The sequence below is a fragment of the Bos grunniens genome, chromosome 4 (genome assembly GCF_055505025.1).
Source record: "Bos grunniens cultivar Pamir isolate PY7600 chromosome 4, Bosgru_T2T1.0, whole genome shotgun sequence".
NCBI classification, from domain to species: Eukaryota; Metazoa; Chordata; class Mammalia; order Artiodactyla; family Bovidae; genus Bos; species Bos grunniens.
The window spans coordinates 74759540-74971232 of record NC_141168.1 but is presented as its reverse complement, the minus strand read 5'-3'; the positions used below and the strand labels follow the sequence as shown (position 1 = coordinate 74971232).

Genomic DNA, 211693 nt, shown 5'->3' with positions numbered 1-211693 from the left:
TTGACGACTGGAACCCTTCCTCACTCTTCTGGAAAGTATTCCTTGTTTCCAAGCTTTGCTCACCTGGTTCCTGCCCTTAGAATCTTACCAAGTCTGCAAAGTCCAGGCTACATGCCACCGCCTTCCCTGTATGCTGTCACCACACAATGGACTGTCTTTATTTCATCCAGTTGGATGGATCACCTTCCAACTCCTTCATTCTAGGAGTATATGTCATAGCATATACTACAACCTACATTCTAGGAGTATATGTCATGTAGTATATGTCATAGCATATACTACAACCAGGTGAAAAAAGTCTCCTCCAACTCCCCAAATGGATGGGCCCCTCCCCTCTCCTGAATGCCTGGCCCCTCCCTTGGTCCTGAAATAACAGTGGTGTGTGTTTATCCTACCCCACCCTGCTCTGCAGAGTGCCTGGCCAAAGTTTGATGAAAAGCTGTGAATGGAAACTTAGCTACTTTCCTCCTTAGCAAATGAGTCCTTAGGTGCCCCTCAAAGGTGTCCACATCCTATTCACTAACACCTGTAAATAGGCTGCCTTACATGGCAAATAGCCCCCCAAAGGTGTTCACATCCTATTCACTAACTTGATAATATGCTGTCTTACATGGCAAAAAGGATTTTGCAGATATGACTGATTTTAGGATCTGGAGATGGGGAGATTACCCTCAATTATCTGGGTGGGCCCAGAAGGGTTTACAGGTTTACAGGGAAGAGGGGAGGCAGGAGAGGCAGAGAAGGAAAAGCGATGACAGAAGAGGTATCAGATTCAGAGAGGAATTTGAAGGTATGCGGTTGCTTTTAAGACTAAGGAAGGTACCAAAGGAGGAATGTAGAATAGAATGTCCACAGAAGCCTAAATGAGATATATAATTAAAACAACCAATTTCAACTGAGGACTTGTTTGAAAAATCAGGGTGATATGCCCAGTCTTGTTAGGTGACAAGGCCAGAAAACCATCTGTCTATGGACATAAACAACTGTAAGTAAGCATCCTCATTTAAAAATGCCTTCATCAAACAATGAGCCAGAGATATAGTCACCTCTTCTCCTAATGTGGAAACAGGTAGAGGAAAATTCTGAAGGAACAGAATCAGCAGGAATAATTACATGATTTCACATGCCCCTGCCCCAAGCAAAACCTACTTGGACAGCTGCTGTTCCACTATGTGATGGTAAAGTCAAATTATGAGTTCCCCACTTCACAGCATATATTTCAGCATTGCAGTTTGCTTTGTGCATACAAGAAATACATACTCAGTAGACTTGGTTATAAAGATGCTGTCTATAAGCGACATCTCTGAATTCATAAGGATATGGCTGGATGATCCTTTAAGTAAGTCACTCTGTCAGGTGAAGAAACACTCTTGTGATGGATGTTCCCATCTTTGTTTTTATTTTTTTTAATGTGCATGTTGGCTGTTATTTAGCAGTTATTTTCCACCTGTAACATCTCTCCTGTCCATTTATATTTTAATTTTACTGCTGCTGCTACTGATTTGTAACCAGAATAATTATTAAATGTCATGAATACAAAATGAATCCCATAGAGAATGTTTACAAACTTAGTTCACACATGAGCTAACCTAAGCCTCCTAACCTAACTAAGCCCCAGCCTCTACTAAGCACTCCTCACCTTCAATATGCTACTGAATCACCCTTTTACGGGATTATTGTTTTAATTAATATACTTTTAGATGTATTAGTTTATAACAACTAGTCTGGGAAAGGCTTTCAGATGATTTCTTAAAAAAATATAGACAGCTAACAATTCTTATTCATTGTTTGTGAATGTACAGGCAGAAGGCTAGGATGCTCAGGAAATAATGTTCAAACCCTTGCTGTGTTCCTAATAAATTCATTACATTGTCTTAGCATTACAAGTCATAGATTTTTAAAGTAGTATATTATGATCAATGCATTTTCTTTCACTGACAGCATTTAAAATAGATCCCCATGATGACTGAACCCCACAGGGTCCCTACTAGCTGCTCATGACTTACTAGAAGACTGAAAACCCAACTGAGATTGACTGTGGGCTCACAAGCTTCAGCAGCAGCCTCTCATCATGACACAAGAGTATTTTCAATGGGGGAGAGGACATGCCTGGATTAAACCTGTCAGCACACCCGCCCCTTCCCCATACATGAACTTTCTGGATTGTACTCCCCTTCTGAGATAATCAAGAGCAAAGCTTCAAATGAGAAACAGACAAACTCTTCACTGCAAATAATTTGGGGCCCCTTAGAATACAATGTAATGCAAATACGCTGACTCTACATTTGGCAAATGATAAGAGACCCTGAAGTTGATTGTTATGTTGTCTACCGTTCCATTAATTAGGATTTCAAGGTTTATCTCAAGAATTCAACCTGTGATGTTTACAGTTGCTAGAGAACACAGTATTGAAGATGCACCAACCAATGTAGCCTCACTAAAAATGCAGCCATGGTATAATGGTACAGTATGGCTTGGGTTTAAAACCTGGCTCTGTACCTTGCTTACCTGGCCGTTGGAAATACCTCTTAATTTCTCCAAAACATTGGTTTCCTCATGCACTTCCCTACAGATTTACTGAAAATATAACAGGGCTTTTAAAAGTAGGAGCTTCCCTGGTGGCTCAAATGGTAAAGAATCTGTCTGCAATGCAGGGACCCAGGTTCAATCCTTGTTGTGAAGATCACCTGGAGAAGGAAATGTCTACCCATTCCAGTATTTTTGCCTGGAGAATTCCATGACAGAGAAGCCTGGTGGGCTCCATCCAGTCCATGGGGTCGCAAAGAGTCAGACATGAGCAACTAACACTTTCTTTCTTAAAAGTGGGAAATTTAAACCTAGGGTTTCATTTTCCCTTTTTTAATTTTTACCTTTTATATTAATTATTATTTTCAATTCGATTCTGTTATCTTGTTTACCAATGAGTCAGTAATACTCATTGACTCATGGAGTAGATCCCCTATGGTCTAGAACAGAGAATCACTGCTAGGTTTGAGGGTTTTGTTTTGTTTTTGAAGTAAAAATAAGAACATAATAGTGAAATGAATAAACTGCATAACTCTGTAGACTACAGATCAATTGAATTTTTCTATACACCAGTGTAACCGCCACCTAGATGAAGATAAAGACTATTTCTAGCACTCCAGAAAGTTCTATAATATTCTTTTTCAGTTTATAACATTATAACCACCACATTTGGAGGTAATCATTATTCAGATGACCATGAATTTGTTCCTATTTCTGGCATATCTCACTCAACATAATGCCTATGATATTTAACCATGCTGTTGTGGATTCATTATAAGAACACATAAACAATTTAAAAATTCTTTCTCCTACTGATGAATATTTCATTGCTTTCAGTTTTGACAATGATGAATGAAGCCACAAAGAACATTCTTAAATGCATCTTTTGGTGGGCAAACACAGTCAGAAGTTTTGAGCATATAACTTAGGACTGGAATTGTAGTGTCTTAGTCTGGTTTTGGTATCAAGGTAATGGTGACTTCAGAGAATGATTTTAGGAGTGTTTAATTGTTTTCAGTTTGTTTAGCATAGTTTGAGGAAGATAAGTATTAGCTCTTTGTTCTGCTTGGTACAATGGTCCTGTGAAGGTGGCTGATTTGGGGCTTTTATTTGCTGGGGGCTTGCTTACTGGTTTAAATTACAAATTTGGTCTGTTCAAATAGTCTGCTTTTGACTCAGTCCTGGCAGGTGTATGTTTCTAGAAATTTGTCCATCTCTTTCAGTTTGTACAGCTTGTTGGCATATAACTATTTGTAGTATTCTTTCATGACTTTTTAAAATATCTGTGGGATCAGTTGTTATTGCTCCACTTTACTTGGGTCCTCTCTCTTTTCTTATTGGTGAGCCAGGCTAAAGGTTTATCAATTTTACTCATCTTTTCAAAAAGCTAAACTTTGGTTTCATTGATTTTTTCTATCGTTTTCTTTTGTCTTTATTGCATTTATTTCCTTTCTGATCTTCATTACTTCCTTCCTTCTGGTGACTTTGGGCTTTATCCATCCTTTTTCTAATTCCACTTTCTTTAGATGGTAGGTTAGATTATTTCAGATTTGTTTGTTTCTTGAGGAAGTTCTCCATCCTATAAACTTCTCTTAGGACTGCTTTTGCTACATGCAGTGGGTTTTGGAGAATTTTGCTTCCATTTCATTTGTCTCAAGGTATAGTCTGACTTCCTCTTTGTTATCTTTATTGACCCATTTGTTTTTTCATAGTATGTTGTTTACTTTCTACATGTTTGTTATTTCCCTTTTTTCTTTCTGTAATCAATTTCTAGCTTCATACTGCTGTGGCCAGAAAAAATGCTTGGTATAATTTTTATCCTCCTGAATTTGTTGAGACTTGTTTTGTGGCGTATTCTGTGATTTATCCTGGAGAACATTCCATGTGCATTTGGGGAAGAAAAAGTATATTTTGCTGTTTTTGATTAGAATGTCCTGTAGATATCTGTTAAGTTTAACTGGTCTATTGTGTCATTTAAGACTGTTGCCTTATTCTGTGTATGTATGATCTGTCCACTGATGTTAGTGGGTGTTAAAGTCCCCTACTATTACTGTGTTATTGTCAATATCTCACTTTGTCTGTTGTTGTTCAGTCGCTAAGTTATGTCCGACTCTTTACAACCCCATGGACTGCAGCATACCAGCCTTCCCTGTCCTTCACTATCTCCCTGAGTTCATTCAAATTCAAGTCTATTGAGTCAATGATGCCATCCAACCATCTCAATCTCTGTCACCTGCTTCTCCTTTTGCTCTCAATCTTTCCCAGCATCAGGGTCTTTTCCAGTGAGTCAGTTCTTTGCATCCAGTGGCCAAAGTATTGGAGCTTCAGCTTCAGCACCAGTCTTTCCAAATACTTAGGGTTGATTTCCTCCAGGATTGACTGGTTTGATCTCCTTGCTGTCCAAGGGACTCTCAGGAGTCTTCTCAAACCACAGTCCAAAAGCATCAATTCTTTGGGATTCAGCCTTCTTTATGGTCTAACTCTCACATCCATATGTGATTACTGGAAAAACCATAGCTTTGACTATACGGACCTTTGTTGGCAAAGCGATGTTTCCACTTTTTAATACACTGTCTAGGTTTGTTAGTTTTTCTTTCAAAGAGCAAGCATCTTTTAATTTTGTGGCTGCAGTCACCATCTACATTAATTTTGGAGCCCAAGAATATGAAATCTGACACTGTTTCCACGTTTTCCCCATCTATTTGCCATTAAGTGATATGTCTGGATACCATGATCTTCATTTTTTAAATGTTGGGTTTTAAGCCAGCTTTTTAACTCTCCTTTTTCACCTTCATCAAGAGACTCTTAATTCATCTTCACCTTCTGCCATTGAAGTGGTTATCATCTGAATACCTGAAGTTGTTGATATTTCTCCTGGCAATCTTGATCCCAGCTTGTGAGTCATCCAAACTGTTAGTATTTGCTCAATATATTTAGGTTATCCTGTATTAGGTGCATATATGTTAAGTATAATATCCCTCTTTTGCATCAATCCCTTTATCATTATATAATGCCATTCTTTCTCTTTATAACCTTTGTTTTAAAGTATACTTTGTCTGATATGGGTATTGCTACCCCTTCTTGTCATTTCAGTTTGAATGAAATATCCCCATTCCATTCCCATTCAGTCATGTGTATCTTTAGCTCTGACGCAAGTCTCTTGGGGTGACATATAGATGGGTCTTATTACTTCTTTATCCAATCAGTCATCCTATGTCTTTTGACTGGAACGTTTAGTTCATTGACAGTTAAAGTAATTATTGATACGTATGTACTTATTGCCATTTCACTACTTGTTTTCTGGTTATTTTTGTAGTTCTTCTCTGTTCTTCTTTTAGTTCTTCCCCTTGTGGTGTGATGATTTTCTGTATGCTTGTGTTTCCTTCTTTTTAGTTTTTGACTTGTGATTACCAGGGGATTCATATATATTAATCTGTACTTACTGTTTTAGACTACTAATTATTTAAATTCAAACACATTCTAAAAGAATATCTACATTTTTTATTCCCCTCCCCAACACTTTGTGGTTTGATGTCATAGTTTACATCTTTATTTTTATCCCTTGTTTATTATAATTATGTTGGTTTAATAATTGTCTTTTAAGCTTTGTACTGGCCTATATACATGGTTGACCCTCAGTCCTTACCATATACTTGCCTTTCTAAGTGGGATTTTCCCTTTCCTGTAGATTCTTCTTTTCCACTTAGAGGAGACTCTTTAACATTTCTTTTAGGGTAGGTTTCCTATTGATGAACTGTTTCAGTTTTTGCTTGTCTGAGAAGTTTCTTACCTCTCCTTTGATTCCAGATGCTAATCTTGCTGGATAGAATATTTTAGGTTGCAGATTTTTTCCTTTCAGGACTTTGGATATATCATGTCACTCCCTTCTGACCTGCCAGCTATCAGAGAAGTCAGCTGATAGCCTTTTGGGGATTCTTGTACACAACACTTTTTCTCTTGCGGCCTTTAGAATTCTTTATTTTAAATTTTTATCATTTTAATTGTGATGTCGTCTTTTGAGCGTGGGTTCATTTCGTTTGGGACTCCTGTGTTTCCTGTACCTAGATATGTTTCCTTGTTTAGGCGTTGGAAGCTTTCAGCCATAATTTCAATAACTATATATTCAACCACTTTCTTTCCCTTCTGGGACCCCAATAATGTAAATATTACTGTGTTTGATGTTGTCCCAGAGATCCCTTCAGCCATTCTCATTTTCCATACTGTTTTCATTTTGGCTGTTCTGAGTGATTTCCATTATTGTATTTTCCAGGATCACTTATGCATTCTCTGTATCACCTAATGCATAGTTAATTCCTTCTAATGTGTTTTTCATCTTAGTTATTATATTCTTCAGCTCTGTTACTTTTAAAAATGTATTTTATAGTGCCCTGTTAGAATTTTCACTGCATTCTTCTTTTCTTAATCACTTTGACATTCTTATTACTAATGCTTTGATATATGGTAAGTTGTATACTTCTGTTTCTTTTTTTCAGGGGCTTTCTCTTGCTCTGTCACCAGAAACAAAGTCCTCTGTATTCTCATTTTGCTTAACTTTCTCTGTCTCTATGGAATTAGGTGAAACAGTTACCTATTGTAGTCTTGAAGGAGTGTCCTTGTGTGGGAACAAAGCCATACAGTCTGCACGTGCCCAGTTACTTTGGGGGAGAAGCTGGATCTGGTGTGAACACAGTCACACCTTCCCCCAGCATGCGCAGTCAGCTATCACCTTGGTAGTAATAGGACTGGAGACAGAGGGCATTCTAGTGTCAGTTGTGGACTGAATACATTTTTTTCCTACACACTATATATGTATTAAAGATAATGTATATGAATTGTCTATCATGATGCCAAGCACATAAATGTTCACCTGGTAATTATCACCATTACAATCATTTAGTTTTACCAGTGAAAAGTAAGTGAAAAGAGAGTGAAAGAGAAAGAGAAAAATAAAAATAAATTTCTATATCAAATGGCAATATGTGTCCAAGTAATCCCGTGAGCTTTTGCCCTCTTCTTCCTTAATCAGGTAGCGCTTATTTATTGTAATGTAATGATACAGCCACAGTTAAGAGTTTTAATCATTAGATAGGCCTGTCAGTTTTACTCTGTTCTGTCTCCTTCAACTTTCACTAATGAACCATTCATGATGGAAATTAAAGGAGAATCACTGCAAACCAACCCAGCATCTGTAGCCACAACTCCAAACATGTTCTCCACTGAGCCTGATTCAGTGGTGCATTTATCATGATTAGGGTAAAAAACAACAAAAGGTAGATGGATATTTTCAAAGAAAAAAAGTGACCAATATTGTACACTTAGGGCTTCCCAGGTGGTGCAGCTGGTAAGGAATCCGCCTGCCAATGTAGGAGCTGCAGGTTTGATCCCTGGGTCAGGAAGATTCCCCTGGAGAAAGAAATGGCAACCCACCCCAATATTCTTGCCTGGAAGATTCCATGGACAGAGAAGCCTGACGGGCTATAGTCCAGAGGGTTGCAGAGTTGGACATGACTCAGCATAATGACATAAGGAATTTTTATTTTACTAAAGAAATGCAGCATATTGCCTTTTCATTACTTTTTACTTCTGAAATGGAAAGAACACAAATTCCTAATAGTAAGAACAGCTCTAAAAGAATGGGCTTTGGGAATTAATTAGCATATTCAACCAGTGAACTCAATATTTAGAGGTCATTTTGTCTGGACTGGGCATCGTGTAAATTGCTTTACCTAAATCTATGACCCACTTACTCCTTTCCTGTAATTTTTCTTTTTAATGTTGCAAAGATCATTTGAAATTTTAGTATTAATGTTAATAACTTGGTATTTGCTATTTCAGTATTTAAAGAATAAAATTCCAGTCATATCATGAATCCCATCTTCCCATGGAAAGATGTGATCGAAGATTCCTTACAGTTTAGAAGCAACTCCCCAGGGATGGGGTTTATCTTCTGGGGGGTAGGGATGGGGCGGGGGGTTCTGAATGCTCCTGGGCTGGAACTCTGAGTAAGTAGTTTTTTGACCCAGGATATATGATCATAATTCTTTCACATACACATTTCCCTTATACATTCCCCTTTAGATATTGAAAACCCCAGAATTTATGTCTCCAGCCTGGGCTTCTACTCCAAGCCCCAGACTTGTCTAACTGCCTCCTTGACATCGCTAACGTGACACCTAACAGAAATCTTTAACTTACTATGTCTACACCTGAACTCCTGATCTTATCTCTCCTCCACGCTTCCAGATGGTCAGGTCAAAACCCCCGGAATCATCCCTCTTTCTTTCAACACGGGCACCCACCAATTAATCAGCAAGTCCTCTAGATATTTCTTTTAAATTATATTCTAAATTTGACAACTTCTCACCACTTCCACTGCTAACACCCTTATCTGAGCCACCATTATCTCTCACTTACATTATTTTAATATCCTTTTGCTTTTCTTGCTTCAACTCTAATCTCAATATAGGGTCCACCTTTTTGAAAAAAGAAACAAACAAACAAAAAACTAAGCCAAATCATGTGACTCCTCTGCTCAAAACTCTCCCCCATCTCATACAGAATAAGAACAAAGGTCCTTCAGTGCCCTTCAAGCTACGTATGACCTGGCAACCATTGCCTCTCTAATCCCATCTCCTAGCACAACTGCCTCTGCTTTCTATACTCCAGTCATATAGGCCCCTTTGCAGCCAGAGCTCCCGTGCTTTGGAAGAATGGGGAAGAGATATTTGATGGGGATATGGGTACAACCAATAGTGTGTTACACTAATTCAGATTTTGAAAGGACATAAAATATACTCTCCATCTGCAATCTATAATATTTCAATTTTTAGCTTATTATGTTCTTTGTGGCAATTTAAAAGCATGCTTGCAAATTCTTTGACACTCCTTCTATCAAGAGATGGGTATAATTCCCTTCCCTTTAAGTACAAGCAGGACTTAATGGCTGCCTTAATCACAATCCTGCAAAAGTGATGCTATGAGACTTCTGAGGCTTGATTAGGAAAGGACATGCAGCATCTGCTAGTTTCTCTTGGGATGGTGACTTTCGAAACCTAATCACTATGCCATGAAGAAGAGCAGAGAACACATGGAGAGACCACATTTAGGTGTTCCAGGTAGGAGCCATCAGCCAGTGTCACCCTCCAGACAAAAGTGAGGAAGCTGGCTTTCATGTGATTCGCCTCCAGTTTCAAACTGCACCACAGGACACTGCATGGAGCCACGCTCTGCTCAAACTGCAGATTCATGATCAAAATAAAGATTGCTGTTTTCAGGCTATTAAGTCTGAGGTGGTTTGTCATCTAGGAATAGATAACGGAACATCCTTTTTCCAAATCATTTTTGATTCTTACTTCCAGAAGTCAGCATCTACTTTACTGCCCTCCTTCCTCCTTCCATACTTCAACTTTTCTCTCTCTTCCCTCACTTTGGTGTTTTTTCTTTTGTTGTTGTTCTTTTCCCCATTTTATTATCAGGACAAGCATTTTAAATAAGCAATTCTATTAAAGGAAACACTGGCCACAAATATTTGAAAATTTGTTTTTGATATTGTATCTCTGAAATATATTGCTTTTCATTATGTTTGATGTAGTTTCATATTTTAACTACCTGCTATAAAAGTGATTTTTTTTAATTGTTGATTAAAAAATTTTTTTTAATCTGAACATTTTTGATTAAATACCAATCTTAAGCTCTACCAGTCATATTCACAGGCTGTGAGAACCATTAGTTTCCACCTGATCTGTCCTTCTATTGAAAAATATAAAAGATACAATTATACTTTTCTTTAAACTACAAGAACAATATAATAACTAAAGTATACCAAAATTTGTACTTACAGAGGCTCTCTCTGATATTGTTAACTGATGATTTTTAATTCTTCTAGTTGCCCCAAATTTCCAGAGTAAACTTGCTCCTTTTATAATAACTAAAAACAGATTTTAAAATCATGTTTAACAGCACTATAAAAAACATATTCTAAATTGTTTTTGCTTTAAATGGGCATAGGGCTCTTTTCCCGTTCTCTTCTTTCTTGTTTCAGTTTAACCCAGAACTTTTATCCTTAAAAAAATCAGGCAACCAGCCCAGGCAGCAGGAGCTGTGGGCAGTGCCCTCTTTTGTTCAACAGTTCCAAAGATTTAATCTTACCTAAACTGGGGAGTTAGCTCTCCTAGTCTAGTAATCTTAGAAGTCTTTTTATTGGTACATTTTATTTCTCCCACATAATGTTCAGTTACAATATCACAATTAAGATTTTTGACTATTTAGCTCTATTTCCTTTCTCTGTAGGTCACTTCAGCTTAATTACTATGTTTTTACACTGAGAGGCATTTGTAACAGCTGTCTGTTTTATCCCTCCACAAGCCAGGTGGCTTTTTCCCATGTCTTTCCACCTTCTTGATGACTTTAGTCTATTTTTTTCAATTAAATAAAGACCGATGTAGAAAACAGCAGGGGTTTCTATTTTAGTGTCCTTTCTCATGGATGCTTCTGGGGTTAGTGCATCTCTGCTCCTCTATTGCTCTCTTTATTCCCAGCTGGATGAGTCCCATGAACTAGGATGGCTGAATGTTCTTTCCCAGAGGAAGTCAACCTAAAGTGGGTTCAGAAATTCTCAGGCACACCTGAGCCAGTGTAATGCCTCTATTATTATGAAAATTGGCCCAAAGTGATGAAAGCATTTGTTTGGATCTAATGTTCTCCATAGAACTAAGATACTAAGTGGGTTTGGTTTTTCCTTTTAGGCTGCAGGGACTTAGCCCAGGTCTCCTATTGCCATTTCTTATACTGAAGGGAATGGGGTTTATATGAATAGTGGAGAACTGTTATTTGAAAAAATAAAATTATTTTGTAGTTTTGTGGTGAGCTGAACACCACCTTCTTAATTCATTTCAAAATGGTTTCTCCCTCACAATGTCAAGAACACCTTTCACCTCTATTTTGATGATCCCGAAAATTAATGATTGGTGCCAACTCGCACCTCTAACTAGATTCAGCTACCTACTTCACATTTCCACTTGGACAAGCACCTCAATGGCATACGTTCAAAACTGAACTCATGATCCTCCTCATCCCATAGACCTAGTTCTTCCCTTAGGATTTCCCATTTCAAACACCAGCTCTGCAAATGCTGATAGCACTTATTCAGGACAGAAATTTGTCTTTGTCCACTGCTGTATCTTCTACACCCAACACAATGCCTTACACATAGCTGATACTTAGTATTTTTTTTTATGAATATTGAAAAATTTTATGGAAACTGCCATTAAATAAGGCTTTCAACTTCCTCAAAGGCCAATGAAGTGGATTATGGTTTATCCAAAACTCCATGCAAATCTTTACTGCCTCTAAAATCCAGGCTCTTTCCTCATGCCAAAGCTACCACTATTTACTCAAACAGTTGAATGCCTCCTAAAATTCCCATCATTATTGTGCATCAACATGCAGTTAAATGAATGAACTGATTATAATTTTCTCTGCTCTACCAAATTTCTACTTCTCAAACTGTGCTTCATGAATGTGTCACTGCTAGAAAATGAACACTAACTGTGCTTTCAGGGTATTTAAAAGCCAATTTGAGTGAAATGTTGATATCTTGATAGGAAGGATTTGAGCTCTAAGAAATCTAAGCATTTCTGAAAGCAAATTGTGTCATCAGACTGAAATTACATGCAAAATTATCTAAACTATTTTACATATGATAGACAGTCACACTGTAGGAGATGAAGCTTTCAAAATGTAGGGGATGAAGTTGAACAATATCAACCTCCAGTTAATTACCTCCAATCCAAGTCTCTGCTCATGGAAACAGGCGTAAGATGCAACTATGGTACACAGTAGTGTGAGACTTCAGGTAAAAGTGGAGGATGCTATTACAGTCCTGATCATGTACATGGAGCAGTGGTTACATTTATCTATTATTTTAGAGACTCTCTTTTGAGTACTTGATGTGGTAAGATGCATTATCCCTGGATTTGGTCCATTATTTTTCTTTGCATAGTACAAGCAGAGTAGAGCATACCTTGGAGGAACAAAGGAGACTTCTTATGCTGAGCTTTCCTTGCTCCAGACCACCTTAATTACATTAAACAGTTGCTGGTTAACTAAATCCCTTGGAAGTATACCACTAATTGTTCAGCCATCACACCTTGAGGGCAAACAATGTAACTCCTCAGTCACCTGCTCTCTGATTTGATCATTCTCAGTTCAGCTTTTGACTATTCAACAAGATCCTGAAAAATAAGTAATGAAACCTGCATGTGAATTAGAATCCTTCAATTCCAAAAGTAAAAATCCAAGGTACTGTGTCCATTTGAATAATTAAAAAGTTTTAACACGAAGTTTCCTAAATATGATCAGGTGAGAGCGCCGCTTCTCTACTTAGTTGGGATGCTACTGCATTCCATCACTGACCTCCTTTCTAGGCCACAAATATTTCAGGACAGTGACAATAGGTAACATTTATTGAGCAATTATGGTGTGCCAGTTACCTTACCTAGACCAGGGTTTCTCAATCTTGGCATTACTGAAATTTGGATCAGATAATTCTGATGTGGGCCTTTAGGATGGTCTTTGTGACCTTTGTTAAGCAAAGATTTTTTTAACTACAATTCCGAAACCATATTTCATACCAAAAAAAATTGATAAATCAGACTTCATCAAAACTAAAACCTTCTGTTCTACAAAAGACACTGTGAAAATAAAAATGCAAGTTACAGACTAGAAGCAAATAACTGAAAATCACATATCTGATAAAAGACTTGTATTTAGAAGATTGGTTGGGGCCCAAAATGGTTGCCTAGTTTTACGGGAAGACCTTGAGATCTCAGGTTGCAGCTGACACCTGCTAGCCAACACTGTTTTGAGAATGGCTGGTGGTGTCTTTGAGTCTGATATAGTCCAGAAAATTCAGGTTCTCAGTTGATGGAGGAACCTGTCTGAAACCATATCCACAATGGCCAAAAAAAAAAAAAAAAAAAAGACTTGTATCTAGAAGATAGAAAGAACTCTAAAAACTCAAAAGCAAAAACAAAACAAAACAAATAATCAAATTTAAATGAACAAAGGACCTGAACATTTTTTCAAAGAGGACATACAAACAGCCAAACGGTACATGAAAAGGTGCTCAATATCACTAATCATCAGGGAAATACAAATCAAATCCACAATCAGATATCACCTCACATCTGTTAGCATGCTGCTGCTGCTGCTGCTGCTAAGTCGCTTCAGTCGTGTCTGACTCTGTGCAACCCCATAGACGGTAGTCCACCAGGCTCCCCCATCCCTGGGATTCTCCAGGCAAGAACACTGGAGTGGGTTCCCATTTCCTTCTCCAATGCATGAAAGTGAGAAGTGAAAGTGAAGTCGCTCAGTCGTGTCCGACTCTTAGCGACCCCATGGACTGCAGCCCACCAGGCTCCTCCATCCATGGGATTCTCCAGGCAAGAGTACTGGAGTGGGGTGCCATTGCCTTCTCCATCTGTTAGCATGGCTATTATCAAAAAAGACAAAATGTCAGTGCTTGTTCTCTATTTCCAGGAGCATCCCAGGTCTCTACACAGCCCCACCACACACCCAACTGTCACGTCAAAAATGTCTCCAGAAATTGCTAAATATTCTCTGGTAGACAAAACTCCCTCCAGTTGAGATCTACCATCTTAGATATATCAACTTAATTATTAATTCTCTAAACAACTCCAAGAGAGAAGTTGTAGGTGTACCTCACTGTAGGTGAGGCACAGAGAGATTCAATAATCAGCCTAATGTCATATAACTCCTAGAGATATAGCTGGTATCTAATTCCAGAGCCCCAAGTCTCAACTGCTGCCCTAGACACTTGACACCTTTTTGACTTTTTAGGCCTTAATGAAAAGAGGCCTGCTGGATCAGGATCCCTTCCAGAATTACTGAAAAAGAACTGCTTCGGCAATGAAGACAAATTTAGGGATTGAAACTGGAAAGTAATAAGGGGAGTAAGGTTTCCCCCTAACCATATATATCTGAGTCACAGTAATGGAAAGAAGACATTTTTTAAATGGGGGGTAACTACTGTATAAACAATCTGAAATCCCACAGCTTGGTAACTTCATTTTTCTACTTCCTAAATCATTTTTAGATTTAGGTACAATAAATGCTGAGAATAACTTAAGCACGTTCTCTCTTAAGTATCTGGCCCACTAGCCAGCATAATTCTCATCATTAGATTCTCCCCTTTAATTGGAGATTTATATCTTCCAATTAGAAAATTCATCTGCAGATGACCCTTGTTAAAATGCTAATATCCATATTAAGCTCTGTTAGTCTTTGTTTAAATAAATTAATCAAATTAGTGAGTCATTTAGCAAGCCATTAGGAAGTAAATTACAAAACATAGCAGTTCTGATGGCCCAGTCAGAGGCAGGGAAAATCTGGTTACAAGGTGTTCTGCAGGGAAGCCACACACAGGGCTGGTAGCAGTGTCGGGCAGTGCAAGATGAGCAAGGTGCTGGGCAGGGGACAGGTGGCCTGCAGTGAGGAGGCACAGAGAGTCACATACAGGAACGCTTGCCTCCTTTTTGTCTTCCCCAGTCCCCTATTTGACAAACTCTTTCCCCCCTCAAATTCCAGAGTTTTTCCCTCAAAATGCTCACTGATCCCAAGCTTTCCAAGAAGGCTGCACAGTAGACTTGCCACTTGATGGCAAATTATAAAGGGGATGAAAATTCCCTCAAGTAGCATTGCTCTTCCTTGAATCAGCTACTCAAACTGCCTTCTACTTGAATGATACACAGATTTCTAAGTGCATTTGCAATGAATTTGCAATGCACATGGTTTTTTCCTGGCCCTAGCTTCTCCAAATATCTTGTAGAACACAAAATTTTACCATCTTCCGTGAGACAAGAGACAGAGGGCGAGGGTGCTCCTTGCTATCTTTTATCTTATATAGGGAGACAAAGAATAATTTCATTCCTTCCCCCCATTCAGTACCTATAAATAAATGCAAGTAGACAATTCTTTGTTTTCTTTGATCCAGAAAGTGTCAGTCACTACATTAACAGGCTTCCTATTGCTATTTGGAGGTGACTATTGTGAGAATTTTTTTTTCCAAAAAAAGAAGGAAAGTATAAAATGCGACTGAAATTTAAACTAGGCTCTGTAATTAAGCACTTTAAATCTGTTCAAAATAATTTTCAAGCATTTAAGTGCTAACAGAAAACTTCAAAAGTAGGTAAGAAAATCAGACCCCAGGTTCATAAATAATGTAACAGGAAAACTTTTATTGGGTAACTATTAAAGGTCAGTGATTAAAAAAAGGAAAGAAAACCATTATGCAGATTAAAAAGCTATGTTGAGTAGTTTATTGCCAGAGTGACTAGATAAATCTCACCTAAGTATACTGCAGTTATCAAGGAGGCTTAGAGGTGGAAAGCTGCCCTATGTGATCAAACTACCTTGCCTTTTGAGAAAATCAGGGTGAAAGATAGACATATATAAACTTGGATCTTAAAATAACAAAAAACTTCTACTTATTATATTTTGCAACTATGATCTTTTAAAGTGGTGGCCTTAGGAAAATCTGCTTTGGCAAGCAACTGCAGAGGCTCCTGTGGAGAGGAAGTGAAAAGACTGGGCTTATATACAAGGGCTGCTGGCACGTTCAAAGCGCAGGGGATAGTTCACAGAGCAAAATGCAGTCCTAAGTAAATGGGTTTCAGGCAATTTCAGTGTTAAGATAACATCATTAAGAATAGAACAGATTGTGCTCAGACCCTGCTGTTTATAATTAACACGTTCTTTCCAAATACTCCAGGGTCCCTGGTAAATAGTCTTCTGCTCACATTCACCCAGACCAATCAGAGTATTTTCATCAGATTCCATGCTGGGCCAGCACCTGTCTGGACAAATCCAATGGAGCCAAAGAACTCCTCTCCCAGGCCAGCTGAGTAGTTGGATGAACACAGTTTGGCTTAGTCATTGTCACAGTGTCCATATGGCTTTGAAGCTTGTTTTCACAAGAAATCATACAAGTATTTTATTATGTCAAAGTTCACCGTCCTATAAACAAAAATAGATAGTATGTTAGCATCCTCACCCCCTAGATTGCTCAGCTTTGTATGTATGATTCTGAGAAGCACATGCCAAATAATTCACAACTAATGCTAAACAACCCTATGATACTGTCAAAAGCATCATGACAGAATTAACATTGTTTTTTAATGTCACTAGGAATAGTTTCTTTAAAAAGTTTCCCTCCCATGCATAAAGTTTGCTTTTCTAACAAAAGTAAATGAAGTCAGAACTACCCAACATTCATATATTTCAATTATAGCACAGCAAGTTTGGATTTCATTTGAAAGCTATTTTCTTTTTGTCTAATAACCAGAATAAAGCAATTACAGATGCAGCAGTATTTAAATCTCCTTTGCTTTTGAACATTGTTTATCTCCCCAAACACCTGTTTTATCATTACATAATGCATAGCTCATCTGTCCTCATTTGTAGTTTTCATTCTTTTCAGTCTTTTTACACTGGCTGACCTGTGTGTGTATTGTAACTAAATCTGTATGATCCAAGAATACGATACAACAAACAGACGATGTGAATGTATATTTTTGTGCTCTGACGGCAGGCAGAATAAAATAGCAAAAGACAGAGACATATAATTATTTTCCTTTCTCTAAATTCATTCTTCACTATAGATATTCAGACTTGGAGGTTTATTATTTGAATAAATGGTCAAAATAATTAGATATAATGATCTAGCAATAAGTATAAAATTAAAGCCTTAAAGTATTCAATTCTGCAAAAATAATCATCCATATGAGAACAGCCTTTTAAAGATTCACTAATTTGCATGCTCTTATTTATTAAACCATCATTAATTGATGTTTTTGTCCATCACTTTGTAATACACTTTCTAAAAAAGTTTCTAAGCAAATGACTGACATATCAATTTTTTTTAAAAATCAGGAATAGGGAACTATAGATACTACTTATGCAAAAACATTTAAAAATAGCTCAAATGAGATGCTATGGCTTTGTGGCACCTAATGATGGAATGAAGAGTACTTTAATTGTTTCACTACAAGAGTGCCTCTCTGAAGAACACCAAAACTTTCCAAATTGCATAAAAACACTGCCAAAACAATCCTGTTATCACTGGGGGTACTAAAACAACTAAAAATACTTTCTAAAAAAAAGAAACCAACTTATCTTAGGCATAATGTCACAAAAGGTATGGTTACTATATCATAAAGCTATTTATTTTTATGTGCTTTCCTTTCATTCGACTACGTGTTAGTGGTGTTATTCGCTCAGTTGTATCCAACTCTTTGCGACCCCAAAGACTGTAGCCTGCCAGGCTCCTCTGTCCATGAATTCTCCAGGCAAGAATACTGGAGTGTGTTGTCATTTTCTTCTCCAGGGCATCTGCCTGACCAAGGGACTGAACCTGGGTCAGTGCAGGCAGATTCTTTACTGTCTGAGCCCCCAGGGAAGCCCATTACAGAACTCCCCAAATTTACTAGTAACAATGTACCACTAAAAATTACCTTTTAAAAAATCATGCAAAGATTTTTCATGATTGGTTGGAAACATCTTTTTTAGGGGGGTCTTAGAAGACAAAAGACACAGTAGGCTATTTCTAACCATAGGCAAAAAGGACAGTTGGATTCGTACATCTCTCCAGGCACACTTCCCTACAATGACTTTGGGTCCTAAGGTTATAAACCTAAAGTGACAAAGTAAATTGAACTTAATATTAAGTTTTATTGTCTTTTGGATTTATTATTTTTTTCCCCACTGAATAGAAAAGAAAAGTTTAAAGAAGCTATGATTAAAACAAAGTTGCAATACTATAGGACTAGAAGGCATTACATGATAAGACTATCACAAAGCCATACAAAATGATCCATATGAAGCCATAACTACAACAGTATGAGAGGTAAGGAGAACAGAGAATTGCAACTATGCTGTGATAGGTAAAGAGAAATGTTTGTATAACAGACTAGTACTAGAATTAAAACAAATGAAAATACTGTGATTTGTTAGTGGCAGAACTCCATCTTATCTAATAATCCATTTGTTTAACACTGCAGCACAGTTTATGCAATAAATTTTTCTTTATAGAACGATTGGACTGACTTAAAAACAGTAAGCATTTGTAAAAGGTTCATGACATCCTATTTCTCTGCTTTGCCAGTGGGAAGTACTAAAGCAAACTGAATCATACAGTTAAAGCTTTTGGACTTAAAAAAAAAAAAAAAAGCTAAATTAATTGGGAATTGAGTATGTAAGATCATCCCTCTAAGAAACATTTACTCCCAAGATGATAACTACTTTTTCCTATCATCCCTCCATCCTCCAATATAAACAGGTAACTTACCAACTGATTCCCACATGTATCATTTTAAGACAGCAGAATTTTATAAAGTAACTGCAAGGGCAACATTAAAACTGGGCACACATTCCAAAGATAGTTTTTAAACACTATAGAAGATTCTCTCACTGAACACAAGTGAATTATTTTCTAAAGTAAGCATCTAGAAAGAAATAGGATAAACAAAAATAGTGTTTGTGGCATTCTGCCTAGGAGTAATTCTTAAACCAGAATTTAGACTACTTATAAGTTAATTACGTGGCATATGTATCTAAGGATTTTGACTATCTAAGGAAAGACATGGGAAAACCAGACCACCTGACCTGCCTCTTGAGAAACCTATATGCAGGCCAGGAAGCAACAATTAGAACTGGACATGGAACAACAGACTGGTTCCAAATAGGAAAAGGAGTACATCAAGGCTGTATACTGTCACCCTGCTTATTTAACTTCTATGCAGAGTACATCATGAGAAACGCTGGGCTGGAAGAAGCACAAGCTGCAATCAAGATTGCTGGAAGAAATATCAATAACCTCAGATATGCAGATGATACCAGCCTTATGGCAGAAAGCGAAGAGGAACTAAAAAGCCTCTTGATGAAAGTGAAAGAGGAGAGTGAAAAAGTTGGCTTAAAGCTCAACATTCAGAAAACGAAGATCATGGCATCTGGTCCCATCACTTCATGGGAAATAGATGGGGAAACAGTGGAAACAGTGTCAGACTTTATTTTTCTGGGCTCCAAAATCACTGCAGATGGTGACTGCAGCCATGAAATTAAAAGACGCTTACTCCTTGGAAGCAAAGTTATGACCAACCTAGATAGCATATTCAAAAACAGAGACATTACTTTGCCAACAAAGGTCCGTCTAGTCAAGGCTATGGTTTTTCCAGTGGTCATGTATGGATGCAAGAGTTGGACTATAAAGACAGCTGAGCGCCAAAGAATTGATGCTTTTAACTGTGGTGTTGGAAAAGACTCTTGAGAGTCCCTTGGACTGCAAGGAGATCCAACCAGTCCATCCTAAAGGAGATCAGTCCTAGGTGTTCTTTGGAAGGACTGATGCTAAAGCTGAAACTCCAGTACTTTGGCCACCTCATGCAAAGAGTTGACTCATTGGAAAAGACTCTGATGCTGGGAGGGATTGGGGGCAGGAGGAGAAGGGGACGACAGAGGATCAGATGGCTGGATGGCATCACCGACTTGATGGACGTGAATTTGAGTGAACTCTGGGAGTTGGTGATGGACAGGGAAGCCTGGCGTGCTGCAATTCATGGGGTCACAAAGAGTGTGACAAGACTGAGCGACTGAACTGAAGGATAATTTTGCCTTTATCCTTTTATTTCACGTTGTTGATGCTTTAACTACATTGACATACTTTTTTCTCTTGGGGTACTATTTTATTTCCTTTTACGTATGTAGGCAGTTTGAGTTTTTCTTTCTTAGTTTGGTTTTTCAGAGAATTTGCAATCACACAACTTTAAGTTGCAATATTAAGTTATTTTGCAGTGTCTTCCTAGACTGTGGAGGGAAAGAAATCAGAAACTTCAACTACCGTTAACATTAAGAACAATTCAAGTACAATGCTTATTAAGCGTGTTTTCATCTGTGTTCTTCCATACTCTACCTCCATATTCTGTGCTCCTTTCTAGAACCAGTCTCCTACTGCTTCTGTGTCCAAATCTTTCACAGTTCCTTGGTCAAGAAGGTCCTTTATGTCCTCTACCTCTTCCTTGAATGGTTTTCTTTTCTCAACCAGGCTTAACTGAAAGTTGGCTCCCACTAAGGGATCGAGTCTCGTCTTTAGCTCTTTCCAATGAGGTTAGACTGACTCTACTATCGTCCAGGCAGTTCTGTCATGTGAGGCTGCTGTCCTTGTTCAAAAGGCTCTGCTCCTGTGAGACTCAAACCATTCCACTAACACCCTTTTTCCCCCTGTCACCACCTCTTAGTGAATAATGCAGCATCCAGTTCAGTTTCCTCTCTATTCCAAGATCTGCCTCAGCTTTAGTGTCTTCATTGCACTTGTCCCTTTTACCTCAAATGACCTTTTTTACTCTCATGATCACACTCAGAAATGTTCTACTTCTAAAAAACATAAATTCAGACATTCCACCCTGATCCCAATCTCCTTTAAATGACCTGGAACACCTGGAAACAATCAGTGTACAAACCTTTCTTTGCCTTTTCCTCATCTGCAAATAATTACTATTAAGTGCCAGGCACTGAACTGTTAGCCCTCCACATGCTTTACTTCCTTTCTTCCCTTCTAGGCTTAGACTCCATGGTTTGTCACCTCAAGCATTCATTTGCTAGCATCCACTGAATTCACCTGGAAAAACCCCAATCCTATGTGATTTCAATTGCACCCTTTTGCTATCCCAGTACCCAGCACATGGAATGCTGCTGGAGAAGATCACAAGTTTTACAGATTGGTGCCACTGTAAATTCAAGGCCGGGAACCTCGACTGGGCCCTCAACACTCTCAGCAAGTTGCTCTCCTTGCTAGCACTTTCCTCCATTCTCCGTGGCAGCTATTTCAAATATCCATATTTGTCTCAAACCGTTGTATTTCTGTCCTTAAGTCTCTTGCCTTTACCTTTACACAGAAAACAGAAGGCCTCAGGTCAATGCTCCTTCAACTTCTTGCCAACAGATCTCTAAATTCAGTTCCATCTGAAACCACCTTATCCTATTGTATAATGAAAAAGGAGTCCCCTCTCTCATTTAGGGCTATTTCTTTAACTCAAGTTTCTAAATCCCATGTTATATATATCTTTTCAAGGACTTTAAATTAGTCACCTCTCTTTTGTATCATTAACTCTTCTTCCCTACAAGTTCTTTCCTATCAGCATTTAAATATGCTCATATCTTTAAAAATAATAAGCTACTCATGCCCCCACAAGCTGTTTAGTAGGTAACAATCCTCTATTCTTTATAGCAAAAATAGTCTAGAAAATAGGTACATGAGGGCAGGATACAGATCTGTTATACATCTTGCTACCTCCCCAAAGCCTAGTATAGTGATCATAATCAACATCACAATAAATCTTAAGTGAATAAAAAGAATTCTTTGTATGTGTGGCATCAACTTACTCACAAATACCACTTAATGCACTATATTCTAACTTGTACCCCACTGTATCCCTGAAAGTGTTCTTGTTAAAGTCACAAATGATAGCTTTACCATTAGACAGACTCTGCCTGATTTCTTGGCAGTAACCAACAATTTGACCATTATTCCCTTGCCTTAGGTTTTTCTGCCTTTCTTGGATATACAACTTTCTGTATTAATGTTTTAACCACTTAAGTTTGTATCATGAGTACTTTCCTGTGTTTTTATCTTTTAAAATTACAATTTTAAGTAACCTCACAATTTTTAAAATTATTTATTTTTAATTGGAGAATAATTGCTTTACAATATTATGTTGGTTTCTGCCATATATCATCATGAATCAGCTATAGATATACACATGTCCCCTTCCTCTTCAACCTCTCTTCCACCTCCCACTACATCCCACCCTTCCTAGTTGTCACAGAGCATTGGACTTGAACTCCGTGTCATACAGGAAATTTCCACCAGCTATCTAATTTTACACATGGTAATGCATATGTTTCAGTGCTACTCTCAATTCTTCCCACCCTCTGAGAAGGTTTGAGTAAGTTAGTGATTGACACAGTCTCTGCTTTGCTCTTCATGGGCTTATACTGTAAGAAGAAAAATGAGTTCTAATTATTGAATGAATTATTTAAATAAAATAATGGTAAGTCTCAGAAGATAAGGGGACCTGGATAAACTGTGAATAGTGTGTGGGAGTAGGGTGGAGGGCGTGGACAACGGGAGGTCATAGTATGCTTGAGGACAGAACTGAAATCTAAAGGTTATGTAGCAGTTAGCTGGATAGAGGATTTGGAAAGTGTTGCATATGCAATGAATGGTGAATGTGAAGAACTGAAAAAAAAAAAAAAAAACCCAAGGTGGTCAAAGTATAAATATCTACAGGAGAAGATGTATGTGATAGGTATGGCTGGGCACAAAGGCTGAGCCCAAGTCACTGGGGCCTTGAAAGTTATTTTAAACATTTTGGTTTTTTATCCTAAGAGTTACAGGAAATTATTGAAGACTTTTAAGTAGAAGGGTGACATTAAATTTTTACTAGATCACTCTGGCAATAGTGTAGACAACAAATTATAAGAGAATAAAGAGTAGACAGAAAACCAATTAGAAGGTTACCAGAGAAGAGATAACAGGGGCTTGGTCTAGAGCATTAATGGTACAAAGGACAAAAGTCAATGAATTGAGAACATAGGAGGAACTTGACAGGCTCAGAAAGACTAATGCTTGGATACTGGGAGTAGGGGGATGACAAATGTCACTAGTGACTACCAGGTTTTAGGCCTGTGCAATATGACAGACTGCAGTGCTAATCACTGAACCAGGGAACACTGAAATAAAGCGGCATCATTCCTTTTTTGTTGGCAAGCAGAAGAAGGGGGAATTCCTGAGTTCAGTTTTGGAAATATATTGATACAGGTGGGAAATATCCAAAAGTCAAGAATACTAGAAAAAAGGTCTGGCCTCTAAAAAACTGGGGAGTATGATTAGCACATGGATAGTTGTTGAAGTCAGGAGTAAATAAAAATAGTCTAGGAAAAAAAATATGAAAAGAGCCAAGCCTCAAGGAACAACTAAATGTAAAGGTCAGTTGGATAGGATAAGCTGACAAATGAGCTTGAGAAGAAACAGCCAAGGAATAAAGATGAAAATCACAAGATTAAAATCATGCACTCTAGGAGAAGAGTTTTAAAAGAGAGAGAGTAGTCAATCCTGTTGGGTGCCACTGAGAACACATAGTCTGAGGGCTGGGAAAGATGCTGGAAAAAGGAAGGAGATGGAATTCAGAGCAGAAGTGGAAGAGCCCATTTGACATAGGAGAAGGAACCCCAATCTACTGATAAAGGAAAGACAGAAGACGGGCACATATGTAGGTAGTGAAAGGAGTTCTCAACTCAGTTTCAATTTTGTTCTCTGAAGCAGTAACTGCTGAACAAAGTGAACACAGATGTTAGGACTTGTGGTTTGAATACAGTCAAGAATCAGAATCTAGATCGAAAAGAAACCTGTAAACCACATATTCTACTTTTCAATACATGTGGTGGAATGGCTGTGAGGCTGGTAGAAGATAATCAATTAGAAAAAGAGGGAAATAGAGCCAGACTGTAAAAGTCTCAAAGAAATTCAAATTTTTGCAAGAAATTGGGGAGAAAATAACTATCTAGAAGTGGCAACAAAAAGAAAGGATAACACTTAAAGAGCATCCAATCCTGAGAGGTAGGAGTTTGAGAAAGTAAGAAGCTACTACTAGAGATAATTGGCAGGCTTCCCAGGTAGCTCAGTGGTAAAGAATTCATCTGCCAATGAAGGAGACACAGATTCAACCCCTGGGTCAGGAAGATCCCCTGGAGAAGGAAATGGCAACCCAGTATTCTTGCCTGGAAAATTCCAGGGAGAGAAGAGCCTGGTGGGCTATATAGTCCATGGCGTCACAAAGAGTTGGACAGGACTTGGCAACTAACACAAACACACATACACTATAGTATATACAAGTTATCTGTAGTCAGCTGCCCATTAAATCCTACCTTGCTACTATAGGACCACTATTCCGGTCTGTCTCAGACTCTCAGAATCTTGATTTTTGCCATATGTTAACTAATTCTCTGAATTTTGTCATTTGTAAATCTGATGAGAGGGTTCATTCTACAGTGAAATAGTCATTCTCGGCATTTAAATGATCTTCTCTTGCTTAAATGACTAATGACATTACATTAGGAAGAAGATTAATTTTTATACTTAGTATATCATTTACATAATTCAAGACCATTAATGATTATTCTATGCTTACCTAGCAATAGCTCTGATGAAGTCTAGAGACACTGTGCATTTGTATTTTGGTTCATCAAGTTGATCGTCATGGCCAACCAGGGTTAACAGCTGAAGGGTCACTAAAGAGGTAATCTAAAAATAAGAAAAGTATTTTTATGAGAAAATGGTTTAACCAGATTGCATGATGTCCTTGTTTCTGAAACATTTTATAGTTACTTTGATAACAATATGTAACAGAATTCACAAGAGCATCTGCAAATATGACCACTTTGAAATTTGTATAAACAAATTTGTACATATGCTTAACGTCCTAGTTAATCAAACTAATGATCAACCTTTAAGGACTCCACTAGAGATAAATTTATTTCAACTAACGACACACATATGACTGCTAACCTTTAAAAACTATAAACAAAGGACATTCCTTCTCTCCATAAAAATTTTATGAACTTTCTATCCAAATACCTCAGAATATCAAATCTGCACTCCCTTGAGAATCGAGCAGTTAAAATGTGAAAGTGGGCCTTTTTCAGAGTTGAGTAGCTGGTTAGCTAAGAAATACATCCTTCAGATCTAGACTTAGTCTTGCTTTCAAACTGATCCTCAGTTAGGCAGTCAGGAAAACAGCAGGGAGATTAACAATGGCAAAAGTGCATTTTGACAAGTCAAAAATCCAAAATCCAAAATAATTTCACATGCATAACGCTGACAGAAATATTAAGTGCTCCGAAATCCAAGAAACAAAGCTGACCCAAGAGCTGGAATTCTTTGAGTAGCCTATTTTCTTTTCCCAATTTTTTTTTTCCCCTCACCTCCTGAAGGCCAACAGAAAAAGAAGCCAACAATGGTAAGAAGGAAGATCAGGAGACTTGGTGATCTGTAACTGCTGGTGACAGTATCTTTAATACTTAATCATATGCCTTAGGAATAATAAAAAAAAATGTTCACTTAATCTGTGATCAATACCTTGAGATGCAGTAAACATTCTGAATGATAAAAACAGTAACAGTAGTAGTGATTTGCTTGGTACCAGGTACTCTATACACAGCATCTTATTTATGTCTCATAACCCTACAAGGTGGATGCTATTATACTCATTTTATAAATGATTCTTAGAGATGTTAAGTAACTTTCCTCAGACCCCAGAACTGACAGGTGGCTTAGTAAGAATTCAAACCTAGAGTTCATGCTCACTCTATTACACTACGCAGACTCTACTATTGCAATTTAAAAGGGGGAACTGTTATGCAGTGTTCAGTCAGCTGTCAATATTAACAATTTTTAAAAACCAACAGATGGGTAGATACCACAGTATTTTATATACAGAAAAGACTATATTAAGCAAATACAAAGCATTTTTTCAATAAAAACTTACAAGTTTTATATTTTCTTAACTTTAAACAGCTCTCACATAAACAATATGCAGAGGGATATTTTTTATAGGCCAGTCTAACAAGCTTTACCTTTTGGGTAGAATATATACTCTATTTCCCTTCACTGAAAAGATATTCTAAAATTTTGTTTCTACTACTGTGTCAACTTTTCTATTTTTTCTCTGTGTCTTTCTCATTCCTTTATTGCCTTTCATTGAACTGAATTATACTATTTTTTCATTCCACTGGTTTACTCTACTATCCTGGAAATAGTTTTATACTCCAGTTTCCACTTTGATTTTTTTCTTTTGGCTCCAAGCTATTTTAGAATTCTTTAATTTCCAACTCATAAAGTTTCTCTAGCATTTTTTACTTTTAAGAGGGGAATATCACAGAATGCAGTCTGTATACTAGCAATTCTTTGAAATTTGATAAGAAAGCTAGATTCTCCAGAGGGAAAGAAGAGTACACAGGGACGTGAAAGCCACTGTGACAAAGAATGAAACTAACCACAAGTGGTCACTCTTCCTATTCTGCCGGCCAGTTCCCTTCCCTCTTTGTTCCAAGAATGTCTTGAGCTGATGGTAACTGAGTACAAACCATGCCCACAAATGGGATCACCTATGACAGGCCAGCAAGTGGAATGAGACAAGAGTTTTCTCTCTTACTTATATACAAGTACTTATATCATAATAGTATCTTCCATTTTTGTCTCTTGGACTGCAAAGCCTAAAATATTTACTATATAGGCCCCTTACTGGAAAAAGTTTGTCAAACTCTCACACTGAAAAATTGCTAGATTCAGATAATTTAGCAATGTATATATCAAAATGTTCAGTGACTTATCCAAAGTGATAATGACTACATAATGGCAGAAACTTACTTGACTAGGATTTAGGTCTCCTAACTACAATTCAAAAACTTATGAAAAGAATGGCTAAAATGTGATCATAGCTGAAAGAGCTAACTTCTAATAAGTTGTATTATAATCTTACCTGAATAAAAATGTGTTAAAAGAATGAGGATGATCTGTGAAAAAGGGAGTGTTCAAGGGAACAGACAAGTCAGTATGTCTCCAACAACAGGACTAAGGGCTCCCTGACCATTAAATTGGAAACCTGGTATGCACTGTAAGTTTCTGCTCATTGTGGAGGTTATAGTTATCCAGTTGTCATTCCATTAATGATTTTCTTAGTAGTATTTAAAAGGTACATATGAGTAAAGTTGATGAACAGATAAAAAATGTTAAGTTACTCAACATTTTTATAAAAGAGCTCACATTTACCTAGTTTAAGAGTTAAATGAAACAAAAAAATTAAGTTGGTTGTTAAAAATGTATGAAATAGTATTGTGCCCATTAAATGAGGTCATCTATCATATTCAAAAGCAGAGACATTACTTTGCCAAAAAAGGTCCATCTAGTCAAGGCTATGGTTTTTCCTGTGGTCACGTATGGATGTGAGAATTGGACTGTGAAGAAGGCTGAGCGCCGAAGAATTGATGCTTTTGAACTGTGCTGTTGGAGAAGACTCTTGAGAGTCCCTTGGACTATAAGGAGATCCAACCAGTCCATTCTGAAGGAGATCAGCCCTGGGATTTCTTTGGAAGGAATGATGCTAAGGCTGAAACTCCAGTACTTTGGCCACCTCATGCGAAGAGTTGACTCATTGGAAAAGACTCTGATGCTGGGAGGGATTGGGGGCAAGAGGAGAAGGGGACGACAGAGGATGAGATGGCTGGATGGCATCACTGACTCGATGGACGTGAGTCTCAGTGAACTCCGGGAGCTGGTGATGGACAGGGAGGCCTGGCGTGCTTCGATTCATGGGGTCGCAAAGAGTTGGACACGACTGAGCGACTGATCTGATCTGATAAGGCAACTCAACACAGTGCCTGAAACATAATATTCAATATGAGCTACTATTTATATTATTACTATTAGCACTTTGCAATCTCAAATTTAACAAATAGGTTTCTTTTCTAATAATCCAATAGTTTACTTAAAATCACTGTATTTTATTTGAAAACTGTTTCATATATTTCCTATAGCTTTCTGAATTATATGCCATGCTTAATTTATTTAGAAAATAAAAGATAAAACTACCTAAGGTTAAAAACATCTATATGAGGGCTTCCCTGGTAGTCTACTGGTTAAGAATCCACTTTGCAATGAAAGGGACACCAATTCAATCTCTGGTCCAGGAAGATCCCACATGCCACAGTGCAGTTAAGCCTGTAAGCTGCAACTACTGAGCCCATGCATAGCAACTACTAAAGCCTGTGTGCCCTAGAGCCCAGGCTCCTCAATAAGAGAAGCCGCCACAATGAGAAGGCCACGCACCACAACTAGAGACCAGCCCCACTTGCCACAACTATGGAAAGCTCCCTGGCAGCCACAAAGACCCAATGCAGCCAAAAATAAATAAATAGTAAAAAAAAATATATCTGTATGAGATTTTATAAACATTCACAACAAACTATCAATTATGAGTGGAGAGAGGGAAGGTGGGATGAGACAAGAGGAGGGAATGAAAAGGTAAAACCTACTGGGAATAAAATAAATAAACTACAAGGATTATTGCACAGCATAAGAAATATAGCCAATTTTTTGTATTAACTTTAATTGGAGAACAATCTAAAAAAATATAAAATTGCCATGTTGTATACCTGAAACTAACATAACATTATGAATCAACTATATTTCAATTAAAAAAAATACTTCTGAACAGATCAATAATGGGCCACATATATTAATCCCTTTGGAAAAAATGCTCAATGTGTCAGTTTCACCAGGAAATGAAGTGGATAAAAAAATGAATCGACAAAAAACTGCATGAAAAATATAATTAAAAATTATATGGCATATCAGACCCAGATGTAGGGAAAATTAAGGAATACATTGGTAGTTCTGAAAAAATGATACAGAATGCAAACTAAAGAGACTAGAAAAGACAAAATGAGAAAATCTAACATATTTCTAATCAAATTTCTGGAAGGAAAAGAGACAGAAAAAAGGGGCAGAAGATAATGATAATGGATGAAAAGATAATGGATGATGGATGAAAATTCATTCAAAAAGATGAAGAACACCATATCATAGAACTGAAGAGCTAAATAAATCCAACAGTGGAAATAAAAAGAAATCAATACCTAGATATGTCACAGTAAGTACAGAATATCAGAGATAAAAAGCTCTTAAAAGTAGCTAGAAAAGGAAAAACAGATTATCTTTACAGGACTAGCAATTGAACAGACAACTGTCTTAAGAACAACAATGAAAGATATAAAATAGTGGAACTATATTTTTAACATACTGAAAAAAGTAATTGTTAACTCAGAAATGTATGCCCCCAAAAACCAATCTCTTAAAACTGAGGATGAAATAAAAGGCACATTTCTAAACTAAAAACAACGGTGTGCTATCAAAATATTCCTACTCACTTAAAGAAATTCCTAAAATTTACCTCCAGGTGAAAATAAAGGAATACAAGTTGGAAGGTCTGAAATTCAAGAAGGAATGAAGAAACTGGTAAATATGATGGTAAATCACTGAATTTTGACTTTGATAAGTATAAATGTTATAATATTTATTGCATCAACTAAGAGAACAGAAGTAAGGAAATCTGAATTATAAAAATCTAAAACTAAGAAAAAGAAACAAAAGGTAGGCAAGACAAATAGAATAAAACAAGATAAGATATAAACAAAATTACATTAGAAATTATACTAAAAGTTAACTAAATGTTGCAAATAAAAGTCAAAGATTAAGTGACTGAAAAATAAATCCAACTATATACTCTTTAGGACAGATACAACAAAATAGAAGAATATGGGAAGGTTAACAGTTAAAGGACAGAATGAGAAACATGAAGCAAACTAAAACAACGAAGGTATATTAACACAGACAAGAGAATTAAAAAGAGATTTAAAGAAAGGCACACTTAGTAATGACAAAATGCAGTCACGAAGCTCCCACCTCTCACAAGATGAGTGTCATGAGACCCTTACTATGAAGGGACAAGACGCAAAACAGGACGAGCAGTCAAGGAATAATGGGATCTTTCGGGGAAAGTGAGTACTGCTGAAAGTTAAGACAAACTCATTATCGTTTCCAGTTTAGAAACAGGTAGGAATAATAATGAGAAAGTAGGTCTGAAATTTTAATAAATGGGAGGCTATATAGAAGAGTTAATATTATCTCCTATGGCAAAATATATTCATTAACTTCATTCCTTTCTATTTTTTTTTTACAAAGGATTCATTTGCTAAAGTAGGTTAGTAATAGGTATTTGAATCCCTTTTAAAATGTCTTTTAAACCCTTTAACATTTGAAATATTAATCTCCCTTTATTAATAAAATAGGCTTCTTTAGTACTTCTTTTTCCTTTAATATAGAAAACATTACTCACATTTTACTCTCCCACTGGCATTTCCTTATATTATTTCTTATAACTTCTACTTTCCTGTGATTGAAATACTCTCACATATTTAATTCAACTCTAATCCAAATTATAGGCTAAATTTACTCTTCCATTTTTTCATAAACAAAAAATCTGTCTCTAATCTAGTTAAGTTAGAATTTCAAGAATATTTTCAGGTTATCTCACTGTTTCATTACTTTTACTGTATTAGTTATGGTTAATTATCAAAGGCAATTACATTGAAACAGATAGTCCCTTGAATCAGTTCTACCAAGATTCCATGGATACATTAATCACATAAATTGTACAAAGGATACAGTACCACTTTAAGATGTAGCAGTCAAAAGGTATTTCCAAAATATTAGTAAGATGATTGCTCAATTTGGCAGGGGAAGACGGATGGGGTCTGATTTAGGAGATGCTAATACACACAGTGGAAACAATGTCAGACTTTATTTTTTGGGGCTCCAAAATCACTGCAGATGGTGACTGCAGCCATGAAATTAAAAGACGCTTACTCCTTGGAAGCAAAGATATGACCAACCTAGATAGCATATTGAAAAGCAGAGACATTACTTTGCCAATAAAGGTCCATCTAGTCAAGGCTATGGTTTTTCCTGTGGTCATGTATGGATATGAGAGTTGGACTGTGAAGAAGGCTGAGCACCAAAGAATTGATGCTTTTGAACTGTGCTGTTGGAGAAGACTCTTGAGAGTCCCTTGGACTGCAAGGAGATCCAACCAGTCCATTCTGCAGGAGATCAGCCCTGGGATTTCTTTGGAGGGAATGATGCTGAAGCTGAAACTCCAGTACTTCGGCCACCTCATGCGAAGAGCTGACTCATTGGAAAAGACTGTGATGCTGGGAGGGATTGGGGGCAGGAGGAGAAGGGGACGACAGAGGATGAGATGGCTGGATGGCATCACTGACTCGATGGACGTGAGTCTCAGTGAACTCCGGGAGTGGGTAATGGACAGGGAGGCCTGGTGTGCTGCGATTCATGGGGTCGCAAAGAGTCGGACACGACTGAGCGACTGAACTGAACTGAACTGAATACACACAAAAATCTAAACTAAAATGAAACAAATTATAATGTGATTTCTCACATTAAAAAAACCTAATTTCAGAGTCTTTTAATTCCTTGAGTTACCATATGAACAGAAACAACACACAAATACATAATTTAGGAGAACATTACATAAAAAAATGTACAAGTACCAACAACTTAAAAGTACTTTGATAGTTTATGAAAATGATGCTAGAGTAAACTGAAAAAATTAAGTAGAAAGATTAACTTAAAAACTGATGCTGAAAATGAAGCTCCAATACTTTGGCCACCCGATGAGAAGAGCCAACTCATTAGAAAATACCCTGATGCTGGGAAAGCGTGAAGGCAGAAGGAGAAGGGGACTACAGAGGATGAGATAGTTGGATGGCTCACTGATTCAATGGACATGAGTTTGAGCAAGCTCTGGGAGATGGTGAAGGACAGGGAAGCCTGGTGTGCTGCAGTCCATGGGGTCGCAGAGTCGGACACGACTGAGCAACTGAACAACAACATGGGGTCAACATTTTGAATCTCAAACATATTAATTTAAGCCTAGATGAAAAATTCTGGAAAAATACATGGAACTTGTGGAAAATTATTTCTATACGTGTATAAGCACAAGAATACCCACCTTTCTCTCCATTATTGAATCCCTAATTTTATTTCCCACTGCATATCCATGAAACTTTTGAGGACTTGGTCTAGGTACCGCGCATTCAAAGATGGACAGGGGTTAACAGGAAGATGGCGGAGGAATAGAATGGGGAAAACACTTTCTCCCCCACAAATTCATCAAAAGAACATTTAAACGCAGAGTAAATTCCACAAAACAATTTCTGAATGCCAGCATAGGACATCAGGCACCCAGAAAATCAACCCACTGTCTTTGAAAGGAGGTAGGAAAAAATATAAAAGACAAAAAAAGAGACAAAAGAGGGAGGGATGGAGCTCCGTCCCGAGAAGGGAGTCTTAAAAAGAGAGAAGTTTCCAAACACCAAGAAACATTCTCACTGCCGAGTCTGTGCCGAGCCTTGAAAGCACAGAGGGCAACATAACAGGGAGGAAAAATAAACAAACAATTAAAACCCACAGGTTAGGAGCCCTACGGTAACTCCTCCAGCAGAGAAGCAGCACAGATGCCTGCACACGCCACTAGCAAGCGGGGGCTTGGGCAGGGAGGTGCAGCTCCAGCTGCATCACTTAGAGTAAGGATCTGGCCTGAATACCCCGAGCGCTACCTGAGCGAAATAATTTGGGCTAGCAAACCAGACTGTGGGATATCTACCACGAGAAAAGCCAGCCCTAACCTAAGACACCGCCAGGCCCGCGCATGGAACAAAGGACTGTACAGAGATAGCCGGCTGCAGACCGTCCCCCTCTGGTGACAGGCAGCCAGAGCTGGAAGGGGGCAATCGCAGCCCCAGAAAGACATTATCTACAAAACTGTAAGCAGGCTTCTTTGCTAACTAAAACTTCTTGGGGTTCTGGACAGTCAACATCCGCCTGAGAAAGTGCGCCAGTTATACACCCAGATAATCGAGTGGTGGGGAGGCAGTAAGTGGCAGCAACCGCGCTCGCCAAACACCTCATCATTGAAAGACAAGTATATGTCTTATCTTTCTTGTCTGAGCTGCTCGGACCTGGGAAGGGCACAAAATGCAGGCCCAACCGAGTCTGTGCCTCTGAGGACTACCCAAGTGCCTGAACCTGAGTGGCTTAGACCTGGGAGGTGCAAGCAGCCCAGGGCTGGCTGCGGATAGTTCTCGGCGGAGCAATCTAGAGCCTGAGCAGTGTGGGCAGGGAGGCTATGCGCCGTGAGTGGGGGCAGGCCCAGTGTGGCTGAGGCACTGCAAGCACACACCAGTCTTATTTATTTGCAGCGTCCCTCCCTCCACACAGCACAACTGAACAAGTGAGCCTTAAAAAAAAAAAAAAAAGGTGTCCACCACCGCCCTCTTTGTATCAGGGCAGAAATCAGACATTGAAGAGACCAGCAAACAGAAGAAGCTATAACAGAGGGAACCGCCTTGGAAGTGACAGGCAATAGATTAAAACCCCATGGTTAGTACCGACTACACAGGAAGGGGCCTATAGATCTTGAGAAATATAAGCCGGAACAAGGAACTAGCCGAAAATGAACTGAACCCACAATACCCACAACAACATCAGAGAAAGTCGTATATATATTTTTTTACTATTTTTACAATCATTCTTTCTTTTTTTTTTTTTAATTTTTTAAAAAATTTTAAGTCCTCTATTACTCCTTTAATTTTCACTTTTATAACCTACTATTACTTTGCAAAAAAAAAAAAGACCCGTTTTTTAAAAAGCAAACTTCATATATATATTTTTTATAACTTTTGGGACTTTTTTCTTCTTCTACTTTTCTTTAACATTGTATTTTTGAAATTCCAAACTCTGCTCTAGATTTTTAATTTTAGCTTTTTGGTATTTGTTATCAATTTTGTACCTATATTTTTTTTTATAACTTTTGTGACTTTTTTTTTTCTTCTCTCTTTCTGTTCATCTTTTCTTTAACATTGTATTCCTGAAATTCCAAACTCTACTCTAGATTTTTAATTTATGCTTTTTGGTATTTGTTATCAATTCTGTACCTATATCTTCTTTATAATTTTTGTGACTTTGCTTTTTTTTCTCTTTTTCTTCTTCTTTTCTTTAACACTGTATTTTTGAAATTCCAAACTCTACTCTAGATTTTTTAACTTTTGAGTTTTGGTATTTGTTATCAATTTTGTACCTATATTTTCTTTATAATTTTTGTGACTTTTTTTTTTTTCTTTTTCTCTCTTTCTTTTCCTTCTTCTTTTCTTTAACATTGTATTTTTAAAATTCCAAACTCTACTCTAGATTTTTAACTTTTGCTTTTAGGTATTTGTTACCAATTTTGTACCTTTAAGAACCCAATCTTCAGTATCCATTTTTTACTAGGGAGTGAGATTACTGGCTTCACTGCTCTCTCCCCCTTCAGACTCTCCTTTTTTTCCACCAGGTCGCCTGTGTCTCCTCCCTAACCCTTCTCTACTCTACCCAACTCTGAATTTCTGTGTGTTCCAGATGGTGGAGAACACTTAGGGAACCAATTATTGGCTGGATCTGTCTCTCTCCTTTTCATTCCCTCCTTTTATCCTCCTGGCCACCTCTGTCTCCTTCCTCCCTCTTCTCTTCTCTGTATAACTCTGTGAACATCTCTGAGTGGTCCAGCTGTGGAGTGCACATAAGGAAGTGATTACTGGTTAGCCCACTCTCTCCTCTATTGATTCCACCTCATCTCATTTGGGTCACCTCTAACTCCCTCCTCCCTCTTCTCTTCTCCATGTAACACTGTGAACCTCTCTGGGTGACCCTCATGGTGGAGAAACTTTTCATTTTTAACCTAGATGTTTTATCAATGGTGCTGTATAGAAGGAGAAGTTTTGAGACTACTGTAAAAATAAGACTGATAACTAGAAGCAGGAGGCTTAAGTCCAAACCCTGACTCCAGGGAACAATAATTGACAGGAGCTCATCAAACGCCTCCATACCTACACTGAAACCAAGCACCACACAAGGACCAACAAGTTCCAGGGCAAGACATACCAAGCAAATTCTCCAGCAACACAGAAACACAGCCCTGAACTCCAAGATACAGGCTGCACAAAGTTACCCCAAAACCATAGACATCTCATAACTCATTACTGGACACTTCATTGCACTCCAGAGAGAAGAAATCCAGCTCTACCCACCAGAACACCGACACAAGCTTCCCTAACCAAGAAACTTTGACAAGCCACCTGCACAAACCCACACACAGTGAGGAAATGCCATAATAAAGAGAACTCCACAAACTGCCAGAATACAGAAAGGACACCCCAAACTCAGCAATTTAAACAAGATGAAGAGACAGAGGAATACCCAGCAGGTAAACGAACAGGATAAATGCCCACCAAACCAAACAAAAGAGGAAGAGATAGGGAATCTACCTGATAAAGAATTTCGAATAATGGTAGTGAAATTGATCCAAAATCTTGAAATCAAAATGGAATCACAGATAAACAGCCTGGAGACAAGGATTAAGAAGATGCAAGAAACGTTTAACAAGGACCTAGAAGAAATAAAAAAGAGTCAATATATAATGAATAATGCAATAAATGAGATCAAAAACACTCTGGAGGCAACAAATAGTAGAATAACAGAGGCAGAAGACAGGATTAGTGAATTAGAAGATAGAATGGTAGAAATAAATGAATCAGAGAGGAAAAAAGAAGAACAAATTAAAAGAAATGAGGACAATCTCAGAGACCTCCAGGACAATATTAAACACTACAACATTTGAATCATAGGGGTCCCAGAAGAAGAAGACAAAAAGAAAGATCATGAGAAAATACTTGAGGAGATAATAGTTGAAAACTTCCCTAAAATGGGGAAGGAAATAATCACTCAAGTCCAAGAAACCCAGAGAGTCCCAAACAGGATAAACCCAAGGCGAAACACCCCAAGACACATATTAATCAAATTAACAAAGATCAAACACAAAGAACAAATATTAAAAGCAGCAAGGGAAAAACAACAAATAAGACACAAGGGGATTCCCATAAGGATAACAGCTGATCTTTCAATAGAAACTCTCCAAGCCAGGAGGGAATGGCAAGACATACTTAAAACGATGAAAGAAAATAACCTACAGCCCAGATTATTGTACCCAGCAAGGATCTCATTCAAATATGAAGGAGAAATCAAAAGCTTTACAGACAAGCAAAAGCTGAGAGAATTCAGCACCACTAAACCAGCTCTCCAACAAATACTAAAGGATATTCTCTAGACAGGAAATATAAAAAGGGTGTATAAATTTGAACACAAAACAATAAAGTAAATGGCAACGGGATCATACTTATCAATAATTACCTTAAACGTAAAAGGGTTGAATGCCCCAACCAAAAGACAAAGACTGGCTGAATGGACACAAAAACAAGATCCCAACATATGTTGTCTACAAGAGACCCACCTCAAAACAGGGGACACATACAGACTGAAAGTGAAGGGCTGGAAAAAGATTTTTCATGCAAATAGGGATCAAAAGAAAGCAGGAGTAGCAATACGCATATTAGATAAAATAGACTTTAAAACAAAGGCCGTAAAAAGAGACAAAGAAGGTCACTACATAATGATCAAAGGATCAATCCAAGAAGAAGATATAACAATTATAAATATATATGCACCCAACGTAGGAGCACCGCAATTTGTAAGACAAATACTAACAAGTATGAAAGGAGAAATTAATAATAACACAATAATAGTGGGAGACTTTAATACCCCACTCACACCTATGGATAGATCAACTAAACAGAAAACTAACAAGGAAACACAAACTTTAAATGATACAATAGACCAGTTAGACCTAATTGATATCTATAGGACAATTCACCCCAAAACAATGAATTTCACCTTTTTCTCAAGTGCACACGGAACCTTCTCCAGGATAGATCACATCCTGGGCCATAAATCTGGCCTTGGTAAATTCAGAAAAATTGAAATCATTCCAAGCATCTTTTCTGACCACAATGCAGTAATATTAGATCTCAATTACAGGAGAAAAACTATTAGAAATTCCAACATATGGAGGTTGAACAACACGCTGCTGAATAACCAACAAATCACAGAAGAAATCAAAAAAGAAATCAAAATTTGCATAGAAACGAATGAAAATGAAAACACAACAACCCAAAACCTGTGGGACACGGTAAAAGTAGTCCTAAGGGGAAAGTTCATAGCAATACAGGCACACCTCAAGAAACAAGAAGAAAGTCAAATAAATAATCTAACTCTACACCTAAAGCAACTAGAAAAGGAAGAAATGAAGAACCCCAGGGTTAGTAGAAGGAAAGAAATCTTAAAAATTAGAGCAGAAATAAATGCAAAAGAAACAAAAGAGACCATAGCAAAAATCAACAAAGCCAAAAGCTGGTTCTTTGAAAGGATAAATAAAATAGACAAACCATTAGCCAGACTCATCAAGAAACAGAGGGAGAAAAATCAAATGAATAAAATTAGAAATGAAAATGGAGAGATCACAACAGACAACACACAAATACAAAGGATCATAAGAGACTACTATCAGCAATTATATGCCAATAAAATGGACAATGTGGAAGAAATGGACAAATACTTAGAAAAGTACAACTTTCCAAAACTGGACCAAGAAGAAATAGAAAATCTTAACAGACCCATCACAAGCACGGAAATTGAAACTGTAATCAGAAATCTTCCAGCAAACAAAAGCCCAGGTCCAGATGGCTTCACAGCTGAATTCTACCAAAAATTTAGAGAAGAGCTAACACCTATCCTGCTCAAACTCTTCCAGAAAATTGCAGAGGAAGGTAAACTTCCAAACTCATTCTATGAGGCCACCATCACCCTAATACCAAAACCTGACAAAGATCCCACAAAAAAAGAAAACTACAGGCCAATATCACTGATGAACATAGATGCAAAAATCCTTAACAAAATTCTAGCAATCAGAATCCAACAACACATTAAAAAGATCATACACCATGACCAAGTGGGCTTTATCCCAGGAATGCAAGGATTCTTCAATATCCACAAATCAATCAATGTAATATGCCACATTAACAAATTGAAAAATAAAAACCATATGATTATCTCAATAGATGCAGAGAAAGCTTTTGACAAAATTCAACATCCAATTATGATAAAAACTCTCCAGAAAGCAGGAATAGAAGGAACATACTTCAACATAATAAAAGCTATATATGACAAACCCACAGCAAACATTATCCTCAATGGTGAAAAACTGAAAGCATTTCCTCTAAAGTCAGGAACAAGACAAGGGTGCCCACTTTCACCATTACTATTCAACATAGTTTTGGAAGTTTTGGCCACAGCAATCAGAGCAGAAAAAGAAATAAAAGGAATCCAAATTGGAAAAGAAGAAGTAAAACTCTCACTGTTTGCAGATGACATGATCCTCTACATAGAAAACCCTAAAGACTCCACCAGAAAATTACTAGAACTAATCAATGACTATAGTAAAGTTGCAGGATATAAAATCAACACAGGGAAATCCCTTGCATTCGTATATACTAATAATGAGAAAATACAAAGAGAAATTAAGGAAACAATTCCATTCACCATTGCAACGAAAAGAATAAAATACTTAGGAATATATCTACCTAAAGAAACTAAAGACCTATATATAGGAAACTATAAAACACTGGTGAAAGAAATCAAAGAGGACACTAATAGATGGAGAAATATACCATGTTCATGGATTGGAAGAATCAATATAGTGAAAATGAGTATACTACCCAAAGCAATTTATAGATTCAATGCAATCCCTATCAAGCTACCAACAGTATTCTTCACAGAGCTAGAACAAATAATTTCACAATTTGTAGGGAAATACAAAAAACCTCGAATAGCCAAAGCAATCTTGAGAAAGAAGAATGGAACTGGAGGAATCAACCTGCCTGACTTCAGGCTCTACTACAAAGCCACAGTCATCAAGACAGTATGGTACTGGCACAAAGACAGAAATATAGATCAATGGAACAAAATAGAAAGCCCAGAGATAAATCCACGCACGTATGGACACCTTATCTTTGACAAAGGAGGCAAGAATATACAATGGAGAAAAGACAATCTCTTTAACAAGTGGTGCTGGGAAAACTGGTCAACCACTTATAAAAGAATGAAACTGGAACACTTTCTAACACCATACACAAAAATAAACTCAAAATGGATTAAAGATCTAAATGTAAGACCAGAAACTATAAAACTCCTAGAGGAGAACATAGGCAAAACACTCTCTGACATACATCACAGCAGGATCCTCTATGACCCACCTCCCAGAATATCGGAAATAAAAGCAAAAATAAACAAATGGGACCTAATTAACCTTAAAAGCTTCAGCACAACAAAGGAAACTATCAGCAAGGTGAAAAGACAGCCTTCAGAATGGGAGAAAATAATAGCAAATGAAGCAACTGACAAACAACTAATCTCAAAAATATACAAGCAACTCCTACAGCTCAATTCCAGAAAAATAAATGACCCAATCAAAAAATGGGCCAAAGAACTAAATAGACATTTCTCCAAAGAAGACATACAGATGGCTAACAAACACAGGAAAAGATGCTCAACATCACTCATTATCAGAGAAATGCAAATCAAAACCACTATGAGGTACCATTTCACGCCAGTCAGAATGGTTGTGATCCAAAAGTCTACAAGCAATAAATGCTGGAGAGGGTGTGGAGAAAAGGGAACCCTCTTACACTGTTGGTGGGAATGCAAACTACTACAGCCACTATGGAGAACAGTGTGGAGATTCCTTAAAAAACTGGAAATAGAACTGCCTTATGATCCAGCAATCCCATTGCTGGGCACACACAGAGGAAACCAGAATCGAAAGAGACACATGTACCCCAATGTTCATCTCAGCACTGTTTATAATAGCCAGGACATGGAAGCAACCTAGATGTCCATCAGCAGATGAATGGATAAGAAAGCTGTGGTACATATACACAATGGAGTATTACTCAGCCATTAAAACGAATACATTTGACTCAGTTCTAATGAGGTGGATGAAACTGGAGCCTATTATACAGAGTGAAGTAAGCCAGAAAGAAAAACACCAAGATAGTATACTAACGCATATATATGGAATTTAGAAAGATGGTAACAATAACCCTGTATACAAGACAGCAAAAGAGACACTGATGTACAGAACAGTCTTTTGGACTCTGTGGGAGAGGGAGAGGGTGGGATGATTTGGGAGAATGGCATTGAAATATGTATAATATCATGTATGAAACGAGTCGCCAGTCCAGGTTCGTTGCACGATACTGGATGCTTGGGGCTGGTGCACTGGGACAACCCAGAGGGATGGTATGGGGAGGGAGGAGGGAGGAGGGTTCAGGATGGGGAACACATGTATACCTGTGGCAGATTCATTTTGATATATGGCAAAACCAATACAATATTGTAAAGTTAAATAAAATAAAATTTAAAAAATAAATAAATAAATAAGTAAAATAAAATGTTAACAGGCCTCCTGGCCAGAAGATGATGTAAATCACCTAAAGCTTTTGCATATGATAAGTTTGCAGAAAGAAAGCCTGGCTTCGATAAGGATCAAGGACTGCTGACCTTGCATGACTCTACCCACCATCCCCATTATCCTCTATGCACAACTTAAGGTATAAAAAGTACTTCGGAAAATAAAGTGCGGGCCTTGCTCACTGAAAAAAAAAAAACAAAGATGGACAAGATCATGGAAAATATTGATTTACTTCCTTGTCCAACATTAAGTGCTCATGACAAAATGATGAAGTCCTCCTATCTGCAGGTTGGCATTAATGTCTAAATAATTTGATATGATCAACAGGAATATGGCAAAAGCCTGCAGACTAGTAAGGGTACTCAGGACCAGACTCAGTTCTGTATGTGAGCATGTGCAATCATTAGACAGAGTGGAATTGGTCTTTCCTATCTGCTGCAGCAGCCAAGGATTTAGCAAGACAGAAAATAGACACACAAGAGTCATTATTTTTGTTAAGGCCCCAAATGAAGGAAATGTTTTAGTTGCAACAAATAAGAATAAATAGGAGTATTTTGTAGCCAATACAATTGATCTTAGAAGGATTTAATCTTTGTTGGGGCAAAGCTCTCTAAATAATGGCAAAATATATTTTAATATTTTGAAATTCTTTTTAGCACTGTGTAATTTACAGAAAACTTGTCATCCAACTGAGCTTTAAATAAACCTAGAACATGTTTCATAAACAAATACTAACAGCAAGCCAAGCCAGAAGAAAACACATTTTAAAAAAATACAGCAGGACTTCTGGTCCAGATAACATGGGTTAGATTCATATTTACAGTTCTTTTCAGCTAAGCACAACTATAAACCCTGGAAATAACCTTATGAAAGGACTGAAAGGCAGAAAGAGGAAGGCAGACTACTTCCAGGACTGGAGGAATAATGTAGAGACAGGATGTCTTACGGCTGCAGCAACTGCAGAAGGTGATGTAGGCTCAGCATCTCCTGATCCCTAATCTAGAACAGAACAGAAAGCTACGCAGGTAGGCTTATTTCTCTCCTGGACTAAACAGGAGTCCAGGCCAAAAGAAATGGTAACTCTAAGTTCTATATCTGGCAAAACTATCCCTCATGAATAAAGTGGAAATAAAGACATTCTCAAATGAGGTAAAACTAAAGAATCAGTCAGTAGCAGACCCATCTTTGAAACACTGCTAAATGGAGTTCTTTAAACAAAAAGGAAATAATAAAAGAAGGAACCTTGAGCATGAAAAAGGAATAAAAAACAACAGAAAGGCAGAAATATGAATAAAGCAGACTATCTCATGAGTTTTCTAACTCATATTTGATTAAAAACTGATTATCATCTGATCCTCAAAACAATGATATTTAAAAAGCAGGAATTTAAAAGAACTTAGAAAGACGTAAGGTTATCATATTTCATTGGATGTAGTAAAACATTGATACCACTTATGAAATTAAACGTGCAATTACCATATTAACAGTAGTTGCATCTTTTGTACATGTTCACACAAAAACCTGTATATGAGCATTCATCGTAGTTTTACTTGTGACAGCCAAAAACTGGGAAGAACCCAGAGAGCCTTCAATGCGTGAAGAGTTAAACAATCTATGTATTTCATATCATGGAATACAACTCAGCAGCAAAAAAAGAATGAACTATTGGTACATGCAACAATTTAGATGGCTCTCAAAGGAATTTATGCCGAATGACAAAAAGCCAATCTCAAATGTTAAATATTATATAAATCTGTTTATACAAATTTTTGAAACAACACAATTTTAGAAGGTGGAGATTAGTGGTTGCCAGGGACTGGGGGAATAGGCAAGAGAAAGGTGAGTGTGGTTATAAAAGGAGGGGTCCTTGTGATTACAGAACTGGTATATTGTCTACAGAGCAAGATACACAAACCTATACATACAATAAAATTTCAAATAACCAATATGCACAGATATAGACAAAAACGAATAAATGCAAAAGTGGAAAATTTAATTAAGATCAGTAGATCACATCAATATCAATTTACTGGTTGTGAAACTGAGTAAAGGGCATACAGCAAGAAAGAGCCCTTATTTTTTCTTACAACTGAACATAAATCTATAGCACCTCAAAAATATTTTTATTTAAAAATTAACTACACTGAAAAAATACACAAAATATAGAGGGCTTTGAGAACTTATAAACTGCTAGAAGGCATTTTGTCTCAAAGTAACAAGTACCTATGAAGCAGATATTTAAATCTACTCATAGAAATAAAAATATTTTTGACCTTTATTTACAGGGATTTAAAAAAAACTACTTGATAAAATACTGCTCAAAGTGGGCAAGTTTAACAATATTAATTATTTCAATATCAATATGCCACTGGATTGAGGTTATATGGGTTTTTAAGTTTATAGATTACAGATTTTCCTATTGAAAGTTTGATAATTAGTTGTGACTTGTGGTTCAGCCACAAGAATTTGTAGCTGTTGGTTTCATGCTGTGAGCCCATTAAGACATCACAAAGTTGCTCCAAACCTGTGGCTAATACAACTTATCACTTACTCTAAAGCACAGGAGGATTATAGCAAAACTATTATGTAAATACCACCTCAGTGTTCTAAATTTTCCCAAATTCTACTTTTTATTTCTATTGCTTTAAATGGTGAAAATTTTGCTTTGTTTGTTTGGGGTCTACAGAAAACTAATGTAGTTTAAACAATAAATACCAAAGTGTTCCAATGTAAAAATTATTATGAAATAAAATTGAGCCAGCCCATCAGGACTGGAAATTCTGGGAGATCAGTGCCTTGTTTCACAGATGTGAAAACAGACATCATAAAAGGATGACTGGCATTATCAGCCCCTACTCAGTCACCTCAAACAAATTAATATGTTGGACATGTTTAAAATTACCAATGCAAAAGTCCTAATGAAAAAGAATGTAACATATATATCATGCAAGAGGTCTACTACAAAATATTTTAAGAGTTGTAACAACAAATTTTAAATTAACTATGTGATCCTAAGAATAATTAACATATTAAAAGTGTTTAGCCAAAACAGTGCCTCACTTGGGGTACTGATGAATATTAGAAGGTAGTCTGTCAAAACTATGACTGTAGTAAAGACCCCAGTTCAGTGCTTTTATCTTTTCTTCTACTGCTCTTCAAATTACACACTATGTAACTGGCATTCACTCTTCTCAGGATCTGGCAGAGGATATGGACAAAACTTGAGAGAAGAGAAATAAGAGGTATGGGAAACTACTTAATATTAGTGACCATGGGTAATTAATGGAAGAGGGATTGAAACTTGCTATTAAGTCCAGGCTCTAAAGACTAGACATAGACACTGACAGATCTGCATCTACAGACTACAGATAACAGGCAGTGTACTGCTGCTGCTGCTGCTGAGTCGCTTCAGTCGTGTCCAACTCTGTACGACCCCAAAGATGGCAGCCCACCAGGCTCCCCCTCCCTGGGATTCTCCAGGCAAGAACACTGGAGTGGGTTGCCATTTCCTTCTCCAATGCGTAAGAGTGAAAAGTGAAAGGGAAGTCGCTCAGTCGTATCTGACTTAGCGACCCCATGGACTGCAGCCTACCAGGCTCCTCCATCCATGGGATTTTCCAGGCAAAAGTGCTAGGCACTTTAATTCCTTTAGTCCTCACAAGAGCCCAGCCATGAGTTAGGTACTATAAATAAAGCTTATTTCCAGAACAGGAAACAATTTCAGAGAGGTTAATAAATATTCAAGGTCACTGAGCAAATAGCAGTAAAAACTACACTGGATTTGAATACAATCTGAATTTTCAAAGCTTATATTCCTTACACTATCCCAAAGGGAGATGCAGAATATAGGGAAGACATCATTGTAATGAGACTAAGGAAAGCTTTACAGAAGGCAACAATAAGGAAAAGTGAGTAGAATGACAACTCTGAAAGCATTCCACCGTGAAAGGGGAGTCTGCTCAAGGTTAGAAACTCGGCAGCAAAGCCACTGAAGATAAAACACAGGGAAAATGCAAATAAAGTTGTAACAAAAAAGATAAAGAAGCATCTCAATACAGGCAAAAGTCCTGCCCCAGGGATATAGGTAATAATAGCCTTAAGAATCAACAGTCAACAATCCTGTGAACAAAATTATCAAATATGAGAGGTCTGATGTCAAAGTAGTATTAATATGCAATTTATTAACCTAATGATGTGTAATGGGCTTCCTAGGTGGCTCTGTAGTAAAGAATCTGCCTGCCTGCCAAGCAGAAGATGTGGGTTCAATCCCTGGGTCAGGAAGATCCCCTGGAGAAGGGAATGGCAACCCACTCCGGTATTCTTGCCAGGAGAATCCCATGGACAGAGGAGCCTGGAAGGCTGCAGTTCATGGGTTCACACAAGAGCTGGACACAACTTAGTGAATAAATAACAACAACAAATGATGTGCAAACCTTTCATAAATGAAAAATAAACATATTACATATGAAATTATTTAAGGCCTAATTTTTAAAAGATAAATTAGAGTGGAGGAAAAAGTACAATTTCTGAAAATCTGAAATTATTAGACAACACTGAAAATGGTATCCCAAAGCAAAATTTCCTATAAAAAATTTCCTGTACATTTGTGGATTAAAGATAACTTACAAAAAAATAATGACTATAAATCATACAAAATATGTAATAGTTGAATAAAAGTTAGGATAAACATCAAGAATTTTTACTTGGTCTTTCCTGAAACACTTGCGAATCATTTTCAAGAAATATTGTAATAATTGTTTGAGTAAATTTAAATTTCTGTGGGGAAATTATTACTCCCCTTCTTGGCTTCTATTCCCTACGAAGACATATTCCTTTGCCAATAATTTTCAGATTTTAGGGGGGTATACACTGTTCTCCAGAGCTGTTTTTGTTGTCTACTGTATCAAACTCAAATTCAAATGAGTGAAACTGAATAAAAATTAGCCTAGAAAATGCATTTTTTTTTCCAAAGTGAGGATTTAGATTCTGGACTAGAAAATACAGAATAAAGTTTAAAAAGAAAGCTGTACAAAAAGTCAGTCTCTTTACCTCTAGTTTAAGGCATATTTTCACTGGTGTTTTTCCTTAAAATGTAAATTCTGGTTTTTAGTCATTGGCTTAAAAATAAATGAAACTAAATATCTGAAAATAAATATTCTTGCTATCAAAAAAACAGTATTTCCTTAGCCTTTATACACATATGCCCATATACACACATATACATACTATGTAGCATACTGACACTAATTAAAGGATTTTATTTTACTTTAGCTTAAAATAATGCATCTACCTAATTCAAAAGCCAAAGTTATTTTTCCTCCCTCCGACTAGCACCTATGTCATGACTGAGGCATTCATAGATAAAAATAAAAATCTCCTTAAACATAAGATATTTTAAAATTTACATCTTTAATGGAGTTACACAATATTTGCTAAGTTAATCTTTGCTCTGTGTACTATTATCTTCTTTGTTCTCATCCATGTAGGAGATGAGCTGATTATTTATGTCTTAACAATAGGAGTTCATGTACCACAGGGAGGGTTTTTTACCCTTAATCTGAGAGGCAGTCACTAACAAGCTTCAGCTGGAAATGCTTGATGTTAAAACAGTGTGAACCTGTTCCTGGGCTAATAAACTATGTTCTTTCTGCCAACAAAAGGAAATCAATTTACAACTGTAATTAAATTTTAACATGCTCATTATTTTTATACTTTCATAGCTTGGTATATATGTTAATTGATTTATGAAACATCCTATCCTGCTTGTTTTGGAGGAGCTTTACAATCTGAAACATTAAATTATTTAAATAAAAAATGTGATATATATCAGTGTATGAGGTCCATATAACCCAAAAAGAAACACATTTGATTTGATTCAAGTAATGTGATAATTCATGAACATATGGCATATATCAAGAGTTCAACTGACATTTTTTACAAATAAAAAGTAGAGGTGATGAGTGCTACAGTGGAAAGGAGGGAAATATTTTCAAAGCGAATTCAACTTAAAATCACTTTGAATTTGTATTTTTTTTTTTTTAGGCAGGGAGTGGATTGTTACTCTTCGAAAACACTCAAATAAAAAGTGCCATGAATGTTTATACTTAGAGGAACTAAAGATAGTGTCTCTAATCTTTAGTATCTAGAAAGGCCTTAACTTCATGCTTACAAGAATGGGAAGTCACTCTTTCAGTGAATGAATCCCATGTTCAAGGCACTGTGCAAAAGACAGAAAAATAAAGACAAAGTTTATACCCACAAAGAATTTAAGGTATTAGGAGAGACAATAATACAATGGCAATAACACACTATGAGTGCTATGCTAGTGATATGTATAAATCCAATTACCTGACTTTAGAAAAGGTAATGCCTAATACATAGGAAAGGAGGCAAAATGTGAATTCATTAAGAAATGGCATTGTGGGGGTGTGGACCATAAGCATCAAACAAAGCTCAACAGTGCTGGAGGACAGCACATGTAACAACACAACAAGAAAAATGGGTATGTTTTCAGAGAAGAAAGAGCTTACGGTGAATGGTGTACAAGATGAATAATGACAGTGGCTGAAAATACTGCCAGTCTGTGAAGGGCCTCACAAGAAATGTTATGGAATGTAGTCTTGGTTCCACAGACAATGCAACTCAGTAAAAAAAACCATAAACATAAAAGCATATTTACTTTTCAAAGATTTTTTTCTGATGCTTGTATGCAAAACAAATTTGAAGATGTCAGTGTCAGGAAGACCAGTTAGGACATTATTTAGGGAATAATTTGGTTTTGGATGTATCAGTGTTGATAAATAAGGCACATTCAGGTATGACTGCTGTTGGCAATCTGGGTCCAGAGCTAGAGGAAAAGGATTAGAAATTCAGAACTCAAAAGTTAGCATACACATAGCATTTGAAGCAAAGGGAATAAATTAGACAGCCCTAGGTAAAACTAGTTCCCTTTCTTATTCCTAATTGTTGGAAATTCAACTCTCCACCACTAGAGCGCTAAAGTGAGGGAGCACCTTAGGTTCTAAAAGTGACTTGGGACTAAAGACCCTAGTTTCTCATAAGGACTTGGTGCAGCACAAGCTCTTGAAAAATATCTACTTATAGGTAGATAAGGCCAATATCCTCCAAAGGACTCTGATCAGTTGTGAGCTGACAAGGAATCAAGACAATTTTTCATTGGAAACCCCCTTAAGCATCAACATTTCTTTTAATCAACTTTTTACAGCGCATTTTAAAATGTAGCACACATTTCCACAACGTAGATTTTTCCAAATCATTTAACTCCTAAGTTGTTCTTGCTAAAACTCCTGTCCTCATTAAAATAATCTAGTCATAAAGCTCTAAGGTATGCACTTGCCTATACAGACTCTATATTAAGAGATTTACTTAAATAGACATGTGTAAGCCCATATCCATATAAAATTGTCCATTTTCAGTAAAAAAATTTGCAAAGTCATATAAAATTTATTGGTGTTAAACACATTTCCCCCTAAAAAATGCAAATAAAGGGTATACATTTGGTATATTTATTAGAAAGGTAGTTATAAAATACTGCCTACAAAGAATAAGGTTCCAAAACAGTACTCTCTTTAACAGTTGAAAGCATAATTTATACAATTTTTCTATCCCTTAGGCAGTATTTTACATGTCACCCTTAAGCAATGGTTCTATTTTTCTGGAGTTCAGTAAAAATGCCTACTGCTGGGCTGATATATTCACAAAAGGCAAAGTGGCTACACTGAAGAAATTCAACACCAGATTTAGGGAAGGCAGGAGAAAAGCAGGTGTAAACACCATCCTTTTATAAATGAAAATAAGAAAGATTTTATACCTGGGCAACATAGTAAAATATTCCTGTGCTTTTTATTAACCTTGGTAATACTACTAATACTTGGTAATATCAGTATTCCTTACAACAATAGAGCAGCTAGTGAAAACCAACCACAGTTCAACTTTACTCTTTCCAAATATAAAGCATCCCAAACCGTTTTAAAAAAGTCTCCTGAAATCAGCACTTACAGCAGAGCAGTCTGACAGGCAGAATGGTAACATATCTACACCAAGAGTATCAGGAGACTTCAGAATCTAATTTACTAGCCCGGTGGAGACAGAGCTTCAAGACAGTAAGGCTCTTCACTGCTAGAGAAGAGCCCGCCTCCATCAAACAGTACCCTTGCTGACCTATTCATCGGCAAAGTAGGCATTAAGTAAGGTTCTTGTGCTATCTTTGGAACGGAATGCCTCACAATTTCAGTTGTGGCTAAGAAAAACAAAAATAGTAAGATTATTAGAAAGTGCTAGCATTCAGGATATTTCCTATGATTTATATAATTAACCTTAATGGCATCAAGCATTTCAGTTGTATATTATAGAGGCACTAGAATGTTGGTACAAGTCAAATGAAACACAGAGAAATCATAAAAGAACAGCTTTTCACATTTTCTAGTATTCCAGTAACCAGGGAATTTGTTTTTAGTAAAACTGTCCCTTTTGTTCACCAATTTCATTTTCTTTAAAAGTAATTATCATACTTACATCACTTTATATGAATATCTTATATATCTAAATTGTAGGACATTATATGTTTATCAAGTTCAAATTCTTATCTAACCAATATATGCAATGGATAGTATTTTATTATCTATGATTTCTGATGTTCCGTGACTAGCATTTGATAAATATAACTACTTTTTCAAAAATATAAGCCAAACAACTATTGTATTATGTAATATACTAACTTTTAAGGTAAAAAGGTTTTATAAGTCTATAAAATGAGTTTGACTGAAGTGCTTTCGGTTAAAAACGTACAAATTTAGCCTGAAATATTGCATATAAAAAAGTAACATAATGAGCGTACCTTTTAACCACAAAGTATTTGAAAAACAGCCATGTAACTTGAAGAAACGCCACTTAGTTTATAATGTGCTATGCACAACAGAGTATTTATTGTCCCTAAATACTTTGGCCACCTCATGAGAAGAGTTGACTCACTGGAAAAGACTCTGATGCTGGGAGGGATTGGGGGCGGGAGGAGAAGCTAACGACAGAGGATGAGATGGCTGGATGGCATCACTGACCCAATGGACATAAGTTTGAGTAAACTCTGGGAGTTGGTGATGGACAGGGAGGCCTGGCGTGCTGTGATTCATGGGGTTGCAAAGAGTTGAACACGACTGAGTGACTGAACTGAACTGAAAGAGTTTCAAGTTTTAAGAGATTCACATAATTATTAGCAAAATTTAGGTATGACATAGGTATCAAACAGTCATGCTGCATAACATTAAGTTCAAGGACTGTCAGAAGGAAACATTCAACAAATAGGTTTGCTATTTAACTTGGAAGAAGATATTCAAATATCTATATTATAAAACAGCAGGGACTACTGAAGTGAAAAAAATCCTGTTTTAATATATTTGTCAGGGGAAACACACTGACTGAAATCACCTACCCTCGCCAGGCACCATATAACCATTTGCCTGAGTTATTTTAGGACAGGAGGTCTTGGTAAGGAATACACAACTCATAAGTCACTATCAACTGAAGATTTTGGGAAAGGTCAGAAGGAGATACCACGCATCCTACCACCTCCCAGAATTCTTCTTGCTGGCATCCATCCTGGCTGAGCAATGTGTGCACCAATGGGAAAGACCCCGAGTCAGAAGAATTGGCCAAAGACAACCAGGAAACTAATTTCATTTATCATAAAACAAGAAACTGTGAGCATGTGGCAGAGCAGTTCTCCTGGGTTCCCTTACTCTACTGCTCGCTGCCTGGGTGCCCCTTCCCAATAAAGTCTCTTGCTTTGTCATTTGTCAGCATGTGTGTCTCCCTGGACAATTCATTTCCAAGTGCTGGACAAGAGCCTCCTTTCAAGGCCTGGAGGTATCCCCCCTCCTGAAACATACTCATTTTAAGTATTTAAGTATTAGTTCCTTCAGTATGAATGCCCTCCCAGTAAAAATACATATACATTAACTGTGATATAATTCGGCAGCTGCACACAATACTAATGAATGGCAGAGGAAGCTATAGACTGATTAAAAGGCCCTTGAGAACAAGCACTGCACTTGCTTGACTTCTGTATTCTCTTTATATAACATAGAGTGTAAAATATAATAAGCCCTTAAAAAATATCTGTTAAATAAAATTTTAAGCAGAGAAAGAAAATTTTAATTTCAACTAGCAAAAAAAGATGGAATATTGACTTTGAAATTTGAATTAAATTATATCTAAACATTTTTAATCACATAAATATGGACAAAATCCCATCATTGAAACTGAAAATTATATAAATGTTCTATACATCTGCCTATAATTGAAGAAAAATGCCAAAAATTGGTTTTTGGTTGAATAAGTAAATGCAACCTTACCTAAAATTTTAGCAAAAAATGTCCTACAGCTATGGTAAATTAGAGATGAAGCACCTGCTTCAAAAACTCTCCATACATAAAATAACTAAATCATTCTGCTTTCTGATTAATGATAAATTCATTTAAAAATTACCAAAATAGCTTAAATATGTCCTATATCAATAAACCAAAACTTAAACGAGCAAAATACAGATGGTTAATAACTAAATGCTACTACAATTAATGCAATACTTGTAGGGAAAAAAATTGAGCTAATTTACAAATAAACGTAAGTCCAAACATGACATTGTACAGGAGGCAGTGATCAAGACCATCCCCAAGAAAAAGAAATGTAAAAACGCAAAAAGGTTGTCTGAGGAGGTCTGACAAATAGCTGAGAAAAGAAAAACACAAAAGGCAAAGGAGAAAAGGAAAGATATACCCATTTGAATGCAGAGTTCCAAAGAATAGCAAGGAGAGATAAGAAAGCCTTCCACAGTGATTAATGCAAAGAAATAGAGCAAAACAATAGAATGGGAAAGACTAGAGATCTCTTCAAGAAAATTAGAGATAGCAAAGGAACTTTTCATGCAAAGACAGGCACAGTAAAGGAAAGAAGTGGTATGGACCTAACAGAAGCAGAAGATATTAAGAAAACATGGCAAGAATACACAGAAGAACTATACAAAAAACATCTTCATGACCCAGATAATCACGATGGTGTGATCACTCATATCTGGAGTGTGAAGTCCAAGGGCCTTAGGAAGCATCACTTTGAACAAAGCTAGTGGAGGTGATGGAATTCCAGTTGAGCTATTTCAAATCCTAAAAGATGCTGCTGTGAAAATGCTGCACTCAATATGCCAGCAAATTTGGAAAGTCAGCAGTGGCCACAGGACTGGAAAAGGTCAGTTTTCATTCCAACTCCAAAGAAAGGCAATGCCAAAGAATGCTCCTTACCGCACGAATGTACTCATTTCACACTAGCAAAGTATTGCTCAAAATTCTCCAAGGCAGGCTTCAACAGTATATGAACCATGAACTTCCATATTTTCAAGCTGGATTTAGAAAAGGCACAAGAACCAGAGATTAAATTGCCAACATCCGTTGGATCATAGAAAAAGCAAGAGAGTTCCAAAAAAACATCTATTTCTGCTTTATTGACTATACCAAAGCCTTTGACTGTGTGGATCACAAGAAACCGGAAAATTCTTCAAGAGATGGGAATTCCAGACCACCTGACCTGCCTCTTGAGAAATCTGTATGCAGGTCAAGAAGCAACAATTAGAACTGGGCATGGAACAACAGACTGGTTTCAAATAGGAAAAGGAGTACGTCAAGGCTGTATATTGTCACCCTGCTTATTTAACTTATATGCAGAGTACATCATAAGAAATGCTGGACTGGATGAAGCACAAGCTGGAATCAAGATTGCTGGGAGAAATATCAATAACCTCAGATATGCAGATGACACCACTCTTATGGCAGAAAGCAACAAGAAACTAAAGAGCCTCCTGATGAAAGTTAAAGAGGAGAGTGAAAAAGTTGGCTTAAAACTCAACATTCCACAGCAGGATCCTCTATGACCCACCTCCCAGAATATTGGAAATAAAAGCAAAAATAAACAAATGGGACCTAATTAAACTTAAAAGCTTCTGCACAACAAAGGAAACTATAAGCAAGGTGAAAAGACAGCCTTCAGAATGGGAGAAAATAATAGCAAATGAAGCAACTGACAAACAACTAATCTCAAAAATATACAAGCAACTCCTACAGCTCAATTCCAGAAAAATAAATGACCCAATCAAAAAATGGGCCAAAGAATTAAACAGACATTTCTCCAAAGAAGACATACAGATGGCTAACAAACACAGGAAAAGATGCTCAACATCACTCATTATCAGAAAAATGCAAATCAAAACCACAATGAGGTACCATTTCACATCAGTCAGAATGGCTGCAATCCAAAAGTCTACAAGCAATAAATGCTGGAGAGGGTGTGGAGAAAAGGGAACCCTCTTACACAATGCAAACTAGTACAACCACTATGGAGAACAGTGTGGAGATTCCTTACAAAACTGGAAATAGAACTGCCTTATGATCCAGCAACCCACTGCTGGGCATACACACTGAGGAAACCAGAAGGGAAAGAGACACGTGTACCACAATGTTCATCGCAGCACTGTTTATAATAGCCAGGACATGGAAGCAACCTAGATGTCCATCAACAGATGAATGGATAAGAAAGCTGTGGTACATATACACAATGGAGTATTACACAGTCATTAAAAAGAATACATCTGACTCAGTTCTAATGAGGTGGATGAAACTGGAGCCTATTATACAGAGTGAAGTAAGCCAGAAAGAAAAACACCAATACAGTATACTAAAACATATATATGGAATTTAGAAAGATGGTAACGATAACCCTGTATGTGAGACAGCAAAAGAGACACAGATGTATAGAACAGTCTTTTGGACTCTGTGGGAGAGGGAGAGGGTGGGATGATTTGGGAGAATGGCATTGAAACATGTATATATCATATATGAAACGAATCACCAGTCCAGGTTTGATGCATGATACTGGATGCTTGGGGCTGGTGCACCGAGACAACCCAGAGGGATGGTACGGGGAGGGAAGAGGGTGGGGGGTTCAGGATGGGGAGCATGTGTATACCTGTGGCGGATTTATGCTGATGTATGGCAAAACCAATACAATATTGTAAAGTAATTAACCTCCAATTAAAATATATAAATTTATATTAAAAAAAAAAAACCTCAACATTCAAAAAACTAAGATCTTGGCATCTAGTCCCATCACTTCATGGCAAATAGATGTGGAAACAATGGAAACAGTAAGAGCCTTTATTTTGGGGGGCTCCAAAAATCACTGCAGATGGTGACTGCAGCCATGAAATTAAAAGATGCTTGCTCCTTGGAAGAAAAGCTATAACCAACCTAGATGGCATATTAAAAAGCAGAGACATTACTTTGCCAACAAAGATCCATCCAGTCAAAGCTATAGTTTTTCCAGTAGTCATGTATGGATGTGAGAGTTGGACTATAAAGCAAGCTGAGTGCCAAACAATTCATGCTTTTGAACTGTGGTGTTGGAGAATCTTGAGAGTCCCTTGGACAGCAAGGAGATACAACCAGTGCATCCTAACAGAAATCAGTTTGAATATTCATTGGAAGGACTGATGCTGAAGCGCCAATACTTTGGTCACCTGATGCGAAGAACTGATGCAAAGAACCTGATGCGAAGTCAATGGAAAAGACCCTGATGTTGGCAAAGAATGAAGACAGGAGGAGAAGGGGACAACAGAGGATAAGACGGTTGTATTGCATCACCAAGTCTATGGACATGAGTTTGAGTAAGCTTTGGGAGTTGGTGATGGACAGGGAGGCCAGGTGTGCTACAGTCCATGGGTCACAAAGAGTCAGGCAGGACTGAGTGACTGAACTGAAAAGTCCAAATCTATTCCAATATACAGTATCATGTGAATTCAAATGAGTATAGTAACGGAAATGCATATTTTTGAAAAAATAACTGTACATTACTACACCTGGCTCCAAAATGCTCCTTATTTATACTCTTTAAAATGAAAATAAATTTATAAGGATATTTTCACTTAAAATTTTTCTTAGTAAACTATGTATAACTAAACAAGAAGATGGTATGGGGAGGGAGGAGGGAGGAGGGTTCAAGATGGGGAACACATGTATACCTGTGGCGGATTCATTTTGATATTTGGCAAAACTAATACAATTTGTAAAGTTTAAAAATAAAATAAAAAAAAAAAGAATTACGCTCCTTTTATCTTCCAGTTATTTCTAGAAATTAATTCACAGTGCACTGTTCCTTGTAATTAAAGAAACAAGTTATTATTTTAAAACTCCCAAACTGCAGAATTACAGTGAACTACCTTCAAAAGTAATTTTTCAAAATGCTAACTGATCAAATAAGATCAATAACAATGTGATATAAGTTTATATGTAATTGAATGTCCTTAATTTTTTAAAGATAATTTTCCTTTTAATAGCCACTTTAGAAACCTGTATCAATAATTTCAGGAATAAATTCTTCAGCAATTCTATCCTCTTGGAAAAGATAAAGTGATATGGCTTAATATTTTAAAATAAGTGATATATCTGACATCTTAAAGAACCATACTTTTACTGCTTTCACTTAACTGTAAGATTATGGAGGGAGTGGGCAAGGTTGAGTAAGAGAAGACACAGAAATATCAAAACAGTGAAATAAAGCTTCCAAACAAATTTTCATTTTTCTTCAAGATTAAAAAAAAGACAAAAAAAGAACTAAAAAGATAAATTAAAAGCATAACCTAAAATAACAAATTACTATAAAACAAATCCTTAAAACAGACAAAATGGATAGAAAAATAATTTTTCCTATCTCACACAGACATATGATAACCAATATAAAGCAATTTGGTTTCAAGTAGAAAGTATTCATGCAACACAATTCCTTACCAATTTTATTTACATTTTAATGAAAAAGTAGAAGTGTGAGTATGCTCATAAATATCTTCAGGATTTTTTTTCTTCAAACAATCCAACGTATTAAATTAACAAACAGCTCTCTCTAAATATCAAAGACAATATTAACAAGTAAAAAGCTACTTTTCTGCTTTTTCCTGCTCATTTTTCCTGCTCATCTTACAGCTACAACGCAGCAATATTGCCATCTAGTGTTCATATCAAATAAGTACTTCCAATACAAATGTCCTAGTTTTGTTTTGCACTTAAAAGTTAAAGACAAATTGTCATTCCTATATGGCAACCCACTCTAGTATTGGATTTTCTCCAGCCTAGCAAATCCCATGGACGGAGGAGCGTAGTAGGCTACGGTCCATGGGGTCGCAAAGAGTCAGACACGACTGAGCAACTTCACTTCACTTCATGGGCAAAAGCATAGTTTTGATGGATAAGTAAAAGGAGAAAAAAAGAAGTCAGTGAGAGATAATGGGGAGAAAAAAATACAAGGTACACGGGAGACGTACCTTTCTTTTGGATGCAATTTCTGTCACATTTTGTTCTTAAAGACAGTATGTTTTTTTTTTTTTAATTTTCTTTGATATTCTATTGACCGAACAAAAGTAAATGTAAACTTCCTAGAATTAGTTATACAGTCACCCTCAATATCCTGGGGACTGGTTCCAGGACACCACCCGCCAGCTCTCCATATCAAAATCTGAGGGTGCTCAAGTACCTTACATAAAAGAGCACAGTGTTTGTGTATAACCTAGTTACAACCTCCCACACATTTTATAACTTTTCTAGATTATCTTTAGTACCTGTTACAATGTAAATGCTATTAAATAGTTGTAAATGCTAGGTAAATATTGCCACTGAAGCAAATTCAAGTTTTTTTTTTTTGGAATTTTCTGGATTTCTTTTTTCCAAGTATTTTCAATCTGTGGTTGGTTGACACTATGGATGCAGAATCTATGGATATTTATTCCTTTGTACCATCTCCTCCAACCTTTGTATCCTAAATGGAGTCACTGAGATGAAGTACTAAATGATTTTTCATCAAATAAACAAGTTAATTTAAAACAATATTTTAAATATACAAAATTTATCATTTTGAAGACTGCTAACTAGACGAGATAAAGAATGAAAAGGCTGAGGTCGTTAGAGCTGAAAAGAATTTAGCTTCATTAAAACACAAAGATCGATTTTGTGCTAAATTGCTTAAGTACAACATTATAGACATTACTAAAAACAAAGACCGGTGACACTGTTCATCTATAAACGTCTCAGAGTAGCAAGTAGATCCCTAAATCAGCAGCCTATCATTGTTTTGATTGTCCATCCTTATAAACCTACATCTGCTGCTAGAAATGCTCTACCAATGTTAGGTAAATATGTAAGGTGTGACGTGTGGTAGTGGCAGTATTACTTACTACTACATCACAACTAAAATTACTACTACATCACAACTAAAATCACAACTAAAATAGCTGTAATTTTAGTAGTCGGGCTACCATATAACCCCACTTATTCCTCAACTCATAGGGTGTGACACTTCACAAATGTGTGTCTTACGGGTCATGTTTCTCTAGTGTAATGGTTATCACATTCGCCTCACACAACTGTGTCTTGTTTTTTTCTCCTAGTCCCACACTTTGGTCATATTGTCCTCCCTCTTAAAGTTCTATAAATACTACCCATCGGATATAAAATGTCAGCTAACTCTACTATTATTTTTCCTTTTTTATTTTCACATTTTTGTACAACAAACACACATCATTTATATAAATTAGAAATAGAAGTATTTAAAGAAAAAAATCCTACTCATTAGCTTAGCTCTATTTTTCACCTTTACTGTGATGCCTTCAAGTTCTCTCCTCTTGTCCAATCCAGAGGTGACCTCTTTTTACTGTAAACGTTGCAGCTGCACCATCTAGCATTCACTCACAGCCTTACAATACTACTTTTTATGTACATGTTTTTTTATCCCCCTAAAATATAAGGTCTCTTAAAGAAACTCCCATTTTTCATCCTTATATGTGTCTCCCACAAAAGGAATTTTGGGGCACCTAAGAAGTATTAATAATCATACATGATGCAACCATCTTTCTGCTCTGTTTAGAAGTACTGTCTAGTTCACTTCTCTAGGCTTTAATTCTTGAACATTTACTCAGTCATAGTGAGAAAGTCATTTCACCTCTTGAGGCTCAATTCCTTACAATAAAGATCAAGTATTACATATTAATAAAATGTACAATTTGACTAAAAACTAATTTCAGAAAAAGCATTTATATGTATTATAAACATATACATATAGATCATAAAAAATTCCTGTAATACATATTAAAATTTTTTAAATTATCAACATTATGGCAACCATACACCTACCCATCTAGCTATTTATATAACTCAATAACTCACCAGACTCCCTTTCTCCAAAAATGTAATAAATGTATATACAATTTTCTATAAAGCTGACTCACATAAAAATTATCAGTGTGCTGAGCACACTGAGAATATACCTATTTTTGGTCACCAGAGACTTCTTTAAATGAAGCATTAAAGGTTACCATCATGCATTAGATTATAAAATCTAACATCTATTCACGAACCATATTTATTTGCAGTAAACTGAAATGTAAATATTATTTACATGTTTTCAACCTAAAAACATATACATAAAACAAAATGCTAACTGAAACATCTGAGGTGACACTTCTTTTCCGTAAATACTAGTGCCATCATTTGTCTTTTCTTCTATCCATTCACACTATGTGCCAAGTATTGTTTTTCTGAACCACTTAAGAGATCTATTGTGACTCTATATATTTTTTAAAATTATTTTATTTCTTTTTGGCTGTGCTGGGTCTTTGCTGCCATGCTGGCTTTTCTCTAGCTGCACCAACTGGGGGGCTACTCTACAGTTGCAGCGTGCAGGCTTCTCATTACAGTGGCTTCTCTTATTGCAGAGCATGGGCCCTGTGGTGCAGGCTTCAGCAGTTGCAGTTCATGGGCTCAGCAGTTGCGGCTCCCAGGCTCTAGAGCACAGGTTCAATAGTTGTGGCACACGTGCTTAGTTGTTCCGGAGCATAAAGGATCTACCCGGACCAGAGACTGAACCCATGTCTCCTGCATTGGCAGGTGGATTCTTTACCACTGAGCCACAGGAGAAGTCTGTGACTATATTTTCAATGAATAGGTTTTTCTTAAATGTTAACAACAAAAAAAGAAGCTTAACTACTTTATAAAGGTCATGTTTCCTATTTTTATGCTACTGCTGCCATCTAGTGAAAATTTTGAGAACTTAATCATTTTGGAAACTATCACTTTTTAAAAAAATGAATATTGCCAAGTTGCAAAGTATACATATGAGGAATAAGAATATTATAGATCATTTTCTTACAAATACATTTCTTAAACTTGTTCATTACATTTTTATATTATAATTCAACAATTTAATCATGAAGTCACTTTTTAATCAGCAAGATAATCATTATTAAATTTCTTTATTAAAAAAAGAAAAAGCCTAGAAACATGAAGTTGTTTCTGTTATCAGTTATATCTTAAGTATATGTAAATTCAGTGATACCCTCAAAGACTATATATTTTGAATTTCAATTACTTACCAAGAACATTGTTCATTTTATAGTAGTAACATATGCAGACCAAATATCTAAATGTCTGGAACTCTACTGACACACTACCTGAAGAATTTCATAAAGATAAAGAAAATATATAACAGCCCTATCATTAAGCTTACCTGGGAGAAGATATTTGCTGTTGGAGCAACTCTGCTGTCCACAATACTATATAATATTGCTAATAATCTGTCTAATGGAAATGGTTTTGGTCCGAGGAGATGATTGCTTGTCTATAAGAAAAAAGAACATGGATTTCTTCTTACAGCAGAACACTTGCTTTCTGTATTATAAATTCCCAATAACAACATATTTATACTGTAAACAGTTCCCCATAGAGGCTAAGAAATCTAACTGGCAGTCTCTAAGTTAAAATTTTACCTGACATGATAATGATTTATTTTTCAATGGTGTCTTCAAGACGTTCTGACTTAGCATCAACAAACATGAAAGAATTCACAAGTCATCCAGTCTAGTTCCAAACATCACCCCTATTTTGCTGTTGTGACTCTTTAGAGTCCCTTGGACTGCAAGGAGATTCAACCAGTCCATTCTAAAAGAGATCAGACCTGGGATTTCTTTGGAAGGAATGATGCTAAAGCTCAAACTCCAGTACTTTGGCCACCTTATGCGAAGAGTTGACTCATTGGAAAAGACTGTGATGCTGGGAGGGATTGGGGGCAGGAGGAGAAGGGGACAACAGAGGATGAGATGGCTGGATGGCATCACTGACTCGATGGACGTGAATCTGAGTGAACTCCGGGAGTTGGTGATGGACAGGGAGGCCTGGCGTGCTGAGATTCATGGGGTCGCAAAGAGTCAGACACGACTGAGCGACTGAACTGAATTGAACCAGATGTTAAGTGATTTAGCCAAGTCATTTGTCAAGATAGTGCACAATCAAAAGTAGGGTCCAGGCCCTAACCCCTAGACTATAATCTACTACTAACTCCTCACCACTTCTCTTTGTGCCACTTCCTGAAAAACGTACTTGTTCAACATTAACTGTTCTAAAAAGACAAGTTATAGTAAATACAAGCTTAGAAAATGAATGCAGTGCTTCACAGGATGTGAATAAGCTGTAGTTTAAAACAATGTAAAATTTATTAAAAATTTTTAAGACTGTAAAACGTTCATACTTGTCTACAGAGTCAATGATACAATTATTTCTTACTGGAAAACAGCAGTGCTCAAGGGTCTATAGATAATTAAATTAGACAATTATATCAGATAATTTTCGGAGAAGGCAATGGCACCCCACTCCAGTACTCTTGCCTAGAAAATCCCATGGACAGAGGAGCCTGGTAGGCTGCAGTCCATGGGGTCGCTAAGAGTTGGACATGACTGAGCGACTTCACTTTCACTTTTCACTTTCATGCACTGGAGAAGGAAATGGCAACCCACTCCAGTATTCTTGCCTGGAGAAACCCAGGGACAGGGGAGCCTGGTAGGCTGCTGTCTATGGGGTCGCACAGAGTTAGACACAACTGAAGCGACTTAGCAGCAGCAGCATCAGATAATTTTAGTAGCAGTGTAAGAATTTAAGTACTCTATATGAGCAAGGACAAATAAATGGGAAGCTTTATTTACATGCATGGGATTAACTATTTCTTTAAAGAATAAGTTAAAAAAAAACCTATTCATAATTACAAAAAATGTAATTTATACCTTTTTTATACCAGCTACTTATATCTAAAAGATAGTTTAGAAATCATTTTCCAGGTCTTAAAGTTTATATTCTTTTCTTGTTAAATACTTCAAACATTTAGAAAATATACCAGTATACCCACCACCCAATTTCAACCACATCCAAATATTATGCAATTTGTACAAAAAAAGCATTCGATCATGTTACAAACTGAAGACCCCTGCACCCCTTCCATATCTCATTATCCCCTTCCCTCTCAAGAAGAACTGTTCTCCAGAATTTGGTATTTTTATAATTTTCATGACAATTTTTAAACTACTATTATATATGCTGGCTTCCCTGGTGGCTCAGTGGCAAAGAATTTGCCTGCCAATGCAGGAGATACGGGTTCGAACCTTGGGTCAGAAAGATTCCCTGGAGAAGAAAATGGCAACCCACTCCAGTATTCCTTTTTTTTTTTTTTTTCAGTTTATTCAATTGGAGGATAATTACTTTACAACATAATGATGGTTTTCGCCATACATCAATATGAATCGGCCAAAATATACACGTGTCCCCTCCATCCTGAACCCCTTTCCTACCTCCCTACCCGCCCTGTCCCTGTCACAGAGCACCAGCTTTGGGAGCCAATGAAGGTCACAGAGTTTGTCACTACAGTACTACCCAGCCTATCCTCATCAATGCAAAGTACATTCAAATATTGACTTTGATATGATCAAACTACAGAATTTCAGGCTCTTATTTTTCCACACTACCCACATTTGGAGTCATAAATATTCTTTTTCAGTTTTGCTAATATTAAGGGTATAAAGTAATATCCCAGTGTTGCTTAAATTTGCATTTCTTGGGACTTCCTTGGTGGTCCACTGGTTAAGAACCTGCCTGCCAATGCAGGGGTTACAGGTTCGATCCCTGGTCTGGGAAGATTCCTCATGCCACAGGGTAACTAAGCCCTTGTGCCTCAACTACTTAAGCCCAGGTACCCTTGAGCCTATGCTTCACAACAAGAGAAGCCACTGCAATGATAAACCCATGCACTGCAACTATAAAGTAGCTCCCACTCACTGCAATTAGAGAAATCAACAAGCAGCAACGAAGACCTAGTGCAGCCAAAAATAAATAAATAAGTAATAAACTGTATATTTAAAGTTGCATTTCTCATTAGTCAAAGTTGCACCCTCATTAGTCAATGAGGGTGATAACTGTGTCATGTTTATAAAGACACTTCAAGTTCCTTTTTGTATCACTCACCCATTTGTTTACTGGACCTTTGCCTTTTTCTCATTTGTCTGTATGAGTCTTTAAAAATCCTAGATAATAATCATTTGTCAGTTGTATGAGTCCTAGAACAGTATGTCAAACATCACAGTAGGCTTTGGATTCAGGAAGTCCAGGAACTGGATGCTGGTGCTACCATAGAACTATATAATCTCAGGCAAGTTACTAAATTTCTCTTTAATATTCAATTTAATCATCTAGAAAATGAGGATAATGATAGTAACTACATTCATTAACTCATTTTGAGAATTAAGATCATACATAGAGTCTACAGTGTTTGGCTTACAGTGCTCAACAACTTTTATTATTACTATCATTATATACTTATTTACATTTTTTTCTTTTCCACACAAATGCCTCGAAAACAGATGTTTTATTTACCTTTTTCATTCCTAGCACTTTGTTAGTTTAAAAAATGAATGGATGAAAGGATAATGAATGAAATTATGTTAGAGGGAAGAAAGAAAAACATAAAGGTAAAAGTTGAACTATCTAAATTGGAACTGGTGTCCCTGTCCTCATTAACACTTAGAAGTGACTTGAGAATAGTAAAAATTACCAAATTCCTGACGTGTTGGGAGTAAAGTGGGAGGCAATTCAAGCTGAGAATCACACTGCAAAATGCCACCAATACTTTTCTAATTTTCACTTATGATTAGAAAACACATTTCCAATTCAAAATTAAAGTGTTCCAGTGCCCTGTAGGGCATATGACATTTATCTTCTTCATAGACCTGATTTTGGGTTCTATAAACACAAATTGGCTTCCCACCTAGAGAGAAAGTCAAAGTGTGAGAAATACCTCACTAGATTCACCACAGCTCATTAGAGAATGAAGGTCTGTACAAATAGAAGAAAACAGGTGAAAAAGAAAACCAAGTAAAATAAATGTTAGAGGAGATAAAAAGGAATCAAAACTGGTATCAAGTCAAATTAAAAAATATAGAGCCTGAAACATAAACTTGGAGTTACAGATATTTATACCAGAAAAAAACTAAAACTAGGAGCAATTAAAAGAAGTTTAATTGAGGGGAACAGAACTATGAGCGAGGAAAGGAAAAATGTTGCTTTTCCATATAAAGTGAAGTGAAGTCGCTCAGTCGTGTCCGACTCTTTGCAACCCCATGGACTGCAGCCTACCAGGCTCCTCAGTCCATGGGCTTTTCCAGGCAAGCATACTGGAGTGGGTTGTCATTTCCTTTTCCAGGGGATCTTCCCGACGCAGGGATCGAACCCGGGTCTCCCACATTGTAGGCAGACGCTTTACCATCTGAGCTACCAGGGAAGCCTTTTCCATATAAACTAACTGGCAAATAACCTGGTATCACATACACGCATTAGTTGAATTGAAAAGTAAAATCTTAAAAAAATGAGTACATCTCAAAAAAATGAAGGTACGTAGAGAAAAATACAAGTGAAGAACAAACACAACAGATTTAAAACAACTGTTAATGATAATTATTTGTATGGTTTGCTTTTTTTTTAAGATTAAATCAAATCTCCTTTAATTTAAATAAGGAAACTGAATTGAGCTCCTATGGTTTGCATTTAATGTTTGATTCCTTGATTAAATTGAAAGCTTCCTGAGAGCAGAGACAATGGTTCTTTTGTTCTCCACTTTGTCTGGAGCCTCTAGCAGAATGCTTGGCATAAAGTAAGCATTCAATAAGATTTCAAGAGGAGAGGCAATAAAAATACAAAGGAACTACTAAGTGTATACAGATTTTAGTAAGTTAGTTCAGATTTTAAAATGACATGAACCAAAGACAAGAGGCTACTGCAAAAATCAAATCTATAAGGATATCAGAAGAACTATCATTACCTAGAACTAAAATCACCCTCACAACTAAAAACACCCTCACAATGTCTTCGCTCATACAGTTCCCTCCATCAAGACTATCTTCCTGCTGCTGCTGCTGCTAAGTCGTTTCAGTCGTGTCCAACTCTGTGCGACCCCAGAGACGGCAGCCCACCAGGCTCCCCTGTCCCTGGGATTCTCCAGGCAAGAACACTGGAGTGGGTTGCCATTTCCTTCTCCAATGCATGAAAGTGAAAAGTGAAAGTGAAGTCGCTCAGTCGTGTCCAACTCCTAGGGACCCCATGGACTGCAGCCCACCAGGCTCCTCCGTTCATGGGATTTTCTAGGCAAGAGTACTGGAGTGGGGTGCCATTGCCTTCTCCTAGACTTGTACAAATCCATTCATTTCACAAGGATGGTCTACGTGCAAGCTCTTTCACAGTTCTCTCTGATCAGCATTCGTATATGTCCCTCCTCAACATTCTTAAATAATTTTCTGTCTAAAGAGTAAGGCCTAAAATCTCTTAGCTCTATGTTCATTCTTTGATTTTCTTCATTCATTCATCCAATTTATTCATTTGTTCAATAAATATGACCCAATTACCACCAAGTACTGAGATATAGAGGAGAATAGATGGGCTTCCTTCCCCTAACTGCCGAGTGAGGAAATTCTTCCACAATCTGGCCTCAATTGACTTTTCTCTCAAACTCACCATATACTACAGCCAACTGTATTTCATTATGTAATTTATAAATCCTATACTTTCTCACCTGTACTTCTTGGTATTTCTTCAATCGGAATATCTTCTCTGTCCATCTCTGAATATCTAATCCTCACCATTCTTGAGTGCCCACTCAAAATGCAAGCCCTATTACAAATCCTTCCCTCACTACCTCAGCCAGAAGTATTCCCTTCTCCTACCAATCCTTTATGACACAAAGCAGCTACACGCGTAAGAAAGAGGGTACAAAATCAATGATCTCCCTATAGCAAAGAGCATAATCAGAGATGTCTCAGTGAAAGGGCGAATTAGAAAAGTCTTTCCAAGCCAAGCAAATGGATTTGATAAGGAAATTTGCCTGCCAAACTCTAGCTCTGTGTGAATGGAGGAGAAAAGTCTTCCTTGATACTTTTAACTAGTAGCCAGAGCTAATTCTGATGTGGAGGCAGAATTCACAGTATCTTTGTGGTCTGAAAGCACCCAGGCAGAGAACTGAATTTCAAATGATCCCAAGTTACTGGTGTTTCTAAGTGCTTGCATAGAAGCAGGCGTAAAAATTCTCTAAAGGAACACACCTCAGGCCTCAAAAATGCCAACATTTAAGTTAAGCCAACAATTAAAAATAATAAAATATTCAGGAAGCAGGACATTATGTGCACAGGTCAGCAAAAACAGAAAATGTAGAATTAGACTGACTCTGATACTTTAGTGTCTCAGGAAGACATGCTAGAGAGAATGGAAACTTGTGTGTGTTTGTGCATGCTCTGTCATGTCTGACTCTCTGCGACCTCATGACTGTAGCACACCAGACGCCTTTGTCCATGGGATTTTCCAGGCAAGAATACTGGAATGGGCTGCCATTTCCTATTCCAGGAGAGAATGGATGAGGGGCAATATTTGAAAAGTTAATGACTAAGACTTTACCAAAATTAAAAAGGCATCATTATTCCAAATAGGAAGCAAATTAATGCCATGTAAAAAGAAATTCAATCCCAGATTATCACAGTGAAATGCAAAGAACACTAAAGTAAAAGGAAAAGAGAACTTGAAAGCACCCAGAGAAAACAAGAATAACACAGGAATAACAGATGCACAGCAAGTGCTTTTTTTTTTTTTAAGCAGCAAAGACAGTAAAACAATGTCCTCAATTTAGAAGTGTAAGCTAAGTAAAACGGTTTTTAACAATAAAAGAGAAACAAAACTCTCAGCATCCATAGTGCTAAGTCTATAGTTCAAACTCCTCTAGTTTCTGTCAAGAAAAGTCACAGAGAGATCCGAATAGACTAAATGTTCCTTTCACCAATTTCAATCTTGCCCCACAGCTGTACCTCCAAAGGTGCATATTGCTTCTAATTCCTAAGCATTTCTAGATTCCTCAGGTCAAAACAGCCTGTTTGGGGCATTACGTTTCAGTCTTCCTTGATCTGCTTACTTGTGTCTGTTAGTTGCTCAGTAGTGTCCAATTCTTTGTGACCCCATGGATTACGCTAAGCTCCTCTGGCCATGGAATTTTCCAGGCAAGAATATTGCAGTGGATTGCCATTTTCTCCTCGAGAGGATTTTCCTGACCCCCATGTTGAAACCTGATCTCCTGCATTGCAGGCAGATTCTTTACCATCTGAGCAACTAGGGAGGCCCCTGATCCGCTTAGTCACCTGTAAATCTATCTACTAGTCAATTTCAAATTTTACAGATCTCTGATCTGCTTAGACCTTCTTAGTTTTACCTTTTTAACTTCTTCAACACCATATCTGTGGGTATTTCAAAGGGGACAAGAGGAATACATTCTATATTTAACTGAAAATTCCAATGTGACCTTTTTCATCTATTAATTCACTTAGAAAAAATTTTGTCAACTCACTTTTACCTCTAGAACCAGCTCAACTGAATTGTGCCTCCCCAATCACTATATTCTACATAATAAAATACTATTACATTATGATGGTGCCATATCAATACAAGTAACTTCTTATAGCCAAATGGCTAATACAATTATGCATTAATTTACTTTTAATAATATTCCAAATTCATAAGTTTTTTCATTAGAGAAGTTACAACATAAATACCTTTTCATGTTTCTTTAAAAAATTGGTTTTCTTGATTTTCCCATGATGCTGCAATTAAGATAAATAATTTTTAAGATAAAAGATAGGACTCCATAAAACAGAAAGCACAATTTGTTTAAAACATGGTACACACAATACTAATTTATGTATCTTGGGCTTTATTATTTTATTCTATTTACTGCCTAAAATATCACCTTAAAATATCAACATATTTTAGACTTTTAAAATCAAATTTTGATCATATGCAAGATTACTTTTGCATGTAAAGAGGTTTTAAAATAAAAGTGATACTTCCTAAAGAACTTATATTGATTTATTACAGCACATTTATTTCTATAAAAATAAGACTTTTACAAATATTAATGAGTTTTCATTCATTCTGTAAGGCAAGTTGTCAAGTCAAATAAAATTGAGAGCATTTAGTTAAGTACTTGGATTTAAGAGTGGAGAAAAAAATAGACGACAGTCCTTGCCCTCTTTAAATGAAAGACTAGTGGTAGAGACAGGCAAAAAGGAAATAGATAAAAATATATTACATTTAATGAGTCAAATTGCGTAGTTTTCAAAAAGAAAACAATTCTAAAATGAGATTTCTTTCCAATTAATATACATGCAAAGGCTCCTGAATGTTCCGGATAACAGTGTATGGAGCATATGATACTATAATAGGAACTTTAGAATAATAAAGGAGTTACCACCCTTTAAATTATTCCCATCCCTCTTATTTTTAACAAAACCTATTTATTCATTTTTAAATGTACAATTATTACTGAACTTCTCTGTGAAATTACCTAGCTCACCCATTTAGGTTGTTATCTTAAAGTGAGAAATAAAGAATAAATGATTCAAGGCAGAAAAAAAAATGAATAGGTGAAATTCAAGCATTCAGAGATTGGAGAGGAAGGAATTCTAGATGGAGAAACCAATGTAAAAAAAGGTTGGAGAGTTAGAAAAGCAGCCAAGACCTCGAAAAGAGAAAAGTTCAGTTTGACTGAATTTTTTATTAATTAGCTTGTAACTGTACATGTCTAGGATGTGTAGCAAAATGTATCTGGTTGCAAGGATATTTTTCACCCATTTGACATAATGAATTGGTAAAAGAGAGCAAGTGATTATATGGGGAAGAGCAGCTGAGTTCATTATGGAAAAAGAGTTGGTATTTCCTTAGGTGGAAGGTGATTGAAGAAATGGCTCATGCATTCCAAAGAAACTCTGTTTAGAAGTCTGTTAAGTGTGAGGAATGCTCTGTTGATGGATAAAGTTCTGAAGGCCTGTAGATTTTATTATCGATATTCATTTCAGGAAAGACATGTATTTTTTGCTGTCATTTTCAGACTAATTTGTCTTTCAAAATTCAGCAACCAATGCCACCTTCTCCATGAAGCCTTCTTTCCTCAACACTTGCTACAAGTTGTTTATCATATCAATCTTACTAGACACTAATATATCTTTTTTGGCTTGTTTGCTCCATCACGTCTCCACCCCAAAAGTGGCACTCATTCATTCTTAAAATTCTAAAGAAAGTTCTCAATTAACATTGTTGATTTGCAAAGGTGAAGTGAGAAACAAAGGATAAATGATTAAAAGAAAACAAAATCTTTAAAGAATGAACCCTAAGTATACCAATCTCTTATTCTAATCTCTATCCCTTATAAATTTATAGGAGTTGAGGAATTTCAAAGTATTCCCTATTTCTTCAAAAATAGAAAAGAAATGATTACCTTAAGGAAAAACCTCTTGTCGGTTCTTGCTGGATTATAAGAAGCGAGGTATGCAGCAATTAGAATAAATTTAGAGTAGTACGGAAGTTCCACATGAGTATATGCTGAGAGACCTATACAACAAAATACTTTCATGAAGTATTTAACAGGCTACCATCAGATTTTAAGTATCATATCTTTTCTCACTTATGTATTGACTTCCATATGGTATCCTGTAGTCAAAAGATTTTTAAGTGCCCTGACCTTAAAATGCCATGATAATGATGGTGATGGGGCAAATATTATTATTAATGATAAGTTTTATTCATTCTGTTATTTGTTATGATATGCTCTGCTTACTCTGTTACATGAAGTCTAAATCCTAGCCATCCTGCCCTTCAAAGCTGCTGCTGCTGCTGCTAAGTAGCTTCAGTCGTGTCCAACTCTGTGCGACCCCATAGACGGCAACCCACCAGGCTCCCCCGTCCCTGGGATTCTCCAGGCAGGAACACTGGAGTGGGTTGCCATTGCCTTCTCCAATTCTTCAAAGCTACACTCCACTAAACGTTCCATGATGCTCCCCTACCACACCAAAACAGAAAATTTATCTCTACTGTGAATTCTCACTTCATATATATTTATGGTCCATTTAACTTTATATAAAGAATTAATTAAACGTAAGTTATATTTCCTACTAAGCTTCAGTGTTTACTGAGGGAGATAAGTTTAATGTTTTTTGTATCCTTATAGTACCTTATACAAAAGAATGAAGGGATAAATTAAACAGTAGTCAGTCAGCAGCAATGATTTTTAGGGGAAGGGAAAATGGAATCTGGTATTTACTGAATATCTAGCATGTGGAAGACACTGTGCTAGGTGCTTTACTTAAGCATCTTTGAATCTTTGCAGTAATTTAATGGTAGGTGTTCTTTCCATTTTAGATGAAGACACTGAGTCACACAGGCAGTAGAGCAGACAAATCACTGCAGATTTTTAACTCCTGTATCTATTTCTTTCATTACAGCACACAACCGAAAATCATTTGTAGAGTATCTCAAGCATTTAAAAACCAAAACAGAATCTCAATATCACTTCATTTCATACCACTTTCCCCACCACTGGCTACTGACCCAAAATATTTTAGATAGGTTTTTGTTGTTGTTGTTGTTAAATAAAAGTAAAGTTCACCCTTAAATAATGGAGGCTATTTATGGCACCCCACTCTTATACAGTAGAAAATCTGCATATAACTTCGACTCCCCCAAAACTTAACTACTAATAGCCTATTGCTGACTGGAAGCCTTAATGATAACATCAACAGTCAGTTAACATATATTTTGTATATGTATACCTATATGTATTTTATGCATTCATGACATACTTAACTTTTCCTTAATTTCTTTTTGATACCTGTAGGCTATGCAGTTCATTCATGAGTTTTTTCAAATTGTTGAATATCTCCAAAAAAACTTACAATATATTTACTGAAAAAAATCTGTGTTATAAGTAGACCTCTGCAGTTCAAATATATGTTGTTCAAGGGTCAGCTGTAGTTCTATGGGATAAACCCAAGGTAATAGTTTCTTTAAAGGAAACAAAAGGACAAAGCTTTCAAAATATAACCAAACGAAATGTAATCCTCAAACTAAACATAAAATTGAACTTTATTCCATAAAACTCATGGAATACATATACATTGGGATAAAATTAGGTATACAAGTGATTGGTTTAATACAAGCATTTAAAGAAATATAAACTGCTTGGTTTTCACATGATATAATCCAACACGTAAAAAATAGAAAACTGGTATTCAAACTTCATTTCCTCCCATTACACTGCAGTACTGCTTAAAAGAAAACCAGTAATTAGAATATCATGGTGCCTTAAATCATTATTTAAAATATTATGGTAGCCTGTGGTCCAGTAGTTAGGACTAACTGCTTTCACGCCAGGGACCATCTTTGGTCCCTGGTTGGGGAACTAAGATACTGTGATACAGCAAAAAATAAATAAATAACAGTAGCTTGTAAATTATCTTTTATAACACTACTGATTAATGCTCTTTAGTGTGAACTTTGGTATCTTGATTATGAGTAATCATTGAAGAAGTGTCTCTGGTAACTGTCTCAACACTTCCTTTGATACCTTTCAGTTGTCCTGGATCTGTGTCATCTTTCTGTAGCTTTTCCCACTGTGAACTGGAAAAAAAAAAATGGAAGGGTAATAATGGATTGAAAATATATAAAATCAATATACTATACTTAAAGCCCTAGAAAAACAAAATTTTTTTTGACTTGACAAAATACATTAATTACCTTATAAACAAGACAAATAATATACACATTGGTACCGCTACAAAATCACTTAGTGTATATTAGAACAATATAAAATTATATATCAATGCCCAGATGTTAATTTTTTTCAAAAGTCTCTTTTCTTCTGATCACAATTATAAAGTTATCAAAAAGCACCAACTGATACTGTTGATTTAATTTAGCAAAAATTGTTATTATACATGTGTGAATGACAGTCACAGGTACCAAGGAAAATGGTTGTCATATACAGGGACAGTTTCAAATGGACCAGGAGATATCACCTGGCTTAGAATGTCCTTTCTCTATTACACTGCTGGAGAGTCTCACTGGCCCTTTATGCCACAATATGATAAAAAGGAACTACAAGCATTATATGTGCTATTATTAAAAAGGTAAACAGCTGGAACAAAAATGCAAACTGCCCTAAATACCAATTTTGTTTTCAAAAAGAGACAGAAAATAATCACATAAGAGATTCTGCAAACTAATCAAGGATAATAAAACATATATGTTTCCTATCAATAAACATAAATGGGTACATCCCAATAAAGAACAATATTTTCAGAGTACCTTAGTAAAGTAAGAGATCAAATTAGCAACACTGATTTCTGCGATCTACACCTAAACATACTATGCTGCTGCTGCTGCTAAGTCGCTTCAGTTGTGTCTGACTCTGTGCGACCCCAGAGACGGCAGCCCACCAGGCTCCCCTGTCCCTGGGATTCTCCAGGCAAGAACACTGGAGTGGGTTGCCATTTCCTTCTCCAATGCATGAAAGTGAAAAGCGAAAGTGAAGTCACTCAGTCGTGTCCGACTCCTAGCGACCCCATGGACTGCAGCCTACCAGGCTCCTCCGTCCATGGGATTTTCCAGGCAAGAGTACTAGAGTGGGGTGCCCCTGCCTTCTCCAAATAGATTACATATTAATTGCATATATAGCAATATATGTGTATACAGACATACTTGTGAAAGATGATGATAACAAATTAGAAATTACTATGTGATTAAGGAAAAAAGTGAAAGGGATAATGGGGTGTGAGACTTCTGTAATTTTTTTTTATTTTAATAATTTTAAGTTCTGAACTATTCTGATGTCACCTTTTACGTGTACAGCAAACCATGAGTTTATTCTACTTTGCCTTTTCTCTTTCTCTTCTTTTTCCATATTTTAACTTTGTAATTGCGTTATTCCCATCCTGTCAGAGAATGTAATTATACAAACAGTATTCTACCCTTGTTCCCATCTTTTAGTTTTGACCTATGACCAAATGTAGTGCCTGTCAATCCTTTTGCTAAAGCTTCCCTGATGCTAAGTCACTTCAGTCGTGTCTGACTCTGTGCGACCCCAGAGACGGAAGCCCACCAGGCTCCCCTGTCCCTGGGATTCTCCAGGCAAGAACACTGGAGTGGGTTGCCATTTCCTTCTCCAATGCATGAAAGTGAAAAGTCAAAGTGAAGTCGCTCAGTCATATCCGACTCTTAGCGACCCATGGACTGCAGCCTACCAGGCTCCTCTGTCCATAGGATTTTCCAGGCAAGAGTACTGGAGTGGGTTGCCATTGCCTTCTAGGCATCTCCATTGCACTGATTTTTCAGAAAGTGCTTATGAATATAGCGTTCCCTGAGTTCTTACAAGCTTAACACTGTTTTTCTACACCCACGATACCTGAACGACAGGTTGGCTGGATATAAACTTCCTTGGCTTACACTTCCTCTCCTCAAGTTTCTTGAAAATATTGCTCACCTATCATTTTGCTTTATTACAGATTCACCTTCCTTGGTAAGTAGCTTACCTGTTTGCCTTAATCCCCCCACTTCACTTCATTCTTTACCATCAAGCAGACAGGAAATACCATGTCCTTTCAAATCAGCCTCAAAAACAGTACTTTCCCAAACCTACTTTGTTAATTTTTGTCTACATACTCTTCAAACACTTCCTTTTGATTCTCCAGTAGCCAGTGCTCAGGCCTCATTTGTTCTCAGTATTTTCTCACTTAAGAGTTGGACTCTCTTTCCAGACATGATTCATTTGTACTTCAGGACTACATGTCAACCCCATGCCCTGTCCCCACCATCCTCTCCTCTTTTCCCTATAGTCATTGCTTAACTTTTCACTTCAGCTCCAGAGTTGGCTCTGCTGGCTTCGATTGTTTATTTCACTATTTACATGTAACTTAAAACTTGTAGTTAACTCTGTAGCATGGGCATGCATGCTTAGTCAGTCAGGTCCGACTCTGCAACCCGATGGATTATAGCCCACCAGGCTCCACTGTCCATGGGATTATCCTGGCAAGAATTCTGGAGTGGATTGACATTTCCTCCCCCAGGGGATCTTCCCGATTCAGGGATCGAATCTGCATCTCTGGGGCTCCTGCACTGGCAGACAGATTCTTTACCACAGAGCCAGCAGAGTAGACTTCTAGTCATACTGCAGGCTAGGGTTAGAGTGATTTTATTTGCTCTCCTTAGTGATCTTTGTGGAGAGAACTGGATTCAGGTGGCCAACATTATCCCATGGAAAACTAGAAGTCCTTGTATCGCTACGTAAGAGTCACTGTAACAACCACTCAAATTTTTCTACCTTTAATAAATCAGATCATAAGCTTTTCTATTCTGTGACTTCCAAAAACTTTCATCAAATGACTTTTTATTATTAAAAAAGGATTAAATATCTTTGCAATGTTTCTACTTATTCAGAAACTAATATTAAAATCTTCTAATCAGCTAATTAAATCAAATACAAAATAGTTATAGATTAAGGTATTCATAAAAGAAAAGTGATAAAATTAGCAAGTGAAAAAAGACAGAAGAGTTGATGTTTTTAAATCTATGTTGCTTTGCAATGTAGACTTATAAACCTAACATCCATAAGGCACTTTCTTATTTGTATCACAAATCACTTTCACATGTATTACTGAAATCTTCTAAGGATTGTTAGAAGAGGGATCTGAGGTCTAGAGGTTTAAGGTGAATTGCTAATACCTCAAAAGGTGGAAAATAACTAAGCTGGAAATCAAAACCATTGTTCTTCTCACTATACTATGTCTGCGCAATCATGTCTCCTGAGTAGTTTCATTACTATAACAGACAAACATAGATTTATGACTTGATTTATACACTTCAATGCTCAATTTTTCATTATTTTCAAATATCTAACATAACCATAAAACACAAACCTGAAATGGATTTTCCTGTAGCATTCCAGATTTAAAAAAATTAACAGTTATTAGAAATATGCCTTGTGTAACATACTGGCTAAAAATTGTCTGTCTTTCCCAAAATAGTAAGGAATGATTCAAAATTCACAAGAACTTTTTCCCAATGTGAAGAAGGTAAGAAAACATGTGGACACATTAGTGAATATTCTAAACAAAGATATAGAAACAACATATATAATAAATTAAAATTTACCTTGATATTTCTCTGAGATAAACAGTCTGCATGGCTTTCTTCAAATGAGGTTCAATGTTTCTCCAGAGCTTGCGAGTATCACGTTCATTTGCTACCCCAAAAAGGAGAAAATTTCAATAATTTAGATCTTACAGAAATTTTTTCAAAAGAAAAATTATTACAGTAAAATTATAGTTACCTTCTCCTTTAACCACAGGTTCGCAATATTTAGGAAAATTAAGTGCTGCCTATAAACAAAGGGGGAGAAAAGAGAAACAAAATTTATCTACCACAATTAGAAATTATTTTTCAAGTAAAATTTTTGTTAGGATTCAGGAAAACTTATTTCAATATAATTGCCCAAATGAAATGTTATCAGTTTATTACTACAACAATAAAAATGATAATTATCAGTAACAGCAGTAATACAACATGTAAAATATTCCTTAAATGGATAAATCCCCACCTAATATATTGGCCTCTAGATAAAAAGTAACATAACAATCCCCAAAGCAGATTTAAAAGTACATACATATAAAAGAATATTTTTATATTTTATGTATTTATGCCTAAAAAGAATATTTTGCAGATGATTTATTAAACTGTCAAGAAATGTGCCACTTACAAACTTTGAAACAAATAAAAGTATCCATTCAAAGGAAAAAGGAAAATATATGTTTATTATCCTACATTCTACATATGCAGAAAAATAAGGACCCTATACTGTTTTTTTCCCACTACTTAAAGATCATCTTATATTTATTAGTATCACTAGTAGTAATAAAGACTTAAACCACACTTCAAGTTTCAAGTTTTTGAATATAATGTAACAATAACAAGAAAAAAAGTAATCTCATCCCTCAATAAAATCATTCCTCAGTGAAACCCAAAGGACTTTATAAAAACCGTATTTAGATTTAACACTTTCTTTTCCTACAAATAGTTTCTCTAAATAATTCTTCCTTCTTGTACTTTATAATAATCTACTTTGAAATGACTGCCAGCACAGATACCTGCAGGATTCAAGGACATCAGAGTTAAGGAATGGTAACTACAAGTTATTTCCCAGGAATGACAGAGGATGAGTACTCGCTCCCGACTCCACCTCACGCAGGAACTGCGCACTGACCCTCTATCCCCTCTGTAAGCCCCCTTGCTGTCATTTCCCTCTGTCACCAGGAATCTCAGACATTCAACTTCTGGAGAGGTGTTATTGATAAGCTTGAGCTAGAACAGTTTGTCTCTGGTTTGTTCCCTACTTAGAAGACACTTGAAATCTTCATCTAAATCAGAAGAGGCCTACAATTTACAAGTTCCAAAAACACACTAAATATGAACACAATTTCTCCTATATTCTATCTCAAATACACACTGAATCCTTCTAAGTAATATTTTTCAGAGCAAAGAAAAGAACAAAGCAAAGAAAATATATCAACAGAATCTATTCCTTTGAAAGTTCCATTTTCTAACCTTAGACATTTTACCATCTTGTTACATGGAGATAAGATCTTAAGTATTAATAAAAGATTTTAAGAAACCAGATATTCTTGCCTTCTCCCTCATGGATCCACACAACTAAAGAACAAAGATCAAAATTAAGTTAAATATGAAAATTAAAGTAAATACATTTTCCAAACTGCCTATGAAGTATAAACAGCTAATGTTTAAAACAAATTTTTTTAAGTAACCTTTTATATAAATTCAAAGTAACCCTTTATACAAAGATTACTAACTCAAGGTTAGTGGCTAAGGAAAGACCTATGTAAAGCTTCTGACCATATTCAAGAGCATCTAGATTTCAGATCACTATCAATACATGTGCTGTGCTTAGTTGCTCAGTCGTGTCCTACTCTTTGCAACCCCAAGGGCTGTAGCCTGCCAGGCTCCTGTGTCCATGGGGATTCTCCAGGTAAGAATACTGGAGTGGGTTGCCATGCCCTCCTCCAGGAGATCTTCCCAACCCAGGTCTCCTGCACTGCAGGAGGATTCTTTACTGTCTGAGCTACCCGAGAAGCCCTGGTAATATCAATACATATTAATACAAAATCCTGAAAAACAATTGTTAAAAAAGTTAGATATACAATTGCTTATTAAGTTTTCACACCTCCTCTCTGTTAGCCTTCATTTTAATTTTAATAAAAATTACTTGTGATTAGAGAAAAGAGAAAGGAGGAAATAAAAAACACACTCCTAAGGATATATGGAAGTAAACAACTAAAGATGACTGAAAGGTTTCAGATCAGGTCAAAATTTGTACTAACCCACAGATTTCTATTTCCAGAATAAATTTTTAGCTTCTAGCCTATCTCACACCTTTTCTACATAAAAGATGTACATTTTATTTAAGCAAAATGAGAACTCACCAGATGCCGGAGCTCTTTCAAATCTCGACAGACAGTATAGAAAACTCCAAGAAGAATGTTAATGTAGGCAGCATAGAAATCAGCTGAATACTCTGGAGGATGATCATGAGATAGGATCTTCTGCAGGTTCCCTGTTCACGGGACATAAATGAACAGAAATGACTGACCTAGCACCCTAGTCGTATCTTCTAGCATTTTATAATACAGGTTTAAACAATAAACACACAGGTTCAACAATTATCAGGAATAATAAAACAGTTACAAGATTAGGATGTAAAAGTAATACAAGTTTTGAAACTGAGGTAAAAGAATCATGAATCTAACGTTCTAGAAAAATAACTAAATTTTACCTGACATATGTACTAAGAAATTACATCTAAAGAAAATCACAAGAACCTTATAATAGGCAAAGCAACATCAATATCAAGAGCAAAAAAATAATATGGACTTCAGTTATTTTTCCAATTACATAAGTCAGCTAGGTAAAAACAAGAGGTACTATATAAATCACCACAAAATTGGAAAATGTGCTTCATTTTTTTGTAAAATGAAAATAATTCAAGAATTTTTTCATGAAAATCTTCATCTTTACTTTGTCCTTCCCTTTTTTTATAAAATGTGTTTTCTTCCTACAACTTTGGTATCTTTATTTCTTTTATCTTACTCTTATACAGTATCACATGTTTAGAACCCTAAGTGAAAGTGAATGTTGCTCAGTCACATCCAACTCTTTGTGACTCCATGGACTATACAGTTCATGGAATTCTTCAGGCCAGAATACTGGAGTGGGTAGCCTTTCCCTTTTCCAGGGGATCTTCCCAAACAGGGATCGAGCCCAGGTGGCCATCATTGTGGGCGGATTCTTTACCAGCTGAGCCACAAGGGAAGCCCAAGAATACTGGGGTGGGTAGCCCATCCCTTCTCCAGAGACTCTTCCTGATCCAGGAACCGAACTGGGGTCTCTAGAATTGCAGGCGGATTCTTTACCAACTGAGGTATCAGGGAAGCCTTTAAAATCCTAAACTTATATTTTATTCTGTTAAAAATGTAATATTGTAGAAGCACAGTTAAAACTAAAAAGAAACCACCTATTATTCAAAATTTCCCAGTTTATAGCACCTGAATCAGTCAGTCATTTATTCCTTATTGCAATTCCCTCTGACTTCTTGATGCGATGGTCTCTTTAGACTTCTCAGTTAAGAGCTCTTTGACCAAGAGTAGTACTGTAAACCTCGGAGAGAGCAATGGCACCCCACTCCAGTACTCTTGCCTGGAAAATCCCATGGATGGAGGAGCCTGGTGGGCTGCTGTCTATGGGGTTGCACAGAGTCAGACACGACTGAAAGCGACTTAGCAGCAGCAGTACTGTAAACCTAGTTCCACAGGGTTCAAGACTATCACAATACTTTCAAGTGAAAATTCTTATGGAATGCTCTGATCAAGTCAACTTCCTTTTTCTTAAGAATCCTTCTGAGTATTTTTACTATGAATATGTTGCCATTTACCATCAGACCTTGATTTTAACTGTTCTCTTTTTCCTCACAGTCAGTCAGGTACATAACAATACATATGGTCTATCAATAGATACTAATATACAGAAATTCAGAAGTAGTTGTATATAACAGAATCTGCTAAACAGGGCAGTTGGCCAAACAAAATGCCAAAAACCAAATAAACAAAGTCCCCATTCCCAAAAGATCATTTTAAAACCTATTCTCATGCCTAGAATGTTATCCTGAAGGAATTCTAAATAGAGATTGTTGCTAGATCTGCAATTTTATATCACAACCACTGAAAAAAAATATACAAAGTTCAAAATTTGACTTTGAAGCCTATGTATTTTTACACCTAGTAGCTATTTTAAATTTAATGTTGCCAAGTTTTTAAAACATAAATATTTGATACAGTAAAAACTTGTAAAAAGTACCTTAAAACTTGGAGATAAAGGTACTTATATATAAAAGCTGACAGATAACTGGATGGATGGAAGAAAGAGGGACTTCTGATTCCAGTCATGAGGGAGTATTTCCAGTTCAGAAATACTCTTCTATAAATAAACAACTAAAAACTGGACAAAATATAGAAAACAGCTATTTTCAGACATCAGGCAGCCAAGAACTCTGATACGAGAAAAGGGCAATGAGGTGAGTCTTACCATCAGCCAGGCTTTCTAATTAGAGGAAACTTTACAATAGTGGTACAGTAGAGTTGCAAAAGGAGCCCATTAATCTTAGTTGAGTTGAGACAGAGGTGAGAGTAGAGAAAGCTAAGGGTACTAGAATATAAAGGGTAAACTTCATTAGAGAAGGACACTATGCAGAGAAAGGGCCCCAGAAATCTGCATTAAGGGTTGCCCTTGATTCTTAGCTGAATGCCAACATTTAAATGCATGCTGCTGCTGCTAAGTCGCTTCAGTCGTGTCCGACTCTGTGCGACCCCATAGACGGCAGCCCACCAGGCTCCCCCGTCCCTGGGATTCTCCAGGCAAGAACACTGGAGTGGGTTGCCATTTCCTTCTCCAATGCGTGAAAGTGAAAAGTGAAAGTGAAGTCGCTCAGTCATGTCTGACTCTTCAGAGACCCCATGGACTGCAGCCTACCAGGCTCCTCCGTCCATAGGATTTTCCAGGCAGAGTACTGAATTGGGTTGCCATTGCCTTCTCCTATTTGCATGCATAGATAGAGTAAAAGCCCAGAAAAAACAAGCAAGAAAAACTTCTGGGGGAAAAAAAACAATTATTGGAGAGCTGTAGGTCAAACAATCTCCAGAGTTCAGACAGGGGTATAATCTGTTCATTTTTTCCACCAGTAAGAATAGAGAAACTATACTAAATACATTGAGCATTCAGCAGAGAACCCAAAAGGACTTAGAAGTATCTTAGAAGTGGAACTAAAATTAGCCCCGAACCCTCTCTCCAAAAGAGCTTAAAAATAACTTCAAGAGGGTCAAACGTATCTTCAAGTGATTTAAATGCTTAACAGAAAAAAGTCCAACATGCAACAACAAAAAATTTAATATCTATCATTCAATCAAAAATTACTAAGCACATGACAAAGTATAATGGATATCCATAACAGAGAAAAATCAGTCAATAGAAACAAACCACAATGAAAGAGGTAATTGAATTAGTGCACAAGGACATTAAACAACTATTAAAAACATACTTATATGCTCAAGGAGATAAAGGAAAACAAAAGCATAATGAGATCTATAAAGAAAAATTCCACTGGATTCAGCAGTCACTGTCGTGTCCGACTCTCTGCGATCCCATGGACTGCAGCACTCCAGGCCTCCCTGTCCGTCACCAACTCCCGGAGTTTACACAAACTCATGTCCATGTCAGTGGAGTCGGTGATGCCATGCAACCATCTCATCATCTGTTGCCCCTTCTCCCATCTTCAATCTTCCCCAGAATCAGGGTATTTTCCAGTGAGTCAGTACTTCACATCAGGTGGCCAAAGTATTGGAGTTTCAGCTTCAGTATCAGTCCTTTCAATGAACATTCAGGACTCATCTCCTTTAGGATGGACTGGTTGGATCTCCTTGCAGTCCAAAGGACTCTCAAGTCATCTCCAACACCACAGTTCAAAAGCATCAATTCTTCCATGCTCAGCTTTCTTTATAGTCCAACTTTCACACCCATACACGACTACTGAAAAAACCATACCTTTGACTAGACAGACTTTTGTGGCAAAGTAATGTCTCTGCTTTTTAATATACTGTCTAGGTTGATCATAGCTTTTCTTCCAAGGAGCAAGTATCTTTTAATTTCATGGCTGCAGTCACCATCTGCAGTGATTCTGGAGCCCCCCAAAATAAAGTCTCTCACTGTTTCCATTGTTTCCCCATCTATTTGCCATGAAGTGATGGGACTGGATGCCAGGATCTTAGTTTTTTGAATATCGAGTTTTAAGCCAACTTTTTTACTCTCCTCTTTCACTTTATCAAGAGGCTCTTTAGTTCTTCTTCACTTTCTGCCATAAGGGTGGTGTCATCTCCGTATCTTATGTTATTGATATTTCTCCTGGCAATCTTGATTCCAGCTTGTACTTTATCCAGCCCAGCATTTCTCATGATGTACTCTGCATATAAGTTAAATAAGCAGGGTGACAATATACAGCCTTGATGTACTCCTTTTCTAATTTTGAACCAGTCTGTTATTCTATGCCCAGTTCTAACTGTTGCTTCTTGAATTGCATACAGATTTCTCAAGAGGCAGGTCAAGTGGTCTGGAATTCCCATCTCTTGAAGAATTTTCCACAGTTCGTTGTGATCCACAAGGTCAAAGGCTTTGGTGTACTCAATAAAGCAGAAGTAGATGTTTTTGGAACTCTATTGCTTTCTTTATGGTCCAGTGGATATTGGCAATTTGACCTCTGGTTCCCCTGCCTTTTCTAATTTTCTAATTTCATCTCTGGTTTCTGTGCCTTTTCTCTTTCTTTTTATCCCCTGGATTGGATAACTGTAGATGAAGACACTTGTAGAGAAAAAGGTCACTGAACTTGAAGACACAGAAACAAAAGCCAAACCAAATAAAACACTGAGGAAAAAAGATACAAAGTTTAAATGAATAAATAAGAGATTCAGCAGGACAATATCAAGAGATCTAACGGTCATGTAATGCAGCCCTGGAAAAAGGTGGGGGGAGCAGAGGCGACAGATGAAATATTTTTAGAAATAATGGCTGAAAAATTCCCGAAGTTGAAACTATACATTCATTATCCAAAGGGCTGAACAAATCTCCAGGAGGGTACATGATGACAGATATTTTCCACCTTGCCTTTTCAGTTATGTAAAGCCCAACTGATCAGTGGAGATCAGAGGAGAAATAACTCCAGAAAGAATGAAGGGATGGAGCCAAAGCAAAAACAATACCCAGCTGTGGATGTGACTGGTGACAGAAGTAAGGTCTGATGCTGTAAAGAGCAATATTGCATAGGAACCTGGAATGTTACGTCCATGAATCAAGGCAAATTGGAAGTGGTCAAACAGGAGATGGCAAGAGTGAACATCGACATTCTAGGTATCAGCAAACTAAAATGGACTGGAATGGGTGAATTTAACTCAGATGACCATTATATCTACTACTGTGGACAGGAATCCCTCAGAAGAAATGGAGTAGCCATCATGGTCAACAAAAGAGTCCGAAATGCAGTACTTGGATGCAATCTCAAAAACGACAGAATGATCTCTGTTCGTTTCCAAGGCAAACCATTCAATATCACAGTAATCCAAGTCTATGCCCCAACCAGTAACGCTGAAGAAGCTGAAGTTGAACGGTTCTATGAAGACCTACAAGACCTTTTGGAACTAACACCCCAAAAAGATGTCCTTTTCATTATAGGGGACTGGAATGCAAAAGTAGGAAGTCAAGAAACACCTGGAGTAACAGGCAAATTTGGCCTTGGAATATGGAATGAAGCAGGGCAAAGGCTAATAGAATTTTGCCAAGAGAATGCACTGGTCATAACAAACACCCTCTTCCAACAGCACAAGAGAAGACTCTATACATGGACATCACCAGATGGTCAACACTGAAATCAGACTGATTATATTCTTTGCAGCCAAAGATGGAGAAGCTCTATACAGTCAGCAAAAACAAGAACAGGAACTGACGATGGCTCATATCATGAACTCCTTATTGCCAAATTCAGACTTAAATTGAAGAAAGTAGGGAAAACCTCTAGAAAGTAGGGAAAACCACTAAAACTAGACTGGTTTAGTGATCTGACCTAAATCAAATCACTTATGATTATACAGCGGAAGTGAGAAATAGATTTAAGGGCCTAGATCTGATAGATAAGAGTGCCCGATGAACTATGGACTGAGGTTCGTGACACTGTACAGGAGACAGGGATTAAGACCATCCCCATGGAAAAGAAATTCAAAAAAATTAAAATGGCTGTCTGGGGAGGCCTTACAAATAGCTGTGAAAAGAAGAGAAGCCAAAAGCAAAGGAGAAAAGGAAAGATATAAGCATCTGAATGCAGAGTTCCAAAGAATAGCAAGAAGAGATAAGAAAGCCTTCTTCAGCGATCAATGCAAAGAAATAGAGGAAAACAACAGAATGGGAAAGATTAGAGATCTCTTCAAGAAAATTTAGAGATACCAAGGGAACATTTCATGCAAAGATGGGCTCGATAAAGGACAGAAATGGTATGGACCTAACAAAACAGAAGATATTAAGAAGAGGTGGCAAGAATACACAGAAGAACTATACAAAAAAGATCTTCACAACCAAGATAATCACAATGGTATGATTATTCACCTAGAGCCAGACATCCTGGCCCACATGTGAAGTCAAGCGGGCCTTAGAAAGCATCATTACGAACAAAGCTAGCGGAGGTGATGGAATTCCAGTGGAGCTTTTTCAAATCCTGAAAGATGATGCTGTGAAAGTGCTGCACTCAATATGCCAGCAAATTTGGAAAACTCAGCAGTGGCCCCAGGACTGGAAAAGGTCAGTTTTCATTCCAATCCCAAAGAAAGGCAATGCCAAAGAATGCTCAAACTACCACACAATTGCACTCATCTTACACGCTAGTAAAGTAATGCTCAAAATTCTCCAAGCCCGGCTTTAGCAATACGTGAACCGTGAACTTCCAGATGTTCAAGCTGGTTTTAGAAAAGGCAGAGGAACCAGAGATCAAATTGCCAACATCCGCTGGATCATGGAAAAAGTAAGAGAGTTCCAGAAAAACATCTATTTCTGCTTTATTGACTATGCCAAAGCCTTTGACTGTGTGGATCACAATAAACTGTGGAACATTCTGAAAGAGATGGGAATACCAGACCTCTTGAGAAACCTATATGCAGGTCAGGAAGCTACAGTTAGAACTGGACATGGAACAACAGACTGGTTCCAAACAGGAAAAGGAGCACGTCAAGGCTGTATATTGTCATCCTGCTTATTTAACTTATATGCAGAGTACATCATGAGAAATGCTGGGCTGGAAGAAGCACAAGCTGGAATCAAGATTGCCAGGAGAAATATCAGTAACCTCATATATGCAGATGACACCACCCGTATGGCAGAAAGTGAAGAGGAACCAAAAAGCCTCTTGATGAGAGTGAAAAAGTTGGCTTAAAGTTCAACATTCAGAAAACGAGGATCATGGCATCTGGTCCCATCACTTCATGGGAAATAGATGGGGAAACAGTGGAAACAGTGTCAGACTTTATTTTGGGGGGCTCCAAAATCACTGTAGATAGTGACTGCAGCCATGAAATTAAAAGATGCTTACTCCTTGGAAGCAAAGTTATGACCAATCTAGATAGCATATTCAAAAGCAGAGACATTACTTTGCCAACAAAGGTCCGTCTAGTCAAGGCTACGGTTTTTCCAGTGGTCATGTATGGATGCAAGAGTTGGACTGTGAAGAAAGCTGAGCGCCGAAGAATTGATGCTTTTGAACTGTGGTGTTGGAGAAGGCTCTTGAGATTCCCTTGGACTGCAAGGAGATCCAACCAGTCCATTCTAAAGGAGATCAGCCCTGGGTGTTCTTTGGAAGGAGTGATGCTAAAGCTGAAACTCCAATACTTTGGCCACCTCCTGCGAAGAGTTTACTCATTGGAAGACTCTGATGCTGGGAGGGATTGGGAGCAGGAGGAGAAGGGGATGACAGAGGATGAGATGGCTGGATGGTATCACCGACTTGATGGACGTGAGTCTGAGTGATCTCCATTAGTTGGTGATGGACAGGGAGGCCTGGCGTGCTGCAATTCACGGGGTCGCAAAGAGTCGGACACAACTGAGCGACTGAACTGAACTGAACTGAAAGCGCAAACAGTAACATATTAAAGTGTAGGATAAAAATTGCACAAAGGTTGTTAGGTGGGAAATTATAAATCACTGAGATTTTCAGATTGTTTACTAGAGCTTAGTATGATTTATTCCAATTGATTGGAATTTAGTTATTCCAATAACTAAACCAAAAACCTGACTAACTGTACTATAATCCAACTGAAGGAAAAAAAAAAAAAAAAAAGCATTACCAAAAGATGAGCAGTCTGCATGTGGGAGAGACCAGAAAACAAGAAATCCAAATTAGGCCCTGATACTGCTAGGAGGAAAGGGTGTCCTGAATGTTAGATAACACAGTCCTACAGATGACATATGTACCAAGTTATGACTGGATGACTCAGGCACTAAGATTATCCTTTTGCCCAGGTTCCATTCTTACTTATTCTGACTATAATTTGGCGTATCAATTAATACTTTTTTTTTTTTTAACATTTTCTTGTGTGATGGTGTTTTTGAATTTTTTAAAAAAATGGTATGTTAAAGGCTCTAAAATTTCATAACTATATGAACTTGGTTCCATCTCATACTTTTCAAAAATCTACACTTTCCTATACTCTTTAAAATTAACAAGATCACTTTTATGTCCTTAAATTGTCTCCATCTCTGCTGCTTTACATCCTAATTTTTTAAAAAAATCACAATTCATGATAACATACTTTAATTTCAACATCACTAGAAAAATAGCATTTCAAAATAATTTTTCACTACTTAAACCTAAAATAGGTCATGAAAAACTTTAACATCTAACAGTCATGACATTAAATACAAATAAATTTTTTAATGAAATCCTTTATTTTCTTCCTACCCTTTTCTCCTTGTGATTTTCATAGCCCTATTAAAAATAAGGGCTCCCTTCATCTATTCTGGGCTTCTTTTTTCTATCTCAGTTAATTAGCAAAGGCAGGAGGTGTTATTTGACTGCTGTGTTCTTGTGAAAACAGGCAAAACTATGCTGATCTTAAAAATCAATGTTTATAGCTGTTAGTTCAAAGGGACAGTGTTTTGAAGCCAAGGTCAAGGAATGGTATCTTTTTCACAGCCTCTAACCATCTTATGCTTAAGTTATAATCTTTGAATCAGAAGTATCATATTTGTATAGTAACAGCACAGTATTAATCTACAAAACTACTCAGAAACACAAAAAGCTATTGTGCTTTTCCAAAGATAAAGATCATTAAGATCTATGAATTTAAGATTAAGCACACACACACAACAATAAGGACTAGCAGTTGCTACTGTAAGAGTTACAGTAATGAAAAATGAGATTTACAAAATAAGATACATTCTGGGTAGTACTTAACTCAGGCACGTGGTATATGAACATTTCAGTACAATTTTAATGTACTTTGCTAACTTAGTCTGATTTTCACTTGTAAGGATATTATAATCACAACATATATATCTTACTGTCCTGACTAAAAAATGTGAAAATACACCATTAGCATAAATACATGAGAAATGCTCATTCAAAAAAAAAGTAATTATAAGAGAACCACCTCTCATCGTTCTAAAATAAAATCTCTATTAAGTGCAGAAATACAAACATTTATTTGAGATTGGCAGCAAACCCTAATAGATTAAGACATCAAAGTATTCTCATTTGAACATGCTAGCTTAATCTTTAAAACAACAAAAAAGTATTTTACTGAGTTATCATTAGTCAAAATAACGTATTCAATTTTACCTATGCTATAATCAGGGAAATACAAGACAAATGGCTCAAAGCATCCGGTATTTGGACGAAACTTTTCCCAAACAATTTCACTGAGAAAGATAACAGTCACATTTCTGCCAGTCTGTAAAAGAGAGATAAATAAAAGTAAACTTGCATTAAAAAATCTTAATCAGAACAATAATTCCATTTGAATTTTTCTTTCAAAATAAATCCAGCCAAGTTCTAATATATAGCAAATTATTTGCATATTAATAAGCCATATTTAGAAAACCTAATCAAGGAGTTCATCTTTATATGCAAATTTTCCTACGTAGTTACTTAAAATTTCCATAAAACTTTCAGGTTAATTGACAATTCAGTTACATGTAACACTAGCATAGTCACACAAGGACTTATTTTATAGAAATTAAGAAACACATCTGCTTGAATGATTAAAATAAGATCTTTTTACGGGTGTTTTCAAACCATACACTTAAACCAAAAAAGGCAAAACTGAAATGGCTATAGCACCCACAGAAAAGAATATATTTGTTGAAGATGATGATGAGCACACATTAAAAACACAAACAAGAATGAGTATCCAAAATACCAATGTTAAGTAAACAGACATCTTTTGAAATTATAATATTCTAGAAATAACATTAAGAGAACAAACTCAGTGTGTATGTTATCCTTCTACAGAGTGGCCATGAATGCTAATTCTAATGCTACAATTTATCTGTAGACACCTCTGCATTCCCAACACAAATTTTAATTCTTCTCATGTTCTTTTGGATGTCTCCTAAGTTGAGTAACAGATATGATATCTGTTTTGTTCTTTAACTATTCTTAGGACCAAATCTCTTACACTATTCTTTGATGGTGATTTACTTTTATAGTTTCTAACTTATGTGTAATTTTTTATTCAAATTTTCATTATTCATAGAAATATACTTCTGGCTAACAAAGATAGTTAAGTTCAATAAATTAATGACTCCATAGAAAATGTAGCATCTTCATGAAAGAGAAGATTTTTACTTTCAAGTGCTTTTTGTCTTATTAATTTTTAATAATTCCTGATTTCTATAGAGATAAAAGGGCATGCTCTAAACACAATCTTCATCACAAAGCATTGAGCTGCTTTTGCTTTAAAATATGATTATCCAAAAGGATTTTATAAAATCAGCTAAAAAAAATACTGAGAGATTAAAAAATCGAGGCTATTTATCAGTCTAAAAGAATTGATAAAAAGTTGGTTCTCATCTGTTCATCTGAAAGCACTTTCAACTACAGTGATATTTATTATAATTTAAACTTCATTTTACTCTGGTAAGTATTTAATATAAAAAGTGGGAAATGCTTTGGCTATATTTCTTTTCAATGACATACACATTTAAAAATCAAGCATGTTTTCAGAAACATCAAAACAACAATTTTCTTTTCTGGTGGAGCTGAGCTTATATGAATCGTTTCATTTTCTTCAAATAGCTTCTATAACTAAAAGTAAAAAAAAGTGAATGGCCTAACTACTGTGGCAGGATGCATGATCACCATTACTAGGCACAGGGGAAAATAAGGGAGTAAGTTTTACTGAAAGGTGAGAGGACAGCAAGAATGCACTCTGGCTACCAGAGAAGGAGTCCTTGAACAAAGCAATGGGAAACAGTGGATGAACACATGCAAAAACAAAAATAAATCCCACAAACTCAACACAACACAACAAAAAGAGAGGAAGAGACCTCTACTCAATGAGGACAGATCCCTGGGGTCAGTAGTAAACTGCCAAGAAATAATTAAACTGGGAGAGGCTAGACTACATGAGAAGACTTCCAGATTACATCACCAAGAGTTATACTTACTTTTCTTCTGTCTTCTCCACATCTCCCCACCAAGACTATTAGTAAAAGTGGATTTTAGGAGTCAATCTTAAGCATACAATGATTTAAGTGGCAATCAGTTTAGAACTTTTAGTTACTCAAATTTGAGTAATGCATTTAACTCTTAAAGGTGGAAAGGCTCTAGGCACTGTCTCCCCAAATATTTACTTAATTTTTATTATCAGTTCAGGCGTGTCCAACTCTTTGTGACCCCATAGACTGCAGTATGCCAGGCCTCCCTGTCCATCACCAACTCCCGGAGTTTACTCAAAATTCAAATCCATTGAGTGGGGAATGCCAACCAACCATCTCATCCTCTGTCATCCCCTTCACCTCCCATCTTCAATCTGTCCAAGGATCAGGGTCTTTTCCAATGAGTCAGCTCTTCACATCAGGTGGTCAAAGTATTGGAGTTTCAGCTTCAGTATCAGTCCTTCCAATGAATATTCAGGACTGATTTCCTTTAGGATTGACTGGTTGGATCTCCTTGCTGTCCAAGGACTCTCAAGAGTCTTCTCCAACACCACAGTTCAAAAGCATCAATTCTTCAGGACTCAGCTTTCTTTATAGTCTAACTCTCACATCCATACATGACTATTGGAAAAAACACAGCTTTGACTAGACAGACTTTTGTTGGTAAAGTAACGTCTCTGTTTTTTAATATGCTGTCTAGGTTGGTCATAGCTTTTCTTTCAAGGAGCAAGCATCTTTTAATTTCATGACTGCAGTCACCACCCACAGTGATCCTGGAGCTCCAAAAAATAAAGTGTCTCACTGTTTCCATTATTTCCCCATCTATTTCCCATGAAGTGATGGGACTGGATGCCAGGATCTTAGTTTTGTGAATGTTGAGTTTTAAGCCAACTTTTTCACTCTCCTCTTTCATCAAGAGGCTCTTTAGTTCTTCACTTTCTGCCATAAGGGTGGTGTCATCTGCGTATCTGATGTTATTGATATTTCTCCTGGCAATCTTGATTCCAGCTTGTGCTTCATTCAGCCTGGCATTTCTTATGATGTACTCTGCATATAAGTTAAATAAGCAGGGTGACAATATACAGCCTTGATGTACTCCTTTCCTGATTTGGAACCAGTCTGCTGTTCCATGTCCAATTCTAACTGTTGCTTCTTGACCCGCATACTGATTTCTCAGGAGCAGCAAACTCCAGCTCACCGGCAACAAGGAGCAGAACGATGTGGTGGAGGAAGATGGTGGAGTAGAAGGAGGTACACTCATCTTCTCCTGTGAGAATGCCAAAATTACAACTCGCTGCTGAACAACCATCGACTGGAAAATGTTGGATCCGACCACAAAAAGATACCCCACATCCAAGGACAAAGGAGAAGCCCCAGCAAGACAGTCAGAGGGGCGAAACTGCATTCAGAATCAAACCCCATACCCGCCAGAGACAATCAGAGGGTTCAAACAAACCTTGTGTGCACCAGGACCCAGAGACTCCACAGAGATTGAGCCAGAACTGTGTTTGAGCATCTTCTGCAGAGGTACGGTCAGCAGTGGCCTGCCTCAGAGGCAGGGGCTCTGGGTGCAGCAGACCTGGGTATGACATAAGCCCTCAGCCATCAGAACTTAATAGGGCTGGGGAAACAGACTCTTAGAGAGCACAAAGAAAACCTTGTGTGCACCAGGACCCAGGAGAAAGGACCAGTGACTGCAAAAGAGACTGACACAGACTTGCCCGTGAGTGTCCAGGAGTCACCAGCAGAGGCATGGGTTGGCGGTGGCCTGCTGCAGGGTTGGGGGTATGCAGTGCAGCAGTGCATGCATGGGACCTTTTGAAGGAGGTCGCCATTATCTTCATTACCTCCACTATAGTTTGGCCTCAGGTCAAACAACAGGGAGGGAACACAGCCCTGCCTATCAACAGAAATTTGGGTTAAAGATTTACTGAGCACGGCCCCGCTCATCAGAACAAGACCTAGTTTCCCCTCAGTCAGTCTATCCCATTAGGGAGCTTCCATAAGCTTCTTATCCTTATCCATCAGAGAGCCAAGAGAATTAAAATCACAATCACAGAAAACTAATCAAACTGATCTCATGGACCACAGCCCTGTCTAACTCAATGAAACTATGAGGAGCCATGCCTTGTAGGGCCACCCAAGACAGACAGGTCGTGATGGAGAGTTCTGACAAAATGTGGTCCACTGGAGAAGGGAATGGCAAACCACTTATTATTCTTGCCTTGAGAACCCCATGGACAGTACAAAAAGGCAAAAAGATAGGACACTGAAAGATGAACTCCCCAGGTCGGTAGGTGTCCAATATGCTACTATGCAGGGAGCTGCCCGTGAGAATGGGGTCCTTTGTCTGAAGGACACAGCTCTGGGAGCTGCCTCAGTCCTTGAGGGTTTGCTTACAAACATGGCTCTCTGTCCCGCCACCCCAGAGATTAGGCGATTATTTACTGCAGACACCTGGAGTTCTGGACAAACTTCTCACGCACAGGGAAATGTTATCTGGTGTAAGAAATAATAACAGGGTGCCATTCCCATGCTCTCAAGATTTCTTGTGACTTTTTGTAAGATGTATAGGTCAACCAAGAAAAAAGTTAACTGTCTTGTCTTTCTCACGCTCTCCTGTATAAATATAAGATGCTGAATAAAGTCGTGGTCAGACCACTTCCCTTTGTGGAGCCGTGTCTGAAACTCTGGACCCCATCTTTGTTGTAGTATTCTTTGCTGTAGTATTCTTTCTCAGCCACGCCGTGCACGTTCTCGGGACCTGATCGACTTTGCCGGCTGGCTCCGGCACTACTGGAGATCAGTAGAGAAATAAGTTCAGAAAGAATGAAGAGACAGAGCCAAAGCTAAAACAACATCCAGTTGTGGATGTGACTGGTGATGGAAGTAAAGTCTGATGCTGTAAAGAACAATACTGCATAGAAACCTGGAATGTTAGGTCCATGAATCAAGGCAAGTTGGAAATGGTCAAACAGGAGATGGCAAGAGTGAACATCTACATTTTAGAAATCAGTGAACTAAAATGGACTGGAATAGGTGAACTTAACTCAGATGACCATTATATCTACTACTGTGGGCAAGAATCCCTGAGAAGAAATGGAGTAGCCATCATAGTCAACAAAAGAGTCCAAATTGTAGTACTTGGATGCAATCTCAAAAACAACAGAATAATCTGTTCATTTCCAAGGCAAACCATTCAATATTACAGTAATCCAAGTTTATGCCCCAACCAATAATTTTTATTATAATGTCCCTTAATATTATACTTAAATAATAGAGACATAAAAATAAGTAGGTATAAACTACTTATGTTCAAGGTACTTATAAAGTTATAAAACCAATCTTTTAATTTATAAGTTAAATAGAAGACTATAAAGCCAATAAAACTTAAATTAACATTATTTGAATATGATGAACATTACTGTTTTGCTTAAACTAAATCTTTGTTCACTTCATCAATATGGTACTAACAGGAAATAGCCTTTTGAGTTTAGTATTCCTATACCAACGATATTGGTGAAAACTGAACTCTCTCACCGATTTCCTTTACTCAAACTACTATAAACTACTATCTGTTGTTGCCATTGTATTATTACTTGTTTTTCGCCTGACACGTATGTTGATACACAGTAAATTTATCCCTTTCTTTTCTTATGAAACCATGACAATTAGAATTAATATTATTCAGTGACAACACGATTTTAAGTTGAAACACAAAGTTGGTTCCAATAACTGAGTGGCCATGAGACAGAATGTCAGATGATCCAGAGCAGACCTATCATTCTATTTTATATTTCTGAAAAGAAAATTTTAAAATTCTTGCAGACAGTTCAAAGTCTAGCCCTTTCCCACCATTTATTCTAGTAAACACCTAAATTCTTTTAACAGAAAGTAGTATTAGCCACTTCACAATCAAAAATAAAAGCTAAATAACTGAAGAATAAGTGTGATCAAAGTACAAATCAATTAAACTTTGAAAAAATCTTCAACTTCACTCATAATAGAGAAATGCATATCAAATTTATATTAAGAGATTATTTCTCAGCTATCCAATAGGCAAAAAGAAAAAACTGACAACACATATCTACTGATTAGGCCATAGGGGAAAAAGATTCACACATCACTTACCAATTCTTGTAATCTAAGAAATCCAGGTAAAAGGTTTGCTTCCATATCTCTTAGATACTCGGCTTTATCCAGAACCTTGTTTAAAAAACCACAGTGTCAAAATCAATTTTAAAAGTCCTTTCACAAAACATTTACATAATTCAAGATTTGAACCTTCCATGTTAAAAAATGTGACATGAATTAATATTTTAAAGAGTATTAAAATTTATGGAAGACATTTCAAATAGGTCAATAAGTCTACTAACATGTTTTAACCCAAATTTTAGAGAATAAGTCATAATTACACTTAAAAAGGTTTTAAAGATAAACTATCAAAAAGACAGTGAATTAGGATGTTAAGGACCTTTTCTTATAAGTATACAGGAAATAAAACTACATGCATTTTTATGTCACTTAATAAAAGATAAATGTCTACCACATACCAATAATTACAAAGCTTTCTGACCCGAGAGATAGAAGAAAATTCTAAATTTCAATATGTAAAACTTTACTTGCTTGAACTTTGTAAATGCATGCTAAACCCTTTAGCTAGAAAACCAAACATGTGAAGAAAGATTAAATTTTTGTTCAGTGTTATGATAATACTACTGGGATTATAATTATAATCATTTACATTAGGAATAAAATTAAAATTCAGAAAATATAATATTATTTCCTTGAATAATCCAAAATGTTTTATATCTGTTTTGCTGATTAATAGGCAGCTTGAAACAATGTACGAGAGTTATCAACTTAAGATATTTCATTCCTAATTCATTTAGACAAAATAAAGCTAAAGTTATTTACTGCTAAAAAGAAACAAATTAGTTTCTCAACTATGTATTCTCAATATGCAATTTTCCCATCAATTTCCATTTAAAACTCTCTAATACAGCACACAGATTAATTCAAATAAATTGGTCCATTTGTATGCCCATTTTAATTCAAAACACAAAGCTGAAGCAGTAATAGTTCATTCTTCTAACTTAATATAATTAACCCATTGTAATTAATGGTTTGATAGTATTTTAATAAATGATACTTCTTTAAAAGCAATTATCAAATAACTAATACTCAAAGAAGTTAAAATTTTAATTCAAATTCAAACATTTTTAAAAGTAATTTACATGAAAGTAATCTAATAGACTTGATTTGTAAGGATGTTTACTAACTAGAAAACATTCTCAAACATCTTTCTGCATTATTTCCTAAGTGCTGAAGCTTACCAATTCATATATTAAATAACTGCATATTCTACAAAATTACTCTAAATGTTCTACACTAAACACCTAGAAACTTTTTCACCTTTAATGTTTAGTCATCTAACAAACAACACTGAATGCCTACACTGATCCATGAGGCCTGAAAAAGGAGTTGGGTCCTACTGATTCCTCATGGCTCCTCACAGAATATTGATCCCTCCTCCTCCCTGAAGACACAGCTTTGAAACTCTACCTGTTGGAGTTATCCAACACTCTGGGGTCTTTCCTCCTTGTTCTTTAAATGTTACAATTTCTGACTATCATGTTTCTAACATAACTCCTATATTTTTTGCATATTTAAAAATCTACATAAATGACTTCCTTCTGATATGGTAGACTATTTATTTTCTTAAATCCCTCTCTCCTCCAATGATCTTGTCGCCTATCCTACCCAGTGAAAGATCAACTTATATTCTGTATCACTGGCTTTTGAAGTGTGATCTGTAGGCCCCTTTAAGGTGAGGGCAGGGGGGTGTGCTGTTTCTGATCCTCTATCAGGAGGTTGGTGAGGTCAAAACTATTTTCATAATAATACTAAAATTTTATATGCCTTCTTCTACCATGGTGATATTTGTACTAATGTTAAAAAGAAGCAACTGTGGGTTAAATTTAAGTAGCCTTAGCATAAATCAAGGTAATGGTGCCAAACTATTCTAGCAGTTGTTAATTCTTTACTATGTACTTACTCTAAGATGGAGCAGATGTACTTTTTCCTATTCCTCCTAAGTTAAATTAAGAATCTTGAGTATTACACACAAAACAAATAAGGCTCTGAAAGGTGGAAAGAAGGCAAACTAGCTAGGGACCTCAGGACCAGAAGAATGACAACTCACTTCGGAGGGTGAATTGTCTAAGTTATTTTCTTGCCTCATGTGTAGAGCTGAAGAAGCCTACAACACAGAAAGGCCAAGGAGAAGAGACCAAAAGCACTCCAACAAAAGCCTACTTTTTCTTTTCTTTTTTTTTTTTTTTTTTTTTTACTTTTTTTTTTTATTATCCAGAATCTACAGTTTATTTTTAGTGTTCACTCTGCATGTTGTACATTTTATGGATTTACAAAAATGCACAGTGACATATATGCACTCATACAGTATCACATGGAACAGTTTCAATATCCTAAAAATTCTCTGTTCTACAGATTTTTTTTTTCTTTTTTTTTTTAAACATTTTTAAATTTCAGGTATACACATGGCTCCCCATCCTGAACCCTCCTCCCTCCCCCCTCCCCATACTATCCCCCTGGGCCATCCCAGCGCACCAGCCCCAAGCATCCAGCATCGTGCACTGAACCTGGACTGGCATCTCGTTTCATACATGACATTTCACGTGTTTCAATGCCATTCTCCCAAATCTTCCCACCCTCTCCCTCTCCCACAGAGTCCATAAGACTGTTCTATACATCAGTGTCTCTTTTGCTGTCTCGTATACAGGGTTATCGTTACCATCTTTCTAAATTCCATATATATGCGTTAGTATACTGTATTTATGTTTTTCCTTCTGGCTTACTTCACTCTGTATAATAGGCTCCAGTTTCATCCACCTCATTAGAACTGATTCAAATGTATTCTTTTTAATGGCTGAGTAATACTCCATTGTGTATATGTACCACTGCTTTCTTATCCATTCATCTGCTGATGGACATCTAGGTTGCTTCCATGTCCTGGCTATTATAAACAGTGCTGCGATGAACATTGGGGTACACGTGTCTCTTTCCCTTCTGGTTTCCTCAGTGTGTATGCCCAGCAGTGGGATTGCTGGATCATAAGGCAGTTCTATTTCCAGTTTTTTAAGGAATCTCCACACTGTTCTCCATAGTGGCTGTACTAGTTTGCATTCCCACCAACAGTGTAAGAGGGTTCCCTTTTCTCCACACCCTCTCCAGCATTTATTATTTGTAGACTTTTGGATTGCAGCCATTCTGACTGGTGTGAAATGGTACCTCATAGTGGTTTTGATTTGCATTTCTCTGATAATGAGTGATGTTGAGCATCTTTTCAAGTGTTTGTTAGCCATCTGTATGTCTTCTTTGGAGAAATGTCTATTTAGATCTTTGGCCCATTTTTTGATTGGGTCATTTATTTTTCTGGAGTTGAGCTGTAGGAGTTGCTTGTATATTTTTGAGATTAGTTGTTTGTCGGTTGCTTCATTTGCTATTATTTTCTGCTATATATAAAAGCAGTCCTAAGGGGAAAGTGCATAGCAATACAGGCACACCTCAAGAAACAAGAAAAAAGTCAAATAAATAACCTAACTCTACACCTAAAGCAACTAGAAAAGGAAGAAATGAAGAACCCCAGGGTTAGTAGAAGGAAAGAAATCTTAAAAACTAGAGCAGAAATAAATGCAAAAGAAACAAAAGAGACCATAGCAAAAATCAACAAAGCCAAAAGCTGGTTCTTTGAAAGGATAAATAAAATTGACAAACCATTAGCCAGACTCATCAAGAAACAAAGGGAGAAAAATCAAATCAATAAAATTAGAAATGACAGTGGAGAGATCACAACAGACAACATAGAAATACAAAGGATCATAAGAGACTATTATCAACAATTATATGCCAATAAAATGGACAACGAGGAAGAAATGGACAAATTCTTAGAAAAGTACAACTTTCCAAAACTCGACCAGGAAGAAATAGAAAACCTTAACAGACCCATCACAAGCACGGAAATTGAAACTGTAATCAAAAATCTTCCAGCAAACAAAAGCCCAGGTCCAGACGGCTTCACAGCTGAATTCTACCAAAAATTTAGAGAAGAGCTAACACCTATCCTGCTCAAACTCTTCCAAAAAATTGCAGAGGAAGGTAAACTTCCAAACTCATTCTATGAGGCCACCATCACCCTAATACCAAAACCTGACAAAGATGCCACAAAAAAAGAAAACTACAGGCCAATATCACTGATGAACATAGATGCAAAAATCCTAAACAAAATTCTAGCAATCAGAATCCAACAACACATTAAAAAGATCATACACCATGACCAAGTGGGCTTTATCCCAGGGATGCAAGGATTCTTCAATATCCGCAAATCAATCAATGTAATACGCCACATTAACAAATTGAAAAACAAAAACCATATGATTATCTCAATAGATGCAGAGAAAGCCTTTGACAAAATTCAACACCCATTTATGATAAAAACTCTCCAGAAAGCAGGAATAGAAGGAACATACCTCAACATAATAAAAGCTATATATGACAAACCCACAGCAAACATTATCCTCAATGGTGAAAAATTGAAAGCATTTCCTCTAAAGTCAGGAACAAGACAAGGGTGCCCACTTTCACCATTACTATTCAACATAGTTTTGGAAGTTTTGGCCACAGCAATCAGAGCAGAAAAAGAAATAAAAGGAATCCAAATTGGAAAAGAAGAAGTAAAACTCTCACTATTTGCAGATGACATGATCCTCTACATAGAAAACCCTAAAGACTCCACCAGAAAATTACTAGAACTAATCAATGACTACAGTAAAGTTGCAGGATATAAAATCAACACACAGAAATCCCTTGCATTCCTATACACTAATAATGAGAAAACAGAAAGAGAAATTAAGGAAACAATTCCATTCACCATTGCAACGAAAAGAATAAAATACTTAGGAATATATCTACCTAAAGAAACTAAAGACCTATATACAGAAAACTATAAAACACTGGTGAAAGAAATCAAAGAGGACACTAATAGATGGAGAAATATACCATGTTCATGGATTGGAAGAATCAATATAGTGAAAATGAGTATACTACCCAAAGCAATTTATAGATTCAATGCAATCCCTATCAAGCTACCAACAGTATTCTTCACAGAGCTAGAACAAATAATTTCACAATTTGTATGGAAATACAAAAAACCTCGAATAGCCAAAGCGATCTTGAGAAAGAAAAATGGAACTGGAGGAATCAACCTACCTGATTTCAGGCTCTACTACAAAGCCACAGTTATCAAGACAGTATGGTACTGGCACAAAGACAGAAATATAGATCAATGGAACAAAATAGAAAGCCCAGAGATAAATCCATGCACATATGGACACCTTATCTTTGACAAAGGAAGCAAGAATATACAGTGGATTAAAGACAATCTCTTTAACAAGTGGTGCTGGGAAATCTGGTCAACCACTTGTAAAAGAATGAAACTAGAACACTTTCTAACACCATATACAAAAATAAACTCAAAATGGATTAAAGATCTCAACATAAGACCAGAAACTATAAAACTCCTAGAGGAGAACATAGGCAAAACACTCTCTGACATACATCACAGCAGGATCCTCTATGACCCACCTCCCAGAATATTGGAAATAAAAGCAAAAATAAACAAATGGGACCTAATTAAACTTAAAAGCTTCTGCACATCAAAGGAAACTATTAGCAAGGTGAAAAGACAGCCTTCAGAATGGGAGAAAATAATAGAAAAGCCTACTTTTTCTAGTCAAAGGTCCAAGAAAGGAGAAGCCTAGAGAGACTTCCAAGACTATTCACTATCTAAGTTTTATTTGTACATCAATGATACCTTCTGTCTCCTAATTTCTTCACTAACTCAATACTGGAACACCACAGTACTCAGTCACTGGACTCAACACTTTTCTAACTCTGCTGGTGACCTAATCCTATCTTGCAGCTTCAAGTACATGCTCAGAAACCCAAAATGGTATTTCCATGTTGGACCTCTTTTGACCTCAGACACCAAGTGTTCAAGTGCCAACTCAACATCTCTACTTGGACTTTACATGCCCAAAACCAAATTCCTCAGGACTTTTCCCCCCAGCAAGACCCCACCTGCTGTAGTTTTCTTCACTCAGATCATGACAAGGTCATTCCTTCAGCTGCACAAAAACTTCGTAACTAGTTGTATCAGTTTCCTAGGGCTGCCATAACAAAATAAGGCAAACAGAGTGGTTTAAGAGAAACTTATTATCTCACAGTTGTGGAGGCTGTAACTATCAGATCAAGCAAGGCCATGCTTTCTGTGAAGGTGCTAGAGAAGGAGGTGTATCAGGTCTCTCTTCTAGCTCCTGATAATTCCTTGCCTTGTGGCAACATACTAAAGTATGTGGCATTCTCCCTGTGTGCATGCCTGTCTCTACATTTCTTCTTTTTCACTAGGACATCAGTCATATTGGATGAGGGGCCCAATCTTCTAGTATGACCTCAATTTAACTAGAACCACAATGATCTCATTTACAAATAAGGTCATATTTTGAGGTTCTAGGGGCTAGAACTTCAACATACTTTTTGGAGGAAACTTCAACAACTTCTCGGAGGAAACAAATCAACCCATAACACTAGTCTGCATGCTTCTATCTTGTACTTTTTCTTTCTCAGCATTACCCCTCTCCCCTCTTACTTAACTAATCCAGCCAAAATGGCCTTCTTGATACTCCAATCTCTGTATGCTCACATAAATCTCTCTGCTTGGAATACTCCTTTTTTTTTTAAGATATTTTCATGGCTTGCCCCTTACTTCCGTCCAGTTTCAGGTCTGTTATCATTATCTCAGTGAGATCTTCTCTGCCCTTCTCACTTAGAAAATAACTATTCCCCCCACCCCCCACCCCCACAGCTGATTCTGCCTTACTCTAATGTACCACATCCAACATACTACATATTAACTTGCTTATTATCTACCTTTTCCAATTAGATTATAAGCCCCAAGTGGGCGAAGACTCTTTTGTCCCTGTTCTATCTCCAGTATCTAAAACAGTGCCTGGGATATTTGCATAAATAAATGAACAAAATTAAAAAGTGGAAGGAACTGTTTTATACATTTAAGAAGATGTAAGAAGGCATAAAACTTAGTCCTTTCAATGAGTTTATAACTTAGCTGCTATGAAACGGTATTATATTAAAATTTAATTTCAATTTCAGAGATAATCATTTTTAAAGTAAGATTAAAGTATTATAAAAAATTCACTAACATAAAGCACATTATATACTTTCAGTTGTCTGCTAATTATTTTCAAATTGATGTAACAAGTTAAACTCAAACTAAGTCAATCTAAAATCAAATGATTCATCTTCCCCAGACGTACCCCATACACAATTGACAAATTTGACCTTTGCTGTCTCTTACATTTATTCTTTTCTGCATTTTCTACCCCAACTCTAATCCAGGCCCAAACTGCCTCTAATGAAAACAGTTACAAGAGCCTCAAAAGAGTCTAGCCTACGTCTTTCAATTCCCTCCAATCTATCTATTCAACATGCCTTCAGAGCAATTTTCCTAAAGCATGTTTGTTGCTCTACATCTTCCTCTCACTGAATAGGAACGAAATAAGGCACATTAGTATGGTTTTCAAGACACTCCATGATCTACCCCTCCCACTTTTCTAATCTTCTTTGTCTTCCCTCATATTTTATAACCCACAAAGACCAGAGTATTTGGTATTCCCTAGGCTCCATTCCCATCTACATGCCTTTGCCTAATTCCCTCCATCTGAAATTTCTCTTCTTTATTTTCTTTCTACTAACACCCTAATCATATTTTTAGCTCCATCTCAGATGTTATCACCTTATAAGGCTGTACCAGATGTACCTGGATCAGTGCTTTGCCTATCAATGTTATCACTAATCACATTCTACATGTAGTCATATATGAGTATATCATAACTCTTCTACTAAAACTGAAGCTCCCTTTAGATAAGAACTACATCTATAGACTCATAGACATAGAAAACAAACCAATGGTTACCAGTGGGCACAGGGAATGAGGAAGGGGCAACATAAGGGCAGAAGATTAAGAGGTACAAACTACTACATATAAAATAAATAAGCTACAAGGATACATTGTAGAGCACAGAAAATATAGTGAATGTTTTATAATAACTATAAATGGAGTCAGTTCAATTCAATCGCTCAGTTGTGCCCAACTCCTTGCGACCCCATGAATCGCAGCACGCCAGGCCTCCTTGTCCGAATCAATGTTTCAGGTGTACTACACTGTACACCTGAAACATATATTATATTGCACATCAACTATACATACCTCAATTGAAAAACTATACCTCAGTTTAAAAAAAGAAATATATCAGTTTTTATATCACATAAGCACCTTATACAATGCACTGTACCTAACAGATCTCAAAAAAAAAAAAAATGGAAACTGATTTCATAGATCAGTTTTCAAGTAAGAGATGATATAATGAAATTAAATTACTTACAATATATACAGTCTGATCCTTGAGATTTTCAGCTTCAGTTATTCGTTTAAATAAGCGAACAAAGTCATTAAATATTTCACAGGTTATGTGAGTAGAACATTCACTCTCTGAAGAACTAAGATGATTCAATTTGTTTAAAATTTGTTCCAAAAGCAGTCTCAAGGTAAAGCACTCAACACAATTCACAAAGACATGTGGAAGCTGAAAACAAAAACAAAAAGTGTAAATACAAAACACACAAACACAATAATGGCTTTGCTGGATATCCCGTTTGCCCTTCTAAATCTGTACCCCACCATTCTCCAAACTGCTCTGTGCCCCCCGAGGTTGACCACTACAGACTGCATCGCTCAGACTCCAGTTTTTCTGGATCTAGTGGATTCAGTCAATGGGAAGAACCAGTAGACAGACGAAGAATGGTGAGAGAAAAAAACTGAGTATTCCCTTGACTCCCTCTCCCATCCCTCAGTGGCCCAGAGCTTGACAGAGGCCCCATCTTCTCCTAAAGGCCGAGATGGGCAGCCCCTTGTCACAGATTAGACCTCTTGCTGGGGCCTTTACACTTCCTTCTGATGGTCCATTTAAGTCTGAGGGAGCTACAGGCTCTCAGCACATCACCATCCCTTACTGGTTCCCTTAACATTTCTTCAACCTTTGTAAAACGGTCCCTCCATTAAACTCACTTCAATTATTTGAGTTTTCATTTGTTTCCAACAGGGATTCAAAGAAAACTTGTAATTTCTTCTAAAGAATTCATAAAAAGAACCCCAAGGACATGCAAATGTTAAAATTCTTAGTAAGAATTTATTTATAATTTTAAGATAATATTTTTAATGATGGACACACCTAGATTTAAGAAAATGCTAATTAAAATTAAGAGTTAGAAACCACAGTAATCCACCTGTGAGGATTGAGAATGAACTTTTCATTTAAAGAACTACCAAAATGGAAGTTAACTCCAGAAGCAATGAAGAAACAAAAGACTTACATATATAGTCTGTTCTCAAAATGAAATCACAAAGCAGTACTGATCGCTCAGAGGCATGGCACCTGTAACTATTTGTGGTCTTCCCTGGTGGCTCAGTGGTAAAGAACCCACCTGACAATGCAGGAGAGGCAGGTTCAATCCCTGGGTTGAAAAGATCCCCTGACTAAGGAAATGGCAACCTACTCCAGTATTCTTGCCTGGAAAATTCCATGGAGTGAGGAGCCTGGCAGGCTACAGTCCATGGGGTCCCAAAAGAGTCAGACACGACTTAGCGACTAAACAACATAACCAGTTTTAGTGATGCTCTATAAATCTCACACAATAAAGATTTTCTTTTCCAGAGGAACACTATAAGTAAGGCTACAATATATTTACCTAGGCACAATTTCACCAGCATTTTCTGAACATCCTTTACCCCCACTCCTTTATGAACTAGAGTCCACACTATCTCTGTTATGAGTAACTGTCTTGCTTACTGCTATCTGTGTGCCATCTATGGCCTTTAACGGCAACATATCCTAAACGTCTCTTTGTAAATTTGTATGAAAAGTCGTGATAATCATTATTTACTACAATGATCAACTAGCAGCAAAAATCATGATACATTAAAAAATGAAATACAGTCCTTAAATATGGAACTTTTGTATTAAATTTTCATGCTTTTATTCAAAATACATTGTTTTTGGACACCTCCTACATGGACTTACAAACACAAATGCCTGAGCCAGGACCATGCACACTCAAGGGTAGGACAGGTGGAGAGAGTGAGTGTAAGAAAGTGATTCCAAGCAGAGGGAGCAGTGTATGCCCAGGGTTCAAAGTAAGAAACAGCAAGAACTGTCAATACTCCAGTATGCCACACAAAACACACAAACTGTGAGCTAAAGTTGAGACCAGGAATAGCAAACAACAGTCTTTTGATATATAAAGCTGTATGAGAACACAGCTAAGTCCATTCAGATAGATACTGTCCACAGCTGCTTTCTTACTGAGGAGGAGTTGAGAGGTAGTAATAGAAAGTACCTGGCCCACAAGTCTAAAATATTTACTATCTGGCCATTAAAGAAAAAGTTTGCCCATCCCTGGTTTAGGATACGAAATGAGGTGTGGCAATAATCATGAGTAATAGCATCTAACCTCTACTGAGTGCTTACTATACACTAAGTATTGTGGTAAGTACTTGTCATATATTAACTCACTAAATTTTCACAAAAATTCCAAATGTCGTCGCTATTAGCCCCACTTTTCAGATGGGGAGAGCACTAAGGGGTGAACCTAGAAGAGGAACATGAGTCTGCTAGATTCTGTCTCAAATTCTTAGGCATTACATTATGAAAGATAAACTGAATTCTGCTCACGAAGGGTCTTATATACCAAGCAAAACACCTGAACATTTTGCTGAAGATCTTATTTAAGATTTTCATGGACTAGCTGCAGGGTGAAGAACAGACTGCTCTTAGAAAACTGTTGTGGAAATAAACGAAACAAACACAATAAATGAAACTCAGCAGCAATGGCTATGATTAAAGCTACACGGAGTCAAGATATTAATGACACAGAATCCACAGAACACATTTACTGTTCAATTTACTGACAGAGTGAGGACAAAGAAAAGATTAAAAAATAAATTAGACAAACGTAAGTTTAAACTAAACATCTCCCAGATCCCTTCCATTTCTAGGAGTCTACAAATAAAAATCAATTAACACTGAGCTTGGGGTAATCTTACCTCTAAACTTCTCAACAAAGTTTGTGTTACATAGGTCTTTCCACTGGCAGTATGTCCATAAATAAAAATAGACGGAAAGCTGAAATGATGTCTCTAGGGGAAAAAAGGCAAATATCAATCTGCACACACAAAACATAAAATAAACATTTATCAACTTCTGAAAAAGTTTTACATGATAAATTAATCCAAATTTTTTCAATAGTGAGCATTTAGTGAATTCATCATTACACTTTAAACTTACTTAAATTCAACTCTGCTTTTTCTCAAAATTCCTGGAAAAATCATATTTGGCCTATGTATTATACATGACATTACTTTCTCTCTCTCTATATATATATATGCTGCTGCTAAGTCACTTCAGTCGTGTCCGACTCTGTGCGACCCCATAGCGGGCAGCCCACCAGGCTCCCCCGTCCCTGGGATTCTCCAGGCAAGAACACTGGAGTGGGTTGCCATTTCCTTCTCCAATGCATGAAAGTGAAAAGTCAAAGTGAAGTCGCTCAGTCGTGTCCTACTCTTAGCGACCCCAGGGACTGCAGCCTACCAGGCTCCTCTGTCCATGGGATTTTTAGGCAAGAGTACTGAAGTGGGGTGCCATTGCCTTCTCCGCTCGATATACATATATATATATATATATATATATATATACTTAAATCTTTTATTATTATACAGGTGTATATATATATATGCACTTGTATTTTCAAATTTATGGGAGATTTAACAGATTTTTTAAGAACAATTCTGATCATACTTCTTTTTCTTAGCTCTTTTTTATAGAATCTAAGTTCATAGGCTGCAACTTCACTGTACATTTTTTTTTTTCCACTGTACATTTTAAAGCTCTGAAACTAAGCATACAGAATCACAGGGCCAGAATTTCAAGAATCCTCTGCTCTAAGGAAAACTTACAGAATACTTTTGAATTATGTATACTACATTTACCCTGGCCTAAATGTATACATATCATCATCATCGTTTTCAACAATCAAATCTACACAGCATACATTTCAACATCTATTCCCAAGATTCTCCTGCAGTACATTATGAGTTAGCAGCCTAGAGAAAAGTAAAAAGTGTCAAACATCTCTCTGTGGTCTGGTCAATATTACAAATATGCTTCATTCATTCAATGAACATTTATTAGACAACAATTAAATGCTGGAAACCATGATGCACTAAGGAGTACAAAAATCAGAGACAAAATATGTTTTGAGAGAATTCACATACACTTAAAAAATAATTACAAGAAAATTGGGTGACAATTCAATTTCCATGAAAAAGTAGAGTCTCTATGATCACCATCTACCACTACAACAGTACAGTTGACCCTTGAACAACACAGGTTTTGAACTTCCTGGGTTCACCTATACATGGATTTTTTTCAATAAATACGTGGAAAAAATTCTGCAGATTTGCAACAATTTGAAAAAACTCACAGAAGAACCACATAGCCTAAAAATATAGAAAAAATTAAGAAAAATTAGACATGCCATGAAGCATAAAATATATATAGATAATAGTATACCCTTAAAAGTCATAAGGTGAGGGATATTTAATATAAAATTAATAATGTATTAGTTTTGTTTTATAACTTGGCTTTCAAAGGATTACAGTACCATACAGTATGTCTGTGTTTCCCAGCCTCTCCCTTCCTTCTCTCCCTCTCCCCCTTTTCTCCATCCTTCTTCCTTCTACTATGTATAAAATGCCCAATGCTTTGCATTATTAACACAATACTGATGTACATACTGACACACAATTTATCTTGTAGACAACGTAAACTTAAGGCATTGATAAACTCAGTTTAGTACTGTGAATGTATTTCTCTTTATTATGGTTTTCTTAATATTTCCTTTTCTGAAGCTTACTTTATTGTAAATAAGTACAAAATATTATACATATAATACACAAAATATGTGTTAGTTGACTGTTTATCTGTAAGACTATTAGCAGCTAAGTTTTGGGGGAGTCAAAAGTTATACACTGATTTTACACTACACAGGGGGTCTGCTGCTGCTACTAAGTCACTTCAGTCGTGTCCAACTCTGTGTGATCCCATAGACGGCAGCCCACCAGGCTCCCCCGTCCCTGGGATTCTCCAGGCAAGAACACTGGAGTGGGTTGCCATTTCCTTCTCCAATGCATGAAAGTGAGAAGTGAAAGTGAAGTCGCTCAGTCGTGTCCGACTCTTATGGACCTCATGGACTGCAGCCTACCAGGCTCCTCAGTCCATTAGATTTTCCAGGCAAGAGTACTGGAGTGGGGTGCCATTGCCTTCTCCACATAGGGGGTCAGCACCCCTAATTTCCACATTGTTCAAGGGTCAACTGTAGTCACAGACATTTATTACATTCTAGGCACCAAGTTACAAATTTCCTTTTTCCAAGACAAATGAGGAACTCAGTTTATACAGGAAAATATTAATGGTAAGTGCCTATGGCAATAGCAGCCCAATAAACTAAAAATGGATGTTCTAATTCATGGATTATTTTCTTAAGTTTATACATAAGCATCTTGCAAATTAACTAGCTCAAAAATTCTGTCTCAAGAACTAAATGCAAGCTTTCTGAGCATCTCTGCTATCCAAATACTATATTTCACCTTGAAGAGAAGCTCAAGATATTTATTAGGACACTTTTTCAAGCTACACTGAAATTCTTGTTCTTTGGAATCCTGCCATACTTGTCTGCATCCAAAAGGTGTTTAATAATACTCCAGCTTACATCATTTTTTCTAGTGTTACCCAGAATTGAACTCTTGCACTGTTACTTAACCTTTCACCTTCATAAATCTAACATAAACTAATAATTCTGGATGTGGCACTGTGCCTGGAACAGAAAAGGTGCTCAATAACAATCTCCTGAATACATAAATGAGTCTGCTTAGAAATATGAACCAGTTTTTTTTTTTTTTTTTTTTTACAAATCTTTGCATCTCCCACATGCACCACACCTTACAGAAAAGTGCTATTAAAACTGTTAAACATGATTTGTTTCTCTGATCTATACTAAATTGATACTACTCATCTCTATTTGCCAACATTCATTTTCAGGAGCACCACTTCTGTTTGGAGAGATCTGGGTCTGTTAACTCCAGGGAATGAATGCATGAGGTATAACCAAGAAAATGTTTCAGTGATAATATGGGTAACTACGATTAACTAGAATATTGACTGAGGATGCAGTCATTGACATCTTCCTTAACTAATGCGCCCCTTTAGGAGGCTGGTACTTTTCCACTAACACTTCACAGGCCACCCTAGGCTGCCAACCGGGTAGTTGGATGAAAGCAGTACTCAAGAAAAACCTGAGGCGTAGGGGGAGAACATGAGTATGACTCTAAATTCTCATTTACTCTCCTTCAGATGAGATCCGAATCTGGTTAATTCCAAGTCTCATTCATGAATCTGAAGCAAAGGCTCACTAAAGGCCACCAGAATATAATTAAAAAGTAGATTAAAGTATTCAATTGATGAATGCAAGCTCCTACGGAAAGGACTCCCTAGTGGTGTTCATCCAGAGGAAACTTAACCTCTTCTCTTAGGCATCACCCGAACTGCTAGTCAAGAAGGCAAGACTACACCTCTTCTGTGCTTTAATAACGTTGGAAAAGCCGTTGACGTTTTAAACCAGATGCACAACGATGGACCTTACTGGCCTTCCCAGCAATCACCCATCCACACTGGACTTAGAGCAACCACCTCACTGAAATAGGGCGGGGGGCGGGGGATTCAGATTTGAATAAGTAACACTGTGCAAACACACCTGCTGGATAAAATCCTATACAGCTGGGGTAAGAAGCAACTTTGAGTTGCTGCTCTGTATTAACGCTCTCTCAAAACTGACGTGTGTAAGAAAACATGCCTGGGTCAACGAGCCCTAGTTAGCGGGCCAGAAGTTACTTTAGGTGAGGAGTGGGACAGACCTATCTATCCCCTATCTAAACGCAAACATTGCCTATGGCCCCTCAATTCAAACGAAAATTTAAAAATTAGAAACTGTCGCAAGACCGTCAAATTCTTTGCCTCTGGGATTTAGAAGAGAAAAGATAGCTGGACCACAATACCTCTCCAAACAGGGACTGCAAGGTGGACACTTGGGATTCGCGACAAAGCACCATATTTTCCAGGTGAGGCATTCTGGCAGAGGACAGAGAAGCCCGTGGCCAGCGCCGGATCCAACAGCCTAGCTTCACCTACACCACGGTCTCCACGCTCCCGCCGGAAACCGGACTCGCGGGCTTCTGGGAGGAGCCGGCGTGGCCGAGCGTCCGCGTGACGTCAGCGCGCAAGAGGAGCGTCGACCCCTCCCTAGTCTTTCAAGGCCCGAGGCTGTAGGGCTTTGGCGCCACCGAGGGGCTGTTCCGCTCATATTTTCTTGTGGTGGGCATCTAGGCCTGTGGTCTTTGCGACCTAGAAGTCGAAAGAACGAACAGAGGCAGTGCTGAAAGGAGCTGAGGGGGCCCCCGCAGGCTCCCAGTAAGCAGAGAACCCGTGGCTTCAGTTTTCCCGCCTAGAGGCGCCAAGAAACCTCAAGTGATGGATAAGTTTATCGTGTAGCCCCACTCATGAGGGGAAGGAGGCTGTGGAGCAGAGGTCTCCCTCCACACAGGCAGCTGAGGAAGGTGGGCTCAGTTGACCAATATTCTCAAAAAGTGGGTTTTTTTTTCTTCCGGACGGTATGGGAAATTGGCCTCCAGTGCAAAAAAAAAAAAAAAAGACTGATGGCATTGAACAAACAATTTGGAATTAGTAGCCTTATTGCAAGCCTAAAAGCGAGACCATCTGGTAATGCCTCTCCCCCTCAACGTGAGGAACACGTTGAGGTGGGAGTTCTGGTGTGAGTTGCTGAAGGCAACAAGAGTGAAAAATAACGTTCCTTTTAGTTTTAGGCTGTTTGTGGAACACTTACTAGAAACCAGACACTAAGAGATTGTGAAAATAAACAAGTATAGAAGCAGACAGAAATGTGTGGTAAAAATAGGGTTTGGGGTCTGAAAGCTGCTGGATTGGGGCCATTGGCTCAGAGAGACCTTGGAAGAGTTGTTGAACCATTCATACTGCTGCCCAGCCAGGTCCTATGGGCCTCCTATGCACAAAGCATTTCTGTGTCCCCGGTTTCCTTGACAACAGGAAATAGCCTTCATTCAGCCTCCATGACCATGCCTGAGTTCCAGTGGGCACGTTCAAGCCGTTGTTATTTAGCCAAGGTAGGTGATGTGACCCCAGGGAGAAACAGTCAAGAGCAGCCTTGAGACCGGGTCCTGTTTCCCCATCAAAGGACTTGCACAACATTTTAGGCGTTTTGCAGATACTGAACCCCACTCTAGCTGGGAGAAGTAAACAGTTAATGATAGTAGGCTGCCCGTAAGCTTTTTGACCCCAGATCAGTTGGACCTGAAGGTTGATAATGTTGGCACCTACTTAACCTCACTACCAACCATCAGAAGAGCGTTAGCAAGCTGCTCACACTCTCTTTGAACAATTAAAATAAAACTTGTCACTATCTTCCCCAAGTTGGGACACAACAGTTTTAAAGGGGGACACAACAGTTTTAAAGGCATTAGTCCACTGCTCACCCCCACAACTTTGCCTGACAAACTAATAAAGCTATCCTTTCCTACTTCACCCAAAACTCTGTCTCTGAGATTTAATTACACTGGTGTACAGAGAAGATGAGCTTTCAGCATCAATTTTGGTGCCCAACATGGGGCTCAACTTTGGGACAGTCCCAGGTTAGTGGAGTAGGGTGGAGGGGGTCCATTGGCTTGATAGACACTGTGAGGTTTTCTCCACACCAGTCTCTTTTGAGAGAGTGGAGGATTGGAGAATTCCTTGAGAGGCCAGATTGCCTAGAACCCTTGCCTTGAAAGGCAAAGCCTTCTTTGTACCCTATCCCTGCAGCTGGAATTCTGAGGTGGGAATAGACAACGGAAGAGGGACTGCCCTATCAGCTGCTGAAGCCCTTTGTGCTTTGAGGATGCTCTTCTCTTCCTCTTGTCTGGACTGCACTGGACTTCCCACTCTGAGGAATTATTTTGGGGAAGCAGAAGGTAGCCTTCAGGACATCACATCACCAGCATTTTGGTAAGTCCCCCAGTGTGCACGCTGAGGTCACTCAACCTGGTCCATTTAGGGAAACTCTGGTCCATTTTGGGAATCTTGTTTGGGGATTTTTTCCATTAGGAAGATTGATTCACCACCTGTGTACAGAGAATCTGAATTTTCAGCATCAATTTTGAATTGTAAACTTCTTTATCTGTAAAAAGGAGATAATAATGGCTGGGTTATTGCTAGGGATAAAAGATTATATACTTAGTGCCTGATGTACATAGATTTAAGTCATGGATGTCAGAATCAGAATCTTGTATTTGTGATAGCCAAAAAGATCTTTTGATAATCATGGTTTCCTATAACTTACCAGCTAGTTAAAAATCATATATTTAAAGCAATTCAAATGCAATTGTTTAAGTACTTTAAGAAAGAAATATAAAAGGTACAATGGGACCATCCATCAAATCTTTCAGTATCTCTTATTCATCCACCCTCTCTAGATGGGGTTATACATTTCCATAACACTATCTTTTTAACATTCAACAAAATTGTAACTAAATAATTGTCTAAATGTTAGTGTCTATCTCTAGATGCTTTATGAGGGCAGTAAACCCTGTCTTCTTCACAGCTCCATTTTCAGTATATACTATCCTGCCTGGGACATACCAGTTAAGCAATCGATAAATAATTTGTTCACCTGGCAGGGAGTGCCTTACTGCCTAGACAGATTTAGGAAAGTTTCCCAGAGGACGGAACTGAGACTTAAGAATAAGGGCTCATCTGTGAGACCAACACAGGGATTCTAAGCAAAAGGACAAAAAAGACAAATAAAGACATAAAAGGAGCAAATAGGCAATCCCATGCCAGGGACCAGCAAGTAATTTTTAAGAATAAATCTACAGAGTGGCAGATGGTCAGGCTGGATACAAGTGCATGTTACACTAAGAGGACTGAACCTTGTATAGGCCACAGGGAGCCAAAAAAGAATTTTAGGCAAAGAAGCAAATGAACACTTGACTTTAAGGAAGTTCCTTTTGACTATAGCATGGAAAATAGAATCAATTTGACTACTGCAAACTTCGAAACAATAAATGATGATGGCCTAAACTAAAGGAATGGGAAACAAGGTAACAGGGAATGGCAATGAAGGCTTATTAAACATAATGTGGCAGACACTGTGATAGATATATTATCTGTTTTAAGCTTTACAATATAATAGATTGTGAATGGGAAAAAAACTAGCTGAAGTTAAGTAATTTATCTTTTAAGTAGAATATGCTTGAAGCTAGGTCTGCTGCTGCTGCTGCTGCTAAGTTGCTTCAGTCGTGTCCAACTCTGTGCAACCCCATAGATGGCAGCCCACCAGGCTCCCCCGTCCCTGGGATTCTCCAGGCAAGAACACTGGAGTGGGTTGCCATTTCCTTCTCCAATACAGGAAAGTGAAAAGTGAAAGTGAAGTTGCTCAGTTGTGTCCTGACTCTTAGCGACCCCATGGACTGCAGCCCACCAGGCTCCTCCATCCATGGGATTCTCCAGGCAAGAGTACTGGAGTGGGGTGCCATCGCCTTCTCTGGAACCTAGGTCTGGTTGACTCCAAAGTCCTTAATCTTTCTGTTACATCATACGGTGAAGAAGCTGAATCTGAGAGAAATTTAGAAGTAATTTAATAGAATTCAGTGGCTGATAAAATGAGTTGGAGGCTGGAGTCTTTAAGAGTAGCATTTAGGTTTCTTAGGTGATTTTAGGCTTTGCAGATAATGAAATAAAATATAAAGAAGGAGAAGGTTTATTGATTTAGTGTTATCTTTATGGGATTTAGTTTTTTATCTTTAAGACCAAAGTGAGTTTCTCAGATTTAATTTGAAGTGTCTACAGAAGAAATGGGATCTGAAGCTACCAAGGAAGTGGCCTAGCAAAGGAGATACAGAAGTTATCACCACAAAGATAGTTGAGCCAGTTCTCTGGGTCAGATTGCACACAGAGAATATATGTTTATTACACATTAACATGCAAATAATCCTTTAAAAATGTAATAGTAGTAGATGGAAGTTGGTGCTCAAACGGTATAAATTATTTTTTCCACAGGAAGAATGTGTCTTCAGAAAATATCCCAATAGTGAAAAGCTCACTAAAATCCTCTATGGCATATTTAATAGCTTTCGTTTTAGGCCTGCTGTATTAAAACTCAAGTTTTAATTGAAGGAAAAAAGTCTATTTGTCAGAATTAGTTTTTTAAACAAAAATTTTTGGTAATACATATATCATTAGTTTAAGGAGTGTGAGAAAATGAAGTGGAAACAGTTTCCTATTAAAAAAAGGTGAACACATCACAAGCTGTGAATCTCCAACAGTTATGCATGAGGGATATTTTAAAGAGTCCTAAAAATTGCTGTCTATCAATATGTAAACATAAGGAGCAAAAAGTGTAGTATTTATGTGTTAAAATGGTCTTTAACTGTAATTTTGATTTTTCAAAGTTAAAACATTAAGCAAATAACATGAAACAATGGGAAATTTCATTCTTCAAAACAAAGTTCAAATAACTTATTTATAATACTGTTTATGAGCCTCCAAAAAGGAAACAAATGAAACTAAGCTTACTATCCTTATTTTTAATTTTTTAAACAATACCTCTGTGCTCTTTTAATCTTTGGTTACTTATTCTCTAGTTTTTGACTTAATGATTTGTATATTAAATAAACATGGAAGTTTTAATCCTAAAATACTTGGTGATAAATGTGTTTTCAAGCTAATTGTTTTTCAATGCCATTTTGAAAGTCTGATTTACCTATGTACTGGCATCCCAGGACTAATAAAATATAAATTAATTGTTTAAAATGTAATCAAACAGAAAGAAAATCTTTGATACTGGTTGAGGAACTTGGTCATGACATCAGATAAACTAGAGACAAGCCCAAATACAGATGGAAAATTTCAAGAAGATTTTATTTTAGTAACTTAATCTAACTTTATGAAAATAATTTTGAGTCATTCCCTTGCTCAAATCCTTCTCATTTTCCCTCCCAGCCAAATCTTCACAATGTACAAGACCCCCTAAAACCTACATCCCACCTTGCCCTTTACTTTGCTCACCTCATCTTCTGCTTCTCTTCCTTAAGCTCACTCTCTTTCAGCCACACTGGCCTCCTTGGACTGGACCATGCTGGGCAGGTTCCAGCTTCTTGTGACTCTGCTCTTGCTGTTCCTCCTGGAATCTTTTTCTCAATCTTATTCACACTGCTCACTCCTGACCTCCTTTGATCTCTGCTCAAATATCACCTTACTAAAGAAGCCTTCTTTGACTACTTGTCTCCACTGTCCCCTATCCCCCTTTTTTTTCCTTTATTTTGATTCACAGTACTTATTCACGGTACTTATCATCTACATATTTTACTTGTTATTGTCAGTCTCTCACACTAAAATGTAAGGCCTCTGTGGAGCTCAATCAAAAAATTTCCTAATGCCTAGGAGGCACTCAATAAATATTTACTGAATTGATTAATGACTTTACTTATCCCAAATGACTAGCATGAGCTCTGGTACAAAGTACATGTTTAACCACATTTGGTTAATGAAATGAATTACTAAGAAAACTACTGAAAAATTAAAACAGCAAAACTCCCAAAGTTCTAGTATTAGCTGCAAGGATAATTGTTTTCTGTGCCTTTAATTATGACACCCATCCTCGCTCAGCAGTCTTATTATTGTAGTTTTAGCCACTTTGAAGACCACCCTGAACCACAAAGGAATGAAATGTTCATTGTGCAGAAAATAAATAAGCATATAAATAAATAAAATTGAGTTAAAATCCAGGCAGTTTATTCAGAAATGGAGTTAACTTTAGGTCCTTTGAACATTTACTGTTAAGGAAGTTTGAATGTGAAGGAGTAGCACGATCTTTAGAAATTGGGTAGTGTATCCTCAGTACCATGTTAGACATTCATGGAAGTCCACTCAGATAGATGAGGACGTTATTTAGGGTATTATCTGAAAAGAAACCAATTGTTGACTTTTTTCCTGAAGTAAATATATTTTAATAACATATAAATGTAATTACCTATGTTTACTTGCATTTATTAGGAGAAAACATGAAATAGATCTGAAAGCCATATCACACTTGGGCAGATTGCTGTATTATTTTATGTACCTTCTCTAACCTTAACTTACTCTGATTCAATCTAAGCGTGATGGCCACCTTTCCTGTCCCTCCCAGCTCCATTTCCCACCTGTTGTAGGCAGAATAATGGCTTCTCAAAGATAGCCACAGCCTAATTCCAGGACATGTTAATATGTTAGATTACATGACAAAGGGGAATTAGAATGCAGATTGAAGAAGGTTATCAGCTGACTTTGAGATGGGGAGATTAGACAGTACTATCCAGATGAGCCCAACATAATTACAAGCATGATTATTAGTGAAAGTGGGAGGCAGCATAAGCCCGAGAGACGGCAGTGTGAAAGTTGCCCTGATGTTGCTTGCTTAAAAGGGGGAGAGGAGCCAAGGAATGCAGGCAGATTCCAGAAGATGGGAAAGGGAAGAAAATGGATTCTTCCCAGAACCTCCAGAGAGGAATGCAGCCCTGCTCAGACCTCGAAATGAGTTAGACTTATTTCAGACTTCTGACCTCTGGAACTCTAAGAAAATAATTTTGTGTTGTTTTAAGCCACTAAGTATGTTGTGATTTGTTATAGCACCAATAGAAAACTAATCCACCTATTACATTAGAGTTCATTCTGACCTTTTTGCTAGGATAAAAACATATATGCACTCCACTGATTAGTTCACTTGGCCCTCTGGATCTTCAGGTTCCGCATCCATGGATTCAACTAACATCAGATTGAAAATACTAAAAAAAAAAAAAAAAAAATCAGAACATTCCAAAAAGTAAAACTTGAATTTACTGGTCTCCAAGTGGCTCAGACAGTAAAGAATCTTCCTGCAGTGCCAGAGACCTGGGTTGGAACCCTGGGTCGGAAAGATACCCTGGAGAAAGGAATGGTTGGCTACCCACCCCACTCTTGCCTGGAGAATTCCATGGACAGAGGAGCCTGGCAGGCTATAGTCCATGGGGTCACAAAGAGTTGCACATGGCTGAGTGACTAACACTTTCACTTTCACCAGCTATTTACTAGCATTTACATTGTATTAAACATGCTGGAAGGGATTGGAGGCAGGAGGAGAAGGGGACGACAGAGGATGAGATGGCTGGATGGCATCACCGACTCAATGGACAAGAGTTTGGGTGAATTCGGGGAGTTGGTGATGGACAGGGAGGCCTGGCATACTGCAATTCATGGGGTTGCAAAGAGTTGGACACGACTGAGCCACTGAACTGAACTGAACTTAAACATTATATGTAATCTACAGGTCACTCAGAATACAAGGGAGGATATGCATTGGGTTATACACAAATACCACACCATTTTATATGAGACTTGAGCATCCATGGAACAATTCCCCACGAATACTGAGAAACTACTCTACTTATATTGGTTAATTTTCATAGTAATCATGTTTGGAAACAACCCAGGGATGTTAAGTGGCCAAAATGGAAATGTATTTCTTTCATCAAGAGTGAGAGTCATGGTACAATATAATCTGAAACTTAATAGCTTTTTTATTGCATCAAAATTATGGAACAATTCTATTAAAATTACAACAGAATGTGAAAATGCAAAAAAAAAAAAAAAAAGTGAAAATTCAAGAAAAAGTTGACAAATCCACCACTATAGCAAAAGATTTCAAGAGTCTCTCAAAATTACTGTTAGGTTGAGCAAACAAAAATTGTAAGGATGTAGGAGATTTGAAAAACATAATTAATAAGCTTGTTTTACAAGATAAGACACTTTTCTAAGCACATGCAGTACATTTACTTAAGTTGACTACCGTGTACGAGGGTATAAAGCAAATCTAAACAAATTTCAAAGGATGGCGTCATAACGATCGTAATTCTCATTGCAATGCAATCAAAAACCAAAAAGTAGATGTCAGTACTTAAAAGATAAAAAATTCATAGGATTGAGAATTCAAAAACATACTTTTAAATAATTCAAAGATGAAATGTGTGGGTCACAATAAACTGTGGAAAATTCTGAAGGAGATGGGAATACCAGACCACCTGACTTGCCTCTTGAGAAACCTATATGCAGGTCAGGAAACAACAGTTAGAACTGGACATGGAACAACAAACTGGTTCCAAATAGGAAAAGGAGTACGTCAAAGCTGTATATTGTCACCCTGCTTATTTAACTTCTATGCAGAGTACATCATGAGAAACGCTGGGCTGGAAGAAGCACAAGCTGGAATCAAGATTGCCAGGAGAAATATCAACAACCTCAGATATGCAGATGATGCCACCCTTATGGCAGAAAGCGAAGAGGAACTAAAAAGCCCCTTGATGAAAGTGAAAGAGGAGAGTGAAAAAGTTGGCTTAAAGCTCAACATTCAGAAAACTAAGATCATGGCATCTGGTCCCGTCACTTCATGGCAAATAGATGGGGAAACAGTGGAAACAGTGTCAGACTTTATTTTTTTGGGCTCCAAAATCACTGCAGATGGTGACTGCAGCCATGAAATTAAAAGATGCTTACTCCTTAGAAGGAAAGTTGTGACCAATCTAGACAGCATATTGAAAAGCAGAGACATTACTTTGCCAACAAAGGTCTGTCTAGTCAAAGGCTATGGTTTTTCCAGTAGTCATGTATGGATGTGAGAGTTGGACTATAAAGAAAGCTGAGCACCAAAGAATTGATGCTTTTGAACTGTGGTGTTGGAGAAAACTCTTGAGAGTCCCTTGGACTGCAAGGAGATCCAACCAGTCCATTCTAAAGGAGATCAGTCCTGACTGTTCATTGGAAGGACTGCTGTTGAAGCTTAAACTCCAGTACTTCAGCCACCTGATGAGAAGAGCTGACTCATTTGAAAAGACCCTGATGCTGGGAAAGATTGAGAGCAGGAGGAGAAGGGGATGACAGAGGATGAGATGGTTGGATGGCATCACCGACTCAATGGACATGGGTTTGGGTAGACTCTGGGAGTTGGTGATGGACAGGGAGGCCTGGCGTGCTGCGTGCGGTTCAGTGGGTTGCAAATTGTCAGACACGACTGAGCTACTGAATTCAAAGATGAAATAATTAGATTTTAAAAAATATTTAATACTGATTATAACAAAAATGGTACATGTCAAAACTTGTAGAATGCAGTGAAGTCTGTACTAAGAGGGAAATGGAGCCTTAACAGCTAGAAATTAATGCTGAGTTCACCTTAAGTAGTAAGACTTAAGAATAAATCAAAAAGTGTAGAAAGAAGTAGAAATAAAAATGAAATATAAAATAGGCACCAAATATCAAATAGAATTAATAAAGCCAAAGTTTGGTTTTGAAAAAAGAAATTAATGATAAGTGGAAAAGTCTTATAAATAAATAAAATGACAAAAAATACTATTGAAAAACTTGATGCGAATAAATTTAGTCCTTCGATCCAAATGTTTTGTCCCCCTGCTCCATATCACCAATTTCATATGTTGAAATCCTGATACCCAATCTGATGGATTTAGGAGATAGGGTCTCTGAGGAGTGATTGGTCATGAGGGTGGCTCCCTCCTTTTTAGACAGTGCTCTAATGGGCTTCCCTGATAGCTCAGTTGGAAGGAATCTGCCTGCAATGCAGGAGACCCTGGTTTGATTCCTGGGTCAGGAAGATCTGCTGGAGAAGGGAAGTATTCTTGGGCTTCCCTTGTGGCTCAGCTGGTAAAGAAGCCACCTGCAGTGTGGGAGACCCGGGTTTGATCCAGGGTTGGGAAGATCCTCTGGAGAAGGGAAAGGCTACCCACTCCAGTATTCTGGCCTGGAGAATTCCATGGACTGTATACTCCATGGGATTGCAAAGAGACACGACTGAGCAATTTTCACTTTCACTTTAAGCTTCCCTGGTGGCTCAGACGGTAAAGCGTCTGCCTGCAGTGCAGAAGACCCAGGTTTGATCTCTAGATCAGGAAGATCCCCTGGAGAAGGAAATGGCACCCCACTCCAGTACTCTTCTCTGGAGAATCCCATGGATGGAGGAGCCTGGTAGGCTACAGTCCATGGGGTCACAAAGAGTCAGACATGACTGAGTGACTTCACTTTCACTTTCTAATAAAAGAGGCTCCACAGAGGCTGGCAGCTCCTTCTATCACAGGAGGCTTTGGCAAAAAGGCACTGGCTATGAACCAGGAAGAGAGCTCTTACCAGAACCTGACAATGCTAGCACCCTGATCTTGGACTTCCCAGACTGCAGAACTGTCAGAAATAATTTTCTGTTTATAAACTACAGTCAGTGGTATTTCATTTTTGCAATCTGAATGGACTTTGACAGTTTTGGGTGTTTCATTTTGTTTCAGTATTCTTGCTTCATCCTCAACTTTTAGCCTTCCCTGTGCATCCACAATTTAGAGGTGGTCTCTCTTCACCTTCTTGCCTCTCCTCCAGAGACAGAATGCTTTCTGTAATTTAGTACTTGCTTGTCTGATTGGAGGATGGTGGAATGTACTCTGTTTTCCTGTCCTGCTTCAGGCTTAAGGCAGGCCTTGAACCTTAAGGAGTGGTGGGTTTTTTTTGCTCAGTAAACCTGTCCTCCTTCCCATACCAGCTAAACTCTGCGGTGTGTCTTTACACCACAAATACTCTGTGGAAGAGTATTTCCTGCTCCACTTCTAGTCTTAGAGGGATTTTCCTTTCACCTTTCTCCTAGTTGTAGTTTCAGCTTTTCACATGTACCATGGAGGTGATAGGGTTTGCTGCCTTTCTTCCAAATACTTAAGATTTTTGTTTTATACAAAACAAGGGTCCAGGCAGGGCTTTGTTCAGTTCCCAATTCCCAACATTTCTCCAAGTCCATTTCCCAAAGGAGAGGTAGCCACTCCCCTTCCTCTAGACTTGCACCTCCAAGCAAAACTTTCTCTGCTCTGCCCCTCATCTTTCTGGTGAGCATTCAGTTGGGGTCTGCAGAGATGAACTTGTGGGTGAGTGTGAACTCCCATTGTATCTGTGGCTCTACTTTAATCACAATCAGCCTTTAACAAATTATTTAAAATTTTAGCTGAATGTTTTTGCTTGCTTGTATGACATCTATCTTTTCCCCAGCCCCTATTTTGCCACACATGAGGTAGAGCTCCCATTCCATCTCTCCTTGGAGGAACCTGTCTTTCCTGATGTGAGATTACTTGGCTTCCCTGTGATCTTAGCTCTCTGGTGGGTTATTAGAGAAAATTATTATTTTTTTTTTTAGTTTATCCTACTTTTTTTGTTTAGGATAGGTGTGATGCTCTTTTCAGATTTTTATAATCTAGATAGAAGAGAAACTCAATTAGTTATTTTTAAAATTCAAGCTCCCATATGTTCTCTCATCTCATTTCCCTTTGTACTTGCCCTTTCTGCCCTTGGTATGAGGCTTCCATTTATCTGAAAGCACTGTCATCATTGACTCGGACTGCATTTTCTAGGAAACCAAATTGAAGGTATCTGCCTATCTTAAATCCAAGCCCCGAAGCATGAAACTCCCTCAATTTGTTGAACAAAATTTTCTAACCCTTCAAGTCTCACAGGATTAATCATGTATACTTGTCATAGCACCTAAATGGCAGAAAGTGAACATGAACTAAAAAGCCTCTTGATGAAAGTGAAAGAGGAGAGTAAAAAAAGTTGGCTTAAAGCTCAACATTCAGAAAACTAAGATCATGGCATCTGGTCCCATCACTTCATGGGAAATAGATGGGGAAACAGTGTCAGACTTTATTTTTTTGGGCTCCAAAATCACTGCAGATGGTGATTGCAGCCATGAATTAAAAGACGCTTACTCCTTGGAAGGAAAGTTATGACCAACCTAGATACCATATTCAAAAGCAGAGACATTACTTTGCCAACAAAGGTCCGTCTAGTCAAGGCTATGGTTTTTCCAGTGGTCATGTATGGATGTGAGAGTTGGACTGTGAAGAAAGCTGAGTGCAGAAGAATTGATGCTTTTGAACTGTGGTGTTGGAGAAGACTCTTGAGAGTCCCTTGGACTGCAAGGAGATCCAACCAGTCCATCCTGAAGGAGCTCAGTCCTGGATGTTCTTTGGAAGGACTGATGCTGAAGCTCAAACTCCAATACCTTGGCCACCTCATGCAAAGAGTTGACTCATTGGAAAAGACCCTGATGCTGGAAGGGATTGGGGGTAGGAGGAGAAAGGGACGACAGAGGATGAGATGGCTGGATGGCATCACCGACTTGATGGACATGAGTTTGAGTGAACTCCAGGAGTTGGTGATGGACAGGGAGGCCTGGCATGCTGAGATTCATGGGGTCGCAAAGAGTCAGACACGACTGAGCGACTGAACTGAACTGAAGTGAACTGAGCACCTAAAACTTTAAGCCTTGTATTATGAATATTTGTGTCTGTGATTTTTCAGGCACCAATTGGATGAAAATACCCAGATGTATTTATTAATTCCTTCATTCATGAATCTAGCATTTATTGAGGACCTATCATGCTGCAGTTTTGGGGGAATGAAGTGTGACCAAAAGAGACAGTGTATCAATCCTTGTAAAAATTGGAGTCTAGCAGGGAAGACAGGCAGTAATTAGAAGCTTATTGAGTGTTACAAATGCCAAGTCTCATTAAATAATAATTAATATAAATACAAAATGAATAAATGAGTAGTTAAATAAATATGTTAGTAATAATTCCTTTCCACAATTTTTTCCTCTCATCTTTTTTACTACATTTAGCAAAAAATATAATGTTTCTTATGGTCCCTATCACATTATTTGAGAATTTCACTGTATATAGCCCCAGGAAATATTTTTCACAAAACCTTTTCTTTGCTAAATGGTCAAAGGTAGCTCCTTCTAAGTGTTGGGTTTTCATCACAGGACCACAGTTTTCAGTGCTTTACACTATCTGAGAGCTACGAATATGTCTTAGAAGTCTTTTTAAATGTTCCATTGAATAGGGAAAATATTTTGAAATTTACCTCTACTCAAATTCATTTCAATAACATAATTTTAAAAATTATATCACAAAAGAAAAAAGAAAGTAATAGGTAATGAAAATATATTCAAAAGTAATTATGTGATGAAATATAAGAAAATCTAATATCAGAGTGAAATTAAAGCAATATTAAGTTGAAAAAGCAATTCAGTTAACTTTTCCACTGTAACAGCCAGATCCGTTATTTTGACCTTATTTTTTTTTTAACTTTCAATATTGCATTTTTGAGGAAAATTTATTGCGCAGGCTAATTTAACACTTCTTAAAAGACATTCATTATATTCACTTTTACTAGTGAATATTCATAATTACATTCTTATTCAAAAAGCAAATAATGAAACATGAGTTAGCATCTTGGCTCCAACACCTGTTAACTGTGACCTTAGTCATATTACTTTTCTAAGGCTTTTTTCCCTCTCATCTGTAAAGCAGGGGAAAATAGAAGTAAAACCTACCTTTCACGGTTGACATCTCAGGAAAAGATAATCCCCACTCATAGTGAACTTTTTCAGCAGCCTGACTGTCTTTCATTGCAATGCAAGCACCACAATGGAAAGTAGTGATATTGCTGGCTTTGTCCAATACAGTATCTCCAGCTCCTAGACTAATGACTAACATGTACGTGAAATGGAGTGTTTCCTGCCATATTAATAAGCAAGGATGTCACAGTCATCAGTGCCTGCATCTCTCTGGTGTGAGCCAATGAGCCCTAAAGGTAATTCAGAAAGGAGAATACCTGCAGCCAGTCCCTACAGACTGCGGATGTGAAAACACAGGATGCTGGCCCCAGAAAGTTGAGATGTGAAAAGAATCATTTCAGTGAGCCTAGATGCCTCCATCTTTCCCTACATAGAATAACACTAGATTCCTTAACTTAAGATAGCTGGTTTTCCTTCATTAACAATAATCTTTGTTGTTCAGACTGATGTCCTGCTTTGTAGCAAACTTCTATATAACCTGACTCCTTCCCTGGCCGCCTCCGAGCAGTTTCTCAGGGCTACTTGAGGTGCTGTCTCCAGGGCTTAAAGTCCTAAGAATTCCCACCAAATAAAACAACTCAACCTTCAGGCTGTGACTATATTTTTAAGTTGGCATGTATAAGGTGCTTAGCCGATATTTATCAATTAAATGTATGTGATGTGTTTAACACAGGGCCCAGCACATGGCAGATACTCAATAAATATCATTATGATTGTAATTATTTTATTGATTAATTAGCCTGACCAAAACCACACTTATCTTCTTGCCCTGCTACTCATACAGTGATTCCATCTCAATAAATCACTATTACATTTTTTCTAGCTGTTTAGGTCAACGATTTCTAAGTCATATTTATTTGCCCTTTTAAAAAATTACCTCACAAATCCACCATAAATCCTGGCTCTAGCTTCAAAATATTGTGAATCACTCCTCCATGGGTCTCTCAAATTTTCGCTTGTGAGCAAGACATTGGCTGCCCTTTTTTTAGAACCATCTCTTCTAGGATGTTTGGCTAGCAAACAGCTTTAAAATATAGAGATAATGTCTCTCACTGGAGCAAAGGGGCAACCAAGCTTTCTATCCAGCATAATTAAGGATAATACCTATTTCAAGAGTAAAATGCAGGAATATTTATAAAAGATCCAGGTTCCCCAAGCTCAGAATTCCCTTTAATGTAAAAAAACCCACTGAATGTGCAGGTATTAACTGGTCTGTGGGAATTGGGGTGTGGGCAATTCACACAAAAATGATGGGAGTAGGATATAAAAAGTGCACATCATAGAAGACTTCCTAGAGAAAATGACATGATATAAATACTGAAATATAAGTAGGAGTTAGCCAGATGGATAAGAAGAACATGTAAAGGCCCTGCACTAGAAACAGCATTAAAACATTACAAAACCTGCAGATGTTTCAGCAGAGCCAGCTGGTTGGATACAAGGAAGAAAATGGAGTAATAAGTCTCGGGGAGAATACAAAAAAAAAAAGCTTGAAGAGATAAGAGTGTCCTGGGTATAAAAAGTTGTATATGCCATAACATGAAGTTTAGACATAATCTTAAAGATTATAGGGAATCATAGGATTTTTTTTAACATGGATCTTTGCATCTAGGAAAGATTAAACAGGCAAGACTAGAAAACCAGAGACCATCTAAATCTCTGATTTTGTAAACTGTTTTAGAGTTTTTAAGAAATTCAAATAGGGAATGGCAAAAGCAGGGTCTGATAAAGACTCAAATCTTGCAAAGATTGTGGTGTTTTCAAGTTCCCCCCTGTGTATTTCAAATAAAAGTTACATTAAACTGTAAAAATATTTGCAAGGAAATTCATTTATGTTCTGATATTGCCTTATGTTAAGTATAATCTTCTTTTGATAAGTTAAATATTCTTTTTCCAATTTTTTTCATTAAAAATAATTCCAGCTGTTTTAGAGAAATTCGTCAAATATCAAGGGAGACTTCCTCATACTTGTCAGGATGTAAATTAATTACCTGGTTTGAAAGACGCAGGACATTAAGTGAGAGAAATCAAAGAGTTCTTTGAAAAAGGTTTTTTTCACTTCTCTTTGATATTTTTGTTAAATATTAACCATATATTATCTATACATTGGTTTCTCAGTTGTCTACTGGTCATTTCTCTCTTGGCTCTATCTCATAGTTCTGTTAGTGAATGCCTCTCCTGTCACAGGATTAGCTGATAAAATGATGTCCATTTACAATTAAACTCTGGACCTGATCTGGTCACTGCTTTCCTGGTTTGGGGTAGGTGTATGCAAATTAAGTGCCTCTCTCTTTTATATATGAGATGATTGACAGTGAGAATGGGCTTCCTCTACTGCTTATTAAAAATACTGCAAAGTAACTAGTATGTAAAAATTCCCATGGCTGAGAAAGGTGAGAAGATTTTGAAGAGCATCTAATATTTTAATATCCTTCCCTTGCAGTATCATATCAATTGTTTCTTGGGAACAGAACAGGGAAGATCTTTGTCTTCTGCCCTCCATTCATCAAGTTCATCTTTTTCTCAGATGAGAGTATAATTCTTAAATAACAAATAGCCAAGAGTCTTGGCTGGCAGTGTGGGTGGCTCTGAGAGCTCCCATACTCTGCCCGTACTATGCCAGTGCCTTGATCATACGATGAAGCTATTAAATAATCCAACATTAGAAAGAGGATATGAAGAGAAATACAGATTAGAGAGCTATTCAGATGGTAGAACTGACAGATTTGTTTGGTTAAAGAGAGGGAAAAGATGAGAATGACTGTTAGGATACTGAGTGGAGATAGCGGCCGTCCCTGGGGAAAGTGGTTTGGGAAGGATGGAGGAGATGAATTCTGTTTGGGGCAGGCAGTTTGAGGAGACTGAAAGACGTCCCAATGGTCATGCCCAGTTGGCTAAATGGTTCTGGACTTTAGAAAACCATTTGAGAGTCATTAACATTTAAATGGCTATTAAATTCGTGAACTAAGTGAAGTCAATCAAAGAGCATGGATAGAAGGAAAAGATAAAAGAAGGGGAACACAGAAATCTGAAAAACATCTACATTCAGAAGTGGACAAAAAGAATAGATTAATAAATTGAAAAGGCAGCCAGAGAAAGCACAGGAACATTAGGAGTGAACAAAAAGGTATCATGAAACTAAGAAAGGTTCATGAAAGAGGGAACAATCATCAGTACCAAATGCTTCAGGGGTCAAATGAAATATACATTGGGTTCGTATCACATATGCTGTTCTGTAGACTGCTTTTTCCTTACAGGATCTTGCAAAGATTTTTTTTTTTTTCATTTCAATAACTGTAGATCTGCACTGTAAATTTAAATAGCTACAATGTAGAAGGCAATGGCAACCCACTCCAGTACTCTTACTTGGAAAATCCCATGGACGGAGGAGTCTGTAGTCCATGAGGTCCCTACAAGTCAGACACAACTGAGTGACTTCACTTTCACTTTTCACTTTCATGCACTGGAGAAGGAAATGGCAACCCACTCCAGTGTTGTGGCCTGGAGAATCCCAGGCACGGGGGAGCCTGGTGGGCTGCTGTCTGTGGCATCGCACAGAGTCGGACATGATTGATGTGACTTAGCAGCAGCAGCAGCTGCTACATAGAATTCAGTTGTATGGGTGCATCATAATTTATTCAGCCAATCACCAACTGAGCCTTAAAATTATTCCCAATTTTTGCTTTTATAAAAATGTTTATGAATAATCTTGTCATGTATTCCAATATTTCCCTAAGTTAAAGTCCTAGAACTGGAATGATCAGATTGTCACCCATACCAGCCTCTGCAAGTTGATCCTTTCCTTTATTTATCTGTGTTTATGATGCTGTGAAAGTGCTGCACTCAATATGCCAGCAAATTTGGAAAACTCAGCAGTGGCCACAGGACTGGAAAAAGTCAGTTTTCATTCCAATCCCAAAGAAAGGCAATGCCAAAGAATGCTCAAACTACTGCACAAATGCACTCATCTCTCACGCTAGTAAAGTAATGCTCAAAATTCTCCAAGCCAGGCTTCAGCAATATGTGAACCATGAACTTCCTGATGTTCAAGCTGGTTTTAGAAAAGGTAGAGGAACCAGAGATCAAATTGCCAACATCCACTGGATCATAAAGCAAGAGAGTTCCAGAAAAACATCTATTTCTGCTTTCTTGACTATGCCAAAGCCTTTGACTGTGTGGATCACAATAAACTGTGGAAAATTCTGAAAGAGATGGGAATACCAGACCACCTGACCTGCCTCTTGAGAAATTTGTATGTAGGTCAGGAAGAAACAGTTAGAACTGGACATGGAACAACAGACTGGTTCCAAATAGGAAAAGGAGTTCGTCAAGGCTGTATATTGTCACCCTGTTTATTTAACTTCTATGCAGAGTACATCATGAGAAACGCTGGACTGGAAGAAACACAAGCTGGAATCAAGATTGCCGGGAGAAATATCAATAACCTCAGATATGCAGATGACACCACCCTTATGGCAGAAAGTGAAGAGGAACTCAAAAGCCTCTTGATGAAAGTGAAAGTGGAGAGTGAAAAGTTGGCTTAAAGCTCAACATTCAGAAAACGAAGATCACGGCATCCGGTCCCACCACTTCATGGAAATAGATGGGGAAACAGTGGAAACGGTGTCAGACTTTATTTTTCTGGGCTCCAAAATCACTACAGATGGTGACTGCAGCTGTAAAATTAAAAGACGCTTACTCCTTGGAAGGAAAGTTATGACCAACCTAGATAGCATATTCAAAAGCAGAGACATTACTTTGCCAACAAAAGTTCGTCTAGTCAAGGCTATGGTTTTTCCCGTGGTCATGTATGGATGTGAGAGTTGGACTGTGAAGAAGGCTGAGCGCCGAAGAATTGATGCTTTTGAACTGTGGTGTTGGAGAAGACTCTTGAGAGTCCCTTGGACTGCAAGGAGATCCAACCAGTCCATTCTGAAGGAGATCAGCCCTGGGATTTCTTTGGAGGGAATGATGCTAAAGCTGAAACTCCAGTACTTTGGCCACTTCATGCGAAGAGTTGACTCATTGGAAAAGACTCTGATGCTGGGAGGGATTGGGGGCAGGAGGAGAAGGGGACGACAGAGGATGAGATGGCTGGATGGCATCACTGACTCGATGGACGTGAGTCTGAGTGAACTCTGGGAGTTGGTGATGGACAGGAAGGCCTGGTGTGCTTCGATTCATGGGGCCGCAAAGAATCGGACACGACTGAGCGACTGATCTGATCTGATCTGATCTGATTGCAAAAGCATCTGGTATTTGACAGAGATGTTTTTCAGCTGTGCTTTAGGCAGTGGTCAATCAATGGCCCTAAGTCCAGTCTGACTTGACCACAGTAAAGTGCTTGCACAAAGGAAATGGAGACTAAGTGTGTCTAAAAGTTATCTTTGCTTCATTATTATGCTAAGATCCCTGCCCAGGGAGGGGACTTGTACTCTTCTAGGCCTTAGGGCTTCCCCTGTGGCTCAGCTGGTAAAGAATCCACCTGCAATGTGGGTTCAATCCCTGGGTTGGAAAGATCCCCTGGAGAAGGGTAAGGCTACCCACTCCAGTATTCTGGCCTGGAGAATTCCATGGACTGTATAGTCCATGGGGTCACAAAGACTCAGACAGGAATGAGCGACTTTCACTTTCACTTTCAGGCCTTAGGAGGGCTTCCCAGATGGCGCTAGTGTAAAGAACCTCCCTGCCGAAGCAGGAGACACAAGAGGTACAGGTTCCATCCCTGGATTGGGAAGATCCCCTGGAGGAGGGCATGGCCACCCACTCCAGTATCCTTTCCTGGAGAATCTTGTGGACAGAGGAGCCTGGGGGGCTACAGTCCATAGGGTTGCAAAGAGTCAGATACAACTGAAGCATCTTAGCAGCAGCAGCAGGTGGCTTTAGCAAGTTTGTGCAAAGAAGCATGTAGGACTGAATGACCCAGCTGCCTCTGGAAATGTCCGCCCCTTCCTAGAGCTCTTATGAAATCTGCCTCACTTAGAATTCCCTTACTCTCCTCCCTTCCAGGAGAAAGTGTTTTTAGAGCATATCTCTCCTTTCTTTATTCCTAAATTGCTGTGCTATACTGAACCTGGTTTCATTTGATTAACATTTGTGACTCCAGGCAAAGGATCTATTGAAGGGTCACTGACCCCTTGGGAATCAGTAACAAGGTCAAAATGTCTATAGATTCTGGAGACTATAGATACATTTACCAAATTGCTTTTCAGTAATTTGCTCCAATTAGCTACACTTAGAGTTTCTGAATTAAACCAGGGAGACTAGAAGGGGTGGGTGGTCCGCAGAAGGAGATAGACATGCTTCCAGGATCTACCAATCCTTGGGGCTGCTTATTGCAGCATAAATTGCTGGACTGACCAAAGAGAGGACCAGCATCCTCTCCTCATTCTTGAGCAGTATGGGGAAAGCAGAGGCTCATTCTCTGAGCCTGAGACTGCACCATCTGGAGAAAGCATGCCAAGTTAGGAAAATCCCTTATTTGAATGGCAGGGTTATCAACAAGTGATGTGTTTCTGGCTTTGGGCCCAATTTTTGGGTGCTTGCATGCAGCTGAAGCTATAGGGTACAAAAGAAAGCCAGAAGACTGATAGACAAACAAGTTTTCCTGGGGTTTAGTAAATGGAAGAGAGAAAAGATGGAACAGTGTTTAGAGAAAGAGACCTCCTAGAAAATCAGCAAAGAGGGAAAAAGCCTTGAAGCACTCCACTGTAGAAGTCGTCATAGGGAAACGTCATTCTTCATTCTAACCAGAATGAAGTCCAAAATGGGTGAGTGTTAGTTGGCATCAAGGAAGCAGTCTCTGCCCTGGCAGGAACCCTGGTCACCAGGTAAAGAGGGCCACAGGGATGGCTGAAAGTACGATTCACATATCAATGCCTTCAGCTAGCTCTGCAGCTACTCTCCTCTGCCTCTAGATGTCCCCCTTGGAGTCAGAATAACAACTGGATTCCTTGAGAATGTAGGAAATCTGTTAATTCCTTGAGAATGTAGAGAAATCTATTAATACTTCACTCCTCAGTGGATGTGGATGTGCTCAGTTGCGTCCGACTCTGCAGCCCCATGGACTGTAGCCTTTCAGGCTCTTCTGCCAATTTTCCAGGCAAGAGTACTGGAGTGGGGTGCCATTTCCTACTCCAAGGGATCTTCCCAACCCAGGGATGGAACCCACATTTCTTGCCTTCCTGCATTGTCAGGCAGGTTCCTTAACTGCTCAGGGGAAATGATAAACCCTGACTGGCTGAATTTAGAGAGACATATCCCATCCTGAAACTGAAGGGTTGCAGAGTGGGAATGAGGGGCAAATAACTGCTCTCTCTTCCTGTGTCAGATATATCGGAGACCAGAGGTTAGTGGCTGAAAGTTTGCTACAGCAAATGAATCAGCAGAGACTGAAACTGCTGAGGCTCCAGAAGCCTGTTGCCTGGACAATGAATTAGTTAGGGCCAGGAGCTGCCTCCAGTCCCCAAAGGATGCTCTACAACTTCTTATTGGTCTGAAGACCTCCAAGGTTTTGGGCAGCTCAGTTTCTCAGAAAACTCTCTGTAAATAGTTGATACCTGAATCATCATTTCCTGGAAACTAAGTAATCTGTGATTGCCCCACTGAGATTATTCTCATGCTTGCCCAATTAAAAAGGAGAGAGGATGAAGGGGGTGTCTCTTCACTGCAGCTTGGTTGTATGGCCCACAGTGACTTAGATTTCTATGGGATGGAGGAAGAATTGAGATATTTGGGTCCTTGCTTACTATACTTGGCATGTTAGTGTTCCCCCAGTAAAGCCTGTTCCTTACCATGTGATACCACAGGATTTACCATTAGCCACTTTACCACACTGCAGAAAAGCAAACACAAGCAAAGGATCATAAAAACAGCCCAAGAGAAAAGTCTAACAAGAAACCACAAATAGACTGATAGTAGACTTCTGAGTCAACAATGAATACCAGGAAAGAAAGACTATTTCCAAGAGCTAAAATATCTATCTCAAATTTATGTCAAGACCTCCTTTTTAAGAATGAGAGAAAAATAATTTTCTTTTGATAAATGGACACTTAGAGAGTTTGTCACCAATGGATCTATACTTAAATTAGATGTAAAAGTTATACATCAAAAGAGAGAGAATTCCACTGGAAGGAAGGACTAAAAATACAAGGAATAATGGTGAGGAAAGAAAATGGTAAACATAGCTGAATCTAAAACATTGCCTGCAAAAAACTAATGATGATAATAGTAATAATGTCTAATTTTATGGTGTTGGAAAAAGTCAGAACTAAAACATGAGGCAAGAGTGTCATGCAAACTCAATTTAGCCTGGCTTCTGCCCTAGCCACTTCGCTGATCTAAGGCCATGTGTTAACCAAGTTCTCCAGGGCAACAAAATTCATAGGCTAGAGATAGAAAGAAGTCTGTTATAAGAAATTGACTCATGTGATTATGGAGGCTGAGTTCCCACGATTTGCCATCTGCAAAAGGAAAGAAGAATGGCATGCAAGGTGGCAGGGAGTTGGTAGGAGTCTAAGTGTTCTAAAGATCTTTTTCAAAGGAGAGTAAAGTTAACATATTAACTTTAGACTTCAACAAACGTTGTTCATTACATATATTGCTTTGTATATGTCTTAACTTCTTTTAAAAGGGAAAAGTAAAATGTACATATGAAAACTTCAGAAGTGTATAATGTTGAAATCTCTCTTTAATTCTGTTTTTCATCCTTCACATGTGAAACTTTTTGTTCACATGTGCACACACACACTTGCACATAAGCATAACCATATTTTAATTTTAGTTTTTATTGAGGTTTAGGTGATTTATAATATTAGTTTCAGGTGTACAAGATAGTGATTCAAAAATTTATAGGTTATACTCCATTCATATAAAATGTTGGCTATGTACCCTCTGCTTTACAACATATTTGTAGCTTATATATTGTATGCTGCTGCTGCTGCTGCTAAGTCGCTTCAGTCGTGTCCAACTCTGTGCGACCCCATAGACGGTAGCACACCAGGCTCCCCTGTCCCTGGGATTCTCCAGGCAAGAACACTGGAGTGGGTTGCCATTTCCTTCTCCAATGCATGAAAGTGAGAAGTGAAAGTGAAGTCACTCAGTCGTGTCCGACTCTTAGCGACCCCATGGACTGCATGCAGCCTACCAGGCTCCTCCGTCCATGGGATTTTCTAGGCAAGAGTACTGGAGTGGGTTGCCATTTCCTTCTCCTATATATTGTATACATAGTGGTTTATACCTCTTAGTCCCCTACCCCTATCTTGCCCCTCCCTCCTTCTCTACTTGTTTATTCTCTATATCTGTGACACTGTTTTTCTTGTTATATTCATGAGTTTGTTTCATTTTTTAGATTTCATGTATAAGCGATAACATATAATATTTGTCTTTATCTGACTTATTTTTCATAGCATAATTTCCTTCAGGTTCCCTGGTGGCTCAGTTGGTAAAGAATTTGTCTGCAGTGTGGGAGACCTCGGTTTGATTCCTGGGTTGGGAAGATTCCCTGTACCCACTCCAGTATTCTGGCTTGAAGAATCCCATGGACAGATGAGTCTGGCAGGCTACAGTCCATGGGATTGCAATGAGTGGGACACGACTGAGTGACTTTCACTTTCTACCCATGTTGTTGCAAATGGCAAAATTTCATTCATTTTTATGGTGGAATAATGCTCCATTGTATGTGAATACCACATCTTCTTAATCTGTGCATCTGTTGATGGACTTTTGTATTGCTTCCATATCTTGGCTATTGTAAATAGTGCTGCTAAGAACATTGGGGTGCATGTAACTTTTTAAGTTAATGTTTTCATTTTTCAGGAGTGAGTATATATCTGAAGAATATATACTCAGTCCTGTAGTGGATATAGATGTATCAAATCAGTGCATAAAGAACAGATGGGCATGGGATCAGTGACCAATAACATCACTACTTTTAAAGTCTGATCTGTCGCTGTGCCTTTGTTATGAAGTTCAAACACAGCAAAGCATGCATTTGTGCTGCCTTCTCATCTCTCAGTGATAACCCAACCCACATGACATTTTACAAAAATGAATACTCAAAAAAAGGAATTGGTCACAAAAGATAAAAGTGCAGCAAAGAAATAAAAAATGATAGCATTGGAAGAGAAAATTGAATCTCTTATGGATGGAGTTATAGCATAAATTCCTGACTATGAGTATGTTGACAGTGCCATCATTTGAAAAGCTCTAGGCAAACACCATTTGAAAAATTCTAGAGGAATTTCGTGAAGGTGAACATATCAGTGTAAATAAGGACAGTGGTTAGAATGAAAAAAATTAAGATGTCTCTGAGAAAGTGATACTGACAAAAATCTTCACGTTAAAGGAATGCTTGGGAATATTTTATAACATTGAAAGCACAAGAATTAAAGTCTTTAACATTTTTTACACACTAGTAACAAACAGTATAAAATGTAATTTAAAAATTACTTGCTAAAGTAACAATAAGTTCCTAGCAATAAATAGCCAAGACTTTTAAGGAACTGTGAATTTGTCACTCTTTTTACATGTATGAAAACTTTAAACTATTTGGTCCCACCTGCTGTCGCTTGAGAGCAACATCAGGATACTCCTCAGGGCCACTCTCAGGAAGACCTTAGGTGCTAGGGAGCAGGCTGCTGAAAAGGCCTGATGAGAAGATAGATACTCATCCAATAAGGGAAGCCCTCAACCAAGTGTTGCTCCTCTTTCACAACACTTTCCAGTCAAACAATGGAATCATATCTGAAGAGTCTACTGGTGGCCTCTTCCTATGGGACGTACTATGACATCCTTGAAGCATTTCCTAAACCTTTAACACTCTTGATATACAATTACTGAAGTTCATCCTTCACCTATTTTTTTCTCAAAGACATAACTCTACTGAGTGGTGCCAGTCGTGCAGTATCATTGCAGTTACGGAGGACTTTGTTCAGGGCACTTTGTACATATTTGTACTGCTATTTGCTATCAGCCAAGCAGCAAAGAACACAGATCTACTAAGTGTTCAAAGCCTTCCCACCCCCACACTTAGTCCCTGCTCCAATATCCCATCGCAAGCCAGAGCCTTACCTACAAGAGGACACCAGTGGGTCAAGATTCTCAGATAGAAACAAATGTAATTGAATGGTTAGTTTTGAGCTATATGGGGTCACACTCAGGCTCTCACTTCTATCCCTCTATTTTTGTCCTACAGGGTCATCCCCAAATTTTCTGAAATGAAGATTTTTCCTCATCAAAAAAAGAGAATAAAATGGATAGATAAGGAAGAAATATGGAGAAGTGAAAAATGTAAACAATAAAGCATAAAAAATATAAATCAAACCATAGGTATCAGGGGTAAGATGGCAGTATATATAAAATAGCAAGAAATAAGAAAGATAGATGTTAGCAAATTAATGATGGCAAATATGAATCTACACCCTCAGGTGTACAACATAATTATTTCATTTTTTAACATAATTAGTATGACTTTGGTATCAAGTACTTTGACAAGGTTGACAGAAAGTTAAAATTGAATCATATTGGAATCAAGTCTTACGAGGTACTCCAGGGAACTTCCAAAATATTATGAGTGGCCTTTCCCATCTTCAATCCATCCTGGTTGCCATTAATATTCCTATTATCTTTCCTAGACCTTTGAACAGAGAAGGCAATGGCACCCCACTCCAGTACTCTTGCCTGGAAAATCCCATGGACGGAGGAGCCTGGTGGGCTGCAGTCCATGGGGTCGTTAAGATCAGACATGACTGAGCGACTTCACTTTCACTTTTCACTTTCATGCATTGGAGAAGGAAATGGCAACCCACTCCAGTGTTCTTGCCTGGAGAATCCCAGGGACGGGGGAGCTTGGTGGGCTGTCGTCTCTGGGGTCGCACAGAGTCGGACACGACTGAAGCGACTTAGCAGCAGCAGCAGCAGCAGCAAGCCAGAATGGTTTTAGAAAAATGGTTGCAGAACTTGTATGCGTTGATCTTACTGGCTCATGCACAGAACTGTTCCACAACTGACTCCTAAAGTTACTCATTTCCAACCACAGGGACATATAACATTGAGCAGATGTGCAGGGTAGTCACACTCAAGGTTGATTAACCTGAAAGCCTGGTCTCTCATGAGAGCAGACAGGGAACAATGAATCATGAGGAGAGGTAGCATGTGGCCAGGGCTCCCTGGCTCTTTGTGTGGTGTGTAAGTGTGCTTGCCATGGAAGCAATAAATCCAGGATAGCAATAACTCCCTCTCTGTGGCTGGGCTTTATTTGCACATTGGGAGCTAAATTGAAAGCCGAGGCTGTGTTCTTCGTCCTTGAGATGGAAGTGAATGGTAGGAGACAGGAGTTGGCAATTGCTTTTAACCCAGTCTGAAGCTTATTCCTGGGAAGAGATTTTGAGGGGAACATAAATCCAGGTCTTGCAGCTTACCAAGGGGTTTTACCAGGTAGAGACCACATGCTTATTAGATCTCAGTTTTCTATGGCAAAGAAGATGTAGTTGGGGGAAAGAAAGCAGTAAGAAAAATGAAATAGGAAGGCACTTCAATAGGAAATGGTTATTTCTTTGCATGAGGAGACCAGAGCTAATAAACAAAGAGAAAATTCTCTTAAGAGGTAAAGATGCAGGCAAGAATCCAAGGAAATCAAGAAGAAAGGTACCAACATTCATGGGCCTCCTTGCACTTACTTCACAGCATGAAAAGATATCTGGGAGTTATTTTCACAGTTTGAGGAAGCATCCATAATATAAAGACTTTTTTTTTGTATAATAAAAACACAAATATGAGCTGGTTCAAATGCTTTGGTCAACAAAAGAGGTGTAAATAAGTAAATAAACAAGTATAATTTAAAGTTATCCCTCACAACATATATGAAACATACTTATCTTGAAGATATTCCTTGCATTTCTTAGATAATACCATTACTGTGAGCTTTAAGGAGCTCACCACAGGATTTGACTATTTTAGAATCTTCCATTACCATTTGAGACCTAGCTATCAATCTCTCCTGTAGAAATCCTTGTTAACCATATGTATTAGAGTAGTGTTTGCTCCATAATGCACATTCTCAGAAAGAGGCTGAGGGTGGTTAGAATACTCACAGTTGATTTACTCCACAGATCCTGGTAATATTTAAGCAAGATTTCCATTTCCCTATTATTCCCTATCACATTCCCTAGGTTGTGAACGTGGCAGGGTAGTCTCCTTCTCCTCTGTCTCACTGGCTGTTCTTGGGCAGATTTTCAGCACAAGCTGTTAAAAGGGCCTTCGACCTACTTTTATGTGCTGCTGGTTCTCATTTGACATTACCTCCAGTGTCGTGATAATTGTCTTTCCTCTCAGCTTCTGTTTTCTCATGTATTCTTGCAGTCTCCTGGGATTACCTTCTGTTCACCCTTGGTTTGCGTGTTACTTCCTGGCTTTGGCTGGCCATGCATCTTGCTTGCTTCCTTGCCTGGTTCTTATCTAGCATCATCTCTGGCTAGAGTCAGTATACCCCATCCCTCAGCTCTCTTCCTGAGAGATGCTGTATTGCTTTTCCCTCTGATTAGCTTCCTTCTTCTGTGCCACACACCAAATTAGTCTCTTCTTGATTACTTACACATTTAGAGACCAGAGATTGCCATCTGTGTCATTTAAATGCTGAATAATTCTTATCTCTATAGCTGAACATTATTAATTGTTCATTAAATATTTGTTGAATATTAATCAAACTAGTTTTCAAAGTTCGCTCAACCAACTGTGGTCACGAAAATACTATGGTAAATCAGGACTTGGATTTTTTTTTTTATGAAGTAGTGATAGAATGGAAAATATCAGAGTGCAATGCAAAACAGTATTATTTTGTGAAACTTGTGTTTCATAAAAGTTGGGAATCTTAGGGTCAAGTTATTTTTCATCACAGTAGGTCATGGTTAAAAAAGTTTGAAATTCATGAATTAGATTACAGGGTGGTTCAGACAGATGAACTAGACACTGGTTGTTTTCATATGTCTAAAATATTTTCCAGTCATTTTCTGGCAACAGATCCACTTCTGTTCCACACTTACAGGATAATTTACTCACTCACCCATCCTTGTCATTAGAGAACTCCGTTGGCTGAGGAGGAAGCAAGTGAACAGTCTAATCAGGGTGCTCCCTGGGTTATTTTATTTCCCCTATTGCTATTAGAAAAAACCTCTTTCCATTGTAGTTACCAGATTGGTAGAATATGCTTTTATGGCTACCAGTGCATATATTGGAGAGGCTTGAAGTGGAAAACACTGCCCCTGGTCCCAGTGTTAGCCCTGAGGACTTTACCATTACAGAAGCCAATGAATTTCCTTTCTAGCTTAAAGTAGCTTAGATGAATTTCTGCTGTTTGCAACCAAATGAATCCTGACCAACATAAAAGAGCACAGAATGAAAAGTGGGGAAAGTTGGATGTAACTCTAACAGTATCATGTGCTACATATGTAACTCTTGAAAAGTCTCAAAAACTATGTAGTTCTCAGTCTTCTCTTCCTCTGAAATAAGAGAAGTGAATTTGATGGTAACTCACAATCCAATTTTTATTGGTCATCAGAGTTCCCTCTGGACCTTTAAACAGTACAGGTGCCTGAGCTCTATATTGGATTTTCTGAATCAAAATCTATAAGAGTATGTCCCACGTGTAATTTTAAAATGACCTTAGGTGATTCTGATGCACAGTCAACATGGGAAGGTGCTGGACTAGGTCATCTCTAAGGTGTTTTCCACCTTAATACTCAGTGCTCTGTGATTCTTCCAAGATCATAGAGTCTGATTAAATTTCTAACAGTTGACAAGGTGACAAATGCAGAATCTGGGTTCACATTATTTTTGTTGACTCTCCTGAGATGAATGGTGCCATGTAAATAGTAATAATGACTACTAAAGGTGTGTATCACCATTCCTTATTAGCCTTATAGAGAAATAACACTTACCAACACATCAATCAAATTTTCTTGGTGCAGACACGCAGAGCATGGTTGACATCATAAAAAGTTGAGGCTTAAGAGAAGTGTGGGAGTTTAAAAAAATAAGTAAGTGCAAGAAAGTCAGATGATTAAATTTGTTTTGGGTCATTACAAACAGTCCTGGTATCCAGAAGTGTCACATTTCATTTCTTCCCTGTGTCAGAGCACAAATGTAAATTAGAGATGTTAGACAAGTGATAATACAATGGCCTAAATGATCTTTCTTAAGTAATTGTTTCTTGCCTAAAGATTTCATTCTGTATAGAAAAGACATATTTTTCTCATGAATAAAAAACCCACAGAGATAAGTCTCATTATCCCTACAGATTTATATCTATCTTCCTCTTTAATATGCTTCAAGATAATTCATTAGTCTGTTTATTGTTTTTCACAGGAACACTAACAAGACTAGCAGACTTAAAATCCTTTGTCTAGGAGACTGATGTCTTGGTAAGTTTTCATTACACTTCTCTCACTCCCACCCTTTGATGGAAAATGCAGTGAGTTATGGGAGAGCTGCAGAGATGTTGTAGACAAGGCTTTCATATGCCCATATTCAGTTCCGTGTTCTGGGGGCTCCAGGGTAGTGGCCACAGAGAGGAGAAATATGTGTAGCATCTATTCTCAAATGTGAAAGATTGATGAAGACCTCTGGAGAGGGAGGAGGATGCATAGGGACAGCCGAGTAGGCAGAATAGGGGAGGCAAAATAGCAGATAATTTTACACGCAAGAAAATAACTATTTTTGAAATGTCAGAGTAGCCTGTCAGCCTTGACAAATTTTTTTTTTTAAAGATTTGGAGGAAACTTGGCAAGTAATTACAGTCAGTGACTGTCATTGTCAAGATAGTTCTGTAATTAGAGAAATTCAAAATATGCCTCATTTAGAGACACCTCCAATAGAGCCACAGGGGTAGCCATCAGTTGGAAAAGGTTAATAAAGTCGAAATAGTCAGACAATGGTGCTTAAGCTAAAATGCTGGCAGTGTCCATGACAGGAAAGGAAATTCTGTCATCCTAAAACACGGACCCTTCTTGAAAGCAAATTTGAACAGAGCAATCTGGAAAGATAAATGGGTCTTGGAATTCACAGTAAAATTGAAGAAGGGTACAGAGGAAAAGCCTACTAAATTTCTGTGCATTAGCTATTCATTTTAAAATCCTATTTGTTTTCTTAAATTAATGGAATAATAAGTAGTTTGGGAGGGTGAGAGGAGAAAGATTCTTTCTTTAGATTCATAATACAGTTGGAATCCATTTTTGCTCATGTGGAAACCTAATGAAATGGTTGAAGTAGGGCAACTGGCTGTCTACGCAGTCAGTGTATTAATAGGCACCAAGCTGAAAACTTCCACATAATTTGGAAAAATGAGAAAAGTTCACCCATGAAAGCATGTAGGAAGCAGATATGTATGAATTCAGGTGCTAGTTGGAGGGACAAAATCTTCATCACTTATTTCATAAATAGAGAAGCAGTTGGATGCAGCTGTCTCCTGCATCTGGCCCAGATTTATGGGTGCCCAAAGAGCACCCTGAATTCTAATGAAGACACTGGTCAGAGTAACTGATTTCACAATCTTGTTATAGTGTGTTTTTTTTAAATTAGAGATATCCTTCTTATTCTTACCATACCAAGGGAATTAAAGAAAAAAAAGCATATCTTTATATTTCTATGAAATCATATGTTTAAAATGATTTTTTTTTTTTTACAGCTCAGAGTTTTATTTGGCAAACAAAGGATAGTACACCCTTGAGGCATGAGGACAGGCCAACCCCAAAGGAGAGGCCCCAACCCACCTTGGCTCCCTCTTTTTATACCTTTTGTCTCCTATCCCCGGAGCCTGCCTTATGCAAATTAGGGCTAGCCAGGAAGGGGGCCTGTTTGTTTCACCTGAGGTTTTTAGAATTTACGAAAACTCCAAGGAAATTTGTTTCCTCTAAAACCAGGTACATAGTCTTCCTTCCTCCTTCTCACTTCTTTTTTCTCCCCCTCTCTCCTTTCCTTCACATTTTATATTTAGGATATTAAATCTCTCTAAGTGAAGTGTGAGAACTCTGTGAAAATTAGCCTAAAATGAAAAGTTTATTTATTTTTCTTAAGAAAGCTTTCTTCATTGGCCACAAATAGATGTGATCTTTAAATACTAGCACCATATATTAGTTTGAATGTAAGAATAATTTTAAGTCATGTCTAAAAGGAAAACCAAAGTATTAAAATGTCAACTAACTACACTGGAGTGAAAGTATCTGCCCACATGTGTAACTTTCCCTCTTCTTTTAATGTTTGGTGTAACGGAGTAGTTTTCATCCCATGCGTGAGCCAATGCTACCAACACTCAGTGCTCAAGTGTGGAGAATGTTACTTGATCACTTCTCATATACTAGGTTTGAAGAAGGACAGACTAGAGGCCCAGAGATCCATTAGCATCTCACTCAGCTAAGTTTCTTTAAAATCTGGCTCCCACTCCCACACTTGAGATGAAAACACACTTGAGAGCAACATTTCAGGATACAGATGGCACATGTGTACTTATGGTTTCCAGTCTGGCTCCTCTCACGTATCACACCAAATGACTTATTATCAACTAGGATACTCATGGACAAGTATTAGTCATTGAACCCCACTCTGCTTGCCAGGCAATTCTTTAAGGAGGGATGGCCTTAAGACGTTATATTCACTGGCCTATATTTAAGCATAGTAATTAATGAGGCCAGGGTTTGGAATCCTGGCTGTTGACAAGAGAGGTCATATTCAACATTATTCGCTATTCAGTTCAGTTCAGTTGCTCAGTCGTGTCCGACTCCTAGTGACCCCATGGACTGCAGCATGCCAGGCTTCCCTGTCTTACCAACTCCTGGAGCTTGCTCAAACACATGTCCATTGAGTCGGTGATGCCATCCAACCATCTCATCCTCTATTGTCCCCTTCTCCTCCCGCCTTCAATCTTTTCCAGCATCAGGGGCTTTTCCAATGAGTCAGTTCTTCGCATCAGGTGGCCAAAGTGTTGGAGTTTCAGCTTCAGTATCAGTCGTTTCAGTGAATATTCAGGGTTGATTTCCTTTAGGATTCACTGGTTGGATCTCCTTGAAGTCCAAGGGACTATCTAGAGTCTTCTCCAACAACACAGTTCAATTCTTCAAGCATCAATTCTTCAGCACTCAGCTTTCTTTATGGCCCAACTTTCACATCCATACATGACTACTGGGAAAACCATAGGTTTGACCAGATGGACCTTTGTCGACAAAGTAACATCTCTGCTTTTTACTATGCTGTGTAGGTTGGTCATAGATTTTCTTCCAAGGAGCAAGCTTCTTTTAATTTCATGGCTGCAGTCACCATCTGCAGTGATTTTGGAGGCCAAAAAAATAAAGTCTATCCCTATTTCCATTGTTTCCCCATCTATTTGCCATGAAGTGATGAGACTGGATGCCATGATCTTAGTTTTTTGAATGCTGAGTTTTAAGCCAGCTTTTTCACTCTCCTCTTTCACTTTCATCAAGAGGCTTTTCAGTTCCTCTTCACTTTCTGCCATAAGGTTGTTGTCATCTGCATATCTGAGGTTATTTATATTTCTCCCAGCAATCTTGATTCTATCTTTTGCTTCATCCAGCCTGGCATTTCTCATGATGTACTCTGCATGTAAGTGACAATATACAGCCTTGACGTACTCCTTTACCAATTTGGAACCAGTCTGTTGGTCCATGTCCACTTCTAACTGCTGCTTCTTAACCTGCATACAGATTTCTCAGGAGGCAGGTAAGCTGGTCTGGTATTCCCATCTCTTTAAGAATTTTCCACAGTGTGTTGTGATCCACAGAGTTAAAGACTTTAAGCAGAAGTAGATGTTTTTCTATAACTCTCTTGCTTTTTTGATGATCCAGTGGATGTTGGAAATTTGAACTCTGGTTCCTCTGCCTTTTCTAAATCCAACTTGAGCATCTGGAGGTTCATGGTTCATGTGCTGTTGAAGCCTTGCTTAGAGAATTTTGAGTATTACTTTGCTAGCATGTGAGATGAGTGCAATTGTGGGATAGGTTGAACAATCTTTGGCATTGTCTTTCTTTAGGGTTGGAATGAAAACTAACCTTTTCCAGTCCTGTGGCCACTACTTTTATTCACTATTACACATATGCTTTTCTAAAAGGCCAGATTTCACAGAGAGCCTTTCTCAGAGACCAGTTGCTGTACTGATAAACATATAGATGAGCTTACCAGAATAATAAGTACAACTTCACCCATGCATATAGGAAATTATAATCTCAGTTTTCTTGTCTGTAAAATAAAAGGCTGCCTTACAGTTTCTTGCGCTAGTCAAATGAAAACATATGTTTACTTCATAAAAACTAAAGCAGTAAACCCATGTTCTCAACCAGGTAGCCCAGAGACACGTTTGGTTTTGTAGAAGAATTTGTTTCATGTTCTCTAATTTGGGTGCTTTCAGATGAATGATAGTCCCTGACAGGTTTCACACCTGGGATGTAACATTAATTGACATAAACTGCTTAACCCTAAAGGCTTTTGAGTTTGTAATTGTGCTTATGCAAATGTAAGTTATTATTATCAACAATGCTTTTAAGAGAAACTTCTCCTCTCACAATGGTGCATTCATCAATGTCTTATAAATTATAAATAAATCTCTTTCTATAGCAACTGTAAATTCATCCCATCTGACTGTGAACTCATTGAGGAGAAATGCAGTATTTTATTCGTTATTTTATCTCCAAAACCTAAGACAGTATCTGGGCATTGTAAATGCTCGTTTAATATTTGTTGGGCTTAATTGACCCAGATGGTAGGGAAAGTGGGTCATTGGAAGGGTGTAGATGTTTGAGAGGAGCAGAATATGAAAATGTAAAAAAAAAATCTAGAAGTATATAAAGTGTGGAAATAAGTGGTCTTGTAAGAATTGGGCTTCCCCCCTTAAGAGAAAAAAATATTAGAACAGTAAATTTTGAGCACCAAGTGGACACTGGGACACAACCAGGACAGCTTAAGATTCCAGTGGATGCAACTCAGAGATGGGGAAATGGAATATGTCTTTCAAAGACAAAAAACAGAACTGGGTCTGTCACATAGTAGGAAAGTGCATCTTCTGAATGCTTCAGCTTGATGGGCAATATCTGGGTTTGTTGGATAGGTACATACTAGCCTGGCCACAGGTGGTTTGCTGCTTATGTGTGGGTACCCAATTTAGGATTATGATATCAGCTGCCTCTGCTGCCTACATCAGATATATGTCTTTGATCTGTATGCAAAGCACCCAAGTGAAAGTTTTGTCACCTACTTCTGTCCACACAGATGGCCAGGTCATGGTTTATCACCTACAATCTTTCTCCTTCCTTCAGCTTCACATCAACAATTCACCAAGGCCTTTGACCTCCCTCAGTAGTGTAATAAGGCACAACCTCGACTAGAGTAGACCATCCACATGACATATCCTGGACCATTGGTCTAGATAGATTTTGGCCTCCAGACTGCAACTTCTTCCTGCTTCAACTCATTACATGGGGCTTGTCTCTCCATTAGATCCCCTGCTTGTTTTTCAAATTGAATTAAAATGTCAACTCCAAAGATTCATGCTTAACTTCCTATGGAAACTTCCTGCTGCGTTCATTCATGCCTATGCATGCCCTCTCTTCCATCAGGCTGTTTCTCATGCCCTCATATTCTTAGTGAGTTGAGGCTTATTCTGTTTCCTACTTGCAATGGCTTCCCTGCTTTCCTTTACCAATCATTTGCAGTTTTAATTTAAATACTTTACTTTTGCAGTGTGGGTCTACATGTGGTTTCATGGAAGTCCTGGCATAGGAATGCATCACGTGAAAAAGTCATTGTCCCACACATGGTGTCTTTATCTGGGAAGATGGCCTTGTCATTTTGAAAAGGACACGCATCCTATGGTGATGAAGGGAAGGGGTTCCTATGCTGGCCTTCTGTAAGAGGGTACTTGCAGCAAAATTGCCTCACCAGGAGCAAGGACAACAAACCAGAACGAGTTGGTCAAATCCAGCCTGCTGCCTGTTCTTGCAAATGAGTCTTTATTGGAACATAGCTACACCCTTTCTTTCATATATCATGAGTGGCTGCTTTCATGCTACGATGGCTGAGTTGAGTAGTTGTAATAGAGACCATAATGGCTGCAAGACCAAAATTAAAATTCAGTATCTAGTCCTTTACAGAATGTTTGCTGACACCTGGCCTTGAGTTTTCTTGGTAATTTTAGCTTGTCTGGTCTCCCCCATTAGACTGCAGCCTGCTTAAGCCCATGTCTGTGTTTCCACCACAGCAACTTGTAATACACTCCATGCAAGCAAAGAGTTGCATTTTTGATTGAATGACAGGCATTCATCCAAGTAACAATTTAAAGTGCATGAGGTGAGCAGGAAGATCCAGAGATGATTTATATTTTATGTAGTAGAAAGCCTATTTCTATTCCTTTTTCTTCTCAATACATTCATTATTTTAAGTTCTACTCCACAGGGGCACCATAGTAAAAGCATCTCAACTCTGTTGACAGATTTTCAGGAGACACAGCCTTTTTGAGGAAAGGGACTCTTTCGTTCACTGCAGCGGCCTCCCTCCTACTACAGTGTTTGGCACAGAGGAGATGCTCGACAGATATTAGTCGAATGATGGATAAATGAGCTTCCTCTTCTGGTTGCAAATAACTTTATTTAAAATATGTTGTTTGAAAACATATGTAAACTTGAATTTCACAATGTTCATAGCTCAGCAGTTAATTAAATAACACCCAGGCATATGTTTATTTGAAGAATGCCAGCATATTTTGCAGGGAGATCATCTAAAAAGCAAGCACTGGTATATGAAGCCCATCAGGCCAATTCTGTGTGTTAGGAAGAAACTCCTCCAAATAACAGTATGATGATCAAGATGAACATTGGCAGCTTCCACTTAAAAAGCAGATTGTGTTTCAGAATTATATTTGTAAGTCAAGAAATTTGACCTATATTTTCTCATAGAAACAATCTTATAAGGAATGGCTAGATTCTCATCCAAAGAAATCATTGTGGCAAAGAGGCTTTGTTTGGAGGAAAACAATCCTGAGTCCAATCAGTCTTGGTCATGTCACTCATCAGCTGACTTGGGCAAATTATTCTCCACTGTAGAGCCTCTGGGGTTTGTTTTTAAATCTGTAAAGTGGGGGAAAATATCACACAAATTTTGGGGAGAATTATGTGTCATAATAATATACATGAGTTGACTTTCACAATACCTGGCACTTATTAAGTATTTAAAAAATATATCTGAAACCTTTCCTTCCTTTCTGCACCCTCTTTTTTTTTAATTTATTTATTTTAATTGGAGGCTAATTACTTTACATTATTGTAGTGGTTTTTGCCATATGCACCCCTCTTTCACCTCCAGTACCATCACTTCCATCTAGAGATCAGTAATGTGTATCCTTTTCCAGGCCTATCTCATTTCCCAAAGTATTCCAAGCTCCAGAATAACTAAAATTCTTATTTGTGTAATTCATCTGATTGTGCACAGGTGTTAAAAAGAAAGCACTCTGAGTGAATTTACTTATGTGTGCGTGCTCAGTGGCTTCAGTCATGTCTGACTCTTTGCAACCTTGTGGACTGTAGCCTGCCAGGCAACTCTGTCCATGGGATTCTCCAGGCAAGAATACTGGGGTGGCCTGCCATGCCCTCCTCCAGGGGATCTTTCTAACCCAGGGACTGAACCAGCGTCTCATGCATCTCCTGCATTGCAGGCAGATTCTTTACCGCTGAGCCACTGAGGAAGCCCCAAATTTACTTATACTACAGTGTTAATGGCTCACCATTTTTTTTTTTCACTCTCCCAAGATTGTTAATATTTTTGAAAGGGACTGTTAGATCATCCATAGGAATCTCTAATTAAAATGCAGGCAGAGAAGAAGGGCCATTCCATTTTGGTGTACTAAGTTGCTTCAGTTGTGTCTGACTCTTAGTGACCCTATGGACTGTAGCCCGCCAGGCTCCTGTGTCCATGGGATTCTCTAGGCAAAAATGCTAGAGTGTGTTGCCATGCCCTGCTCCAGAGATCTTCCCAACTCAGGGATCCAATCTATGTCTCTTACAGCTCCTGCAGTGGTAAGCGGATTCTTTACCACTAGTGCCACCTGGGAAGCCCCATTTCATTTCACTTCTTAAAATTATCTCCCCACTTTTTACCCTAGTGGTAAGGTGGTCCTTGCTTTCCAGGAGACTGCTGCTATGGTCAGTTCTTCTAAATCTGGATTTCTGTGGATAAAGATGTCTGGAAATACCCTGAAATTGTACATGAGTAAATGGAGGCGCATTTTTCTGGGGAGAAGGTCTTCAGTTTTTATCAGATACTAATAGTGATACCTAGTGACTCCAGAGTGGTTAAAAATCTCTTCTCTAAGCTGTACCTGATTTCACAGTTTCTTCCCTGCCTGTACTTCTGAACCCTTACATACTCTAAACACTCAAGATCTGATTGCCTTCCCTACAGGCCCCTGAGTACTCTTGATGATTGAGTAAGGAGACCGCAGACAGGGTATGAATGGCACTGGCTATTTTTTCTATTGGAATTCTTTAGAAACGCAATTTTTCCTTATAAAGTGAATTCTTACTACAGACAACTTAGAAATTAAGGAAAAATAGAAAAAACAAGAGAAAAGCACTTTTTCTAAGCATACATGCAAATTATTAGTTGTGTGGTCTTTGTTCCTTAGTTTCTTCACTTTTTAAGTGATTTTAAAATTTTTATTCAATTTTTAAGAACTCAAAGCATTTATCTATTGAACTCAGAAAAACAGCACAGTAGTAAAAACATGATGTGGTAGAGCTTTCACATCCTACTCACAATTAAAAATTGTTTCTGATTTTACTGAGGCATAATTGACAAATAAAACTTGTATATATTTAAGGTTTCAGATCGGATCAGTCGCTCACTCGTGTCCGACTCTTTGCAACCCCATGAATCACAGCACCCCAGGCCTCCCTGTCCATCACCAACTCCCAGAGTTCACTCAGACTCATGTCCATCGAGTCAGTGATGCCATCCAGCCATCTCATCCTCCGTCGTCCTCTTCTCCTCTTGCCCCCAATCCCTCCCAGCATCAGACTCTTTTCCAATGAGTCAACTCTTTGCATGAGGTGGCCAAAGTACTGGAGTTTCAGCTTTAGCATCATTCCTTCCAAAGAAATCCCAGGGCTGATCTCCTTCAGAATGGACTGGTTGGATCTCCTTGCAGTCCAAGGGACTCTCAAGAGTTTTCTCCAACACCACAGTTCAAAAGCATCAATTCTTCGGCTCTCAGCCTTCTTCACAGTCCAACTCTCACATCCATACATGACCACAGGGAAAACCGTAGCCTTGACTAGACGAACCTTTGTTGCCAAAGTAATGTCTCTGCTTTTGAATATGCTGTCTAGGTTGGTCATAACTTTCCTTCCAAGGAGTAAGCGTCTTTTAATTTCATGGCCGCAGTCACCATCTGCAGTGATTTTGGAGCCCAAAAAAATAAAGTCTGACACTGTTTCCACTGTTTCCCCATCTATTTCCCATAGAGTGACGGGACCAGATGCCATGATCTTCGTTTTCTGAATGTTGAGCTTTAAGCCAACTTTTTCACTCTCTACTTTCACTTTCATCAAGAGGCTTTTGAGTTCCTCTTCACTTTCTGCCATAAGGGTGGTGTCATCTGCATATCTGAGGTTATTGATATTTCTCCCGGCAATCTTGATTCCAGCTTGTGTTTCTTCCAGTCCAGCGTTTCTCATGATGTACTCTGCATAGAAGTTAAATAAACAGGGTGACAATATGCAACCTTGACGTACTGCTTTTCCTATTTGGAACCAGTCTGTTGTTCCATGTCCAGTTCTAATTGTTGCTTCCTGATCTGCATACAAATTTCTCAAGAGGCAGGTCAGGTGGTCTGGTATTCCCATCTCTTTCAGAATGTTCCACAGTTTATTGTGATGCACACAGTCAAAGGCTTTGGCATAGTCAATAAAGCAGAAACAGATGTTTTTCTGGAACTCTCTTGCTTTTTCCATGATCCAGTGGATGTTGGCAATTTGATCTCTGGCTCCTCTACCTTTTCTAAAACCAGCTTGAACATCAGGAAGTTCACGGTTCACATATTGCTGAAGCCTGGCTTGGAGAATTTTGAGCATTACTTTACTAGCGTGTGAGATGAGTGCCATTGTGCAGTAGTTTGAGCATTCTTTGGCATTGCCTTTCTTTGGGATTGGAATGAAAACGGACCTTTTCCAGTCCTGTGGCCACTGCTGAGTTTTCCAAATTTGCTGGCATATTGCGTGCAGCACTTTCACAGCATCCTCTTTCAGGATTTAGAATAGCTCAACTAGAATTCTGTCACCTTCACTAGCTTTGTTCATAGTGATGCTTTCTAAGGCCCATTTGACTTCACATTCCAGGATGTCTGGCTCTAGGTCAGTAATCACACTATCATGATTATCTGGGTCGTGAAGATCTTTTTTGTACAGTTCTTCTGGGTATTCTTGCCATCTCTTCTTAATATCTTCTGCTTCTGTTAGGTCTTATACACACACACACACACACACACACTGTGAGATGATTACCACAAGCTAATTAACACATCCATCACCTCACATAATATCTACATTGCATGGTCATTGTTTAGGGATAAAATACAATTTCTGGCACATTGTTGGCATTCAGTGTGCATGCGTGTTGAGTTGCTTCAGTCATGTCCAACTCTTTGTGACCCTATGGACTGTAGCCCACCAGGCTCTTCTGTCAGTTGGATTCTCCAGGCAAGAATACTGGAGTGGGTTGTCAAGCCCTCCTCCAGAGGATCTTCCAGACCCAGAGGTAGAACCCATGTCTCCTGTGGCTCCTGCACTGCAATTGGATTCTTTACTGCTGAGCCACTGGGGAAGCCCTGGCACTCAATAAATATTAGTTATTTTTTTGTTCTCATGCCTGAGTTTCATTGCCTATAAAATCAAGATAACGATAACTACATTTTAGCTACTATGGGTACTGAAGATATACCTGTAGAACATATGACACATAACTATTATTATATTGGTGATTAGTATCATTATTATAATCCTTCCTAACTATAACTTTAATACCAGCATAATACCCCACTGATACAAAGGCACCATCTTTCACTTAACCATTCCTTCATACCAGGCATATAGGTCTGGAAACACCCTTATTGTAAAGGTCAAAATAACTTTTATGAGGTTAAATAATCCCCATTTTCGTCCATGTTTTAAATTTAGTATTCCTCCTCCTTCCAGAAATATCCCATTCCCAGTTCCAGTTTATTTTTAATGGTTTGAAACTTGTATATGTAGCTCTAAATCTACCTTAAACTTATTTTGATATATGGCTGAGAAATAAGAATCTAAATTGTGGTTTTAAATTATTAATTCACCATCTCAGCAGCATTTATTAAATAATCCTCCCTTTTCCCAATTAGATGGATCATTTATAAAACGACCCCTGAGAAACAGGGACCAGTGGTAGTGTTTAAAATACAGAGGTGTCTGAATATAAACTTTTATTTCTAGAGATCCCAAATTCACATACCTGCAGGGGTACGCAGGTAACATAAAACATAAAGCAGTTGTGACTGTGGGTCTGGAGTGAAGCACAGACTACCTGTCCTTTCTAAAGACATTCAAATTCAAAATGCTGTATTTGTCACTCTTCTTTTCAAGTGAAAAATGAGAAGAGAGAAGCTTATCTCACTTGCAATGCCTAAGCATATTTTATACTGAAAGCTATACATTTAGAGATGAAATACTGAAATTCGGGATTTTCTTGGACTCTCAGTCAAAAAGCTATTCAGGATTCTATCCTCTACAAGGTCATAAAAATGTCCTACCTGAGAACCTGAGCTGACTGAAGAGTCTTCAGAACTCTGGGACTTGCCATCCCTATTTGACACCCCCTGCCCCGAATCCAGCATACTTTCTAGTCAGGAAGCCAGCAAGACTGAGCATGATGTTATCCATTTTCCACATGGCCGTCCCTGAGCTACATTTCTCCTGGGCCTGTATCACCTGCAAGATGCACTCAGTCACAATGGGCTGTGATGAATCTCCATCCTGATCAAATTGTTCTGTGTATCAGACCCAAGATAAAGGAGAAGGGCTTGCATGTATTTACAAGGAATGAGTCATTCTACACTGCATAAAATGTGGAGTGTGCAAGGGGAGGCTTCCATAGGAAAAACAACTTCAAACAGAAAGACCAAAAACTAGAAGGAAGATCCCATGAAAAAATAGCCCAGTTGTCTTGATGATATTGGAAAATTAGGGTAAAGAACATATTTAACTGTTTGGAAAGTTTAAGCAAATTCCTTCCTTCATTCATTCATTCAACAATTATTTCTTGCACTGTAACAGCTGTCCTTGCCTGTGGTATGGGAGATAAGAGGAGAGAGAATCTAAATTTTTCTCTTTAGGTGATAAAAAGACTGACAATTCACAGTGCAGTGATTGTTTTATAGGGAGTATCTCAAGGTTTGATGCCAGTTAGAAGAGGAACATCTAGGTCTGACTGGGAAATAATGGAAGATTTTTCAGAAGATGATACTTCTGTTCTAATACTTGAATAGACAACAGATTGCCATGACTGACTTTCTAGGACTTTATCTGTTTGAAACTAAGTGCCAATTATTAGCACAAAAGGACTATTTCCTCTCCCAAACCCCTCAATAATCAATACTTTAGTGAGTTTTTTTTTTTTTTTTGCCTATGTATTATTTTATTCAAACTGTTTTATTTTAAATAAGAATGTATGTCACTTAGGGGTCATTTCAGCTGCATGTAGCAACTAAACCAAATTAGCCACATATCAAATTTTAAAAATCATATGGGGGAGGGCTAGATTGGGAGTTTGAGATTAGTAGATATAACTTATTATATATAGATTGGATGAGTAACAAGGTCCTACTGTATAGCCAAGAAAACTATATTCATTATCCTGTAATAAACCATAATGGAAAAGAATATTAAAAATAATATATATATATATATATATGCAACAAGAATATATATATTGGAGAAGGAAATGGCAACCCACTCCAGTGTTCTTGCCTGGAGAATCCCAGGGACAGAGGAGCCTGTTGGGCTGCCATCTATGGGGCCGCACAGAGTCAGACACGACTGAAGCGACTTAGCAGCAACTTAGTAGCAGCAACAAGAATATATATATAGTAAGTCCCCTACACTGGAATGAGTTCTAATCTAAGAGAACGTTTGTAAGTTCAATTTGTTCCTAAGTCCAACAGAGTGAGCCTAGGTACCCAAATACCATAATCAACTATAAAGTACTGAGAATATATATATATATATAGTTGATATACATATATGTAGGGCTTCCCAGATGGCATTAATGGTAAATAACCTGCCTGCCAATCCTGGAGACATAAGAGACATGGGTCTATCCCTGGGTTGTGAAGATCCACTGGAGAAGGTAATGGCAGCCACTTCAGTATTCTTGCCTAGAGAATCCCATGGACAAAGGAGCCTGGAAGGCTACAGTCCATAGGGTCTCACAGAGTCAGACATGACTGAAGCAACCTAGTGCACATGCCTACACACATAAATATATATATGCTACTCCACATAAATAGTACATTAAAAACACAAATAATATATAAAAAGCAAACACAAAAAATAAAGAATAAACAAACATTTTTACTCTTACAGTACAGTACCTTGAAAAATATAGGAGTACAGTACAACACTTGACATACAGGGGCTGGCACTGAGTGAACAGCCTGGAAGAATTGCTGACTGGAGGAGGGAGAGAAGGTGGGAGATGGTAGAGCTGAAGGATCATCAGCAATAGTAGATGGAGGGCAAGCTGCAATTTCACTTATGCCTTATGCTGATGGCACAGGTTCTGGTTCCTTGCTGGATTCAATTCTGTCTGCCCTCTTGAAAAAAATGTCTGGGTAGTAGCTCTTTTTTTTCTCATCATAGATGACACGGTAGCACTGAATTGCATTCTGAATAGCTGCTGCAACCTTTGTGTAGTTTTACAGTCAGGTCCTATGACTCAAAAACTAACAAGTGCCTCATCAAAGAAAGAAAATCCCCTTGCCATTTCCTGTGTTGTGAATGTTAGGTTTTTCAGCAGTAGCAGCTACATCACCACTGCATTTATGCTTTCTTCCAGACATCCTGGCTTGAAATAAAGATACTGTAGTACTGTACTCAGTACAGTACTGTAAAGTACACAGAAGCACAACCACTTGTAGAAGATGCACACACTTGACAATGTACGCCAGACACGTGAACTGGCTTATGTAATTGGACATGCAAACATATGTTCGCATATTTGAAATTTCACATGTAGGAGACTTACTGAATCACTTTGCTGTACAGCAGAAATAAACACAACATTGTAAATCAACTATCCTTCAATTTAAAAAAATCATAAAAATGGCTTAAACAAGATATGTGTGTATATCTTTGCACTTCTTTCTCTTGTAAAGGCAGTTGGTAGGAAGATTAGAGTTGATATGGCAGCTACATGGGAGTCAGGGGTCTTGGTTTCTTCTGTTTTGCTCCTGTATCATCCTTAGTGTGCTGTTTCATGGTTCAAGATAGCTGTCAGAGTTCCAGCTCTTATGTATACACTTCAGCTAGCAAGAAGAAGGAAGGGAGTTGGAAAGAGAACCCTGTCTCCCTTTTAAGGATATTTGCTTAAGTTCCACAGATAATTCAGTTTACATCTCATTGGCCAAAACTTAATCACAAGGTTAGGACACATAGCAAAGGAGGCTGGGAAATGTAGTCTTTAGCGAACAATGTGTCAAATTAAAAATTGAGCTTGTTACTAAAGAAGAAGGGGTGAGTTGATATTGGGAAGCAGTCAACAGTATCTGCCTCAGATTGTCAATACACACTGCACGAAGACAACATTACAGTCTCCCAGCCTGGTGGAGCAAGGCCACTGAAGTAAAAGTTATGTGAAAAGTAGATTATGTAGAAAAGAAGTTTGGGAGACACTGTGTTAGAGTTAAATAGGTTTCTTTATTGTAAGATTTCTCAGAATCATTTATTTGCTAATGTCTATTGGGCATCTCTAAAGGGCCCCAGGGGAGCTCTATAACAAATTTCCCAAATATATTTAACAAGTAAATAATTTCTTACAAAAAACACTTTTCCCCAAGACTCTTTAATGGGCTTAATGTCCCCTAGGACATATTTTGACAAATGCTGATCTAGTGGAAAGACTAGAGCTTTGCAGCCAAACGGAGATCTAGTACATTCCTGCTCTTTTGCTTACTAGTTATATACCTCTTGCAGGTTGCTTTTGAATGTAAAATAAAGAAATATTAGAATTAATCCAAGCTTAGTGATGGCAAATAGCACGCCTCTTTTTTTCATGAATAGAATTTAATTTTCAGAACAGTTTTAAATTTACAGAAAAATAGAGCAGCTTCTGCAGTAAGTTCCTATATATCTTTTCTATCAAATTTATCCTGTTAGTAACTACATTAGTATTGTATTTTTTTTATAACTAACGAACCCATATTGATACATTAGTGTTAACTAAAATCTATCATTTACTCAGGTTTTCTTAGTTTTTACTTAAAATCCCTTTTTTATTCCAGGATCCATTCTAAAATACCGCATTACATTTGGCCGTCATGTCTCCCTCTGTAGACTCCCCTTAGTTGTTGAAATTTCTAAGATGCTCTTTGTAAAGACAGGGTTTCCCTAGTAGCTCAGCTGATAAAGAATCTGCCTGCAATGTGTCCACCTGGGTTCAATCCCTGGGTTGGGATGATCCCCTGAAGAAGGGAACAGCTACCCGTTCAAGTATTGTGACCTGTATAGTCCATGGGGTCGCAAAGAGTCAGACATGACTGAGCTATACAAAAAGTTGTAAAGACAAGGAGTTTTAAGGAGTCATGGTAAAGTACATTATAGGATGCCCTTCTACTGGAATTGTTCTCATGTTTTTCTCATGATTAGACTGGAGTTGTGGGTTTGAGGAAGAAATATGACAAGAGGTAAAGTGCCATTTTCATCATATTCTATGAAGGAGACATGCAATCAACATGATTTATGACTGTTGACATTGACGTTGGTAGCTTTAAAGTTATCCTTCCCCCCCCACTTTCCATATTGTACTCTTTAGAAGGAAAGTCTCTGAGCATGCCCACACTTAAGGAATGGAATTATACCTCCTTCCTTTGGGGTGAAGAAGCTATATAACTCAAATTTGGACTTCTCCTGCATGGGGCATTTGTCCCTTCTTACCAGTTTGTTAATTTAGGCAATTATTTATTTTTATCAGCATGGACTCACAAATACTCCTTTAAACTTTGGGGTATAATCCAACACAGTTTTGTTGCTCAAATTGGTCCAGCTTTGGCCATTAGGAGCTTTTAGTTGGATCCTCTGCCCCTTTGACATAACCCCATTGATATGGGTTGTTTAAGAAGTTCCTTACTTTCTGGCATTACAAGATGCTTTAGGCTTATCTTGTATATTTCCTACCCCAGTCCTAGAATCAGCTATCTCTTGAAGGATCTTGGTTCCTTTTAATGGAAAATGGTATTAAAAATCCACATTGAGCTCTCAGCCACAGCACCATCTTTTGAGAAACCTCCATGCCATGAGAGCAAACTGGAGGAAGAAGCAATGCACAGGCTGAAGCACAAAAGAAAAAAGATGACTCAGAGGTCCAAGTAAATTCGTACACCCATGGAAGCCACAGATGCAGAAACAAGGGAGGCTGGAAGCCAGGGACATGGGTACAAATTATTGGGCTGCATGTCTACTATCTAGAACTTTTTGCAATGGATCTGGAACATCTGTGGCCATTCTGATCCCCTCGACCACCTTTGAGAGACTTATCTTGCTTGTAACAAAGTGGTTCCTATTGGTCCTTTGCCCTGAATCTGTGATATTATGGACTAGTTCTCTTCTCAATTGTGGCTGAATGTAACATGTGTACAATAAATCATCTCTTTTACTATCTTAGCAGAAGAAAATAAAAATCCACACTGAATGTTAGGTGTGCCTGTTGCTATACGGGTGTCATTTCTTTAAGTCTCTGTCAGCTGACAGACCAAGGAAATATATATGTGTATACTGCTGCTGCTGCTGCTGCTAAGTCGCTTCAGTTGTGTCCGACTCTGTGCAACCCCATAGACGGCAGCCCTCCAGGCTCCCCCGTCCCTGGGATTCTCCAGGCAAGAACACTGGAGTGGGTTGCCATTTCTTTCTCCATGTGTATACTAACCCATGTCTATACACATATGTGTAAATATTTCTGCAAGTACCCATTTTATATATGTGAAGTTAAACATGAGTTCTTAATGTTTCCAATTCTACTCGATTACCACAAGGATCATTCTAGCTTTCTTCCCTTGCTGTTGTTCAGTCGCTATGTCATATCTGACTCTGTGACTCCATGGACTGTAGCGTGCCAAGCTTCCTTGTCCTTCACTATCTCCTGGAGTTTTCTCAAATTCATGTCCATTGAGTTGGTGATGCCATCCAGCCATCTCATCCTCTGTCGCCCTCCTGCCCTCAATCTTCCCCACCTTCCAGGTCTTTTCCAATGAGTCAGCTCTTCACATCAGGTGGCCAAAGTATTGGAGCTTCAGCTTCAGTACCAGTCCTTCCAATGAATCTTCAGGGTTGATTTCCTTTAGGATTGACTTATTTTCTTGTAATCCAAGGAACTCTCAAGAGTCTTCTCCAACACCACAATTCAAAAGCATCAATTCTTTGGCACTCAGCCTTCTTTATGGTCCAACTCTCACATCTACTTCAGCAGTGAGGAATTTGGCTTCCACCATCTGGCATTCATTTACTTACTTGTCTAATTCCAATAAACATGTATAGTAATCTTGGAATTGTTAACCCATATCCCTGTGGTAAACAACTTTATAGACTACAGTACATTATTTATGTGCAGTTCTTTTTGCCTTTCATCTTACATTCATTTCCAAAGTTATTTAGGTCAGTACCTTTCCCTGGACCCCCTTCAGTGAAATTGTTTCTTGCATTTGTAATAGAATTAGATTCTCTTGTCACAGTCTACATTTTCCTGGGATCTTCCAACCTTCTAAATTATTATTTTTGAATTTGTCTACATCAAAAGTCACTTTTTATTATAGAATTCTATGGGTTGTGACACACATAATGTTGTTTATCCACTATTACAGTATTATGCAGAATATTTTCACCACCCTAAAATTCTCCTGTGCTTCACTTATTCATTCCTTCTCTTCTGTTCTGCTCTGAATCTCTAGCTACCATTGTGTGTGTGTGTTTTTTTTACCACTTATCTTTTTTGTTGTCTCTAGAATTTTACCTTTTGCAGAATGTGATATAATTTGAATTACAGAAAGTCATATAATTGGAATCATAACATCTGTACATACCCACTTCTTTCACTTACCAGTATGCGTTTAAGATTCCTCCACATCTTTCTGTGGCTTGATAGCTCATTTATTTTTACTGCTGAATAACATTCCATTTCATGGATGTACCAGAGTTTGTTTACTCATCATCTATTGAAGGGCTTCTCAGTTGCTTCTAGGTTTTGGCAATTATGAATAAAGCTGCTGTAAATATTCCTGTGTGGGTTTTGTGTGGATTTATGTTTTCAGCTCTATTGGGTAAGTACCTAGGAGCACAATTATTGGATCATAGCTTTGTAAGAAATTGTTCAACTGTCTTCCAGAGTTGTTACTTCATTTTTCATTCCCACCCATGAGTGAATGTTCCTGTTGCTTCACATCTTTGTTAGTTTAGTGTTGTTTGTTTTAGTTTTTAAAAATTCTCACCATTCTAATAGAATTTAAAAAAAATTCTACCCATTCTGTAGTGGTATTTCATTGCTGTTATAATTTGCAATTTTCTAATGACAGATGATGTTGAGCACCTTTTCATATGCCTATGTGCCATCTGTATACATTCTAGGGGAAGAGTCTGTTTACATCGTTCATCCAATTTTTTAAATTGGGTAATTGGTTTTCTTATTGTTGACTTTTAAGAGTTCTTAGTATACTTAACATTTTTAAAAATTTTATATTGGAGTAGAGTTGATTACCAATGTTATGTGGATTTCAGGTATACAGCAAAGTGGTCAGTTATACATAAACGTGTCTCTATTCTTTAAGAGTTCTTAGTACACTTTTGACAAAATTTTTCTTTTTTTTTTTTTTTAAAGAAGAGTACAGTCATAGTTGGGATGTATTATTTTCATGTACAGTAATACTGTAAAGAATTCTCACTAAATATTTTCACTAGCCTTGTTCAAGCAGATTATTCATAGCTATTGATTACTTTTTTGTTGCACTGGGTCTTCAGTGGGGCCCATAGCATCCTAGTTGCTGTGTGCCGGCTTTCTTTAGTTACAGTGAGCAGGGGCTGCCATAATTGTGGTGCATGGGGTTCTCATTGTGGTGGGTCCTTTTGTTGTGGAGCACAGGCTCTAGGCTGTATAGAATTCAGTAGTTGTGGCACATGGGCCTAGTTGTCCTGAGGCGTGTGGGATCTTAGTTCCCAGACCAGTGATTGACTCCATGTTCCCTGTACTAGCAAGTGGATTCTTAACCACTGGACCACTAGGGAAGTCCCCATAGCTATTGACTTTAAACATAATTATTTTATTCTGAAATTGCCTGATTATTCAGGTTTTTCTGATTCATTTCTTTTGTGTATTAAGTCTTCTATTCACTAATTAAAATTTTTTTTTCTCCCTTTAAAATAGCTAGCAAATAATATCATCTATGTGTAAGGATAAAGACTGGCTGAAATTATATGAGTATTAGAAGGGTAAAATCAGACCTCCAACTCCAGAATAATCTACTTTTACAATTTGCATTCATTAAAAATAGGAAGATAGAATTAGAGTAATCTAAAGGATTTAAAAATTGATTTGCACAGATAGTAATTTCACTATAGCGCCTTCACTGTAAAGTCAAAGCAATAGAGAATAAATGGTAATAGTCCAGAAACAGTTGATAGTGGCAATTAATATTCATAACAACCACCATACAGCTATAAAATATTACTTATTGTTACAGCTAGTATATAAAATCCAGTTGACTTCCTCAGGATTAACATATTAATGGCATTATAGTCTGAAATCATGTTATAAAGGTGTAATCATACTGGCCTAAATAAAATGAGATTTTGCCTCAGAAAAAAATTCATCCATTTCATTACATTTTGTATTTGACTTAACTCAAATGCCTCCTATCTAGATTGTACATTACAATTACAATGTACTGTAGATTACACAGTCCTGTCAGTGTAAACTTAGTAAGAAACGGATACATGAACTAAGGTGCCATATACAGTCTATCATAGGAAACACTAAGATTGTCTACTATGGAACTATCTGGTTACTTTCTGGGATGAAGGACATGCAGGAGCAGGGTCTCACAAGGCAAAACAAAATATAGAATCAAAGAAGCTAGCTAACCTCTACTTTTGAGTTGACTGGATGGAGTAAACCGCATGGTTCAAGTAATCAAGAATCAAGTAATTCTCAAAACAAAGAATTAAGAGATTTGGATCCAAATCCAAATGCCACTTACTAATTGTGTCAACTTGGATTATCATGTTTAAAAATGTGAGCTCTGGAGGCCATCTTTTGCATTTGAATTTTCTACATTTCTTTCTCCCCCAGTTCTTCTCCACTCCCTCAATATCTCCTACCCTCTTTCTAGCTTCTTTCCTATCAAGATGCCCTTTAATTTCTTCCTTCTCCCCCTTGTTTTTCTCTCCTTCATCTCTACCCTCCTAGTTTCTCCTTTGTTTCTTCTTAGTCACTGTTCTCCTCTTTCTCATTTCTTTTCTGAAATATATTCACAAAAGTTGCTCTTTTCAGCTGTGCCTATGTTAATAAAATAGTTGAGTATACACAGTTTCAAGTCTTTCATTAATGTTTTTGGTTTTCCTTCTTACCACTAAAAGCTTCCCTCATAGCTCAGCTGGTAAAGAATCTGCCTGCAATGCAGGAGACCCAGGTTTGATCCCTGGGTCAGGAAGATCCCTTGGAGAAGGAAATGGCAATCCACTCCAGGATTTCTGCCTGTTGAATCCCAAGGAGAGAGGAGCCTGGCAGGCTACAGTCCATGAGGTCACAAAGAGTCAGATACGACTGAGTGACTAAACCACCAACACCAGTAAAATATTAAGATACAAAAGTCATTTATAGAAGTGTCAACAAAAGAGTCCGAAATGCAGTACTTGGATGCAATCTCAAAAACGACAGAATGATCTCTGTTCGTTTCCAAGGCAAACCATTCAATATCACAGTAATCCAAGTCTATGCCCCAACCAGTAATGCTGAAGAAGCTGAAGTTGAACGGTTCTAGGAAGACCTACAAGACCTTTTAGAACTAACACCCAAAAAAGATGTCCTTTTCATCATAGGGGACTGGAATGCAAAAGTAGGAAGTCAAGAAACACCTGGAGTAACAGGCAAATTTGGCCTTGGAATACGGAATGAAGCAGGGCAAAGACTAATAGAGTTTCGCCAAGAAAATGCACTCATCATAACAAACACCCTCTTCCAACAGCACAAGAGAAGACTCTATACATGGACATCACCAGATGGTCAACACCGAAATCAGACTGATTATATTCTTTGCAGCCAAAGATGGAGAAGCTTATACAGTCAGCAAAAACAAGACCAGGAGCTGACTGTGGCTCAGATCATGAACTCCTTATTGCCAAATTCAGACTTAAACTGAAGAAAGTAGGGAAAACCACTAGACCATTCAGGTATGACCTAAATCAAATCCCTTATGATTATACAGTGGAAGTGAGAAATAGATTTAAGGGCCTAGATCTGATAGATAAGAGTGCCTGATGAACTATGGACTGAGGTACGTGACATTGTACAGGAGACAGGGATCAAGACCATCCCCGTGGAAAAGAAATGCAAAAAAGCAAAATGGCTGTCTGGGGAGGCCTTACAAATAGCTGTGAAAAGAAGAGAAGCGAAAAGCAAAGGAGAAAAGGAAAGATATAAGCATCTGAATGCAGAGTTCCCAAGAATAGCAAGGAGAGATAGCCTTGCTCAGCGATCAATGCAAAGAAATAGAGGAAAACAACAGAATGGGAAAGACTAGAGATCTCTTCAAGAAAACTAGAGATACCAAGGGAACATTTCATGCAAAGATGGGCTTGATAAAGGACAGAAATGGTATGGACCTAACAGAAGCAGAAGATATTAAGAAGAGGTGGCAAGAATACACAGACGAACTGTACAAAAAAGAGCTTCACAACCAAGATAATCACGATGGTGTGATCACTGACCTAGAGCCAGACATCCTGGAATGGGAAGTCAAGTGGGCCTTAGAAAACATCACTACGTACAAACCTAGTGGAGGTGATGGAATTCAAGTTGAGCTATTTCAAATCCTGAAAGATGATGCTATGAAAGTGCTGCACTCAATATGCCAGCAAATTTGGAAAACTCAGCAGTGGCCACAGGACTGGAAAAGGTCCGTTTTCATTCCAATCCCAAAGAAAGGCTATGCCAAAGAATGCTCAAACTACCGCACAATTGCACTCATCTCACATGCTAGTAAAGTAATGCTCAAAATTCTCCAAGCCAGGCTTCAGCAATATGTGAACCATGAACTTCCTGATGTTCAAGCTGGTTTTAGAAAAGGCAGAGGAACCAGAGATCAAATTGCCAACATCCGCTGGATCATGGAAAAAGCAAGAGAGTCCCAAAAAAACATCTATTTCTGCTTTATTGACTATGCCAAAGCCTTTGACTGTGTGGATCACAATAAACTGTGGAACATTCTGAAAGAGATGAGCATACCAGACCACCTGACCTGCCTCTTGAGAAACCTATATGCAGGTCAGGAAGCAACAATTAGAACTGGACATGGAACAACAGACTGGTTCCAAATAGGAAAAGGAGTACATCAAGGCTGTATATTGTCATCCTGCTTATTTGACTTATATGCAGAGTACATCATGAGAAACACTGGGCTGGAAGAAGCACAAGTTGGAATCAAGATTGCCAGGAGAAATATCAATAACCTCAGATATGCAGATGACACCACCCTTATGGCAGAAAGTGAAGAGGAACTCAAAAGCCTCTTGATGAAAGTAAAAGTGGAGAGTGAAAAAGTTGGCTTCGAGCTCAACATTCAGAAAACTAAGATCATGGCATCTGGTCCCATCACTTCATGGGAAATAGATAGGGAAACAGTGTCAGACTTTATTTTTTGGGGTTCCAAAATCACTGCAGATGGTGACTGCAGCCATGAAATTAAAAAATGCTTACTCCTTGGAAGGAAAGTTATGACCAACCTAGATAGCATATTCAAAAGCAGAGACATTGCTTTGCCAACAAAGGTTCATCTAGTCAAGGCTATGGTTTTTCCTGTGGTCATGTATGGATGTGAGAGTTGTGAAGAACTGATGCTTTGAACTGTGGTGTTGGAGAAGACTCTTGAGAGTCCCTTGGACTGCAAGGAGATCCAACCAGTCCATCCTAAAGGAGATCAGTCCTGGGTGTTCATTGGAAGGACTGATTCTGAAGCTGAAACTCCAGTACTTTGGCCACCTCATGGGAAGAGTTGACTCATTGCAAAAGACTCTGATGCTGGGAGGGATTGCGGGCAGGAGGAGAAGGGGACGACAGAGGATGAGATGGCTGGATGACATCACCGATTCAATGGACATGAGTTTGAGTAAACTCCGAGAGTTAGTGATGGACAGGGAGGCCTGGCATGCTGCGATTCATGGGGATGCAAAGAGTCGGACATGACTGAGTGACTGAACTGAACTGAACTGACTGAATAACAGTGAACACCTACAGCCGCATGGAATTAAGTGTCCATTGAAGGCAACAGTGAGTAGCCAAGTGGCTGCTCCCATAGAGAAAATAAGAAGGTTGTGAGGGATTTATGGGCTATAGGATAAGCTGTTTGCTTCTAATTGCACTGAATACCTTAACAAAAGAGAATAAAAGCCTCAGCCTATTACATTCCAAGCTCACATGTCCATAGTTATAAGACATAGGTCTTTTATCAAAATTAATTACAGGGGATTTCTGTGTATTAATTTTGTATCCTTTGACTTTACTGAATTCATCGATTAGTTCTAGAAATATTTCTGGTGGCATTTCTAGGATTTTTCTTTGTACTGCTGCTGCTGCTGCTAAGTCTCTTCAGTCGTGTCCGACTCTGTGCAACCCCATAGATGTCAGCCCACCAGGCTCCCCCATCCCTGGGATTCTCCAGACAAGAATACTGGAGTGGGGGTTGCCATTGCCTTCTCCCATTTCTCTGTAATTTCCTTGCATCTGTAATTTCCTTGTAATTCCTCATGCATTTCCTTCTCCAATGCATGAAGGTGAAAAGTGAAAGTGAAGTCGCTCAGTCGTGTCCGACTCTTAGCGACCCCATGGACTGCAGCCCACGAGGCTCCTCCATCCATGGGATTTTCCAGGCAAAAGTCCTGGAGTGGGGTGCCATTGCCTTCTCCCATTTCTCTGTACAGTATCATGTAATCCACAAACAGTGAGAGTTTTACTTCTTCCTTTCCAGTCTGGATTCCTTTTATTTCTTTTTCTTCTCTGAGTGCCATGGCTAGGACTTCCAGAGAGATATTAAATAATAGTGGTGACAGTGGGCATCCTTGTTTCATTCCTAGTCTTAGAGGAAATGTTTTCAATTTTTCACCATTGAGAACAATGTTTTCTGGGGTTTGTCATATATGGCCTTTATTATGTTGAGGTAGGTTCCTTCTATGCCCACTTTCTGTAGAATTTCTATCATAAATCAGTATTGAATTTTGATGGAAGCTCTATCTGTACCTATTGAGATTATCGTGGTTTTTTACCTTTCAATTTGTCAATATGGTATATCACGTTGATCAGTTTGCATATATTACAGAATCCTTGGATCAAGTGGAGAATAAACCCTACTTGATCATCATGTATGATCCTTTTAATGTGTTGTTGGATTCTGTTTGCTAGTATTTTGTTGAGGATTTTTACAGCTATGTTCATCAGTGATATTTGCCTTTTTTATATGAAATTTTTGTCTGATTTTGGTATCTGGGTAATAGTGGCCTCATAGAATCAGTTTGGGAGTGTTCCTCCCTCTGCAGTTTTTTGAAAGAGTTTGAAAAGGATAGGTAAAAACTTGATAGAATTCACCTGTGAAGGCATCTGGCCCTGTGCTTTTGTTTGTTGGAAGATTTTTGATCACAGTTTCTATTTCAGTACTTGTGATTTGTCTGTTCATATTTTCTATTTCTTCCTGGCTCAGTCTTGTAAAGTTGTACTTTTCTAAGAATCTGTCCATTTCTTCCAAGTCATCCATTTTATTGGCATATAGTTGCTTGTAGTAGTCTTTTATGATCCTTTTTATTTCTGCAGTGTCTTTTGTAACTTCTCTTTTTTCACTTCTAATTTTATTGGCTTCAGTCATCTCTCCTTTTTTCTTGATGGGTCTGACTAATGATTTATCAATTTTGTTTGTCTTCTCGAAGAACCAGCTTTTAGTTTTATTAGTCTTTGCTTAGTAAAGTAACAAAATTAATACATAGAAACCCCTACAGTCCTATACACTAACAATGAACACTCAGAAAGAGAAATTAAGGAAACAATCCCATTCATCTTTGCAACAAAAAGAGTAGAATACCTAGGGATAAAGCTATCTAAGGAGACAAAAGACCTATATGCAGAAAATTATAAAACAGTGGTGAAAGAAATCAAAGATGACACAAACAGATGAAAAGATGTACCATGTTCTTTGATTGGAAGAATCAATATTGTGAAAATGACTATACTACCCAAAACAATCTAGTATTGTTCATAGGCTGGGATTCAGTGCAATCCCTGTCAAATTACCAATGGCACTTTTCACAGAACTAGAACAAAAAAAAGTTTAAAATTTGTGTGGGAACACAGAAGACCCTGAATAGCCAAAGCAAGCTTTTGAAAGAAAAACAGAGATGGAAGAATCAATCTTCCTGACTTTAGACTATACTACAAAGCTACAGTAATCAAGACAGTATGGTACTAGCACAAAAACAGAAATATAGATCAATGGAACAAGCTAGGAAGGAAACCCAGAGATAAACCCATGAACCTATGGTCACCTTATCTTTGACAAAGGTGGCAAGAATATACAATGAAGAAAGACAATCTCTTCAATAATTGGTGCTGGGAAAACTGGATGGCTACTTGTTGAAAGAATGAAATTAGAACACTCCCTAACACCATACATAAAAATAAACTCAAAATGGATTAAAGGTGAGACACTGTAAAGCTCTAAGAGGAAAACATAGGCAGAACACTGACATAAATCACAGCAAGATCCTCTTTGAGCCACCTCCTAGAGTAATGGAAATAAAAACAAAAATAGGCAAATGGGACTTAATTAAACTTAAAACCTTTTGTACAGCAAAGGACTGTAAATAAGATGAAAAGACAACCTTCAGAATGGGAGAAAATAATTGCAAATGAAGAAACTGACAAAGGGCTAACCTCCAAAAAATGCAAGTAGCTCATGCAGCTCAATATCAGAAAAATAAACAGCACAATCAAAAATGGGTGGAAGACCTAAACAGACATTTCTCCAAAGACATAAAGATGGCCAACAAGCATAGGAAAAGCTGCTTAACATGGCTTATTATTCAGTTCAATTTAGTCGCTCAATTGTGTCTGACTCTTTGCACCCCCATGAATTGCAGCACGCCAGGCCTACCTGTCCATCACCAACTCCCGAAGTTCACTCAAACTCATGTCCGTTGAGTTGGTGATGCCATCCAGCCATCTCATCCTCTGTCGTCCCCTTCTCTTCCTGCCCCCAATCCCTCCCAGCATCAGAGTCTTTTCCAATGAGTCAACTCTTCGCATAAGGTGACCAAAGTATTGGAGTTTCAGCTTTAGCATCAGTCCTTCCAAAGAACACCCAGGACTGATCTCCTTTAGAATGGACTGGTTGGATCTCCTTGCAGTCCAAGGGAATCTCAAGAGTCTTCTCCAACACCACAGTTCAAAAGCATCAATTCTTTGGCGCTCAGCTTTCTTCACAGTCCAACTCTCGCATCTATACATGACCACTGGAAAAACCATAGCCTTAACTAGACGGACTTTTGTTGGCAAAGTAATGTCTCTGCTTTTGAATATGCTATCTAGGTTGGTCATAACTTTCCTTCCAAGGAGTAAGCGTCTTTTAATTTCATGGCTGCAATTACCATCTGCAGTGATTTTGGAGCCCCCAAAAATAAAGTCTGACACTGTTTCCACTGTTTCCCCATCTATTTCCCATGAAGTGATGGGACCAGATGCCATGATCTTCGTTTTCTGAATGTTGAGCTTTAAGCCAACTTTTTCACTCTCCTCTTTCACTTTCATCAAGAGGCTCTTTAGTTCCTCTTCACTTTCTGCCATAAGGGTGGTTTCATCTGCATATCTAAGGTTATTGATATTTCTACTGGCAATCTTGATTCCAACTTGTGCTTCTTCCAGCCCAGCGTTTCTCATGATGTACTCTGCATATAAGTCAAATAAGCAGGGTGACAATATACAGCCTTGACGTACTCTTTTTCCTATTTGGAACCAGTCTGTTGTTCCATGTCCAGTTCTAACTGTTGCTTCCTAGCCTGCATATAGGTTTCTCAGAAGGCAGGTCAGGTGGTCTGGTATGCTCATCTCTTTCAGAATGTTCCACAGTTTATTGTGATCCACACAGTCAAAGGCTTTGGCATAGTCAATAAAACAGAAATAGATGTTTTTCTGGAACTCTCTTGCTTTATGATCCAGCAGATGTTGGCAATTTTATCTCTGGTTCCTCTGCCTTTTCTAAAACCAGCTTGAACATCAGGAAGTTCACAGTTCACATATTGCTGAAGCCTGGCTTAGAGAATTTTGACCTCAAGTTGGTAGGTGCCCAATATGCTACAGGAGATCAGTGGAGAAATAATTCCAGAATGAATCAAGGGATTGTGCCAAAGCAAAAACAATACCCAGTTGTGGATGTGACTGGTGATAGAAGCAAGGTCCGATGCTGTAAAGGACAACATTGCCTAGGAACCTGGAATGTTAGGTCCGTGAATCAAGGCAAATTGGAAGTGGTCAAACAGGAGATGGCAAGAGTGAACGTTGACATTCTAGGAATCAGAGAACTAAAATGGACTGGAATGGGTGGATTTAACTCAGATGACCATTATATCTACTACTGTGGGCAGGAATCCCTTAGAAGAAATGGAGTAGCCATCATGGTCAACAAAAGAGTCTGAAATGCAGTACTTGGATGCAATCTCAAAAATGACAGAATGATTTCTGTTCGTTTCCAAGGCAAACCATTCAATATCACAATATAATCCAAGCCTATGCCCCAACCAGTAAAGCTGAAGAAGCTGAAGTTGAACGGTTCTATGAAGACCTACAAGACCTGTTAGGACTAACACCTAAAAAAGATGTTCTTTTCATTATATGGGACTGGAATGCAAAAGTAGGAAGTCAAGAAACACCTGGGCTTATTATTAGAGAATTGCAAATCAAAACTACAGTGAAGTATCACCTCACACTGGTCAGAATGGCCATCATCCAAAAATATACAAACAATAAATGCTGGAAAGGGTGTTGAGGAAAGGTAATCCTCTTGCACTATTGGTGGGAATATTAATTGACAGTTCAAGTTTGAAAGCCATCTTCCACAGAATTCCTTCATGCTAGTCAGGCTTTCAATTGATTGGATGAATCCCATCCAATGCAGGCCACTATCCTTTAAATGTTTCCTGACTGAAATGTTCATCTCATCCAAAACATTCTCACAGAAATATCCAGAATAATGTTTAATCACATACCTGGGCACTGTGGTCTAGCCAAACTGACACATAAAATTAACCATCACACCAGAAAAATAAAGCTGTTTATAAGATTACTGAGAATCTGCATTATATATCAAGAATTATTTCTATAGATGTAACCCAAAAAGTGAACTAAGTTAAACTAACTTGAGTCCAGTTTAAAATGTTGAATTTAAATGCACCAGAATTCCCTACTATACACTTTTCTAAATTGCTTGTTCTAATGATTAATGGTCACATTAGCAGGGCACCAGTCTATCATGCTTACTCTCAATTATTTTTTCTTGGTCAATATTCTTTATTCACAGATTGTAAGCAGGTAAATTGGTATTCACGCCACACACCTAAATAGAAGCCTGTGAAAGATAATAGGTAAACATTAAGACTCCAAAGTTCTGATCCATGGGGTCATCAGGCTATTGATCTTGCTTGTTTATATTTGCCTTGCCAATCGAAATCCTAAGATATGTCACTTTAATGTGTAATACTAGACAATAACTGCAAATCACAGAATAGATCATCCACTTCAGTGAAGGCAAACGGATAAAATGATTGAGATTTAGAGAACATTTTTTCCCTTGATGAATGGAGACTTAACAATGAAAGCATATTCTTTTTACTTAATTCAGTCAAGGGTACTTTTTCATGGTATTAGGGTGATAGAGGCTCTATAGATTATATTCTCATAAAAATTTCTCTACTAAATATACACACTCAAATGAGATATAAAAAGAATCAATGAATTATTCTGTTGAAAGCAACTTTTTTATAATAAAAATCTGCAGAAAAGGATGAATTAACTCTATACATTATTATATAAATATTTGACCTCCCTTGAACTGAGAATTTCAAGGACTCTGAGAGCCAGACAAAAAGCTATTTAGTTTCACTGGTTTTATAAGTCTCCCCTTTAAATCAAGCATGTGTTAAATGTTCAAGATGGTTATTACTTAGTGACTCACAACAATAGGTTCTTAGCCACTAGCAGAAGTAGTATACTTAAAAACTAGTTTCACACTACGCTTCCCATGTCAGAACACACAAATGCTCCCCAATCTTGCTTTTCCACAAGCCTGACTATTCTAGAAAGTGCCATGGTAGTGCATATATAACTTTATCTTTAAATATAAATTTAACTTTGCTATTTCAAATCATCTTCAACAGTTTAGTGATAGAGCTGGATACAGCAGAGCCAAACATGTTCTATATCTATTTTCAGTTTATAAAATGTCTATGCGGGGACTTGCCTAGTGGTCCAGTGGCTAAGACTCAGCCCTCCCAATGTACGAGGCCCGGGTTAGATGCCTGGTCAGGGAATTAGATCCCAAATGCCACAACTAAACCAGTCAGTCCTACAGGAAATCAACCCTGAATATTCATTGGAGGGACTGATGCTGATCCTGAAACTCCAATACTCTGGATACCTGATGTGAAGAGCTGGCTCATTAGAAAAGACCCTGATGCTGGGAAGGATTGAGGATAGGAGGAAAAGGGGACGACAGAGGATGAGATGGTTGGATGGCATCACCAATTCAACGAACATGAGTTTGAGCAAACTCCAGGAGATAGTGAAGGGCAGGGAAGCCTGGTGTGCTGCAGTCCATGGAGTCTCAGAGTCAGACACGACTGAATAATTAAATAACAAACTAAAGATACCTCATGCCACAGCTAAAAATTCCACATGCTGCAACAAAGATCGAAGATCCTGCGTGCTACAACTAAGACTGTAACCTGTCACAGTCAGATAAATAAATATTTAAAAAAAAAAAAAAAAAAAAGAACTTAAAAATAATGCCTATGCAATATGTGGCTTGTGCAATAGATGGCAGTGTTTTAAAACCCTCCACTTGCAAATCAGGAAGATTAAATCTTTAATCAGGCTATTTATATTATATATAGATGAGGCTCTGCAAGACAGTCATGCTTTGATTGTCACATTTATTACTTCCTGGGAAAATGCTAAAAAGCAATGAAACTTGAATTAACAAACATTTTGTACTTGAGAGGTTCCAGGTGTTACTTGGGGAGTGCATGGAATTCCCTGAGCTGCAGGAACAGAAAAAATCAGGGTTAAATTGTGTTAATGAAGGTCATCAGCGAAGACTCCTTGAGCCCAGATAACCTTAAATGTGTTTTTCAAAGAACTCAATAGTAAAATAAGAGTTTATATCTTAAAAATTGGGCATTTAATAATTCCAGGAGAGGTGAAATTATTCTCTTCATAGAAAAATATTTCCGACACTCAGATTTGCATTGGAAATCTTTAGAAAATGCTTTTGGCTGAGTATTGTGCAGCATTAGTAATATGTTTGTTATTTATTTTCATTGACTGATATGGACTTGTATGTTCCTGACTTAAAACTTCACCTAGAAGCAGTTATTTAAACTTTGTTTTTTTATTTTTTTTAAATCACTCTATTTACCATATAGCTACAATGGAAATAAAAATTTCCCCATTATTCCCCAAAATACTTGGAGGAAATAGTTTCTGAAAGGCGAGTAGTAAATCAACAAGGCTCCTGATAAATAAAGCATTTTGTGGAATCCTCTTCTTCAACCTTGTACTCTATTGTCTTCCAACACTTCCTGAATGCAGAATATTAAACACTTCAACAGTCAATTACAGGGCGTGATTCTGGAAACTCTGCTTCATATATACCTACTATGTATTTTTCCTATTTTAGATCAATCCCTGTGTCATGCTCTTGGCTCCACTTCCTACTGCTTTCTTAGGAGTTTTGTTCCATTAATTATCCATTTTGTTTTCTGTATCCTCAACCTTTTCTTTTTCACTGCCTTCCTCACCTAAGCCTGGAAATACATTCAACCTTGCCCATCCTAAAAAAATAAACTAGCAGTCCCTTGATCCAGAACCTCATTTTGGATATTGCTTGTATTAGTCAGCTCAGGCTGCTGTAACAAAATACCATAAACTGTGTGGCTGAAGCAACAAAAGTGTATTTTCTCATAATTCTGGAAGCTTGAAGTCCAAGATCAAGGTCCTAGCATGGTCAGATTCTAATGAGAGCTCTCTTTCTGGTGACTTGAAATGGCTGCCTTCTCTCTGTGTCTTCACATGACAGAGAGAAGGGGATCTTTCTCTATCTTCCTCTTCTTATAAGGCCATTAATCCCATGATGAGGCTCTACTCTCATGGCCTCATCTAACCCTATTACTTCCCAACACCTCAACTCCAAAGACCATCACACTGAGGTCTGAGGCTTTAGCATATGATTTGGGTGTGGGGGAAACAAACGTTTGGTCTTCCTTTGGAATTTTTCAAGGAACATTTTGGAAAGAGCAGCTATTACTGTCTGCTCCCCTTCATCACCATTCATGTTCCCACAACTCTTCACAGTTTGGCTTCTGTCCTCTTACAGTGGCTGAAATCACTAAGATCAACAGAGCCCTGTCTGTTAAATCCAAACTTTACTCTTCAATTCTTATCTTACTTGATCTCTCTTGAGTTGTTCGATGCTGGTGATCATTTTATTTCTTCTTGGTTTCCTTCTCTGGTTTCTAAAAAATGATGCTGTTCTCTGTATCCTAAGTCTTGAGTTTCTCTTACTCAGTCTCCTCTGGATTGCCTTCTTCAGGGACTCTCCACGTAGGGTTCCATCCTTGGTGTTCTTTCCTTCACAATCTATATCTCTCCTTCTACCTACTCCCATGTCTTAATTACTGCCTCTGTGCTGTGGGCAGTCTCCTGAGGACCTCTTTGCCATGATGCAAAAAGAGTTCCTTGCCTTGCTAGGCAACCTACATCACTTTCCTAGTTAACTAAATATATATTTTCTCAGGATTTAAAATCTGCCTCATTATCAGCTCTGGGGGTTTTGTTATTGCTGTTGTTGTAGCAGTATAAAACAAATGTATCCTTTTCCTTGTCCAGGAAAACTCTTAAAATATATTTTAAAAGTTTTATAGTGAACCTCTTACTTTTCACGTGTCAACACTAAGAAGCATATTACCTTCCAATTGTTCCTCAGTAGGTATGGTCTCCAGGATGCTTCAGTCACGTCTGGATCCTTCACTATTTATCAATGTCTTTCTTAAAATGTGCCACTAAAAAATACTCCATAAGTTAAGAAATCACTAGTCTAATGGTCTTGACACTTCTTTTTTTAAGATAGAATGATGTTCTATGAGATGTTTTCATGAAAAACAACCTGTCTCCAAACCACACTTTTTTTGATGAAAAACATGTGAATTGTCATTTATTTCTATTAAATTTTCTATAGGTTTTAATTCAGTATTCTAGCTGCTGTAAATAATAAATGGTAACATGGAATCTGCTGTGTTTACTCTATTCAATAAATCATCATTCCTAATTATACACTGTGAAATTCGGAATAATCTTGCTTTCTGGGAATTTATTCAAGTCACTGAGATTGATGAACAGATGAAGTCAAGGAGAGCTTCTAGCACGTTTTCTGAAGATGCTGTCTCACTGGTAGCATTGTGTGCTTTGCTCAGAATTTGCTCTGGAAGAAGACTGACCCACACCCTGTCATTCACAAGCAACAGTTGTGTTTGTGGAAACCTCCATAACTCACCAGTGATGCTGTCATGTCAACAACACATCCACGAGGCTGTTGTGGAAATTTTCATCAAATATGCATTGAAAATCAAGATACGTTAAATGTCTACGATGTTTCTGTGTTCCACCAAGCCATAGGTTTTAAGTAAAAAGGAAAAGATTAATTTAATATTATTGTCTCATTGAACTCTGCTTTATCATAGAGAAAGTCCAAAACTTTATCTTGATTTTTATTTCAAATTTGAGATAAACTTTAATTTATCTTTCCTTTTCCTTTTCCCTTTGTATACTTGCCTTGCTTAGTCAGGACAGGGCACTGGACAGAGAGAATTCTTCTGGTAGAAATTGCTTCACTGTTCTGAGTATTTTCCTGACACTTTTCTCAGCATGGTTCATTATAGTGATGAGAAACTATAGTCTAAAAAAATATATAGATTTCCCATTGTGTCACTTGGAGAGTCTCTGAAAATATAAAAACTATGCTTTTATATCATCCCTTGCATATCAGAGTCTCCCAAGTATGTTAGTGAGATTCAAAGTGTGATTTTCATTCAGTATTTTAATCCCAGACACATGAATATAGCATATTTTAGGAAACTCTGATTAGCTATATCATGGGTTTATTTCACACTCTGTTACAAACATTCCAAACACTTTGATTGGAGTATAAATGCTTAGCCTCAAGATTTTTCCACATTCTAAAATATTGCCTCAAAATTGATGGTTGAGGAGTCATTCCTCTCAATTGTCACAGCTTTCCAGAAACATCTTACCCAAGCAAATGCACATGTATAAGTTATCACCTTTCTGTTTTACCTCTTCTTGACTTCCCCTGATCTGTTTGTCATTAAGACCTTACCCGCTAGGGCAAAACTATGCTAGTCACTCCCTCAGGCTTCTGAACCCCTACTGCCAGGTGGCATTTCCACTGGAGTTTCTCTTTTACTGTCCCTTTCTCCTCACTAACAACCTCTCATTCTCACTGTTGCTGGTCCATCTTTTACCTTCTCAGGCCTACATAATCAACCCTCATAAGCAGCATTTGCAGTTAGATTGAACCTCATCTACACCAGAGTTTAAATCTTCCGGGTGTTTGTCCTTGATTTCTAGCTGTGAAATGAGACACTTTCATTCCTGTGAAAAGAGTTTCAGGTCACACTCAGCAGGAAGAAGTAGATTTTACTTTGGATGAAGGAGTTATTTTCTTCTGCTTCTGAATCAGATTATCCAAGGTTGGCCCCAGAGTCATTTATTTAGGGTACCTGAGATAAAGGAGAGCATTGTCAGAATGGGCAGTAAGTCTAGGTCAATCCCTTTTAAGACAACAATTTCAAGAAAGCTATAAGGCAAAGTTTAGGGAAGAAAAATAAACACAGTATCCCCCATCCCCAAATTTGGTCATATGTAGCAATTAATTTGACCAATTATGTAATTCTTAGATTGATAGTTACTGTAATCTACAGAGAGGTCCAACACAAAAGGTCTCTAGGGCCGAGAGAAAGCTGAAGTTACCACTCAAGCTTTAGAAAATCCCAAAGGGAATCATACAACACATACTTCTTTTATAATTTGGGAGACTGTAAGTCCCTTAAGAACACAATTAACTGTATTGAATCATACATTTGTTTCACAAACCTCAGAAGTTACACATTTTTCAATAGCATAGTGGGCAACATTTGACTACAGTTGATTCTGTATGTCTTATGGAAGAACAAGTCCCACAGAAGGTCAGTGGTAATTTCTGATGAAATAATTAAGTGATGACTCTCCACAACATAGGCTGAGAAAGAAAAATATTGGTCCCTCTGACAGGTACATGCTAGCAAAGTAATGCTCAAAATTCTCCAAGCTAGGCTTCAACAGTACATGAACCGAGGACTCCCAGATGTTCAAGCTGGATTTAGAAAAGGCAGAGAAACCAGAGATCAAATTGCCAACATCCGTTGGATTAAATAAAAAGCAAGAGAATTCCAGAAAAACATCTATTTCTGCTTCACTGACTACACTGAAGACTTTGACTGTGTGGATCACAACAAAGTGTGGAAAATTCTTCAAGAGAAGGGAATAGTAGACCACCTTACCTGCCTCCTGAGAAACCTGTATGCAGGTCAAGACGCAGAAGTTAGAACTGGACAGGGAACAACAGACTGGTTAAAAATTGGGAAAGGAGTATATCAAGGCTGTATATTGTCACCCTGCTTGTTTAACTTATATGCAGGGTACATCATGAGAAATGCCGGGCTGGATGAAGCACAAGCTAGAACCGAGATTATCAGGAGAAATATCAATAACATCAGATATGCAGATCATACCACCCTTATGGCAGAAAGCAAAGAGGAACTAAAAAACCTCTTGATGAAAATGAAAGAGGAGAGTTAAAACTCAACATTCAGAAAACTAAGATCATGGCATCTGGTCCCATCATTTCATGGCAAATAAATGGAGAGACAATGGAAACAGTGACAAACTTTATTTTTGGGGGCTCCAAAATCACTGCAGATGGTGACTGCAGCCATGAAATTAAAAAGACCACTGATCCTTGGAAGAAAAGCTATGACCAACCTAGACAGCATATTAAAAAGCAGAGACATTACTTTGCTGACAAAGATGTGTATAGTCAAAGCTATGGTTTTTCCAGTAGTCATGTATGGATGTGAGAGTTGGACCATAAAGAGGCTAAGCACCAAAGAATTGATGCTTTTGAACTGTGGTGTTAGATAAGACTCTTGAGAGTCCCTTGGACTGCAAGGAGATCCAACCAGTCCATCCTAAAGAAAAGCAACCCTGAATATTCACTGATTGATGCTGAAACTGAAGCTCTAATACTATGGCCATCTGTTGCGAAGAGCCAACTCCTTAGAAAAGACTCCGATGCTGGGAAAGATTGAAGGCAGGAAGAGAAGGGGATAACAGAGGATGAGATGGTTGGATGGCATCGCTGACTCCCAGTTTGAGCAACCTCTGGGAGACAGTGAAGGACAGAGAAGCCTGGCGTGCTGCAGTCCATGGGGTCGCAAAGAGTTGGACAGGACTGAACGATGACCATGGCTACTTCAACAGGTAGCCAAGTTGAAGATCAAAAGGTGATCCTTCCAACCATAATCTAGGGTTCTACTGTAGCTGTCTACATAATGAGAAACCACTGGTGATTCTCCATACAAGTTCAATCTTATTCAGGAAAGAGAAAGACCAGAAACTATGAAAACAGTCTTTCCTTTATAAAAAATGAGTCAAGCCCTCAAATTGATTCATCATGAAAAATGCAGTATCTCATCTAGGAAAATCAAATCTGAACTTACAGCATTTTAAAGAGGTGGTACATCAGTCAGGCTGACATTAGTGTAAGCAGAATTAGTTGGTTGTTCAGATATAAAACTAAGGAAATAAATCCATATAAAGTATTAAGAAAGATTTTTGTAGGCACAGTGAGGATCCATGATTATTACATATAATGTTTGGGGAAGGCTAGTAACTTGAAGTACACTACACTATTTCGCTATAGGAATAACTAGGAACTTCATATTTGTTTTTGGTTAATCCATTTTTGGAAAATGAAATAAAACTTTGCTAGAATTTTTATAGATCTCACAAAATCCTTCTGCTTAGACATTTTGAGCAAATATCTCTAGGAATATCCTTCCCTAGAATGGTAGTGATGAGCTACATCCATAGATGTATTTATCTTCATTCTTTTATATTGGCATATTTTCAAGGATATTGCAACTAAAAACATGAAATCCATTATATAAATACACAAGTCCAGTTTTGGTGACATTGAAATTCTTTCAGAAGGTAGGAATTGCCTAGTGATCAAATTGGAATGAACAAATGATTTGTTGACATGTCTAATTCCACTTAAAGCAGATGACCTTCTCAGATCCCTCACTATCCCTCAGGGTTTTTCTCTTTCCCAGCTAGATTTGGCATCCATAGATTTAAAAAGGTGATGATCTACTTAAATGGTTTCTATTGTTATGATATTAGCATTTGTACTTTCTCAAAAGTGGTCCAGGAATTGGACTCTAAAGTTTCTTTAGTTTGAAACGTCTTTGGAACTTCTGGATAAGTAGTTTAGCATCTCCAACCTAGCATTAAGACCAGATACTGCTGATCTTACTTAAGAATTTGCACTATCTTCCAGCCAAAGCTGTGGCTTATTGGGTAACAGCAGCAGGGACCACAAATCGAGTGGTGACCAGAAGACTGTTGAAAGTTTTTAGTAAAGGAAGACCATGAAGCAAGAAGCACATATTTTATATATTTCAAGCTCTACAAATGGCAATCTTCCCTCGGGTATTCCGGTCTCTGGAGAAAGAAGAGCTGATCACAAATGGACATTTTGTGTCCATTTGTGATCACACAAATCAGATGGGCTTCTGTACTTAGGAAGTAGCAGTAGCAGAAGCAGTAGCAGCAGCAATAATGTGCATGTGTGGATTTGAATGCTGGTTTATGTGTAGTATGTTACTTAAATTTACTAAAGAGATACATCTCAAGTTGTATGTGAAGTTTATTCATTTAAGAAAGTGGCATCATAGGACAGTATTTTATCTTTCAATAATCTGTGCTCTCCCTGATTTAAAAGCAACCTAATGCTCTCAGTAAAAACCTGTATTTGCATGGGAAAAAGCCCAGTTTGCATTTGGTAAGTGTTCAAATATGGAATATCATGGCAAATGATGAGCAAAAGAATAGACAAGATTGATCCATAATTCCCATAGGCATGGAATCAACATTTTCACCTCTTGAAAGGATAAAAAGAAAAGGAGAAAAATATATTCAACAATGTCCTGGCATTTGCCATTAATTGTAACTTAACCCAGTTGCATATTTAAGAGCAGTTACAGCCCTTCAAGATTTATATAACACAGCAGTATGATTTATTTACAAAGAGCTCCTTTGATGTGCTCTTTGAAACAGTCCAGTAAAGTCATATCTCTTCCATCCAAATAGCGTTTGATTTGAATTCCAAATTCAGTCCTGGAAAGAAATGCAGGCAGTCAAATGCATTTGCTTTGGACATGAGCCATGCACAGATCCCAGGCCTCTCAGAACGGATGTCAGCTGCTCTGTCCCCTCTGGGCCCAGTAGGTCTCCTGAGGCTGCTTACTTTATCAGCATGATACCTGCATGGTGTGGACTCTGTAATTTTCCACAGTCCAACATTCAATCCCTCTTCTGTTATTTGTCCTCTTTTGCCCTGTGTAATTATTCTTCTCACCTTCACTGGATACAGACTTGATGAGTATAACAATCAAGATGTGCTGTCATTCCCTAGTCAAGGGATAAAACTGTGACCCAAATTAGGTCATTAGAGACTGTCTTCTGGGAATTTGACTCTGGAATTGAGACTGATACAAAGAGCTGGCCCATTCCAGTGATGGCACTTTCAAGAGAATACATATTGGTTCTTGTTATTGAGGTCCTCAGGCTGCTCTGGCCCTGTCCTCACTGCATACTTGCTGACTTGAATTCATAAGTCACCCCAACAACACTGTTTCTTTTTTCTTGCTTGCTTAAATTGGTTTTGGGTTTTTTTTCTTGTGTTTGCAAACAAAGACCCCTACTCACTTAGCTATGCCTCTCACCTTGTAAAAATTTTCTTTTCAGAATATCAGTCCCCAAGGCCAATCTCCGTTTACTCTGTTCTCCTCACAGTCTCTAATAGACACATGGTGAGTGACCTGGGGACTCTTAAGTGGAGATTCTTCAAGAAAATATAGTAAGGGCAGGAAATGAGATGAAAAATAATACTAAACAAATATTTAGTATTTTAGATGTCACATCCCTTTTTTTCTAAGATTGGAGATACTTCCTTACACATCTGAACCCCTGATACACCAAAATTGGATCCTACTTCATCAGCAATTCAAATAAAGATGTTGATCATCGACCATCAGCAATTCAAATAAGCACCTGGCACCCCTCCAGAGAACTCTGCATATTGTACTGTTCTCAGGAATGGCTCCTGTTTGTTTCTCTCTAGAAAATTGTGCACAGGCAGGCTTAGGTGGGAGACTTTCTCCAGGGATTTCCTGGAAACCACCTTGATGAGAGCCAATTGTGGCCCCTCAAACCTTCTCTTTTCCCCTCTTTTGTCCTGTACTTCCTTGTCCTTCAAAGTCTTCCAGCCCCAACCCTATATTATTAACATTAAGACTTTTGGTTTAGGGACTTCCCTGGTATCCAGTGGATAAGACTCCACATTCCCGATACAGGGACCCAGTTTCTATCCCTGGCTTAAGAACTAGATCGCACACATCAAAACTAAAAGTTTGCATGCCTCAAATAAAGATCACATATGCCTCAAGGAAGACTGAAGATCCTGCATGCCACAACTAAGACCTAGCACAGCTAAATAAATAAATAAAATAAATATTAAGAAAAAAGACTTCTGGTTTAGGATACAGAGGCCTCTTGGAGGCTCTTTATCCAAAGACATTGTTTTCCATTAATTTCTAAGTTCACTTCTTCTTTGTCTTCCTCATCAACTTCTTTGACATTTCAGTGTTTTCCAAAGATGTTAGAACACAGTAAAACTTCTCCATCATATTGAAAATAAAGAATATATAATTTTTCATTACAAATCTTAAATATTTTTGAAACAATTGATCAAAATCCATTTTTAGGTTGCAAAATCAATTTAGTAGATTGTGTCTAAGATTTTTTAAAAATAAAATCATATAAAGTAGAACTGAACAGCAAGCTCTGGGAGTTGATGATGGATAGGGAAGTCTGGTGTGCTGCAGTCCACAGGCTCTCAAAGAGTCAGACACAACTGAGCGACTGAACTGAAGAGAAAATATCACTGTACGTCACTCATAATAATGCGTTTTTAAACAAAAGTTTTATTTCCACAATGCATAATTCATAGTAGGTCAGGACTCAACAGGGATGCCTGGTAGACACTATCTCGTCTCTTCTTTCACGTTTTGAGAAGACCAGTATCTCTGCCACATCCTTCACCTTACCTTGTGGTCTGTTGGAGGATACAGTATGTCACTTACAAGATGGTATGACACCATCTTGAACTTTGTTGCCCAAGCTCAGTAGTAAATTTGTCAATATAGGGAATGAGGGGATTTAGGAAATTCTCTTTCAAGACAAAAATTGGGTTAGCAAAGCTATAGTCTTGTTGTCTGATCCTATTTTGCATGTCAGAAGCTGAATCTCACAATATTACCATATCTTTACTCTGCATTCTTTCTTCAAAGTTCCTAATTTCTCAGACATATTCTTTTACCCACATTGGGATACCCAGGCTCAAAGAAATGAAGGTTAAATATCTAGGAAAGCAGAAGAAAAAAACACATTCACTTGAGAATTATTGTTAGGTTATACATACTAAGCTCATAATAAGTGTTTCCATGCTTCTCTGAATGACTTGATGGCCTCCAGATTCCTATTGAACTCAAGATTCACTCATTCTAAGAACATTTGTATTATTTCCTCTTTGAAATCTCCTTCCTATCACCCTCTCCACCTTCCCAAGGGCAAAGTGTCCTTATAGGGTTCAGTTGAGGTTTCTTTCTGTTGGCCAATGTCTTATCTACTGCTCTTTGAGAAAATTGTTCTAAATAACTTTCCCTCTGTGCATGAATGATCTCTGCTTTCCAAGGCCCTGACAGCTAATAGGATCAGTTAATCTATGCTAAACTCATTTTAGGTTTCCTGCCTTGATGATTCCCCTTAGCTAACCTTTACTCTCTTTCTCTAACCCTTACCCAACCCTCAAGGCTTCCTAAAATTTATCAGGCAAGCTTTTTTCTTACCTCAGTAAGAGGTCACTGAACCAATGGCAGTAATAACCTGCTTGCATAAGACATATGTTCTCCCCTGGTTCCTCCCATGGATCTCCTCTCTTAGTGCTTTGTCTGCTCCCCCAGGATGATTTTGCCTGATCTCCTGACTTCAGCTTCCACCTACATAACATTAACAATCATGTTCATACCGCTATCCTGAGCATCAGGCCAAACTTCTAACTACATTGGAAATGTATACTGGTATGTCCTACATGTCTCAAATTCTATTGTATACATAATATTAATAATCCTTTCTCCAAAAACATGTTCACTCTCCTGAACTGGTTAGTAGCAACTGTGTACAGAAACCCATTAAGTAAAATTTCCAAGTTAGCTTTAATGTTTTTCAGTCAAAAATTTCCATCAATTGCATTTACTGTCACTCTCTATCTTTACTTTCAGTATATGAATTTTGGGTCTCAAATCTTGTAAGTTGTTGCATTGTAACAGACTCCTAACTGGCCTCTTTATCACTCTAGTGTTCAATTTTCACACTGAAAATCAGAGTTTTTTTGAGACAGAAATCTGATCATGACATTTTTTGGCTTCAAAATGACTGATGGCTCCCGAATTCCTATAGGATAAAATCCAAACTCCTTAAAGGATACCTAAGGTCTTTCAGACTCTGTATAAACCTTGTTTCCCACCAAGATACCTCACCCTTTTTCTGCTGGGGCCACACCAAATTTCTGGTTCTCACATCAGCCTGTTTTGGTGCATGTCACTCTCTCTGCATGAGAAAGAAGAAGATAAATGGTTATCACTGCATGTCCACTACATTCTAGGCATTGTACTATCTATTTCTTCCTCCTGTACTCCTAGAATTTAGCTGTTTTTCCAATTTTGAAAACGAGAAAGGTCAGGTTTAGACAAAATTTAAAAAGCTTGCTCGAGTTCATGGAATGTTTGAGCTAGAACCAGGATTCAGACTCTAGTCTTCTTGATTCTAAAGCCCAAGTACTTTTCACTTAATCAACCTGTGCTCTGGAACTCACCCCCTTTTTGTCCTTCAAGACCCAGTCTAAAATTTTACCTCTTCTATGAAAACATTTTCTGGCCCTGCTCCACCCTTCCCCCTCCAAGGCAGTGTTAGTAATTCCCTCCTCTGAGTTCAGGTACCAGAATGTATACTTCTCTGTGGTAGTTCCCATGACATTGTATAGTAGTTATGCACAGGTCTGCTTTTCCCTCAGCCTGTGGGACAAGGGCCACATCTAATTCATCAGCAGGGAGGCCAGCTGGGGAGGTAGAAACGGCGACAACTTGCCAAAGGAGTTGAATGCTATTTCTGTTATTTATTAACCATGCAACTTTGGCCATTTAACACACCTCTCAGAATATTTTCACCTACCCAGGGGTGATCACAATACTGTAGGTAAGGTTTCTGGTACATCAGATCAGATCAGTCACTCAGTCGTGTCTGACTCTTTGCGACCCCATGAATCGCAGCACTCCAGGCCTCCCTGTCCATCACCAACTCCCGGAGTTCACTCAGACTCACGTCCATCAAGTCAGTGATGCCATCCAGCCATCTCATCCTCTGTCGTCCCCTTCTCCTCCTGCCCCTAATCCCTCCCAGCATCAGAGTCTTTTCCAATGAGTCAACTCTTCACATGAGGTGGCCAAAGGACTGGAGTTTCAGCCTTAGCATCATTCCTTCCAAAGAAATCCCAGGGCTGATCTCCCTCAGAATGGACTGGTTGGATCTCCTTGCAGTCCAAGGGACTCTCAAGAGTCTTCTCCAAAACCACAGTTCAAAAGCATCAATTCTGGTACATAGTGGGCTCTCATTAAATGTTGAAAAAAAAAAAAAAACTTGTAAGAATATTTGATTGTTTAGTAGTCCTTTCAAGACATAAATTCGCATTTCAAGGGATATTCCATAGAGCTTTAAAACTGAGGGTTTTGTTATTGATGGGAGATTGGAAGGAGAGGTGGTTGGTGATGGGGACAGAGCATATAGTCTCTGCTCTCCTCCCCTCCCTCTATATTTTGGGATTCCCAGTGCTTGCTTTAGGCCTAACCTCTAGTGGAAACTAATTATTCTTGGATCTGTTTAGCACTTCTTTACAAGAACCAGAACCTAGTCCTGTGCTAAGCAGGTATTGAGGAGGTACCCACTGATTAATTTTTTAATTGAACACTCTTAGCTTTATAAAGAAAAATAATTTTTATTTTATTGTACATTCATGAAAAATACTCAAAAATAGACTTTCCTTCACAAAGTATCTTTTAAGAAAAATGAATCTCCAAATATCTTTCATGAAGCTAATTATTGTGTTTTAATATTCACGGGAATCTTTCTATCTGGGTAGACTGGAAAGCATTTTGCAAACAGATTTATTACCTATATAGTGTGTTCAGGTCAATTAAAGTGAAATTCAATTAAAATGCAACCACCTCCGAAGTAGGGCACAGCAGATGTTTAACAGCTCACAGCGACACCTCACAGCAGTGTGAGTTAAGCAGCAGTTGACGAACGAAAATGAAGAATTCCATTTTCTATTTAGGCTACAGGAGCAATAGAGAGAAGCAGAATGTAATTATCCAAATTAGAAATTTTCTGTGACACTGAGGTCACCAACTCTGCTATTCACAGAAGGGCCAATGGATATTTATTGATCACGTGCAGCCAAGAACACGGCTTTATGCCTCTGCTGACAGACAGCCCCCTCAGGCACATGGCCTCCTACACTCTAGTGATGAAAATTCACAACAAAGCTAGGGAGTGCTTCAGGACTTCAAAAACACAATCCTTCACTCCTGATTCTCCTATTCTTGGGCTCCAAATCAGACTTGACCATCAGCCTGTCTACTGAATGACACAAACAAAATACAGTGTTAGTGATGCAGCCATAGTGTATATTCGTAGCCAGTGCAATAGGGATGTCACTGCTGTTTAACTCGATTCTGAGTCTGAGTGGAATGGGAAACGTTCTGACCTCTTCATGCTGTGATTTTCATGTTCACTGCGACTGAAGACCACAGAGATACTGAGGTGGGCTGAGATTTCATCCATATGTAGAGATGTAATTTGGAGAGTGGCTATACAATATCAAAGCAACCTTATGTAGAGTAGAACATATCAACCATGACACTGAAACATGCCCGGATGGAGAACTGAATATGTCTTCCTTTCTTCTAGATGTGAACTTGTTCTGCATCCACAAACTAGCTTAATCATCCTGCATGTACCAACCATATGCCTATTATATTGCATTTAATTTAAATGCTGGATGAAATAGGTTTCCAGGTAGAAATGAAAAAGAACAGCTTCTTAATGTTAGTTTATGTGGAACTGAATGATAATTTGACTCAGTTTTGCCTTAATCTGATAGAATTCTAAAATTAGAAACAAGCAGAAACATGTTAGTGGGTTTGTCTCTGGATCAAATTTCTACATGAACTAGCCATTGTAATGCTATTATTCAATTCATTCGTTTTGGTAATGGCTGCTTGCAAGCAACTTACTGGTACATATAGAATTCAGTTACTCTGCCCCTATATGCTAAGGAAAGGACATCTTGATGGTCTGAAGGAGAAGGGAGCCAGCAGTTTCTGGTTTAACCTCTGAATCACAGTCTATTTAGCTGTTGCTATTACAATTTTACCTAATAAGAAAAATAACAAAGGCTACTTAGATATAAATTTATGACCTCACTCTAGCCTATGGACTGCAGGGGTCTTCCTTAAAAGGTTTATATGGACCTGATTTTCTCAGAATCAAGCAGATGCAAATCAATGTGTTTATTACACATCCATTGTATGCACAAAACTGTGTTCAGTACTCAGCAGATAGAAGAACACAGTGATCTCTTGAATCCTTACAATAATTTAGGGATCTAAGGAGATAAGACAGAGCAAAAACTAAGAAACAAGGGTCACACAGAACATTTATGGTAGACCCAGAAATCTTGTTAGAACTTATTTTTGTAGTCTGGTGCTGCCCCTCAGGGGCAGAATTTTGGATTAGTTCTTAAAGATCTCAAATTGTTTTCAAGAGCAGACATAAAAAATAATGGAACCAAGTAGATCACTTCAAGACAGCAGAGGAAGAATCATTCCAGGTCACATGGAGGGGAGACTAAATTTGGAGACCAAGGTGGAGGCTGTCATCTCTCTCCAGACTGAGATTTCTTGTGTCAGCTGACAAACTTGATTCTATCAATAATCTCCCTCTTCTGTAACCACCAGTCCTCTTCCTAACCACTAGGTCTTTCTGAGCACAGAATATGATCAACTCCCGATGTCTAAACTCTTCCTGTAAACAAGCAAAATATTACCTGAACCCTGAGTTCCCTGTCCACATTTTTTAATATTTCTCCTTTTCTTCATAGCCAGATTTTTGTCTGCATTCATTGCCCCTGATTGTTTATCTAAGTCTTTCCCCAGGCACGAGCAATCTGGCACCAAGCTATTGAGATTGCCCTTTTAAGACCGATAATAATTGCTTTCCTGTCGTTCATCTCAGTGCTGCATTAATCCTATTGACCGTGTCCTCGTCTTGAATCTCTCTCTTACCACTGCCTCCATGACACCACCCTTTCAAATCTTCTCCCCTGCTTCGGACTACCTATTTGTGGTCCACTTAACAGGTTCCTCTTCTTCATCCACCTCTTCAATACCATTCTTTCCCCAAATTCCCCTCTTGTTCCTGTCACTTTGTCAGTCTCCTAGAGCACTATGGGAAGTGGAAATTATCTGGGCCTCTGAGACAGTCATGTGGGTGGGAACATTGATTCTTTATTAGCTGGGATTATTAGCTGGGCTTCCTTGGTGACTCAGATGATAAAGTTCTGCCTGAAATGCAGAAGACTTGAGTTCAATCCCTGGGTCAGAAAGATCTCCTGGAGAAGGGAGTGACTACCCAGTCCAGTATTCTTGCCTGGAAAATCCCATGGACAGAAGGCCTGGTGGGCTATATAGTCCATGGGGTTGCAAAGAATCAGATACAACTGAGTGACTTAACACTTTCACTTTTTTTTTTCACTTTCTTGAGCAAGTTATTTGACTTCTCTGAACTTCAGTTTCCTTGTCTTCTGTAAAATGGAGTGAATCATGCACAACTCACCAAGTCCTTGTAAGAAATAAATATGAAACCATAAGAGAATCTCAGATCTGCCCCAGGGTATGTGCATGTTAAATGTCCATCATCCCTCACCTACCACCTCTGTGTTGATAATGCCTTCATTTAAGTCTGCAGCTTAGCAGAGACCTCTCTCAGTGAAGTATACCTACAGGACCTACAAGTCACCTTAGATCCTATCCTCTATACCCCTCTCTCAAATGGAGTTGCATTGCTCTGAAAGGTATTGAATCAACTATCCTCACATTTCCCCACTAGAATTCTAGCCAGCCTCCTTCCAGTCATCCCCACAACTACTCCCACTCCATCACCCTCCATAACTACCATCTAAAGCATCTTCCCTATTGGAAAGCCTTCACTGCTCCCCATTGTCTAGAAAACAAAGCTCTCATCTTTGCACAGCATACAAAGCCTCTGAGTGTTCCTCTTACTAAAGCTTTTACCTCTATCTCAAGCTCTTTCCCACAGACATCCTGCCCTCCATTCTTAAGGCTCTACTAGAAAGTTTCCTAACTCAAATCTCCTTACATTCTCTCTGCCCTTTACACACCAATCCCTCTGTTAGATATATTCCATTCCCCTTTGTTCACCCTTCAAACTTCAGCTCAGTTACCACCTTCTCTGTGGAAGAATTCTTCCCTAATATTTCCTGTATTTCCGCTCTTTACCCATTTTTTTTCAGCTCAACGAATGCTTATTGCTTTATTAATTGAATATTTATTGGACACTGCATTAGTTACCTATCACTTTATAGCAAATTACTCCCAAATTTAGTAGTATAAACAATATTTATTAAACAATAGTTCCTGCAGGTCAGGAGTTTGGGCACAGCTTAGCTGGGTTCTCTGGCTCAGTCAGCATCTTTCACAAGGCTTTAGTTAAGATGTCATCAGTGTTGCAGTCATTTTAAGATTGAACTGGTGAAGGATTAGCTTTCAGGCTCACTTTTGTTAGCAGGATTGAGTTCATGGAGAGCTGTAGGACTCAGGGCATTTAATCCAAGAGTGGTGGGGCGGGGTGGTCACTGGCAGCCATTCCTGTGAAGAACTAATTATTAGACTGGACTTCTTCTGCCATTAAGGAACACCCAGTCTTATAAGGGAGGGAGATGAGGGCCCAAATGATTGCAGGCATTTGAAAAGTGCTGTAATAGAATAGTACACAAGTACACTGATTAGAAAGGTGCTTGGCTGCAATATATAGCAAGTCCAATTACTGTGGCTTAAACATACAGGATTTTTGTTTTCTCATATAATATAAAATCCAGAGGCAGGTTATTATGGCCATTGGTTCAGTGGTGCTCAGTGGAAAGGTCTAGATCATTGAATTCTCTCCATCATTAATTCATGCTTTTCTTGACTCCTCATGATGCCATAATGACCACTGCACCTCCAGGAATCATGTCTAGTTTTAAAGCAAGAAGAAAGGGATGAAGCATTAGATTTTCTCCTCTTGGGCTTTGTATTTGTATTTTGGAAGGATGCTCTCCTCAGGAGATTTTTCCTTGGAGGCAATGAAGTGTCACAATTCTGGAGCCAGACTCACTAGATTCAAATCCTACCTTAGCGATTTACAAGTCATTTGACTTTGTTCATGTTACCTGATTGATCTGTATCTCACTGTTCTCATCTGTAAAATGCATTTAATATGCTAGCAAATTAGGAAAACTCAGGAATGACCACAGGACTGGAAAAGGTAGGTTTTTATTCCAATTGCAAAGAAGGGCAATGTCAAAGAATATTCGAGTTCAGTTCAGTCCCTCAGTTGTATCCGACTCTTTGCGGTCCCAGGGACTACAGCACGCCAGGCCTCCCTGCCATCACAAACTCCCAGAGTTTACTCAAACTCATGTCCATTGAGTTGGTGATGCCATCCAACCATCTCATCCTCTGTTGTCCCCTTCTCCTCCCTTCAATCTTTCCCAGCATCAGGGTCTTTTCAAATGAGTCAGCTCTTAGCATCAGGTGGCCAAAGTATTAGAGTTTCAGCTTCAGCGTTGGTTCTTCCAATGAATATTCAGGACTGATTTCCTTTAGGATGGACTGGTTGGATCTCCTTGTAGTCCAAGGGACTCTCAAGAGTCTTCTCCAACACCACAGTTCAAAAGCGTCAATTTTTCGGTGCTCAGCATTCTTTATACTCCAACTCTCACATCCATACACGACTACTGGAAAAACCATAGCTTTGACTAGTTGGATCTTTGTTGGCAAAGTACTGTCTCTGCTTTTTAAAAAGCTGTGTAGGTTGGTCATAATTTTTTTTCCAAGGAGCAAGCATCTTTTAACTTCATGGCTGCATTCACCATCTGCAGTGATTTTGGAGCCCCAAAAAGTAAAGTCTGTTACTATTTCCTCATCTGTTTGCCATGAAGTAATGGGACCAAATGCCATGATCTTAGTTTTCTGAATGTTAAGTTTTAAGACAAAATTTTCACTGTCTTTAGTTCAAGAGTCTCTTTAGTTCTTCCTCACTTTCTGCCATAAGGGTGGTGTCATCTGCATATCTGAGGTTATTGATATTTCTCCTCACAATCTTTATTCCAGCTTGTGCTTCTTTCAGCCCAGCATTTCTCATGATGTACTCTGCATGTAAGTTAAATAAGCAGGGAGACAATATATAGCCTTGATGTACTCCTTTCCTGACTTGGAACCAGTCTGTTGTTCCATGTCCAGTTTTAACTGTGCTTCTTGACCTGCATACAGATTTCTCAGGAGGCAGGTCAGGTGGTCTGGTATTCCCATTTCTTTAAGAATGTTCCACAATTTGTTGTGATCCACATGTCAAAGGCTTTGGCATGGACAATAAAGCAGAAATAGATGTTTTTCTGGACCTCTCTTGCTTTTTTAATGATCCAGTGTGTATTGGCAATTTGATCTGCCAACATTTCCTCTGCCTTTTCTAAATCCAGCTTGAATATCTGGAAGTTCACGGTTCTTGTACTGTTGAAGCCTGGCTTGGAGAATTTTGAGCATTACTTTGCTAGCATGTGAGATGAGAGCAATTGTGCAGTAGTTTGAGCATTCTTTGGCATTGCCTTTCTTTAGGATTGGAATGAAAACTGACCTTTTCCAGTCCTGTGGCCACTGCTGACTTTTCCAAATTTGCTGACATATTGAGTGCAGCACTTTTACAGCACTCATCTTTTAGAATTTGAAATAGCTCAATTGGAAGTGCATCACTTCCAGTAGCTTTGTTCGTAGTGATGCTTCCTAAGGCCCATTTGACTTCCCATTTCAAGATGTCTGGCTCTAGGTGAGTGATCACACCATCATGATTATCTGGGTCGTGAAGATCTTTTTTGTATAGTTCTTCTGTGTATTCTTGGCACCTCGTCTTAATGTCTTCCATTTCTGTTAGGTCCATACCATTTCTGTCCTTTATTGTGCCCATCTTTGCATGAAATGTTCCCTTGGTATCTCTAATTTTCTTGAGGTGATCTCTAGTCTTTCCCATTGTATTATTTTCCTCTATTTCTTTGCACTGATCACTGAGGAAGGCTTTCTTATCTCTCCTTGCTATTCTTTTTTTTTAATTAATTAATTTTTAATTGGTGTATATATACTCTAATATAAAATCGGAGTATAATTTTTTCATTTAATTTTATTTTGTTTTTTAACTTTACAATATTGTATTGGTTTTGCCATATATTAAAATGAATCCACAACAGGTATACATGTGTTCCCCATCCTGAACCCTCCTCCCTCCCCATACCATCCCTCTGGGTCGTCCCAATGCACCAGCCCCAAGCATCCAGTATCGTCCATCGAACCTGGACTGGCGACTCGTTTCATATGTGATATTATACATGTTTCAATGCCATTCTCCCAAATCATCCCACCCTCTCCCTCTCCCACAGAGTCCAAAAGACTGTTGTTCTATACATCAGTGTCTCTTTTGCTGTCTCGTATACAGAGTTATTGTTACCATCTTTCTAAATTCCATATATATGCATTAGTATACTGTATTGGTGTTTTTCTTTCTGGCTTACTTCACTCTGTATAATAGGCTCCAGTTTCATCCACCTCATTAGAACTGATTCAAATGTTTCTTTTTAATGGCTGAGTAATACTCCATTGTGTATATGTACCACAGCTTTCTTATCCATTCATCTGCTGATGGACATCTAGGTTGCTTCCATGTCCTGGCTATTATAAACAGCACTGCAATGAACATTGGGGTACATGTGTCTCTTTCAGTTCTGGTTTCCTCAGTGTGTATGCCCAGCAGTGGAATTGCTGGATCATAAGGCAGTTCTATTTCCAGTTTTTTAAGGAATCTCCACACTGTTCTCCATAGTGACTGTACTAGTTTTCATTCCCACCAACAGTGTAAGAGGGTTCCTTTTCCTCTGCACCCTCTCCAGCATTTATTGCTTGTAGACTTTTGGATCGCAGCCATTCTGACTGGTGTGAAATGGTACCTCATAGTGGTTTTGATTTGCATTTCTCTGATAATGTGTGATGTTGAGCATCTTTTCATGTGTTTGTTAGCCATCTGTATGTCTTCTTTGGAGAAATGTCTATTTAGTTCTTTGGCCCATTTTTTGATTGGGTCATTTATTTTTCTGGAATTGAGCTGTAGGAGTTGCTTGTATATTTTTGAGATTAGTTGTTTGTCAGTTGCTTCATTTGCTATTATTTTCTCCCATTCTGAAGGCTATCTTTTCACCTTGCTAATAGCTTCCTTTGTTGTGCAGAAGCTTTTAAGTTTAATTAGGTCCCATTTGTTTATTTTTGCTTTTATTTCCAATATTTTGGAAGGTGGGTCATAGAGGATCCTGCTGTGATGTATGTCAGAGAGTGTTTTGCCTATGTTCTCCTCTAGGAGTTTTATAGTTTCTGGTCTTACATTTAGATCTTTAATCCATTTTGAGTTTATTTTTGTGTATGGTGTTAGAAAGTGTTCTAGTTTCATTCTTTTACAAGTGGTTGACCAGTTTTCCCAGCACCACTTGTTAAAGAGATTGTCTTTAATCCCTGTATAGTCTTTCCTCCTTTGTCAAAGATAAGGTGTCCATATGTGCGTGGATTTATCTCTGGGCTTTCTATTTTGTTCCATTGATCTATATTTCTGTCTTTGTGCCAGTACCTTACTGTCTTGATAACTGTGGCTTTGTAGTAGAGCCTGAAGTCAGGTAGGTTGATTCCTCCAGTTCCATTCTTCTTTCTCAAGATCGCTTTGGCTATTCGAGGTTTTTTGTATTTCCATACAAATTGTGAAATTATTTGTTCTAGCTCTGTGAAGAATACTGTTGGTAGCTTGATAGGGATTGCATTGAATCTATAAATTGCTTTGGGTAGTATACTCATTTTCACTATATTGATTCTTCCAATCCATGAACATGGTATATTTCTCCATCTATTAGTGTCCTCTTTGATTTCTTTCACCAGTGTTTTATAGTTTTCTATATATAGGTCTTTAGTTTCTTTAGGTAGATATATTCCTAAGTATTTTATTCTTTCCATTGCAATGGTGAATGGAATTGTTTCCTTAATTTCTCTTTCTGTTTTCTCATTATTAGTGTATAGGATTGCAAGGGATTTCTGTGTGTTGATTTTATATCCTGCAACTTTACTATAGTCATTGATTAGTTCTAGTAATTTTCTGGTGGAGTCTTTAGGGTTTTCTATGTAGAGGATCATGTCATCTGCAAACAGTGAGAGTTTTACTTCTTCTTTTCCAATTTGGATTCCTTTTATTTCTTTTTCTGCTCTGATTGCTGTGGCCAAAACTTCCAAAACTATGTTGAATAGTAATGGTGAAAGTGGGCACCCTTGTCTTGTTCCTGACTTTAGAGGAAATGCTTTCAATTTTTCACCATTGAGGATAATGTTTGCTGTGGGTTTGTCATATATAGCTTTTATTATGTTGAGGTATGTTCCTTCTATTCCTGCTTTCTGGAGAGTTTTTATCATAAATGGATGTTGAATTTTGTCAAAGGCTTTCTCTGCATCTATTGAGATAATCATATGGTTTTTATTTTTCAATTTGTTAATGTGGCGTATTACATTGATTGATTTGCGGATATTGAAGAATCCTTGCATCCCTGGGATAAAGCCCACTTGGTCATGGTGTATGATCTTTTTAATGTGTTGTTGGATTCTGATTGCTAGAATTTTGTTAAGGATTTTTGCATCTATGTTCATCAGTGATATTGGCCTGTAGTTTTCTTTTTTTGTGGGATCTTTGTCAGGTTTTGGTATTAGGGTGATGGTGGCCTCATAGAATGAGTTTGGAAGTTTACCTTCCTCTGCAATTTTCTGGAAGAGTTTGAGTAGGATAGGTGTTAGCTCTTTCCTAAATTTTTGGTAGAATTCAGCTGTGAAGCCGTCTGGACCTGGGCTTTTGTTTGCTGGAAGATTTCCTATTACAGTTTTAATTTCCATGCTTGTGATGGGTCTGTTAAGATTTTCTATTTCTTCCTGGTCGAGTTTTGGAAAGTTGTACTTTTCTAAGAATTTGTCCATTCCTTCCACGTTGTCCATTTTATTGGCATATAATTGCTGATAGTAGTCTGTTATGATCCTTTGTATTTCTATGTTTTCTGTTGTGCTATTCTTTGGAACTCTGCATTCAAATGGGTATAGCTTTCCTTTCCTCCTTTGCCTTTCGCATTTCTTCTTTTCATAGCTGTTTGGAAGGCCTCTTCAGACAACCATTCAGCCTTTTTGCATTTCTTTTTCTTGGGGATGGTCTTGATCCCTGCCTCCTGTACAATGTCATGAACCTTTGTCCATAGTTCTTCAGGCACTCTGTATTAGATCTAATCCCTTGAATCTATTTCTCACTTTCACGGTATAGTCATAAGGGATTTGATTTAGGTCATACCTGAATGGTCTAGTGGTTTTCCCTACTTTCTTCAATTTAGGTCTGAATTTTTTAATAAGGAGTTCATGATCTGAGACACAGTCAGCTCCCAGTCTTGTTTTTGCTGACTGTATAGAGCTCTGTAATGTTAACTGCTGCTGCTGCTAAGTCACTTCAGTCATGTCCAACTCTTCACGACCCCATGGACTGCAGCCTACCAGGCTCCTCCGGCCATGGGATTTTCCAGGCAAGAGTACTGGAGTGGGGTGCCATTACCTTCTCCCATAATGTTAAACTACCACACAATTGCTCTCATTTCACATGCTGGTAAGGTAATGCTCAAAATCCTTCAAGCTAGGTTTCAACAGTACATGCAAATACTTCCAGATGTTTAAGCTGGAGTTAGAAAAGGCAGAGGAACCAGAGATCAAATTGCCAACACCCTTTGGATCATAGGAAAAGCAAAATAATTCTAGAAAAACATCTACTTCTGCTTCATTGACTTCGCTAAAGTCTTTGACTTTGTGGATCACAATAAACTGTGGAAAATTCTTAAAGAGATGTGAATACCAGACCACCTTACCTGCCTTTTGAGAAACCTATATGCAGGTAAAGAAGCAACAGTTATACCCAATATGGAACAACAGACTGGTTCAAAATTGGGAAAGGAGTACATCAAGGCTCTTTATTGTCACCCTGCTTATATAACTTCTATGCAGAATAATCATGCAAAATGCCAGGGTGGATGAATCATAACCTGGAATCAAGATTGCTGGGATTAATGTCAACAGATATGCAGATGATATCACCCTAATGGCAGAAAGTGAAGAGGGACTAAAGAGCCTCTTGATGAAAGTGAAAGAGGAGAGTGAAAAAGCTGGCTTATAACTCAACATTCAAAAATCCAAGATCATGGTTTTCAGTCCCATCACTTCATGGCAAATAAATGGGGAAAAATAGAAATAGTGACAGACTTCATTTTCTTGAGCATCAGAATCACTGCAGACAGTAACTACAGCCATGAAATCAAAAGACGCTTCACCTTGGAAGGAAAACTATGATAAACCTAGACTGAGTATTAAAAAGCAGAGACATTACTTTGCTGACAAAGGTCTATATAGTCAAAACTATGGTTTTTCCAGTAGTCATGTATGCATGTGAGAGCTGGACCATAAAGAAGACTGAGCACCAAAGAACTGGTGCTTTCTAATTGTAGTGCTGGACAAGACTCTTGAGAGTCCCTTGGACTGAAAGGAGTCAAACAAGTTAACCCCAAAGGAAATCAACCCTGAATATTCATTGGAAGGACTGATACTGAAGCTGGATCTCCAGTCTTTTGGCCACATGATGCAAACAGCTGACTCAATAAAAAAGACCCTGATGCTAGGAAAGATTGAAGGCAGAAGGAGAAGGGATGGCAGAGGATAAGATAGTTGGATCACATTACTAACTCAGTGGACATGAGCTTGAGCAAACCCCATAGACAATGATGGACAGGGAAGCCTGACATGCTGCAGTCCATGGAGTTGCAAAGAGTGGGACAGGACTGAGCAACTGAACAACAACAATGTTAGAATATTAGCAACTGAACAATAATAACAATATTAGTATATTAGTCACTCCCATTTTGAAGGGACCATCTTCTCTGGAAATCACAAAATGAAAAGTGTATTTTCTTCAACCATTAAGCTGCTTAAAAACTACCAGTTTCCTTAAACTGTTATTAATAGTAATTTTAGACAAGATCTGCAACACTTTCAACTACCAAACCTGGAACATCAAAGTGATTTCCCATCTGTTGCGCATTTAATTCATTTTTTAAACTCAAGCCACTTTTAATTCAGTTGAAAACAGGAATAATTACTCTAACTAAAGAGAAAAGAACGTCTTTAATTATTTTTAAAGGATATGATCATAGGCTTATACTGCTTCTTACACTTTTTTCCTCCAATTTATTGCTTAAAAAAGAGAAGGCATTTGATTAACCAGGTTAAGTGTGATGATGGTGGGATTGGGGAAAAAATATTATGAAAGCTAGAAACCTTTTTATTTATGACAAAACAAAGTTGATCTCTGAGTCCAGACGTTGAGAAATCAGCTTGGTTACTGTCCTGCTTTCTCTTTGGAGTACATCCCAACTTTAGGTACAGATTATAGATTTGTCACTCCTGGTCACAAAGAGAGATTCCTTGTCATTTCACCTGAGAAATGCTTCCTGTAGGAAATGAGAATTCTTTCTTTCTTTTCTTTTTTTTAGCCGCACCACAAGATAGGTGGGATTTTAGTTCCCTCAACAGGCATGATCAACCCTGGGCCCTTCTCAATAACAGTGCAGTGTCCTAACCACTTGACAACCAGGAAATTCCCAGGACATGAGATTTCTGAATAATGGGAAGTGGAGTAGTTAGTATATGTGCATCCCAAGGTAAAGTCTGGGCACTGAAATCTAATGCAAATCTAGATTTGCCACTTAACCAAGGATCCTCACTGCATTTCAGTTTCCTTTTCTATAAAGTAAGACAATGAAAATAATAATAGAACATATATCATAGCATTGTTGTGGGATTTTAATTTACTGATTGATATAAAATGCTTAAATAGGTCCTGACTTTCAGAAGGGATATAGTAAATGTTAGTCCTTATTATAATCTGTGGCTATTTTGAATTATCTGGTGATTACAATTTCCTTAAACAAATCATAGAATGTTTGAGGTGGGAAAAAAATCTTAAAAATCACCTGGTCTAATCGCTTCAAACCTCTCATCAATCCTTTTTTTTTTTTTTCCACAGTACTGAGTGATCTTTCTAAAATGCAGATGTGATCAATGACTCATCCTCCCCAAGGTAAAGACTTAATTGTTTTACCTTGTTTAACACTCTAGCTGCTCCCTTGCTCCCCATCTATCACTCATCAACAATTCCAGCCGGTTTTGCCAAGATCTCTACCTTAGGCCTCTAAGGAGCTGTTGCTTTTGCCTCTGTTTGAGGTGTTTCCCTTCTAGTCATCTCACTATTCTGACTCCTACTGAAATTAAGGTAAGACCCCTCCTAAGTGCTCCCCAAAAATGCCTGTACTTTCTCCATCAGCCCTTACCACACTATCCTACTGTTGCTCTGTCTGTATCTGGCTATGAACCCCAATTCTATAAAGGAAAGAATCCTCTTCATCTTCTGCATGGCTTTATCTTCAATATTAAGTTTGGTGCCTGACACATAGTAAGTGCCAAACACATACATATTTGTTTTATGAATAAATCAATGACTTTCCCCCAAAGTTACTCAGGTTAAAGATGGGCTTAGAATTAGAGTCTTTCTTCCATAGGCATTTAATCAGTTTTTTGGACAAAATGAGAAAGCTTTGTTCAGCAGTTATTGAAATTCACTCTTGGACTGGCATCTCGTTTCATACATGATATTTTACATGTTTCAATGCCATTCTCCCAGGTTCAATGCACGATACTGGATGCTTGGGGCTGGTGCACTGGGACGACCCAGAGGGATGGTATGGGGAGGGAGGAGGGAGGAGGGTTCAGAAAAAAAAAAAAAAATGAAATTCACTATTTTTTCCTGTCTATTCTTCACCTCAGCTTTTTATAAACAGAACATGTTTTCATTTCTTGATGATTTTATTCTTCCCACTTGTCAGATAATCATTTTTTTTCTTTATGTGTGTATGTTTAATGGTGCTGAGATTAACACGGATATTTTTGCTTGACAGCTTCAATTTCTGAACCTTTTTATTACAACCAAACATCTTTAATTTAATGCTATATCAGTAATTAGGAAGGGAAAGATTTTATGATTGAGGAGTATATCTCTCATAGTTGCTATTGTGAGAAAGAGAAAAAAATAATTCACCTGATTTCACAAATGTGCTGGGAGTTTTACTTTAGGCAAAGATAGAGTCTCCCCTATGCAAGGATTGAAGGGAAAGCCTCAGAGAGTCTAATGCTCAATATTAGCCACTCCTCCCAGCCTTCACATAAACTCCAGTGGAAAGGGGATCCTGACACTTTGCATTCCCAACAATGCCCTCACCTGTCCTCTTCATCCTCAGGCACAGCCTTTCCTGCCCTGCTCTGTTTTAACAATCCGAAGGTTGATTTCATTATGTTCATCTCTGTTTACTTTAATTACTGGTAATAACCCAAGATGCCTCTCCTCCCACCCACTCTAATCAGCAAGCAATTCTTTGCATCCCCCTTTTAGATTCTATCTTACTCCTTCCCTTTACACCAGCAATCTGAAACTCATGTTCTGTTACCAGAAAATCCCCTCACTCTGCTCTGAACATTTTCTTCACCTTCTAGAGCTCATCAGAAGGCAGTAATCCTCTCAGGTCTCTGCTTCTGCTTTCGTCCTCTGAAATGAAGGCTGTTTTCTCTCCCACACTCCTATGCAGCTGGAATTGGAGGTGGTCCTAGCTTCTCACAGTCTCTTGTAGATGGTAGGCCATTCTTCCTCTTTTCTCCCTCCCACCAAAAACCAGGTTAGAACTTTGCCATCAGAATCTACTACTCACTACCTTGGTGGCTGATATCACCTACCAATTCCCCCACATTATTTAAAACTTTACCTCAGGCTTTATCTAAGGCTCAGGTTGCCCATGAAACAGACTCTCAGTGGGATATTTGTACACAGGAGACCTACTGGGAACTGCACTATGAAACAATCCTTATAAAGCAGTGAAGAAAGCGGAATTTACTGAGGAGAAATTGATCTATGATATAGCCTCAAGAGAGGCTTCAGCTCATTCCAGGAGAAGCACTGGAGTTGAGACGTTCTTTCAGAGTTTTCCCCAGTTAATGGAGGGGGGCAGGACTTTGTACTTCATCATCACTCTCACTCTGGAGTTTCTGTGTCTTACCAAGGCTCCCGATATACTTGGCATTTCTTGTTCAAGCAGTGTGATGAACATGATCTCATTGATAGATGGAAACAGTGGACCTATGTGATATTCTACAGAATGTCCAGATGCTCTAGGTCCTTCAGACTATGACAGAGAAAAGAGAGTTAATATAGCCCTAGATGAAGACATAAATTGTACTGTGGTCTAAGCCACATTTATACAAACCACTCCTGATTCTTCTTTCTGACAAGGGATGAAAAAGAATGCATTCAACCAGATCAATGGTTACATACCATATATGTAGGCCGCATTAATCTGCTCCAGCAAGGATGCAACATCTAATGCTACAACTCCTATGTGTCTGAGTTTGCAGTAGTCTTCCTTCATCCACCACAATATATCAATATTTGATTCTGTAGGGACCAAACTGCTGAATGGCATGATAATACGATGGGAACCTCTGCCCCTGCATCCTTTATGTTTTTAAGGATAGGAGTAATCTTGGCCATTCCATCCAGGAAGGATAGTATTTTTTATTTATCTCTTGGCTAGGGAAGAAGGACTCTTGAAGGCTCAGTTCTACTGTTACTATTGAATGCTTTCACCTTCAGAAAACTCACCTCTGATCTCTGTGTGGAGGATTGATTGAAAATTTTGTCTCCAGAGAGGCAGGCAGCCCAGTGCAGTGGCAGGAATTGTGGTCCCATCTGTACACCAGATTGCCTGTGACATCAATTTTAGAACTGGCCATGGTGGGTATGTGATTTTTAGGTCATAGCCTGGATAGGTTAGAAGATTTATGGCTTTAGAGAGGGTCGGCAGATGAAAGAGTCAGCTTGTGGAGGACTTGAAGGCAACATAAAGGAACTTGCAATTGATTCAACTCACAATGAGGAAACCCTTGCAATTTCTTATGCAGAACAATGAGTTTGTGAAGGCAGGACTCAATATCAATATCCTGGCTGCAGAATGAATGGAGTGTGGCAATCAATGGAGCCAAGTATGATGGAAAATATTACAGTAAAGCAGGCATGAAATGATAAGGTCATGAACTAAGGTGGTAGCTGTGGAAATTTTAAGAATGAAATTGCAATAAGATACATTCAAAAAATATTTTAAAAGATCTTGATAATGTAATAGGATCAAGGGATGGAGGAAAGATAGTTATCGAAAGTGATTCTACCTTTTCACCCTTGAGTGATGAAGGAATGCTGTTCTCTTTAAGGTAATTCAGAAATGAAGGAGAGGATGGAGTAGAAAAATGGGACATTTAAAACAGATGAGGATGTGTTTGCTTTGGAAAGGTTGAGTGTGAGTTGATGGTAAAATATCCTATTAGAATTGTCCCTTAACAATTGTAAATGTGAAGTTATAGATTCAGATAATTATTCAACAAAACTAGAAACGTTTAAACTATAAACGAACTCTTTTACTGGGATCAACTGGGACATATTCAGGTGCTTCAGTGAGGAATGATAGTGGTAGATTTTAAGAAGTTATAGAATGTTTGTGAAGTTTACACCTGGATAATATTTGGAGACATTAATTCATGTCCCCCCCCCAAACACTGGTACCTACTCCAAACACACACATACACACACACACAGCATTTTCCTGTTCATTTCCCATTAATTCAGCAATGCTTCATTGTTTAAGGGGATTCCCTGGTGGCTCAGATGGTAAAGCGTCTGCCTGCAATGCAGGAGACCCGGGTTTGATCCCCGGGTCGGGAAGATCCCCTGGAGAAGGAAATGGCAACCCACTTCAGTACTCTTGCCTAGAAAATTCCATGGATGGAGGAGCCTGGTGGGCTACAGTCCATGGGGTCACAAAGAGTCGGACACGACTGAGCAACTTAACTCACTTACTCACTAACTCATTGCTTAAGGGAAAGTAAGGGGCAGGTAGAAAGTACATAAGTGATTTATGGGACCTAGTAATCTACAAGCATAAATCTGTAAGTGACATAAGCAAGAAAAGTGGGCTGAAAGAAACAGAAGGGAGAGAGGATCTCCCTTAGATTCAAAGAAGACTCTCTTGGGATGGAGAACTGCGAGGTCTATAGGTTTCTTAATACTTCATTTCCTGATAGCACACAGGGAGTGCTGGATCCCAGAGAGAAATAAGTGGATGAATCATTCAAAACAGTGGTACTCAACAATTACTTCATATCAGATTATCTGGAGGTTTTTTTTGTTTTATATTTTTTATGCCAGTACCAAAGTCTACCTCTAAAGACTCCAATTTAAATAGTCTACTTTGGCCCCAGGAATAGATATTTTTCAAAATCTCTCCAGTTTTAATGAGTGGTCAAAGTTGCTGGTCTAGAGCACAGTTTCTCAACCTCAGCACTATTAACATTTTGGACTGATAATTCTTAGGTGGTGCATGGGATAGGAGGGCTGTCTTTGATTGCAAGATGTGCAACAGCAGCAGCAGCCCTGGCATCTATTAACTAGTGTTAAGTAACACCCGCCTATTCTAGGTTGTGACAATAAAAAAGGTTTACAGATATTGCCAAATGTTCCTTGGAGACAAAGTTGCCCTAGCTGAGAACCACTGGTTTAGGAAAACCATAAGCTTTGAGTTTCCTGGCTTTGCTCATGAGTGATATGCAAGTGCAAAGAGCTTGTGGATCTGGAGAAGATGGCGTCCAACTCAGAGGAGGTAAGTGAAGACATGAGCATTGCAAACCAGTGACTGATGAACAAGTATCCTCCTGCTCCTTCTTAAACCTAGTGCTGTTCATTGTGATAGCTTCTGAAGTCTTGATACAATTTAGAGGGAGGGATAGAGGAAGGGGGACTGGAAATAGAACACCAAAGTAACTACTAATATAGCAAAATTTCCTCCCAACTTGGTGGTCTGAGGGATAGAATTAAAAATGAAATATTAAAAGAAAAAGGGAAGAATAATGTTTCTCATGTACCTGAGTTTGTGACCTGATTTCATGTCTTACACAAGTTCATATCATACTGTCCTGTTAGTTATCAAAAATAAATCACACAAAGCTCTATTATGTATGCATCTCCATGAAAATTCTGCAGTAGACTGGAAAGCCAAAGCAAGTGGCTAGATGGAAACAGAGTTGTTGCAATGACTAGCTTTAAAATCCATAGGAGATGTATGAACTTATTCAGAAGATATATTAATGACATTGTAAAATAACTGCTGGAAAACAAAGACATTGGAGGCATCTTCAGCAGCTAGAGCAACCTAGCATGTCTTAGGGGCCTTCCAAACCCTCTTGTTACCTGGAAAATCAGTGATTTTAGGTCAGTCAGTCAGTTCAATTGCTCAGTCATGTCCAAGTCTTTGTGACCCCATGGACTGCAGCATGCCAGGCTTCCCTGTGCATCACCAACTCCTGGAACTGGCTCAGATTCATGTCCATTGAGTTATTGATGCCATCCAACCATCTCATCCTCTCATGCCCCCTTCTCCTCCCTCCTGCCTCAATCTTTCCTAGCATCAGGGTCTTTTCCAATGAGTCAGTTCTTCACATCAGGTGGCCAAAATATTGGAGCTTCAGCTTCAGCATCAGTCCTTCCAATGCATATTCAGGTCTGATTTCCTTTAGGGGTGACTGGTTTGATCTCCTTGCCATCCAAGAGTCTTCTCCTGCACCACAGTTCAATAGCATCAATGCTTCAGTGCTCAGCATTCTTAATGGTCCAACCCTTATATCCACACGTGACTACTGGAAAAACCATAGCTTTGACTATATGGACCTTTGTTGGCAAAGTAATGTCTCTGCTTTTGAATATGATGTCTAGGTTGGTCAAAGCTTTTCTTCCAAGGAGAAAGTATCTTTTAATTTCATGGCTGCAGTCACCATCTACAGTGATTTTGGAGCCCAAGAAAATAAAGTCTGTTACTGTTTCCATTGTTTCCCCATCTATTTGCCATGAAGTGATGGGACTGGATGCCATGATCTTAGTTTTCTGAATGTTGAGTTGTAAGCCAACTTTTCCACTCTCCTCTTTCACTTTCATCAAGAGGCTTTTTAGTTCCTCTTCACTTTCTGCCATAAGGGTGGTTTCATCTGCATGTCTGAGGTTATTGATATTTCTCCCAGCAATCTTGATTCCAGCTTGTGCCTCATCCAGTCCAGCATTTCACATAATGTACTCTGCATATAAGTTAAATAAGCAGGGTGACAATATACAGCCTTGACATACTCCTCCGCAAATTTGGAACCAGCCATTGTTCCAGGTCTGCTTCTAACTGTTGCTTCTTGACCTGCATACAGATTTCTCAGGAGGCAGGTCAGGTGGTCTGGTATTCCCATTTCTTAAAGAATGTTCCACAGTTTGTTGTGATCCACACAGTCAAAGGCTTTGGCGTAGTCAATAAAACAGAAGTAGATGTTTTTCTGGGACTCTCTTGCTTTATTGATGATGCCAATGGACGTTGGCAATTTGATCTCTGGTTCCCCTGCCTTTTCTAAATCCAGCTTGAACATCTGGAAGTCCTCAGTTCACATACTGTTGAAGCCTGGCTTGGAGAATTTTGAGCATTACTTTCCTAGCATGTAAGATGACAGCAATCGTGCAGTAGTTTGAGTGTTCTTTGGCATTGCCTTTCTTTGGTAGTGGAATGAAAACTGGCCTTTTCCAGTTCTGTGGCCACTGCTGATTTTTCCAAATTTGCTGGTGTATTGAGTGTAGCACTGTTACAGCATCGTCTTTTAGGATTTGAAATAGCTCAGTTGGAAGTGCATCACCTCCACTAGCTTTGTTTGTTGCGATGTTGTCTAAGGCCCATTTGACTTCCCATTCCAGGATGTCTGGCTCTAGGTGAGTGATCACACCACCATGGTTTCTGGGTCATTAAGATCTTTTTGTATAGTTCTTCTGTGTATTCTTGCCACCTTTTCTTAATATCTTCTGCTTCTGTTAGGTCCTCATACCATTTCTGTCCTTTATTGTGCCCATCCTTGCATGAAATGTTTCCTTGGTATCTCTAATTTTTTTAAAGAGATCTCTAGTCTTTCCCATTCTATTTTCCTCTGTTTCTTTGCATTTATCACTGAGGAAGGCTTTCTTATCTCTCCTTGCTATTCTTTGGAACTCTGTGATCAGATGGGTATATCTTTCCTTTTCTCCTTTGCCTTTATCTTCTCTTCTTTCTTCAGCTATTTGTAAGGCCTCCTCAGATGACCATTTTGCCTTTTTGCATTTCTTTTTCTTGGGGATGTTCTTGATCACTGCCTCCTATACAATGTCATGAACCTCTGTCCGTAGTTCTTCTGGCACTCTGTCTATCAGATCTAATCCCTTGAATCTATTTCTCACTTCCACTGTATAATCATAAGGGATTTGATTTAGGTCATACCTAAATGGTCTAGTGGTTTTTCCTGCTTTATTCAATTTAAGTCTGAATTTGGCAATAAGGAGTTCATGATCTGAGCCACAGTCAGCTCCTGGTCTTGTTTTTGTTGACTGTATAGAGCTTCTCCATCTTTGGCTGCAAAGAATATAATCAATCTGATTTCGATATTGACCATCTGATGATGTCCATGTGTAGAATCGTCTCTTGTGTTGTTGGAAGAGTGTATTTGCTATGACCAGAGTGTTCTCTTGGCAAAACTCTGTTAGTCTTTGCCATGGTTGCCTCTTACTTCAGGTATCTCTTGAGTTCCTACTTTTGCATTCCAGTCCCCTGTGATGAAAAGGACCTCTTTTTTGTTGTTAGTTCTAGAAGGTCTTGTAGGTCTTCATAGAACCATTCCTCTTCAGCTTCTTCAGCATTGGCGGTTGGGGCATAGAGTTGGATTGCTGTGATATTGAATGGTTTGCCTTGGAAATGAACAGAAATCATTTTGTCATTTTTGAGATTGTACCTCGTACTATATTTCAGACTATTTTGTTGACTATGAGGGCTACTCCATTTCTTCTAAGGGATTCTTGCCCACAGTAGTAGATATAATGGTTATCTGAATTAAATTCACCCATTCCAGTCCATTTTAGTTCAGTGATTCCTAAAATGCTGATGTTCACTCTTGCTATCTCCTGTTTGACCACTTCCAATTTGCCTTAATTCATGGACCTAACATTCCACGTTCCTATGCAATATTGTTCTTTATAGCATCAGACTTTACTTCAGTCATCTGTCACATCCACGACTGGGCACTATTTTCACTTTGGTTCAGCCTCTTCAGTTTTTCTGGAGCTATTCTCCACTCTTCTTCAGCAGCATATTGGGCTTGACCTGGGGAGTTCATCTTTCAGTGTCCTTTTTGCCTTTTCATACTGTTCATGGGGTTCTCAAGGCACGTTTTGTCAGAACTCTCCACCATGACTCACCTGTCTTGGGTGGCCCTACACAGCATGGCTCATAGTTTCATTGAGTTAGACAAGGCTGTGGTCCATGTGATCAGTTTAATTAGTTTTCTGATTTTAGGTAGACCTCTCAGATCTCAGGTAGACTGCTCAGATCTCAGGTAGATAAGTGAATAAAGCATCCTCTTCCTGGTGGCTCAGATGGTAAATAATCTGCCCGCAGTGCAGGAGACCCAGATTCAAGAAGGTCAGGAAGATTCCCCTGGAGAAGAGAATGGCAACCCACTCCAGGAAAATCTCATGGACAGAAGAGCCTAGTGGACTACAGTCCATGAGGGTACAAAGAGTCACACACGACTGAACATCTAACACTTGCCTAAGGAGGAGAGATTATTATTCCCTCAATAATGCAGGAAATTCATCTCATTCAGACAGCCTGTGACCTCTTTCAAAGAACAAAGTAATTTCTAAGGGTGGTTTACTATACCCAGGGCACCATGTGGTTACTTGTCAAACTGTGTCCCTGAACTTTCCAAGGACCTACTTTTGAAGTGAACATTTGAAGGTTTGGTGCCTCTGGTTTCCAGAGACTAATGAACCATGACACACTAGAGACCAAATGTGTGGAAAAGATGGGAGCAGAGCTGGTTGGTGGTGCTGGGACCAGAGCAGATGTGGAGCCAGGAGTGAAGTCAACAGAACATAAATGGTGAAGCGAGTGGGTCAGGGTACAATAGCAGTTCTTACTACTTCTTCCAGTAGAAGTTGGAGCTTGTGTGGCATAGGCAGTAAACCACTTCTATGATCTGTCTTTACTAGGACAAAAGACTTTTCCCTTCACTTTTGTCCCATCATTTTTCCTAGTTCAGTTCTGAAATATACTAGGAAAACAATGAACTTAACTGAATCAATGAAGTAGTCAAAGAGTTTACTCTCCCAAGCACATTTGCATTTTTTAAAAATTTTATTAATTTTTAAACTTTACATAATTGTATTAGTTTTGCCAAATATCAAAATGAATCCACCACAGGTATACATGTATTCCCCATCCTGAACCCTCCTCCCTCCTCCCTCCCCATACCATCCCTCTGGGTCGTCCCAGTGCACTAGCCCCTAGCATCCAGTATCGTGCATCAAACCTGGACTGGCATCTCATTTCATACATGGTATTTTACATGTTTCAATGCCATTCTCTCAAATCTTCCCACCCTCTCCCTCTCCCACAGAGTCCATAAGACTGTTCTATACTCTCCCAAGCACATTTGCATTTTATAGAGGATTCCTTTTTAAACATTTATTCAGATCTACTTTCTCTGGACTCTAAAACAAATAAAAATGCAGACTTGAAGCCAAAGCAAATAAAAACTTTTAAATTTACTTTTAAACCTTAAAGAATTTAAAATTGTGGGGAGGACTTCCCTGGTGACTCAGTGGATAAAAATCTGCCTGCCAATGCAGGGGACATGGGTCTGATCCCTGGTCCAGGAAGATTCCACATGCTGTAGAGCAATTAAATATGTGAACCACAACTCCTGAGCCCAAGCTCTAGAGCCCATATGCTGCAACTAGTGAGCCAGTGTGCTGCAACTATTGAAGCTCACAGGTACCTGGAGCCTGTGCTCTGCGACAAGAGAAGCCAGCACAATGAGAAGCCTGTGCATCATAACTAGAGAGTAGCTTGTGCTCGCTGCAACTGGAGAAAACTGTGCAAAGCAACAAAGATCCAGCACAGCAAAAAAGAAATAAAAACCTAGTTTAAAATAAGTAAAATTGTGGGGAAATGTCAGGCAAATTCTGAGGGAAATGTCAGACAAATTCTGAGAGATAACCTGATCCCAAAGAGGTTAGTAAAGTCACTGAGCACCAATACTGCTTGAGAGCATTTGCCAATGTTAAAAAACATTTATAGGAACCTTGAGCTTTGATTCAGCACTCTCAGGGGTAGTGGGCAGAAATCAAGTTCTTTACCAGAAAATTCTACCAAATGTTCAATATGAAATATGTCAATGATGAAATCAAACAGATACAAATTCTTCCAGAAAATAGAAAGGGAACATTTTCCAATTCCTGTTGTGAGGTTAGTATATCCTTGATTCCAAAACTCAGCAAGGGTTTTAAGCAAAAGGAAAAATAGAGGTTAGTTTCAACATTAGGGCTTCCCAGGTGCCTGCCAGTGCAGGAGACACAAGAGACAAAGGTTCGATCCCTGCGTCGGGAAGATCACCTGGAGTAGGAAATGGCAACCCACTCAAGTGTTCTTGCCTGAAAAATTCCATGGATAGGGCTCGGTAGGCTACAGTTCACGGGATTACAAAGAGTCAGACATGGCTAAGCACAGCACAACCACAGTCTCAACATATGAAAAGAGTTGCTCAGGAACTAAAACCCCAGGAATGTGTGATTGGGTTAACATTAAATCAATCAGTGTAATTCATCACAGTAAAAGATTGAAGTAGAAAAATTATTTGAACAACCCAAAAGATGAAGAAAATATAGCCCAAATGTCCATCAACAGTAGAGTACAATGGAATACTATACACTAATGGTAATGAGTTAACTGTAGTTAATTATCACAGCCTAAATGAATCTTACTACTGGGGCAACTTATTCTGTGCTTACTGAAGCCCCTGGCCCACTTTCTTCCCGATCCGCTTCCGTAATGGGACTGTCTGGACGAGCCAAAAGGTATTATTTCAGTCATTCTTTATCTTGCAACTGGGATTCTGTGCTGTTTTCACACGAGTTTCTGATCGTGCCAGAATCTCCCTTACCCCTTTTGGGAAGGGATATACTGAGCAAGGTCCATGCCTCTGTTTTCATGAATATGGAGCCCTTCCTTTCTCTCCCTTTGGTTGAACAAAATGTAAATCCTAGAGTATGGGCTGATGGAAAATCTGTGGGTCGAGCACAAAATGCTATTCCTGTAGTTGTTAAGCTCAAAGACCCACACGTATTTCCACATAAGAAGCAGTATCCACTGAAACCTGAAGTTAAGGAAGGGTTAAAACCCATCATCGAAAATTTAAAGGAGCAGGGACTATGAATTCCCTGTAACAGTCCTTGCAACACTCCTATTTTGGGTATAAAGAAATCAAATGGTAAATGGAGACTAGTTCAAGATTTACGAATAATAAATGAGGCTGTAGTTCCTTTACAAAAATAAAATAAAATAAAATAAATGAATCTTACATATAATTTTAGCAAGAGAAGGAAAACATTAAATACCTATAACATAATTCCATTTATGGAAAGTCTTTAAAAACAGAAAACATGTTATTATATTGTTTAGGAATGCATACCCAGCTGGTAAAACTATAAAGAAAAGAATTGTTGCTGTAAATATCAAGAATGCTGTTATCTCTGGGAAAGAGAGAAGGAGCTGTTAATTGGATAAGATACATGGAGAATTTGGACAGTGCTGTCAGTGTTTTATTTCTTGATTTCAGTGATGGTTTCTCAGGTGTTTACTTAGTAATTACTGTAGCTGTTAAATTGATTTATGGTTTGCTGCTGTTGCTGCTGCTAAGTCGCTTCAGTTGTGTCCGACTCTGTGTGACCCCATAGATGGCAGCCCACCAGGCTCCCCCATCCCTGGGATTCTCCAGGCAAGAACACTGGAGTGGGTTGCCATTTCCTTCTCCAATGCATGAAAGTGAAAAGTGAAAGGGAAGTCGCTCAGTCGTGTCTGACCCTCAGCGACCCCATGGACTGCAGCCTTCCAGGCTCCTCCATCCATGGGATTTTCCAGGCAAGAGTACTGGAGTGGGGTGCCATTGCCTTCTCCATTTATGGTTTATGCACTTCTAAATATGTATCTTTTATTTCACACAAGATTTTTTTTTCTAATAAAACTTTTGAAGATTCATAGAAATAAAGCTCTAATAGTGGCATTTCAGGCACCATGTCTGATGAGTATCAGAAGATATATTTTGGGGTAAAGTAGCAAACTAATGGTCCCTTCAACCACATTAGACACCCAGTTTATCTATTCTGCTGCTCAGATAGACAATCTTGTCCTCCACAATCTACCACACTAGCCTAGAAAGCCTGGTCCATTGATTTTGCCATAATCTTTCAGCACCAGCCAAACCTGCTGTTGTATGATGTTATATTTTATGGTTAGCTCAACCATAATACATCATAAATTTAAACTGAAAGCACAGTAATTAGTTTCATGATTAAAAAAATTTTTTTTGAATTACACAAACCAATGAATGTGATCCCAAAGCAACTAAGATGATTATTCATGCCTTGTAGTTTGTCTGGTCATGGGTCATAAGACATAAGAAATAAAATACTTCAGAAAAAGTCAATGGTAGAAAATAAAAACACAAAACTTACTAATTTTTTTTTTTGAGTGATAGCAACAGATCATCAGAGAGAGCCTGGGAGTCATGGCAACGGTAATACAGGAAAGTGAACCTGTAGTCCCCAAGTCTTCTTTTTCTTTTTCCTTGTACGGGCACAAAATAATAAAGAATGGTCCCGGATGATGTGTAAAACCCATAGTGTTTATAAATTAATCTCAGTTAACAGATCCAACAACCTTGAGTATCTAAACAAATAACATGCTGATGAATGTTGAGAGAGTAAGAGACATCTTTGGTGAATATACAATGCATCCAGGTCCCATAAAATAAAATAATATGGCATATGGTTGGGTTTACTGGTGGCCTGTCTATTCCGGGCATGATTAGCATGATGTGTACTTTCAATATTTGTATTTTGATCTATGTTTATGACACTTTACCATAACATATGTCATTTCAGCTCTCCTATATAAACTTTCAGCCCTTATCTCCAATCAGCATACACTATCTAGTGTACAATAAATAGTAGAGGAGACTGGTTAAGATAGTGGAGTTTGGGACCAGAGAGACCTAAGATCAAATTCCAACACTGCCACTCATTTACTGGATGGTCTGGGGTGAGTTAATAATATTTCTAAATTTCCAATTCCCCACCTGTAAAATGGAGATAACTATAATTATAATCACTCTTATAGGTAGTTGTGAGACTTAACAGAGACAATATGTATAAAAACACAGTGCAAAATCTGACACACATTAAGCACTGTAAATACTAATTTTTTTATTATTATATATAAAATACTACTGTCTGTGGCCTATAATCACGGATATTTCAAGAAGTTTTTGAAAGTCACAGAAAAAAATTTCAGCCACTTTTTCTACTTCTGTTTCTATTCCTGATTTAGTATGATTTATTTCTCAGTTACTATTTGGACCAGTCAGCCTTTCTCTGTAGCTCTTACTGCTTTATGATGCTTCTGCTTGAGCCTGATTTCAATCACAATTAAGAGTGGCAAGTTCTGAGAGACAAGGTTTAGTTTAACTCCTGTTTTGGCTGTAGTTTTGCAAGTGAGGTAAGCAGAGGGTATAGACATGTCATGTCTATGAGTATTAAAAAGAACAGGCAACAGCTGGCAAAAAAAATCTCAAAACGATAGCAATAATATGTGATAATAATCCTGCAAAAACTAGTCAAAAATGTGCAGAAAGGCTTGGTAAAGTCTAATGATTATGTCATTAGATGTCATTCTAGAAGGCCTTAAGAAAGGTCATAACCAGCCAACTAAGATCCTAGTCATTTGGTTCCAGAGATTTTGAAAGTAAAACAGGATTTGAAGAACAAACGATGACTGTCTTGGCCCCAAAATAAAACCTTTAGCTAATAGCTGTGAATTTGGACTATAAACTTGAGCCAGGGGGCTTGCCTTAAAAAAACTGAAGTATAATGTAATTTTCTTCAAGAAAATTAGAGATACCAAGGGAACATTTCATGCAAAGATGGGCTCAATAAAGGACAGAAATGGTATGGACCTGACAGAACCAGAAGATATTAAGAAAAGGTGGCAAGAATACACAGAAGAACTGTACAAAAAAGCTTTTCACAACCCAGTTAATCATGATGGTGTGATCATTCACCTAGAGCCAGACATCCTGGAATGTGAAGTCCACTGGGCCTTAGGAAGCATCAGTACGAACAAAGCTAGTGGAAGCGATGGAATCCCAGTTGAGCTATTTCACATCCTGAAAGATGATGCTGTGAAAGTGCTACACTCAATATGGCAGCAAATTTGGAAAAGTCAGCAATGGCCACAAGACTGGAAAAGGTCAGTTTTCATTCCAATCCCAAAGAAAGGCAATGCCAAAGAATGCTCAAACTACTGCACAATTGCATTCATCTTACATGCTAATAAAGTAATGCTCAAAATTCCCAAAGCCAGGCTTCAGCAATACATGAACGGTGAACTTCCAGATGTTCATTCAAGCTGGTTTTAGAAAAGGCAGAGGAACCAGAGATCAAATTGCCAACATCCGCTGGATCATCAAAAAAAGCAAGAGAGTTCCAGAAAAACATCTATTTCTGCTTTATTGACAATGCCAAAGCCTTTGACTGTGTGGATCACAATAAACTGTGGAACATTCTTAAAGAGATGGGAATACCAGACCACCTGATCTGCCTCTTGAGAAACCTATATGCAGGTCAGGAAGCAACAGTTAGAACTGGATGTGGAACCGCAGACTGGTTCCAAATAGGAAAAGGAGTACGTCAAGGCTGTATATTGTCACCCTGCTTATTTGACTTATATGCAGAGTACATCATGACACACGCTGGGCTGGATGAAGCACAAGCTGGAATCAAGATTGCCAGGAGAAATATCAATAACCTCAGATATGCAGGTGACACCACCCTTACATGGCAGAAAGTGAAGAAGAACTAAAGAGCCTCTTGATGAAAGTGAAAGAGGAGAGTGAAAAAGTTGGCTTAAAGCTCAACATTCAGAAAACTAAGATCATGGCATCTGGGCCCATCACTTCATGGGAAATAGATGGGGAAACAGTGTCAGACTTTATTTTTCTGGGCTCCAAAATCACTGCAGATGGTGACTGCAGCCATGAAATTAAAAGATGCTTACTCCTTGGAAGGAAAGTTATGACCAACCTAGACAGCATATTAAAAAGCAGAGACATTGCTTTGCCAACAAAGGTCCATCTAGTCAAGGCTATGGTTTTTCCAGTAGTCATGTATAGATGTGAGAGTTGGACTATAAAGAAAGCTGAGCGCAGAAGAATTGATGCTTTTGAACTGTGGTGTTGGAGAAGACTCTTGACAGTCCCTTGGACTGCAAGGAGATCCAACTAGTCAATCCTAAAGGAGATTAGTCCTGGATTTCCATTGGAAGGACTGATGTTGAAGCTGAAACTCCAATACTTTGGCCACCTGATGTGAATAAGTGACTCATTTGAAAAGACCCTGATGCTGGGAAAGGTTGAGGGCAGGAGGAGAAGGGGATGACAGAGGATGAGATGGTTGCAGAGCATCACCAACTCAATGGATATGAGTAGGCTCTGGAAGTTGGTGATGGACAGGGAGGCCTGGTGTGCTGCAGTTCATGGGATCTTAAAGAGTTGGACACAACTGAGCGACTGAACTGAACTGAATGTACACACTGAAGCGAAGTATTTTTTGTACAACTTCATGAATTTTCATAAAATGAACACACTCCTGTAAACAAAGGAAGAAATAAAACATTATCTATCTTAGGCCCTTCCCAGTCATTACTGCTTTCAACAGTAACCATTTTCTTATCTTTGTCAATTTGATCTGCCTATCTTTTAACTCTGTAGACAGAACCTGACAATATGTACTTTTGAGCTTGATTTCTTTTCATCAACAATATTCTTATGAGACTGTGATATTGGGATTTACAATAAGAAATGTATGTATTTGGTCTTCAACCCATTCCTGGCACAGAGCTCTTAATATTCTTGGAATTGCCCCAAAGGTGTCTTTCGTTATGTTAATGAGGTGGCTTTCAGAAAGCCCATAGGTAATCTGAAAATGCGGGCTGGTTGCCAGGGGAACCAACCACAGGATTAAAGGGTTGGAACTTTCAGTCCCACACCCCTAATCTCAAGGGAGAAGAGAGGGGCTGGAGGTTGACTCAACTGCCAGTGGCCAATTATTTAATAAGTCAGGACTATGTCATGACGCTTCCATAAAACCCTCAAAAGACAGAGTTCATACAGTTTTTGGTTGGTGAACACACTGAGGTTCTGGGAGAGTAATGTCCGTGGAAAAGGCAGGGAAACTCTGCACTCTTCCTGTACCTCGCCCTGTGTCTCTCTTCCCTCTGGCTATTCCTGAGTTATAACCTTTTATAATAAACCCGTGGTCTTCTAAGTGAAATGTTTCTTTGAATTCTGTGAGCTGCTTTAGCAAATCAAACCCAAAGAAGGATTCATTGGAACTTCCAATCTGTAGCAAGTAGATCAGAAGCACAGGTGACAATCTGGACTTGCAAATGGCATCTGAAGTTGGGAGGAGGCAGTCTTGTAGGAGTGACTCCTTAACCTGTGGGTTCTGATGCTATTTCAGCATAGTGTCAGAGTTGAGTTAAATTGTAGTTTCAGAGAGTTTCTTCTCGTTGTGTGGAAATGCCCTTTTCACAACTCACATTGGAATTGGTGACTAGAACCTTTAAAGATTCACACTTGTGTGCAGTTGTGGCTTGTTTATTCTCATTGCTATACAGTATTCCATTGTATTAATACAAAATAAATTTTAAAAAACCTAGTTACTGTTGGTGGGTATTTGGGTTATTTCCACTTGGGGAGTTTTACAAAGGGTAGTACACTAAACATTCTTGTATATGTCTTTTGGTATACAAGAACTTACACAGAATCCCTTGCATTTTTGTTAGGGGACATACCTAAGAGTGGAAATGCTGGATCACAAGAGTATGCAAGTGTTTAGCTTTAACAGATACTGGCAAATCAATATCTTTACTTCAACAAAGTGGCTTTGCCAAATTGCACTCTTGCCAGCATAACAGGAGATGTCCAGATGCTTTTCATCCTCACTAACACTTAGTGTGTCTGTCTTTTTAATTTTAGCTTTTCTGGTGGATATGCAGTGGTATTTCAATGCAGTGTTATTTCACTATGGTTTTGGTTTTCATTATCTTTTTATAACATTACCTGTTTTATTTATTTTTATTGAAGTATCCTTGATTTATAATATTGTGTTAGTTTCAGCTGTACAGCAAAGTGATTCAGTTATATATACATTTTTTCAGATTCTTTTCCATTATAGGTTGGTTATTACAAGATATTGAATATGTTTCCCTGTGCTATATAGTAAATTCTGTTGCTTACCTGTGTTACATATAGTAGTTTGTATCTGTTAATCCCAAACTCCTAATTTATCCCTCTTCTCCTCCCTTTCCCTTTTGGTAACCATGAGTTTGTTTTCTATGTCTGTGAGTCTGTTTCCATTTTGTATATAGATTCATTAGCACACTAAGCAGGGTTGTTCTTCACCAAGTGAACTTGTAATAAAACTGCAATAAACAGGAAAACAACAGAAGAGGGAAGAGGAATTTTTTTTTTCATCCTACCTGGTTACCTGAAGATCTTTCTTGCAGCTTTGGTTGTATAAGAGATCTTCCTCTAGTTTTCTGTCATTTTTTTGGTGAAACTTGTCCCGCATGTATGTTTGTTGAGAAGGTGAGCTCTGTGTTCTTTTCCTTCACCATCTTGATCTCTGCCTCTGGTAGGGGAATGATTTGATGTGATAAGTAATCTTAAAAATTATAAACTGACTCATTTCTTTGAAGATTATTTCACACACACCATTTTTCTCTAAAGGTCAAGCAAAGATTGGCCATGTAGAATAAAATCAGAAACAATGAATCATGATGGAGACAATGCAAGAGTTGGATTTACTGAGCACTTTTTATGGCCAAGCACCTCTTTAATGCTTCAAGGATTATCTCTTTCAACCTTCCCAACAACCTTCTGGAATGGATACCAATTTGTACCCATTGTTTAGCCAAAGAAACTGAGCCTTGGAAAAAATAAGTGATTTGGCCGCAGCTACATAATTAATAAGTGATAAGCCAGGATTCAAACCCAGGTCACCAGACTGAAGATCTAGCGCTCTTTATTCACAGTGTACTATGCTGTCTTTGCATCCTGTCAGTAGACATGTAACATTTGAGGGGATACTGGGAGCAGGGTTTCTTAAGGTGCACTCCAGAGAGAAATTAGTTACACTCCCCCTATCACAAACATGATAACCTTATCAGCTTAATCAGTAGCCATGCTATAGAGGATCCACAAAGTTCCTCAACTTTTGTTTATCCAGTAAGACAAATGCTACAAACATGCATAAGGAAAATCAAGAACCTAAACAATTTTAGACATTTTTGTTCAGAATAAATGTCACTGCAAATTCCTTTGATCAGGTATTTTTATTATTCTTGTCATACTCTTAAGTTTGTTCTCTACCAATCACAAAATTCTCATTGGCTTAAACCCTGTACCACAAAGATTAGAACAAGGCAATTTAGTAGATTTAAATAGCATAATAATGGAAAATGAAGATAGGAAAGACTAAAGAATGGGCAGAAATAAAGTATAGAGCTGGGGTCTAGAGTGGATGAAAGGGCACAAATCACTTATATTACTATGATTAATTTGTGACTATTTTTTGTTGAAGTATAGTTGAATTACAATGTTGTACTCTTGGAATCTTCTTTAAAGTTTTATTTATTTTTGGCTGCGCTGGGTCTTCCTTGCTACATGCAGGTTTTCTCTAGTTGCAGCTAGCAGGGGCTACTCTCTGTTGCAGTGTGCGGTCTTCTCATTGTGGTGGCTTCTCTTGTTGCAGAGCATGGGCTGTAGGGTGCTCAGGCTTCAGTAGTTCTGGTGCCTGGGCTTAGTAGTTGCTACTCATGGGCTTAGTTACCCTGCGGCATGTAGAATATTTCCGGATCAGGGATTGAACCTGTGTCCTTTGCACTGGCAAGCAAATTTTAAGCACTGAATGACCAGGGAAGTCCTCTTTGAATCTTTGATGCACTATTTTGATGGTTGCTTTGCTCTGTTCCATTAGTTAAATAGTTGACTGGGAAAAAGCACTTTGTGAGTGACCAAAAATCAATCCAGTTTACTGATCTTGACAACCTAATCTGGATATTTTGTCAGTTAAGTATGAATCCCTTTTACTACATATATTCCAGTTATCTCTTATTGTGTAACAAACTACCCCAACATTTCCTGCCTTAAAACAGTGCAGGGCTTTGCAGACATAACATCACTGCTGCACATAGTACTAGCTGGTGTGGCTCAACTGGAGGTTGGGACCTATTTTCAAGATAGCTCTCATATGTGATATAAGATGGTGCTAGCTGGGCTGCCCTGGTCATCCAGTGGCTGGGAGTCTGCCTGCCAATGTAGGGGACACAGGTTCAGTCCCCACCTCAGGAGGATTCCACATGCGGGGGAGTGGCTGAGCCCATGTGCTACAACAGCTAAAGATGAGAGCCCTAGAGCCTGTGCTCTGCAACAAGAGAAGCCTGAGCTCATTTCAACTAGAGAAAGCCCATATGCATTAACAAAGACCCACCACAGCCAAAAATAAAGAAATTAATTAAATCTTAAAGAGAAAAAACAGATGGTGCTGGATTATCAGCTGGGAGTACAGACATGGCTGTGGAACAGAGGGAAGGGTCTCAGTTCTTCATCTCAGACTTCCCCGTGGCCGAGTTCCTAGTCTGAAAGTCTCAGAAGAAGCAGGCAGAAGCTGTTGCCTTTTTATAGTCAAGCCTCAGAAGTCACATAGCATCACTTCTGTAATCACACACCTGCCTAGACTCAAGGGAAGAGAACACAGTTACCACCTCTCAATAGGAGGTGCATTAAAGCCACACATTAAGAAATACATGTGCAATGGGAGATGTTGTAGTGGCCAGTTTTGGAAAGTGCAACTAACATACTATATGTGCATGCATGCATGCTAAATTGCTTCAGTAGTGTTTGACTCTTTGCAACCCCATGGACTGTAGCCCACTAGGCTTCTCTGTCCATTGAATTCTCCAGCCAGGCATACTGGAGTGGGTTGCCATTCCCTCCTCCAGAGATTCTTCCAGACCCAGGGACTGAACCT

The 211693-nt window shown here is 38.2% G+C and overlaps 1 protein-coding gene and 1 long non-coding RNA gene across 3 annotated transcripts; one reads left to right on the top strand and one right to left on the bottom strand.

Moving 5' to 3' along the window:
* Positions 1-15762: 15762 nt before the first annotated feature.
* On the bottom strand, positions 15763-107241 carry ORC5 (origin recognition complex subunit 5). Of its 2 annotated transcripts, XM_086397034.1 has the most exons (14): positions 107079-107241; positions 103014-103106; positions 100297-100497; positions 91889-91963; positions 85938-86049; positions 76450-76580; positions 74286-74334; positions 74108-74198; positions 70527-70579; positions 68403-68515; positions 66682-66729; positions 59292-59402; positions 24786-24898; positions 15763-16560 (listed from the first exon to the last, which is right to left on the bottom strand). In XM_086397034.1, exons 1-14 carry the CDS (start codon positions 107148-107150, stop codon positions 16515-16517), a joined length of 1308 nt encoding a protein of 435 aa, XP_086253160.1. In that variant the 5' UTR covers positions 107151-107241; the 3' UTR covers positions 15763-16514. The 2 variants fall into 2 exon arrangements, with proteins under 2 accessions (XP_086253160.1, XP_086253161.1); XM_086397035.1 differs by lacking the exon at positions 24786-24898.
* Positions 107242-107305: 64 nt separating this feature from the next.
* LOC147374388 (uncharacterized) lies at positions 107306-137752 on the top strand. The gene is made up of 5 exons (XR_015162716.1): positions 107306-107636; positions 108145-108221; positions 108916-109098; positions 135917-135972; positions 137235-137752. It is a non-coding gene; the product is annotated as an uncharacterized LOC147374388 (long non-coding RNA).
* The last annotated feature ends 73941 nt before the right edge of the window (positions 137753-211693 follow it).

Coding starts and splice junctions, on each gene's coding strand:
- ORC5 (XM_086397034.1), bottom strand. CDS start 107,150: ATGCCTCACCTGGAAAATATGGTGCTTTGTCGCGAATCCCAAGTGTCC. Junction 100,498..103,013: donor CTTTGTTGAGAAGTTTAGAG/GTAAGATTACCC, acceptor TTTTGTTTTCAG/CTTCCACATGTCTTTGTGAA. Junction 86,050..91,888: donor TTCTTAGATTACAAGAATTG/GTAAGTGATGTG, acceptor TCTCTTTTACAG/ACTGGCAGAAATGTGACTGT.